General features: G+C 41.2%; 2 protein-coding genes across 5 annotated transcripts; both read right to left on the minus strand.

Annotated features, from left to right (window-relative positions):
* Positions 1-4453: 4453 nt before the first annotated feature.
* Positions 4454-143336, minus strand: scube2 (signal peptide, CUB domain, EGF-like 2). Its single transcript, XM_080190201.1, has 23 exons — positions 143227-143336; positions 141848-141970; positions 136513-136638; positions 119779-119913; positions 95326-95451; positions 94652-94768; positions 91120-91209; positions 87897-88013; positions 83522-83644; positions 79855-79971; positions 78702-78824; positions 78050-78166; positions 72168-72257; positions 63678-63800; positions 61967-62134; positions 61234-61437; positions 47742-47912; positions 24937-25104; positions 23092-23253; positions 21478-21675; positions 17879-18031; positions 15857-15936; positions 4454-9584 (listed from the first exon to the last, which is right to left on the minus strand). The coding sequence occupies exons 1-23, from the start codon at positions 143312-143314 to the stop codon at positions 9432-9434; spliced, it is 3072 nt and encodes a 1023-aa protein (XP_080046327.1). The 5' UTR covers positions 143315-143336; the 3' UTR covers positions 4454-9431.
* Positions 143337-175322: 31986 nt separating this feature from the next.
* On the minus strand, positions 175323-190943 carry sinhcafl (SIN3-HDAC complex associated factor, like). Of its 4 annotated transcripts, XM_080190205.1 has the most exons (7): positions 189965-190025; positions 189027-189180; positions 187820-187919; positions 186929-187052; positions 183743-183893; positions 182203-182352; positions 175323-175946 (listed from the first exon to the last, which is right to left on the minus strand). In XM_080190205.1, exons 2-7 carry the CDS (start codon positions 189152-189154, stop codon positions 175883-175885), a joined length of 717 nt encoding a protein of 238 aa, XP_080046331.1. In that variant the 5' UTR covers positions 189155-189180; positions 189965-190025; the 3' UTR covers positions 175323-175882. The 4 variants fall into 4 exon arrangements, with proteins under 4 accessions (XP_080046331.1, XP_080046328.1, XP_080046330.1 ...); XM_080190202.1 differs by lacking the exon at positions 189965-190025 and adding an exon at positions 190876-190943 and having other exon boundaries at positions 175323-182352; XM_080190204.1 differs by lacking the exon at positions 189965-190025 and adding an exon at positions 190731-190758 and having other exon boundaries at positions 175323-182352.
* Positions 190944-211285: the final 20342 nt, after the last annotated feature.

The following is a 211285-nucleotide window of genomic DNA, read 5'->3' on the forward strand; positions in this document are numbered from 1 at the left end:
TAGAGGGATTAGTGGGTAAACATATAGGCATATGGGGTAGGGCCCTGGGTGGGATTGTGGTCTGTACAGACTCGATGGGCTGAATGGCCTCTTTCTGCACTGTAGGGTTTCAATGATTCTACATTCCACACACTCAAACAAGCATTTTTGTTCTCAGTATTACATCCTCTCAGCAGTAGTATCAGATGAGTCTAATTTTAATCCATCTACATGGAAAAATTGAAAAATTTATTTTCCAGTTTTATGTGATTGTATCCTTTATGATCAATTAGTTTACACACCATAGAGAGAGAGAGAGAGAGAAAGTGACATGCCTAAGCAATAAATCATAGATTTGATAAATCATTAAATCCGGATTTTTTTTACAATGCACGTTTCATTTCATAAATAATATCTGAGAAAAATGTGAAAAAAATCCGGCTGAGATGCAGACTTTCTGCTCACTCATTTGCCCTGGTTAAATTCCTTCCAGGACGGAAGGAAAGTCTCTTCTTACCTGTAGCCACCCCTCCCACTCCCCCCAAAGATTCATTCTGGAACAGTAATGTCCTTGAGAGGAGAATCACAATAGTTAGCAAAAACATTCTACATGCAGTGGAGACATAGGAAACTATTTTACCATTTTAATTCTAATTTCTGGGTGGACTTGAAACTGGGAGTATTTCAGATCCAACTTTTGGACCCGTTGTCAGGTGTCCCCATTCGCACTCTGCCTGAAAAAAGTAGCAGCAATTCTAAATTGTGCTGCAGAAGTCTGTGGGCAGGGCTTATTGCGCCCGTAACCCTGCAGCTCAATCGGCACCTCCAACTAGGCATGTGCAGGAGAACAAAGAAAAATGCTCCCCTGCCACATAGCTCCCAGGCCAGATAATGCCTCCCCCTGGCCCCCACAGACATTCCCCCACCCCCCACAACATTACTGACCCCCTTCTCCTCCCACCCTCCCGCTACCCAGACCGACTGCAGCCCCCTGCCTCCTCCCCTCCCACTGATCATACATAGAATGGCAATGGACTGCCCTTCCCCGCCCACGAATCACATGCAGAGTGGCAGAGACCTCCCTTCCTCCCCACTGATCCTATGCAGAGTGACAGTGGACTCCCCCTGCCCATCCCGCTCCCTCGCACCAGTGAGCCTTCTGACCCATCTCCCTCCCCCCACCAGAGAGCCATCTGACCTGCCTCCCTCCCCTCCAATCAGACAGCCATCTGACCTGCCACCTCCCCCAAACAGAGAGCCATCTGACCCACCTCCCTCCCCCTTCCACGAGACAGCCATCAGACTCACCTCCCTATTTTCCCCCACCCCTCCCCACCCCCACCCCACCATTGATCTGATGTTCGAAACTTAGCTCCTCAGAAGCTGGAGCACTCGAATCGGACCTTTCTGGACCATGTCCGTTTCGTGCCGAATCTGGACAGGCGAGCGTGATGACAAAGGAGGATGTGCCAGTAAGTTTGGACGTGCAGCCCATTAAGTCAATTTAAATGCATGCAAATACATTCAAATTGATGTCTCGCCTGTTTCGGGCGCAGTCCAGATGGCAGCCATTTTCAGCTATTGGTAAAGAGGGAACGGGTGCAGAGGCAGGCGTAAATCACACGACTCGCCTGACACCCAACTTTACCAAGTTTTCGTGCCCGAAAATAGGCACAACTTGATGGTAAAATCGGACCCGTAGCATCATCAAACCCTCATACATTATTCTCATTACAAAAGTTCAAATGTTTCATTGTATCGCTTATAGACTTATCAAGATGTAATTTTAGGTTTTGTAAAATTTGAAGATTTTCTGATGTATGTAACATGGGCAGCATGATGGCTCAGTGGTTAGCACTGCTGCCTCACTGCACCAGGGGCCCGGGTTCAATTCTGGCTTTGGGTTAATGTCTGTATGGAGTTTGCACATTTTCTCTGCGACTGTGTGGGTTTTCTCTGGGTGCTCCAATTTCCTTCCACGGTCCAAACATAGGAATTAGAAACAGAAGTTGTTAAATTCATTCCTTCGAATCTGCTCCGCTGTTCAATCAGATTATGGCTTATCCCTCCCTGGTCTCAAATCCACCACCCCACCATTCCCCTTATCCCTTTTTTATTAAAAATATATCTATCTCCTTATTGAAACTATTCAACGATTCAGACTCCACTGCAGCAAATTCCACAAATTCACCACCTCTGCGAGAAATAATTCATCCTCACCTCATTTTTAAATATACTGCCCCTCAATCTATACCTGTGACCTCTTGTCCTAAATTGTCCCATAAGAGGAAACATTTGATCTGCATTTACTTTATCAATCTCTTTTAAATTTTATATACATCAATCAGATCCCCTCTCATCCTTCTAAACTCCAGCAAGTATAAGTCCAAACTGTTCAATCTCTCCTCATACGTCAACGCTTTCATCCCCGGGATTAATCTGGTGAACCTACTCTGAACTGTCTCCAATGCCGCCACATCCTTCCTCAAATAAGAAGACCAAAACTAGACATAATAGTCCAAATGTGGTCTCACCAACACCCTATACAATTGCAACAACACTCTCTACTTTTAAATTCCAGTCTCTTTGCAATTACTGCTAACATCCCATTTGCTATTTTTAATTACATGCTGCACCTGTATATTGACTTTTTGTAATTCATGAACATAGACACCCAATTTCCTCTGCCTGGATGCATTTTTAATCTGCTTTCCATTCAGATGATAATGATATTTTTTCTGCTAAAATAGATTACATCACACTTATCCACATTAAACTCCATCTGTTAAATTTTGGTCCATTCTCCCAGCCTATCTATATCCATCTGTAAAATCTTTACATCCTCTTCAATGCCTGCTTTCCCACTTATTTTAGTAACATACACAAATTTTGCTATGTTACACTCCGTCCCTGCTTGCACATCATTTATAGATTGTGCAGGTTTGGTTGATTAGCCATACTAAATTGCCCTTTTGTGTCAGAGAAATGAGCAGGGTAAATACGTGGGTATATAGAATAGGGCCTGGATGGGATTGGCGTCAGTACAGCCTTGATGGGCCAATTAGCCTCCTTCTGCACTGTAGGGAGTCTATGATTCCATGATTCTATAATACAATGGGAGATTCTCAAGTTACTGAGCATCAAAAACAGCAACAGTTTATGTTGGCACAAATCTCTTTTTTCATACTGGCACCAAATTGGTGACTGATAATATCAAGCCCAGAATTTTCTTGAAACAGTGTGGCTGGAGCAGTACCTTCTGTCCATCGACCCAAAAAATTCAAAGGTATCTGCATTGTGCTGGTTTTATGTGCCAACATTGGAAGATGAGTTATCATTCGCACTGCTTCCCAATTACATTGGCCAATGCCTTATTAGTTCATGATGGTAGCTTGGTCAGCTTGCAAAAAATCAGAGACTGTGGGCTTCCTGCATTAATTATTTTTCCATTTTTTACTTTATTCCTGAAGTTACAAAACCAAAAGTGGACTGGCCAAACCTAAACCATCTGCTTGCTTGTTCCAAAATCCAAATTCAAATTGAATCCAATTTCCAAAAGTGATGCACAAGATCCATGCTGACGAGAAAAGACACTGCACCTCATCATAGGTTTGATGTGATGCTTGATCTTGGCTAAAAGGCTGAGAGATCAACTTAGCTGATCATTGACTCTCCCTGTCAGTTTTCAATGAGTGTCAATTTAGGACCAAAATTTGAGTCTGAGCAGAACCCAATTTCACTATTTTTGCAAAAATTTGCAGCATTCTTTTCCTTCAATCAGATCTACACTGTACTTTCAATATCTTTGAATGTTTCTACATAGCATCAAAATATGTTACATTAAAAAGCAATTCCATTTTTAAACATGCTAATATGCATCTAGGTTGATGGCTTCAAACTTTGATTTTAATAACACAATGAACAACTTGAAGAAAGATGGTGCATGTTCCACACTCCTGATCAGTTAGAATGATTTTGGCCATCTTTAAGTTGATTTTTATATTTAGGGATGTGATGCAATTCTCAAACTTTAGTTAAGTTGCCTTGCAAAAACTGGCATTGAAACCCCATTTCACTGTATGTCAGACTGAGGAAATTGCAGCTTGATAGACTTCAACATTATGCAATATATTTTCATACCTTAATGGTCAAATTGCATCCATTACTGTGATCAATGACAGACCTGTAACTACCAGAAAGTAATCCTATTTACAACATCCACATGTGGAAGTATAAAATCAAGCATTGAGGTTGTTTTTCACAGTTCAAATGGACCCAAATAAAACAATTCAAGTGCCCACCATTAAACTTTACTGAAATTCTAGAGATAACACTGGTGAAATACTATATAATTGAAAGGGACTGGTCATTTCCAAACAAATCTAAATACATTGTGTAATAATGACTAATGCAGCAGTTTCAAGGTAAAAAATTGTATTTCCTTGAGTCAATATTAAACCATGTAGGCCAAACATTTGACAACTTTATACATAATTTACAGTAACAGTTTAAAGCATTTGTTCCAAACTAGAGCTGCTCAAACGATTTGTGTAGATCACAAACTTCAAAATAAGTCATTGACAAGATAGAAACAATCTTGCAGCAGTATTAGATAGCGTTATCTACAGTATTTGAACATTACACTCATGACATGACTTCTTGAAACATTTTTTAATCAGAGGTTTTTGCACTAAAGTGATTTTCACAGCTGTTAACAGCTTGGTGACTGTGACTCAGTAAACATGCCGCCGTTTCCAATCAACCAATTGAAATTCAATTTCCTTCCTCATCAATGTTATCCAACGAGTTGCTGGTGGTTTTGTGTATTCTGGATTTCCATTTTCTACTATTGATGGCCATGCCTTCAGCTAGTTAGGCCTTAAGCTCTGGAATTACATCTCTAAACCTCTCAGCCTCTTTTTCCTCTTTTAAGAGGCTCCTTAAAACGTACGTCTTTGACCACCTCTGGCCACCTGTCCTAATGTTTGCTTCCTTGGCTCACTACCAATTATTTTTGTCTGATAATACTTCTGTGAAATGCCTTTGGACTTTTTAACTTTTTGCGTTTAGAGCACAATATAAATACAAGTTGTTGTTATTTGGAAGGGGCCTTGGAAATGAAAGACTCTGAGGCGCTTCTTGACAACTAGTACGTGTCACAAGTACATAGACTCAGAGGCAATTCTCTCAGCCTGCTGCACTGCTGTAGCAGCGCAATGGGCTGGTGACAACGGTGGAGGCCATTTCGTAGGTTTCCCACTGGTCATGGCCTCCATATGTCCCCGGCTTCAGGTTTTTGAGAGTAATCAGTTCTGCGCCAAAAAATCAATTTCAATATTGAAATTAACATTTCATTCGCAGCCTGGGACTGAAGTCTCCGGGCCCAATGGTGTCTCCTCCCGTAGGAGTGGTTCATTCCAGCGGGGTTTACAACTGCTTCTGATTAACATGGAACAGGTGGCTGACCCCGCTGGAGGCAGAGGCCATTGATGCCCCTCCTCCCCAAGGCAGTGTCAGACTGGCACCCTGGCACTGCCCAAGGAGCCAACTGGCAGTGCCTAGGGGTCATCTTGGCACTGCCCACAGGCATCAGAGGCATCAGGCAGTGCTGACATGGCAAGGCCCGCTGCCACTCTGCCAGAGGATTGCAGATGGAGGGAAGAGAGACTGAGGCTGCCCGGGGTTGGGTGTGGGGGAATCGTGACTGGTTGGGTGAGAGTTCAGGAGGTTGGGATAGGGTGGTGGAGTGGGGGGTTGGGAGTTGCGGAACATTGGGTTGCCCTGGAGAGGTCCAGGAAGCCAGTGATTGAGCTGGCCAGCAATCAAGAGGCTGGCAATGCAGGAACAGTATACATGTGCCGATCCAGGCGCTGACAGATCAACACATGCAGTGGCCCACTCAGCGCTATGCTGTTGGCCTCTCGGGTAGTTTTCAGAGGCATTTTCAGAGGGATCCCGTTAGAGCAGTCTGAAGGGCTCAGAATGCTGGAGATTCAACCTGAAAATTATGCGAATTGGGAATTAGAATATTTTTGGAAGAATCCTGGCCTAACTCACTCCCTTTTGCATTTTGAACAAAACAATCCCTAGAATTTATGGGTTGTTTATAGAATTATCTCCCTATATTGTTGTTTCTTTATCTGTCTCTCCTTGTTAAAGACACTCCTTAAAACCTACCTCATTTATCACATATCCTATGTAGCTTGATGTCAAATTTTATTTGAGAACACTCCTTTACAGTACTTTGTGATATTTTACTATGGGGGTGGTCTGACCAGAATTTGTCAGTATCAGACTCAGTCAGAAAACTGGTGTGTAGCTCTCCAGTTGCACAGTCCAGTTTTCTCACCAGATTTTCAGCCTCTTTAAAGAGGAAAAATGAATGGACATGGTTTACGCTATCACTCTGGAAAGGCGGGGACTCCCAGAACTGACAAAGGACTCCATAGAGATTGGGGTGCCATTTTTAAGAGATGCCCTGATCAGAAATAAAAATAAACTACCTCACACCCTAACAATCACTGACATGTCTCCCAACTCCACCCCTCCCCTGATAATCATCATCGGCATTTCCGCCAACCACTTCCCCCACCTGACAATATTTGCCTGAATTTCAACCCCTCAGAGACCGTTCTCATCCTCCCCTCTACATCACACATAAATGAAAACCCCCCTCCCCCCAAGGTGCTTCTCAAAGAGCTGGCAGTGCAAACATGCACCAGGGGCATTGCCAGTCCAAGTCCCTCTCCCCCTGGGGCTATACTTACCTCATCACCCTGGGATGGATCCCCTCAACAGGTTTATGTCTGAATATGCCGAACGTGTTGTAAACCTTGCAGATTTTACGTATGAATATGTAGTGATGGGGGAGGGAACCATGTGGCGAGGGAGCTAGATAATTAGATTTCAATCTATTAAAATGTAGTAAAATCAGGTACTTGCCCATTATGGGTCTGGACCTGATTATATCACTGGCGAAGACAGGGAAAGTCCGAAATTGTAATCTCGCCAGCGAGATTCATGATTTCTGGCTCTCTCCAAATTTTTCGCCCCTGCTGGCAATCACCTACACAGGGAGTCTGGGATGAAGATGCCACTCATTATTGAAGGTGCTAATAATTGCAGGTCTTGTTGTTGTTAAATTGTAATGTGGTTTCGGTGTAAGAGTTGGATAGAAAATGTGATGGTACTATGCTTTTAAGAAATACGTAAATCATGTTTCTTACAAGGGCTATGCTTAGAATTTAGATCTGCTTTGCAGGGTGCTGATTTGTAGTGCAAAACTTTTAAATTAGTAGCTAGGAGCACAAGATAAATACTTATTTTAGACCTGGAGTGTTTGTTTAAAGCAGGGCTAACACATTTGTGTTTATGGCGTCTCCCCTGGGGTTTTTCATGTAGAGTTTTGTTGACCAGGGCACAGTAATGTGCTTAATGGTAGGAGCTAAGCCTGCAGGGTAGGAATACTGTTTCAGTTTAACTTAAAAAGTACAAGCACAAGAAAACAGGTGTCACTCTCTCTCTCTCTCTCGAGGTGTTCTGAAAGCTCTGGGACTGTTAACCTGAGATAAACAAGCATGCCTGTGTTTTGATAACTGATTTAAAGAGAGGTTTAAGTCTATAAGATCTAAGCTTGAATTGAAACCCATAGTGATATGTTAGCAGTTCAAAATTGTATCGTGTCATGTTTAAGTATTGTTCAATTGTTAAATGTTAAGCTAATTCATCTGTTAAACTGTTCTTAAATAAAATTTGTTTTGGTAAAAGCTCCTTAGTGTGACAGTAGAATTGTACCTGGAGTAAAACATCACATCCTCACATTAATGCCAAAATAGCAAATCTTTGGGATCTAGCCTGACTTCATAATATACCTTAGGTTTCTGACCTGATAACCTAACACAAATAGAAAGCAAGAAGCACAACATAATGTTTTCTATTATCTGTCCAGGTAGCAAACATGTGGATCACAAATGACTTTGTCACATTATCTACAAAAGGTGAAATATTTGTGAAGATGAAATAATTTGTTTAAGTGCCTTGGCCAGGAACTCTTATTTTTCTAGGTGATTATGTACAAATTTAGACAGATGTTTTTCCCACTGAAAATGGGAACAGCGGTTAGCATATAAGTGACACTTTGTGTAGGACAGGTTAATTTTCCTGCAATGGTCATAGGCCCATTGTTTTTAAGGTGGGAATGTACATTAGATTGTGCATTCAATCTTAATAGTTCAATCTAGCATGTATCTGCCAAGATCACATTTTTTGGAGGGACGGGACTTGTCAAAGAGAACCACTGAGTGCACATTTCAAGCTTCAACAACTATCCTCAAGATAACTAATACTGAGCTCAGAAAAGAACAATATGCCAGATACTACAATGCAATAGGAAGAATATGGAGTAGAAAAGAACTTTCCTTAGAAACATTATGAAATCTAAATAATGAAAGTACAAGTGCAAACATATTCATTGCCACACATAAGCATAACTACATAGAGATCATTGTGACGTCCAAATGGCTTAATTGATATATCATGTTCAATAAACACTGAATGCAGAACTAAGATATTTGTAGCTTATAAAAGCCATCCAAAGCAAAATACTGTGGATGCTGTAAATACTCAGCAGGTATGGCAGCATCTGTGGAGGGAAACAGAGTTGAAGTTTCAGATTAATGACATTTCATCAGAATTTATCAAATGCTGTCTGACTTGCTGTGTACTTGCAACATGTTCTGTTTTTTAATATTGTATTAAAAAGCTGCACAACACTGAGATCTCATTTTACTGTTTTAACAGCAGAGGTTAAAATTAACAATAGTTCACTAGAATAAGACCATTAAGTTTAACAAAAACCTAGAATCTGTGATAATGTGACTGATTTGCTGCATTAGACAATTGCATGTTGATGATATACAAGCTCTCTGCAGTTGACTGGCATATAATGCAAGCTTCCTACTTATATTTTACATGTAATTTCTATTAAGTACCTGTCTTTATAATAAGCAATAGTTAGTTTAAAAAAATGTAATTCTGTTGATGATGACCAACCAATGCATCATGTTTTTGGAAGTCAATGATGTTTGCAAAAGCCACTGGTACCATTGTTGACCAGTCCCACAACTTTTTGTTTTTAGCTCTACAACATTATTACTTTGTCAAAATAAATGACAAGGGTGAATATGCAGATAGGACAATTGTGTTGCTTAATATAAATCAGAAGAAAATGAATTGTCTTTTTTTCTAAGTCACCATATTACTTCTATTCCACCATGAATGATTTATGGTCTTCAATGTTTTGGTACTCAACAGAGTGTGATGACATAAGACATCCAGACTTTAGGTTCCTATGTAAAGGAGTTCATACAAACTGCAGGTGAACAGATTAAATGAAACATTTTTAGTTTATCTGATGAAAGTCCAAAATGTTCAAGGGTGTCAGCAATTCTCAGCTATTTGTACGGCCGTAGAAATCTGGAAACTTTTGAGCGCAATAGTCTGATAAATGATCTTGGAAACATTTCTCGGGATTCTTGTGCTGTGTATTTAAAGTAATTTTGTGGATGAGCTAACACGTCAAACAGAGCCTTGATGAGTTTCTTGTCCTGAAAAAAATAAGTGGCAATCAAATTCCAAGTTTTGTAATCATTGATAGATAACATTTTTAAACAGGATCAATATGGCATCCAAATATGTAATTCTGATTTTAATAAAACTTGTAATGATACTCTTTGACTATGCAATATTTGTATTTGTTTATATATTTTATAGCAAGCTTCAATCATTCTTAGTGTTCCTGGCTCTGAATGGGAAAAGATAATAACTGTCTCCATCAATGATGGAGATAACTAGTGACCTCTGTTGGTAAATGAAAATGCATGTATGAGTTGAGATAGGATCAGTGATGGGTTGCCATTATCAATGGAAGTTGTTTCAGTTTAATTGTGTGTAAAATGGAACTTGAGAACACATTATTGTAATGAACTAACTTTCTGCATAATCAAGGATGTCAAGTTTGGGTCAAATTTTTCTGGAAAAATAATAGCATGTTACACTATTATTAATGCACTATTATTACTGCACAACTCAGCCAGTGAATTCAGTGTGGTGAGGGGTTATGGCAGGACTTGTAAGTCTTCCGAAGTTGGTCAGTTCATGCTGTTTTGCCATTCTGTCCGCTCTACCTATGGCCCTGATAACTTTGTACACCTCAATTAAGTCTTCCCTCAGTCTTCATTGCTCCAAAGAAAACAACCACAGCCAATTTAGTCTTTCCTCATAGCTTAATTTCTCATTTCCCAGCAACGTTCTTGCAAATCTCCTCTGTACTCTTGCTAGTGCGATCACAACCTTTCTCTAATGTAGTGACCAGAACTGTAACTGCAGTCCAATTGTGTTAAATTACTAATTCTCAATTGGATTAATATTGCACACTTATGAAGATTGACTAATAATCCACCTATCAAGTTTTGATTGATACTTGCTCCTATGGAAGGCTTTGGGATATTTTATTATGTTAAAGTCACAACATGAGACTAGAGATTTGAGACTTCGAGGTTGTAAAAAGAACGAAATGATAAAACTAAAAGCTCTGTATCTGAATGCACGTAGCATTTGATACAAAACAAAATTACTCGCTACAGGAGGACATGGATTGGGATCTGAATATGAAGGGTATAGGATATTTAGGAAGAACAGGATGCAAGGGGAAGGTGGAGAGGTGTTAGTTAATGATGGTATTAGCACAAAAGACAGGGATGTCCTAAGTTCAGGAAATCGGGTATAGAAATGATTTCAAAATAGCTGGGAAATGATAAAGGCAAGAAGTCACTTAAGGGAGTTGTGCACAGGTGCCCTAACAATAACCATTTGGTAGGGTGGAGCGTTAAGGAAGAAATAATTGGAGCTTGTCAGAAAGGTGTGGTGATAATTGGGGAGATTTTAATCGACATGCAGAGATGGGCAACTGTAGCCTAAATGAGAGGCAAAATTCTCCCAAACAATTTCTACATTTTGTCCCCAGCGGGAAAACGAGGGAGGTTCCTGCTGGGTGGCTTGGTGCAATTCAGTTCACAATTCACCCACACTGAGTAATCTTTTTGGTGCCTGGTGAGATTCTCCCTGAATTCACTCACACTAAGAATATTTTTGAATGGGGATCTGAGGACACCAGTAAGGCTGGCTACTCAGAGATCAATGTGCCATTTTTAAAAGTTGCACCCTGCTACAGAGTTGCCAAAGGCCCCTCCTTATGACACCCACCCTTCAGAACTTCCCTTCAGGAGCCCCACTCCATGGTCCCCCTTCAGGTTCCCCTTTTTGGCATTGACAACCTGGCACCTGCCAGAGTGCTGGGTCAGTTGCCAGGGCACTACCCATTAATTTCCTTGATCACTTAGGGATTTCAATGGCCTCTGAGCATCTCCCACCCTCTCCAAACGCCTTGGTGTGGCTACAAAGCTTGGTCTCCATTTGTGGACACCAGAAGTGATTTGTGCCAAGTTGCCACAGTGCGGATTGCAAGAACCAGGAGAATAGAGCTCCAAACCGACCCTGCATATTTGAATGGGTTTTTAAATATGCTAATCTGATTCACACCCTCACTGAATCTGAACCAGATTATATTGGGACATAAGGGCTGGGAGAATCCCAAAAGGGGTTCTTGCTAATCCTAACTGTGCTATGTGCCCTCCCCTACAAGTGAATTAGGAATGCAGAACAACAAAATCAAAATTCTATCAGGATCTGTACAAAAGCACACAATTTATGGACTGTTTTTCACCTTAAGAATGTGATTCATTGTAGCATACAGAACATTCTGTTCCCAAGAAATATGATATAATGAGAGTGAAACATTTCTCATCAATAATGAATAGATCCCACAGATGGTTGTGAAGTTTTAATGTTAAAGGAATCATTTTAACAATTCAAAGATAAAGCCATAACTCACTGTCACATATTCAAAAATAAAGACTTGCATTTATATAGCACTTTTCACAACCACTGGTTATCTCAAAGTGCTTTATCACCAATTAAGTACTTTTTAAGCACAGTCGTTATTGTAATATTAGAAATGTTGCAGCCAATTTTAACACAGCGAGCTCCCAAAAAAAGCAATATGACAAGATAATCTGTTCTTATGATGGTGATGGTGATGGTGATTGGTTAAGAAACCTGGACATTAAATGAAGGTGATTCTCCCAGCCTATGAGCTGCTTGAGTAATATATTCTGAGACTAGTGTTAATTAGTTCAGCATGAAATTTCTATCCACATCTGGTGAGGAAAACCCACCTTCAAAAGCTGCTGGCCAACCTGATTAGCTGGCAGCTCTGAAGTTGCAGCAGCATCAGGTTTGGATGGTGGTCCATTGCTGGGGCCACAGCCAGTCCCGAAGAAGAGATTATGGAACCAGATTTCAAGGTAAGTCTGGAGTATTGGCGGGCCTGGTTGACTGTCTCTAGTGAGGCAGTGAGAGTGGTAATGGGGTGGGGGCCAAGTTTGGGAGCCCATAGACCAGGGTTAAAGAGGATCTGATCTTGGCGTTTGCCTCCAATGAGCACAAGGGACCCCCCAAAGGCACTCCCCTCTCTAGCCCGACACTGTAAAAGCCACCTGGCTGCCCACCTGGCATGGGCCTCACCTTGCCATGGGTAAAATGTAGCGGAGGCAGAATGAGGCATTTATGTGGCTATTAATCAGCCACTCATGAGCCTCAACAGGAATAATACTCGGCAGGCTACCTGATGCCTCCCTCTTTTCTGTAGAATGGGAGATGGATCAGAGGTGGATGGCAAAACAGTGTGAAGACCACAAACTACATTCTACAAGCCCTCACAACCCCACATCCTTCAACATGACAGCGTGGTCGGTAAAATCCAGTCCATAGAATAAAGGATACATTCTAAAGGTTTTTTAAAGATTCGGTCACTGACAATGCTAGCATCTACTGCCCGTACCCAACTGCCCTTGAAAAGATGATGGTGAGCTGCCTTTTTGAACAGTACCAGTCCATGTGGTATAGTCACACACAGTGTGCCATTAGGAAGGAAATTCTAGGAATTTGACCAGTAACATTGAAGGAATGGTGACATACACCAAAATTCTACTGCTTCGCCCGCCATGGAATCGGAGTGGGCTAGGGATAGACAATGGAAATGTCTGTAGACCTCAGGCGGGAATTTTTGGTCTCGCTCACGTGAAGCCATAAAATCCTGCCCATAGTTCCAAATCAGAATGGTGCATGCCTTCGAGAAAATTTACTGGTTGTTCTCAAGGAGGAAATCAAAGAGGAAATAGCGAGGCATCTTGAGGGGAATTGCTTGATAGAGCAGACGCAGCACGGTTTCGTTAAAGGGAAGTCGTGTCTGACAAATTTACTGGAGTTCTATGAGGATGTGTCTAGGGCGGTGGATAGAGGAGAGCCGGTGGATGTGGTCTTTCTGGATTTTCAGAAGGTGTTTGACAAGGTACCTCACAAGAGGTTATTGCAGAAGGTCAGGGGACATGGAGTTGGGGGTAGGGTGTTAGCGTGGATAGAGGATTGGTTGTCAAATAGGAGGCAGAGAGTGGGGGTCAATGGGTGCTATTCGGATTGGCGGATGGTGACTCGTGGAGTGCCCCAGGGGTCGGTGCTGGGGCCTCAGCTATTTACCATTTATATAGATGATCTGGAGGAGGGAACCAAGTATATGGTGTCGAAATTTGCTGATGACACCAAGATTGGTGGAACGGCAAATTGTGCGGAGGGTGTGGAGAGTCTACAGAAGGATCTAGATAGGCTGGGCGAATGGGCCAGGAAATGGCAAATGGAATTTAATGTTGGCAAGTGCGAGGTGGTCCACTTTGGTAGGAATAATGGTAGGAAGGATTATTACTTACGTGGAGAAAAACTGCAGCAGGCGACGGTGCAGAGGGACCTCGGGGTCCTTGTGCATGAGTCGCAAAAACCCAGCTTGCAGGTGCAGCAGGTGGTCAGGGAGGCAAATGGGATGCTGGCCTTCGTAGCGAGGGGGATTGAATATAAAAGTAGGGAGGTCTTGCTGCGGCTGTACAGGGCATTGGTGAGGCCGCAGCTGGAGTACTGTGTGCAGTTTTGGGTGCCGTACTTACGCAAGGATATTTTGGCCTTGGAGGGAGTGCAGAGGAGGTTTACTAGGCTGATGCCGGAGTTGAGGGGGTTGAGCTATGAGGAGAGGCTGAATAAACTAGCTTGTACTCGTTAGAGTTTAGAAGAATGAAGGGAGATCTCATTGAGACGTATAAGATAATGAATGGGATGGATAGGATAGAGGTGGAGAGACTCTTCCCACTCAGAAAGGATAGTAGGACTAGGGGGCACAGCCTCAAGATAAAGGGGGGGCGGTTTAGAACGGAGTTGAGGAACTTCTTCACTCAAAGGGTGGTGAATCTCTGGAATTCTCTGCCCGTTGAAGTGGTGGAGGCTACCTCGCTAAATATTTTTAAGACGCGGGTTGATGAGTTTTTGATAAGAGAGGGGATTAAGGGTTATGGGGAGAGGGCGGGAATGTGGAACTGAGCCACGACAGATCAGCCATGATCTTGTTGAATGGCGGGGCAGGCACGAAGGGCTAGATGGCCTACTCCTGCTCCTATTTCTTATGTTCTTATGTTCTCATGTATTTGCTTCCCTTACTGTATTAGGTGGTAGAGATCATGGGTTTGGATGAGGTTGTCAAAAGAGCAGCAGGATCAGAGGAGCCTGAGAGTATATGTGTACAAATTACTGAAGATGACAGGACAGGTTAAGAACATGGTTAATAAGCATACAAAATCCTAAGCTTTATCAATAGATACTGAGAGTATGAAATCAAAGATATTATGGTAAATCTTTATAAAACAGCAGTTTAGCTTTAACTGGACTATTGTGTCCAATGCTGGGCACCACTTCAGGAAGAATGTGAAGGCATTGAAGTGGGTGCAGAAAAGATTCCTGATTTTGGTTCCAGGGATAAGAGACTTTAGATATGAGGACAGACTGGGGTTGTTCACTATAGAAAAGAAAAGGTTGAGAGGGATTTGATAAAGATGTTTAAAATCATGAAATGTTTGGACAGTGTAGATAGGGTTCCCACTGGTGGAAAGATCAAGGATAATTGAATATAGATTTAAGGTGAACGGCAATGAAACCAGAGGGCACATATGGAAAAGCTATTTAATGCAATAAGTAGTTAGGGTATGGAAAGCACTGCCTGAGATGGTGGTGGAGGCAGATTCAATCATGGCTTTCAAAAAGGAATTGGATAACTATCTACAAAGAAAAAGAATGAAGGGCTATGAGAAAAAGATAGGGAAGTGGGATCAGCTAAGCAGATCTTACAGAGACCCAGCCCAGACATGACTGGCCAAATGGCCTCCTTCTATGCTGTAACTATTCTACAATGCTATAAAGAACTGTGAAGGAATCTTTTCCATCCACTGAGAGAGCAGACATGGCACCAGTTTAATTTCTCATCCGAAAGACAGCACCTTCCAACAGTGGGTCATGCCTGCAGTCCTGCACTTGAGTGTCAAGCTTCCATTTCTGTGCTCAAGTCCTGGAGTGGGACTTGAACCCAGACCTTATGACGGGGGGGACAAGTGTGCTATAAACTGAGCCACGGCTGACATGAGTGAGGTGTTCTACTTATTTTGGGAAGTAGGAATTAATTCCATGCTATTCCTAGCCAGGAAAATAATTTCCTATTGCATAGACCAAGAAAATAGATAGAATTCAGAGGATGAAAACAGGAGTTATCACAGAAAATATAAATGATCACTGATCATGATTCTACTTAAAGGATGTTACTAAATGTGAATCCTTTGTGTATCTATACTCAAATAAATCTCGTTCCAATATTAGTTCATTGTAAATCTACCTTCAGTATTTCTTGATGGTTCTCAGATGCATACAATCGACCATCTCGAACTATATCCTCAATCAGCTCTTGATAATCCTCTATTACAGAAGAAAATAAATGAAAGTTTATTTTGATGGCTTTATCAGTACAATTACAAAATATCTTCGAAATGGTGGTGATGTGACTGGACCACAGAACACATGCTCTTTTTCTTCTCTCCTTTCATTTGCTGAAAGATCATTATATTGCTGGGAAAAGAAACACATTGTCAAAACTTTGCTGTTTTCTGTATATCTCTTCTTTCAGCAATTTACCATTTATTCAGCAATGGTACTTCTGCAGTATCAACTGATATTTTCTTGCTTTGGTAAAGCATTTAATTTGTCCCTAAATCAGCTCATTTATATTCACCTGCCACCTTTTCTAAATTCTATTATTCACTGTTCTATTAGGATTCCTTTTACACGATGTAACTCATGAAGTATTAGAATGTTATAAAGCACTCTTCATCATACAAACTATATATTATGTTCCAAGTCTTATTGTATCCCCAACATAAATAGAACTGCCCTCAGCAATCATGAGTGAGGGAACGAAGAAGGGGAAAGATATCAGTCCTAACCCTTGACTTCAGTGGCCTTCCTGTCAAGGAGAAATGTAGAATGCCAGGTATGACAAGATAAAATAAAAACCAAAAATACAGGAAATACTCAGCAGGTTTGGAAGCATCTGTGGAGAAAGAAACAGAGTTACATTTCAGGTTGATGATCTTTCATCAGAACTGGGAACAGTTAGAAATATAATAGGTTTCAAGCAAGTGGAAGGGGAAGGGTGGACAGGGAAGATAAAATGACAAAAAAGTATAAGGGAATGCTAATGGAACAAGCAAAAAGAAAAATGACATGTTTAGGGGAGGTCTGAATAGAATAATCATGAACAGCTGCCATATGAAAGCAAAAAAGGGGAAAAAAGTAACAAGAGAGAGCACCATATTCAGCAAAGAAAAAGGAAACAAAATGGGGGAAGAGATTACAATCCCAAAAGGCTAAATTCAAACCTGAGTTCAGAAGGCTTTGAAATATCCTAGCAAAAGATGTTTTTCCTTTAGCTTGTGTTCAGCTTCATTGGAAGGAGGACAAGGTCAGAATGGGAGAAGGTTGGAGACTGGAAGCTTGGGATCATGCTTGAACTGAAGGTGGTATCCTACTAAGTGGTCACCTAATCTCTGTTTGGTCTGCCCTGTGTGGAAGAGGCCACATTGTGAGCACTGAATGCTTTATACTAATTTGAAAGAAGTACATGAAAAATGCTGTTTGACTTGGAAAGGAATGTTTGGGGCTTTGAATGGTGAGAATGGAGGAGGTAAAAGGGCAGGTGTTCTATCCCTTGCACTAACTCGAAAAGATGCTGTAGGGAGGAGTGGTGTGACTGAAGAGTAGACCAGGGTACTGCAGAGGATTGGTCCCTGTGTAATACTGAAAGGGGAGGGGAGGGGACTATATGTTTGGAGCTGATTAAAATGGTGGAGACTGATTCATTAATTATGGAAGCTGGTGGAGCGAAAGACAAGGGGAACACTTTCAAGTTTCTGAAAGGGACAGGAAGAGGGTGAGAGCTGAAGTGTGTGAAATGGAATGGATGCAGTCAAGGACCCAATCAACCATGGAAATCCTCGATTGAGAAAACGGAGAAATACATTGGAAGTGAATCAACGGAATAGATGCAAAGGAGAGAGAGAAACTAGGAGAATGGAATGAAGTCCTTATATGAAATGGGGTATGAGGAACTGTATTCAAGGTAGCTGTGGAAGTCAGTAGACTTAGAGTGAATAATCCTTAATAATCTATCCCCAGAAATAGACAAAGAGAGAGAAGTCAAGCGAGGGAAGGGAAGAGTTGGAGATGGACTGTGTGAAGTTGTGGGAAGGGTGGAAATTGGAAGCAAGATTGATGAAATTTTCCAGCTCAGGCCAAAGACAGGAAATAGTACCAATACAGTCATCCAATTTAAATGTTTTATAAAGGAGGTATCCGTATTTACCATCATATGTAACATATGGAACCTGAAATCCTTTGCCACTATTGCCTTCATTGGACTTGAACTGAATCCATAATTTTCTTGATCTTGACGTGAATGCTATAGGTCGTTCATAGGTCTGACAAGTTTCATAGGTTGTCACTGAATTAGACAATGCTGGTCAATTACACAAGAACACACTTAGTCATTGAATTTGATAATTTGTGAATGCAAATCAAATCATCCAAATTGCAGATCAAATGCTATTACCAAGCAGCTCTATGCTAATAATATCACTAGAGATATTGTCAGTGGATTAATTGAAACAACAGTCACTGAAGAAACTCTAAGTATGTTACATTTTAAACATCATATCTAATATTATTGTTCTGTTTAATCAAATATAGATTGCAAAATCTAACATTTATTCTCCCGAAAATCTTCTGCATTTGAAATTTCATTGTGCTATATTTACAATGCATTGGTTATTATATTCACATAACTTAATCCATTATACATTTCACACAAAATAAATTTGCACCTTCTATGAAAGTAAATTACTTCTAATCAGATTTCTAAGTACAAAGTGTGTTACTTTTCAGTAATCAAATATTATTTCAATAATGAGATCATAAACAATACTGCATTTATGTAGGCATCATCATATCTTAGCGATGAAATGCACCAATTGCCGACATGCACATCAATAGCATGAGACGGGATATCAGATTAGTTGAGTTGAGTTGAAAATCGATCACTGAAATCCATAGAATAATTTGAAAATGCTCAAATTGCACAAGACTTCATTAGTCAGCATTTTCCAAGAGACCTCAATGCTGAAACATACCTTTCCTACCTGAAATCTTTGACACTATTTGTGTTCAACAGCAGTCATTTGCACTCATTTGACATCAATTGCACTTAAAAGCAATCATTTAGCGATCATTTAACATTGCAAATAATGTAACAGACATCATCGTCATCAGTTCCTTCAACTACAGCAGTCAAGCATTTACGATGAGCAAACTCACTTACTTTAAGCATTCTGACACCAAAAACGACAAGGGAGTATATTTTCTTGGAGGCGAACTTCCAGGTGCTGATGTTCCCATTGTCCTTGTACTTATGTTTGCTAGCAGTTGTGGGTTTGGAAAATGCTGTCTTAAGAGCCTTGGTGAGTTCCCGAAGTGCATCTTGTAGATTGTACACACTGCTGCTACTATTTAAATGGGCAGCTGTTTCCTGGATGATGTCAATCTCAAGTGGATGAATCAGATTGCCTGGAGACTGACATCTTTGGAACAGGCTGAATACTTAAGCCTTATTTTTCACACTGAAGTTCTAAACTCCTCCATCATTGAAGATGGGGACATTTGTGGAGCTTCCTTCTTAACTGAATTGTTTAATTGCCCACTTTCATTCATGACTGGATGTGGCAGGACTGCAGAACCTAGATCTGATCCGTCAGTTGGGGAATTGCTTAGCTCTATCTGCTATCGCTGCTATTGCAGTTGGCATGCAAGTACCCCTGCATTGTAACTTCACCAGGTTGACATCTCATTTTTAGGTATGCCTGCTGTTGCTCCTAGCATGTCCTCCTGTACTCTTCATTGAACCAGGGTTGATTCCTGGCTTGGTGGTAATAGTAAAGTGGTAATGAGGTTATAGATTCAGCTGCTGACCCACAATGCCTCATGAATGCCCAGTTGCTAGATCTGTTCAAAATCTGTTACATTTAGCACAGTATTATGCTGTGTGGCACTACCAGAGGGTTTCCTCAATGTGAAGATGGGATTTTGTCTCCAGAAGGACCTTCCGGCGGTCACTTGTACCAATCCTGTCATGGACAGATGCATTTGTGGCAGGTGGTGCGGAAAACAACAAGAGCGAAAAATATATTTTATCTCATTCTCACCAACTTTCCTGCCGCAGACCCAGTCTTGCAGCTATGACCTTTAGGACTAGGTCAGCTTGATCTGTGGTACTACTGAGCTACTCTTGGTGATGGACACTGAAGTCCCCCACCCAGCGTACATTTTGCAACCTTGCCACCCTCAATGCTTCCTCTAAGTGGTGCTCAACATGCAGGAGTACTAATTCTTCAGCTGCGGGGCAGAGGTGGGGGGGGGTGGATTTATGTGGTAATCAACAGGAGGTTTCCTTGCCTATGTTTCACCTGATGCCATGAGACTGCATGGAGTCCAGAATTGATGTTGAGGACTCTCAGGGCAGCTCCCTCCCAATGCTAAACCACTGTGCCACCAGCCACCTCTGGTAGGTCTGTCCTGTTGTTGGGCAGGACAAGGTGAAGGCAGCAAATTTCTTTCCCTAAAGGACATTGGTAAACCAGATGGGGTTTTATAACAATTGACAATGGCTTCACGGTCATCACTGGATTTTCTCATCACTAGACTTTTAATTCCAGATTATTTTAATGCATTCAATATTCATCATCCTTTATGGTGGGATTCAAACCTGGATCCCCAGAACATTACTGTGGGTCTATGGATTAATAGTCCAGTGACAATAACGCTACACTAATGCCTCCCACTGGGGATGGGGAAGATGGGGTGGTGTGGAGTATAGACCCCAGACTTGGTGAGTTAAGTGAAGGGCCAAAACCTGGGAGATGGAGAAAAGAGCATCATCATGGCTGTAGGGGGTTGGGCCACAGGGAGATGATTGGGCAGGGGAAGGGAACCACCGGTGAATGTGGAGGGCATGGACAGAGGCACCAGGGATACTGAGACTCAGGCCAATTAATCTTCGCCCAGCATGTTTTGTTCCTAGGATGGCAACTACTGAATGAATAAAATGAGATCAAGCAGTGCTCTCAAGCACATATAGGGGAAAGATTTCTTGGGCTATTTGAAAAAAACAAAATAAATTCACAGATATTATTTAAGTAAGTAATGTATTTGCATTTTTCAATGCAGATACTAAATACATTTTCTGTCTTGGAACAGATGAGCGTTTTAAGTCTATTTGATAGTTTCAAGTGCATTTGATGTCTTTGAGTGCCTGTTGCAATGTATTTGCACTTGATGTCAATGATGGCAAAACACTGCTGCCTGAAAAATTAATTCCAGATTAGAACATTTGATGTCAAATGGCTGTTGATCATTTCAAATGCATTTGAATACAAAAATAATATCACATTTTTTTGGTTGGATGTGACATAGTACTGAGCTATGTAGAGCTTCAATTTTAATCACTGTTTCAATTTCAATTTCAGTTTCAATTTTAATCACTGATCTTTGCTGAGTTTTCTGATCTCAGCTAGAAGCAATTGGGAGAGAGAAGATAATGTTTAATTAGCCTCAGTGGGAGGAAGAAAGCTGGTCAGGATTTCTGCTTCTCTGACTGGCCTGTTTATCTGCTATTTATCTGTAAATATGTATATATAGCACACAGCATTAGTTCAGATTAAACCCAAGTGTAATGTCTGACTGAAGATGGTAACATACTGTAGAACTATAATTACCCATCATGAATCTATCACCTTCAACAAAAGGAGTTAATAAACTGGGAGTTTAGATTCTTATGAGCAGATAAATGCACACTTATTAAAAACTAATTGAAAACATTATAAAATGATGAATTTTACAGGTGTTCTGACTTACAGCTTTTTCTCATGACTAGATAGTCACCACACTCATCATCAATTGGTAGAAATATTTCTGGGACAACAATGAGAATGCGGCGTTTTGGAGGTGGACTTAAGTTCCAGGTGCATTCAACATTTGCAGGGTAGTCACCAGGATAATTTGGAGACTCAATATATCCAGTATAGTCTCCAAGTTCTCCTCCACATTGCCTGTCTGATACACAATAACCATTAAGAATTTAATTAGGAACTGCTTAGTACTTTTTCCAAAAAGCCATCTCAAGCGAGAGAATCAGCAAGAGATCTAAAACATAGGCATTCACATACAGGAGCCCTGTAATATACCCATGCTGATAAATATGAGTTCTCCCTTTCTTCATTTGGACTCTGGAAAGCATACCCATTCTGAAACCACTGTTTATTCAAAATTTTCTCCTGTGTTTATTTATCTTTAACTATTACCTAGAGTATTTCTTTTGTGTAATATCAAATGTTCAACATAGCCAAATAATGAATAGAACAACCACAATTACAATGCAATTAGTAAATGATAAGAAAAGTATTTACAATAACAATTCAGCTTTAACTTGATAAAATATACCAATAACTTCACAGGAACAGTATCAGACAAAACATGCCACATACACAAATGGCCAAACACTTGGTCAAAAATTTTAAGGAGTGCCTTAAAGACAGAAAGAGAAGCAGAAAGGCTTAAGAAGGGAATTTCAGAGTTTGGGCCTTAAGACGCATGCGAAGGCAAGGCCACCAAGGATGGAGAGATGTGCAAGATGATAGAATTAGAGGAACACAGATATCTTGATGGTTGTGAGGATGGAGGAAATTACAGGTATAGGGAGAGATAAGGCCATGCAGGGATTTGAAAACAAGGAGAAGAATTTTGTAATTGAGACAAAATTTAACTAGGAGCCAATTTAGACCAGTCAAACACAAAGAATGATGGGTGAATGGGCTTATGAAGGGTCATCACAGACCTAAAATGTTCATTCTGTTTCTCTCCACAAATGCTGCCTGACTTGCTGGGTATTTCCAGGATTTTATATTTTTACTTCAGACTTCCAGCATTTGTTGTATTTTGCTTTTATATTAGTGTTAATTCCTGAAAAGCCCAGCATCATTCGTCCTAGACTCCTCAACCAGTGGAAGTAGCTTTTTCCCACTTATCCTGTCAACTCCATTGAATATCGAGAAAACTTCGATCAAATCACCTAAAAATCTTCTAAATTCTAGGGAGTATAAACCTAGTTTAGAAAATTTCTCCTCATAACTTAAGCCTTGCAGTCCGGGTACCATTCTGATAAATCCATGCTGCACTCCCTCCAAGGTTTCCCAACGTGTGGTGCCCAGAACTGCAGTATTCCAAGTAGTGTCTAACCAGGGCTTTGTACAGCTATAAAATAGCATCTATCTCATATTCTGGTCTGCTAGATAATAAAACCCAACCAACGTTCCATTCACATTTATGATTATTTTCTATACCTGTTATGACATTTAATGTTTTGTGTTACGTGATCCCCCAAGAGCTTTGGACTTCTACTGTTTAAGGTTTTCACCAAGTACTCAATTCTATTCCGTTTATATTCAATATTATACAGATATTAATACCTACTTTTACATTGAGTAATATTAGTCGATCCATCAAAATCTGTTGTAGTATTTCCAGGACAAGCAACGCAGTGATTTTGTCCAAACTCTGGCTGAAACATCCCCACAAGACATCGTCTGCACCTATGTATGTTTGTGTCATAAAAGTGACCAGGCGAACACTGAACTGTGGGAATAGAATGGAAGATCCAAACAAAATCTTAAGCATTTATCAAGGCAAGCTCTATGACTCTAAAATTAACTGGATGCTCCACTGGTTTCATATCATAACTTGAGTGAGAATCTGGCAGAATCTGTTGGAAACCCATGCCATGACCTCCTCTACCCATAAAAAGCAAAAAAGGATAGAGTTTGGATTTCCTCCTTTAAGTATTTATTTCTGAAACTCTGCAAAGCCTATAAAACTCTTTGCCTGAAGTCACCATTATACCTTTTCATTCCTTTCCCTGGAGCACTGAGATTTTGCAGCCATTTTTTAATTCACATGTAATGGCACCAATTCTGGACCTGGGCTGTGGGATGTATCAGAATATCTGCTTGCGAAGAATGTGATTTTCCCAGTGCTGCCTACCTTGTATGCTGGTTAAAGTTTTCTACATTTCAAGGATTGCTCACCAGTTCCGCGCACTTTATTTGGTTCTCCAGCTGTAAAACTGGCTTGGGATTTACCTCATGGACCACCACATGTTATGGTGCAGCCCTTAATGAGTTAAACAGTTGATTTTCTAACTCCCCCTGCCACCACTTCATCTATGGAGCAGCTTTTGATTTCTTCAACTACCTTACTGAATTCTGCAATTTTGACATCACTTTTTCAGGTCAGACTTACAAACTTCTTTAAGGCTAACTTTTTGACATTTCAGGGTCTTTCACAGCTGCCTCCATATTGTATGTTGATTGGGCTGGCTAAGGAATGATTGCTGAAACATTGGTATGTTTCTGGTTTATTGGATATAACAGAATTATACAGATAAACATTACTAGGTGTTACCCTGCTTAAGCTAGAACTAGTCTCCTTCTCAACATTTGATGATGTGTTTCTTACATCACCTTTATGGTGGTGCGTTGCCATCGTCCCAAACATTAACCCTTTCAACCCTAATACTACACCTGCATGCTAACTTTCTGCATCCCTTATGTAGGCACATCCAAGTCGCTTTGAACTTCAATACTTGCACGTTTCTCATCTTTTAAAAAAATTCTAGTTTTTTCACTCTTGTAGTCAAAGTGAATAATTTTGCACTTCTCTACATTATAGTCCACCTGTCATCTTGTTGCCCACTCACCTAACCTATCTCTTTGCAGCCTCTCTGTGTCCTCCCCACTGCTTACTTTTCCACCAATTTGGTATCATCAACAAATCTAGATACATTACTCTTCGTCTCTTCACCTAAGTCATTAATATAGATTGTAGATAGGATTGTAAATATGTAGTGAATTATTATGACCTGAAGTATATCACCTGAGAGGATGGTAGAAACAGATGCAACAGTACCTTTCAAAAGGAAATGCACAAATAATTGAAGAGGAAAACACTGCAGGACTACAAGGAAACAGCAGGATTAATTGGACGGCTCATTCAAATAGCCACACAGGCATGATTGTCCAATGGTTTCTTTCTGAACTATAATGCTAAACTAAAAATATTGCAGCAAGCACAAAGATATTAATGTGTCTTAATTACATTATTGTGCTCAAAAGCCCCTGACAGCAACACTGTTCTGTTCAAGTGCAGCATAACTTTATAAAATTCTACTTCCCAACATCCAAAAAGAAAAGCTTGCCAATCCTCAATCTTCTGACTGGAACATTTAGCAAGCCTCATCAGGATTAGAAGACATGATCTTACCTTTTGTTTCACAATCCTGAAACGATGCTGCTCCTTCACGTTTTGTTGTTAAACCTCCGCCACAAGAAAAGCATGAAGTCCGCCCAAACTCGGGCTGATATGTTCCCAAAGGACATGGTTGGCATGGCCTGAATCCATCAGAGGAAAACTCTCCACCAAGACACTGCCCTGCAAACAAAAAAAACAAAAATTAACTATTTTCAAACCTATTTCAATTACCAAATTAAGTTGCACAATATTGTTTCACACAAAACGAAGGAGGTTGTCATCGACTTCACGAAGCATAGTGGCGAATATGCCCCTGTCTACATCACTGGGGATGAAATAGAAATGGTTGAGAGCTTCGGGTTTTTAGGTGTCCAGATCACCAACAACCTATCCTAGAATCCCCATGCCAGTTAAGAACTATAGTTAAGAAAGCCCACTTCTACTTTCTCTGAAGACTAAGGAAATTTGGCATGTTAGCTACAATTCTCACCAACTTTTACAGATGAACTACAGAAAGCATTCTTTCCGGTTGTATCACAGCTTGGTATTGCTCTACTCTGCCCAAGAAACTACAAAAGCTCATGAATGTAGCATACTCTATCACGCAAACCAGTCTCTCATCCAGAATTGACATTCAGCTGCCTCAGAAAAGCAGCCAACATACTTAAGGACTTCACGCACCACGGACATTCTCTCTTCCACCTTCTACCATTGAGAAACAGATACAAAAGTCTGAGGACACGTACCAACCAACTCAAGAACAGCATTTTTCTTGCTTCCAGCAGTCTTTTGAATGGCCTACCTTGCACTAAGTTGATCTTTCTCTACATCCTAGCTATGAGTGTAACACAACTTTCTGCACTCTCCTTTTCTTCTCTATGAACTAAATGCTTTGTCTAAATAGCATACAAGAAACAATAGTTTTCACTGCATACTAACACATATGACATTAATAAATCAAATCAAAAATTAAACTGCCTCAGAAGTTTGACTTTTAGGATACATTCTCATTAATTTGTTCCTTTATGCAAGAATATAGATCGCCTTCACGTAAAGAAATTAAACGTTGGGTAACCAATCTGAACTTGCCATCCTTTTGTAAGTAATGCCCAAGTTCTTTTTCTACAAGAGAGGAAAAATTGCCACCAAAGGAATGAATGAGATTGTGCACCTCATGAATATTTTCTTTGATTGATAATATGAAGATGGAGAATTCCTACTGTGAGTGATTTTTAAACAGTGGACAGAAAGAAAAAATGAGTGATGAAATAGCACTGTTTTATGATGCCAAATGAACAAGTAATGTAAAAAAAAGACATGAAAACATTTAAATTTCTATAAAAGGTACTAGGAAAATAAAGTATCTGATGGGTATTATTCATGATTATACACCAGAAGAAAATAGCATGAAATTATTTCCTGAAGTAAAGTATCTTTGTGCCCAGATTTCACCAAATAATGTGGACTTGATCAAAGCCTACAGCATAAAATAAATAAAAATGAGTTTACGTATGAGTGAGAAAGAACATCAGCAGTTTATGCCACTTTAAAATAAACATTCCAAACCTGAGTAATAATACCTGATAACTAAATAATTAGTTACTCAATAATACATGAGAAATTAGTTATTCAATAATACCTGAGAAATAATAAACCTGCATGGGACCAGGAGGAGCAGGACCCCATTACTCTAGTTTTTGCTTCAATGAAAATTAATAATAAATTAACCTAACGTGGGGTCCATGATATGCTACTTGCTCACCTCTTTGACTAAAACATTTCATTGTGGTGTTAACTGCTAATATCATTTGGTTTTATCAAGTCGCAATTCCTCATTACTCCATGGCAATGAGCTTTGGCAGTTTTCATCCATACCACTAGGTGGAGCATTTCACCAGAAGGAGAGACTGGTGCGTGCAGCCAGTACCTTCCCAATCATGCTCACACAACATTCACAATCAGAGCATTAGAAACATTAAGAAATCAAATAACCTGTTTCTAGCACTCCTATGTAGAAAGGGCTGAATGTGCAGTGGCAGTGATAGGAATAATATACAAATTAGTGAAGAGAAATTCAAAATAAATCATATCAGAATTTATGTAACAAAATTTATGTAAAAAGAAATTCTCGAGCGCTGCCAAAAAACTTCGGTTACCAAATCAGTATCTCCAAGACTGAGGTAATGTTTCAGCCAGCCAACTTGTGCATAGCAAGGTCCCCCAAACAGCAAAGAGACAAGTGAGCAGATAATCTAGGAATTAAATTCATCACTGTTATCACATTTGGCACTATGACCTGTAATACGGCTTTTTGGCAGCTTCAGAATTTACATTGCCGAAATGTCATTGATATAGATATGGACTGTTAGATCAATGGGGAAGGTGATTTACTGTTTGGCATTGGCAAACAGCGCATTGATAACCAGCTTAATACATTTGTGTATTGCAGACTATGATATGCATAAGATTTCCCCTTTCACACACTGAAAGAAAGTACAGGAAAAGCATGGATCCCTCGTCCAGCAAGCAGCAGGTTCATTTGAGGGAACTACAGAAATCTGTAAATGCCTCCTTGGAGAAGGGTAGCGTCCCGATGCACTGCTTTTCAGTTAGTTCCAAGAAAGCTGCACTACCTGGTATGCTAGGTGTGGCCTCTTTCCAGCAGCCTTAACTGCTGTCTTCTGTTGCTCCTTTTGCTTCACCTGTTTATCCACTTAAGTTGAACTGGCAGTATTAACATCAAGGATCACCAGACTATATTAAAGCAATATAGTGTGGGAAATTCAAACAGGACAGTGGAATACAGATTCTGTGAGCCAATTACCTACAACTGAATGCTTTCTTAAAGTAAATGAACAAGCACACTTCCTTCTATGTAGTTTCCCTGTTTCATTGTTGCTGGGTGGATTTTAATCAGGAATAGAACGCAGCCAAGCCCCCAGATTTTTTGAAGCCTTATGGCAGAGGCAAGGATAATGACTGCACTCCTGTTCCCTGGCAGTGCGATGAGGGTTGTCAAACGCTCTGTGTAGCAGATGTGGAGAAATTGCAGAGGTCATCAACTCCAGGACCTGGATATAGCACAATTAGTGTTTCAATGACTTCACAAGAGGAACAATGCTGAGTACTGAATTCTCCTCTCCCTACAATACATGGCTGCAGTCATTCACACCACCATTCTTAACAATTCCTTTCCTTCCATTACTATGTTCACCACCTAACGCAGGACTGGCCTATATCACCACTTATTCCCATTCCAACACTCATGCAACTTCCTTCCTATCTTCACACTCAGTCACTTGATTCCCTTTCCGTACATACTCTCATCCTGCTTGCATTGTGATTCTTCTCCCTCAGATGTTTTAACACAACTAGTCTGCTTAATTTACATATTTAAAAACTAAAAGCGATTAAATAGGATCCCCCTTAGATCAGCCCTTGATCAGAAAACCAAAACAAAATATGATGAAGTAATAAAATAAAACTTTGGGAGAAGCCATAAACAATCCAATTAATAACAGAAGATGGTATATCCAATAAAATTATTAATTGAATCCCAAAATGTAATTAACAGGGGAGCACAGTGGTAAGCTTTGCTGTCTCACAGTGCCAGGGACCCAGGTTCGATTCCCGGCTTGGATCACCATCTGTGTGGAGTGTGCACGTTCTCCCTGTGTCTGCATGGGTTTCTTCCGGGTGCTCTGGTTTCCTCCCACATTCTGAAAGACGTGCTGGTTATGTGCATTGACCCGAACAGGTGCCAGAATGTGGCAACTAGCGGAATTTCATAGTAACTTCATTGCAGTGTTAATGTAAGCCTTATTTGTGAAAAATAAGTAAAACTTTAAACTTGACTCTAACTAAAGAAAAACTAACTCAATTATTAATGCCATCTGCTTTAAACATTTCCTTCCTTCTCATAAAAATTCCTTGGAAGCATCTGCTGCCAAAGACAAAATTAAAACTGGACAATCCCGACTCTCCACAAGCAGAGGAGAAGGAAGCTTAAGCACTCAACCATCAATGATGTCCTTTCCTCATTTGTATAGATAAAAGGAAAATTTGGAATTCCTAAATCACAATTTTTCCAGTACTTGCAAATGGGACAGCACTTAAGAGTGCTTCAGCCCTAAGCAGATTAAAGCCCATAGATCAGATTTCAAGGAATGGATTCAAAGCACAAAAGGCAGGAAGGAGCAGGTCTTCAGAACTTTTGCATTCCTCATTATCAAAAAGCATCAAGAACAAAATGTTTTTTAAAAGTAACTACTTGGAAAAGGAGTCAGATTACCAACACAGCAGATGCCCAATAGAAAGAAAGCCACATATATAAGTTTGGCTGGAGTTTAAAGTACTGGCCCAGTCAAAAATATCCAAGTAGCTTTCCTTCATAAAACAATACTGATGACCCTAATAAATCCTGGCAATGAGTCACTTTGATGTATATGTTGAGGGCATGGTTCTAGTGAAGGATACAGTACATACTTCGATATATAGGATCTAGTATTGAAAGCAGAATCTCTAGATTCCGAATAAATTATTTAGACTTCTGCATCAATTTCACAATCTGAATGAGAATACATAACAGAAAAAACACTTCTGCATCAATTTCACAATCTGAAAGAGAATACATAACAGAAAAAACAACAGCAAAATGTAAGAGTTTCAAAAGGGGTGACTGAAATGTCACAGTGAGCTTGCGCAAGCCAGTGGGAAGGAAACTGCAGCCTCAGTGAGATTCAGCCAGATTGAGGGTACCGGGAATGTGGAGCTGAGTGGGAATTCAGTGCTGAGGGGAAAGAGGTGCTCATCTTCAGGAGCAGCAGAGCAGCAACTCTGCAAGGGCGATTCAAGGACAAGTGAGAGATAGAAAGAAATCAAACTGTGCCATCACAGCCAGCAGATAAGGGATTGGCTGGTGACTGGTCCATAGTTTTTCCTTTCTATTTTCTCCTTTTTGTCTTGACATTGTAGTTGATGTTGTAAGTTAGCTTAAGGGTTAAGTCATGGCAGGAGATCCCAGACCTCCTGTTGTGCAATGTGGGAATTCAGGGATTCTTCCTGTGTCCCTGGCTTCTTCATGTACAAGAAGTGTGTCCAACTGCAGCTTCTGTTAGACCATTTTATGGCTCTGGAGCTGTAGGTGTATTCACTTTTGAGCATCCACAATGCTGAAGAAGTTGTGGACAGCATGTTCAGTGAGTTGGTCATACTGCAAATAAAAATTACTGAGGGAGATAGGGAATGGGTGACCACCAGACAGAGGGAGGGTAGGAAGGCAGTACAAGGCAATTATCTTATCTGCAATTATCTTCCTCCCAAACAGATATACTGTTTTGGATACTGTTGGGGGAGATAGCTCACCAGTGGAAGGTGACAGCAGCCAGGTTCTTGGCACTGGAACTGGCTCTGCTGCACAGGAGGACAGAAAAAAAAGTGGCAAAGCTATAGTGATAGATAACTCAATTGCAAATGGAGCTGAGTCCACAAAAAGATCAGCCATGATCTTATTCAATGGTGGATCAGGCTGGACGGGTCAGAAAGCCTACTCCTGCTCTTAGTTTGTATGTTCTTATGTAAAGGGAATTGCCAGGCATTTCTGCAGACACAATCGAGACTCCAGGATGGTATTTTGCTGCCCTGGTGCAAGGGTCAAGAATGTCTCAGAGTGGCTGCAGGACATTCTGGAGGAGGAGGGTGAACAGCCAGTTGTAGTTTTGCATACTGGCACTAATGATTTAGGTAAAACATGGGATGAGGTCCTACAAGCTGAATTCAGGGAGTTAGGAGCTAAACTAAAAAGTAGGACCTCAAAGGTAGAAATCTCAGGATTGTTACTAGTGCCAACTGCTTGTCAGAGTAGGAATGTCAGGATAGCTAAGATGAATACATGGCTTGAGAGATGGTGCAAGAGGGAGGGATTCAAATTCCTGGAACATTGGAACCGGTTCTGAGGGAGGTGGGACCAGTACAAATTGGATGGTCTACAGGAACCAATGTCCTAAGGGGAGTGTTTGCTAGTGTTGTTGAAGAGTGTTTAAACTAATGTGGCAGGGGGATGGGAACCGATGCAGGAAGTCAGAGGGAGGTAAAGTGGGGACAGAAACAAAAAGCAGCAAGGGAAAAAGTGGAAGGCAGAGAAACCAAAGACAAAAATCAAAAAGGGCCACAGTACAGAATTGTGAAGAACTCAGTGACTGAGTCCAGAAAAGATAAGAGAAATAAAACACAGGGACAGTGTATACAACATGACAGGACTGATGGTCTGAAGGGAACTTAGAACTTAGAATCCCTACAGTACAGAAAGAGGCCATTCGGCCCATTGAGTCTGCACCGACCACAATCCCACCCAGGCCCTACCCCCATATCCCTACATATTTACCCACTAATCCCGCTAACCTATACATCTCAGGACACTAAGGGCAATTTTAGCATGGCCAATCAACCTAACCCGCACATTTTTGGACTGTGGAAGGAAACCAGAGCATCTGGAGGAAACCCACACAGACATGAGGAGAATGTGCAAACTCCACACAGACAATGACCAAGCTGGGAATCAAACCCAGGTCTCTGGAGCTGTGAAGCAGCAGTGCTAACCACTGTGCTACCTTACCGCCCTAATATAAACTCTAGGTTAAATTGCGTTTATTTCAATGTAAGAAGCCTGACAGGTAAGGCAGATTAATTCAGGGCATGGATGGGTACATGGGCCTATGATATTATAGCTATTACTGAAACATGGCTAAGGGAGGGTTAGAACTGGCAACCCAATGTTTCAAGATACAGATGCTATAGGAAAGATAGAACAGGAGGTAAGAGAAGGGGGAGTTGCATTTATATTTAAGGAGAACATTATGGCTGTACTGAGAGGGGATATTTCTGAGGTTTCACCCACTGAGTCTATATGGGTAGAACTGAGAAATAAGAAAGGGGAGATCATTTTGATAGAATTGTACTTTAGGCCCCCAAATAGTCAGCAGGAAATTGAGGAACAAATATATAAGGAGATTACTAATAATGCCAAGAAAAATATGGTGGTAATAATCGGGGACTTTAACTTTCCCAACATTGACTGGGACAGCCATAGTATTAGGGGCTTGGATGGAGAGAGATTTGTTGAGTGTATTCAGGAGGAATTTCTTATTCAGTATATGGATGGCCAACTTTAAGGGCCATTATAATTAATTATAGGACGGATGTCAGAGGTAGGTTCTTTACTCAGAGGATAGTAAGGGCGTGGAATGCCCTGCCTGCAGCCAACTCGCCAACTTTAAGAGCGCTCAAATGGTCAGTGGATAGGCATAGGGATAATATTGGAATAGTTTAGGTTAGAGGGTCATTAGATTCGTTCCACTGGTCGGCGCAACATCAAGGGCTGAAGGGCCTGTACTGTGCTGTAATGTTCTATGTTCTATCTATGTTGTAACTAGAGAGGGGGCAAAACTTGGAAAATAAGGAAGGGCAGGTGACAGAAGTGTTAGTGAGGGATCACTTTGGGACACTGACCATAATTCCATTAGTTTTAAGATAGGTATGATTGATAGGTCTGGCCCAAAAATTAAAATTCTGAATTGGGGCAAGGCCAATTTTGATGGTATTAGACAGGAACTTTCAAAAGTTGATGGGGGGGCGGGGGGGCATGTCTGTTGGCGGGCAAAGGGACATCTGGAAAGTGGGAGGCTTTCGAAAGTGTGTTAACCAGGATTCAGGGTAAGCAAATTTCTTTTACAGTGAAGAGCAAGGCTAGTAAAAGTAGGGAACGCTGGATGACTTGGAATTTTGAGGCCCTGGTCAAAAAGGAGACACATGATGCGCCTAGGCAGCTGGGATCAAGTGGATCCCTTGAAGAGTACAAAGATTATCAGAGTAGAGTTAAGAGAGAAATCAGGAGGACAAAAAGGGGACATGAGATTGCTTTTGCAGAAAAGGCAAAAGAGAATCCAAAGAGCTTCTACAAATACATAAAGGACAAAAGAGTAACTAGGGGGAGAATAGGGCCTCTTAAGGGTCAACAAGGTCATCTACGTACGAATCCGAAAGAGATAGGTCAGATCCTAAATTAATATTTCTCATTGGCATTTACTGTTCAGAAAATCATGGATGTTCGGGAACTTGGGGAAATAAATAGTGATGTCATGAGGAGTGTACATATAACAGACAGGGAGGTGCTGATAGTCTTAAAGCGCATCAAGGTACATAAATCCCTGGGACCTGATGAAATATATCCCAGGACGTTGTGGGAGGCTAGGGCGGAAATTGCGGGTCCTATAGCAGAGACATTTGAATCACCAACAGCCACAAGTGAGGTGCCTGCAGATTGGAGGATAGCAAATGTTGTGCCTTAGTTTAAGATGGGCTGCAGGGAAATGTCTGGGAACTACAGACCAATGAGACTAACATCTGTAGTGGGTAAGTTGTTCGAAGGTATCCTGAGAGACAGGATCTACAGGCAGTGGAAAATCATGTCTCACGAATTTCACAGACTTTTTTGAAGGAGTAACCAAGAAGGTAGATGAGGGCAATGCAGTTGAAGTTGTCTGCATGGACTTTAGCAAGGTCTTTGACAAGGTACTGCATGGTAGGTTGTTGCATAAGGTTAAATCTCACAGTATCCAGGGTGAGGTAGCCAATTGGACACAATTGTCGGCTTGACGACAGATGACAGAGGGTGATTGCAGAGGGTTGATTTTCAAACTGGAGGTTTGAGACCAGCAGTGCACCTCAGGGATCGGTGCTGGGTCCACCGTTATTTGTCATTTATATTAATTATTTGGATGAGAACTTACGGTTAGTAATTTTGCGGATGACATGAAAATTGATGGAATCACGGACAGTGAAGATGTTTATCTAGAATTGCAATGGGATCTTGATCAATTGGGCCAGTGGACTGATGAATGGCAGATGAAGTTTAATTTAGATAAGTGTGAGGTGATGCATTTTGGTGAATGAAACCAGGGACGAACCTCCTCAGTTAATGGTAGGGCACTGGGGAGAGTTAAAGAACAAAAAGATCTAGGGGTACAGGTTCTTGGCTCCTTGAAAGTGGCACCGCAGGCGGACAGAATGGTGAAGAAGACATTCGGCATATTTGGTTTCATTGGTCAGAACACTGAATATAGGAGTTGGGACATCTTGTTGATGTTGTACAAGACATTATTAGTAAAACTACACTTGAAATACTGTTTCAGTTCTGGTTACCCTATTAAAGAAAGGATGTTATGAAACTGGAGAGAGTGCAGAAAAGATTTACTAGGATGCAACCGGGACTTAATGGTTTAAGTTAGAAGGAGAGGCTGGATAGACTGGACTTTTTTCCTTGGAACTTGGGAGGTTTAGGGGTGATCTTATAGAGGTCTATTAAATTATGAGGGACATAGATAAGGTAGATTGTCAACATATTTTCCAAAGGTAGGGGAGTCTAAAACTAGAGGGCATAGGTTTAAAGTGAGAGGGGAGAGATACAAAATGGTCCAGGGGGTCAGAGGGTGGTGAGTTTGGAACGAGCTGCCAGAGGCAATAGTAGAGGCAGGTACAATTTTGCCTTTTAAAAAGCATTTAGACAGTTACATAGGTAAGATGGGTATAGAGGGAGATGGGCCAAATGTGAGCAATTGGGACTAACTTAGTGGTAAAAACTGGGAGGCACGGACAATTTGGGCTGAAGGGCCTCTTTCCATGCTGTAAACCTCTATGACTCTAAGGCATACAGGGCAGAATTTTATCAAAGATTCTGAGCCCAACAGCAGCTGGAAATGTGTGTTGGCAGCATGCACGGCCAGCTGGCAGGATATCCTCCTTGATTTTACAGGTGGCAGCTCATGAATAAGCTGCCACTGGACTTGCTGTCCGTACAAGATGGTCACCCACCCCAGTAGAGCGGCCAGACCAGTCAGAGGGCCAGCAGCTCAGCAGTGCCATCAGGAATGGTAGCCACTGCTGAAGAAGGCAGCCCAGCCTGCCTCAGGTAGGCCAAAGAAACATTTAAAAAACATTATGAGGAGAAACTCTCAGCTCATCTCTGGTGCCACAAAAGCTATCTTTTCTGTCCATAGGTCCCTCTTTGAATGAAAAAATACCTCACCCTGGGCTGCAGCTGGGAAGCTACCTACATTCAGTTGGCAGTGAGTCGATCTGATATCTGCAAAATGCTGACAACCTAGAAAAATAACCACAAGTGAACCATTTGGATATTTAACTTTGTTTTCCACTTCTTTGGGGCAATAAGCCTTTTCAAAGTCAGTCCTGCTGTCTGTAAAATTCCCCAATGACAGAACATTTTTGGGGGCTGATCTGCCATGCCGTTACCCACCCCCGCCTCCCCCCCTGAGTTTTACCATCACCATCCCCCAGTGTGAACCATCTCTTGTGGGCTGGCAAATTCCTGCAGTGTTTTCTAAACAAAACAGAGATCAAATGATACAATTACTGAGTGTGGAAAATGTAAAATAAAAAGCAAGTTAACCCTGTATTTCTCTGTATTTTCTATTATTTCTCTTCTGAAGATGATGACTTGTGTTAGGAGTTATGGTTTCATGGATACTGAAAGGTTTCCAGTGCCTCATACAAAGAAATGGCTTTAATGTGAGGTGATACAGTAACTCCCTCTGTGCATCACCAGCTTGAAGAAAAGAAACTTGTGTGCCCCAATGACCCTTTGATCAGTACCATCAGGAGGTCCTTGCTCCTGGGAGCCAGCCTTGGTGATAAGGTCGGGAAGAGGTGCCAGACAAAGTAAGGTCCAGAAAGTCCTAAACAGCAGAACCAGCAAAGTTTTGCCAGCTGTGAAAGGAGAAAGCTGCAGTGGCAAGTCGGTCCCAGTCATCATGGTTTGATGTGCCACTGAAATCTGACCACCCAACCTATCATGATCTTGTGGATAATGACAGCACCCTAAGGACTCCATGTTACACAAAGCAATACGCAGGTTTTTACCAGGGTCCATTTGTAATATCTTGTGGTAATAGAGAATTGGTGATTGGGATAGGGCTGTGAACCTGGGAGTCTCTAGTTAAGAATCTGCAAACCATTAATGGAAACCACATAAACCAGCCTCCCACCCATTGATTCTGTCTACATTTTCTGCTGCCTCGGCAAAGCAGCCAGTATAATTAAGGACCCCACACACCCTGGACATCCTCTCTTCCACCTTTTCCGTTGGGAAAAAGGTACAAAAGTCTGAGGTCATTTACAAACCAACTCAAGAGCAGCTTCTTCCCTGCTGCTGTCAGACTTTTGAATGGACTTACCTTGCATTAAGCTGATCTTTCTCTACATGATAGCTATGACTGTAACACATTCTGCACTCTCTCATTTCCTTCTCTGTGAATGCTATGCCCTGTCTGTACATTGCGCAAAAAACAATACTTTTCACTGTATGTTAGGAAATGTGACAGCAATGAATCAAATCAAATCGGACGTACAAAGGTAGTTGGGCATCTGTGTTGGGACAGAGGAGTCTTTGAGCTGATCTCTAGAGAATACTCTCTGCCTACCTCAAAGAAGGAAGGGGCTAGAAAAGATGCCCTAAAAACACACTTTCTCCTGGCTGGGGAACCTTACCTTGTGGGATCATCATCTTTGTGGTCAATGAAAGAACACTTTAAATTTTGCTGCTTGGAAGTTAGAATAGATAATCCCAAGAGTGACCCTCCAGAAAGAAAAACTGCAATTGTATCACGTGAGCTACTAACACTCAAAATTGACATCTCTGCCCTCAGTGAGATCTATCTTCACAGGAAGGGGCAGCTGAAGGAACAAGCAGGGTAACACACCTTCTTTTAGAAAGGCAAAGCTAACAATGTGCCTATGGAGTTCATTTTGCCAACTGGAGATTTTCCCAAAAAAATTCAAAGTACCGAATTTGCATAAAAATGGGAGTAACTCCTGCTGGTATTTTAGTGGGATTTTCAAAATGAATTTCCCTTACTCTGAGCACTGCAGAGTGCCCTAGCAAGATTCATGATGCAAATCAGGGGACAGGGCCTCTCCCCACTGGGGAGGCCGGCAGTAAAGCACTGAGCGGCCCACTGTGCATGCGCGGGACCCCCCTGCCCCTCACCTCCACCAATGAATTTTGAAGGGTGAAGGGACCCAGGCTGAAGTAATTATACACATAGGAGAGAGGACGTAGGAAGGCAGAGCGGGGGGGATGTACGTAGGCAATTCAGGGAGTTGGGGGCCAAGCTGAAGAGCAGGGCCTCCAGGGTGGCATTCTCTGGGCTGCTGCCTAGTAACAGCATGGCTAGGAATAATGAGATCATGCAGCTGAATGCATGGCTGAGGGATTGGTGCAAGGTAGAGGGCTTTACTTTTGTCGATCACTGGGAAGTATTTGTGAGGGAAGGGCACCTGTACAGGAGGGATGGGGAACATTTGAATGGGAGGGGGACAAATATCTTAGCTGGGAGGTTAGCTGGAGTGTTTCGGCAGGGTTTAAACTAATAGGGAGGAGGGGTGGGGATGAGACTGATAGCTTATTAGGCACTGGGATTGGGAGCGAGTTGGGTGACAGGGTAGGTTTGGTTGAAAGGAAAATTATCAGGGAAAGGAGGATCCGAATGGGCCTGGAGGGTTGGATTGCGTCTGTTTTAATGCGAGGAGTGTAACGGGTAAAACAGATGAGCTTAGGGCCTTGATGTTCGTGAGGAATTTAGATGTGGTGGCAGTGACGGAGACGTGGTTAAAGGAAGGGCAGGACTGGCAGATGAATATTCCTGGGTATAAGTGTTTTAGGTGTGACAGAGGGGGGTTGAAGAGAGGTGGTGGGGTGGCGTTGTTAGTAAAGGAGCACATCACAGCAGTGCAGAGGGAGGACAATATGGAGGAGTTAGGGATTGAGTCGCTGTGGGTGGAGTTGAGGAATAGGAAGGGAGCGATTACTATGCTAGGGGTGTACTATAGGCCACCCAACAGCCCAAGGGCAGAGGAAGAAGGCATTTGTAAAGACATTTTAGATAGGTGCAGAAAGAATAGGGTGGTTGTAGTGGGTGACTTTAATCTTCCTGGAGTGGATTGGAAGGTGCCTAGAGCTGGGCGTTCGGATGGGGAGGAATTTGTAAAATGTGTGCTGGAAGGGTCCTTGGAGCAGTACGTAACTAGCCCAACTAGGGAGGGGGCTATACTGGATTTAGTTGTGGGTAATGAGCCGGGTCAGGTGGTTGAGGTTGCAGTAGGCGAACATGTGGCTAACAGTGACCACAAGTCTGTCTACTTTAGGATAAAAATGGAAAAGGATGAGTGCTGTCCGAAGGGGAGGGTGCTAAACTGGGGGAAGGCGAGCTGTAGCCAGATTAGGAAGGAGCTGAAGGACACTGATTGGGAGAGATTGTTAGTGGGTAAATCCACGGTTGGCAAGTGGGAGGCTTTCAAGGGCAAACTGAAAATGTTGCAGGAAAGACATGTGCCGGTAAAAAGGAAGGATGGGAAAGGCAGGATTAGAGAGCCGTGGATTACAGGGGATATTGAGGACTTGGTCAGGAAGAAGAGAGAGGCATATATTAGGTCTAAGCAACTGGGAACGGAGAGAGCACTGGAGGAATATAGAGAGAGCGGGGGGAGCTCAAAAGGGGAGTTAGAAGGGCGAAAAGGGGGCATGAAATTGCTTTGGCTGATAGGATTAAGGAAAATCCAAAGGCATTTTACTCTTATATTAGGAACAAGAGGGTGGTTAGAGGGAAAATAGGTCCTCTTAGGGACAAAGGAGGGGAACTATGCATTGAGTCTGCGGGAATGGGGGAGATCCTGAATGAACATTTTGCGTCGGTATTCACGAAGGAGAGGGGCTTGGTGTCTTGTAATGTATTGGAGGGAGCTGTAGACCAGTTGAAGGAAATATCCATTACGAGGGAGGAAGTGTAGGGTTTTTAGGTAGCATAAAAACTGATAAAGCTCCAGGGCCTGATGGCATTTATCCCAGGCTGCTTAGGGAGGTGAGAGATGAAATTGCTGGGCCTCTGACGCAAATCTTTGTCTCTTCTTTGGACACAGGTGAGGTCCCAGAGGACTGGAGGATAGCTAATGTGGTACCGCTGTTTAAAAAGGGCAGAAGGGATAACCCTGGTAATTATAGGCTAGTGAGTTTGACATCGGTGGTAGGAAAGTTGTTGGAAAAAATTCTTAGGGATAGGATGTATAAGCATTTGGAGCGTTGCGATCTGATTAGGGATACGCAGCATGGCTTTGTTCAGGGGAAGTCTTGCCTTACGAATCTGGTAGAATTTTTTGAGGAGGTGACAAAAACGGTTGACAATGGACAAGCCGTTGATGTCATCTATATGGATTTCAGTAAAGTGTTTGACAAAGTCCCTCATGGTAGGCTGGTAGAAAAGGTTAAGGCACATGGGATACAGGGACAGGTATATAGATGGATTGAAAACTGGCTAGGCAACAGGACTCAGAGAGTAGTAGTGGAAGGGTCCTTTTCTAGCTGGAGGTCTGTCACCAGTGGTGTGCCACAGGGCTCAGTACTGGGACCTCTTCTCTTCGTAATATATATAAATTACTTGGAAGAGGGCGTACGTGGTGTGATCAGCAAGCTTGCAGATGACACCAAGATGGCAGGATTGGCGGATAGCGAGGAGGATTGTCAGGTGACACAGCAGGATATAGATAGGCTGGTATATTGGGCAGACAAATGGCAGATGGAATTTAATCCAGATAAATGCGAGGTGATGCATTTTGGAAGGAATAATGCAGGGAGGAGGTACATGATAAAGGGTAGACCAATTAAGAATATAGAAATGCAGAGGGACCTGGGAGTGCGAGTGCATAAGTCTCTGAAGGTGGCAACCCAGGTGGAGAAGGTTGCGAAGAAAGCTTACGGAATGCTAGCCTTTATAGGAAGGGGTATAGAGTATAAGAGCTGGCGTCTAATGCCACAGTTGTACAGAATGTTAGTTAGACCGCATTTGGAGTACTGCGTCCAGTTCTGGTCACCTTACTACTGGAAGGACATAGAGACCCTGGAGAGAGTGCAGAGGAGGTTTACCAGGATGCTGCCTGGTATGGAAGGACTGGGTTATGAGGAAAGATTGGGTAAACTGGGGCTCTTTTCCTTAGAAAGACGGAGATTAAGGGGGGGATCTGATAGAGGTGCATAAAATAATGGAGGGTATAGATAGAGTAAACACTGGCAGGCTTTTTCCTAGATTGGAGACAAATATCACGAGGGGTCACGAGCTAAGGGTGAGGGGGGAGAAGTATAATTTGGATACTAGAGGGAGGTTTTTCACACAGAGGGTCGTGGGGGTATGGAATGCACTACCAAGTAAGGCGGTGGAGGCAGGCACGCTGGACTTGTTTAAGGTTTACTTAGATAGGCACATGAGTGAAACAGGGATGGAGGGTTATAGGAGACGGTTTTAAAAAGGGTCAGAGCCTCGGGACGTTACTGGAAATCTAATGCTACATGTTGATGTTTTGTCTCTTTTACTCCGCAGATGTGTCGGTCCACCTTGTTGTCTAATGAGGGGCATGCACACGGTGGGTCGTGCGTGGGCTGCTCTTGGATGTTTCGAGAGTGGCCTAGTACTTCGCGTCGTTGTGTGTGCTTAAAACTGGACCAGCAGATGGGCACCACAACAGCTCAGTGACTATCACTGCTAGCTGTGCAGATACATGGATTTGGGCCAGTGTCTGTGGGAGTTTGCACATTCTCCCTGTGGTTGCGTGGGTGCTCCTCAGGGTGCTCCGGTTTCCTCCCACACCCCAAAGATGTGCTCTTAGGCTGACTGGTGTAACAAATTGTCCCTAAACTATTCTCCCCTGAATCTGGTTTCCAATGGGGGTACCATAAGCATAGACACGGGTCAAGGGAGGTGTAGGAAAAATGCATTGTTAAGGTGGCGGCACGAGCTCGTTGGGCCGAAAGGCCTGTTTCCTGTGCTGGGTTGTTCTTTGTTCTTTGTGTTCTTTGTTCAATGTATTCCCACAGGCCCTGCCTCCAAAAGGTTCCACTCCCTTGGCATTGCCTGATGCCTGGTGGGCAGTGCCAAGGTGCCACTTTGCTCCTTGGACAGTGCCAAGAACCAGACTGGCACTGCCAGGCTGCCAATGCCCAGGTGGGGGGCACTCCTCCTAGCCCCGACCTCCTGGGAGGCCTCCAAAGCCTTTCATCACTCCAGCCCAGGGTTGGGCCACTATCTCTCTATTAGTGGCAGGCCTTTGCTCATATCAAGACTCCATGCACTCATCCCACAATTTTGGGGTGGGAGGAGGAGGAATTCCACCACCAGAAATACAAAAATTGTAGCTGCTTTCAGAAATCATGCTGTGATCCCTCTTGTTTGCAGCACGGGAAACCCTGACATGCATTCTTCTGAATTGCCTACTTTCTATGGCTGAAGAAATCCTCCAAGTGAAACAGTGTGGCTTTAAGCTTTCTAGAGGAACCTCTAACATGGTCTCTGTTGGCAGACAAATCCAAGAAAAATGTAGAGAATTGCACCAAGAACTCTTCATTCTATTCACCAACCTGACCAAAGCATTTGTCTTGATAATTTGCAAGGTTCTGTTCATTGTATTCCAAAGATTTGGATGCTGAAGAAACTTCTTTACAATCCTGCAATTGCTTCATGATGTTTTGAGTGAGAGACTTGAAACGGATGCCTTCAAAATCTGGACTATGGTCAAGTGAGGTTGTGTGATAGCTTTACCATTTACCAGGTAGTGGCTATTCACCTATCAAAGATCAACAGCCCTCTAGTCTCAGCAATAAATACCACCTAAATGAAAAACTCTTTGATCTCAGTTGCCTCTGTATCTAAACTAAACTGACCAGCATAGATCCATATGATCTACAGTTTGTGGAATACTGCAGTGTCATTGCCTACTCCACACCAAATTTGCAAGCTATTCTCGATCTCTTAAATTCTGCATACAAGAAACTCAGCCAGTACTTAAGTTATGCCAAAACGGAACTCATGTCAACCCCATACCTGGTCAGCCAAATATTCTACCTCCCATATATATTGATTGGGAAACTTTGGAATATGCTGAACGTACTCCATAACTTGGCAGCCACATTTTTCAAACAGCCACTGCTGTCGGAATCCAACACCAGATGAATTGTGCCAGCTCAGCCTTCATTAAACTCTGGCAGCATTTGACAACAAAGATCTCCACAAGTCAACAAAAGCCCACTGTACAGAGCAGTTGATATAACCACGCTCCTGTACTGCAGTAAGACCGCGACACACTATCAGTGATGCTTAAGACTGCTAGAAAAATTCCATCAGCAATATCACCGTCACATCCTCCAGGTTCAAAGGAGGACCATCGAACAAGTAAACGCTTGTGATCTTCTTAAAGCCGGCTCCACAAACATTCAGGCACATTTACTGCAAAATCAACTTCCAATTACTGGACACTGTGTCTGGCTGGTCAGCCAAAAAGCATCTCCTCCATCGGTCCTGTTTTCTCAACTTTCAGATGGCCAATGTTCCAGTGGAGGACAAAGAAAACAAAGATACACTGAAGCTCTCTTTGAAGCATGATAGCATTGACATGAATGATTTAGAGGAGCTTGCCACTAGTCATTCAAACTGCATTTTATGCTTTCTGTCATCATGTCTTATGACAAAGCAGAGCAGTGGCGGAGAAGGGAAGAAAAGAAAGTAAATGCTGCACTCTCAATACCACTACCTCATGGAGTATCCCTGCTCCATGTGCCCAAAGATCTGAGGGTCAAGAATCTACCTGTTCAATTACATAAAGACATTTCCATTTCCTAAAACATATGATACAATGATCATAGCTCCCTGAATATTTTCCTACCGGTACTTGATCTACTTGGTCCACCTCATTTCTAAGAACCAGGTCTAGCAGTGCCTCCTTCATCATTGGACTGGAAAGATACTGAAGAAAGATTTCCTGAACACACTCTAGGAACTTTTGATCTGCTCTGCCCTTTACATGAATGTTATCCCAGCCTATATTAAACAAAGAACAAAGAACAACACAGCATGGGAAACAGGCCCCTCGGCCCAACGAGCCCACGCCGCCATCTTAACAATGCATTTTTCCTACACCTCCCTTGACCCGTGTCTATGCTTATGGTACCCCCATTGGAAACCAGATTCAAGGGAGAATAATTTAGGGACAATTTGTTACACCAATCAGCCTAAGAGCACATCTTTGGGGTGTGGGAGGAAACCGGAGCACCCTGAGGAAACCCACGCAACCACAGGGAGAATGTGCAAACTTCCACAGACACTGGCCCAAATCCATGTATCTGCTCAGCTAGCAGTGATAGTCACTGAGCTGTTGTGGTGCCCATCTGCTGGTCCAGTTTTAAGCACACACAAGTGACGCGAAGTACTAGGCCACTCTCGAAACATCCAAGAGCAGCCCACGCACGACCCACCGTGTGCATGCCCCTCATTAGACAACAAGGTGGACCTACGCACCTGCGGAGTAAAAGAGACAAAACATCAACATGTAGCATTAGATTTCCAGGAATGTCCCGAGGCTCTGACCCTTATTTAAAACCGTCTCCTATAACCCTCCATCCCTGTTTCGCTCATGTGCCTATCTAAGTAAACCTTAAACAAGTCCAGCATGCCTGCCTCCACCACCTTACTTGGTAGTGCATTCCATACCCCCACGACCCTCTGTGTGAAAAACCTCCCTCTAGCATCCAAATTATACTTCTCCCCCCTCACCCTAAGCTCGTGGCCCCTCATGACATTTGTCTCCAATCTAGGAAAAAGCCTGCCACTGTTTACTCTATCTATACCCTTCATTATTTTATACACCTCTGTCAGATCCTATTCATCTCTATTCACATTTTTTGCACCTGTCTGCAGTTTCCTTGCAAATCTATTCCTATACATCCTTCCCACTAGTTGGTGGCCTATAGACTATACTGAACAATGAAATTGCATCTTTTTGTTCCTTAGCTCAAGCCAACTAGATTCTATCCTTGACCCTTCTGGGTTATCCTCTTTCTCCGGTGCTGTCTCCTTCACTTCTAACCCCAAACGTCCTCCAAATTCTTGTTGAGCCTCATTCCACTTCCAGTCTGAGTCTCCTCCAAACTCTGCATCTCTTTCTTTCATTCTTTTATTCTGAGTAGGCCAGCGTTTTTGTTGCCTATCCTTAATTGCTCTTGAGAAGATAGTGGTGAGCTACCTTCTTGAACCACTGTAGTCCATGTGGTTTAGGTACACCCACAATGCTTTTAGGGAAGAGTTCCAAAATTTTGATTCAGTTACATTGAAGGAATGCCAATATAATTCCAAGTCAGGATGGTGTGTGACCTGGAGGATGGTCGTTGTCCCATGCATTTGCTGCCCTTGTCTTTCTAGGGAGTAAATATTATGGATTTTGAAGGTGCTATTGAAGGAACCTCGGTGAGCTGCTGCAGTGTACCTTGTAAATGGTGTACACTGCTGCCACTGGGCATCAGTGGTGGAGGAATAGATGTTGAAGGTGGTGGATGAGATGCCAACGAAGTAAGCTGTTTTGGATGGTGTTGAGTTCCTTGAGTGTTGTTGGAGCAGAACTTATCCTGACAAGTGGAGAGTATTGCATCACAGTTCTGACTTGTACTTGTAGACGATGGACAGGCTTTGAAAAGTCAACAGGTGACTTACCACAGGATTACCAGCCTCTGATCTGCTGTTGTAGCATTTATATGGCTGGTCAAGTTCAGTTTCTGGTGAATGGTAACCCTCGAGATGTTGAAAGTGCAGGAATTAAGCAATGTTATGTCATTGACTGTCAAAGGGAGATGGTTGGACTCTCTCTTGTTGGAGAGTGTCATTGCCTGGCACTTCTGTGGCACAAGCATTACATGCCACTTATCAGCCCAAGCTTGAATGCTGTCCAGTTCTTACTATACATGGACAGGGACTGCTTCCGTATCTGAGGAATCGTGAATGGTGCTGAGTATTGGCAATCATCACCAAAACTCCCCACTTCTGACCTTATAATGGAGAGAAGGGTCTCGTGCCATTTTTGGCCCCGAGTCTCCTCCGAATTCTCATTTTATCTCACACCACTTTCAGCCCTGAGTCTCTGCAGGGAAAAAAAAAGAAACAACAGAGTTTTATATAATGACTTGCGTGTCAGTCTAAACAACCAATGAAGAGGACATTATACTATTGGAAAAAGAGACACGCTATCAAAGCTTGCAATTATCAGGTCAGACACAAGAATACAGCATGTATTTATATTTTTTCTTAATTTTTGCTCTATTCTTATAGTTATAAAGCCAATGGGCAGAGTGTAAAGGGCAAGCCCTTAATCCATCTCCTTGTTTGTTCCAAAAAACAATTCAAACGGAATCCAATTCATGGTTCCCACAGGAGAGGCATACAAGATTCAAGCTGACAAGTAAAAGCAATGCATTGGGCCTTGGGCTTGATCTGACACTTATCCGCAGGACTTACAAGTGCAGGAAACAAAATAGCAGGCTCAAAAGAAAATGGCAAGGGATAGTTGTCTAAAGATTGCCTATTTCACAAATACTCTTGTATGATCATTCCTCAGAAGATGCAATGAACAACTATAAAGCTTAATATACCAATATCTTTTAAGACTTTAATACCTCAAATCCTGTACACATTTTAACATTCATTATATGCATGTTGTGCACATGTCAATCACTATGCACATGCCCCCTCAATTACCAACCATGGCATTCTGCTGGTGCAATCACACGTATATCAAGGTCACAAATCCAGCCCGCAGAAAAGCCACAGTTGTCAAACCTAGTTGCTGGATGCAGTTTTCTGCCGACATGTCTAAGCAACTCTGATGCAGTCTTGGACGAACCTACATGGGTGACCAGTTACATAATAGATCTTCTGGAAATACATGATACTTTCCAGGTCTGAGGCTAAAAGGAATTTCAAAAGGCATTCCGAGAGGAGTCTGCAACCTTTCTTAGGAAAATTACTTCTTCAGTTGTGCCCAAGTGCAAAACTCTGGGTGCTATGCTTTGAATTCAAATTTTGCTGAGGGCATACTGGTATATGCCTTCACAAAGGTCAAATGTAAGTTACTTAGCTCCAGTAATTCTTTTTTCCCTGTATTTTGAGAGCTTCCAGAATAAACCATTGAAAATAGTATCATTAAAACTACATTAAAACATAAAGAAAGAAATAGCTTACATTTTTGCATTCATTGGATGTGAGCACGTCCTAATTGCCTTTGAACTGCATGGCTTGCTAGGTCATTTCAGAGGGCATTTAAGAGTCAACCACATTGCTGCATGTCTGGAGTCATATGTAGCCAGACTAGATGAGAATGACAGACTTCCTTTTCTAAAGGACAACAGTGAACCAGATGGGTTTTTATAACAATCGACAATGCTTTCATGGTCATTTTTTTCCCAGATTTTAATTCCAGATTTTTACTGAATTCAAATTTTGCCACCTGCAATGGTGGGACCCAAACATGGTTCCTCGGAAATTACCCTGTGTCACTAGGTTATTAGTCCGCTAACAATATCACGAAGCCATCATCTCCTATTCATCTTATCATCACTCATATCCTCCTGACATTTATTCCGAAACGCTTCACAACCAATGAAGTACTTTCAAAATGTATTCACTGTTACTATGTAGATACAGAAGGAGCCAATTTGTGCACAGCAAGATCCCACAAACAGCAATGAGGTTAGTAAGTAAATAATTGGTTTACAGCAATGTTGGTTGAGTGGTGAATGTTGACCAGGAAATTTTCCCTGCTCTTTTTCGAATTGTAATATGTGAGTTTTAACATTACCTTAACAAGAAAATGGAATCTAGGTTTATGTCTCAATTGAAGAATGGCACCTTTACCAATGTAGCACTTCCTCAATACTGCATTGTCAGCAGTAAATTTGGGCTTAAATTCTGATGCAGGATTTCAATCCTCAATTTTCTGACTCCAAACACAAGTTTCATTAATGGCATGTGAAAGAATAACATCTGAGCTTCAATGGATGTATACTTGAGATGACAATCTATTTCTAATCTTGTTTAAACACTGGAAAGATTGAAGCCATGATTTTTCAGTCTCTGCTCCAAACTCTCTTCCATAATACTAACTCCATCCTTTTCACTGGCAACTGTCTCAGACTAAATCAGACTGTTCACAACCTTGACGTCAAATTAGATTGCGAGATGAACTTCTAACTACATCCCCATGTCATCACTAAGATTAACTATTTCTGTCTCTGTAACATCGCTCCACATTGCTCCTGCCTCAGCTGATTCATGCCCTTATTACTTCTAGGCCTGATTATTCCAAGATACTTCAGGCTAGCCTCCCATGTTCAACCTACTATAAATTAGAGGTCATCCAAAACTCTGCTTTCTACGTCCTAACTCACACCAAGTCCTGTTCACCTGTTTCACTCCTATACATTGGTTTATACATTGGTTCCCAATCAAGCAATGCTTCAATTTAAATTCTCATCCCCCATTTTCAAATTCTTCTGTGGACTAATCTTTCCCTGTCTCCGTAGCCTCCTCCAGCGCCAGAAGCCTCAGATATCTGCACTCATCTATTCTGGCCTCTTGAGCAACTGCAATTGCTCCATCATTGGTGACCATGACTTCACTCCCTTTCTAAACCTCTCCACCTTTCCATTTCTCCTTTAATAAAGACACTTTAAATTTTACCTCTTTGATGAAGCTTTAGGTCATCCTCCATAATACCACTTTATGTGTCTGTGTCTAATTTTGCTTTATCAAACTTCGATAAATAGCCTTGACTGCTATTACTTTTAAGTTATTGTCATTCAGAAACCAAGAAAATTGCATTTACAGCATTTTAATTGTACAATTTTATCACTATTCCATTTGTATTAGCTTGTCAAAATGTCTCACCTCCACATTCTGAAACATTACGTGCACCAGTTGACCTTTGGTTCCCTTGGTTCTCAGAGTTTGGGCAGGGCTCACACGAAAGCTGTCCTTCTTCATCCTGATATGTGCCAGCAGGACACAAAATACACTTCTCTTGTTCGCCATCATAGTACGTGCCAATGCTACAACTAACTAACAACAGAAATTAGAAGGAACAGTCACTATATAGATGTAGAGAACATGTTTTCAGAATTGGTAGGATAATCTGTGTACTTTATACTGACTTGTTGAAAAGCATAAAAATTGCTTTTTATGGAGCTCTGGAAAAAATGCTGAAAGATAACGAAAGCAGACTGTGAGACACCAGTAAATGTAATTGCAAACAGATTTAAATCTGTTTCGCATAGAATGTCAAAAGCACATCTGACCTTTCATGCTGATTTTGACTTTGCTTTTAGCTCAATATAGCATTCACACTTAAATTATTGCATGCTGAATGTTTGTACTATAGTGATATATGTTTCTATGGTTGAATTTAATTTGTATTAGTTGTGCATGGACTACTAACATTTGCTACAAACTTAGATAATTACAGATAATACTTTAAATAATTAACTGATAGATTTTACCCTATAATGTGAATTGGTTTACTGCATATTGTTGAACCCAAGTTTTTCCTGAAGCTATTTAGAATTAATTTATTTAGTTTGTTGTTAAGTTGCCTGAACTAGTAATATATTTGGTGCTCCAAAGACTATACAGTGAAAACATGTGACAATGGGTGTCCAACAGATTCTGCAACTTCAATATAAATATATTCAATGCAATATATATTTGCCTATGACATTTCTAATGCTTTTGATTATAATGTATGTATGTATTGCTTCTTTGTAAAGAAGAAAAAACTTATGATTTGATTTATATTTCTACATGTGACCTGTCCATGTTTCCTCATTGTCTTCTATGCCCTGGAAGATCAATATTGCAAATGTATCTCATGGGCTTTTGTTTTATTAACTATTCTAAATTAAATAGATTATTGCATTGTCCTATATTTGGTATGTGTACCCTTCACTATAACTGGCTTTCTGTGCAATTCCCAAAGAGCGTGTCAAGTAGAATTACTCCTACATTTTGTCCACTGGATATGGCCTTTTTAGTAAAAGTATTTATTCATTTTAATTCATTTGTGGGACATGGGCATCACTGGCTGGCCAGCATTTATTGCCCAATCCTATTTACCCGAGGGCTGTTGCTGTGGCCCTGGAGTTACATGTCAGCCAAACCAGGTATAGACAGCAAATTTCCTTTCTACATTAGTAAACCAGATGCGTTTTTACTAACAGTTGAAAACGGTTTCACAGTCATCAGTAAATTCTGAATTCCCAGATATTTTTACAAATTATGCAAGGGAAGAAAAGACTGAGTCTGATTCAACTCTCTGATTCCTTTGTGATGATTTGTAGGGTTGCGACCTAATTTAACTGATTAGATAGAAGTACATCCAGATACATTGATATTTCTAGGCCACTGCCTCCCCTTCTGCAAAGTATTTATAATAATTAAAAGCATTTCTAAGATAACACATATTCCCATAAATGTATCTGGGCATGCTTCTATCAAATCATTTAAATTAGTAGCAATCCTACAAATCATCTTGAGGGAGTCAGAGACTTGAATCAGATTCAGTTTTTCCTTCCCTTGCATAATTTCTAATATCAAAAACATTCTGAACATCATCAAGGTTATTGAACTTCAACTTGATTCCACATAATAAATACAATTCAGCCAAGTACTCTTATGCTGATGTGCTAAGCTGTACTGTAAACTAACAGACCTGAAATCATGCTGACAATTACCTGTGCACCAAGTTCCTGCAACTTTGACAAACTGCGACTTTGTAGAAGACACCAGTTATACTCAACATTTCTTCACAATGGTGAAGAAAGGAAGAAAAACAAAAGGGTGAGAAACACTGCATGATTCCTGGGCAAATCATAGTTGTTGACTCAACTGACGCAGGTAGATGTTATCCAAGGGGAAAAATCTCTTTGAAATGGGGCTAAAATGAACACTTATAACCTATGTTTCTACTTTTTATGTTTATTAACTGGCATGTTCACTTTTACTCATTGTCTGCTATGTTATAGGATATCAGTATTGCATATGCACCTATTTGCATTTGTTTTATTAACTGCATTCTAAAAGAAGTAGGTTGTTGTTAAATAGTTCTAGCAGAGAAACAAGCTGCAATAATTAGCTTGTCATATCGTTGATTTTGCATTGATGGAGTCAATGTAATTCTCCCAGAATATGTGGTTGCATTATAAATGGTATGGCCAAAATAATTAAATGATGCCACTAATGTTATCAGTTTGATATAAAGCTGGTGATGGTATAAATTCAAATTTAATGTATTGCCTTTCCTTTACTACTTTTCCTCTCCTGAAGGCATCATGCTTCATTATGGAAGGCACCAGTATTTCAGTCAAGTGATCAAACTTAATTTGATAGCAAGCAGCCTTTTTGGTCAGCAAAAATGGGACCTTCACTCTTTTATTCTTAATATGTGGTAATGGCATGCAAACCAGTGCGTGAAAATCAATGTACAATTTCTCAACTTTTATACTGAAATATGCTGTGTGTTCAGTTTGTCCATAAAGAACTGGCTGAGCTGACAGGAAATTAATGTTAAAGAGGAATCAACAGTAACTTCATTTGGGGCACATACAAGCTAAGAATTTAAATTTTCATTTCAGAGTTATGTTTTGTAGCATTATTTTGTCACTTTTTTTGAGACTTTTGTTCTTCATATTTAACCACACAATGAAAAACCTGATTGTATTCACAAGGGGCATCTTCTTGTTACTTGGAACAGTAGAAAAAAAAATGAAAGGAGAGATACAGAGATACAGAGAACCCAGGAAAGAGAAAGTAAAGTATATTTTAAGCCCCATCTGACAAGTTTGAATCTCATCTGAGAGTGCAGCATCCCCTTAGTGTGCACTGCAATGACAGCGCAGATTACACGCAGTAGTGTCTAGAGTGAAGCTTGACCTCATGACTTTCTGACTTAGAGATCAGACTAATACCACTTAGCCAAGATTGACACTTACCCATTCTTAACACATCTATACCCACACAGCTGCCCATACAAACCCTGGCAAACTGACCTTTCTGTCCAATCCTTCAGTATATTGAAGCTGGCCAGATCAGAACCTCCAAGACTGAAACCCAGGGCCATTAGACCAGCAGTGTGAGCATTCACAAAAGGTTCTTCCACTATGTAAAGGACCTGCTTTTCTCTAAGTCATAAGAGTTCATGATAGACTGCATTTAATCTAAGTAATAATGCATTATCTGCAAACATGGGAATTTTTGATACTGTAAACTCTGCTAGAGACAAAGTTGTTCTGGATCTCAGAAGTTTCTGGATTATAGAATGATGCTAGAGTGCCTAACCAAAAGTGTATGAACTAGGAAGTACCATAAATATAAATATTTACCTGAAGCATAAAATAGTGCTAAAACATTATAAAACAGTAATTAGATCTTCCATATTTCTGGTTCCCAAAGTACTGTACTGAAGTGATGTTGAGTTGCATAGATCTTTTCAAAACAATTCTGCACAACTGGTGTTTCTAATCAATTATTTTTGAACTGGATAGGTTACGGTATACTCAGACAGCATCCTTCTTTTAAATGTTGACCCGTGAGTTCCAAATTCCCACTTTATGTAGTTGAGTAAGGATGAAAGCTGACTTTCTGACCACTATGTTCCCTGTCTTCTGCTGCCAAAGGCACATGCCTTAGAGAACAAAATTACTGAGGAATCATGATGCTGATGTACCATCTGTGGATATTTATAGTTTCCGTTGCTAGTAGTCAAAGATCACAAAACTCCTTCCAAAGAAATTTTAATGCCTCTGACAACATGGTTATCATTTTACTTACTTTACAGGGTTGCTTTCAATGGCCATTGGAGGCAACCTGTAAAGTAAATGGAACATCATAATCTGGCTTTAGGCCTGTGCTATAAATGAAGTTCTCATTTCTAATCAATGCAAACCTTTTTCAATATTATACAGAATTGACTTGCTTTTTAAGCGTTCTGGACAACCACCAAGAATTTCTGCTCCTGTTCTTGTTCCTCAAACACCTCTTTGACATTAAAATCCATATGATGTAAAAACAAAATTCACTTGTTAAATGATTAAGAATTGCAAGAATAATTAGCAAAGACCATTTTCTTCCTTTTAGCACTTTAGGCTGTTCAGCTAATGATAATAGACATTCATTATGACATAGCCACTGATTAGGAAATGAATCAAATCAAAGAGGTTATGGTCTGACATTTTACCATTCTCCTAATAGGAATCATACCTACAAGTATCAAGGAAAATCACAAATGACTGGTTCAAATTAATGCACATAGTATTATCAGGGTCACTCTATCTGAACATCTCAAACACTGAGGACATGCTGTGTAACCATGTGCATAATGTATCAGCCGCAATCAAGTGTGAATGTAGAGCCATGAGATTTTAACATGGGCAATTATATATCTCATACTTAACACTGATTTCAAACCAATGACAAGACTAAAAGTTTTTTTAAAAGGACAACAGTAACTATCAATAAATATCACATGATCTCTAGTTGATTCAATGACAAAAGTCAAATAGATTGATCAAAGCATGAAACTCATTATGTATATAGTGGCGAATGGTACAATATTACATTTAATGTTTGCAAGTTTAAATGCTTAAAATATAAACATTTTCTTTGTATTAAACCACACTCTTTGGAAGAAATTAGCCATTCCATTGATTTATATATTAAAATGCACACATACATCTGTATTTTATTGAATTGAACCAACATTAGAAAGCCTCTGTAATCTGTTAGTCACAGTTATTCGTTCATGGACAAACAAACATGAATGGAAAAACAAGCACACCAAAGGTTACTGGAGATGATTCCCTGAACATTACTGGTATCTTGGGAAACAGCTGGCACCACTCCCCAGGCTTGTGAAACAATCCTAAGTTCTGTGATCTTTAAAGCAAAATGTCAGTCAACCTGATTGAAAACATACTCAAGGTGAAGTGTTTTAAATTCAGTCCCGGATAGATTAGCACATAGTCTCTAATAAACCAGTTACTCATGAATCACTGAATGGATACAAGACAAAAGGATAACATTTGGCCCATTGAACCTATGCTGGCTCTTCGCAAGAGCAACTCAGCTCGTACCACTCCCCCCATCCTTGCCCCATGTCTTGCAAATGTGCAAACTCAGAAGAATATACAATAAAAATAGGTTGGCTTAGAGAAATAATGAATTGTTGCATCTTCCTATTTTCTAGGGTTGCTTATGCTGATGTTTAAGACTGGTAAATACTAATCTTAAGTAGTAAAGTCTATTAATATTATTGTAGTAAAGTCTATTAATATTATTGTAGTAAAGTCTATTAGTAAAAGTAGTAAAGTCTATTAATATTATTGTAACTCATCAATGTATTACTGTTTTGCAACATACACCAAAGTACATAACTGCATATGTAACGCACATAAATGTGGCGATTTCTTCTTTTTTCAGCCTTTAGGCAAAGTGCTACACCATCACCAGCACCCTCCCTTTCCCATTACCCTTCAGACCCTGGCCACATCCTCCCTGTGATGACTCTGTGCAATAACATCACCCACTGTGCTACCAACTGAGCCATGCAGGCCAGTGAGGTCCCAAGTGTATCCATGGACTGTGCTGGCTCAGCAGATCTCAGTTGGCTCACAGTAGTGATACATCAGTGTCCACAAACTAGAGATGGAAGAAAAGAAATTGCTAGAGTTCTTGTTCTTGATCTCTCCGTGAGTCGTAGCATTCAGGAGTAAAGAGGAAGAAATGTGGAAAAGAAAGAGATATAAAATGACATCCAGAATGCAAAAGGTTAAATGAGCATTATTATACTCAATGACAACAGTTGTTGCAAACTTTAACATTTTTGCTGCTATATATTAGAAGCTGGAGGGTTATTTTAAGACATTCCACCTGTCAGCAGTGGGACAGCTGCACAATTATAAATTTGAAAACACACTTCCCTATTCCCGCTCAATTACTGCCCATGTATATTTTTGCGTGTCTATGGCAACCACCAGAAGCAGACAGATGGGACCATGAATATGTATAAATCAAGTGTCCATTTTTAACCTGAAAAATTCGAAGTCCGACCCAGTGGTCATCTCATTGGGTAAAACCTAGAACCAAATTTTAACTGCCATATGGATTAGAGTTTACACAGCGCCATGGGTCCTTCACCCCGCTGGATTCCAACAGTTGCCCCACAGCAATTCCATGTTGGGAAGACAAGACTTCCGTCCCCATCATGAGAGGCAACCCAGCCTTAGAGAGCTGCCAGTTAATCAGTTAGGTGACAGCACTGCAGCAGGAATTGTGGCCACTGCTAGGGAGCCCAGTTAAGTCCATGATCAGAGTCTCAGTGAGGGGGTGAAATGGCATGGGGCTAGAATTGAAGGAGGAGAGAGGTAAGGGGGTTGACTGGGTTCAGAAGGCTGGGAGGGGTCAAAGGGAGAGGGAGTCATTTTTGGCCAATTTTATTTTGTTTTATTTAGTCCAACATCATTCCATGCAACTAAAGCTGCTGAGCTGGACTTGGCCCTCCTCCCGCCACAAGTAAAATATTGTCAGCATCAAGATAAAGTCCTTCAGTGACCATCAATAGACCCAAGAACAGGTGGGCTGCCCAACACCTCCCTGCACCCAGCAAAATTTCAGGAAGTTTGGGAGTGGGCATGTAGGCAGCAGGAGGGCCACCAGCAGGAATTTACATGCCACCCATCAAACCCACTTGTCGGGGAGCTTACAATCCAGCCCAAAAAGCATTTCAGTTAAGATTAGATTCTTTACTTCCAAACCCTATCAAGGGACATCCCAGCATTTTCCAGTTTGCACCGGTTGTGGTTGTTGAGGTCAATCATGTCCTATATCCCGCCAGCTTCAGCTGCTTCATCAATGACTTTTCCTCCATCACAAGCTCAGAACTGGGGGTAGCGTTGATGATTGACAGTGTTCATCACCGTTCACAACTCCTCAGATACTGAAGTAGTCCATGTTCATTGACAACAAGACTTGGACAACATTCAGGCTTGGGCATTTAAGGAACAAGTGCCAAGCAATGTTCATCTCCAACAAGAGAGAGTCAACCATCTCCCCTTGACATTCAATGGTGCTATCATCACTGAAAATCATTGAGCCCACCATCACATTCTAGGCCTTACCACAGACTTGAAACTGAACTGGATCAGCGTATAAATACTGTGGCTCCAACAGCATGTGAGAAGCTGAGAATTCTACAGCAAGTGATTAACCTCCTAACTCCCCAAAACCAGTCCACCAACTGCAAAGCACAAGTCAGAAATGTGACTGGATACTCCCACTTGCCTGGATGAGTGCAGCTCATTCAGGAGCTCAACACCATCCAGGACAAAGCAACCCATTTGATCTGCACCTCTTTCACAAATTTTAACATTCACTCCCTTCATCAACACAGTATCTGCAGAATGTACGATATAAGATGCACTGCAGTAACTTACCAAGGTTTCTTCAACAGCACCTTCCTGTGACCTCTATCATTTAGAAGGCCAAGGGCAGCAGTTACAAGGAAACATCATCACATGCAAGCTCCTTGTCAAGCTGCACACCATTTTGACTAGCAACTATGTTGCTGTTCCTTTACTGTTGCTGGATCTAATTGTAGAATTTCCTTTCTAACAGCATAATGGATGTACCTGCAGCAAATAAGATGTTGGCTTCATCATGTCAAGGGCAATTAGAGCTAGACAATAAAGGCTGGCTTGCCAGTGACACCCACTTCCCATGTGGCAAAAATCTGCATTAAGCAATAATATGGCCCTATTTGCTACAAGCAATAAATGGTGGGGGAGTGATGTCAAATAAGAGAGAGTAACATGCCACACAACAATGGAGCAGTGACTCAATCCTGATCTACAGAAGCGTATGGAGGATAAGTGATGCATTGACAGCTGTTATCCACATAGCCCACCAGTCTTTCAAGGTGTTAAAGCTCAGAATATGAAGGGCAGTCATTTGAATTTCATCTAAACTATAAAGGCTAGTAACACAGGTTTCTGGTGTGAGATCTACTGCCACATCCTTGAAGATGTTTACCCAATATGAGGCAGGCTGCAGAGTGACAAGAAGCACACAGGCTGGAAGTGGACTCTTCCAGATTTGCAGTCACAGCTCAAAACTCTGGGCAGATCTTCCAGTACCTTGTACATTTGCTTGTGTGATGCATATCATTTTTGTCACATTGCTGGGTCCCTGAAGTTCACATCACTTTTCTGCTCAGCAGAGCTGGGAGACAACTTTGCCCTTCACTGAGCTGCTTCCTGAGCTATCTCTGCCTCTTGTTCGTTCGTTGTTGGAGTTTCATTAATCATAGAATCATTATAGTACAGAAGGAGGCCTCTTGGCTCATCATGTGCTGGCTCTTTGAGGGAGCAATTCACCCAGCAATTCACCCAGCATCACCCCCTTTCTTCTCCCCATAACCCTGCACATTCTTCCTTTCAAATAATAATCCAAATCCTTGTAGAATGCCTCAACTGAATCCGTTTCCATTACATTCTCAGGCACTGTATTCTAGATCCTAACCACTCACTGTATGATGTGGAAATGCCGGCATTGGACTGAGATGGGCACAACAAGAAGTCTCACAACACCAGGTAAAATCCAACGGGTTTATTTGGCATCACGAACCTTCGGAGCGCTGCTCCTTCACCATGAAGGAGGATCGCTCCTAAAGCTCACGATACCAAATAAACCAGTTGGACTTTAACCTGGTGTTGTGAGACTTCTTACTGTGCCCATTCACAGTATGATAAAATTTTTCCTCATGTGGCTATTCCTTCTTTTGCCAATCTATGCCCTCTGGTTATCAATCCTTTCACCAATAGGAACAGTATACCCCTATCTCCTCTGATTTTGAACACTTCTATCAAATCTTTTCTCCACCTTTTCACCAAGAAAAACAGCTCAAACTTCTCTGATCGATCTATATAAGCAGAGTTCCACATCCTAGGAACCATTCTTGTGAATCTTCTTTGCACCTTCTCTGATGCTTTCACGACCTTCCTAAAGTGTAGTGTGCAGAACTGCATATAATGCTCCTGTTGAAGTCAAACCAGTGCTTTATATGAGTTTAATGTAACTTCCTTGCTTTTGTACTCTATGCTTCTATTACTAAAGGTTGGAATGCTTTAACTGTTCATTCAACCTGTTCTGCCACTTTAATGAATTATGTGCATATATATCCCAAATCCCTCTGTTCCTGCATCCCTTATTATAGTCTTTATTTTATATTTTCTCTCTCTCTCAAGTGAGACAGAGAGAGATGGGCACATAACAGGGAATCCTCAGCAAAATTCTCATCCTAATGTGTTTTCCTCAGAGTCCCTCTGCAGAGAAAAATCTAAAAGAAAGAGAAAAGGGGCAGAAGTTCTGGTGGTACAGACGAACTGGACAGTCACAGATGACAAGATTTATAATGCAGGTTAAAGTTGCTAAGGTGTTTAAGTGTGCAATCTTTTGAAGTACATTAGGACTACAAGTGATAAATATACATCCCAGCTCGAATAAGTTGCCAGCTTCATTTTGGAACGGCCACTGATTGCTTTCGCTTTCTCACAGAACTGATCACCTCTGTCACATCTCTCCAAGCTTTATGTAGGTAGGTTTTAAGAGTCTACATTGCACAACTGGGAAACACATGACCCTCCTCACCTTCCCCACTTCCTTTAAGACTATCAGGGAGACATCGGACAACATTCATCCAAATTATTTTCCACACATTCAATAGAAGCAAGCTCCTGGATAAAACTCAAAAGAAGCAAGGTGAAATGGCATTCCTCGATCATCCTGAAAGCCTGAGTGCATTAGCACGCTATGCAACATGCATAGGTTTCTCAGCAAACTTTCCTGGTGAATAGAATTCCTATTTATTGATACAAATGAGATGGAATAGTACGTTAGGAATACTGTATCAGTTTCAATCTGAAAGGATATATTCGGTTATTCCCTGTGAACGCATGTCTTATTCACTGGGGTAACATGGTGGCACAGTGGTTAGCACGGCTGCCTCACAGCAACAGGGACCCAGGTTCAATTCCAGCCTTAAGTGACTGTATGTGTGGAGTTTGCACGTTCTCTCTGTGTCAGTGTGGGTTTCCCCTAGTTCTCCAGTTTCCTCCCACACTCTAAAGATGTGCGGGTTAGGTTGACTGGCCATGCTAAATTGTCCCTGAGTGTCAGGGAGATTGGCAGGGTAAATACATGGGGTTACAGGGACAGGGCGGGATTGTTGTCAGGACAGACTCGATGGACCAAGTGGCCTCCTTCTGCACTGTGGGATTATATGATTCTATGATAACTTCAGATACAGACTATTTTCGTATGGAAGCTACTAGAATTGTGTTTTTTTTAAATGGACATTGCTGCCAAGCAATGCCAAGGCTGCCAAGGATCATGTGACTTTTGTAAATTCAACAGGTTATCTCAAGCTTCCAGAGAGTTTGTAATTGAATCACCCAAGTGGGGGGGCTTCCTCTTTCCCTCAATACCCCTTGAATGTACATACCTATCTGTGGATTTAGATTTGTTCTTGTTTGTGATTTACTCAAAACCTAAAGTTAGTAAACCTCCAGATTTCACAGCTGGAATTTTACTGCTCACCCACCCAAGGTTCATAAGATCCCACCCGAGGCCAAGGGAAAATGCTATTCCGCGATCCTTGCCCACCCCAATTCCAGGACAGGCATGCTGGTAAAATTCCAGCACACATCTCCAAGGTCAGTGTTTAACAAAAGAAAACTGGAGTTATCCTCAAGTAAGTGTAAAAGGGCACTATCAATTTCCTATTGTTTCAGAATAATTTTGGACTTCCAAAGCATTTGGACAATACCAGTATTAGCAATGCAGCTGGAGATAATGGGTGCGGGATTTTCTGGCCTCCCAGTGGTGATTTTCTCACAGCAGGAGGCATACACTGTTTGCTGGCAACGGGATTTTCTGATCCTGTCGATATCAATGGGATTTTCCATTGACTGCACCTCATGGTGCCGAGAAATCCATGGCCGGGGTACATCCTTGGCAGGGCAGAAAATCCCACCGGCGTGAACGGCCAGAAAATTCGGCTTTATTAAGAGTTTTATTGTCTAAAGCACCCGAGACCTGAGCAGCCTACAAAGAATACCACTGCTGAATACCAGCTGCAGACCAAGGCAGCAACACTGAAGACTTTTTTAAAACTTGGAGGCTACTACATCTTACAAAGCCTCCCAGCTTGGTCCTAAATCCAAGTCCACCTCTAAAGAAATCTGATCTCCTGATATGAAAATCACAAGGGCCTAATATTGTGTCTGCTGAACATTCATCTCTTTGAGGAAATCCTGCAATAATCCCAATTTCAGACTTTAGCTATTTGAACTGATCTAAACTAAAATTCATGGGTGGAAAAGATTCCTTTCTTTCCCAGGCCCATAATGACTTCTCCTACAAGAAGCCAGACACTTGAACTATGAACTGTTCTTTTGTTTACAGCTTGTAAAAGTATACTCCTAACTGTACTATTTTCCCACAAGTGATTGTGTGTGAGTGTTGTATGTGTGAGTGTGTGTATGTGAGTGTGTGTGTGTGTATGCACGCGCACTGAGTGTCTAATGTCGTGTTTAGACTTTTTGGGTGAGTACATGATAAATTTTATTTAAATCCATGAGAACTTGCAGCTGTTAATTAAGTTGACCACATACACCTTCCTCTCCAAAAACCACGCTGATTGCAGACAGTGAGGGAAAGGGTATAAGGATTTAGTTCACTCCAGACACTGTCTGTGATGATTCAAACATTCAAAATTATTTTCTGAAGATAGTAATATGTACATTTTCAAACACATTTATCTGGTCACAGAATATTGTGTTAGCAGGGGTGTTTAAATTTATTTATCTTAAGCCAGTGCAATATCTCATGTCAATAGTTAACACATTCATCTTTAACAACTGAAAATAATTGGTCCAGATTTTGTCAAAATAATGGTGAGGCTTATGACACTCAACATTTTTATGAATAAATTATTCTGTAAATTCAGGCAAATGAGATGTGGGGTTAAGCTGAAATATTTAAAAACTGCTGTCTGAATTGTGTCACTTCACCATTAGTTTCACAAATACAGCATCACACTGTCTGCCTCGCCATTGGAAAGCATTGAATATCATGAAGTTGCTTTATCTGTGTAATAGATACAAATTAACTTCTGCGGTGAGATTAATAAGTGTTGATAACTGCCAAACAACCCCACTGACACTGAAAATTAATTATTACACATGTGGAGTCTAGTTCGTTCAGGCTTTGATTGCTGTTGGATATTTTTAAAGTAATTTTTATTTTCCTTTTCTGTCATTTTTATTCCCTTTCTCCTCATCCCATCACTCTGTCCCTTTTTTAATTTTATTTCGGCGCTTGATCTGACATTGAATGACCCACTATAATTGACTCTTTCCTCTTAGTTTTTTGCACTACTCATTTCACAACCCTTCAGTTTGATTGATTAAGGAGATAAGCAGTTGCATATTCTGTTCAGTCAGCTCCCGAGTGCCCTGTTTTGCTCACTGTGCAGTTACTAGCTCACACTTGCAGCAATTTGCCATGCAAAAAATTTAAAACACCTGCATGTGCAAGAGCAAGTTTAACCAATAGCAGATGCAGTTACATGTCCTGCTTGAGCAAATGTGGCCCATCAAATCTATAAGGCAAAGATAACATTTTGCATGCAACTAATAAATATACACTGGCAAACGTCTTAGACTTAGAATCTCTATAGTACAGAAAGAGTCCATTCAGCCCATTGAGTCTGCACCGACCACAATCCTACCCAGGCCTACCCCCATATGCCCACATATTTACCCACTAAGGGCAATTTTAGCATGGCCAACCAACCTAACCCGCACTTCTTTGGACTGTGGGAGGAAACCGAAGCACCCAGAGGAAACCCACGCAGATACAAGGAGAATGTGCAAACTCCACACAGACAGTGACCCACGCCAGGAATCGAACCCAGGTCCCTGGAGCTGTGAAGCAGCAGTGCTAACCATTGTGCTACCGTGCCACCCAGTGCATGGGCATCATATTAAAAAAACTGCATAAACCTTCTATGCATATTTAAAATTGATTACAACAGCAAATGCAACAAAGACAGAATCCAAAATAACCATGATTCTGAGTATTGCTTGATTTAGTAACAGAATAATTCAATATTTCCAAAAGTTACTTCAGTTATATTGTGAATCCTACACCAGGGCTTTCTGCCAATGTGCTAACCAGGCCATGAATTTCTAGCCTTTTGAGGAGTGGACAGAAAAGTGTGGAGTAGCAAGTGCAGAAGCAGAAAAAAAACAGGCCTGAACAGTTTTGTACCCACCACATCTGTTGCTCTGAAGAACTTGACCAGTTCCACATGGCTCCTGCAAATCCACTGTTTTTACTGCTTTCTTAGCCACCTCATAGTCAGCTCCAGCTACACGCAGGTAGAACTGTTCCCTGTTGATTGATTTCCTCAATGTTCTTGTTGTTTTTCGAAGCCTTTTCTCAGTTTTTCTTCGTGTGCATCCAAAATCACAGGTTTCTACAACATAACAACAGAGCCAACCATATAACTACCTGAAGTAGTACTTCTGCTGGGCAAAATCTGAGAACCTTGAGAGGAAAGCATCAATTCACCACTGACAATGACAACATGCTTTACTTTCACGCCAGATCATTCAAAATAAAAATTACAAATACAAGCCAATCAGCACCATAGAAATCAGTTGTATGCAACTTGGAAATGGAAACGTTTCCTCCAGGTGTTTGAAGGCAAATTAATGGTCTTCATCTATTTTTTAAAAATATCATACCCAAATAAATTTTGCACATAGGAAATCTTTACTTAGCCTGGTGGAATGCAAGATCAATTATCAAATGAAAGTAATTTTTTTTGGGTTCAGCCTCTTCCAAGTTGAAGGTCAACATCTCTTCAAACAAAAAAACATTGACTTCTAAAAACAGGAGATACTTTTATTAAGAACAGACAAAAAGGGAGACAGATGAGGGAAAATAAATAATGTTTATAAAAAGAAAAGTGTAAATTCACCTTCTGAATTTTTCAAACCAACCTGTCACCTCCTCTGGTTTCATTTCAACCTCAAATACGGCAGAAATGATTGATCCCTCATTTGTCATTGCTTTGTGATTCCAATGGTCATGACTTTTCTTGAAGGAGCTGCACTTCACATTTACGAAGTTCAGCTGACAGTTCTTTGTACTAGGAAAACCAGGTTTTGCTGTGTATTAACATAAAGACAAGAGAGCTTGATTAGTTAAGAGGAAAGGGTTTTTAATTTATCTAATCCATATTTCAACAAGTTGGATTGGTTTGGAGCAAGTGTAAAAGTCTGTGATGGAAATTTGCTGTTGGTAGGTATTTAAAAATATTTTTTGGGGTACATAATCAACTCATTAATTGCCACAAATTTTAACATAATTTGTTTTAACCTTGAATAGTGAACAGTAAGTAGTCTCACAACACCAGGTTAAGGTCCAACAGGTTTATTTGGTAGCACGAGCTTTCGGAGCGCTGCTCCTTCACCAGGTGAGTGCATGAAAGAGCAGCACTCCAAAAGTTCATGCTACCAATAAACCTGTTGGACTTTAACCTGATGTTGTGAGGCAACTTACTGTGCCTACCCCAGTCCAATGTTGGTAACTCCACATCATGAATAGTGAAGACAGGGAGCTGAAGAAATTGTATACTGAATTTAACTGGGTTATGGACTATAATACAAATATTGTAGATACTGACAACTGCTAGGTTTGGTTCCCCTCTAGAGTTCCATTCCTTCTCCACATTACAAAGCAGTCTTTATTTAGACATGAGCCCAGACAGTTAGTGCTGACAAGCTACCTGCCCTCAGGGCCAGCAAGCCAAACCTGAGCCTGTACTCAGCTAATGTCTACATATAGAAGAGATCACAAGGTCGGGACCAGGAACAAAAAGAAACATTTTTTCCTTCTCTCCCTAAGTGAGGGAGGCTAAAGTCAATTGCTGCACCTCAATTTACCACAAATGACATCACAGCACAAACCATGAAGCTTTTTTTCCTGTATGCCTGTTACATATTGCTGACTGAGGCAATCAAGAAACTCCAAGTAAACGTTAATTAACTTCCAGTTCTGCTATAATCTGTGTAATTTACTAGGGGAAAAATAAACGTCTTTGTGTTTGAGTGAAGTGAGTTTTAATTTGATGCACAGTGGTTAGCACTACTGCTTCACAGCACTAGGGACCCGGGTTCAATTCCCGGCTTGAGTTGCTGTCTGTGTGGGGTTTGTACATTCTCCCTGTGCCAGCGTGGGTTTCCTCCAGGTGCTCCGGTTTCCTCCCAGAGTCCTAAAGACATGCTGGTTAGGTGCAATGACCAAGCTAAATTTTCACTCGGTGAACTCGAACAGGCACAGGAGTGTAGCAACTAGGGGATTTTCACAGTAACTTCATTGCAGTGTTAATGTAAACCTACTTGTGACTAATAAATAAACTTTTAATTAACGAAGACAATGATGAAAGACATGACACAGTTAATTTCACTTTGTAAGTAAACAGTTGCACAGAATGATCACGAATGATTCAAGCTTTTAATTACTTCCTTGACTCACTTTGTCAAGAAAAACTTATGTCTATTTGGTCTTTGGCTTCTCTGTGCTGAGAAAAGAGCAGAAATTGTGCAGATGGAGCAATAATACTCCAAGCAATTTTCTTTTAAAATCTTTAACAAAAAGCTGAGCTAGCAGCCTAAGTGACTTGCAGTCCATAAAAATAAAGCTTTTTACCTGAAGAGACCTGCTTTAGACTGCTTTTAAACTTCTCTTTGATTCGCTTTAGCTCACATCTTCCTGCGTTGATTTTAAAAGTTGCTGTTGTTTTTACTGTTGGCGGGCTTGTAGCATTCAGCCCTGGAAGGAAAGAGGGCAACATTCCTTCAACAGCTATTCAGCTAAGTACTGACAGAAATTTTAGCATCCAACAAACTATAACAGAAGTTCCAGGTGTGCATTGAATGGTGAATGTGCACCTTCATGCTTGCAGAACTCATTTTATGAAACAAAAGCAAAATATAGCAGATGCTGGAAATCTGAAATTAAAAACAGAAAATGCTGGAAAAGCTCAGAAAGTCTGGCAGTATCTGTGAAGAGAGAAACACAGTTAATATTTTGAGTCTGGATGGCTCTTCATGCCCAGCTTTAGCCCTCAACTCCTGGGGCTTCCAGGCACCTCTGTACCCCGGTGTGGTCATCTTGACGGGTTCAGGTTATCGGAAACCACTGATGAATCGTGCCAGCATGCGGTAACGCCATCATGGGAGGAGCATTCCATCGGGCTGAGTGGCACGGTATAAAGCCATATAATTATATTTAAATTCATTTAAATTGATGCAAATTAGATTCCCGCATCGTCACCAGCATGCAGCAGGAAAAATTTCAAATCAAGATCTCACTGGCACAAATCCCATTACAGCCATCTCACGAGATTTAGTGGCCATAACGAGATTTGCGCCTGCAGAGAATAGGCCAGCTATATCTCGCCCACGGTTACTTGCTAGAAGTGGAAATCTAGACTCCATTATGAGGGATATCGTAATGGGATGCTTTGGCAAGTACAATATGATTGAGCAAAATCAACATACAATTTACAAATCATGGAAATCATGTTTGAAAAATCTGTTGAAGATTTTTGAGGATGTAACAAGAAAAATTGAGAAAGGGAAACCAGTGGATGTCATACATTTGGATTTTCAAAACGTATTCAATAAGGTTCCACACAAGAGTTTGTTACTCAAAATTTGGACTGAAGGTGAAAAATTAGCATGGATTGAGAATTGGTTAATGGACAGAAAGCAGAGAACAAGAATAAACAGGGTATTTTCAGGTTAGCGGGCTGTAACTAGGGGGTACCATAAAGATCAGCACATGGGTCTCACCTATTTACAGTCTATAGTTGTTTACAGATTTAGATGAGGGGATCATGTATAAAGTATTTAATTTCTGAGATAATTTGGGAAGTTGCAGTTGAGTTGAAGATCAGCCATGATCTTGCTGAATGCAAGAGCAGGTTCATTCTAGCTCTTATTTTTTATGGTGAGTCTGTTCACACAGGCTCAAATCCCCTCTGGACAGCACTGCCCTGCTTTGGGTTTCTACTCATCACGTCGCTGGACGGGATTCTCCCAAGCCCTGGCCAGCAGGTTTGACAGCAGGTGTTGAGGGAGAATATGGCAGGAGGCTCAGAAATTGGTTTCACCCCAGCAAGAATTTACAGTGGGACGATCCACGGGTGCCCACCATGGCCAGTCAGAAAACCTGCCAGAAGCCGGCATGAACCTCATTTGCATTGTGCTAATTTCTCTCTTTCTTTCTCCTGAACTTCCCTTTCTCTCTCTCTTTCCCGCTCTTTAAATGCTAACTGTATTATGAGCTTTAACAGCTCAAATTTGTCTAGGGGAGGGCATTCAGGATTATGATCTAACTACACTATCAGTGAGGTAAGATCTATATGTTCGACCGACACCTGGATCAATTCACTTCTCTTCATTTTGCTGGACAATTTTATTGGTACCTCCCTAGCTACAGCATTCAGTTGCTCTGTGCTAAGGGATGCTAATATGCAACTGTGCAAATTTCCTCGCTTGGCCCATGTCTGGACATTAAAAGGTGCCGTTTTCTTCATGTAATAAACTGAGGATGGCCCAACGTGGCTCCAAGTAACAAAGGATTTATCGCCAAAGATAAAAAATTATTTACAATAACGAGTCAGACAAAATTAACTACATGACTATTCAACACTTCTCCCTGGCTCCAGCTGAGGATCCTCCCCGACCATGGGATACACAACCTGGAACACGACTGGCTCAGCTTCCCACCTTGAGATTCGATAGCGTCCGCCCCAATCATGAGGGTTATTTCCATCCTTCTGTGTTGGTAGGGTTTAAGCAGCTCTGACTTATCAAGTTGCCACCTTCGCATCACCGCTTCTTTAACTGTTGATAACACTGGATTTCTTTCTGTCCGTGTCTTTATTTGTTTAGCTAAAACTGGCTAAACTATCAGATGTAGTGCCAGCACCATCTCTTGCAGGATTGGTGGTGATGCATTTCATGAGGGTCATCGGTCATGAGTCTCGCAAGTGTTTTTTTTAGTGCAATCAACTCTGCATAGGAAATTGGCAAGAGGCAGATTACCATATGGAAACATCATTGAAATTGACATTTCTGTATGATTAGTGGGCCCAGGCCAGTATTCTCCGGGTCCACTTGTGTCTGTCCCCCACGCTGGGAGTTGGTTCCCACCAGCAAGGTTTACAACTGTTCCCCACAGGGAACAGGTGTCCGCACCCCGCTGGTGTGGCCAAAGGCCACTGAGGCCCCATTAGGAGGTCAGGGGCACCCTGGCACTGCCCAAGGGGCATCTTAGCACTGATAGCAGCATGGTATCATAGTGGTTAGCACTGCTGCTTCACAGCTCCAGGGACCTGGGTTCAATTCCTGGCTTGGGTCACTGTCAGTGTGGAGTTTGCATGTTCTCCTCGTGTCTGCATGGATTTCCTCCGGGTGCTCCGGTTTCCTCCCACAGTCCAAAGATGTGCGGGTTAGGTTGATTGGCCATGCTAAAATTGTCCCTTATTGTCTTAAGATGCTTAGGTTAGAGGGATTAGCGGGTAATAATATGTAGGGATATGGAGGTAGGGCATGGGTGGGATTGTGGTCGGTGCAGACTTGATGGGCTGTAGGGCCTCTTTCTGCATTGTAGGGTTCCATGATTCTATGAGGATGCCCATCTGGCACCAGACAGTGCCAGGGGAATAGAGCCAGAGGGGGCTTGGCATACTGGGGGGCATGGGGTCTATTGGGGGGAAATCAGTGAGGGGGACTTGTTGCCACTGTGCCAGTAGAACTGGTGGGGGAGCAAGGGTGGATAATAATCAGGACTGGCCATCAGGTGTGGGGTTGGGAAAGGCAGCAATCAGTGAGGTTCCATGGAAAGCATGCTATCAGGAGGCCAGCAATGTGGGGCCAGTGCGCATGTGCCGATCTCTGCACTGACAGATCGTACCGGCACAGTGACCCACTCAGCGCTATGCTGCCAGCCTCTTGGGTGGGAGGAGGCCACACCCCCTGCTTTCAGAGATAATCGTGCTGAGGCATTCTGCATTGCAAAGAGTATCAGAGAGTCATTCAGGTAAGTATGCTCAAAACCGGGCAGGAAATACTCTCATTTTCCCACCCATTGGACATTTAATTTTGTTTTGGGAGAATCACAGCCTCTGTCTTTTTTTCTTGTTATGAATTTCTTTCTGGGACACCTGCCTAGGTCCAACCTCCCCACCAAATCTGGGCATATCATATCCAAATGTGCCCTTAAGCAACATCCTGTAAATAGCTCAGCCCCATTGTTACATTTGGCGTGGTATTGTAAGACAGCAAAAAACTGGCCCTGTGCAGAGATAGAAGCCTATTGACTTGTTTCTTCATCTATGCTTTGAACATTTTTACAGCTCGTTCTGCTAACCCATTGGAGTCTAGGTGCGAAGTGCTGACCTCATATGGTGAATGCCATTTGATTTGACAATTTTTGAAACCCCACCACTGTAAATGATGTGTCGCTGTCCAACACTAAGATCTCCAGAATGCCGTGAATGGCAAAACATTTCCTCAATTTGTCAACAGTGGCAGTGACCGTTGTGGATTTCATTAACAAGCCACACAACCGCTTAGCGTGTGCATCTACTAATATAAGAAATACATGACCCAAAAATGATGCTGCAAAGTCGATATATATTCTTGCCCAAGATCCATCTGGCCATTTCCAAGCGTGCACATTTGCCAGCAGTGGCAAGGCCTGGTGGGCTTCACAATGGAGTGTTGAATGACCATTCTTTTCATTTCTTTATCAATGCCCATCACCGCACATTACATCTGGCTAGTGCTTTCATCCTGCTTTGTCCCAGATGTGAGACGTGCAATCCCTGTAATAGAAGTTGTCTCCCTTGGGGTTCAATTATATAACCATAGCCCCCCACAACAACACCCCATCTTCACAGGTTATCTCCATCTTTCTGTGTTGGTAGGGTTTAAGCAGCTCTGACTTATCAAATTACCACCTTTGCATCAGCACTTCTTTACCTTTCGATAACATTGGATTTCTTTCTGTCCATGTCTTTATTTGCTTAGCTGAGACTGTCAAAGTCTTTATCAGGTGCAGTGCCAGCATTATTTCTTGTAGGACTGATGATAATGCAACTGTCTGTGGCAAAGGCAACTGGCTGATTGCACCTGCATTTGATATTTGTGTCTCTGGGCGATGCTGGAACATATAACAATACATTGCTAACAAGAGAGCCCATCTCTGCCCTCTTCCAGGGGCAATTGGCAGCACTGGTTTATCTTCTTTGAATAAACCTAATAACGGCTTGTGGTCTGAAATTATTGTAAAATGTCATCCATAAATATATTAATGAAACTGTTTGGCCTCATAAATAACCTCCAAGCTTTCTTCATTTATTGGAGAATACTTTTTTCTTATATCGTTCTTGATAGAAAGGCAATTGGCCTTTCTACTCCTGACAAAACTGCTCCCACTCCATACTGCACGGTAACTACCAATGGCTTAGTTGGATCATAATGAATCAATAATGCTGACGACTGCAGAGCCTGTTTAATCTTTATTAACGCTTCTTTTTGTTCTTCTCCCCAACATCAATGCCAATGTTTCTTTAACAACTGGTGAAGTGAGACTAAGATGGTAGGCACATTTTGTAGAAATCCACCATAATAATTTATCTTACCGAGAGATAACTTGAACTCTGATACATTTATTAGTTGTGGAACCTTCTTAATGGCTTTAACTTTATCTTGTAAAGGATATAAATCTTCTGTATCTACCCTAAAACCCAAATTTGTAATTTCATCTGCCTGGAAAGTATATTTCTCCCATTTCAACCTAACATTTGCTTCTTTAAATACTTTCAAAACTTCATTCAAGTTTGATCTGTGTTCTTCAGGTGAGGCTCCTGTGATTAGAACATTGTTGAGATATACCACTACATCAGGGATGTCTTGTGAAGGACTTTGCATTGCACATTGGACAATGGCACAGGCTGATGAGACTTCACAAGATCAATGTATTTACTGGTATGAATCCTTATGGGTGTTGATAATAAGCAACCTCTGTGAGTCTTCATCCAATTCCAACAGTGGTAAGCATGATTGAGGTCCAGCCTGGTGTACTTTAAATGCCCAGCTAGTTTGGTGTAGAGGTCCTCAATTCTAGGAATGGGTTATCTCATTCTTGTCTATTGACTGTTAGTTTATGACCCCCACAAATTCTTGCAGTACAATCTGGTTTGAGGATGGGGACTATGGGTGCAGTGCATTTGGAGAACTGTATGTGCTTTATGATACCTAAATCTTCCAGTCTTCCAAGCTCAATTTCAACCTTATGATGAAGTACATAGGGCACATGGCAGGCCTGAAAAATTTAGGTGTTTCATCAGGACTCAGATAAATTTTGGCTTTAGCTCCCTTTTTATATCCAAATTCATTTTGAAAGACCTTGGAAATTTTACACAGCAGCTCCTGAAAACCTCCATCTTGCAGATTTAGTATGTCTAACCAATTTTTTTTTCATCTGCTTGAGCCAATTATGCCCCATTAGGCAAGGACTGTGACCTTCAATTATCAGGAAATGTAGCTGCGCTGTTTGGCTCTTGTGGACCGAATGTTGCTGCCCCTAAAGTTTGCAATGTCTCTCTTGTGTATGCAGAGAATACAGCTCTTGACTCATTCAATCTCAATGGTTGGAGACCTTTTTGAAGGTAACAAAATGCTTGCTCCCCAATACTATTGCTACAGCCCTTTCAGATCTGCCATTTACCATCAAGGTTATCTCCGTAGGGAACACTTTACTTAGTTGGACCTGCTTTAGGATAAACGACTCGGGTCCCTTAAGGAGTTAAACTAACTGTTGTGATTTTTGTTTTTGCACATTCTGTTCCGATGCTTCATTCTGCATCATGGCTTGTAAATGACCCTTTCTGTTGCACCTAAAACACACATAACTTCTGCATCAGTTAACATCTTGGGAGTGTTCTCCCCTACATCAAAAACACGCTTCTCCCTCATTGTTGTATTCCTTTTTCCGGGCTCTGCTGTGCTTGCACTTGGGCTGTTCTTCACAACAACTGTTTCCTGCCACAAATAAATTACCTCATTTGGTTCACCTTGCAACTCACTTACACCCCTGCTCAGCACATTCAGTCATCCGGGCGAACTCCACAACTTTTTCAAAAGAGATTTTGGTTTCAGTCAGTCACTACTTTTATACGATGAAGCTGTTTATACCACAGACCAAATGATCTTTTAACATTTCTCCTAAAGCTGTGCCATATTTGCAGTGCTCTGCTAACTTTCCCAATCTGATCACGAAGCCTGAGACTGTCTTCCCTGGCTCCTAAATTGCTGAATAAAATTCATTTCTCAACATAATGATTGAAGATCAGGTGTTGAAATTTTTTTTACCAACTTAACTATCTGGTCAAAAGATTTTGTATCTGGAGCATCAGGCAATGTTACACCTTACTGTAAATCTGTGGGCCATTAGCAGAATAATGTTTTGCTTTTCTTCAGCTGTTTTTTCACTTGCTACAAAAAAGTAATGCAGCCTTCCAATATATTGTCCCCAGTTTTCCACTTCAGGGTCAAATGGTTCAGTCTTTCCAATCAAAGGTATTTTAATGTGCATATGTACCTTGCTTCCTCATATTTTCAATGCTCAAGCCTTCTTCCCCTCTAGCTGCACCTTGCATTTCCCCAATGATTTTGAAAGATTTTCCTCGTCACCAGTGTAATAAATTGAGGGCAACTCAATGTGGCTCAATATAACAAAGGATTTATTGCCAATGGTAACCATCATTTACAATAAAGAGTCAGACAGAATTAACTATGCAACGATACAACACTCCTCCTTAGGTCCAACTGAGGATCCTCCCCGACCCAAGATACATGTCCTGGCACATGATTGGCTCAGCTTCCCTCTTTGACTGTCCATAGGGTCCATCCAATCATGTTGCCCTTAAAGGGCAACAATATCACATAGGGGAAAAGGAATTTGCTGTGACAAGTTACTTTGTTTTAAAATTTGTTCCAGCCACTGAGTTTTCCTCTTAGCTTCCCAATGACTCTTTTATATCAGACTTGGCTCTTCTCCCAACTTAAATTCTGATCAAATTCAAATGGCTGACCCTAGATTTGAGCCCCCAATTTCTATTATGAACAGGAGGGGAGTTAATTTGAACAACATTAATTTCTTCTCTCACCACTGTCTAAACAGAAAGGTTCATTGATTTTTAAGAGGTAGTATATTTCCCAACTCTTCAGTTATGCTGCTCCAAATTTCTATTAATAACTCCACAGCAAACTCGTGATAGTATGAAATCAAAGGATTAGTTTATTTGCACACAAGGAGGGAGCAGGGTCATAACCTTGCCTCCTTTGCATTCGTAAAAGAGGAAAAGATGGGTTTATAGCCTGGAGACCACAAAAAAAAAGAAAAATGGTTTCATATGGGTTCCAGAATCCAGGATCAAAGTTTAATGAGGTATTAGAATCCATAGAACCCCTACAGTGCAGAAGGCAGCTATTCGGCCCATAAGATCTGCACTGACTCTCTGAAGGAGCATTTTATCTGGGAATCCATGTCTGTGAGGCTGCTAGTTAGATACTAAAAAGGCAGACTGACTTTGCAGTACAGCAAAACAATTTTACTGATTCTACAAACCAGAGGTCTATGTCACATGATTCCCATCTCTTCACTCATTTGGTTTCCCATGATTGTTAAATGTCTCAATGATTAGGAACTGAAAGGAAAATTGAGGGGCACTTTGTCTTGGCAAACCAGCATATTCCAGGGTTACGAGATGCAGACGGCTGTTGTATAGCTCTCTTTGAATTTGGTCTGTGCAGCCCACTGCGGGGTCATGTGTGTCACTTTGGGGATAATGAGGTGCAAGTTTGTACGATACTGCCAGGTAGCTTCTTTTGTTTGAGGGTCACAGACAAACATAGATTCAGTTTTAGAGATAGCAATGAGCATTTCTCTATATATATTTTATAAAAATATACAGGGCAAGGTCTTAGTCCCCTAACAATTACTGATGGGTCAACAGCCTGAAACCCCTTGTGGGTACAATTTATTACCTTTAATAGGCAATGTAAAATAGGCTTTCAGAGCAACAAACTATAACCACACATAAATCTTCCTTTTACTCACCTGTACAATGTGTAATATCTTTTATGTTTTGCCCAAAGCGCTGACATTGAGAAGACACACCACATCTAATTGTGTAAGAATCTTCAGATTCTGTCAAATACAGCACATTAAAGAAAATTAGTTCAATTGATAAGACTCTCAAGCAAGCTTAAGACCTATAGAAGATCCTTGGGATTCATATTCATACATATTTAAAATAGTTAACTATCAGAACATGTTAACTTAGAAAACCTGGCTTTAATGATGGAGAATTATCCATTTAATGGCAGTGCAAAAATCCCAAATTGAAAGGAAGTACAGATAAAATGAAGAAACATAGGCCTGATTATCATATATCAGACGGATCTTGCCACTCGCTTGACATCACCAGCAAGAGTTCCAAACTATTCTGATGGTGTGGTCCTATTTCCATACTGTTGGTGCTATGCAAATGCATGTCAGTTTGGTGTTTCGAAGACAGGGAATGGGGAGAAGAATTCAGCAGGTCATCCACAGCTTGTAGCAAGGGATAAAGTAGAACCCAAAACAGTGGGTGGAAGCAATGATACAGGGCATTATAGAAGGGAAGGAGTGGGCTGTAAAACGCAGATAGAGCAATTCTATTTATTCTACAGCCCAAAAAAGATGCAAATAAATTATTTTTAATGTTCCAGAGCTACTTGTAGTGATTCTTTTTAGAGACGCTGGTTTGGGCCATTTCCTACATTATGAAATAGATGGTTCCACCATTAACTGTCACACTTAATTGCCTGACAGTGGTTGCGGAGTCCTAAGCTTTAAATAATAAAACTTGTGCCTCTTTCCAATAGGGGCACGGGCCAAATAAATTTAAAAACTGCAGGTGACTGAAAAGTCAGTGATCTCAGTCCTACCACATCCATGCTGGCAAATGGGATGACAGAGACATCAAGTGTGAGGTCTTATTTTGAGTCTCTCAACAAAATTTCATTAGCAAATTGAGAAAGTGAAGACATTTTTACAAAATGGATTTTGTGAATTCTCTCTCAAGTCTGTACCAGAGTAGATATTTGATTGCACAGTGCTGGGGCTAGTAATGCAAGATATTTATATTGACATCAATGGAATGCAATGATCAATATAAAGGTACGTACAGATGCATAAACTTAAGATATTCCTTCCTGCCGAAACTTTTCTGAGTCAATATGGCACTGGTGGATGTTTGTAAAGTTATAAGTATTCTGGGGTGACCAAAAGAAATAGATGTGCAGATGCAGGAGAGTCTATGAATGTTATACCTATCGTAGAAGTGTTATTGTATCATACTATTTGACGTTTTGTCGTGTCACTCATAAATAAAAATTCTAAATAAAATTTATTTCTCTCTTAATATGACTATGTCTTAGTTGCTTGGTAATACAGATCTTGAGTATTGCTGAGTAAAGAAACATGCTGTTGAAGCTTTCCATCTTGCACTCCTCAGGACAGAATTGCAAGAATATCAAACATAAAGGGAACAACAATTGAGTTTGATTTGCTGATGTAAAGAGGGTGCTGATTGGTTGGCAAGAGCACTCTAACTGATAGAGTCATTATCATGGAGAATGCACCAGGGAACAGTTAACTGCCAAGCTATTGTTTAAATCAGTCCCTTTGTGAATCTGTCTTGATGTGTGCAAGATGAAAAACTTTGACAGTATGTCTCTTTTTTCATCACCCTCTCATTATATTCTTGCTGAAAACTAGATGCTTAGTAAATAGCATACTTCTTTAATAACCTACTGCTCACTATGCTGCATGAGAACTGCATTACTCAACTATTACGGGTTTGAAATTGGTAGGTGACACTTCCACCCAACACAGACAATAATCTTATTATGATGCATAAGTGTTGGCCCTACACCCAAGACTACTTGCAGCCACTAATGAACTCAATGTACACCATGCACACTCCTCCTATTGTTACTGAACATAGCATAGCCAAACCAGCACTCCTTAAGTTGTAGGCCACTCCAGAAGTTCTGAACAAAAGGCTAAAACAATGATAAACACTCTGATACCAAAAATGTCTTCAGGCCTGTTACCAATTTTGCTGCTCCACTCCCTCCCTAAGGTTTTACCTCTTCTTCTGAATTATATAGGCTCCTCTCTGCAGAGTAGCCATAGATTTCCTGTTCCTTCCTGGATTGGTAAGCTATCTGTCAGCATTTGTTGAACATTGCCAACTCATCAATAGCATGCAGATGAGGAATAACAATGAAAATGATACCAACTTCCCACTGGTGCTATCAGACACAAATAATGCATGCCTCCCTCCCTCCCAGCACATTGCTGCACAGTTATCAACACATTTTCAATTTCATTCTGACATCTCTCTTATACATTCCCTTCTTGTTTCCATTTAGTAAACGCAGCTCGTCCTGGTATTCTTATCCCCCAGTTTTTACTGATCTCCATTTTAAACTATACAAGACTGGTTGGGACCGGTATTCTTACTTCCCCATTTTTAATGTTTTTTCCCTTCTGGGTTGTCTCCAACTCTTCTTGTCTTTTGCCACTTACCTATTTCTTTCTTTGTATAAACTGCCCTGCTTTTTTTAAAATTCATTCTTGGAATGGAAGGGTCACTGGCTAGGCCAGCGTTTATTGCCCATTTCTAATTGCCCTCGAGAAGGTTGTGGTGAGCTGTCTTCTTGAACAACTGCAATCTATTGCTGTTAGAGAGGGAGGTCCAGACTTTGACATTGCAACAAACAATTGTAGGTGGTTGAATTGCCCTTGTCCTTCTAGATGACAAATGTCTTGAGTTTGGTGCGATCTAAATAACTTTGGTGAGTTCCTGCAGTGCATCTTGTAGATGGTAGACACAACTGCCATTGCACATTAGTGGTGGAGGCAGTCAGTGTTTGTGGATGGGGTGCAAACAAGTGGGCTGCTTTGTTCTGGATGGTGTCAATCTTCTTGAGTGTTGTTGGAGCTGTACTCCAAGCTGCACTTGGTGAGTATTCCATCACATTTCTGACTTGTCCTAGATGGTGGACAGGGTTCAAGTTTCAGCAGGTGAATTACCTGCTGAGGATTCTGAGCCTCCGACCTGCTCTTACAACCACACTGTTGAAATGGCCAGTCCAATTTTGTTCCTGATCAATGATAAACCCACAATGTTGCTCAAGGGAGAATTCAGTGATAGTAATGCCATTGAATGGCAAGAGGCGACGGTTAGATACTTTTTTGTTGGAGATGGTTATTGCTTGACAGTTGTGTGGCACAAATGTTAATTGCCACTTGTCAGCCCAAGCCTGGACATTGTCCAGCTCTTGCTGAACATTGTGCAATCATTAGCATCCCTCTGTTTCCTATACAAATGCTTCCGAAACTGTGTGCATTTATTAACTTATTAATCTATACCTTCTACCTTTCTGCTTAAGCATCGCCATGCTGTCAAACAGCTGATTCAAATTAATTGAATGAGTCACAGCTCTATGGAAAAAGGGGGTCAAAATTGCAGACGTAATCATTCAGGTCCATGCAGGAGAGTACTGTAGACAATGAATGATGTTTAAGTATCAGTTTTTAATCTTTCACACTCAGACACAATGTCCGTCACTATCTTAGCATGTAAGTGATAAAAAAAGCTTTCATTTGGTTGTGTTAAAATGCTTAGAATCTGAACTGACCACATCATATTTTTCATAGCACACATGCTTGGAAAAACTGAGTAGGAATAATCAGAGTTATATGACCAGGGTTTCATACTTGCTGGTTACACTGGCAACTGAATTTTTTGTTGTGGAGTGTTTTCATTTTAGGCATAATTGGGAAACTATACCAATATGTGCCTGGATTGTTCTAGTTTTGGTTACAGTTCAAGTTTTCAATAAAAATGTATTTGCACAATCACAAATGTAAGGGAGCAGATCTTCCAGGCATTTTGGACATCACACAGTCAGAAATTGGAAACAAATGGCCTCTGAGTGACAAAGGTAAATGTTCTGCCTCCATTTCCACCTCTAGCAATTGTTTACAGAGTGAGGAAGGGGCACTTTGGGAACACCACACATTACTGTAGAGAAGTTGCCAGCATCACAGTGTAAGCGGGCATTTAAGAAATTCTACAATTTTCAGTAAGAAAGCCGTGTTATAGAAGCCCTCCTAAATCACAACTGCAGAGTGGAGCGGTGAACCATGGATTAGAGGTGGAAAGAGTATAAAAGGTGAGTAAATTTGTGTTGCCTGCTCTACAGATCTCTCTGAAATGCTGTAGCCTATGTTATATCTGCGTTTAATAAAGTGAGTAACAACAGTGCTGTGACTGGAAAACTGACCATTAAGTAATGTGGTTGCCAGATTGCTATTTCTGACAACTGGCAATTGGTCAAGTGAAAGAGCAGCAATGTAAAAGTGGAAACATCTTCAGATGCATTTGAATAGATCATTCAACTGGTTAAAATGTTATTCTGCCCTGCACAATATTGAAAGGCTAGCCCAGTGTGAGATCCTGGGCAAATTATTAGAACTATGCACAATATTTCTGGAGAAGAACCCAGCCATCTGTTTGGAAGTTTAAAAGCTTTCATCAATATATTATCATTTAGCTGCCTTTGAAGGCACTGATGGATTCTGCACTGCAGAGTTTGTTTTGGCAACTGTCTGAGGGAATGAGTTTGATAGCTTGGCTCTCTTCCAAAGCACTAATGGATCCAGTACTGTAGAGTTTGTTTACAGAGCTCTCCTGAGGAACGTGAGGTTAATGGCTTGGTTGCCTTCCAAAACGCTCATTGATTCTGTATTGTAGAGTTTGTTTATGCAGTTGGGTAGTAGAATCCAGGTTTGAAGGCTTTGACAATGCTATAATGGTTTTTCCAATGTTTACTCAAGTGACATTTGTTTATTGTGACAAATCTATGAGTTTTTGAATTATTTTCAGTTACTGGGATTAAGTGGATGGGGAGAGGGGGGCTTTACAATGAAGAAGTAAAACAAAGATTCTGTAAATGGTCACCTCAGCACTGCCCTGCCTTCAATTTCAAGCCATCCTGTCCTCTAAGCACTGCTAGGTAAGAGATGGGATTGTAATGTTGGGAAAATTCCCAACTCTCGATTCCTGTCTCCATGACAAAAATCCAGCCCACGACCTTCAATGAGCCAGCACAATCGGGCAATGTAATCAAACACAATTGTCTCCTTTCATTAGGAAGTATTTACTGATGTATTTAAGCGTGGTAACCAGATGCATTTTTATTAAAACAGCTGAAAATGAGTTTAATCACTAAAAAAAGTATTTTAATATGAATGTCTAGTCCTCCACTTCTGAGTAATCTGATTTGAATAAATGAAAATGACTAAAAAATGATATGGAACCAATTAATAATTTCTTTATTATAAATACATTTTTCAATGAAAAATCTTTTAAAACGTATCGCAGCAGCTTAGAAAATGAATGCAATTTGAAGAACCTTTCCTAACCAATGTAATTGGCAAAATCTTAAAATACTCAGGTCAAAGAAGCAAGGGTGGGGTCTAATCTGGGTATTGTGAATTTTAAACTATCGGAAAAGATTGTGGAAAACACAAATGCAAGTTGAGAATCACTCATTTATGTTGAAAATTCCCTATTCTGTGCACTGATTTTGCCAGTTTTTTCCTGGATTTTGTCAGTATAATTGGTGATACTGACAGAAATTCTATTGCTTGTCTTTAACTCTAGTTACAGTCTTACAATTTCTTATTATGTGACTATGATTCTAGAAATGTACAATTTTAGGAACTGCTTTCTATATAACAATGGGACACTTGGTATCCGCTGCCCTCTGTAGTCAGTGGACTATACAAATGAAAAATCTTTCTAAAACTTGAAATATTTTGTACTAAAGCTCTATGGAATAATAATGAAAAACTTTGTAACATTGCACTAATCAACTCACCAGCAGCAAAGTACACATTTGATTGGCAGCTCAAAGAGCACATAACAGCTCCACCTCTTTTACTGCAGTTAAGCAGGGCTTTGGCTGACACTTTAGTTGGTAGGAGCTTCTCTGCTTCTAAAGAGGATAAAAATACAACACACTCATGGAAAAAAATTAATTGCACGGTTACCACAATTAGCTTTCAAGACAAATTTTACTCTGCGTCCAAATTACACGAAAGGCAGTATGGTGGCAAAATTCATCTTACGTCAACCATCTTCTGCTGCCCAATAAAGGAAAGTCAACAAAAGGTAAAGGTAAACTGTACAGATTATAGAAGTATGATAAACATAAACAATCCAACACATATTTCAGAGGGGAAATACCAATGCTAAAGAGAGAAGGAGACAGACAGAAATCATTTAAGATAATCTTTGAGAAATGAAAAACCACAAAGAAAAGTATCTCCTGTTCTTCTCTTGCTACAAATACTAAATGAGTGATAAAAGCTACATTAAAAATAAACGTTCACAAAAGTAAAACAGAGAATCCATGAGCTGGAAGAATAGGTCTCACTGTTTACCCAGGTCTGACCCATCAGTGGCTTCCAAATTTAAAGATTTGGCAAGCGAAAGGACACAGCAATAATTAGCTCCATATAGGTTCTTACCAACACAGTCTTTCTTGTTCCAATGTAGTTTGTAGCCGGGATGACAATGGCACTCATAACTTCCAACTGAGTTCACACATCTATGTTCACAGCCTCCATTGTTGATGCTACACTCGTCGATGTCTAAAAACCAAGGACAACTATTTCAAACAAAAGGGGAAAACTGCAGCTCCACAACTGCAAAATGTAGTTTTATACTGGTTCTCTTAGTGGCTCAAGGTGACAGTCACCACAGTGTTATGGTGAGGCATACAGGCAAATAGTACTCTCAAATAGAGTGATGATGACGTAATTGGTCTTAGTATTAAAGTCATAGTCATAGAGATTTACAGCATGGAAACAGGCCCTTCGGTCCAACTTGTCCATGCCACCTTTTTTTTAAACCCCTAAACTAATCCTAATTGCCCCCATTTGACCCATATCCCTCTTCTGGGAATAGGGAGGGAGTAATAGTCCATGATCAAGTAGTTGATTGTTATTCAAAATCTTTTTTGCTACAAAGTAGTCAGTATGAACATAAGATGATTACAGAATGAAATTTAGTCATGCTATTGAAATGTCCCCGATCGTTGCATAGCCAGCCATAGATGTCCAATAGGCAGATACATGAAGAGGAACCATAGGACTGCCTGAGCCCACGGCTGAGAATGAGTTGCTGAAAATAGGAGTGGAGAAGGTAAACTAGGAAGAAAAAAGACTGTGACTCATATTAAGATTAAGTGACGTAGAACGTCAATGATCTAATGGTATACAGTGCCATGGAGTTATATGCCACCAGTTCATACCTGCAATTCACCACACAAAGAATAACTGATCTCAGGTGAGTCATCCAGAGGAAACTGGAAAGAGATGAGTGCTTCCCAAGCATGAACAAAAAACAGGCATCATGATTACTCCTACTAACTCCATAACAAAGCAGCATTGGTGTAGCAACTTTATTGCTCATTCTCAGCCAGAGAAAATGCACAGCACAGTAGTTTTCAGAGGTGTAAAAGAGGCAAGATAGCAACTTTAATAAATATAAACAGTAAATCACAAACTATGCCTTTTCTCTTTTTTTTCCTCATGTGTGCTTTAATTGTTAATATAGTGTAAAATATTCAAATAAAAAGTACTCTGAAGAATATCCTATGAAATACTCATCTTGACTTGCCTCCACAGTGAATCAATCCATACAAAGTATATCCCTTTTTACAAACACATTCAAAATATCCTGGGTAGTTGATACATATGTGATCACATGCTCTTTCGAAGAAGCATTCATCAATATCTACAATTAAAAAGATACATACTGTGATGACAAAGAAGCAATCGATTACAATTTAAACACAAAACATAATGAAGAATAGAGGAGAAATTCAAACTTTCCGGTCAGCTTAATCAGTAAATGCATCAAATGACCTGATGCTAGGAAATATTAACGAAGGATGCAGCATGGTGGCACAGTGGGTAGCACTGCTGCCTCACAGCACCAGAGACCCGGGTTTGATTCCTGACTTGGGTCACTGCGTGTCTGGAGTTTGCACGTTCTCCCTGTGTCTGCGTGTGTTTCCTCAGGTGCTCCAGTTTCCTCCCACAATCTGAAAAACATGCTGGTTAGATGCATTGACCCAACAGGCACCAGAGTGTGGCGATACAGAGCATTTCATAGCAACTTCATTGCAGTGTTAGTGTAACCCTTACTGTGACTAATAAGTAAACTTTCACTTTCTGTTCCGATTCCCAGTGTGTGCTGATCACAATTTAAGGTGGCAAGAAATAGTTTAGTGCCTCTGGGCTAGGGAAAGGGTTTTAAAAAAATGAACGTTTAGGTTGCTATCTAGTGATTCTTACTGAAATGTGACTGTATTTGGACAAGAGGCTTTAACACATTCTGTTTGCAAATGGTTTTTAACCATTAAAGGAAGTTAATACTTGTATTGAGGTCCATCAGGAATTTGTACAAATACATTAACATTCAAACCTCAGAGGAAATGAAGCCCAAGGGTGAAGATTTATTTAGTTTGACTATGAAACACTACATGGATAAAAGAAAGTATCAGATATTACAGAGGAAATTACAAAGATAAAGGTATCAACAAATGTGTTAAAGTCAGCCTGATGAATAGCTTTAGAATGATAAATATGAAAATGCTAACCCAATCTTTCTACCCAATTATTTTGTTACCTGAAATCTAACTACATAAAGTGAATAATTGAGGATTATCTCCAAAGAAATGGCATAATCATCTTGCCAAACAACATCTTGGGTCTCTCACAATTCCACATTATAAGTAGGAATATGATGAAATATTACCAAGTCACATAGGTTTCCAACAAGGTCTGAAAAACCCAGCACTGATTCTGACAGGCTCATTTCTCCCCCTTCTCCTGAATGCAACCACCCATGGTAGGGTATAAGTCGAAGTGTATTCATGAATGGGCCTAGGTATGTTCAAATGGGAATCTTACTGTGCTGCACAGCTCAGGAATGTATCAAAGGAATGAAATGCATCTTGTGCAGTAACACACAAGGGTTGATGGGGAATTGGCTGTCCATTTCACAGCCTAATTTTTTTTATCAATGATTTTATTTTACATATTGTGTAAAACAAGTTGTCAACATACTTTCATTCATTTGCGCAAATACTCAAGATCAATTAAAATTTCACTTGGCGTGTTTGCAGTTAATATTTGTTGTCATTATTTATAGTTTCACAGAATGGGAAGTTATTTAACTGACTTTATGTAGCTTTGTTTTTTTTTGTAGACAATCCCTTTGCTTGTTGGTGAGAAGCAAATCTGAAGTACTCCTTAATTCTATTTCAAGACAGAAAAGTGTAGCATAACTAACAAATAGAGATAAAGGGGTGGGATTCACTGGACCTTTTGCCACTAGTGGGAATCCCAATGGCCGGCTTAATAGGGTGTCGGGGCTAAAATAGGATTACTGTGAGATGTCAAAGCATTTCGATTCACCTGGCTCACAACCCTGATCGTGTTCCCAACCAGAATGGATGGGAACTTGATGACTATGCAAAAGTGTTAATTTAAATGTCATTAGCAGGCTTGAAGCCTAGATCAATGCCCTCCTGCCATTCACCCGCCTCTCCAGAGGCAACTGCACCAGGCAGTCTTTGGTGCTGGTCACAATCTACATGGTTCTGGCTCACAGCTGCAGGCAACTTCAAAAATTGCTAAGTGCTCTCAGCTCCTCAAAAATTGAGGTTAGGAACAATGTGGTTAATTCAGATGCATTCAACCGTGAAGGGAAAGATAATCACTTTATGCTGTGCAAAAACCATTAAGCTGTCAATCAATGTCTTGTTAGTCTGCACTATGAAATTTAATGAAAGCAACATTTTTCCCAAAGAAAAGGAAAGAATTTCAAAATCTTTCCAAGCATTTGTGCTCTCTAGAAAGGCTCTGAGACTAGGAATAAATGCAGTGTTGAAAAATTGGGGCTGAATGAGCAGCTGCAAAGAAGGGACCACCCCCACCCCGCCCACCACCAGTGAAAGTGACTTCTGTGAGAGGACTTGAATGGGGTCTTCCTATACCTACAGTTTCTGACAGAGGAATTCCTTCTGCAGAATGGAGTGTTGCTGTGATTTGGAAGCCTGCTAGGTGTCCAGGGGCATGGAGATTAAAGTGACCAGATCCACAACCAGAACAAACTCTTTGGTTAGAAAGATGCCTGAGCTCACAATGCCAAGAATGATGTTCAGGTTTCCCAGGGCAATCGGGGCAGTCTAGCCACCAGACCATCATCCCAGGGGAAGAGTTCTGAGGTCCACCCTTTGCCCCCAGCCAGGTCCACCTGATCCCCAGGACCCTTGGAGGATCCTCCCTTTGCAGCCTTGCAGTGGCTGAGTGGAACATTGGCACTGCACTTACCTCATTGACAACACTCGGAGGTCAAGGCGCCAAGTCAGGCCAGGGTGCTAGTGCCATTCCAAGGTTGGCACTGGCTTCCAGAGGGGGGTCATGAGTGGGATCCATCTGGGAGTGTCTCTCTTGTGAGGGAGCTATTGAGGCCTCTAGCTGGTGGAGAGTGGTGGGGGGGATTTTGGGTTGGGGCAGCAGGGAGAGTTGGGTCACCCTCATGCCTGTTATTGGTGGGGGAAATGATCCATTCTTTACACAGTGGGAGGAGGATGCCCCTCTGTGATGAAGGGTTGGTGCTGTTCCCCTGGTCAACAGAGGATTAAACATTTCCATTTGGTGGTAGTGTTGGGGGGGTGGGGTGCTTGACTGTCTGCACGGTGATCCTTTGTCTCACTCTGCATAAATTGGGATGGTTAATATGGTTGAATGCCATCTCACAGTCACTGCTAATGCCAGCGGGAAGCACTCTAGTTTTCCTGCTGGCATGGGCACTGGGAACTGATTCGAGTGACTCATAGCCAAAAGTTTTTATAGTAGTTTTAGAACCCATGACTGGCTTTTATAAACCAGTTCTTAAAGACTTATGATCATTTGCACAGAAACTGTAACATAAAGACATTGGGCTAAAAATTCATTTTCACAATGCATTACTTTAAAGCAATGTTAATTGGACAAGTCATAGATCTTGAGGATGGAAAGGATTGCAGGCTACCTGTGGCACCCTTCACTGAGGTTAATGGAAAATCCTATGCTATCTTCCTCTGGTAGTACCTGCTATGCTATCTTCCCCTGGGGAAATCAATGTCATCCCAATTAGCAATCCCTAGAAGCAGCAATAAGCAAACAATTTTTGTCCTGCTAATCTTTGATCGGTTTTCTAAGACACATATCCTTGATCTGTAAAAAGCTCACAGACAGATCATTTGAACAATCCTAAACATTTTTAAACCAACCTTGGCAGGTTCTTTCATCTGTTAAGAGTTTGTATCCTTTCTTGCAGCTGCAGTCAAAACTACCAATAGTATTTTTACAGAAATGATCACAATCACCATTATTGATTAGGCATTCATCAATGTCTGCAAGATAATTGAAGACCATTAGTACTTTTACTTTTAACATCTTTTTAAAGCTATCTGAGAAAAGTCATTGAAAGTTAAACCAGTGAGCTGATAACTAGAAAACATCAATAATTTATCAAAAGTAGGTAAGAACATAAGGAACTCAAGAAGGTGAAAGTGGAAAACCTCAGACTTCTTACAATGAACTCAATCTACCATTGTTTTTGATTTTTCCCACTTGTCCCTTTGTAACATTTTATTCCCATCTAGATAATTTACTGAGCCATCTTAGTGTCACCTGCAAATTCGGGTTTACTACTATTTTGGAATGATGAATGGGACAGGATATATAGATTAAATAGAGAAGAACAATAGGGACACCAGAGAACAGGGGAGAGACTTAGGTGTTCATTTTTCTTAAGGTAAATTAGTGACACCATAACTAGAAAGCATGAATAATTATCAAAGGTACATAGGAACTGGAAAAGACCATAGTGGATAATCTCAGACTTTCCACTTAAACTCCATCAACTATTTGCCCACGCACTTAGCCTATGTCCCTTTACATTTTTTTCTTCTCATCTACACAAATTATGGTGCCATCTTAGCACTGCCATCTGGCAACTTAGGTTTACAACTCTCTATCTCAAATAACGCAATAAATAGTGAAAAGCTGAGATGTCATCAGAGTTTTTAAGAACATAAGAACATAAGAAATAGGAGCAGGAGTAGGCCATCTAGCCCTTCGAGCCTGCCCCGCCACTCAATAAGATCATGGCTGATCTGTCGTGGCTCAGTTCCACTTTCCCGCCCTCTCCCCATAACCCTTAATCCCCTCTCTTATCAAAAACCCATCAACCCGCTTCTTAAAAATATTTAGCGAGGCAGCCTCCACCACTTCAACGGGCAGAGAATTCCAGAGATTCACCACCCTTTGAGTGAAGAAGTTCCTCCTCAACTCCGTTCTAAAACGCCCCCCCCTTTATCTTGAGGCTGTGCCCCCTAGTCCTACTGTCTTTTTTGAGCGGGAAGAGTCTCTCCACCTCTATCCTATCCATCCCATTCATCATCTTATACGTCTCAATGAGATCTCCCCTCATTCTTCTAAACTCTAACGAGTACAAGCCTAGTTTATTCAGCCTCTCCTCATAGCTCAACCCCCTCAACTCCGGTATCAGCCTAGTAAACCTCCTCTGCACTCCCTCCAAGGCCAAAATATCTTTGCGCAGGTGCGGCGCCCAAAACTGCACACAGTACTCCAGCTGCAGCCTCACCAATGCCCTATACAGCTGCAGCAAGACCTCCCTACTTTTATATTCAATCCCCCTCGCTATGAAGGCCAGCATCCCATTCGCCTTCCTGACCACCTGCTGCACCTGCAAGCTGGGTTTTTGCGACTCATGCACAAGGACCCCGAGGTCCCTCTGCACCGTCGCCTGCTGCAGTTTTTCGCCACGTAAGTAATAGTCCTTCCTACCATTCTTCCTACCAAAGTGGACCACCTCACACTTGCCAACATTAAATTCCATTTGCCATTTCCTGGCCCATTCGCCCAGCCTATCTAGATCCTTCTGCAGACTCTCCACACCCTCCGCACAATTTGCCTTTCCTCCAATCTTGGTGTCATCAGCAAATTTCGACACCCTACACTCGGTTCCCTCCTCCAGATCATCTATATAAATGGTAAATAGCTGAGGCCCCCAGCACCGACCCCTGGGGCACCCCACTAGTCACCAACCGCCAATCCGAATAGCACCCATTGACCCCCACTCTCTGTCTCCTATTTGACAACCAATCCTCTATCCACACTAACACCCTACCCCCAACTCCATGTCCCCTGACCTTCTGCAATAACCTCTTGTGAGGTACCTTGTCAAACGCCTTCTGAAAACCCAGAAAGACCACATCCACCGGCTCTCCTCTATCCACTGCCCTAGACACATCCTCATAGAACTCCAGTAAATTTGTCAGACACGACTTCCCTTTAATGAAACCGTGTTGCGACTGCCCTATCAAGCAATTCCCTTCAAGATGCCTCGCAATTTCCTCCTTAATGACGGATTCTAACATTTTACCTACCACAGACGTTAAACTAACCGGCCTATAATTCCCCGCCTTTTGCCTGGCACCCTTCTTAAACAACGGCGTAACATTAGCCGTTTTCCAATCTTCCGGCACTTCCCCGGAATCCAGCGACGTCTGGAAAATAACCACCAAGGCATCCACTATAACCTCCGCCATTTCTTTCAGAACCCTCGGATGCATTCCATCCGGTCCTGGGGACTTGTCCACAATCAGCCCCTCCAGTCTGTCGAGCACCACCTCTCTAGTAACAGTAATGTCATTAAGACCCTCCAGTCCTACCACCTTTCCATCGCTAACACCCGGCAAATTATTCACGTCCTCCTCCGTGAAGACAGAAACAAAAAAGTTATTCAAGACCTTAGCCATATCCCCATCCCCTACCACTAGGTCCCCTTTCTCATCCTCTAAAGGACCAACATTCACCCTAGCCAGCCTCTTCCTTTTTATATATTTATAAAAACTCTTGCTATCCTTTTTTATATTAAGTGCTAGCCCAGCTTCATAGCTTCTCCTACCCTCCTTTATCAACTTCTTTGTCAATCTTTGTTGACATTTAAACCTCTCCCAATCCTCTTCTCGCCCACTGCTCTTAGCTACTCTAAATTCTTCCGCTTTTAATTTAATTTAATTTAATTTAATTTTTGAGGAACATAGCTTTTTTTTCTTTTATTCTTTCATGGGATGTGAGTATCATTGGCAGGGCCAGTTGTTGTCCGTCCCTAATTGCCCTTGAACTGAATAGCTTGCTTAGCCATTTCAGAGGGCAATTAAAAGTCAACCACATTGTCCTGGCTCTGGGGTCACACACAGGCCACACCAGGTAAGGATGGCAGATTTCCTTGTCGAAAGGACATTAGTGAACAATCAATGATAGTTTCACGATCACCATTACTGAGACTCACATTATAATCCATGTTTTAGGAATAGAAGTCTAATTTCACCAGTTGCCACAGCAGGATTTGAATTAGCCTGGGCCTCTAGATCACTAGTTCAGTGACAATACCACTGTATCTCTTGTTGCAATGATGTGGAGATGCCGGCATTGGACTGAGGTAAACACAGTAAGAAATCTGACAACACCAGGTTTAAGTCCAACCAATTTATTTGATAGTAAACTCACAAGCTTTCAGGGTTTGTACCTTAGTCAGGTGAACTCTCCATTCACCTGACGAAGGGACAAACCCCGAAAGCCTGTGAGGTTTAAGTCCAGGTTGGACTTAAACCTGGTGTTGTCAGACTTCTTACTCTTGTTGCATCCCATCAATCAGAGAACAAACCACTTGGTCACATCCAATTCCATGTGAGCTCATATTTGTGAGTAGCCTCGAGGAACTGAATAAAATTCCTTCCACATTTCTATGTAGTCAACATCTGTAAGTATTCCCCAATCCACTGTGCCCCTGAAAGGTGCGTCTAGATTCGTCTTGCATGATCTACATTTCACAAACCGACACTGACTTTCTTTGACCAGCTATTACCTGACCAAATGACCAGTTTCTCTGATGAAAAATTCAGTAACTTTCCACAGTTGAGAAACTGAAAGGTCTACAGTTATTGGCTTTCTTTCCTCTGTCCTTTCTTAAATAATGGAATGACATATGCAGTTTTACATTTCAAAGGCACCATTCCCAAATTTAGTGTTGGATAATTACACCTGCATTCCCTCATCTATTTCATTCAATATCCTTGGTTGGAAATGATCATTATTTTATAATTTCATTACTTTATAATTTAAATCCCATTATAGTTTAAGGGATTAACTCCCATTATTTTCTCCATTGGCATTTAAAAAATATATTAAGCAATGATCACACTTTCTAGAACTGTTTATTTATTAACAGATTCAGCATTACCTGGGTTTGGAATGCTCAACATAAAGTATTGCTGGAAGCAAAATATGGAGCAGATTTTAAAATGGAAGGAAATAAAGTTCAAAAAAGAAAAAAACTATTTCTTTTAATACTTAAGTAACAGTACATTATTAGTGAGTACTGCCACAGTTCACAGAAACTACGTATCACAAAAGCAACACACATTAAATAAGAAAACTTATTTTGACAGGTGTTTCAACATAAAAAAGTTAACAAATACGAACTATAAGATTAAAGAAAGTTTAAATGTTAAAACCTCTAGTATTTAAATGTGTCAAATTATCTATAACACACAGAAGTGATTGATGTCCAACCTTTACAAGTCTTTCCATCTGGTTGTAGTGTGAATCCTACAGGACAGCTGCATCGAACACCAGTAGAGGTATCTTTACAGGTACGATCACAGCCTCCATTGTTGACTGCACATGTTTCTGTAGAGAGTGGAAAAATTACTTGCTACCAATTTCTAATCTTGCATTATCATTTGAATTCATTAAAATATCCTAGTGAACTTATTAGGCTAACTTTTACAGCCAGTTGTAGAAAGTGAGCTCAAAATACCTGACAGTTGTTAAATTACAATAGAAGCATTGAGTGATGCTTTTGAATATTCCCTATCTCAATGATAGAGTTATAGAGGTTTACAGCATGGAAACAGGCCCTTCGGCCCAACTTGTCCATGTCACCTTTTTTTAAAAACCTCTAAGTTAGTCCCAATTGCCTACATTTGGCCCATATCCCTCTAAACCCATGTTACCCATGTAACTGTCTAAATGCTTTTTAAAGGACAAAATTGTACCCCCCTCTACCACCACCTCTGGCAACTTGTTCCAGACACTTGCCACCCTCTGTGTGAAAAATGTGCCCCTCTGGACACTTTTGGATCTCTCCTCTCTCACTTAAACCTGGCCACAGCTTTGGTAAAGAGTCATTTGGACTTGAAACATCAGCTCTTTTTCCTCCTTATAGATGCTGGCAGACCTGCTGAGATTTTCCAGCATTTCCTCTTTTGGTTTCAGATTCCAACATCTGCAGTAATTTGCTTTTATAAGAGAATTTCATAAACTAATGACCCTCAGGGGAAAAAAAATTCTCATCTCTGTCTTAATTGGAAGAGCCCCGGGTGTGATCTTAAAGCCCGTTCACTCCAGACTCTGGCTCCAGTGAGGTCGGAGAATTTAGCAGGCAGCCAAGCCTCAGTTCACTGCAGCGGAATGGGAAAATCCTGCTAACATGAACAGTGGTAAGATTCCAGCTCCTATCATTAAACAGTGGCCCTAATTCTCATCTCTCCTGTAATGGAGAACATCCTTTAAGACACTTATCCCTTTTGCCTTTTATCAGACTATGTCTTTAGTCCATGACTTACAGAATATTCGTGTCAGAGAAATGAAAGGGTCACTAAAACCAAATGGACCTATCCACGCTGAGTCATTTAATATGTAGGGCATAAATTTTGAGAATGCCTGCTTCTCTTTCCAATGGTTCCATTTGAGGTCCATTGTGATACTTTAATGTATATAACAAAAGCATTTTAATATAGTATTCTGTTGGGAGGGAGGAACACCAGTTCTTGACAAAGTCACAACAGGATGTGCTCTTATTAGATTAGAAGGTCCCATTTAGGGACCAATTTAGGTTGGGGAAACACAAGCAGTTAGAACAGCAAATCATAAAGCAATTTTTACGGTAATCTAAGCTAATGCTCCAATTCAATATTTTTATTCCAACCAAAAGCAGCTTTATGAAAAGGACTCTCACAGGGAACAGAAGAGTGAAAAAGTTGAAGTGGGAATGTAATAATTTAGGAAGTCTGACTGGAAAGGAACACAGTTTATTTCAGAATGCAAAGTAAAACCATTACCTGCTTCTATTTTCTATGTATGTTTCTATGTAATGGTATCATTTTAACACCAGAAACACAGAAGATGGATTGCAGAATCTGGCACTTGTATCTGAAATACCCTCAAAATGACAAAAAGCTGTACTACCAGCTGTGGCCAAAATGGCTGCAAATTTTAAGAAAATTTAAAATCAACATGTCTGCTCTGTACTTTAGAGTTAATCTTTCAGCTCATGACAGCAGAGTGATCATAAACTGCACTTGAAATGAATATTTGATTCGGGAAATGGACTCAATGAAGAGCTGTACATTAATGGCAAAATTTATTAATAATAGATGGAGGGAAAATTGCAGATTATTGCTGTTTATTAAAAGTGTATAATGAATCAAGCAACAATATAGTTCATGTCGGAAAACAGACTAATAACATAGCATTGTATAGAATGGCATTGGTGAAATACCAAAGCACAAAGAAACTAAATTGAAAAGGTTTGCATTTATTTCCTTTACGCTTCTAAATGGCTGATCTTAGCTATCCAGTTGTGGGAAGGTGCTAAAGCAGGGAGGGGGAAGGGGGGGTGTTAGCTACTGTTTACATCCCTTAGTACTGGCTAAAGAGCATTACTGGCTAAAGCATGAGAGCATAACATACCTTCTTAGACCAGTGGGTCCATAAAATGATTTAATATCCTCAAGGAACACAAAAGAACAAAAATGCGGAGAAGATTTTCAATAATTTTTATAGGCACGTTGTATCAGTGGTAAAATAAAGGGCACAAAATTAAGTCACATAACTGGTTCACCAATAGCAGAAGATTACAACTGAACACCATCACACTATCGCTTGATTAGGTGAATGGACAAAATTCTCCACAGATATATTTGACAGATGTTCCACTGATTTTATGACAAAAATACAACTGTTTAACTTGTAATGGTTTGCTCACAAACTTTATGTATCACCCTGCAATTATACACAGAGATATTCGTCTTCTACATTTAAAATACTGCATCCCACTCCCTGACCCCTTCCCTCCAAAGTTTTCTCACCATCTCTCCCACGGGCAGTCATTCTTGCTAGGGTACAGGTCCAACGGTGCCTGCAAGCCTCCACAAGCATTTTCAACAAGGTGGTCATTTGTCAAGACCAAGCTGAATCATTACATACTGGTAGACTACTTAATAATGGAACACAGCACACCTCTTCCACAGTTTGCCTTCACCCAGCTCCAGACACTGCCCACCCCTCCCCGTGCCAATCAGCAGCAAAATGGCTGGCGATTTTTTCCACCACCCTAGTCCAGGAGTGCTGACGCTAACTGTTGCACGAGCTGAAACAATAACACCCACAGGAGATCAGTAAAGCGACTGCTTTCAGATAGAAAAGTAAGATCATCCTGACTTCTTTCTAAACTTCGAATGTATTTTCAGCATAGTTAGTAACAGTTTGAAATATGCAAGAAACATCTTAAAGAAACAACATGTACTTATTAGTATCCACTGCAGAACCAATTATATGAGTATTTAGTGTGCAAGGAAGCTAATGCAACAATGGTTAAATATTGAAAAGAAGCCCAGGCACAGCAACCGAAGTGACAGTGTGATGGCGTTTGGATCCAACTAAAAGTTTGAAATGAAAAGACAAAGAGAGCAAAAAGAAACCATCAGTACGCTAGAAGCTTTTTATTTTTTACCCATTAGCAGTCGACGTTTCACCCGCTTGTCCACATCAGTTACTGACGTGGCATTGTATTCAGAGTTCTCAATTGCAGCCTCAGCTTTTTCTATAATACAAGTAAGCACAAAATATATTGCAATCGGTCAAACCAAAGCAGAAAAAGTTATTTTTTAAATGTGTTGTGGAAAGGCATCTAAACAATGTTTTCTTTCTTTATTGCTTTGACTTCCACATTGCATTACCAACGACAAAAAAACAGAAAGTCCTGGAAACGTACAATAAAGATGTTGCAGTTGAAACCTTTTTCGTTCCAACATTTAGAACCCTATTGTGCATTTCCAGCATCTGTTCTTATTTCCGCTTTCTTGGTTTTTTATTTTTTATCTGTGGTTTACAGCAATACATTTTCTTATATTACTCATTCAGTTTTCTTGAGTACATGCAGCAGCTGGTCTTCCCTTTTCTTGACAGAATCAGGATGCAAATAAGAGCAGTCAAAAAACTCACAACTATGCAAAATAAAAAACTGGGAATCAAACAGAAAAAGCATTCAAAAGCAACAGAAAGTGCATCAGAGATTTATTTTTCAAGAAGCAGTTTCTGCAAGCTGAGAAGCAATCCAGAACTGGATAAAGTTGGTATTCAAATAGAAACAGCTCAGTGAAGAAAAATGCAAAGCAAAATGCATGCAAAATAATAAACCGCAGTGCTGGTTGCCTGCTTGTCCATAATTGATCAAGCCAAATTTAAAAGCCAAACATTGTTTTGTTAAAAAGCATTGCAGAAAAAAAACAATCAGCAGATAAAATGAAGTAATAGCTTTTCGACATGCTTTCAAACTGTTTAACACGGTCCCTTGATCATTCAATGTGATTAAAAACAGCCATTTTCCAAGACAAAGAAGCAAGTTCTTAATTTCTAGTACAAGAAAGTTAGCATTGTTATACAGGAAAAACATTGTTAATGTATCTTTCTTCCAACAAGCTTGATCCTATCCATTTTTACACAATTAACTGAAAAAAAAACAAATCATCTGCAAATCTTTTCATTTCATGCAACTGATTAGTGAATTCAAGCAGGAACTAATTACATTAGATGAAAACTGACAAAATCCCCTCTGTTCTGTGTGAGAGAGTTAGTGCCTGTCTTCAATCTCCCCGTCAGCTAAGAGAAGTCTCAGCTTCTTGTACTCTACATGTACAACAAATTAGGTTCATATAAAATGATGATGGAGCATGGCTGCAATAGAGATCATTGTATTGAAAATATTGACATTTTTTAATTTCTGTTTGGCTGCAGATAAGACAGGCAATCAGAGTCATCAGCAGAACACAACAGCTCAGAAAAGGAAAGAAGGAAATCACAAAAGAGAAGAATTAGTAAGCTTCTTGAAGAGGACAGAACAATATCAATTTGTGAGCAAATAAATTCTCATGCTTTCTGTTGAATTTGCATCATCACCTTTGTAAGTAAATGCTAAATGACCTTAGCCTTTGAAACATGTACAATATAAAGAGGATGTAAAGTTTGAAATATTGAAATCTTTTCAAATATTTTATGAGAATATTCAACATACGCAACAAGTGAGTCAGCATTAATTGGTAAAAAAGACAGATTTTGAAGCTTCTGGAGAGCACACCTAGGCTGGAATTTTACTTTGCTTGGACAGGTGTGCACCCAACATGGAAGCATGTCAAATCGCACAAGTAAATGTCAGCATGTGTCCTGACATCATCATGCACTTGCACAATATTTCAATTAGCAGCCATGCACAGGTGTTGGAAGCATGCTTCTCGACAATTAAGCAGGAAATTACACCCATTAAGGAGACAATTAAAAACAATTTAAGATGACCTATCTACTTATATGGTTGATGGGCAGCCTAATTGGCAGTCTTAAATGTTTTGAACACAACTTTAATCAAGAACAGCATGAAATGTCAGGGCAGAAATAAAATTCAAAAAGCTGTCTGTGGACTGAGGTTTTCTGAGTTCTACCATCAAGTGTTTGAATGTGCTATTTAGACATGGTTTGTTGCATTTTTTCATCACATTTAATTTGTGCAGGCGAGCAACACCCTGAAGCAGCTCTGCAGAAATGTCCACCTTGAGGGAGCCTATTAGAAGCACCAGTCCACACCCTCCTTTTTCCCTTGGTGTCCGCCCTCTTCCTGCTCCTCTTGGAAACACTGAGCTTTTTCGGGGCCAATCGCAGTTGGAAGCGCATTTCACATCTTGTTCCAGGCTCGCCAAATGGGTGCAAAATTTACCCCCTGGACTCACCTTGAAGTCTGACAGCTGAACTCTGATCTGATGATAGATGCACATCCCAACTATCATATCCTGTCTTTTCTATTTGCAAATGCTGATTTTCTTGGTGTGCATTTCACATTTTCTCTTTTAGTTTCAGATATCCACCATTTACAGTTTTATTCTTTTCAGTAGGAATTCAGAACAATTGAACATTTTCAAAATAATTACTGCAAAATAAGATTGTGCCAAATTTATATCAAATGTATTTTTCTGACTGTTAGTTTGCAGACATCAAAGGTGTAGAAGTATAAAGATCAGTTGGATAAAAAGCCATTCCTACCAACTCTGGAATTTTCCAGCACTCTCAGATTGCCATCCTCTAACATGACACGTTGTCAGGTACAATTAGTGGCGGGGAAAACAACCAAACTTCTCCCAGAACAGGTTTTTGTGCATCAGCTGGTCATCATGTCAGCATAAAATGACCTTTCATTCAGGGACTGTTCTTTTTGACAAGAGTAATAGCCCTATTCTGTAGTTACTTTTGTTGAGATATTTTTCTAAATGAATTCTAATCACTAAATGTTCCCAGTAATCATTTCAAAAATATCGAAACAGCAACATTTATATTACCTCTTTATGGCTATTGGCATCAAGTATGCTGAGAACTAACGTGACAGCTGTAAACAACTCTAAGGTTTATTAGAGGGTGTGGCTGCTTAATGTGTCTGCAATCATACCAAATAATATTTATTAGCATATAGGGTAAGCACATAAATTGTATTATTCTGCATGTGGGCTACAACAAATGCAATACATGTAGCAACAGTTTTTCTTCCTTTATGTAGCTGATTTATGATTAAAGAAAAACAGATTAATGTATATTTATTTGAAATAACACAGATCAGGGCTTTGACTTGATAGCACAAGTGGAACTACAATTACGCAAAATAGTAGCTGCTATCACCAAGAAATTGTTGTCTGAACAGCAACAACTTGTGATCCAAATTAGCATGACTATCAAAAAATGCTTTTATTTTTTCATTTAGCCCTGGATTCTGAGGTAGCTGAATTTGCTTAACTGAAATAACACTAGAAATGTGGATGACACAGGACAGGTGTAAACATTTACTGCCTAACAGCAATAAAAAAAACATTCAAGTCTACCGCCAGGACAAACAGGCAAGGATGATGTTGCAGGAACATTCTTCAAAGATTAATTTATCTTTTATTTGCTTCTGGGTTTGTATAAACTCTCCACAGGAAAAATGGCAGGATCAGAGCCAGTTCACTTACCAATGCAGATTTTCCCATCTGACAGCAAGGCATACTTTTGATGGCAGCCACATACAGGTCCATCATCTGTATCATCACATGTATGATGGCACCCACCATTTCCATGATTACACGTTACTAAAAAATAATTACACACATCTAAAAGAAACAGCTGATCATTATCAGAGTCATATTAAACTGTCCCAGACATCTTTAACTTCATAAACTAAACAGGACAAACAATAAAATCATACTTTTCTTGCATTGTTAGGCTCACTCACCGGCCAAACAACTCACTGTTAAAGGTCTTGGCATGTCAGATTTTTTTGAACAGGAATTCAAACTCAGATTTGTGTTGACCTAGTTGTTGCACAGATAACCAACTTTAACATCTTTATTCCGAGGATATGCAGAGTAATGATGCACCTGTTGCCAGCTAAAGTCTTCTAGCCAGGCACATAGTCATTTTTAAACAGAAACCCAGCATTTTACATAAATATTGATGCAATCCAGGGGAAAAAAAATCCCTTTCCATAAGCTCAGCATTTCACTTCAGTTGATTTAAACCAGAGGTCAAACAGAATACTTAAGGACAGAGGCATTCTTAAGAACTGTTGAGAAGGTTGAATTCTTTTTGGTTTCAGTGTCCCAAAAGAAGACATAAGAAAACAGAAAAATGAAAAGAATTTACGTACATAGGCATCCCCTCTGATTCCTGGCTAGTTCAAAACCAGGCCTACATTCACAGGCTACTCCTCCTTTTGGTGTTTCTCTACAGATGTGGGCACAGCCATGGTCTTTGTTCATGCAACTCATTCCTTCTGAAGCAAGATAATAGAACAATCAGAAATACAATTTTTTAAGAAATCTTGTTTAAAGTAATTGTTTGTACAGAGACAACATGCAGACAGTGTAAAATATCTGCAAACAGAATCAGAATTGTGTGTCAATTCACTATACTTTGTAAAGTCAGAGGGGAGGAATTTGCTCATGTAATGTTAATGGCACCATGCAAACACACCTCGATTCCCTGGTGACAGACAGGCAATGCCTCAGATCTCTATTTTCGCTGCTTTCTTATGTAATGAATGCATGAAATTTTCCCACCATAATATTTCCATTTTTTTTAAACTAAGTTGTTTGGGAGAACTTTAGGTAAATGTCAACACTGGTTCAGAAGATTTTAGTCAGAGGGTTATTGGATCAAACTCCATTTCCGGCCTTGAGCACATAATCATGATTGATGTGCAGTACTGAAGGAATACTGATTGTCCATAGGTACCATTCAGTCAGATGAGGGTTAAACTAGGAAACCATCTGCCTGTCAAAGTGGACATTAAAGAGCCCAGAGAACTATTCAAAGAAGAACAGACAATTATTCCGGTGATTGTTTCTCTCTCAAACACTCACCAAAGAATTAAGACCCTTCTTAAAACTCATTCCTTTGACCAAGATTTTGGCCACCCTTCTTTGGCATGGTATCCATTTGATTTGATTAAGCCTCTGTGAACTGCCTGGGGTGTTTTTCTAAATTGAAAGCACTATGTAGATACAAATTGCTGTTGACAATGTTATTTGTCTCACTGCTGCCTGGGAGATCTTGTGTGATACTGTAGTTGCCCAAATCTCAGTAATCACTACATTCTAAATCTTAGTACATGTGTGAAGCACTTTGAGCTTCATGAGAGATGTCATAAACCAGAAGTATAAACTGGTTTTACATTATTTTACATCTGCTATCATTCCTATCTTATTTTTAAGAAGGTGCTGACTGTGTAGCGGGCAATAGTCCCACAAGTCCTGTTCACCCTCCTGCTGCTTGCTTATGTAATGTGGAGATGCTGGCATTGGACTGGGGTAAGCACAGTAAGAAGTCTCACAACACCAGGTTAAAGATCAACAGATTTATTTGATAGCACAAGCTTTCAGAGTGTCGTTCTTCTTCAGGTGAGTGAGGAGTTGTGTTCACAAACAGGGCACATATAGACACAAATTCAATTTACAAGATAATGGTTGGAATGCGAGTCTTTACAGGTAATCAAACTGATAGCCAAATTCCGCACACATGAGGATGGCCTCAACTGGGATCTTGGGTTCATGTCACACTATCTGTTACCACCATGACTTGCCTGGGCTTGTAAAATCTCACCAACTGTCTGGCTGGAGATGATACACATCTCTTTAACCTGTGCTTACCCCTCTCTCCATTCACACTGTCTGTACCTTTAAGACTTGATTACCTGTAAAGACTTGCATTCTAACCATTATCTTATAAGTTGAGTTTGTGTTTATATATGCCCTGTTGTGAACACAATTCCTCACTCACTTGGAGGAGGAGTGACGCTTCAAAAGCTTGTGCTATCAAATAAACCTATTGGACTTTAACCTGGTGTCATGAGACTTCTTACTGTGCTTGCTTATGTGGCCATTCAGATATATAGTAAGAAGTCTCACAACACCAGGTTAAAGTCCAACCATTTTTTTAAAAAGTTCAACAGGTTTATTTGGTAGCAAAAGCCACTAGCTTTCACAGTGCTGCCCCTTCGTCAGATGAGTGGAAGTTCTATTCACAAACAGGGCATATAAAGACACAAACTCAATTTACAGAATAATGATTGGAATGCAAGTCTTTACAGGTAATCAAATCTTAAAGGTGCAGACAATGTGAGTGAAGAGAGGGTTAAGCACAGGTTAAAGAGGTGTGTATTGTCTCCAGACAGGATAGTTGGTGAGATTTTACAAGCCCAGGCAAGTCATGGGGGTTACAGATAGCATGACATGAACCCAAGATCCTGGTTGAGGCCATCCTCATGTGTGTAGAACTTGACCATCAGTCTCTGCACAGTGACTCTGTGCTGTCATGTGTCATGAAGGCCACCTTGGAGAACACTTACCTGAAGATCAGGGGCTGAATGCTCGTGACTGCTGAAGTGTTCCCCAACAGGAAGAGAACACTCTTGCCTGGTGATTGTCATTGGACTTTAACCTAGTGTTGTGAGACTACTTACTGTGCCTACCCCGGTCCAATGCTGGCATCTCCACATCATTCAAATATATGCCAGAGAGTGCGTGCTAGGGGGCTATTCAATTTTTGATGGCACTGCAACTGAACCCCATGAGCTTATACTTAGCTGGCAATCCCCCACCCCCCTGGCGGTAACAAGGGCAACTTTAACTGCTAACAGCACAGAGCAAAATGAATGACAAAGCACAGAGCAGGGAATAACTCTGGACTTTGCTGGTTTATAAAGCTCAGCCACTGAGTATCAAGCACCTGAGGCATCAAAAAAAACTTACATGACATCTTTAAATCATCATATGTGATGATTACTGCTAATGTGTGACACTTAAAAGATCTGTATATTATCAAACTGACAAAGAAGTGACATAAACCCCAAGATCAGAGGTCACAATCCATGCTTCGGTGTTGAGAATTATGATGTCATCTGAAATTCTGAGTGGATTAAATCTCTCTCACATATCTATTATTCGTGATATAATTGGCTTCTCTGACAGTTGCAAGCTGTTCACACCAGAGCTATCAATCTGCACACTGTTGGGATGAAAAGGGCACAGCTAACCTGACTCAGCAGGTTTTGACTAAAGGCTGTAACCAATTAAACTATAAACACGCATGCCACAAGTATTCATTGAACCGTGGCTTTGACATTCTCTCAGCTATGTAACAGGTAACTCTTAATCACCAGACAACTGCATTAAATAGAATTTGGAATTGAAGTCCCAACTGTACAAAGCTGAGCTGATACCGAGCCAGTCTGACAAAGAACACAAGGAATAGGAGCAGGAGTAGACCATACAGCCTGTCAAGCCTGTGCTGCCAATCAACAGAACAGCAGCTGATCTTGGGTTTCAACTCCACTTTCCCACACTCTCCCCATATCCCTTGATTTCCCAAATGACCAAAACTTTGCCTAGATGCCAGCTTTGTATATAATCACCAATCAAGCGTTCACAAACCTTTTCAATTTTTGGAATTTTTGAATTCCAAAAACTGACAACCCTTTGAATGAAGAAATTTCTCCTCATCTCAGTCTAAAATGATCAATGCTTATCCTGAGTCTATGTTCTGGCAGGCATCACTCAAAGAATTGGTCACACCATGAGGTGGGAGACAAAAGTAGACGATTAGCAGGCAAATGGAATCCAAATTTCAATATTAAAATTATTAAAATAAGGTTCCTGATTAAATTGTAGTTTTAGGTTGAAATTCCACCCAAAAGTACAGATCAATAGGCCTGGTTTGCCAGGTGTAGTGCCAGGTTATTTTTTTTGAGTTGCTGTTGCTGAACAGTACTTTTTTGCCACTAAACTTTTATCAACTTCTCTGTTTAACATTTTGCACTTTTTGACCTGTGCAACGCTATGTAAGCCTTTGGTTGCTAGCCAAGATCTTCCCAGGGGGTTGGCAATTGTTTCTACACAACAAGCTACAGCTAACAAAATTAGAGCAATAGGAATCCCTTTGGCTGTTCCAGTTGTGCTACGTGAATTTGACAATGACAATTTGACACTGCGATGAAACCTATACCTCAGGAAGATTCCACATAAAGCAGAAATGAACAAGAAGGGTTTTCAACACATAAATGTCCAAATGGTTTCTCACCAGAGAATTGAGATTCTCTAATATGATGGCCCCTATTTTACCATTTTGATTCTAAGTGCTGAGTGGACTTGAAACTGAGAGTGTTTCAGATCCTACTTGTAGACCCGTTCTCAGGCACCTCCGTATGCGTTCTGACTGCAAAAATAACAGTGATTCCGAATCGTGCAGCACAAGCCTGTGGGCAGGGCTTAACATGCACAAAACCCTGCAGCTCCAATCAGCGCTTCCAACTACGCATGCACAGAGAAAAACATGGTAGAATGCTGCTCTCCTGCTACATTCTCCCTGGGCTGGATAATGCCTCCTCCGGCACTCACAGACATTTCCCCACCACTCACAACCTTACTGACCCCCTTATGCTCCCACCGCCCTGCCATCCAGACCGATTGCAGGCCCTTCCCCCCCTTCCCCCACTGATCTCAGGCAGAGTGGCAGCAGACCCCCCTCCCCCCACCCCCACACGATCTCATGCAGAGCACTGTCGGGCGCTTGTCACTTACCTCCTCACTAATTAGAGTGTCCAAATTGGACTTTTGTGGAGCATGTCTGTTTCGCGCCAATTCTGGATGGGCGAACGTGATGGTAAAGGGGGAAGTGCCGGTAAGGTTGGGTGTGCAGCCCATTAAGTCAATTTAAATGTATGCAAATGCATTTAAATGGCCATCGCACCTATTTCGGGCACGGTCCCAATTGCGGCCACTTTTGGGCCTTACTAAAGGGGGAACCAGTACGGAGGTGGGCACAGATGGCGCTACTCGCCTCATGCCCAACTTTACTAAGTTTTCACGCCTGAAAATGGGTGCAACTTGATGGTAAAATCGGGCCCAATATCTAGAGAAACACCCATTTATGTATTCATTATGTAACAATCCACAGTGCCTATTTTAACTGGAGATGACCAAGCGTATGCATAGATGGTTTCTACATGACTCTCCTTTGTTCCCCATTTGCTTCAACAACTTCAAGAAATCATTCCACATTGCCTGCAAATTTTACCACAATGGTGCACCTCCTCCTTGCAGCATGCACTGATTTTTCTCTTCACCATATCGGTAACTGCAACACTATATTCTGCACCCTATCCTTTCCCCTCTGTACTCTATGAACGATATATTTCATCTGTATAGCACTCAAAAAACAACACTTTTCACAGTATCCCAATAATGTAACAATAATAAATCAAAGAATGGGCCATATTTTGATATAGCAGGGCACCTAATGGCATCTGGTGTCGGTTAGAGTTGCCCTTGCATCCTTCAGCTCTGAGCATGTTTGTACATGAAGAATTTGAATGTGTGAGCGCTGATAGTATCACAGTGAGTGAATCAGGGTATCTGGGTCCTCTACAAACCAGGCAATTGTATCCCCTTAATCAATCAGATTGAGAAATAAACAGTGCAAAGACTGAGAAGAAAGTGTAAATTAGAAAGGATGAATTCAATGTGCAATCAAGTACAGAGTGGAGGGAAAAAACATTTGATAAGAGAGAGAAAGAAAAAGAGACAGAAATGAAAAAGTAAATAAAATAAAAAAATTAAAATTGACATTAGAAAATTTAAAATTGACAACAAGTAATACCTGAAGAATAAGACTACTCATTTGTAACAGTTAATTTTCAAAGCGAGCGTGGTTGACTGCCAGTCATTGACACATTCGTCAGTAAAAGGGTATTTTTGCTTTAAGTAACTTTATGTAATGAGTTTAGTTACATCTCCCATGCACATACAGCAACTTCACCCTATTCAAAGCATGTTCATGGTCAGACAGATCATGTTTCTTGGACTATTGACTAAGATCAAGTGTTGGATCAAACCTAAGATGGGGTGCAATGTCTTATCTTGTCAGCCTGGATCTTGTTTGTCTCTCTTGTGGAGACTATGAATTGGATTTTGAATTTGGTTTTTGGGGCAAGCAAGGAACGGCTTTGGGTTTGCTCGGTCTACTCTGAGCATTGGCTTTCTAACTTTAAGGATGGAGTAAAAAAAAACTTTTTTAAAAGGCTCGTGGTCAGACAGACAGTGATATGCAGCACAGCGGTACAATGGTTAGCACTGCCACACAGTGCTAGGGACCGGGTTCAATTCCCGGCTTGGGTTGCTGTCTGTATTGAGTTTGCACATTCTCCCTATATCTGCATGGGTTTCCTCCGGGTGCTCTGGTTTCCTCCTACAGTCCAAAGATGTGCGAGTTAGGTGGATTGGCCATGCTAAATTGTCAATTAGTGTCAGGAGGATTAGCAGGTAAATATATGGGGTTACGAAAATAGGGCTTGGGTGGAATCATTGTCAGTGCAGGATCGATGGGCCAAATGGCCTCCTTCTGCACTCTAGGGATTCTATGATTCTATGTCGTATTGTAAAACCTAACAGCAACTTGTATAGCAACATTTGGATATTGGCCTGAAGTTGCAATGTTATTTACATAGTAAATAACATGCGTATATTTTGATAGCAAATTCTTGCTTAAGCTATTAAAGAGAAAGTACCATATGAATGGGAAATCCTTTGTAACTTCATGACATGTATTTTTCTTTCATAACTTAATGCCACATCACAAATGGGAGCCTCCCCCTTCACTACTGCCTCCAATCGCTTCAAGATTGACAATGAGATTTGGCAGCATGTTGACTACACCAAATTTCTCACTGAATTTAAATTTCACAAGATCTATTATCTGTTGACTGTAATGCCAGGGGTAAAAAGAATCGGTCTTCACTAATCAAATTTTCCATTGATATTAGATGAAGACAATGAATGACACCAGATCGATTTATAACAATGCATTTAGTTGCTCTCTTTACACCTCTCCTTCTTATAAAAATCTTCAGAATTAAACCTAGCAAAAGGTTGATAAATCTTTGAGACTGACCATTCAGTGACTTGTAGGTTTTCTCCTGACAAGGTACTGGGATGAAAATGGTCTTGGGCGGTAGTGGGTTGGCAGACAATATTAGACCTCAACTGATTTCATTTTCATTGCAGGGGGGTTCAAAATCACTACTGCAGTTTTGCACTCTTGATGGAAAACAATTTCAGTCCTACGCTACCTTCACCAGCACCGTGCCTGAAGGCAATATTAGAATAACGCAGAAGTATTGGGCTGGTCTAAGCAGATGAAGTCCAACCCCAATTAACAATTAATTTTACAAGTGGTGACAAAGATGTAACCTCTTCCTTCATCTGAGGAGTACAATGCTCAGTACTTTCCTCTCTTACTGGAAAAACAAGCAGCACAAATGGCATCAAAAGTAAATTGTGACACCGTAAAACTTCATTGAGTGGCACAGCAGGATAGACTGTGAGAAACAGAGTTAACGGAGAAGTCTAACTAACAAAACAAACACCATCTCCTTCTTACACGGTGCAAACTCATGGGATGTTTAATATGTGCAATTGTGCAATCTGAAGCGATAAAGAATAGGAATCCCCATAGCACAAACATACCCAAACTACAATAACATTCAAATAAGCTTAAGAGTGGAAAGATTACACCGTAGCAGCCAAACACAAGATGAATGTCTTATTTAGGATATATAAAAGAATTACACCAAGTGCAGCACAGTGCACTAGCAAAGGCATTGTTCTCTTTGCATATGATACTAATGAGAAATTTCAGACACTTTTACAAATATGTACAAGAATTAAGTGAACTGACATCATACTGGTAAACAATTTGTGCTATTTGGTGTTGCAACTCTAATAAGTGCAAGTAATGAAAATATAATTACGAACAGTGATACTGCCATTTTTATAATGGGGCATAGGGAGTAACAGGCTCTGCAGTATTGCAGAAGGTAAAGGAATGAGCTCTTACAAATTAGCGCTTAGAGTATGCCAGCACAATGCTACTCCTGAATACGCTGGGTAGAGGTCCATACAGCACCAAGCAATTAACAGAACACTGTGAACACCATACGAAGTACTGTATCAATGTGTACTTCTTACTCCCATAAACCTTCCTAAAGAGCAAACGGGGTGGAAGGAGATCATTTTAGTCACGCTTCAGTTGTTCTTAATGAGATACATTGGTTCTAACACAGTACTAAGTTCACAATTCAGCAACAGGAAATATGATTGTTCACAAAAAAAGGACAAACTTTGTGAATGCTTTCTGCCATAAATTACATTTCTGCTTCAAGTCATTTCATGTGTTAAAGCAGAATAAATATGTTAACTTTATTGTCACTGTTTTTACTGTTTGTCAGGTTTCAGTCTACTTCTGAGTTCTGTTTGAATAGTGCAATGCACATCAGCGTAGTGCCAATATTACCACAAGATTCCTACAGGTTCACACATAATTCATACCTGACACAGCCTGGAAAGAAGTCCCAATCGCCATAGCAACATGCTTCATTAGTGGGGTCTACAGAATTTCAAATGCACCATCTCAAGATAAAATAAAACACATTAAGCTCCAAGAGCCAGGTCCATCATTCAAAGTGATAAGTGCCCCAGGGTGCTTCAGCAGGGGTCTTTTGTTCTGTCTCAGCTGAAGGTCTGAGTTTGACAGCAATGTCGAGATGAATAGTGAGGGAGAGGAGGAACCTCTTTATAGTCAGAAATTTGACTGCTTCAATAAATAACATTTACTGAGCAAGACAAAATCGTTTCTCTTCCCCACATCCCAAATTTTACATGTGCACAGAAGTTTAAACACAGGGACATCAATAAATGCCAGTTCTGTTACTTATCAAAACAAATATCTGATCATAATCTATAGTTATTGCATTTATTCATCAATGTTATTGTATTTTTATGTTATATTTTTAAAGAATATTTAAATAGACTAATTTGTATGGCATGTAGCCAAAGTTGGGTACTTTGTCAAAATCTGTAAGCAAGGTAGCAAATTCAATATTGGTGACTTCTGGACAGTCACAGCTTTGCTCTTGTTGGTCAAACACTGCTATTTATACAAATAAGCAAAGCTACACATTTTGATAGAGAAACAGACAGAATAACAGAATTAAGCCCAAGGCCACAGATAAAAATACTATAATCCCATGTAATAAAAATAGAACTTGGCTTATTAAGCATGGATAAGTTGGAATTTCTTTCAATTTAAACCTGAGGATCTGAGGCTATTGATTTTGATTGCCACACTGCTCTCTAGCCATTAATCCTGTTTCCAAAGGTGGGTAAAATATATATGTATACATACACACAAGCCTATGCCCTGTTCAACGCATCTATCCTCAATACCACTTAATTCTGTAATTGGATTATTGTTTTATTCACCTTATTCCACCACTTCCAAAACCATTACTTAATCTCTTTTTTATGCCTGGACTAGATTTCTTCAATGCCCTCTTATTTCCCATCTATAATACCAACTTGTCCCCACACTTTCTGCCTACAACACGACATAGACTAGGACCTGCTTGGCTATCCTTTTGACATAAGCTTGCTTCATATCCGCCAGTGCCCTGAATTTGAAATCTTAATGCTAATCTACAAATCGTGCTGTAGCCATGTCCCTCTCAATCTCTCCAACCTGCTCTAAGATTTTGCCCCTCCATTGCCCCGTTACCTTCTTCCACTGCTACCCACTCCTCCACCAGTGAGAGAGTCTTCGGTTTTCATGGCTTGTTCTCTGGAACTTCACCTTTGAAACCCTGTTCTACCCCTAAAGACTCTTTATTCATGTTGCCAGGCATTTCCCTGAGTTTCCTATACAGTTTCAGTACTTCTTTCTTTATGCACCACAGCTTTTGGCAATTAAAGTACTATATAACAATGAGCTATTATTACTTTTTTGTTATTCAGTCATCACCATAGTAAGCCAGTGTCAAAGAATAACAATGCCTAGTATATTATAAACAGGGCCATTGGTTTTCCCATTTCACAGGATAACGGAAGCTGAGAAAAACTTTGCCTTTTTTCTGGAATTTCTTTCTCTGAAGCCGCAGTTGAGGCTAAAACATAGTAGGATTTCACAAAGGAGTTAGATATAGCTCTTGGGGCTAAAGGGATCAAAGGATATGCTGGCAAAACAGGAACTGGTTACTGAGTTGATCAGCCATGATCATAATAAATGGCAGAACAAGCCTGAAGGACCTACTCCTGCTACCTTCTATGTTTCTGTGTTCTTACTGTTCACAAAAGACAGGACGGCCTTTGCCTCGATCCCTGATCCGTGCAGAATAACTGATTCCAGCCAGGTTAGCAACTGGAATATTATAATGCGTTTAGCTACCCCAGGTGGGTTGAAGGATAAATCAGTTATGGTTCCCGTACTTAACTATTTGCTTGTAACCCCATGGAAGTACATGTGGTTATTCTCCGACTGAGGGCAGGATGAATTTGACTTCCTCTCATCCCTTCCATAACCATCAATAAAAACAGTCAATAGTTTTATTATTGGAAAAAGGGAGGATAGAGAATTGTTGGAAGATAGAAGAAGAAAATGTTGAAGGTAAAAACTGTTGGAGCCCTTTTGTAGCATAACTGAAACAATGTTAGAAGGTTACTGATGCTGGTGACTAAAGACTTAACACCCGGAAAATAACAATGCTTTTAACAAAACGTTAGAGACATTCCCCTGAAAGGCAGGAAATGAATCACAAGATGGGATAATAAGCCAACAGGGCAGGAAGGCCCTGCATGAAAATAGGGTTGTCTTAGACTGCACTGGCCCCATGATCTAATAGCCCACCAACACTCTGCACAGGCAAGAACCTTAATGCAGTCAAAGAATCATAGAATGCCTATAGTACAGAAGGAGGCCTTTCAGCCCATCGTGTCTGCACCAACCACAATCCCACCCAGGCCCTATTAACCCCATATTCTTATCCTGCTACTCCCCTGACACTAAGGTCAATTTAGCATGCCAATTAACCTAACCTGCACATCTTTGGACTGCAGGACAGTCACCCGTGACTAGCAGCACATATGAAGCCATCCCTCCCAAAATCCACAACGACTTTTACTGAGTGTGGGCAAGCAATTTCTGATGGGATTACATTTGTCTGTGTAGAATGTAGCCAAGCACAGGACGGATTGGATTGCTATTGATGCCCCCTTCCCCTATACCTCTGCTCTCCTGACATGAAGAGGTTTTAAATAATCTGCAGGTGTGCCTGCCACCGTAGGCACGGCATGCTGATACATGACATACTCCTACTTTGAAGAACTATTTTCATATCTCTGGATTGACATACAGCAGCAACAGTTCTGGTTAAGTGCTTCCAAAATTGCTTTAATTTCCAAATAGAAGGTGCGATGCCTGACAGTCAGACTGCAGGCAGCCAGGATTTTTTCATCACTGATGTGCTTTGGCCATGGGAATTTACAGTGGCAGGAAACTGGAAATTAAAACACATCTTTCATTAAAATTTGGATAGAAATTAAAAGGTAAAGTTTGCTTAAGCCAGCTAACAGTCACAATTCAAATGGATTTAAATTATATATTCATTCCACCCCAACGTGTTCCACTGCTATAGTTGCCAACCCTCCCTGACTACAGAGGAGCCCCCGAGGATGGACAATTAATCTCCCAGGCGCTGGCTACTGGCAACCTGGGAGAAAAGACAGAAATAGGGTCTGCTGCTTGCAGACACGGGACCTCTCACAAGATGGTTTATCAAGTTGTGGTATTAAACCATTACTGCTCACAATGCTCTGATGAAGTAATAGTGGTGAGCAGTGGTCAGCACTGCGGAAATGTGGACATGGGCAGTATGGGTGGGTTTGCCATGTTTGGATCAAGTCCAAAAGCAAACAAGAGTTCAGATAGATTCACAAAATATGCTAAGCCACAAATAAAGAATTGATTTAAACATTTTTTTTAAAGAGTTCCCTGCTCAGTTGTCCCTACTCCCCACCCATGACGTAACAAGGGTCAGCTTTAAAAGTCTGGATCCCTATTTACATCTACTTTGCAATGCAGGTTGTCCTCACCATGTGAGTGCATGCCAACATGAATCATGACAGGTCACCTGGCAAACAGAACGCACAGACGCGCGCAGGTGAGTACAGCCTGCAGGGGCAGAGGGTCATGCTTAGGCAGTAGCCTAGCACTGCTCCTGGGGACTGGCCCCTGGCAGGAATCCCCATTGATAGTGGCAGGACAGGAAGATCCCACCAATGGCAGGCTGCTTCTGCCACCACAAAAACATGCCATGGAGGGGGACATAAAATCCCATCCATTGACTGAGTCACTGGGACCAAAGAAGCCATGTCACCATGTCAGAAATATCACACCTCATTATTTCTAGAAGTCACGAACAGACAGCTTGGGGGTTAGAACATAAGAACATAAGAAATAGGAGCAGGAGTAGGCCATCCAGCCCCTCGAGCCTGCCCTGCCATTCAATAAGAACATAAGAACATAAGAAATAGGAGCAGGAGTAGGCCATCTAGCCCTTCGAGCCTGCCCCGCCATTCAATAAGATCATGGCTGATCTGTCGTGGCTCAGTTCCACTTTCCGGCCCTCTCCCCATAACCCTTAATCCCCTCTCTTATCAAAAACCTATCAACCCGCTTCTTGAAAATATTTAGCGAGGCAGCCTCCACCACTTCAACGGGTAGAGAATTCCAGAGATTCACCACCCTTTGAGTGAAGAAGTTCCTCCTCAACTCCGTTCTAAAACGCCCCCCCCTTTATCTTGAGGCTGTGCCCCCTAGTCCTACTGTCTTTTTTGAGCGGGAAGAGTCTCTCCACCTCTATCCTATCCATCCCATTCATCATCTTATACGTCTCAATGAGATCTCCCCTCATTCTTCTAAACTCCAACGAGTACAAGCCTAGTTTATTCAGCCTCTCCTCATAGCTCAACCCCCTCAACTCCGGTATCAGCCTAGTAAACCTCCTCTGCACTCCCTCCAAGGCCAAAATATCTTTGCGCAGGTGCGGCGCCCAAAACTGCACACAGTACTCCAGCTGCGGCCTCACCAATGCCCTATACAGCTGCAGCAAGACCTCCCTACTTTTATATTCAATCCCCCTCGCTATGAAGGCCAGCATCCCATTCGCCTTCCTGACCACCTGCTGCACCTGCAAGCTGGGTTTTTGCGACTCATGCACAAGGACCCCGAGGTCCCTCTGCACCGTCGCCTGCTGCAGTTTTTCGCCACGTAAGTAATAATCCTTCCTACCATTATTCCTACAAAAGTGGACCACCTCACACTTGCCAACATTAAATTCCATTTGCCATTTCCTGGCCCATTCGCCCAGCCTATCTAGAACCTTCTGCAGACTCTCCACACCCTCCGCACAATTTGCCGTTCCCCCAATCTTGGTGTCATCAGCAAATTTCGACACTCTACACTCGGTTCCCTCCTCCAGATCATCTATATAAATGGTAAAAAGCTGAGGCCCCAGCACCGACCCCTGGGGCACTCCACTAGTCACCATCCGCCAATCCGAATAGCACCCGTTGACCCCCACTCTCTGCCTCCTATTTAACAACCAATCCTCTATCCACGCTAACACCCTACCCCCGACTCCATGTCCCCCGACCTTCTGCAATAACCTCTTGTGAGGTACTTTGTCAAACGCCTTCTGAAAATCCAGAAAGACCACATCCACCGGCTCTCCTCTATCCACCCCCTAGACACATCCTCATAGAACTCCAGTAAATTTGTCAGACACGACTTCCCTTTAATGAAACCGTGCTGCGTCTGCTCTATCAAGCAATTCCCTTCTAGATGCCTCGCAATTTCCTCCTTAATGACGGATTCTAACATTTTACCTACCACAGACGTTAAACTAACCGGCCTATAATTCCCCGCCTTTTGCCTGGCACCCTTTTTAAACAACGGCGTAACATTAGCCTTTTTCCAATCTTCCGGCACTTCCCCGGAATCCAGCGATGTCTGGAAAATAACCACCAAGGCATCCACTATCACCTCCGCCATTTCTTTCAGAACCCTCGGATGCATTCTATCCGGTCCTGGGGACTTGTCCACAATCAGCCCCTCCAGTCTGTGGAGCACCGCCTCTCTAGATTGCACAGCACATCTTCAAAGGGAGCTACATGAAAGTAACTTGCATTTGAGAGACCAGTTTTGTCAGCAGAGTCAGAGAGTCTACTGAAACAATGGGCTCTCAAACATTACTTTTCGATGAGAATGGAGACCAATGCCGGAACTATCACCTCACCCGCTACAGAATTGGAGCGGGCAAGGGTCCAACAACAGAAATCTCCGTGCCTCAGGTGGAAATTTCCAGTCTCATCTAAGTAAGGCCTTAAAATCCCGCCTTTTAAGTTAACCCCCTCTATCTGTAACAGTAATGTCTGTCATATTATACTCATTTGTTCTGATATGTGCTATCAATTCATCCATCTTGTTGCAAATGTTCTGTGCATTCAAATAAAAAGCATTTAATTCTGACTTTTTATCACTTTTTTCTTACTCTGGCCTTTATTGTTGGACACTTTATTTTTCATGCTCTGTCCCTTCCTATCACTAGTTATCATAACCATGTTCTTGCCCTGCACTATTGCCCTTTCCTTTCTCCTTTACCTGTCCAAATCTCTCAACCCCACCCCCCATTATTTAGTTTAAAGCTCTCTCCACTGCCAAGTTATATGATTTGCTGTTCAATGATGCACTCACCAGGTACAATGAACCCAGTGCAGTTCAGGTAAGGCCATCCTCTTTCCCCAGTACTGGTGCCAGTGCCCCATGAATTGAGTCCACTGCTTCCATGCCAATCTTTAAGCCACATATCCAACTCCCTGATCTTATTTCATCTAAGCCAATTTGCTCTTGGCTCAGATAGTAACTTTGTCAATCTACTTTTTAATTCAGTCCCTAGCTGTTCATACTCTCTGAACTTTGTACTTAGTCCTACCTATGCTACTGGTACTCATGTGGACCACAACAACTTGACTCTTCTCCTCCCACTCCAGGTTCCTCTCAAGCCCTGAGGAGATGTCTTTAACCCTGGCAGGCAGCACTTTAATTTTACAACTACATTCCGTTACGTCCTAAATTCTATAACACCTATCTGAATCAAATTCCCCATTTATAACTAGCGTTTTAAAGCATAATTGCCACGTTATATATTTTGGCTGAAACAAATTTCTGTAAAATCTTCTAAATTGACAAAAATTACTTTGAAATTGCTTTAGTCTAAATTTGACAAAAGAACAAACATGGTGCCTCCTGCCAATGCAAGATGATCACCGATACCCAATTGTGCACGTGCAGTAATCCAGCAATGTCATACCTGTCAGGCCAGTGGTACAATATAACAGGGATCCAGACCACACATCAGTTTCAGAGAATTTAATCCCCTGTATGGACACAAACCCCCACTACGAACACCTGGGAAAACTCCTCCCAGAGAGTTGGTCTATGTGTTGGGCAGTGAAAAAAGCCCCCGCTGAGGAGCAGTGATATTAAAGCTGCGGCTAGAAGGGAGAGTGTGGTCGGAGGGCAGCTTGAGGTTGGATTGGTGATAGGGAGGTCTTGGAGGTTACAGAGATGCTTCATAGCCCTCTGGGTCAATCTCTTCTCCAAGTTTCTGGGTTGTTTTGTGAAACATGATTATAGAACAGTGGCCTGTGTTAAGGTCACATGTAATTAAACTGTTATAGCTAATATTAACAACAGTTAATATTACATTAAATGCCCAATTTATTATTTCCCTTTCCTAATATTATAAAAGAAGTTTCACACTGGCAGGAGTTAAAGCTTAAAGGTAGTCAAAGAAATCCACACTTCCTGGTTTCTGGACCATAGCAAGCCCCAAGCACCCAAATGCCACCCCATGCTCCTAAATCACCCCCCATGGTCATAAAACCCACCCCATGCTCCTCACTCCCATCCCCATGGTCCTAAACCTCACCCCATATTTATTTTGGAAAATGACCACCAATCCACAGATGTGATGGAGGCGGAGAAAGTGGGAGAATGGGATGGAGTCGTTATAGGGAGGTAGCTGGGAGGCAGTGGGTTTGTAATGAATATTGATGGTCACTCTATCACCAGAAATGGAGACAGAGAGAGGTCAAGGATGGAAAGTGAAGTGTCAGAAATGTTACCTCGATTACAGCTCTCACACTCACTTCAAAGCTCATTAGATTTTGATCTTCCTTCTCCATCTTCAGCCACCCCCCCTTTTTTAAATAGTCCGTACATATTTTTCCTCAATGCAACCTCCCCAAACCCCCTCCCTACTCCCATATCAGACCACTTATCTTTTATTCTTAAAGTTGCTACTTTTTGCAGTTTCTACAATTCTAACACATCTGACTTCCCTGCAGTTTTGATGAAGAGTCTTTGGGCACAAAATGTTAATTCTGTTTCTCTCCTGATAGATGCTGATGGATCTGCTGAGTTTTTCCAGTGTCCCCTGTCTTTGTTTCAGATTTCAGCATCCTTAGTATTTTGTTTGTATCAATCGAGTAACTCTCCTCTGAATCGCTACCAATGCATTTAAGTAAGGAGACCAAAGCTGCACACAGTATATTGAGATACAGACCGGAATTCTACTGCCTCCCCGCCACGGGGATTGGAGTGGAAAGGTCAGTTGACCTCGGGTGAGATGTTCCAGCCTCAGGTTGAGCAAAGCTGTAAATTCCTGCCCGTGGTCCCAACAATACCCTGTACAACTTAAACACAACATCCTTATTTTTATGTTCAATTCCTCTCGTAATAAAGGATAGCATTCCATTAGCTTTCTTGATTAAATGCTGCAACTGCATCATTGATGTGGCACCTTATCAAATGTTTTCTGGGAATCTAAGTACAGTATATCTACAGACTCCCATCTATCCACAGCACATGTTTGTTACGCCTTCAAAATTCTAGTAAATTGGTTAAACATCATTTCCCTTTCATAAAAACATGCTGACTCTTTCCTATTGTCTTGAAAATGTCTACATGTCCAATTATAACCTTTTAATGATTGCTTCTAATATCTTATGATGACAGATGTCACGATAACTGGCCTATAGTTAGTTTCCTGCTTTCTGCCTCCTTCCCTTCTTGAATAGAGGGTTTATATTTGCTACTCTGCAGCCTGATAGATCTTAGCAGCTCCAGCCCGAATGTTGTGCAGGTCTTGCGGAATGTCAATATTCTGCCATTGCCACTTTTAAAGGGTCTGTCACTGGTTAATAAAAATGCCTGCCTGTTGCAGGTGGTAACCCCACTTTAGCATGCAAATTGATATACATCAAACCCCACTCATAGGACAAAATCGATCAGAGTATGCACTGTGCATCCTCTGACCAGTTTCAATGGTAATGCTGGAAAAAAGGCCCAAAGGTTTAATTTGATGACAAATATTATACAGTAATTAGGTAATTATGGTACAGATTCAGATGTGCTAACTGACTAAAGGATGAATGTTATACATTCTGAATTAAAAGCTGCTGCAGGTCATTTTGTGTACAGGCAGATTCTTGAAGTATATGTTCAAGAGTGTAAAATTGATGCCCTATTTCAAAGCATTTAATAAGACAAGAAATCATACAGTTTTGATTACTGTATGTACAAAAAGCCACAACTGTTTTTACACAGATATTTATTTTGTTTGGACCATGGACAGAAAAATTGGTTTATAATTCTATCACCTGTGTAGAGGAATTGGATTGAGTAAGTTAAATATGGAGAGTCGGGTCATGAATGTTACTCTTCATGAATCTTAACCAAATCAGTACCAGTGTGAAAGTAATCTAAATGAACAGCAAAATTGGCCCTGGGTTTTTTGTTAGTGAGCCCTAAAGCAAAGGAAGTGAATTTGTTGTTTACAAGTATGAGTAGCAGGAAAAGAATAGATCCAATTTGTTTAATTCTTAAATGTCATCAATGAAGTGGACATGAAGAAGACAACCACCTTCCCTCAGAAGTGCCAAGTGGATGATCCATCTCAGCCTCATCCTGTGGTGCCTAACTTCATATTTGTCAATCTTCAGCCAGTTTGATTTACTCCACGTGATGTCAAGAAATGGCTGAAAGCCCTAGATACAGCAAAGACTATGGACTCTGACAATATTCCAACAGTAGTACTTGTATTTGAGAATGAGCCTAAGTTGTTCAAGTACATAAGAACATAAGAACATAAGAAATAGGAGCAGGAGTAGGTCATCTAGCCCTTCGAGCCTGCCCCGCCATTCAATAAGATCATGGCTGACCTGTCGCTGCTCAGTTCCACTTTCCCGCTTTCTCCCCATAACCCTTAATCCCCTCTCTTATCAAAAACCCATCAACCCGCGTCTTAAAAATATTTAGCGAGGCAGCCTCCACCACTTCAACGGGCAGAGAATTCCAGAGATTCACCACCCTTTGAGTGAAGAAGTTCCTCCTCAACTCCGTTCTAAACCGCCCCCCTTTTATCTTGAGGCTGTGCCCCCTAGTCCTACTGTCTTTTTTGAGCGGGAAGAGTCTCTCCACCTCTATCCTGTCCATCCCATTCATCATCTTATACGTCTCAATGAGATCTCCCCTCATTCTTCTAAACTCTAACAAGTACAAACCCAGTTTATTCAGCCTCTCCTCATAGCTCAACCCCCTCAACTCCGGTATCAGCCTACTAAACCTCCTCTGCACTCCCTCCAAGGCCAAAATATCTTTGCGCAGGTGCGGCGCCCAAAACTGCACACAGTACTCCAGCTGCGGCTTCACCAATGCCCTGTACAGCTGCAGCAAGACCTCCCTACTTTTATATTCAATCCCCCTCGCTATGAAGGCCAGCATCCCATTCGCCTTCCTGACCACCTGCTGCACCTGCAAGCTGGGTTTTTGCGACTCATGCAGTACAGCTCTGGCACTTCCCCAACATTAGCATTTACCCAACAAAGTAGATTATCCAGGTATGTTCTGTCCACAAGAAGCAGGACAAATCCAACTCAGGCGATTTCTGCCCCATCAGTCTCCTCTTGATCATCAGCAAAGTGATGGAAGCTGTCGTCAACAGTGCTATCAAGTTGCAGTTACACAATAATAACCTGCTCACTGACACTCAGATTGGGTTTCACCAGGGCCACTCAACTCCTGATCTCATTCCAGCCTTAGAGCAAACATGGGCAAAAGAACTGAACTCCAGAGGTGAGGTGAGTGATTGTCCTTGACATTAAGGCAGCATCTGACCGAGTGTGACATCAAGGAACCTTTGCAAAACTGGAATCGAGGGGGAAAGCCCTTCACTGGCTTGAGTCATAGCTAGCACAGAGGAAATGGTCATGGTTCTTGGAGTTCAGTCATCTCAGTGCCAAGACTTTGCTGGACTTCATCAGGATAGTTTCTTAGGCCCAGACATCTTTAGCTCCATAATATAGTCAGAAGCGGGAATCTTCACTCATGAACGTGCAGTGTACAATATTGCTCACAATTCCTCAGATCCTGAAACAGTCGATGTGGGTGGCACAGTGGTTAGTACTGCTGTCTCACAGCACCAGGGACCCAGGTTCGATTCCCAGCTTGGATCACTGTGTGTATAGAGTCTGCACATTCTTCCCGCGTCTTTGTGGGTTTTCTCCAGATGCTCCAGTTTCCTCCCACAGTCCAAAGATGTGCGGGTTAGGTGGATTGGCCATGCTAAGTTGCCCCTTAGTGTCAGGGGGACTAGCTATTGTAAATGCATTGGATTATGGGGATAGGGCCTGGGTGGGATTGTGGTCAGTGCAAACTCGATGGGCCGAATGACTTCCCTCTGCACGGTAGGATTCTATAATTCTATGATTCTAAATGCAGCAAGATCTGGACAACATTTAGTCTTGGGACTGTTGGTGACATGTAACATAATAACCACTTCCAATAAAGAGAATCTAACCATCTGTGATTGACAATCAATAACATTATCATCGCTGAATCCCCCCATTATCAACCCTTCCTGGGGGTTACCATTGAACAGAAACTGAACTGGCCCAGTATGTTAATACTGTGGCTACAACAGCAGGTCAGAGGTTGGGACTTTGGCAGTGAGTAACTCACTTCCTGACTTCCCAAAGTCTGTCTGCTATCTAAAATTATTAATTAATTATTATTAATTAAAATATTTTTTAATTTATTGTATTTTATTAATTAATTTAATTTAATTTTAATTAAAACACTTGCCTGGCTGAGTGGTTGAAAAGCTTGACACCATCCAGGACAAAATTGCCTGTTTGATCAGCATCTGACCCACACATCTAAAATACTCGCCCCTTCCATCACCAATGCACAGTGATAGCAAAGTGCACCATCCACCATATAACTGCAGCAACTCACCAAGGTTCTTTTGACAGCAAGCTGTATCATCTCAAAGGACTAGGGCAGCATGCACATGGGGACATCACCACCACCTACTCATTTCTGTGACTGTCAGACACCACCCTGATTTGAAAATATATCACTATTCCTTGTCACTGGGTCAAAATCCTGGAGCTCTCTGCCTAAAAGCATTAAGGGTGTACCTTAACGTCACCACCAGTGTTCATCACCGCCTGGCATGGTAAGATGACTGACTTCACTATGAGTCTGTCATCACCCTGTTAATACCAATTTCAACAAGTTCAAATCAGTCTAATTGATGCAGTAATGGATAGATGAAAAGTGAGCAGATATCATAAAAAACAATACATATAGTCAACTTAATACTTTTTATTAAGCAAACAGTAAAGTTATCTCTGCACAGTTCAATATTGGTCATAATTTGTTTCTGTCCCATACAGTACTACTGAGGATCTAATAACAGCTGAACCTGAGCCATAGGTTCATTCTTAGTGACCTTTCCTAGCACTTTAACCAAAAGCATATGATCCCGCAGTCATGTGAGCAAGTCTTCCCACACAGTATTTTCAAGGATTGTGAGAGATGGCAAGAGGGCCTGTGAGATTTCATCATACTTTGGACTGATATTGTTGCACACTTGCATGTTCTAAACCAACACTGCTCTCCCTCACAATGAACATTTCATTCTGCAAGTTCATTTTTTAAACCGTAAAGTTAAAACAAGTAACCACGTGGGTATATGATCAACTCTTCTCTCAATGTTCTCTTAACTGATCGTCTCCTTAAAACTAGAGATGCAGCAGTGGAGAAAGAAAGTCACCTTACTGTAGATAATAGCGTCGGTTGTGGCTCTGTTGCTAACACACAAGATCTGGTTAAAGTCCCAGTCCAGATCCTAAGCACAAAAATCAAAGCTGAAATTCTAGTGCACTACGGAGGGAGCACCGAACTGCCTGAGATGCCATCTTTCAGGTGAGGCCCATTTGCTTGCTCGAGTGGATATATAAGATCCCTGGTGATACTTCAAAGAAGGACAGAAGGGTTATCCCTATTGTCCTGGCCAATATTTATCCTTCAAACAATATCACAAACTACACATTATCTGGTCACTGTCAGAATGCTGCTTGTGGGAGTTTGCTGCCCACATATTGCCTGGTGCATTTCCTACATTACATCAGTGACTTCACTACAAAAGTATGTAATGAATTGGCAAAAAGTACTTTGAGATGCCTGAAAATCCCTATATCAGGGGTTCCCAAAGAGTGGGTCAGGGTTCAATCATTTGGGGTCATAAGCTCAGAGGCAGCAATGGTGACCATCCAGTGGAATCTCTGGTGGGATATTTCTGGGATCGGTCCTGAGACTCCAGTACAGACACATTCGATTCTTAGCTCTGAGGCCTTACCAGACTCTTCAAAATGGTTGTGGGCAAAACCGTTGATTCCTGCTTGACAACTCCCCTCCCCCATGCAATAACTCCACTCCATCTCACTCACTCACTCGTTCTGAGGTCACATTAATTTTCAAGCATTAGATGGGGATATTTGAGAAGCACTGCACCATAGAAGTGAAAGTCTTTTTGAAAATAAGCAAGACCACTTGTGAAAATGAATTTGTTTCAGTGCTGCAAGTGAAAGGATCAACATTGGGAACGGAAACCAAATTTACCAGTTCTACTCGGATTCAGTCTCATCTAATCTCCTTAAATAACTTGTCTTATGATTCATTGATGCTCATACTTTGTAACAGGACACGAGAAGTGTGAAGAATTTATTTTTGGCAGTCATTGCTCATGGGCTGGCGAGGACAGTGTCTATCTCTGTAAATTATTGCTGAAATTCATATCTGGAGGGAAATTTTAATCTCTTGACTTAAAGACAAATGATAAACTGGGTGTAGAGCAAATAGACTGAATAATTACTTCCCTAATGCTATCATCAGCTGCCTCAGTCCCATCTCCCATTCAAATAAATCTTTAACAACTCAATCAGCGAAGCAATCTGATGGGGAAATGCTGGAAACACCCCTTCATTTCTGGGTCTGGATTTTCGATGCACATGGTATCACACCACATCACAAAAAGAACGAGATGCTTTTATTTTTGTCCTTAGGCATAGGAAGCTCCAAGTTCACTAAATGTTTGGGGGGATGGGATAAAGAATTCAGCAGCTTTTAGCTTCTCCTGGAGATTGACCAGTAAGAGCTAACGTGATATGTTGCAGCAAATGGGAAACTAATGTATATAATTCACTAAAGAAAATGTGGAATAGAAACAGAAAATGCTAGATAAACTCATAAGTTCATGTTTTGAGTCCATATGGCCTCTTTGTTCTTCAGTTGAAAGCCAGAGGCAGTTGGAGGCAGACAATGAAGCAGCAAACACTTCTCTCTCAGATCTGCCAGAGCAAACTAAAGAGAAACCAGTTCCTTTGGCTTTGCTGTAAGAAACTCCCTACAATGGCGTAATGGTTCAAACAGCCAGTGCCAAAGATCTAAAGAGCAACCAGATAAAATTTAGAGAAATGAAGAAAGGTTTCCAGAAGATCTGGAGTTGAAGGGAACAAAGAAGAAACTGGGAAATAGAGCAGGATTTTGTTCAGGGACACCGGACAAAGCTGAGAAGAAATTGATTGGTAAGAGTACTGGAGAGAGGTTTTCTAAAAGTAATCCTAAAGTTTGTGATATCTTAATGTACTGACTAGCTATCAGAATTGGTGTAATAGTGAAAACCTGAAAGTGTTAATATGAAATCCTGGCATAGATTTACTGCTAAAAGTGGAGTGGAAGCACTGATGAAAAGAGTCTTTTGGAAAACGTGAACTGGAATTTGGAATGCAGATTGCTGAGTGAATATATTACCATGAGAGAAGATTTTAAAGCATATTTTGGGAGTGGAGTTTGGAAACTCTCAGATGATAATCATCTGTGAAGATTCTGAGGAGAAATCCACAAAACTAACTTTGTGTGCTAATGAGACCATTGTAGCTTCAAATGGACTTTGTCATCCATGTTAATCTTAAAGCCTGTGTAGATTGATTAAGTTTAAAGAGAAGTCAAGGAGTATGATATAATTCATTTTTCATTTTTAACTAATGTTTTTGTTCTCACTGTTAAAGCTATTAGCGGTCCTGTGACTCTGTTCCTCCATGCTTGATAAAAATCAACAGAAAACATACTTCTTTTAAAGCTAATAAAGTTGATTTTATGTCTTGAATTTTCATCAATCTAGTACCATCCTAATTATACAGGCATTCATGCTTTGAGGGTGTGTTTTATAAGTTCGTAAGTCCATAAGATAGAGGAGCAGAATTAAGCTATTCAGTAAATTGAGTCACTCCAAAATTCGAACATGGCTGATAAAATCCTTATCCCCATTTTCCTGCCTTCTCCCCATAACCGTTCAACCCACTACTAATTAAAAATCTGTCTAACTCCTCCTTAAATTTACTCACTATCCCAGCATCCACCACACTTTGGGGTAGCAAATTCCACAGATTCACAACCCTTTGGGAAAAGTAGTTTCTCCTCAACTTTGTTTTAAATTTGCTATCCCTTATCCAAAGACTATGACCTCTCATCCCAGAATGCCCCACAAAAGGAAGCATCCATGTTCACTTTATCTATAACTTTTATCATCTTGTATACCTCAATTTGATTTCTTTTAAATTCCACAGAATATAGGCCTAATCTGTTCAAGCTCTCTTTATGATTTTGTAATAAATTGAGAAACTTAAGTGAAGAGTAAAGGGCCAACCACTAAGTTTACAACAAGTAGGAATATAGGCAGTGATGGTTAGATTAGGGATTAATATGAGTTCAGAACCATGCAGGAGAAAAGGAAGGCTGGGAGACACTTGATAGTCCTGAGTTGTTGGGAAAGAAAAATAATTGAAAATGACAAACAACACAGAAGGTAAAATATGTATAGCTTGTGGAGCGAACACAAAAGGAGCAACAACTTCACACATAACAAACAATACATTGCTGACAGACAAGAAAAGTTGAGAAAAAGCAGTTAGAGGCTAGAACTGTGAGATTGTTCACCCATCAGTCAACTAGTAACAACTTTTCAGTAACACATCTTAACCCAGAAGCTCGTAAGGTTTGTTTGGTTTGTACATATACATATTTAAATCAATTGCTATACAATATTGTAGTAACGAGACATGATTTCCACAGAGCGGAACCATGAAACAAGTAAGCAAAGGAACTGCCACTGTTACTGCCTACTTGAATAATATTCAATTTTTAAATGAAGTCAGTTGGGTGAAATGGTCAAATGTATGTACAATCTTCAATTACAATAACAAAGAATGAATGTTGCTACAAGGGAAATCCTAGATTGTGCAGAACATACCTTCTGAACGATGAATACAAGTATGCTGGTTGTCACTCAGAAAGAATCCTTCTTTACACTGGCACTCATAACTACCCACTGTATTTACACAGGTGTGTTGGCAACCACCATTGTTAAATATACATTCATCCACATCTAAAAGAAGGAAAAAAAAGTCATTATTTTTGTACCTGTTCATGATTTATTACAACCTCTAATTTAATGATATGAAATTAACTCTACCTTAATTTGTTAGCAAGTGCAAAAATATTTATTTCTGAACAATAAAGTTACACTTTACTTGCGTTCGTTACTCAATCTATAAATGAAGTTCACAAATCTGTGCAACAACTAAAAAAAGATTCTTAATCATGTCTCTGAGAAGTTTAGTTTTGTAAATGTTGCTCATAGTATAAAGAAAATACTCAATAATTATGTAATCTGCTTCATCAATAGCCAAATTTGAAAGCTGTAAATCAATATGTATTCTTTGTTTCAGAATGGCTCAATCAATTAAGGAGAATGCCTGTATACTTTGTAATCATCAAATGTGAAGGCCAATTTACTAACACAGCTCAGTTAATGAAACTTGAAATGAAACTCTATGAAGTCAGGTATTATCATTCAAACTACCAGAAACTCTTGATATACTTAATCAATTTTGATAATACCACAAATAAAGATATTTTTCCTGGAATAATGAATGGAAATATTTATTATATGGTTATTATTAACACAAATGATCAAGCCTCTGAATAATCAAGTACAACAGCATTTAAAAATTGTCAAATAATGAAGCCACATCTGGAGGTGCTAATTCAGAAAAGGTGCTTTAAATTTCTGTAGAAATTGAGCTGGGTCATGAAAATCTTTGCATCACTGGCTTCCATTTGCTGCAATAGCAAATTACCCTAAAACATCAGGTTTCCCATTATGATGAGCACTAGTCAAAAGCACAGTAAATCAACTTCCTTCTCTCAATTCTACCTTCAAAGCCTTGGCTCCTTCAAATCCTTCAACATTTCCTACCCTAATCAGCGTTATAGTTTGCCTCTCAGTTTCACTGGGTAGTATTTAGTGGAAGCAATATGCAACTCCAGCCCATTGGCGGGAGATCCAGCGTGATCTTCACATTGCCTCTTTTCAAGAAGGCTCAGCAAATTAAGTGCCAGCCAAGCACTTCAGTGGACAGTGGTGAGCCTTCCCTGGGATCAAGGAACCTAGGGCAGAAGTCCATTTGGAGACCGGCGGCACTTTGTTGCTCAGAGCGGTACCGTGGAGGTGGTGGCTGCTGCTAGTACTTCACCCATCTCAGGTCAAGGATCACCAATAGACCCAGGAACAGGTAAGCAATGGTGGGAGGGATGTCCCGAGATGGGGGTTCTTCAGGGGAGAGAGGGAAGTGGGGGAAGAGAGGTTGACAGAGCAAAGGCATCTGGGTGGCTCTCAAATGGTTCCTCTCCTTTCCAATGCCAAGTTTCTCATTCAGGCCTTAGGTCAAGGGATCCACTCCATCCTGGGAATCTGCAAACAAATGGGCTACGTGGGTGGTGATTCCCCTGCCCACCAATGGGTGAATTAAATGCACATTAAATATTTAGTTCAGGGCCTCAAATGGTACCGGGCCAGGAAGCACATCAACAGACCCTTCTGCCATTAACTTCACTGGGGCAGGGGCAGGAAGGCCACAGGCTCCCACCTGCCTGTTTAAATGCCCTCTGTTACCTAACTTGTCCCAGGGAGGAAACTAAATTCTACGCTCCCCCTTTCAAATCCAAGGGTCACAAATGTGAAAATTATTGATGCACCACCAGCTTGATCACATCTATCAGGTATCTCTTCCTCAAATGGCCCATTTAGTGGAGGTCATTCCAAAGAGCAAAGATAATTCCAAATTCTTGATTTTCTTTACTATTTGCTTTCTTAGATCCCCTCTCCTCTGTTCCATCCATCCTCATGACTTCATGGGTTTCCATGTAAGCAAGGTAGACAGTCATCTAGAAGTTCAAACATCTCCATATTGAGGCACAGAGCGATTCTTGCATATTAATGGATAGACCTGAGACACTTTGGACCCAAAGAACAGCTTTCTTAAAGTAAACCAAAGTTCAGAGTTGGAATTTTCCTGCCTGTGTACCTGTACATTGGCTTGTTATACAACTGTATCACCAATTTTTAAAAAAATATTGTACATGGAACAGTACAGCACAGGAACAGGCCCTTTGGCCCACAATGCTATGCCGAACATGATGCTAAATTTAACTTATCCTTTCTGTCTGCCCTTAGTCAGTATCCCTCTATTCCTTGCATATTCACGTGTTTAACTAAAAACCACTTAAAATGGAAAACAGGCACCCCTTTACACTGCCAACTCGAAGAATACCCATGCATTTCTTTCCACCAGGAGAAATTTTAGATATCCAGTGCCCAAGAATATGTCAGTAAAAGTCTGGAATTCTTTTTAAAGGCATTAGCCAAGTTTCTTAAGCCAGCTAACCAAAAGGCACATTAGTAGAGATTTAAAGATGCTGAAAGTAAAGCATATTCCAAGGTGTCCTTTTCATTTTTTACTAATCAATGAGCAACAGCGGAAAGTAGACTTGTCTAATGTAATCCAATAGGAATTCCTTTTATCTGTAGTACAGGATTGAATTTAATGCTTTTAGTTTCAACTTCTCCATCAATGCTGTCCTTCCTCCAAATACCTTGTCAAGTGTGTTATTTATATCTATTTCCCAGATTCCTCCGATACTGACAGAGTATTAGCACTAAGTCAGTATGATGGATAAATATTTGAAACAATGTCTTTTGACACTTGTAACTTCTTAAAAAACATTTTTAAACTCAGGGTGGATTGACAGTGGAAGAAAGGCTGCAGTAGATCAAACTCATGTTACATTTATAATTCAATATTGATTTTCTATTTGTACGTAAGGAACATGAATGAACATCTAAAAAGTATGCCTGAGCGTTTAGGAGTCATCATACAATCCCTACAGTGCAGAAGGAGGCCATTCAGCCCATCAAGTCTGTACCAACCAAACCCTATTCCTGCATCCCCATGCATTTTCCCTGCTAATCCCCCTGACACTAGGGTCAATTTAGCATGGCCAATCAACATAACATGCACATCTTTGGACTGTGGGAGGAAACCTGAGCACCCGGAGGAAACCCAGGCAGACACAGGGAGAATGTGCAAACTCCACGGTGTCCTGAGGCCGGAATTGAACCTGGGGCCCTAGAACTGGGAGGCAACAGTGCTAACCACTGTGCCACCGAGTCATTTCATAACCTAATAATAGGAAGAAAGGGCAAATGAAGCATTTGTTCCTCACACATGTAGTGCTGCATTTGTATCTGCAGAAAAGAAACAACTTTATCAAACACTTCTACAACAACTAATAAAATGATAACATTCTCTGCACAATACTGGAGGTAAGTTTCTGTTTTGTATATAGCGGGAACCAATGTGCAATGGGCTATCAATCCCCATTTCTTTGCAACCCCATTCCACCCACCCAGTATGAACCAGAAGGAGATTTGTAGGAAATAATGCAGGGAGGGTGCACATTAGTTTAAATTCTCTAGATACCTGGGTGCATTCATTAAGTGACTAACAGTTTAAATATTCATCTTAATGGGATGTATTCCCATTCTCAATGAGGGACCTGACACAGAAATTGCATCCTCAGAAATCAGATGTGTTGAATCTGCTGTGATCAAAGACCCTGTTCTCTTAAAGAAGTAATTTCAATTTGGGAAATGCTTCTAAAACTAGATTCAAGGAAACAGTATTTTTGAAATGATTTATCTCTCAAACACATGCATTTGCAACACTGCACACACACACACTCATCCCTCTTCTGAGCCAGAATTCATTTGGAATTCTACCTTGCTTCACTACATGGGCTGCAGTGGTTCAAGAAGGTGACATCCCATCACCAGCATCCTGAGTGCAGCTAGGAATTGGCACTAAACCATTAGGCTTGCCAGCAACACCCATATGCCAAGAATGAATTTTAAAAACATTGTCAAAGATTTATCGTCTGATGAGCAAAAGTTGGCTCAATAGGATTCAGTCCCTCAGCCTAAAAAATACCACCAGAACTCAGTGAGCAGAATACAACACAGAGGAGGGCTAATCAAAACACAACTGTATAATCGTGAAATCAAACCTGCTAATCAGGTCACTTCAATGAAGATTTTTCATTGAAACCTAAACATTCAATGGGATTTCTTCCAAAGTTCTGTTGTAACATTCTCAATGACAAAATGTTCAGAGAAGATATGCACTGGGTGAAGCATTACTCTCATGTCAGAAAGAAACATTATCAACTTCAAAACCTGTTATTCTAGAAGCAGTCAGAAGACTTACAGGCGGAAAACTGACTGCAGATACACTTTTAATTTCATCCAAACAATTGAAGAATGTGGACTCATGTGACTTGCCTTCAAGTTCTAAGATTTGTTGCTGAAAGTTCTACATCAGTTCCCAGAAGCCCCCTATCTCTTATGAAAGGGAAGTCTGATCAATGTTGTAGATTTCTAAAGTTAGCTTTATGGTGCGACTCACAGTCTTCAAAAAACATCACCTTGCAATTGAATATATTTGATCAACTCCCTCTTAGCTGTCATCAAGATAATAGCAAAAAGTAAAAGTTCCAAAGCATTTTTGACTCCACTATTTCTGCCAGATTGCCATAATCCCCAAAATCAAGTAGAACATGATCTGGTTGTAATGCGCAAATGGAATTTATAAGCTCTGAAAGTGTCCAATTAGTGAAATCACAAATACTGAAGTTCACAGTTTAGAAGTTGCATGTACAATGTACAATGAATAAGAGGAGGAAAAATCCACGAGGACAATATTCCAGTGCAAGCGGACTATGGGGAAAAGATGGAGGAATGGGACTAGTCTCCCTCACAGAGAGCGAACATGGAGATGATGAGCCAAATAACCTCCTTCTGATCTGTAACCATTCTATGACTATTCTGGTCTCCATATTTTAAAATGAGGTTACCTCTCATTCTTCTAAGTTCTAAAGAACACAGGCTCAGTCTCCTCAATCTTTTCATATAGGACAATCCCATCATCCCATGGATTAATCCGGCAAACCTTCATTCCACTCGCTCTATGGCCACTATATCCTTCTTGAGATAAGGAGGCCAAGACTGCACACAACACTCCAGCTGTATCTCACCAAAGCTCCATATAAATGCAGCAAGACTATTATATACTCAAATCCTCTTGCAACAAAGGCTAATGTAACATCCTAATTGCTTGTTGAATTTGCACGTTAGCTTTTAGTAATTTATGACAAGGACACCCAGTCCCTGTGGAGATCAAAACTTCGCAACCTCTCTCCATTTAAGCAATGTTTTTCTGATCAAAGTGGATAACTTCATTTTTCCCACATTATTTTCCATCTGCCAGGTTCTTGCTCACTCTGCCCAATCCTGCCACTATTTTCAAAGTATCCATTTATCACTCCCTTTATAATAGATTCTAGCATTTTCTCTAGTCCTGATGTCAGGCTAACAGGTCTGTAGTTCCCTGTTTTATCTCTGTCTCCTTTCTTAAATAGTGGGGTTAGATTTGCTCCCTTCCAACACATGAGCACCATTTCAGAATCTATAGAACATTGAAAGATGATCACCAATAAATCCACTATCTTTATAACCACCTGTTTCAACACTCTGGAATATAGATTATCAGGGCCAGGGGATTTATCAACCTTCAGTCTAACTAATTTACCATGATAGATGACTTTAAAATTATGAATGAGTTTGACACGGTAGACTTAGCAAAGGTGTTTCCAGAAAGAGGCCATACAGCCCATTGAGTCTGTACTGACCACAGTCCCACCCAGGCCCTATTCCCATAACCCCACATATTTACTCTGATACTCCCCCTGACACTAGGGACAATTTAGCATGATCAATCCACCTAATCCACACATCTTTAGACTGTGGGAGCGCCCAGAGAAAACCCACAGAAAGACCAAAACTCCAGGCCATAACTATTAAGTTAGTTACAAAATAAATTTAATAGGGAATAGAGTGGCATGGTGGCACACTGGTTAGCACTGCTGTCTCACAGTACTAGGGACCCAGGTTCTGGCCTTGGGTGACTGTATGGAGTTTGCAAGTTCTCCCTGTGTATGCATGGGTTTCCTCCGGGTGCTCTGGTTTCCCTCCATAGTCCAAAGATGTCAGGTTAGTTGATCTGATTATGGTAAATTGCCCCTTAGTGTCCCAAGATGTGTAGGTAGAGTTACGGGGTTATGGGGGATGGGGCAAGTGGGCCTGGGTAGACTGCTTTTTCAGAGGGTTGGTGCAATCTTGATGAGCCGAATGGCTACCTCTGCACTATGGAGATTCTATGGAAATTTTGTTACTCAGAGTGCTATGAATGTAGAATTCATTGCTACAAGGAATAGTTAAGACTAAACAGCATGAATGCTCTAAGGATGATAAACACAAGAGGGGGAATGAAGTAAATGCTCACATAGCCCAGTTGGGTTATTTCTGTATCATGGACTCTATAATTCTATGCTTTTTACAGAATGGCTAGTTGAAGAAGGCTGTGGTTTAGCCTTAATAGTTTTCTTCAGTTCAGCCTGGCATTAATTTAACCCTCAGCATTTTGCTCCCAATTTGATGGACTAATCAGTTTTGGAGAGGATGCCCTTCAGCACCATGCAGGACAAAACTCTTAGATTGTAAAAGTTGACCACTTTCATATGTATCATCAGATGGTTACGTAAAGCTGTGGCCTGTTCTTCCTTGTAAAAAAGAAGAGGCTATAAATGCCTCGTTCGTTCTCTTTGTATTGCATCTTATTCTGACCAGGTCCACTGATTATCTCCAGCTATATCTGCATGGCTCCAAAAGTAACTGCAGCACTCTGCATGGTATAGAGTTCAAGGCATCTGGAATACCCTGGGTTCTGTTTCACCCTCGGCATTCAGTTAGACACTTGTTGATTCAATAGCACAAACCCCACAATCTGACCTGCAAGGGCTTGGTTTTCAGAGAATGAAAGCTTTTGACTGCTACAGAGCAAATCCTAACTGAAAGCCCTTTTCAACTGAAATTTTCACTGCAGAAGAAAGAAAACAAATCTAATGTGCTGCTATTCCGTACTCCTGATTTCCTCTGGGAATGTGGAAAGTTGTTTTGAAATGGAAACCTGGAGCTGAATATTATGGAGAGGGGGTGAATTGAATGGTTCAAATTCCCCTCCCCCCCAGAGCCAACTTGCTCCATGCTGGCCCACCCTACAGCCAATCCCAGCAATACAAAGAGTGTATTAGTGGGCACGGCCAGGTCTGCAAGAGGAAGACGAGGAAGGCCTATGGATTTCCAGGGCAGATAAAGCCAGAGTATTTACGCAGATCAGGGGAGGGGTGGGTGGGGTTTGTGGCTGTGGGCAGCTAGGAAGGAAGGAAGGGGAGAGTTATATCTTGGGGAGGAGATGCATCTTGATCAGCAAAGGGCTATCCTAAGAGGTAGAACCCCCTTCCTTTGCTCCCGCCTTTTTCAAAGATAAAAAAGGCTTTCTCATCACGCCTGACTGCTCGTGCCCAACAGTTTAACATATTTATCACAGTCAGCTGGCATGATAACAAGCCTAACTGACTATTTAAATATAGCAGGTTCGCACTAGACCCATGTTATGGTGGTAAACTCGGGCTGAGCCGGAAGGTGGTGGGATGGGGTGGGAGTGGGCACCCCATGAGCACTCACACCCTCTATTTTACGTGCCCCCTGTCAAAAACATTGTGCACGTAAAGGCAGCCCATGATTTCCTGCAGATGCAAAGATAACTATTGTTTCTCAAATTGGCATTAATGAGCCCTCAAGAGTAGAGAAGAAAAGGAAAATTCAGATCATTTTCCATTTTTTAAGAAATCCTCCATTGTAAAGAGCTCAAACCACAAGCCTAGCTACCAAGCTGGTGAACTGCATCATGCCTGCCACAATATGGCACAGTTTTACACATCTCAGATAGCCTTTAACTGAACCCCTGCACACATTCAACAAATTCAGGAGCAGAGAGAGAAACAGGAAATAGTAAATAGGAGAAATGGAGGGAGGATACGATATGCTTAAAAATCTCACTTTTTGGAGCTCATGTGAGTCACAGAAATATATCATTGCAAAAGTCTGCTGGTTACTTATGCTGCTACACTGGGCACATTGGCCCAGAAATGATTCGAGGTCTAGTGTGCTCTCAAACCTCAGGAATCATGAGAAATTTATTACATTCAGAAGTAAACGTTTTTGTGCAGCTATAAGGGCTGAAGATTAAGTAAATTTAAACTAAAAATATAATTTATAATTAAATGTTCAGTGTATACCTCTATACTATTTAAGATATGTACATGCAGACACCTCCTGTAAGCGTCATACTTACTTTCTATCACACTTGAACATTTTTAGCAGATTCTCTGTTTCACTAACAAAGAGCGAATATAGATTTACATAAAGAAAGATTTTACTATGCCCAAATGTTGATGGACTTGCTGTGGGGTGGGAGGGGAGTTTATCAATCAGGTGAAGAGTAGGGAGACTTTTGTCTAATAGACCTTATGCTTCAATTTTTGAGTGCAACAGTGTTATCCTCAGCAGGCTGGCACACTGGGTTGAATCCTAATCCTGGGGAGGGCAGTGGGAGTTGGGAAATCTTCCGGCTCACTGCATTCACCTCAGGAGAAAGTGCCTGTAAAGGCGAGATTTTCATTCTGGAGGGAGGGAGAGGAAGGTGGGTACTAACTGGCTGCCACATCTGAAAACAGTGCGGGGGCAGCCATAAAGGTTGCTGAGCATTGAAATGAGCTATTTAAAAAGTCTGTCTTGGTGCTCTGTGCCTTTGTCCCAGTTACAATAAAAACAGGAAGGCAGGCCTCTAGCCTTTGTACCCCTTCATATGCCCCACACACTCTCTATGCCCACTCATGCCACCTCATACCCCTTCACCTATCCCAATGGCCTCTCATACTTTTCATGCAAACCTATGGCACTTCAATGCCCATGTGCCCAGGATATACAGAACCAATGAAATCTATAGTAAGAACATAATATCTGAAAAAGCTAAAAGTAATTCATTCATAACGTTTTTTTAACAAAAAAATTCCTGTTAGTTCAACCCCATAAAAGTGTCAATCAGCCAGCCCTTTAAAGAAACAATAGCAAAAACTGAAAGCATTTGACGCCTCTTTGACTTGTGTAAGTAAATATTGAGCAATTAAGAAATAAAGAAGGCTGTCAACCAAACAATGTTTTCCCTCGTGTACAGCTGTTTCAACAGAATAATTGATATCTGGGCTCTCACCCAAGAAAGCATCATGAGGTTTGGCTGCTATTTTTAAAGGTCCACGGAGTCTCCCTGACTTCATAGAAACCCAGCCCACTATCTCCAGTAACTGCTGAAGAATTAGGAGAAAGAATAGGCCATTCAGCCCCTTGAGCCTGCCCTGCCATTTAGTACGATAATGGCTGATCTAATTGAAATTTCAACCCAGATTATTGCCTACCCCTGACAATCTTTCAGCTCTGCCTTAAAAATATTCAAAGATTCTGTTTCTACAGTTGTTTGAGGAAGAGAGTTCTAAAGATTCATGACCCTCTGGTGGTAAAATTTCCCCTCATCCCTATCTTAAATGATCAAACCCCTAATTTTAAACAGTGATCCCTGAGTTCTAGATTCCCCAACAAAAGGAAACATCCTCTCCACATCCACCCTGTTAATAGCCCTCAGAATCTGAAAGGTTTTGATTAAGCCACCTAAACTTTAGTGGGTACAAAACTAGGCTACAATTTTCCAGCTGCATCATGCCTGGCGCAGATCATGTTGGAATGGTACAGAGTCAGAGAATGACAGACGAGGAATCTTGTGCATTTAGGGCTGGCACGAACCCCTTTTAGGATTCTGCCAGCCAATGCACCTGGACTTAATCTGGCTCCTGCCCTCACTGGGCAGGATCCAGATTAGCATATTTAAATAAGCAAATAAATATGCTTGGTCAGTTTCAAGTTGATTCTCCCAGCTCCTGGGATTCTCTGATCCTTGGACACAGCAAGAATGAAGTGAGAATTACTAATGGCCTCCACAGACAGAGACCAGGCATGATGACCATTACGGGCTCTGAGAGGCTACTGAAGCTCCCTGGATGGTAAAGGAAATGGCTAGGCATGTCCATCTGGCAGTGCCAACCTGCCAGTGCCAGGTTGGCATGCCAGATGCTACTGTCAGGGTGCAACAGCAATGCCAAGGATGGCTGGGGGGGTGGGGGGGGGTGTGGAGTTGGGACCTGAGGGGAGGCTTATGAGGGGATCATGAAGAGATGGAGGGTCATGAAATGGGGGGCATGAAGGGGATGGAGTATGAAGGGGGTCATGAATGGAGGGCACAAAAGGGAACCATATGGCTGTGCCCCAATGTCCCACTACTGCCGATCTATGTTGGGAAGGGATCTAGAGAAACATGCCTCCAATGACAGTGGGTTGCAATATCTGTGGGGGGGAGGGAGGTGGTTATTCAATTTCACTTTGAGATCGGGAACCCTTGATCTCTGTGAAGCCAGGCTTTCCAGAGTGTTTAGCCCCATCCCTCTCAGAACCAGTGTAAAACCTACCCCTCTCCCAAAAAATTACCTCTAACCTTTCCTCATAAAACAAGCCATCCATTCCTGGTATTGGTCTGGTAAGTCTTCTCTGGACTACATCTAACTTACTTACATATTCCTTTAAAAAAGGAGATAATACCATGCACAATGCTTCAGATGTGGTCTCACCAGTGTCCTGTGCAACTGAAGCATAACTTATCTATTTTTGTAATTAATTCTGCTCACAATAAACATTCTATTAGCTTTCCTAATTACTTGCTATACCTATACATGAGCCTTTTGTGATTCATGCACTGGGATACCCAGATCTCTCTGCATCTCAGAGCTCTGAACTCTCTCTCATTTAGATAACAAGCTTCTTTTTTTATTCTTCCTGCCAAAATGGACAATTTTACATTTACCCACATTATACTTCATCGACCAGATTTTTGCCGACTCACCTTATCTATGTCCCTATGTAGCCTCCTTATGTCCTCTTCACAATTACTTTCCTACCTATCTTTGTGTCATTAGCAAAGTAAGCAACCATACTTTCAGTCTTTTCATTCAAGTCATTTATATAAATTGTATAAAGTTGAGGCCCTAGCACTGATCCCTGTGGCACACCAATGGACTGGTCAAGCAGGCAGAAAAGTCGCAAAGGAATTCAAGCTAGAGAGCTGTGAGGTGATGTACTTGGGAAGGTCAAACAAGACAAAGGATAAAGGGGAGGGTACTGAGAGATATAGAGGAAGTGAGTGAACTTGAAGCGAATTTCCACAGATCCCTGAAGGTAGCAGGACAGGTTGATAAGGTGATAAGAAGACAAATGGGGTGATATTTTATGGCCTCGCTCAAGTGAGACCAGAAGTTCCCACCTGAGGTCAACAGACATTTCTGTTGAAGCCCTTTGCCCACCGACGAGGTGGTAGAATTCCAGTGATGGAATTTTTTCATTTAATAGCTGGGGGATCAAATAGAAGAGCAGGGAACTTGTGCTGGAACTATATAAAACATTAGTTCAGCCACAACTTGAATACTATGTGCAGTTCTGGTCACCTCATTACAGAAAGGAAGGATGTAATTGCATTAGAGCGCATGCAGAGGAGATTTATAAGGATGTTGCCAGGGCTGGAAAGTTGCAGCTATCTGAATAGATTGGACGGGAAGAGTTGATTTACTTTAGCAGAGAGATCAGTGGCAGGGGGCATAGATTTAAAGTGATAATAATATTAGAGAGGAGATGTGGAAAATCTTTTTCACCGAGACAGAGGGTTGTGGGGATCTGGAACTCACTGCCTGAAAGGGTAATAGAGGAAGGAATCCTCATTTCATTTAAAAATGTGTCTGGATTGGGACCTCAAGTGCCGTAACCCACAGGACTACAGATCAAATGCCAGAAAGTGTGATTAGACAGGGTGGTTTATTTTTCAGCCAGCCAGACACAATGGCCCAAATGGCCTTTTTCTGCTGCGTAAACTTTCTAAGAGTCTATAAAAAGCTCCTCCAATTAACTAGTAATTAATAGTTTTAACATTTCGCACTGTTTCATTCTTCTTATCTGAGATTCTATATACTCTGGATAACAAAGTATATTTTTCTTCTTTCGCTCATATTACTTCTCAAAAACAGGAGAGATTCATGGTCTAAATCCTCCAATACCCAGGTGATCAGACAATCCCCCCACCAACCACCCCGCACCACCGCCTCCGCCCCCCACCCACCCCCGCAACTGCAATGCACTACCAGACTCTTTGGAAGTCCCAACACAGTGACTCTGTGGGAATTTCCTGGAAGTTTAAACTTCTGATAAGCAATTTCCCTGCTCCCGGGACCCTCCGAGAAAGTCTCCAATGCTGAGTTAGAGGCTAAAATTCTCCAATCTCACCCCAGGTTGGGATTCTTTGGTCCCACTGCAGTGAATGGAGATTTGGTTGTGCATCAAATTGACTAACCCCAACCACCCAGCTCCTTCCCTTAACCAACCTCACCACTCTACCCCGTCACCCAGCTGCTACCCTACCCCCTTACCCACTTATCTCACCCACCCTTCAGAAATGATGTGAGACATTTCTGCTCCTTACACACCAGAATAGGGTCATGGTTTCTGTGCAGAATCCTTTCATTTATGTCTCCACTGAGTGGAATTGCTCTTTTTGGAACAGAGGCACAGCTGAGGGGAGATTGCCCAGAAAAATTGGAGGAAGGTAAGTAGTTACTTTTTTGCATGATCCAGGTCGGAATCAGGGCTTCCAGGAATCCAGGGACTGGAATATCTGAGTCATGATATTGCCACATCAAGCCATGGCAACATTTTTACAACAATGGAAGAAAGGAAAAAAATATACTTGGCTGTGTTCACACTTTTTTTTAAAATGGATGCAGTCTATTCTGTGAGTAAAGAATTGAGAAGTGTTTAGAGGTTTAAAATTGTAGTATAAATTCCAACAGCTAAAGAAATAGATGATGCCACAGGAAAGGGAAACACATTTTTGACTTTTGTTCACAATCAGCCCAACCAAGAAGATAATTTCTCCCGAACCACAAGAGAAAACAGAAAGCCAGCCAAAGTTAATCTGCCCGCGCTCTTCCCTCTCTATCACAGCTCAGACTCACTGCCGCACTCTTCCCTCTCTATCACAGCTCAGACTCACTGCCCACGCTCTTCCCTCTCTATCACAGCTCAGACTCACTGCCCGCACTCTTCCCTCTCTATCACAGCTCAGACTCACTGCCCGCACTCTTCCCTCTCTATCACAGCTCAGACTCACTGCCCGCACTCTTCCCTCTCTATCACCGCTCAGACTCACTGCCCGCGCTCTTCCCTCTCTATCACAGCTCAGACTCACTGCTCACACTCTTCCCTCTCTATCACAGCTCAGACTCACTGCCCGCACTCTTCCCTCTCTATCACAGCTCAGACTCACTGCTCACACTCTTCCCTCTCTATCACAGCTCAGACTCACTGCTCACACTCTTCCCTCTCTATCACAGCTCAGACTCACTGCCCGCGCTCTTCCCTCTCTATCACAGCTCAGACTCACTGCTCACACTCTTCCCTCTCTATCACAGCTCAGACTCACTGCTCACACTCTTCCCTCTCTATCACAGCTCAGACTCACTGCCCGCACTCTTCCCTCTCTATCACAGCTCAGACTCACTGCTCACACTCTTCCCTCGCTATCACAGCTCAGACTCACTGCCCACGCTCTTCCCTCGCTATCACAGCTCAGACTCACTGCCCGCACTCTTCCCTCTCTATCACAGCTCAGACTCACTGCCCGCACTCTTCCCTCTCTATCACAGCTCAGACTCACTGCCCGCACTCTTCCCTCTCTATCACAGCTCAGACTCACTGCCCGCACTCTTCCCTCTCTATCACCGCTCAGACTCACTGCCCGCACTCTTCCCTCTCTATCACAGCTCAGACTCACTGCTCACACTCTTCCCTCTCTATCACAGCTCAGACTCACTGCGGGCACTGCCCTGTCTATCAAAGAACAAAGAATAATACAGCACAGGAACAGGCCCTTCGGCCCTCCAAGCCTGCGCCGCTCATGAGCCCAACTAGACCATTTGTTTGTACCCCTCTATTCCCAGTCTGTTCATGTGGCTATATAGATAAGTTTTAAATGATCCCAGTGTGACCGCCTCATCCAACTTGCGTGGCAGTGCATTCCAGGCCCCCACCACCCTCTGTGTAAAATACGTTCCCCTGGCATTTGTATTGAACATTGCCCCCCTCACCTTGAACTTGTGACCCCTTGTGTTCGTCACCTCTGACTGGGAAAAAGCTTCCCACTGTTCACCCTATCTATGCCCTTCATAATTTTATACATCTTTATTAGGTCACCCCTCATCCTCTGGCTTTCCAGGGAGAACAACCCCAGTTTGCCAAATCTCTCCTCATAGCTGAGACCCTCCATACCAGGCAACATCCTGGTAAACCTTTTCTGTACTCTCCAAAGCCTCCACATCCTTCTGGCTGTGTGGCGACCAGAACTGGACACAGTATTCCAAATGTGGCCTAACTAACGTTCTATATAGCTGCAACATCATACGCCAACTTTTGTACTCTATGCCCTGTCCAATAAAGGCAATCATACCATATGCCTTCTTTACCATCCTCTCCACCTGTGCTGCCACCTTTAAGGATCTGTGGACTTGCACACCCAGGTCCCTCTGTGTGTCTATACTTGTGATGGCTTTGCCATTTATTGTGTAGCTCCCCCCTACATTAGATCAACCGAAATGCATCACTTTGCATTTATCTCAATTAAATTCCATCTGCCATTTCTCCGCCCAATTTTCCAGCCTATCTATATCCTGTATTCTCTGACAATGTTCATCATTATCCATAACTCCAGCAATCTGGCTCACTGCTCACATTTCCTGCTCGTGCTCTTCCCTCTCTATCACTGCTTAGACTCACTGCCCGCACTCTTCCCTCTCTATTATTGCTCAGACGCACTGCCTGTGCTCTTTCCTCTCTATCACTGCTCAGACTCACTGCCTACACTCTTCCCTCTCTATCACTGCTCAGACTCACTGTCCAGGAATTCACATTGAGCAGATTTTGAAGGATTGGAAGTGAGTTTTTATGTTAGGAAACCAGTCAGGACAGATTTATCTCACTATGCCCCATACATCTCCCATCAGATGATACAGAGTGTCTGTGACTGTGGAAGAAATCTGCAAACTAGACAGCCCTGTCTTCCTGAATTAATTGAATGTGGTCAGGGAGAAGTCAACTGTCTAGACCATCCTGTCATTTTGGCTAAAAAAAAACCAGTAGAGCTTGAAATGGCAAAGTAGAAAGGAGAAAATTGAAACTAACATAAATTTACCATTAAATTTAAACTTTGCACTCTGGTCATGTAACTCCTTGTATAGTCAGGCAAATCTTGGCCTGAATCAAATAGGAAACATGCTCTCCCGAATCCAATATTCCTTTTATTCCCTTGAAATGATGCAGACGTATTTATGTTAACTGACGTGACCCAGTTCAGTGCTATTTGGTAACAGTGGAATAGGCTCAAAGCCAGTCATCAGTTAACTGTCACTTCTTATCTATTAGGTCAGGAGTTAATTTTAAATAAGACACAGAACCTCCTCAAGTGAACAAGAGAGACCTTTCTGCCTTATACCGATATTTATGCCACATTTAATTTAATGAAAAACAGATGATATTTTATTAAACATATCATATGCAACATTTTCATACCACTTAGCAACAACTCTTTTTTAGAGAAAGCATGACCAATCCCAACATTCTCCTAACATAACTCATTCTTTACATTTCATGTTTAAAGAGCATAAATTGCTGAAAAAAAAATACAACTTGGATGAATGATTTCCACGTCTTTCAGTAGATTAAAGGCTGAATACTCAAGTCATTTAGATGCACGGACTTTGAAAGACTATTTATAAAGTGCATCTTAAGAAATGATAATGAAAAAAAACTTTGCGTCTCCCCCCCTCCCGAAACAAAGGCAAACCTTTAGCTTTGAAGATCTGTTTAAGTTAACAGAAATGGAGAACAATACAAACTCTTTTGAAAGTATCCTTCACAAGAGATGATGATGCAAAGAAGACCATTGTGTTTCTGCAGGTTGCCAGGCAGTTCAGTACACTCTCTAGAATTTCACATTCCAATTGAAAACTAAATGCAGTCGTAGTCTTAGAACTTTTCTCCAACAACTAAATTTCAAAAGAATGATCTCAATCTGGTGTTTCAATAAGTGTATCCGTGTTTATTTGATCCCAAAGCCCTTTCACTGACTTTAGCACCAATGTCTCAGGCAATTTAAAAGGGCTTTCATTTTAAAAAGTCACTTAGAAAAATAAACAAAATTATGTGATTTTTACTCGCGTATAAACAGATTTTAAAAAGTAATGTTAGCATATTTAACTCAGTAGTTTGCATAGAAGAAGTCATTTGATTGTTAATTACTCATACATATTGGATTGAAATCTTATGGAGAAAACAGAATCTAACTTTAAATGATGCTGTATGTTTATAGAACCTATATTGCTATATAATTTGAATATTGAGATATTTGGCTATGCGATTTTCAGATCAAATTTCCATACTTTATTTTTATTTTCTCTATATTTCAAATAAGCTGCAATACATTCTTCTTACCCAAACAATTGTGTCCATCATGTGCCAACATGAATCCATCATAGCAAGTGCAACGATAGTTTCCTGGAATGTTAATGCATTCATGTACGCAGCCTCCATTGTATTCATTATCACATTCATCAATGTCTAAAGGATAGAGCACAAAACAGAATGATGGATGGTTTCTGTTAAAAAGAGACACTAGCATAGTCAAAAATTGCAAATTGTTACAAAGATACTTAAAGCCATATTAATCTCACTTACAAACTCCACAGTCCCATTTATTCTCAATTTTTAAATAATCATCCCTTAATAAGTAGGTACTGAACATGACAAAAATGAATATAATTCAGGAATGTGACACTTTTAGACCAGCTTCTGTGCTAAATGAGTGACAATGGAAATATATTTCAGGCAAGAAAAGGTTATTTAATCTGCTTTGTTTATTTAATGGGCTCCACCACTTGTTCTTTTCTCTTTTCCCTTTCTAAAACTGAAAGGCTAACATTTTACTGCATTTAGTGGGCATTCAATTTCGTAAGTTTAAAAGGCAGCTTTTAACAGTAAATCAATTCTTTTTGGTCACATGTCATTTGGAGAAAATAATTTGTCTTTTTGTCACAAAATGAATTTGCACTAATGATCATTGTATTAAAAAATTGCACAAAATTAGTAAAAGCATAATTTTAAATTGAGAATTGTTACAATAGTGACAACATACAGTACCATGTACAAAGCTAATAAGCACTCATCCAAAAAAAGTGTATTCTCAGCAGTCAATGTAAATATTGTTACATTCTATAACTTCAATATTATAATATATTACTGACAGCAAATGCCTCAGAAATGACCAGAGTATGTCACCAAAAATATATAAGATGAAGATTGATTATATCAATGTCATTTTAATGAGAGCTTGTAATGACAAGGTTTGTATCTTTAAGTTTAAATAGTGAGTTATGGGTCTATCGCTCCACAGAAGCTCACAGATTTGGTATATCAAATGGCAATTGCACATTGCCAGCTGTTGGCAGAATGGGTTAGGGGATTGGGGCAACAAGGGTTTTAGGGCATTTCAGCCGTAGACTAGAGATTATTTTGGGATCAGGAGGAAGATTCATGTTTGACCCGACCCCACAAAAATCATTTCAAAAACAGCACCTTGCATTTTCTGAGTGCCTTTGACTCACCGACCAGACCTCTCAACACTCAGAAATACTAAGAATAACGCTCATCCCATTTCCTCATGAACAGCTAGCAAGCATAAGACCCTGAATTGCATTCTTAAACAGCCCCACACCTATTTTGGGCAGGTGTGCCAGACACACATTTAAAAGCCCAAGGAAAGTTGAATGAGATGGACAAATTAGAGCAAAAGGTCCCCACCAGAATTTCCTCTGTCTGTCGCCTGTTTCCAGCTGCTCGCTCATCAATTGAAAATCTCTCTCCCAATAGTTTCAGTAAAATTTATAAATGCACATACACTTTTTCGTATCAGAAATGAAGATTTTTCTCTTGAAATTCTCCACTCTCTTTTTGTCCCTTGTGGTATTTGATTGTCAATAATGAAGGCTATAATTCTTATTTCCTCTAACAAGCTAGTTTATTTTTCATGAAGATGCTTTCATCCTTTACGCGCTAATAGATGTGTCACCACTAGAAAATACTCAGTATCCTCATTATTAGCAACTCTTTTCATTTTTTTAAAAAGAGTAAATTCACAATTGTACACCAGTTTTCCTTCTGAATTCTCAGTGACCCATAACGAACAGTGAAGAAACCCTATTTACTTACATTATTGTCAAACAAGAACAGAAAGGGAAAAAAAAGAGAGAGCAGTACAAAATTAGCTGGGCTGAGACAAAACAAAACACTTAAGAGTATCAAAAAATAAGAAATCTAATCAACAAATGTTTAAGGTGTGACATTTCATATCAATTTGTAGTTTCCATGACCATGATATCAATTTAGATTTGCTTCACTTCAATGATTTGTACTTTTTATGGGAATCAAAATTCTTATAACGTACAACTGAATGTCCCACGGCATTGTCCACTGAGTAACCAACAGCTGGAGTCAAACTCGAGAGGGAGGTAGTTTGAGTTACATTGGGCTAACAATGTCAGGAAAAATCAGGCCCAAACCATATTTGTCTAATCTTACAGAGAGGGGCACTGATAGTCAAAGAGATCCCAGAAGTAATGTGGATCATGTATAGGCCCTTGGAAATAAATTGGAGAAAAGTCTGCTTGCTTTGGGCAAAGCAGAACTCAAGTTTAAGTCCTCATAGAGATGAGCTTGTTATGTAGAACATGGTAGGTGCAAAGTTTTGTCACCAATCAGTAGGTTTTAAAACTTTTGTTAAAGAATGACATTTATAATTTGGGTGGCATGGTGGCACAGTGGTTAGCATTGCTGCCTCACAGCACCAGGGACCAAGGTTCAGTTCTGGCCTTGAGTTTGCACATTCTCCTCATTTCTTCCAGGTGCTCCAGTTTTCTCCCACAGCCCAAAAATGTGCAAGTTAGGTGGACTGGCTATGTGAATTTGCCCCGTAGTGTCCAATGATGTGTAGGTTAGGCGGATCAGCCATGGTAAATGCGCAGGATTATGAGAATTATTGGCAGGGGATTAGGCCTGGGTAAGATGCTCTTTGGAGAGTCAGTGTAGATTGGATGGGTCGAATGGCATCCTTTTGCATTGTGGGGATTAAATGGATATACTGTAGCAATTAGTAGCTGTATGTAATACAGTGGATCAGAACACAACATGGAGGCCAAATTTGCTTTGAAAAAGATCTTCATCGATCTGTCAGTCCTCTCAAGTATGTTTCCCTCATTGGTTAAATTTGCTGTTGGGTGAAAACCAATCAACAGTGTTCACTTAATAAACAATAACTAGCCATTGTTTGGTTTATCGACATGATCTTTGTGCTCCACAGACACTTTCAGTTGTAACAGCTTAAAATACACTATTCCTTTTTGAGGTGTGATGCCCTACAGATGCACAACATGCAGCGATATCGAAACATTCTGGGTTTATCAAATCCTACAGAACTCAAGAAAATAAAACCACATGTCACTTTAAGTTCACACTCTTGGGAGCATGCTGTCTATCCTATTGGAGCAGAAAATGCCCAAATTGAATAAGCCTAAAAGAATTATACCTTTATAGTATTAAACTAGTTAACATCCATGGCTTGGCACATAGCAGATTTATGTTGATCGGAATATTATATAACACCGTGTGACATTCAATGCATGAGTCTATTACTAAGCTGTCAAAGTCCACTTTAGATTACAGGATATAATTAGCATAAGTAACATAGCCTGCAGCCAAAGAATAATTGGTAAGGGAATTTTGGAATTGGAAGATGTTTGTACATTGCCCATCAGAGGAAGGCTGCATTTCCTTCCTTTGGTTTTCTCTCCAAATTTCTCCTTTTATCCTTTTCTCCTGAACATCTTGACTCACACTGGAGTATGACAGGCCCACTTCACCCCAACCCAACTGAGGCACTCTTCCTGAAGGAGTTAACACAGTGATCGCCGAGAGGATATTTGTTAGAAGGGCAAGGTAGTCACAGCAAACCCCATAATTTGAGACCTGCATGTGCATATTTTCAGAATTTAGCAATCCATGTCGCATCCTACAGTGCATCTTTCCTTTGTCAAATATCTAAAGAAATTGATATATGACCCAGGAATTGTAACAGAGAATCCGTAATCTGTATGCCAGGTACTGGAGTATAACAGACTGGTAACTGAATTCATCTGTCTTTATGGAAAGTGAACTGGGTAGACAGATATTTTGATAAAGTGAGATAGAGTAAGGTGACACCGACATGGATATGTTGGGCCAAAGGATATGTTTCTGTGTTGTAAAGTTCTAAATAATCATGAGACAGAATCCTAAATAATATTGTCCTTCTCTAGTCCAAGGACCCTAGAATAAAAGTAGAATCAATGTTATCAACCACCAGACTAAAAAGTGAACCATTGATTTGCTTGCCCCTGTATCAATTGTACACTATGTGGTGAACATATCAACTGAGAGCTTTCTAACATCCATTTAGAGTGCAAATATGACTCCAACAATGTGAATCTTATTTCCTGAAGTTCTTATAGCACTAACGTTGCATCAACTTTAAACATTGGCTGTCCTGACTATCCAGTTAAGCTGTAATGAACTGACAATAATTTCACACATTCGTGTTAGGATCCAGCTTCTCAATATCACAAAGCACATAAGTGTAGAAGCAGTGTGCTCATGGCATTCTCTGCATTTTTTTTGGTATATCCTAAATGTATGATTTCTTGAACCCAAATTAGAAAATATCGCAGTTATTTTGCAAATCTCCTTTAATGTGACATTGCCGTATTTCATCTGAAATGATTATGAAGATTTGTGGAAGCAAGTATCATCTTCTAAGCTATGGCTAAATCTTAATCTCTGAGGCAAAGCTTATGTACATTTCATGAATGTCACAAAAATAACTTAATACACCAGCCATAGCCAGCCTTGGTGGCTTAGCACATAAACGCACTATGCAGTGTAGTCACCAAGCCATGTCGACCAGCAAGGTCCCAAGTGCAATTTCTGTTCTGTGCTGAGTAAATTGCTGTCAATAAACAGTTGAAATGTGACTACTGGTTTCACTGTGTGTGGACTTGGGGAAATCAGTTACTGCTCTTGATTGCTAATCAGTGATTCCTGCTGGGAAGAGACACATACACAGAGTAAAGGCAGAATCATGTTCGTCTTTAATGTCACAATCCCTTGTGCTCAAAGAGCATATCAGCTAGCTAGATTCACACAGCAAGAGTGACCATTTAAGTGACGAGTGGAGGCAGCTTTAAGGCCCTGGAATTGTACTAGAGCAGGAGTCAGTCACTTTCATTTTGTCACGTTAGAGGATATAACATGAACTATCCGGAATCTCTTATTAGTTATGAATAAAAACTGGCTATAACTTTTAAAAATGATTAAACATGTACAGTGCTCAAAGAGTTTGTTCTTTTTTCAAGTTTCAGCTAATATGATATAGAATTCTGCATGGAAAACCATTAAATATGTTATTATTTTAGTAATAAAAGTGAATGATTCTGTTTGAAACAGGATAAGCACTAAATAGTTATTTTCTTTATTGAATGCACACATTAAACATAAAAACTAAATCAATTTTAAGCTTGAATGACACTTAGAAAAATTTACATTATCTTTATCCTGTAAAACAAAAAAACTCCTTTTTTTAGAAAAAACTTATTTTGCAGATGATAGCTTGCCTGATTAAGGAAATATTTTCCCCCAATTTTGCTTCAGTAATGAAATGCTGGTAAAAGCAGGTTATGATCACCTTCACATTTCTTTCCATCCCCTTTATATCCCGGTTTGCATGTGCATTTGTACGACATATATGTATTCTGACAAATTGCATCGATGTGACAGTCATCAGTTCCTTCTGTACATTCATCGATTTCTGTAAAACAAACAGGGAGGTACAGAATAACAAAGCAGAAGCTGAAACAAGCTCCAGGGAAAAGAGTAACTACATGTCAGTTCCACGTTTTGGTTCAATCTTTGGTTTGTACTCTCCTACGAAAGAACATACTTGTGAGCTGTTTATGTTTAACCTCGAAAGTATAAAACAAGGCTCACAGAGCTGGCAATCCATTAATAAAGACAATCTTAATGAGGCAGCAAAATGGCCTGAAGTAATTGTGTCTGAACACACACTGAATATTTCACAAAAAAGTAATGTGTTTGGAAATGTTAGTCATTAAAAAATAGTTCATTAAGGACGTGTTTTTCAATCAGGTTAACAAATTCACTAAAAAACCAAGTAATTCCACAATAAAATGCAAAACCAAAATTAAGAGCCACCGACAATACCAAGTGAGAGACTGAATAGAAAAGACTGGCCCTGTCGAAGCGCTGGTGAAGTACATTAATCTCAGGAGCTCACAACACTTTGCAAAATTTGCAATTAAAATGTCAAGACACAAAAAAAGCAATACAAACCAAGTTAATGGGTATTATTGGACCTACAATGTATTTTAATGTATCCATTATAATTTACCAAACAACCATCCACTCCCACATAAATCTAACTAAAATGCTGCAATTACAGATGTAAATTCTTTAAGAATATCATTAACTCCTTTATATATCACATCAAGGTAAAACTCCACATGTAGCGCAATAGTCTTCAGTTGTCTCTCAAATTCCACATTATTCAATACAACACACCAATGTACTCTGATCATTTCAAATATTGTATTTGTTTTAATAGCACAAACAAGTGAGAAAGTATGAAGGCATTTTGTAAACAGCAATATTGCGATACTTCCATTCATTTTATAGAATAAAGAGACACAATGTTTACCTTGCAGGATATTATTCCAGCAAACCTTTAATGCAGCAATGTCTTGGTCAACTTTAATCTGCTCAAGACGACTGCAGAAGTATTTTTAAACAAACACATAACCTGACAAAAATATCTCAACAGTTATATTCTTAAAGTTACCATGTCTTCTAAAGCAGGAATATAGTTACATTTTGAAATAAAGCTTGTAAACGAAATGAGACACAGAAATAGTGAAACAACATTTTAACTCTGATATAGGAGCAAGAATTGTCTTCATCCACAGAAAAGTCTAAACCAAATGCAGCTCTTTCCCTGTTAAGGAGGAGTGAAGTGAAGCAGGAATTTCACACTAGTGACTGCAAACCTACCTAGAATTCCAGCACTTGTGGAGCTTTCACGAGTGTTTAACAAGAGGAAAAACAAACAAAAGTGCCATGCAAAACAAACAGCCCCCATGATGATATGATCCGAGCCTTAGTGTCTCTTTGCAAAGACACGTTTGAACTGAGAAATAGGGTTGTCCTGACTGGCTGATGGATTCAGCAGGATTGTTTGTTATGCCTGCCCTTTAGCCTGTGACGTCATTAGGGTAACAGATTGATCCATGGAACTAGCCGGACTAACTTCACCACTCATTAGAATACCTAATTTAATTATCTGCCAATCAACACTGTACTAATATATATAGTCCACAGATCTATTTTCCGTGTTTGTTGCAGTTCATCTGCAATATGTTTTACGAGTGAGCAAGTCTGACTTTCTGTTTTCTTGTTTCTCCAGTTATTTTATGGAATAATCTTTGTAACATTATTTGCGCTTTCTATTTTAGCTTTTTTGCCTTCTTTCTGGGCTCTCATACCAGTAGCTGTAACTCTTTGTTCTTATTATTTCCATTCACTCCAATCAGGTTAATTTCTGTCAAGTCTTTCAATCTTGCGTCACACCAGCAGGAATTTATGCTGGCGTCAAATCCAATTGCTAAAGAGTGGTGTACTCAAGACCGTCCTCAATTCACCAGAGACTTCAAGGTGAGTGCAACAACTTTCTGCCATAATGCTGCGCAGTTCACCACTCTGCCAGGGCAGACCAGTTCCTGTCTCCAACTACAAGTTGGTCTTCATGAACAGCACTATGCAGCTAGTCCCATGGACACTGTGTGTTTCTGAATGGGATCAGTATGGTGCCTAGAGTTGTGGAATACAGGGGTCTCCTCATCCCTGGTACCACACACCCAGCTCTATCTGGACAGCAGTGTGCTGTAGGACCCATGCAGCCACAACACAGTTTGACTAGTCAGTAGGGTGTGAGGTGAAACCAGAGATTGGGAGATGTGGCCTAATGAAGACAAGCGGGGCCAATGTGGAAGGAGGGATTTGCAAGAAGGAGGCAGTGTAGGGTGAGGGCTCATGACAGCAGGCTGAAGGGCAAGGTGGTGGATGAAGAGCATGAACAATGGAAGGCAGACACAAGAATGAGGGGAAGGAAGCTGGACCCTGACAAGGCTGCATGAAAAGCTCACAAAACAAGGGGGTCAAAAGGATATCACATCATTTACTGCACAAGGACTCCAAATTTGGTGGGTGGATGTCCAAGTGAGGCATGGGCATCACACAGCTGATGGGTTTGGGGTGGGGAGGGAGGTTGAATCAAGGAACAGACCTTTTCTTGAGGCTGCTAGCCTTTTCCCTTTGGGTTGTTGATACCCTGCATGGTCCAGTGAAGACAGGTGGGTTGGAGAGGGTGATATGAATGTACAAGATTGGTATTTAAATATGGCGGCAGGACCTTTGAAGCCGCCAGTTGAGGGTGGGCGGACGAATCAGCCGCCAGCCTGCCACTGACTCGGGGCAAACGCATTTGTGTGTAATTAATTATTTTGCAAGCTCTGAATATAGCCTGGGACCCCACCATTCTGCTCAGCGGGGCATGTGCCAGGAGAGGGTACTCACCACCCCACTTAGGGGGTGATTCTCCCAAAACAGATACAAAACACAGAAGTGGGAAAACTGGTGTAAATCGCAATTGCTTTTTCAATGGCAGTTTAGACTCGAATCTCCCACACTCTGTGCAATGCAGAAGTCACAATCATGAATATCATTTAAAGCTCGGGGAGGGGAGGGCTTATTCACTCCAGAGTCTGACAGTTCTGGGTCTCTGTGCATCAGTAAGAAGTCTGACAACACCAGGTTTAAGTCCAACCGATTTATTTGATAGTAAACTCACAAGCTTTCAGGGTTTGCCTCTTCTTCAGGTGAATGGAGAGTTCTGGCCTCTGTAAACTGTCTGTGCTGTTATATGCTCTGCCTGAGGCCAGAACTCTCCATTCACCTGAAGAAGAGGCAAACCCCGAAAGCTTGTGAGTTTACTATCAAATAAATCAGTCCGACTTAAACCTGGTGTTGTCAGACTTCTTACTGTGTTTATCCCAGTCCAACGCCGGCATATCCACATCATCTCTGTGCATCCACAGTGGCTCCAAACTGTCAGCCTCCTGTTTGCTGGCCAGTCCGGGACCCCCGCAGTGCTGCCCTTTCAGACCTCCCACAGCCCAATCGCGGACCCCACGAGCATCTCCAGACCAGCCACAACCCCCACCGTACCGGAGTGCCCCAAGCTCCAGCACATCCCGCGCCCCCCCCCTCCCCCCAGCAGTGATGACCCCTCCCCCCATCACCTCCACCCTGGCAGATACCCTCTCCCAGCCTGCTGTGATTGCTGGTCGCCCTCCAGCCTTGACCGATTCCTACGGCAGAGTGGCAGCAGAATTCCCCCCACCCCCACCAATTGCCCCTAAGCCCTAGCTCCCTAAGCCCTGCCCCCTTGGCATTGCCCCATTCCCAGTGGGCAATGCAAAGTTGCCCCCTGGGCATTGGCACTTTGCCCCTTGGGAACTGCCAGGAGGCACAGGTTGGCACTGCCAGGGAGCCCATGCCAGGGGGCACTAGCCCCCATCGCAAACACCCCCCCAGGGATCCAATTGCCCTCCCCTTCACTCCAGTGGGGTCTCCCATTAATTCCCTAAAAGTGGAGAGCTACTCTAAACCCCACAGGAGTGAAATTGTACTGGTTGGGTGGGAGATACTATCAGGCTCGGAGAATTCAGTCCCAGGCCTGATAATTATATTTAAATAACATTAAAATTACTTACCTGCTGGTGCTATCAGTTTCCAGCGTGGTCTCGATCACGCTGGATATCCAGCACTGGGAGGTGTGCACACGTCAGGAGCACATGTGCAAATCCTGTGAATCGGCGCACACGCGATTCTCCCAGCCCAACATGCTAATTCTTTATGGGAGAATCATCCGCCTTAATTTCACAATGAGAGAATTCTCCCATTTCAAATTACTTTCCTTCTCAGTCTGCCCTCTGTTTGTTTCAACTTTTAAATCTCATTGGTTAAGGAGATAGACTGTTTGTCCTGATACTCACTATGGTCCTGGGTGCCATGTTGCTCACGCTGCACTGTCATCAACTCCCAACAAAATATTTGGTAACAAGAACACGCACAAATATGCTTAATTGTTGGGCATGCCATAAAATGCCCTGTTCCCATAAATTCTAATCCATTCACTATGGAATTCAACACCTACAGATTACAAATGATCTTTTTCACCATGAACACTTATGCACTTATTATGAAATGCCTGATGCTAAATATAATTAACAGACACAATATTAAGCATATTCTATGCATTGTACATTTTATTGGATCATAATACTTCACATTTAGAAGTTATTTGAAGGACATGTTTCTTAAATCTCCTGTGCAAATCATATTAAAATATTCTCATATTAAAATGTTAACCTATTTCACCTCACTATCCTTGACCACCAAATTCAGGTTAAAATTATGGCTCAGTTCAGAGAAGTTAATGAGTACTCACATCCCATACATATGTTAGACAAATCTACAGAGGAAAGAAAATCATAAGGAGACTGCTGCCTTTATAGAGATTTATTCTTCCTGCCTATTATAAAGAACAGCATCAAATGGCTGTCTTCAATTTATTCATTCCCTGTCGAAATTTAGTATCATTTTCATGGGAATTCAAAATTGATTCTAATCCTCTCTTTTGGTCACAAACAATAGTTTTACTCGGCATCTGGTCTACAGGTGAAAAAAAGAAATGCATCCTGCCAGTGCTAGATACTTGGAACAGTTTGAGATGTCATGCCAGCTATCCTGCTGAGAAAGAGTTGATGAAATTGAAGATGAAACAGCATCTGTTTTACGCTGTACCTAACCAGGGAAGTTTACACTTTGAATGGAGAATAGAAGACACTTGGTACCAATTTCACGCCACTGATGAGAACAATACTTTACTGGAAGTCAACGATAGGATCAGGGGTTGGTTGAATCTGAACTCTAAGTGACAAATCTTTCAGTTTTCAACTTACACACATCTATTCTTCCACAAAGTAGATGGTCTTCTTGTAAGATTTCTGAAGACACATATTATACAGCAGAACCCAAGTTCAAACATATGCATGGCAGATGCAGTATAATGTGGATCAATGTAAGGTTATCCACTTTGGTAGCAAAACTAGGAAGGCAGCTTATTATCTGAATTGGTGTAAATTGAAAGAAGTGAATACTCAGACACAGGAGGCAGTAAAGAAGGCAAATGGAATGTTGGCCTTCATAGCGAGAGGATTTGATTATAGGAATAGGGGTGTTTTACTATAATTGTATAGGACATTGGTGAGGATTACAGTGTGCAGTTTTGGTGTCCTTATCTGAGGAAGGATGTTCTTGCTATAGAAAGAGTGCCGCAAAGGTTTACCAAGCTGATTCCAGGGATGGCAGGATTGTTATATGAGGAGAGATTAAGTCAGTTAGAATTATATTCACTGAAGTTTAGAAGAATGAGAGGGAATGTCATAGAAATTTATAAAATTCTAACAGGATTAGACAGGGTAGATTCAGAAAGAATGTTCCCAATGATGGAGGAGTCCAGAACTAGGGGTCATAGTTTGAGGATAAGGAGGAAATCTTTTAGAACTGAGGTGAGGAGAAACTTCTTCACCCAGAGAGTGGTGAATGTGTGGTGTTGACTACCACAGAAAGTAGTTGAGGCCAAAACATTGTGTGATTCAAGAAGAAATTACATATAGCTCTTGGGGCTAAAGGGGTCAAGGGATATGGAGGGGGTGGAAGCAGGGTCAGGAAATTGAATTCAATGATCAGCCACGATCATAATGAATGCAACAGCAGACTCGAAGGGCTGAATGCTTCTATTTTCTATGTATGTTTCTATGTAAACTAACAAAAAAGTGAAATGACTTCAAATGGATTATTCAATAAAGTGAGACAGAAGGAGATTAAGGCATGATTTTTTTCCCAAGAAATTTCACAGCATTACAAGATATCTGAAAGAGATACAAAACAGCGTTTTTGCCAAGATGTTCAGAGCAGAGCCCAACTGTGAGACCAAACTGCCTTGTTCCATAGAAAAGTAGGATTTTCTAAGAATGACAGCTATACAATACCCCAAATAAAAGGGTTAATAATAATGATAGGCCTGCTTCCAATCCATTTACAAATAAAAAGTTCCAACCAAAAGCACTTTGCTCTCGGGGATGGGGAGGGAAGGGGTGGGGAGAGGGTGGTGAAGTAGTGGTAAGTCATGAGCCATTTCGAATCAGCTGCAGGGTGTGACCCTGACTCGGTGAATGGACACTGGGGATTTGGGCTGTGACAGCACAAGGGGCTGGAGGGTGAGATCTTTACTGGGGGAGGGTGGGGGGGGAATGACCGGGATGCATTGTGGGGGATATGGAGGGTGGTTCTACATCACACTTCCAGAGGGCTCAAGACGGGCAAGGTCAAGAAGCACCTGGGCCAAGGCACATTTGTGCTCACAATGGAGTCAAGGTTTTGAGTGCAAGGGTTAAGAAAATGTGGAGTGAGGGAAACCTCAACATTCTGCTCCATCAGGACAGATTGTGGGAAGGATTTGTAAATCACGACAGGCTGGCACTGAAACCTCAATACCACTATCTTATGAAGTGGTTGAACAGCAAAAATATGGACAAGGATGAAAACAGCTGGTGAGTTCTCTGAAGGCCACATGGATGATTAGTGCACTTTACTGAGGGGGGTGGCGGTGAGTAAAGGGTCACCCATCAATACAAACATTCTCAGAGATGGAGAGATATACGCCTGAGACAGGTTATGAGCTCTTTATTCAAAATGCAGGAATTCAGGAAAGGTACCAATGAAGTGCACTCAAAAATATCACTAGTTGATCATCTTTTGTTAACCCCTTGGTCACAGCCTCAAAATTCCCCGGAACAAGAAGGAACTCAGGAGGAACTGATCGACTTGACCTGCCGCACATGCTGGCTATAATCAATCTGCTCGCAGATTCACACACAAAAAGCCTCAGCCCCTGACTCCCTCTCCCAAACAATCTCAAATCTTGACAAAATATCTAATGGCAAAGAATGTGCTGTCCTCACCTAAAGGGTAGGGGGTAGGTAATGTTGAAACGCTGCGCAGGATTTCAGGGATGAATATTTTCTTACACTATTACCAGGCCCTTTAACCCACAATGACTCGCTAGTTGTCGTGGGGAAAAACAGAAGCTTTAGAGGTTCATTTTGACTTGTGTCTTTCTCTCATGTACGCAGCAGAGAGAAGGCCATCTGGAAGGTGACCTGCATTGATTCCTACTGCCATTATTGCATGCAGTCAGGACAGAAGAAGAGGTGATGACAACAGTGCCAGACTCACCAAAGGGAGGAGATTTACCCTCAAGAACATAGGGGGCAGCAAGGCCTGCTCCATAAGCCAAAGATGAGGCTCCACAAAAGTCATGTGTAAGCGTCTTGCAAGACCTAGGGTGTACAGGACACATGCATCTTTCCTGCAGGTAAGTGAAGGGCAATGTCTCCGATGCCTCTGTATGACCAGGGATCTACTGGCACATTCTCCAGGACTTGGCACCACAAGGACTGGGAGGATGTCCAGTGCCAATGACTCTGAAAGTAACAGCTGCCCTGAACTTCTGTGCTAGTGCTTTTTCCAAGACTCAACTGGGGACTTCAAATGCAGTTTCTTGAAGCTTTGACACACTAGTGTATCCAGGGGGTTAGAGACAGTCTTTATGTCCAGACCCGCAATTATGTGCATTTTGTGAGAGATCAAGCAAGCCAAAGCATTGGGGATAGGTGATTTCCAGGTTCCGCAGGTGCAAGGTGCCACCAACTGCACACATATGGCTATGAGATCTCCCTAGCAGCAGGCATTGCAATACATCAATAGGAAGGGCTTTCACTCGCTGAATGTACAGCTGGTTTGCGACCACAACAAGCAAATCCCACAGGTTTGTGCAAAGAATTCTGCAAGCATCCACAATTCCCAAATCTAAAGCAAATCACAGATCCCAGATATCACTGAGGGACAAGATAATATCCAGGGTTGGTGCCTTGGCCAAGGGTCATCCACAAAGGGCATGGATCATGACGCCCCATCCAGAGGCCACAAACCATGTCAGAGAGAAGATACAATGATTGCCATTCCCCGAATACCGGTGGAACACACCACAGGCATTTTAAAAATACAATTCCGATGTTTGGACTAATTTGGCGGATCACTGCTGTACACTCTCCAGAGGGCTTGCTGCACATTTCACAACCTGGCACTGCAAAGGGGGGAAGAGCTGCCAGGTGCCCAGAGAGCTGCAGACCTCCTCCAATGAAGAGGACATGCAGGGAATGAGGGTGGTAAGGTTGAGGATGCAGAGGCAGTAGGGGAAGAGGCTGTAGCACAGCCCAGACTGGGCACATCAGCACCTGTAACTACTAGATTCCAGGAGGAGGGTGATAAGCTAGAATAATTATCCTCTTGGACCAATGCTCTCCATTATGGACCCACATGAACACCAGTGTGGCTATCCGCTCATTTCAATCATCCACTTCAATCTGATTCAATCTGGAAAAGGCATGAACAAGGCTGATTTAAATCCTAACTTTAATATTAGTGAGCCCAGAACACAATTGTCCGGGCTCATGTACCTTAATGGCCTAGCTTGTGAAGGTCCTCACCAGCGAGGATCATGCCTGGTCCCCATCAATGGGGACCAGACATGATGATCTCGCCGGTTGGACCAGAGGCCATTGAAGCCCTCCTAGTAGTCGGGGGCAGGGGCATTGCCCCTTGGGCAATGCAAGACTGGCACTGCCAGCCTGGCACCCTGACACTGCCAACTAGGCACACTGGCACTGCCCACCAGGCATTAGACAGTCCCAAGAGGTGCAGTCTAAAGGCAGAGGCAGGGCTTGAAGGGAAGGCAATGCACGGAGGCTGCACATTCTGTAATCGGGGTGATGATTGACTTGGGGGGGGAGGTGGTGAACAGGGTCGCCGATCTGGGGATGTGGGAGGAAGTAAGGATGGTGATTGGCCAGGATGGAAAATTGGGGGAGCTGCAATCGGGGTGGACATGATCAGGGGGGCATGCTTGGCAGGGACAATCTCCCAATGTACTATTGCACATTGTGTATTGGGAGATCAGGCGCATGTGCAATAGTGCCCTCTAGCAGTCATCATTTGGCATCCCACTGTGAATAGACTCCATCCACTCCCTTTACAGTTGAGAATCAAATTTTGCCTTGCATTTTTCTCTAAGTGTGATAACGTTTGAATTTTTCTCTCGCTGAAAAAATAGGGCATAATTCTCCCATTTTCATGCTCCATCAGCACTCAGAATTGTTTTTGTAAAATCGCCCCTATTATCTCGGCATCTCAACCCGCCATCACAAAATTAACATTTTATGTCCCATCTATTGAATTCCCCGCACACATCATTTGTTCTTGTAGCCTCTGTATAATCCCTCCACTGTGCGGGATGTAGATGAGATAAGAAATGTGGGATCTGCTGGGTTTCGTCATTGATGCTGCAAAATCCCAAACATGGAGTTGGCTACCTGGGTGCCTTCCCCCAGTGTACACAGCCAGTTTTCCAGTACTACAGCCGAGTCCTGCACTACCCTGGGGATTTCTGCTCAGCATGCACTCTTTAGGCAGTGGAGAAGACTTTAAAGAGCAGCACGGTGGTACAGTGGTTAGCACTGCTGCTTCACAACTCCAAGGCGTCGGGTTCGATTCCAGCCTCGCGCAACTGTCAGTCTGGAGTTTGCACATTCTCCCTGTGTCTGCGTGGGTTTCTTATGGGTGCTCCGGTTTCCTCCCACTGTCCTAAGATGTGCAGTTCAGGTTGATCAGTAATAATAAATTGCCCCTTAGTGTCAGTGGGATTAGCATGGTAAATACAGGGATAGGGCCTAGGTGGGACTATTGTCAGTGCAGGCTCGATGGGACGAATAGCTTCCTTCTGCACTGTAGGTATTCTATCACTACGTCTTTTGTTTATAGGATTGCTAAAGATGCGAGATACATAAAGGTGATAATAGAAAAATAGAAAGTGCTGAAAAGAATCAGCAGGTCTGGCAACTTCTGTGGAGGGATAACCAGAGTTAATGTTATATCCAATATCATATGCCCCTTTTGGAACTGAAGAGGAGTATTGTGATGGAGTTAATGCTGTTGGAAAAGGGGAAAGGGTCAGGTGGATCAAAAGGGAAGGTCAGGGATAGATTAGAGGGCAGAGGACGATTAAATTATAAAGATGCCATAGAACAAAAGACAAAGGGAGTGGTAATGGTTTTAGTAAAGGATTTGATCCATAGTTGGTGTTAATAATGCAATAAAGGTCAGTGTTGTCTGAGAGCAAGGTATGGGAACAATGAACAGTGAATACTGTATTCACAGCTCACAATGTCTCCTCTAGGGAGTCCAAACAAAGGTTTGGTAACTGTTTTCTGGAGCACCTTCAGTCCACAAGCATGAACCCTTACCTTCTGGTCACTTGTTATTTCAATCCACCACCTTGTTTCCATGCTCACATTTCTGTTCTCATCTTGCCACAATGTTCCAGTGAAGCCCAGTGCAAACTGGAGGAACAACACCTCATCTTCCATCAGGCACGTTACACCATTCTGGACTCAACATCGAGTTCAACAACTTAATCCTTCACTCTATCCTCCATTTTATATTTTCCCCCGAGTGACAATCTGTATCTTCTTCTTGTGTTCTGCTTTTAAACAGCATTGACCATTATTCTGCGAATAACATAATCTGCCAGTTTGCTTTCAGACAATACTGACCTTTATGATGCTATTGACACCTACTCCAGACCAATGCTTTGTTCCTTTGATACTAACTTTCCCACTCTCTTTGCTTTTGTTGCATGACATAATTTTAATTTAATCTCCCACATCCTCTAGTCTAACCTATCCATGACCTTTCATTTCACTCAGTCCCTTCCTTCTTTTTCAAGGGTTTAAAACCCATCACATCCCAACCTCACTTCAGTTCTGACAAAATTACATTGGACTGTCTCTCTACAGATGCTGCCAAGTCTGCTGAATTTTTCTAGTACATTGTTTTTATTTCAGAGCTCCAGCATCCTGCAGTATTTTGCTTTTATTAAAGATGATATCTTTTGCGCACACCCACTTTCAATTCTCTGTTGAAGGATAACATTTGTCATAGTTTTAATTATAGCCATGATGGGTTTGCAAAGTGCTGTCAAAGGAGGTTTGGCAAATTGATGCAATGTTACTTATACATGTTACTCACTGCTGCCACTGTGCATTAGTGATGGAAGGAGTGAACATTTAAGATGGTGCCTAGGGTGTCAATAAAGCGAGCTGCTTTGTCCCAGATGGTGTCAAACTTATTGAGTCTTGTTGGAACTCACAGAATCCCTACAGTACAGAAGGAGGCTACTCGGCCATCGAGTCTGCACTGAAAACAATCCCATCCAGGCCCTATCCTCATAATCCCACATACTTACCCTGCTAATCTCTCTGACACAAAACAATTCCAGCCTCCTGGACTACATGGATCCACTACAGTTTGCCTACTGACTCAACAGGTCCACAGCGGACGTCATTTCCCTGGCCCTGGTCAGACTCCTACTTATTGACTACAGTTCAGCCTTCAATGCTATTATTCCCACGAAACTCATCTCCAAACTCCATGGCCTAGGCCTCGGCACCTCCCTCTCTGACTGGATCCTGAACTTCCTAACTCATGGACCACAATCAGTAAGGATAGGGAACAACACTTCCTCCACAATCATCCTCAACACCGGTGCCTCACAAGGCTGTGTTCTCAGCCCCCTACTATACTCCTTATATACCTATGACTGTGCGGCCAAATTCCCCTCCAATTTGATTTTCAAGTTTGTTGATACACCACCATAGTGGGTCAGATCTCAAACAATGATGAGACAGAGTACAGGAATGAGATGGAGAATCTGGTGAATTGGTGCAGCAATAATTATCTCTCAATGTCAACAAAATGAAGGAGATTGTCATCGACTTAAGGAAGCTTAAAGGAGAACATGCCCCTGTATACATCAACAGAGATGAAGTAGAAAGGGTCAAGAGCTTCAAGTTTTTAGGTGTCCAGATCACCAACAACCTGTCCTGGTCCAAACATGCTGACACTATAGTTAAGAAAGCCCACTAATGCCTCTACTTTCTCAGAAGACTAAGGAAATTTGGCATGTTAGCTATGACTCTCACCAACTTTTACAGATCCACCATAAAAAGCGTTCTTTCTGGTTGTATCACAGCTTGGTATGGGTCTTGCTCTGCCCAAGACCGCAAGGCACTATGAAAGGTTAGGAATGTGGCCCAATCCACCACGCAAACCAGCGTCCCATCCATTGACTCCGTCTACACTTCCCACTACCTTGGCAAAGCAGCCAGCATAATTCAGGACACCACACACCCTGGACATTATCTCTTCTAGCTTCTTTCTTCAGGAAAAAGATATAAAAGTCTGAGGTCACACATCAATCAACTAAAGAACAGCTTCCTCCCTGCTGCTGTCAGACTTTTGCATGGATTTACCTTACATTACGTTGACCTTTCTCTACACCCTAGCTATGACCGTAATATTACATTCTGTACTCTCTCGTTTCCTTCTCTATGAACAATACGTTTTGGCTGTATTGTGTGCAAGAAATAATGGTTTTCATTGAATGTTAATATATGTGACAATAATAAATCAAATCAAATCATTAAGAGGCAATTTGTCATGGCCAATCAACCTAACCTTCATGTCTTTGGAGTGTGTGAGGAAACTGGAGCACCCAGAGGAAATCCACGCAGACACGGGGAGAATGTGTAAACTCCACACAGACAGTCACCCAAGACTGGCATTGAACCTGGGTCCCTGGTATTGTGAGGCTGTTGTGCTAACCACTTTGCCACCGTGCCACCCATGCAAACAATTGGATGGGTGTCACATTCCTGATTTGTGATTTGTAGATGGAGGACAAGCTTTGGGAGTCAGGTGGTGAGTTACTCAGCACAGAATTCCCAGCCTTTGACTTGATTTTGTAGCTAAATAGTTGCATGACTGATCCAGTGAAATTTCTGGTCAAAAGTAACTCCCAGGATGTTGAAATTGGAGGATTCAGTGAAAGTAATGCCATTGAATGTCATGGGGAGATGATTAGACGCTTTTTGGTTTGAGATGGTCTTTGTCTAGTGTGACACGAATGTTACTTGTCACTTATCAGCCCAAGTCTGGATGTTGTCCCGGTCTTACTGCACATGGACATGGACTACTTCAGTATCTGAGGAATTATAAATGGTACTGAACACTGTGCAGTCATCAGTGAACATAGAAACATAGAAAACAAGAGCTGGAGTAAAACCTTTAAGCCTGCTCCGCCATTCAATATGATCATGCTGAACCTCTATCTTAACACTTCTCACTTCTGATGGAAGAAAGATTATTGATGGAGCGGTTGGAAATGGTTAGACCGAGGAGGCTACCCTGAGGAACCCCTGCAGTGATTTGAGATGATTGACCCCCAACACCACACTCACGTTCCTTTGTGCCAGGCATCTTGGATCCTACATTCTACTGCTCTACAAGCCTGGATACAAATCAAATCGGCTTTCCCACTTGCTGCTATTTTCCCAACGTTACCTATTGACATGAGGTCAGTTACATGATTGAGGCTTTAGTCATAGGGCTGCAATGTTGTGCCTTGCCACTAGCTTAATCGCTGCTACTGAATTATTTCACATGGGACCACATTTCCAGAGGTCTGAACCAACACAGTAAAATCTATGAAGTGCCAAGAAACAACATAATAAAGTAAACAATGAGGCACCAGTGCAGATCAAGTTAGAGTGGAGCTGGGCCAGTGAATCATGGCTGAGGAGTTCAGCAACAAACTCCATTGCAACCTTCCCAGCCACCGTTCCCAGACGTAATCTGGTTCCCGCCCTTACGAGATAAGATTCAGATTAGCATATTTAAATATGTTTAAATATGCAAAGTCTGTTTGAGGCCAGATTCTCCCTACTCCTGGTTTTCCAAACTTCTGGTGCAGCGAGAACACAGTAAGGAACACTATTGTGATTGCCACAAATGGAGAGCAGGCATGATGGCCACATCGAGGGAGTTCAGAGGCCACTGAAGCTCCTGGATGGTTGGGGTCATGGCGGGGTGGTGACCATCTGTCAGTGCCAGCCTGGCAGACTGTCTATGCCAACTGACACCCTGAGGAAGTGGCAAAGAGTGGGGCTTAAGGGGGATGGGCATAAAGGGACAGTCATGAAGGGGGAAGCATAAAGGGTCAAAATCCTGGTAGTACCTCTCTAACAGCGCTGTGGGCGTATCTACACCTCAGGAACTGCAGCAGTTCAAGAAGGCAGCTCACTACCACATTCTCAAGAGCAACAACTGCTGGCCTAGCCAGTGACACCTACATTTCTTGAAAGACCACAAGAAACTACAAAGGGTCATAAATGAAGCCCAGTCCATCACGCAAACCAGCCTCCCACCCATTGACTCCATCTACACTTCCCACACACCCCGGACATTCTCTCTTCCAACTTATTCTGTCAGGGAAAAGATACAAGAGTCTGAGGTCACATACCAACTGATTCAAGAACAGCTTCCTTCTTGCTACCATCAGACTTTTGAATGGACCTACCTCGCACGAAGTTGATCTTTCCCTACACCTTAGCTATGACTGTAACACTACATTCTGCATTCTCTCCTTTCCTTCTCTATGAACAGTATGCTTTGTCTGTCTAGCATGCAAGAAACAATACTTTTCACTGTATACTAATACATGTGACAGTAATAAATCAAAGCAAAATCAAATCAAATCAAAATCAAAGAACAAAGAAAATTAGACTACAGAATTTATCATGGAATAAATTGTACACCAATAAATCCATGTAAACAAGCAACATCATTAGAGGCATCAATTTTGTACTTAGAATTATAAGTAAATTAATTTTAACTCAATATGGTTATTTTAAAAGTAGCATCCTTGAGAGAAACATAGCTGAAATATTCAAACCTGTTAATTCTCCCTCATTTAGGTTTAACATTTCACTTATCTTAATGTACTTATTCTAAAAAAAACACACATCTATCTAAATTGATTTCCAACCAGTAACGCTTTTTGATTAATAACGCCTCATATTCCACTGTTATTAGTAATTTTAAGGTGATATACTTTCTTTGCACTTATGTTTAATCCTGTTATGACACAGAGGCTGGTTCAGAACTGTTTCAGTTTCTGTCTCTCTCATTCCAACATCTTCAAAACGAATTCACTCACATTCCCTGAACAGGGATGCCTTCAGCAGACAAGTGAGGGGCTCAATTCTTCTGTGGCTGCTGCTGCCAACACCCCATCCAGGAGCCTGTACAGTGGAGCAGCGCACTTCCCACTCAGTGCCAGAATGGTAGGGATATTGCACTGCACCCAGTTCAATTACACTCTTTCCAACTTGTGCAGAATAAATTCATGCTGATTTCCAGAAGCCAACTAAGAGCTCCTGTTGAAAAAGTATTGAGTTGTATTACGATATTGAAATGCTTGTTCATTTTTTATGTTTAAAATAACCTCCCCCATTGTAGGTTTACTGGAGCTTGATTCCCGGGCATCATCAACCTCTTTTGTCGCCAGCTGGCTGCTATTTCATGTTGTATCCTTGTCAGGAAGAATTTGCAGCTATTCAACAGCATGAGGGCTGGCTCTTGTTCCCACCTGACACCCACACTGCACTGGGAGGAGGGCAGACAGCAGTGAAACTGCCTCAATCTACCTGGGAAGGGTACAGCCACTGGTTGCACCCTCTACCTCCCCACTCCACTGACTTTGATTTACACAGCAAAGATTGGGAGCAGAAACTGACACTTTCCTATGTGTATACTTCAGCTATTTGTCGGATAATTCACTGAGTCATCAGGGGTGGGGAGAATGATCCTCTTTTCGAGATGCAAAAAAAACAACAAAACACCTTTAGGATAGAAAATATGACTAGTTTTAAATGGCAATGGTGTTCAATGTCATCTTGACTTTCTGAACTGCTGCTCATTTAAAAGAACATTATCTCAATTCATTTATTTCAAAATAAACCCTTTAAAATTACACACTTGAGAACCAACTTACTGATATGAAATAAAGGTAAGTCACTGTGTTTGCACTGTGCATTATTTTAACTAGCAAATTAGATTGCACTCGAATAATTCTTATCTAAACCTGCTAGAGCAGGAATACCTGTCAGTGAGTTCTATTTGGTATGTCCTGTAATTCCAAGCTGACACTGCAATTCTATATACAAATAGTAAATTGATTAACTGCACCAGCCTCTTATGAACTGTCCAAGAAAACACAAGAAACACATATGCCATCTCACGCAGTATGACCTATACACAGAATTGTGCACTGGGGACTAGGAGAGCTATATACTGAACAGTAAAACACACAGACACACAAGGCTACATCTAAGGATGTACAATGAAAATGTACCAGTACTTGGAAAGACAACTTAAAGATCTGTAGTGTGAAGGGTATCTGCAAAGCCTTATAGTTAAAAGAGCTAACTCTGTATCAGACTAAAGACTATGGGAGCAGCAAGTTGTGAAGGGTGCACAGTGAAGAACAGGCACAGGAGCCAACTGGACTGTGGCTGTTGTTATGCCGTGAACAGAGCATTTGTGACCAAAAAGATAGTGAGTGATTAATTAGTGTCTGTCCTGTGAGTATGTGGCTGGAAGCACGCTCAGTGTCTGCAAGATCTCTATAAGAAGGAGAGTCAAAGAGACATTGGGAGTGATAACCTGTAGGACCCATTACCACAGAAAAAGCAGCAAGACCCCAAATCTGGGACTTGGAGACATCAGAACAAAACCTAACGGGAGGAAGTCTGATCACCTCACCTCGTCTCAGTGGCATCAACTCCAAGTCATGAGTTTGGATATTTTTGTGAAGCTTTGGATTCTTTTTAAATATGTTGTGTATGACAAAGCAGATCAGAGGTTAGACACTTTGTGTAGAAAGAAGACGGAGGTTGCATACTTTATGTGTAACAAAGTTTTGATAATGAAGTTTTGATACTTTTGTGGTAACTTGGTAAGGTGCAATAAAGCAGATTGTTGAGTAATAATTTGAGAGTTTGAGCATCTTTGTCCATAAAATCAGTTGAACCCTGTATCCAAGGGGCAACAGATCCTTTATCCAAAAGAAATAGACCGCAATTAAGTGCTCACCATGTATTAAATTCAGATAAGCAGAGCCACCTTCCTATTCTTAAACTTAATATTTATTCCATCATTCAGAGCTTTTAGCTGAATTTCATCAGGGACTGTTCCCTCTTTGGTTTGTACATTTAGTTTTTAGTGTCACAAGTAGGCTTACATTAACACTGCAATGAAGTTACTGTGAAAATTCCCTGGTTGCTACACTCCAATGCCTGTCCGGATACATGGAGGGACAATTTAGCAGGGCCAATGCATCTTACCAGCACATCTTTGGACTTCGGGAGGAAGCTGGAGCATTGGAGGAAACCCACACAGACACAGGGAGAATGTGTAGACTCCGCACAGACAGTGACCCAAGTTGGGAATCGAACCCGGGTTCCTGGTGCTGTGAGGTAGCAGTGCTAAGCACTAATCTGTTCCATTTTTATAAGCCAACTTATTGTCCTATTCAGACTCAAGTAAATGTTCAGATCCCCGTAAATGGAATTCAACTCACCCTGGAATGAAAACATGGCAATTTCCGGAATTAATTCTGGAATATAACTGGAAAGAAAGATTGACTAATGAGGTTGTCTCTTTGCAGCAAGAAAAGCCACATCAGAACCTGCTCACGTTGAGACACCCAGTTCTAGTAACTTTTCAAATGACAACATTCTTTGTGCTGATTTGTAATTTTTAATGACAATTTCCAAAAAAGTGGCCAGTGCAAGAACTCTTTTATGAGGTAGGAAGCTAGAGAGCGGGGTCAGCTCACACCAGTGACCCGTTCTGCCATTGAAAACAACAAGAGCGTGAACAAATCTGTAAATACCATCTAGCCTCAGGGCAAGCTCTACGATTCCTCCTCAAACACAGAAACATGTTATACATGCTGTTGATACGTTAAAATACATCTGTTGCAAACCAGAAGGTTCTGCTTTATGCAATAATGTTACTTAATATCATAAATACTTCCAGGAACAGCTAATCTAGATTCAAAGTCACTTAATCTGTTTCACTGCCTGGTTGCAATGCCATGCTATTAGGCTGTATTAGCATATGAACAGATCCTAACCACTGAGCTAATCCTCTAATCCCTTCACATCTGTTTGGCAACATTTTTTTTTAACTTCTGGGTCATCATTTCATCCCCTTGCTTTTCTTATTTCTTTCTGTTTCATTTATTTTCTGTTTCAAGTTACCTTTGTATTTGTCAAATTTAATCAATAAATCACAAGGATGATAATAAGCCCTTTTGATAATTCTACACCCTTCCAAAGCTAATTTGGAGGGTTGATATTCAATATATTTTTGTAACATTGAACTGGATTAAATTGGTGAAAGTGGCTTCTATTTTGCATGAAAAAAATGCTTATTTACAGAATCAGGATCAATGATCCTGGTATGTTCAGTGCCATTCCATCCAAATATTAACCTTTCCCCAAAAAATATCAATAATTATTTTTGGAGATTTGAGTAACTTCAGTTGAAGCGGGGTCATACTGTATCAACAGCATACTGCTGTAAGGCTCATTGTAAAGGGTTTAATTGGATGACCAAATAACACAGCCACAATTAAAGAACAATAATTCTTGCCTAACAAATACAAAGCAGCTCAATTAGTATTGAATGAATATAAATGATGAAAAGTTGTTTAATGCAGTCTTGGATTATGTGATCTTTGTCCATTATTGGTTCAATCAAAATTGAGAAAAGTCTCCACTGCCAATGTTTAACAAATAGGATACTTCACTTCCATAAGATCCTTCCTCTCTGCCACATCCTCAACCATCTCTGCTGAAATCTTTATCCATATCTTTGTCACTTCCAAACTACTCCAGTGCTCTCCTGGGAAGCCAGTAACCTTCTGTAAATTTCCTCCAAAGCTCTCCTCTCTCTATCCTATCCACCCCTGTCCCCCAGTCACCCCTACCTTGGGTTAACCTGTAAAGGTTCCTGGGCTCCCACCACCTTATATCGAAAGTTCTCATCTTTGTATTTAAATTCCTTCAAGGCCTTGAATTTCCCTAACTCGACATCCTCTTCTTGCCCTTTAATTCCTTCCTGAAATCCTCCTCCTCTCGCTTCCTGTACACTCCCACCACTTCACCTTCATCCCAAAACTGTCATCTGACCATTTGTAATCCACACTCTGGAATTTCCTCCCTGAACCCCTTAATTTCTCTGCCCTCTTTTAAAGTGTTTGTTTAAATTGACTTCATTGACCAAGATTCTTGCTTACCCCAATGTCATATCCTTTGGTTCACTGCCTGTTTCCATTCCAATTTTGCAGCCAAAGCAATAAGAATTGCATTTGCAGAACAATCTAGGTGAAAGGATATGAAATGAGAGGTTACTTTAAAGGTGAATTAACATATTTACATCTTTAATTTTTTTTTACAGATTCACACAATACTAAATACATCAGGGTGGCCTTTTCTGATTTTACCACTTGCAGGCAATAAAATCATGGAAGTTGAATCAACAAGCTTTACAGAGTAACGCATGTTCGAGGATTGACATTTCAGCCTAAATTTGGGGAGGCTGCCACTGCCACAGGTTTGGGAAAGGTATTACTTGGTGAAACCAATCTTTTAAATCAATGGGATTAGGTGCTTGCTTTTGGGAACAACAGAGGTTTACAATTCAAAAACTCATGATGGGTGGGATTTTCCAGCCACGCTCGCTCCAAAACTGGAAAATCCCACCCAAGGTCAGTGGACCTTTACATGGTCCATTCCCTGCTTGCTACGATTTCCATGGCAGGCAGGATGGGAAAATTCCCCCTGTTGACTCTTTGCTTGATCAATCCAAAATTAATCCCATTGCTGCGCTGTCTCCCAACTGTCTTGTATCTTTCTGTGCAAGGAATATTTATCCAGGCTTTTCTTAAATTATAAAGTTCTCAGTTTCAACACTCCATGTGGTAAAGCATCATATGCTTCAATAAGTCTGTGGAAAGACATTTCTACTAACCACTTCCGTCATCCTTGTAGTAATAATTTTAAATTTATATGAACTGTTATCATTGATTCACCAATCAGAAGGAATAATCTTTCTTTACGAGCAACTCAGGAAGTTTACAGTTCAGAAATGAATATGGTGTCATTGTTGGCTTTACACTATCAAAACATTTCACAATTTTCAAATCCTTTAGTAGATCTCCTCTTAACATTCTCTGCTTCAATAGAAACAATATCACAATCTGAAATCGCTCCACATAACTATGTATTCCCATTCCTGGCAATTAAAATGTTTGTGTGCCTTATAAACCATAAGATTTTGTAAATTAAGATAATTTGGTCATCTAAATTCATCCACCCAGAATGACACGATGTCCTCTATGAGTGCATTTCCCTTCCATCATTCTGTGCAAAAGTACTGATCACTTTCTAAATGGAAAAACTTATCGATTTCAATCCTACACTTTAATTTTATTGGTCTAATCTTGTGTCCCTTGTCTATTCCTACAGTTTAATATGAAGCAGTATTCCATAAACAACATTTTCCCAGACCAGAAAACTCTCAAGGTTCCACTGCTCTACATTTCTCCAGTCTTTCTGTATCATTATACCTGAGCAGGAAGTAAGCCTTGTGGCTGTTCTTTGTACTTCCCTCCATTGCTTGAATGTCTCCTTTGCTTTTTAGCAACTAAGCCTGGATGCAATATGCAAACTATTGAAAGCACTGTCCAGTTTGATCATAACTTGTCTTCTACTGTTTTAGCAATGGAGCTCAACATTATGTTAGCTTGCTCATCAGCATTGCGTGGACATCTTTGTTTCAACACCAATCATTTTGAGTGTAACACCTATTTTTCCTTCTGAGATGCAATATATCTGCCTGCTTTAAATTTCATCTGCCAAAGTTCATCCACTTCAAATGTTTTATATAAATCATTCTATAATTCCTGAACTAACTCCATCAATTTCCCTTCCTCTCCTCTTTGGTAATGTCTGTAAATTTGACTGTAATGCCAATTGACTCTTTTTTATGAAATAATTGTTTTATAAAATAATGTCTAAAACTCAACTGAGAGTGTGTAAATACAATGGAAACATGTAATTTTCCATTTTGGCAAGAAGAATGTAAAGAAGCATATTATCAAAATGGTGACAGATTGCTCTGAGGTGCTGAGGGATCTAGGTAACCCAAAGAATGAGTGACAAAAGGGTGATATGCAGGTACAGCAGGTAATTAACAAAGCTAATAAAATGTTATTTATTGTGAAGGGAATTAAATAGAGACAGGGAGGTTTATGCTTCAGTTGTACAGGGAATTAGCAAGACCACATTTGGAGCATTGTGTACAGTACTGGTCACCTTATTTCAGGAAGGATGTAAATACATTGGAAGCAGCTCAGAAACTGCATTTAGTAACTCAAAGTAATGGGAAAGTTATTCCTGTGACCCATGTGTCATTCATTATTGGCCATTTTCTCATTCTGAATAAATACAGCTTGATGTGACTTACTGGCGCTCTCTAGCTGCAGCAGTCCTCAGTGATAAAGGAATCACACAGCACTTCCAAGCAGTTTAATGCAGCTACCACTGCGGGAAGGATTTTACCACCTCACCATGTCTGGCAGAAATGACGGCGAGCTGGGAAAGTAGCATGCAAAGCTAAAAGTCTGATTCATATCCAGTGCCGTATGGTTTGCAATTTTCCCCTTCTGAGTGGCGCAAACCACATTGTGCCCCAAAAAAAGCACAACGTTCATGACGTTGATTGGATTTCAATATCATGAGGGAGCTCAGCACACAATTGTCCCCACTCCCGGATGCTTCCTACCTCACCTGCGCCAATCATTACTGCTCTTTAAAAGTGTGGCTCAGGCGCAGAAGAAGAGTGAGGAGTTAAGTACTGCTGAGCACCAACCCCTGGGCCCTGGGATGCAGGAGTGGGGGTGGGAGGGGTTGTCAGCCGTTGCCATGATGCGGGATGGGGTGGGGGCTTGCATGAGTGTTGGGGTTTGGGGGGTCTCGGGTATGTTCAGGGGTCTGCAGGTTGGAGGACACCGCTGGCTTGGGGCGCATTCCACCTGATCAGTGAACTACCCCAAGGGGTTGCATCAGAGGTCGAGTCCCAAGCTGATATGTTGAACTGGTTGCCCTGCCATCGTTTGCTAGACAGGCTCTGTGGTTTATCGTGGATTTTCCATCCCAGATACTAACAGTAACAAACACCGGGCCTGGCAGTTATTGCCCCAATCAAATGAGGTCTGCAGGTGTTAACATGGCTCCTCACATCCATGGACTCTGTAGTTGGCCACCTGTTGCATGGAAGTCACGAGGATGTCCCTCCACCATCGGTCAGAACTACACACCATTCCCGGTATCCAGTGCACCAGATGCCCTGGTGGGTGCCTGCAGGTCCATGCTTCAAGGGTTCCTAATAGGAACCTCCTTACAGCCACCCTTATGCTTTACATGAGTGCCAGAACGTGGAGCCTAGTCTGCCACATGCTGTCACCAATGGCCTGTGGTATTGGGGGTCCATACTTGGGGGACTGGCCTCACGCCATATACAAGCGACCACACAACTGCCCGGGGGGTGCAGAATGCATCATGCTGCACCATGCAGAGGGAGGGTACAGCCATTTGGGAGGCCATTGCCAATTATAAGGGGGCACCCCTTCTCAGAGCAAATATGGAAATTGGATGTGAGCCAGCAGAGCTGGCTGTAAAACATGTTGCTGCTGTGGAGGCTGACAGACAAGGCCAACCCAGAAACAAGATTGGAGCAAGAGGCTGCTGATAGGGGCTAGGACCCAGCCACCTATCAGTCGGGTCCTGCTAGGCCTCAATCAGTGACTTCTGCCGCATCTCCCAATCATTGGCCCACGTGTGCACCTTTGAGGTCACAGACACCCTGTACGCTTGGGCAGGCCACTACTTCAACTTTGACTTGGGCCAGTTTCAACAGCATGCCTGGGTTGCAGGCTTCATTACCATTGCCAGGGTGCCCATATGCAGGGTTATACATGGCATGCTCATCACCCTGCAGGTCCTGGGGAATCAGGGAGTGCAATTTACAAATTGCAAGGTGTTCCTCTGCCTGAATGTCCAGTGTGACCACCGGATAAATATCCTGCAGATGTGGGCACAGTACCTGGGGAGCATGCATGATAGCTATATCCTGCGCAGTTCGGACATCCCCAGGGTCTTTGAGGATGACCACAGGCTGCGGGGATGGTTTGTGGGGGACAATGGGGCTATCCGCTGAGGTCATGGCTGATGATGACAGTGTGGAGGCCTGAGACCCACTGCAATGAGGCCCATGCTGCCACTCATTTCTTCATTGAGCACTGCATTGGGTTGCTGAAGATGCAGTTCCGCTGCCTGGACCGTTCTAATGGGGCCCCTCCAGTACAGCCCCCTGAGGATCTCCTGCATCATCATGGTCTGCTGTGCACAACCTGGCGCAGCAGTGAGGAGACATCCTGGAGGAAGGGGTCCAGGCAGATTCCCCTGAGGAGCAAGCAAGCCAGGAGGATGTGGAGGACGAAGCTGAGTGGGAGCCAAAGGGTGGAGGACAGGCAGCAGTGGCGGTAAGGGTCCAGCAGGGCGGGACAATGAGGGAGGTCCTCATTATCGCTAGGGCCATCCACTGGGAGGAGTGGTCTCCCACAGTTCCAACTGTCACTGCCACATCCTGTGGCCACTTGAGGCGAGTCAGGCGCCTGGAGCCTTTATGATGAGGTATTCCACATGATGGGTCTTTCAGTGCACTGAGCGTCTAAAGATCACGATGCTGATCATGCCTGAGAGACTGGAGTGGATCACTCCAGTTTTCTCACAATTTTGACACATAAATTTCCTGGGAAAATTCTGCCCATAGATGGAATTTTCCTCTCCCGCCACTGTGGCAGGCATTGTGGTGGATGGGACTGGAAAATTTGGAGTACAGCCAAGAGTCAGTTTCCTGTCAGCTTGAAAATGGATTGTAATTTTCCGCTCCTAAGTTTCATGGTGGGATAAGCTGTCAGCTCACCATGTCGGGAACTGCATTTCAGGTCTTTGCAGCTCAAGAATGCTGATTAAAAACCCACCTCAATAGAATCTTAGCACCACTCCCACCACTCCAGATCAAGTGGTCGCACTGGTTGCTGATCAGGCTGTCATGAATTATGGCTGAATATAACTGACCTGTAACTGATGAACTGCACTCAGTTGCTACTTTGAGATTTGTGTGCAGCAGTCACCAACCAATCACTGCACCGTGCTCACGGTCCCTGTAGCTTTGTGCCAGGGCTGTTCAAGCTGGACTGGCAGGGAGGGGTTGGAAGGTGCATGATTGACTGGGGCTGTGGAAGGTAGAGTTGCTGGGCTCACAGGCAGAGGGGACTTGAAGTAGCTGAACAGCCTAGGAGGGTCCTGGGTGGGTTGTTCCTGGATGTCCAGCTGATCATCCCCCTTTCCCTTGTTCCTGAGGGTCTTCCCTGACACTTTGAGAATCACAGAATCCCTTCAGTGCAGAAATAGGCCATTTGGCCTATCGAGTCTGCACTGACCACAATCCCACCCAGGCCCTAACCTCATAACCCCATGCATTTACCTTAGCTAGTCCCCCTGACTCTATGGGGCAATTTAGCATAGCCAATCCACCTAACCTGCACATCTTTGGACTGTGGAAGGAAACGCAGCACCCAGAGGAAACCCATGCAAACACAGGGAGAATGTGCAAACTCCACACATTCACCCAAGTTGGGAATCAAACCTGGACCCTGAACCAATGAAGGTGTTCCTGGAGGAAGATCTCACATGGTCACTGCTGCATCCCATTCACAGCAATGGCTGTCGTGTACAGGTCCGCATTCATATCCAGCACAAACTACTGAACCAAAATCTGCTTAGCAGTTGCCAGTCTTCCAATGGTGTTCTCAATGTGTTGGTCTGTCACTGCTACAACAAAAGATGAAAGGATTCTTCCATCCTCCATTCTAATCTGCTGATGGTCTCTGACAAACCTGCCTCTGTGCCACTGCCACTGTCTCTACAGCTCCAACATCTTTCTGAGAGTCGATTACAGAGTCTCTCCATCAGAGTCAGAGCCAGTGGGAGCGTGGCCTCCTGCAGTTCTCTGAGTATCTGTGACCTTGGCCATCACTACCTCCGCCTGCTGTGGACCCAAATCTGCTGAGCTCACCAGGTGGCAACCCCAGATGCTCAGCTCTGCAGTCCTGCCACATCCAGCCATGAATGGTGGCGAACAATTAAACAACTCACTGGAGGAGGAGGCTCCACAGAAAGCTCCAAACTCAAAGATGGAGGGGTCCAGCTCTTCAGTGCAAAAGATAAGGCTGAAGCATCCGCAACAACCTCCAGTCAGAAGTGCTGAGTGGATGATCCATCTTAGCCTCCTCTGCAGGTCCCCAGCATCACAGATCACAGCATCACAGTCTTCAGCCAATTTGATTCACCCTATGTGATATCAAGAAATGGCTGAAGGCAAAGACTATCACAATATTCCAGCAATAGTACTGAAGACTTGTGCTTCAAAACTTGCTACACCCCAAGACAAGCTGTTCCAGTACAGCCACAACACTGGCACCTACCCAACGATGTGAAAAATTGCCCAGGTATGTCCTGTACACAAAATGAAAGACAAATCCAACCTAGCCAATTACCGCCTCAGCTGTCTACTCTCGATCATCAGTAAAGTGTTGGAAGGGGTCATCAAAAATGCTATCAAGCAACACCGGCTCAGTAATAAGCTGCTCAGTGACACCCAGTTTGGATTCCACTCCGGTCACTCCACTCATGGCCTCATTACAAAGTTTCTCTAACCTCTTTTCATAGCTAATGCCCTCCATACCAGGCAACATCCTGGTAAATCTTTTCTGTATCGTCTCCAAAGCTCTACATTCTTCTGGTAGTGTGGCAACCAGAATTGAACACTATATTCCAAGTGCGGCCTAACTAAGGTTCTATAAAGCTGCAACATGACTTGTCTATTTTTAAACTCAATGCCCCAGCCGATGAAGGCAAGCATGCTGTATACCTTCTTGACTACTTTCTCCACCTGCATTGCCATTTTGTGACCTATGTACCTGTATGCCCAGATCCATCTGCCTATCAATATCTTGAGGGTTCTGCCATTTACTGTATATTTCCTGTATAGACCTTCCGAAATGCATTATCTCACATTTGTCCGGATTAAACTCCATCTGCCATCTCTCCGCTCAAATCTCCAACTGATCTATATCCTGCTGTATCCACTGATGGTCCTCATCGCTATCTGCAAATCCACCAACTCTTGTATCGTCCACAAACTTACTAATCAAACCAGTTATATTTTTCTCCAAATCATTAATATATATTTCAAACAGCAAAATTCCTAGCACTGATCCCTGAGGAACACCACTTGTCACAGCCCTCCATTCAGAAAAGCATCCTTCCACTGCTACCCTCTGTCTTCTATGGCCGAACCAGTTCTGTATCCACCTTGCCAGTTCACCTCTGATCCCATGTGACTTCACCTTCTGCACCAGTCTGCCATGATGGACCTTGTCAAAGGCCTTACTGAAGCCCATGTAGACAACATCCACTGCCCTACTCTCATCAATCATCTTTGTCACTTCCTCGAAAAATTCAATCAAGTTAGTGAGACACGACCTCCCCTTCTCAAAAGCATGTTGCCTCTCAATAATACGTTCACTTATTTCAAAGTGGGAGTAAATCCTGTCTCAAAGAATCCTCTCCAATAATTTCCCTACCACTAATGGAAGGCTCACCGGCTTGCAGCTACCTGGATTATTCTTGCTATCCTTCTTAAACAAAGGAACAACATTGGCTATTCTTCAATCCTCTGGGGCCTCCCCTGTAAGCCAGTGAGGATACAAAGATTTCTCTCAAGGCCCCAGCAATTTCCTCTTGCCTCTCTCAGTATTCTGGGGTATAGCCCATCAGGCCCTGGGGACTTGTCTACCTTAATGTTTCTCAAGAACTTCAGAACCTCCTCCTTTTTGATCTCAACATGACACAAACTATCTACACACCCTTTCCCAGACTCATCAGCCACCAAGTCCTTCTCTTTGGCGAATACTGACGCAAAGTATTCATTTAATACTTCGACCATTTCCTCTGGCTCCACACATAGATTCCCTCCCCTGTTCTTGAGTAAGCCAACCCTCTCCCCAGCTACCCTCTTGCTCTTTATATATGTATTAAAAAACCTTAGGATTTTCCTTAATCCTGCTGGCCATTGCATTTTCATGGCCCCTTTTAGCCCTCCTTACTCCTTGCTTAAGTTTCTTTCTACTTTCCTTGTACTCCACGCTTGTTTTGTGTGTTCCCAGCCTCCTCACTTTGACAAATGCTTCCTTTTTACCTTAGACTAGGCTCATAATATCTCTCATTATCCAAGGTTCCCAAAGCTTGCCATACTTCATCTTTACAGGAATGTGCCAGTCCTGAATCGCTATCAACTTGCCAGATGTTGATTTACCCTCAAACATCTGCCCCCAATCTACATTCGTCAGTTCCTGCCTAATATTGTTGTAATTAGCCTTCCCCCAATTTAGTACCTTAACTTGAGGGCTACACTTTTCTTTATCCAACAATACCTTAAAGCTTACTGAATTGTGGTCTCTGTTCCCAAACTGCTCCCCTACTGAAACGTCAACCTGGCCAAGCTCACTCCCCAATACCAGGTCCAGTATAGCCCCTTCCCTAGTTGGACAATCTGCTTGCTGGTTCAAGAAACCCTCCTGGATGTTCCTTACAAACTCTGCTCCATCCACGCCCCTAGCACTAAATGAATCCCAGTCAATATAGGGGAAGCTAAAATCTCCCACCACAACAACCCTGTTACTTTTATACTTTGCCAAAATCTGCCTACATATCTGTTCCTCTATCTCCTGCTGGCTGTTGGATGGCCGACAGCAAACCCTTCCTATTCCTGAACTCTACCCATTTTGCCTCACTGTAGGAACACACTGAGATGTCCTCCCGCAGTATCAGCTGTGATATTCTCCTTAACCGATAGTGTAACTACCCCACTCCTTTTACATCCCCCTCTATCCCGCCTTAAATATCTGTATCCTGGAACATTAAGCTGCCAATCCTGTCCTTCCCTTAATCAAGTCTCTGTAATAGAAACAAGCTCTGCCTCGCCTGTTACACTTCTCGCATTGAAACAAATGCACTTCAGTCCACCAGACCCTCTTTGATTAGCAAACATACCCTGTCTGTTCTTTCTCCGAACATTAAGTATTACTGTATTTAATTCATTACTATATTTAAATGTTATACTTAATGTGGAGTGAGACACCAGGAATTTTAGGCCCAAAGTTATTTTGCCATTCAAAAATTTCCATGTTGTGCTCTTGCAGCAATGTCAGTCGATAGAAAAACCATGAGAAATACACGTCTTATCACAAAAGTACACAGAGCACCTGTTTTTCTCACTCAGTATATTACATTCTGGTGTGAGGAAAAGACAATTTTATTCTATCCTTAGGTAACAACTAAAGGTCACGAATACGGTATTTATTTAACGCAAGCAGGAATACACCAGTGTTCACTTTCGGAAACACCTTTGGAAAATCGCTTTTCACCCTCAAGTCTACTGTAGGTAAAGACTACCATCTACTGGAAAAGTGGATGTACAACAGATCAGATCTGGAAACCAAGTGAATCGCCATAGAACCCACTTAGTATATTTAGTGTAGAAACAATACCAAATTTGTCATCTTCTTAAAGGAATTAATTTTGAAAAACATTATAGTTTGCACTGATGACCATCCTTGTGTATCGTAATATTATGCTGCTTACTTAAAAGAATGTCTGAAAGGTCAAGTGAAAACAAGAAACTATGACAACAGGATGGCTTGTGATGCTGTTCCAGTCAAATGGTCTGTCAACACTCACTACCAAGGCTTCATGTGAAGAGCATTATCATGAGGAACTCGACTAAAACATTAAAAAACAGAAAATTAGAAGAACGCAAGATAATTGACAAGAGGTTTGTGAAAACAGTTTAAATCTGCACTGTAAATTCCTCATCAGTATTAAACTTTTAAACACAGTAATTGCTCAATGAAAAGTGTCTACAATCTAAGTAGTTTGCTTTCTACCACCCTGGTCACATCCCAATATCATGTATCAAATTCAGTGTACTGTACTGCCAAAAATGACTGAATTGTTTTCTCTCTCATGTAAAGTAAGATTTGTCTAGTCCACAATTTAACCTACTGTCATTACTGCATATTCACATTCATTGTCAGGGTAGTTCTGGCTGGATACACATACGATCGGGACAACTGATCTCCTATAGCTTTGTATTTCATAGATGTGCGGCAGAATTTTCTCAAAATAATTCTAAGTGTAGTAATGGTAATTTTCGGCACTGTGTGTGATACAGAAGCCATAATGTGAATCTTGCCAGTGGGAGGCAGAGTCTCGCTTGTGAGACCGGCTGCTGGGCTCTAGGGCACTATTTCGCAGATGCCCTGATCTCCCAGTGAACTGTGTACACAGTATACGGGGAGGTCTTTCACCCTTCCCCACTCACCCAATGGACATCGCCCCACCCAATTGCCCTCCCTCCCAATTCAAATCACATTCAATATCCTGATCCCCCTTCCCCTCTATCCCTTTAGCCCCAAGAGCCATATCTAATTTCTTTCTGAAATCAGGCGTTTTGGCCTTATCTGCTTTCTGTGGTGAATTCACCACTTTCTGGGTGAAAATATCTCCTCATCTCAGTTCTAAAAGGTTTACCTCTTATATGACAGGATATCGACAGTGGAGGTCCTGATGTTTGTGGTTTATGGAGGGGGAGCTGAAGAGGCTAGGAAAGAGGACACTGGAAAAGTCTGGAATTGGTGAAGGAGTGGGTCAGTTCAGTGACAAGAAAATCTCTTTCAGAAACTAGTTAACTGGTTAATTTCTTAGTTGCCAGTGGCTTCTTTCTGTGTACAGACTGGCAGAGGTGATTTGCTACATTGTGTTACAAAGCAATTGATTGAAAGGTGACACCTTTTTAAGAAAGCATTCTAGATAATTTAGGCATCATACTTAAAACCAGAACTTAGAAGAATGCTTCTGGACTGCTAAATCCTCAGATTAAAAAGAGGCTTGAAAAATGCCAAGCTGTTTTTAATTCCCTTTACAAAGAAGGGGATCGAATGTGAAGGCTTTTAAGGATACTCGCCTAAAGAGCAGGGAAAAATAGACATTGATATTCTTGACATAGAGAAATAATGAATCAGTCTTGGGCAATCAGTCTTGGATAATCATGAAGAGTGTAAAATGTTGACAACCTTTTTAAATGAAACCACAGAGGAATGGAATTATTTTTAAACTATAACTGCGATTATGATTACTAAATTAGATTTATGATTAGATGTAAATTCATAATCTAAATTAGGTTTAGATTATGATTACTAAATTAGATTACTAAATTACAGTTGGGTATCTGGAGGTTCTTTATACCTAAGTGTAGTTTAACTTAGGTATAAAGAACCTCCAGAGACCCAACTGTACCTCAAACAGAATCAATACGAAGTTGTTTGCCTTTGTCTTCACCCCTCCATCAGATGCAGTCAAAAAAACTCTCCTAAATTCTGCTCACAGTCAAAGATTCTGTTGCAAATAATATTACTTCCCTACAAAGTATCCTTAAAAGCCTTCACATTAGATCCCCTTCTTTGAGCTAGATTTTCCAGTTCCGTTTTGGGATCATATGAAGTCGGGAAATAGAAACAAATGTCTGTGGAGCAAAGACAGAAATCCCACCCGCATTTTTGTCTGATAATTTTCACAGAGCAGGAAAGGGGCTGCTGGTTACAAGTTTCCAACACTATTCTAGAAGTGAGCATTTCAGAACCTGGTACAGTTTTCAGCGAGGTGACTTGAATTTTGGAATCCTTCCTATATTACATCTTCAGAGTGAAGAATTGGAACATTGATTGGGGGCCAGAAAAATGTTAAAGGTAAACAAAATTACAAAATACAAAAATGTGTCTTTTGCTTTGTTCATCATGAAATACTGTGACCCAAGTTATATCAGCATATACAAAAGTGAGTGATGACAGTTCTATGATTGGAAAATTGCCCAGTAAATAATCTCATCATTGGGACTATTTCTTCAAATAACTGGCAAACTGTTAAGTGAAAGAACAGCATTTTACAAGCAGAAAAATGTCTTAAGATGCATTAGAACAATCGTCCATTGGATGAATTGCTGATATTTTGCATTGTACAATAATGAAAGGCTAGTCAAACATGAGATTCAGAATTAATGTAATCTCACCAACCCAGCCTCTGTCTCCTGCTCAGGCTGTGGCTGTTCCCACTCCAGATGAAAATCGTGGCAGCACCACCAGAATGGAGGTGGAATCAAAATGCAGGAAAATCCTCCACCCCAATTATGAAAATCTGGTCCAAGGTATTTAACATTAAGTTCTCAAAAACTGTACTAATAAATCTCCCACTTTTAAAAAAAACTGTCCTTTTCCTTGATTTTATATTTGGTCCTGGCCTCTAAAACAATAAATACGATATTGATCAGTATGCAACAGATTCCTCATAGCAACAAGAGCTGAGATCAAGATGACTCCACTGTAAAGTCATAAATCATATTAACTGAATTAGGTTATAAACATACATTGCACTGCTTGTTTCAAAGGCAATGATTCAAAAGACACAAGCATCAATAAAGTTGGTTGAAGAACAATGCAAAGAATAGCAGGGCCAAGGGGTCAAATGGTCTCCTTCTCTCCTGGTTCATATATTTGTAATAACTAACAGAAGTTGAAACTGGAAGCCATAGTTGAGCGTTTTTTCTTCTGAGACAAATCAGCAATCTGCTACTGACAGGGATCTGCTTCAATAGCATACCGTAGGGATGTAACATTAGATTACAAACAACTCATTACACTTGTATTACAAGTTTGGGCTTTGTGATGTTGTTGGTTCCAGTGCCTCAGAAGCCTGAAACTGGAAAAACATTTCCGGCTACTTCCCACACAATTTGCCTTGTCAGGCAACACAACATCATGGATATTTTGGAAGCAAGCCGAGTTGGTTGATGGTAAATCAAACAGTCTCCAACATAGACTTGGTGGTCAACCTGCCATTTTGGACCATGCAGATTCTGTCAATAAGCTGTCTTAAAACACTCCCAGCTGAACATGTACTTACTTATCTGCTGGAGGAAAAGGGTTAAAAGGTTTCACCATCTAATTTTTAGATGACGTGCTTTTGCTAGTGTAGACTAACTGAAAGTGACATATTCTATGTTGTTGGAGGTGATTGCAAACTTTTTGGATTTACAAACAAAATTACAAGCATGTGATGTTGTCTCATGATAATGAAGTCAGATGAGTTGGGAGGCCCATCAGAAGAAAGCCTGCTTCAGTAATAGGAACTGAAGTGGTAGCACCTTTTGAGTAACAGCACAACACGTTCATTCTGCACCAGTGAGCCACTACAAAGAACCAGATGCTGGGTAGTAAGAGATAGCTACCCTATTGCTTGTGAATTGCTTATGCCATCTGCTCACATATTCTACAATCAGTATCGCAGTTTTGCTGCCTGGACCACTCAGGAGAGTGCTGCAGTAACCACTGGAGCATGTTCAAGTTTGTGGTTGACTTTTGGATCCTCCACAACTTGGCTATCACAGGTGCACAACCCTTGCCCCCAGTCCTTTGAAAGGATGGTCCCATCAGCCGGAGATGGGTCAATCTGAAGGTGTAGACAGAGGATAAATGAATAAGGAAGAGTATTTGTTAATGAAGCCCGTCTAGCACCAGCGAGAGAACAGTATGATATTTTAACAGTAGTCAGCTTTTACACAGTGGGACACAGTCCATTAAACATCTCAAACTGAAGAGATGAATTAACCACGCCAAGACAGAAGCAAATACAATTACGTTATTTTTCCTTTTGCATTACATCTTTATTTAAATACAAAAAGTATCACAAGTGACTATAAAAAACTGCAGTCATATGAAAGCTGTTGGTCACACAAAAAGTCTCATTTGGTAAAAGTGCACAAGCTTGAAGACTTTGGAACAAGAATTGGACTGTGATTAGCAAGTTTATTCATGGAATGTTCAAATAAATAAATAAATAACAATGGACAAAACAGCTTCTGCCAAACATCTGCAAGGAAAGAAAACCTAAAAAAAATCCTACAAGCTTCTTCATTGGTTTTTATTAAGGCACAGCTACAAAAATTTCCATTTGGCAAAGTTTTACCAGAAAACCAGATAAAGGTCAATATGACAGAACCATTAAAATCTTTATATTTTGTCCAAAGTATAACTGAACTTGAAAAATTAATTTTTTTGCAGAATTTGCAGCATCAGGGACAAAGGCATCACAATGTGAAAAGTTGGGCCTATAGCTGCAAAAGCAGAATGAGAAAACCTAGACCAGAACTACGGTTCTTTGTAAGGCAGAGATTATATAACCCTTGACCCTGGGAGTTTTCATAGCACTTTTAGAATTGTCTCCATCCTGTCTAGAACCATTGTGCAGGAAGTCTTTGTAAAACTGCAAATGTGAAACTGAAAGAAATGAAGACTGCATCAATTGTATTCTGTATTTTTATAAAGTTTTCTATTTAAAGTTTACAGATCACCAAAATGAATCTGTTCTTCTAAATAAAAAGTTTTTCAGTATAATTAAGTAAGTTTAAAAGGGCACTGATCCAACATCTAACTCTCTATTGTAACAGTGATACCTCAGATTGGAATGCAATCCACTTCAATATTCCAACAAATGCCATTTCAATTAGTACTGGTACTTCAGACTTTGAAGCATGCAAAATTAAGTAGAACCATGCACCCAATTTATTAAAGTAATGTTCTACAGTAAGCTTATGTCAGGAATGCCAAAGTATCATTGTGCTCAACTGATGCACTCAGTACATCCCACTAGATATGTACATCTACAATTGAATGTGGCTGCTCCATTAGTCTGTTTAGAGAATGGTGCAGAATGTTTTAAATTTCACATAGAAGTTATCCTCCTTGATTTCTCCCTTGAAATCCCAGCTCTCAATATTCCCTTTTGACCTATTTTCTCCTTTCTTCTCCAAAACGCACAAACCTATATGGAGGTACAACTCCACAGGTGCCACCAGAAACCCAGTATTTTACCCAATTGTTTTCTTTTGATATATGACTAATGACTATTGGCAAATGATTAGGCTGATGAATGCTTCAGAGGTGAATTCAATCCTATTTTCTATTATGCACAAAAGTGTGCTTTCTATCAGCCATCAATAATTGATAAATAAGATCAGAAACCCAACTCATTTCTCCCTCCATCTTAGCCAAAGCGGTACCAAGCTCAAAGTTGCACCCCAACATGTTGCCCTTGAAGTAAATCAAGGGCACTGACTGAGGACCAAACTACGGACATCCCTGCTTGTGCAACTCCACATTTTACAACTAGGTGCTTTTATCCATGAAGGAATCAGAAATGCTCCTTTCTTTATAGCTTCATTTGGAGGTTACAAAGATATTCCTCACAGGTTCAGCATGTTTTAGAAATAAAAAACAAGACACCCACTTTGTTGTTCGATTTACAATTCTCATAATTCTCTCTGGATTTCACGCTAAGATGCTGCCAAGGACTACTGTGTAAAATAATCAAAAATGATATTTGGTAGATTTTCAGAACGAGATTTACTATATTCCAAATACAATACTGGGGCACTATTGTCCAGCCTACAGACCAATTAAAGTTATTTATGATAATTATTGTCTAAGAGTTTTTTAAAAGGTGACTTGATTTAGTAGACACTTATCTCAAATAGGAATAAAAATTTGATCAATTCATTCTCCTGCAAAGGGTTGTTCCTTTAAAATGTGAAGAACATATGTAACCACTTTATATTTTTAAAAATCCTATTTACAGTTTAAATGCTTAAAATACACAAGAATCCATTAAGACCAATATTTTCCATTTAACAAGCATATGAAAAAATATGGTACATCAATAAACATATTTTTCAAATAATACATTTAAGATAATTTTCTGCATCCATACATACATTTCATTGACAATTTCACTAAGAATTCAAATATTTCAACAGGTCTTCAAATGGATTAGACAAAAAAAATGCAGCCAAACATACGCAGGAAGTTATTGAGCTGCAATAGTTGGCATTCACTTTGCCAATCCAGTCTTGTGCTACATGCTGAAAGATTTACACACAAGCACCACTTAAGGGGTAGAATACAGGCATTATCCTTCACTTCAACCAATGAAGTGATCTGAGCTGTGTTGATGGGGGCACGAGAGGAAGAAAGGAAGAAAACAAGAAAGAAAGAGAAAAGAAACAATTGAGTTAGCACTTGTTGGACAATGAGAGACACAAGAAGTGGTTAGGTCACCACCTCCAAGTATCAGTCTGACAGTGGCAGCACTCTCAGTCGAGTCAAGTTATTGGTTCTAAGATTTGAGCACATAATTTAAGTGGGCAGTTTCAGAACTGAGTCAATGCTGCTCGAGGAATTGGAGATGATGTCTTCCTGATGAGATGGTAAACTGAGAGATCCTCTGTTCCCTCAGATGGGTCAAAAAGATCATGGCACTACCTGCAAAGCAGCCAGGGAGTTCTCCTGGTATCCAGGCCAAACTGCAAATCTCAATTGACACATCAAAATTGGATTTACTTGTTATTATCTCCATTTGCAAGATCTTGTCAGAAATTCCCTGTGTATGCTTAACAAGCAGTGGCCACAATTTATTTGGCTATACAATTAAATGTGATAGAAAATGTGAAAGGCACTGGATCAGATGTTGTCTGAGCATCTCAAGCATTTACTGTTTCTATATAAATCTATAGTAAGTTTTGCTTGCAAAAGAGGTGCTCAGAAAGGACTTGGAGAGGAAAATGTGAAACCCCCATCCAGAAGCATTGTGTCCAGCATTAGTTAACTTTGTTGTTCGACTTGAGGTGAGGGGAGGATAAAAGGGAAGTAGCGTGCAATCAGAAAATACATTGAAATGCATTTCCCTTAGATTAAGTTTTTCCACCAATGGCCTTTGTTTAAATCAGTTAATAATTCTAGATCTGGGGGTCTCTGAGATCTGGCCAACAAATCCTACAACCAAATTAGAGAAACACACAGCTGCAGAATGTTTCAGTACATGGCAGTATGGAAAGCAGGAGCTCCCTGCTTCATCCATTTCAGAAGTTCTTTTGAGGTGATGAAGGAGGGGAATAAAAAGAGGAAATGTTAACCTGACCATTGCAACCTATGGTCTAGAGGCCGGGTGACAAACAACACTTAAGACATGAGAGTAGACTTACCATCCCACCCGAGTAAGTCCATTCCTGTCTTCAAACCCGCCTTCACAAAAAAGGCAGCAATAAACATCCTAAAAGGATCAACTTTACGCTGATGTCAAATTCACAATGATTTACTAAACAATTGAATAGATGCACTGAATACATCTTCCTGACAATTTAGTGTCCTGTGATTGCTCTTATAACTTTCTATCAATCATGAAAGAAAAGTATGCTCTACGTCAAAATATACCAACTACTTAGTCAATGAGTAGCAGTCCAATGAAATCACTTAATAGAAATGTATTCATCAAATTAGGACAGCAGGAGGAAAATATTACTGATCTTAAATGGAGGCAAATACGGCCGAATTCTCCGATTTTGCACGGCCCTCTACCGTTGCCAGTGAGAATGGAGAATCTGGCGCTAAGCTAAATCTGTCCACAGCAGGACTGGACAATTCCAACCATTGCATTTTCTATCCCCAAATAGAAGATTTGAATTTTAATGCGGCCCCTTTAGCTATTTGGCCATATTTCTTTTGAGAGAGGTAATCTAATTAAAAAAATGAGTTTAAAAGGTCACAAATGCTGGTAGTTTGAATAATTAAAATGCTCAAATTATTTTAGGTGCTTCACATTGGCGTTGTCAAGAAGAGTTCAGTCAGAAAATAATCAATTATATTTAACTGATAAATAAAATGTTTCATTAAACCTCAGTAAGCTACATTCAAAAGATTAATTGCAAGAATTCTGCAAGACAAAAGAAGTTGAAGTTCAAGTTGCTTACACAATAACAAGCATTTAGAGAACAACGTTGTTTTGTTTGGAATATTTGTTTAGATTCATCAGAAATTTGCTGCACCTCCAATAAGTTAGATGGGTTTCAAGAACACTGTTACCCAGAGGCTACAGGCTCTAGTATCTCAATTTTACTTTCATAACTATGTTCTTACATGGGTTTACTGAATAAGTAAACAAATTGAAAATCCTCTCAATAAACATACTGCATTGAATCAGATCAGTAGACTACACTGCGTTCTACACTGTGCACAACAGGTTTCAATTTAGCAAAACATAAGATTGTATGTACATTTTGACGTCCAACTGTTAAAGGCTCACACTACCATTTGCAGCCTTTAGTGTAATAAATATGGAGGAGGCACTTCAAACAGGTCAATGATTGCACCTTTTTTAGAAGTTAAACACTCAAAGTATTCATACATGCAGTTAATCACTGTCTGATCACAATTAAGGGCAAAATAATTTTTAATTGGATTTTGGGCATGTCCGATTTTATGTATTTTAATGTTTTGGACAATTATGTTTGATCAGAGAGAGCCAACATGGATTTGTAAAGATCAAGTTGTACCCAATAAACCCACTTTGGACCTAAAAAGGCTAGAGTAATATTTTCCATTTGGTGAAAAGCTAGAAACAGTGACGATCAAAAGTGACTTGGTGATCAAAACACATAGATTATTAACATTTACTGGGCAGGTACAGAGAGTGATAATTGAACAGGTAAACTGAATGCTGGTCTTTACATCATGAAGATGAGAATACAAACAGGTAGTAATGATGCTACAGCTACACAAAGCCTGTTACTACAGCAGCTGCAATGATGTGAGTATTTCTGATCACTAGACCACAAGGAGATAATACTGGCTTTGGAGTGAGTACAGTGTAGATTTACCAGAATGATAACTGGATTTCAAGGATTAAATTACAACAGATTATGCCAAGTAGGGTCACATTTCCTGGAATTTAAAGGGTTGAAAGCTGATTTGTTTGAGGTATTTAAGGGGAACAGACAGGGGAGAGTAAAGATAGAAATAGAAAAAGAGAAGACTATTTCCACTGCTTGGAGAGTACAGCATGGGGGTGGGTGGGGGGTGTCTTTTCACGGAAAACATGTTGGATTTTCTGAACTCCCTTTTTCAAACAGAAATTGATACATTAATTTTTAATTTATCAGTCTCAGATTTGAAGTTAAGTAATGATATTAAGAAATATGGGACAAAGGAGGGTATAAGGAATTAGGTCATAGATTAGTCATGTCATTGAATGGCAGAACAGGCTTGAAAAGCTGATCCAATTCCCACTATCATAGTCTTGAAACCCACCTGGTGCCATCTTTTACTGATGCTAACCTTGTTCGGCAAAGGCTTGAAGACTTACAACCTACAAACATGGGACTGAGAGACAGAAACAGCTACACAAGACAGCAATACAACCCTATAGTTAAAACAACAACCAAGGACAGAGTGTAGAGAAGGAAAACAAGGCAGAGTCCTCAACATTAGTTCAAAATTTGGCTTCTCACAGTTGAAAGCAAAACAAAATTTGCAATATTCAAAATGAGAAGCACAAGATAAAATTTCAAAGCAGAAGAATACTGTGTTAATGGACAGAGGGAGCAATACATTGAAGGAATGCAAAATTATTAAGTCAAGGCAGAATAAAGTTAGCCAAGAAGCGAAACAATATTTCCATTAACTAATACAAATTGCTTTTTGTGAAACAAATTCAGTGTGGTTGGCTGGGAACAAAAAGAACTATGTCCACATGAAAATTTACTCCAGTACATCTCTTGCTCCAAGAATAAACAATGATATATTGAATGAAATTTCCCCCTCCCCTTTAAATTCATTTACAACTCCACTCAAGACAGAAAATGGCTCTATAGCATGTGACTTCATACTATTAAAGTCTTCCTCCTCCCGAGTTGTGACAAATACAATTTAATTGTTCAAACAAATGGTAATGTGACAGCATGAGTACAAAAGTTGCTTATTTTACAATGACTTCACTCCAAAAATCAAGTTAATTTGATTATGGAATCAAAAATGCATTGGGTAAATATATCTAATAATTTCCAATTCACTAGTGAATTAACAGACAATGAAGAAATCTCCATTGCATGGCAGATGTTGCTTATATTGAATGAAACAAAAATTGTTGCTATTGCACATCCCAGAACAATTCTGCAACCCTGGCTATAGAGAACTCGGGATATTATGTAGATTTGGCCAAAGTCTCAGGGGAGGGTTGGAAAAATGAATAGTAGAAACTAATAAAGAATTACAGCATATTCCATTTGATAATATGACACCTAATTACAAGATATTCTGTCTTGAAAGGTATATCTACATTTTTTTTAAAAAACCTTAAACATTAAACTCATCCATTATATAAAAAAGGCATTACAATAGAATTCATTCTGTCAAAGTATTCAATGCCTGGAGGTTTCAAATGAATAAATGTATCATCAGCATACATTTTTTTAAAATGCAAAAACAGTGAAAATGTATAAAATTGAGATCACTGTTCCAAGTAGATGTAGACCAAGAAATATTTATCCCTTCAGTGATTTGGCTTTTTGACAAAATTATATATCAAATACGTGTTTAAAAATAGATGTCTGCCACTGGAGACAAAAGGATGTAAATACAGGCAAAATGACCTGAGACAAACTTTAACTTCCAGCTGTTAGAGCGCACATTACCAATCTCTTTTAATAGCCTGAAGTGGTGTTTCTGCCCGGGTCGCAGTTTCAGAATCCTTTTTTGGGTTACAACAAGGCTTAAAGAGACGCGGATCAATCAGCACTTCACCAAAACGACCCTTGTAGATAATGCCACAGCAAACCTTCTGCCTGTATTATAGAAGAACATAAAAATGAAACATTTACAGCTTTTACGTTTGAACACCAACTGACTAACCAACCACAAATTTACACTAATGTCCTATTCAATTGTTATTAATCCCAAGTGATTGTCTGTTGAAGTAAATCAATTTTTACCTCTCGGAGATTGATACTGGTTTTAAAGTAACATGCCACTTAACTTACATGCATTTTGGTCAAGCTACCAAGTTTAAGTAAGCCTTACCTAAAAGTAATGGGCTTTTAGTTTCTATGCTGCAACAGTTTCATTTGGAAACTCAGTTAAAGCATCACAGCATCACCCTCTATTGTCTCAATATTCTTGGAACTATATTCTTGACAGTTTGCTGACCAAACCATAGTATATTGTGTCTTACTGATATTCAGTGCAATTTTGAACAATGTGCTCACATGTAATATTCCTGGCTCACTATTAAGGTTTTCCAAAGGTGCATTTACAATGTAGCTACCAGTTTCAGAGCACTTGTGCATGTTGCTTGAGTCACGTTAAATATAAATGTATATTTGCATCTGCATGGTAGCTGGAAAAGAAAATTACAAAATAAATGCTAGTGTATTTATACACAGACACACAGTGTCGGCTAGTGAGAAGATGGGTTTTGCTTTTCATGGCTTGAAACTACTGCACTGCTGCAAGTTTATTTCCCTAAGCATTTTGTGTGAGGTCTCTTGAATAAAATACAATTATAAGTGCTGAATCTGGACAATGTACCACTTAAGCACTCATAAGAGATCAACCCAAGCCACGCAGCTTTTGTCTGAGTTCCAAAACTAGATTCTAATCCATATTCTTTTTAACTTAAAGTTTTTTTTGTTTGGCTGAATGCATCAAGGGAGCTGAGACTGAGGTACAGATTAACCAAGATCCAGCAGAATAGCATTACAGGATTGAGGGCTTGAATGACCAACTTCTGGTCCTTTACATCACTCAGAAAATCCTGGCGTAGTCTGTAAATTGTACGGGAGGCCAATCCTCTTGCGATCACAGGAACTCCAAATAATTATTAGTATGGTACCTCAATCAGTTACTGACCATCAGTATATAATTTCAATTTTTTTTCCTAAAGCCCGAAGGGCTAAATAAGATGTTGGCATGAACAACATTGCAAGGGAAAGGGCTTTATTTTGACTTGGCATTTTCCTTTTGTTGCTTCCCCCACACTACCTAGCAGACAGCTCCAGTTGAGTTCAGAAATTGAAGCACAAGAGATTTGAAGCACAAGTTATTATTGTGGCTATAGATGTATAACAGATTAAAACATTTAATTAAACAAAGAGGTTTCTCTGAAAACAAATTTGTCATAATTGCTGGCAAGGTATGACAAATTGCACACCAAGGTGACCAAATCGAAAAGCTCACCTCTTCCAATAAGTCAGATCCAGGAATGAGAAGACTGGTTGTGATGAAAGACTTTTCCGGGATTCGGTATCTGAACCTTCATCAGATTGGTTGCTATGGCTGGGTGACTGGGAAGGAGAAATGCTAGATGTTGTGCTATGTGCATCTGAATCTGTGCAACAAAGGACAAAGAAATAATTTCATGCTACCAGAGTTCACAAATGTAGGTCACACACCAAGAACCAGCAAAAACAAAAAAAAGATAAATTAAATATCGCAAGACAGCCAGGATGACTGAAGTGAAAACTGTGCAGTTGAAGATATCATTCTGATTATTGACTTTGCCATCATATAGAAGCATAGAGTCTCTACAGTGCATAAGGAGGCCGTTCAGCCCAACGACTCCGCACCAACCACAATCTCATCCAGGCCCAATTCCCATAACCCCATGATTTATCTTAGCTAGTCCCCCGACACTAGGGCAATTTAGCATGGCAATCCACCTAACCCGCACATCTTTGGGCTGTGGGAGGAAACCGGAGCACCCAGAGGAAACCCACTCAGACACATGGAGAACGTGCAAACTCCACACTGTGACCCAAGCCAGGAATTGAACTCGGGTCCCTGGCACTGTGAGGCAGCAGTGCTAACTACTGTGCCACCATGCCACCCCACTCCATAGTGTCACTAACTGACTCAAGAACAGTTTCTTCCCTGCTGCCATCTGACGTTTGAATGGAACTACCTTATATAAAGCTCCCTTTCTCCACACCCTATCTTTAACTCAACACTACATTCTGCACCCTCTCTTTTCCTTCTTCATTATGTACTCTATGAACAATTTGTTTTGTCTGTACAGCGCACAAGAAACAATACTTGGCACTGTATCCCAATACATGTGACAATAATAAGTCAAATATCTGGGTGGGAGCATATTCTGCATACTATTGTGATCTACATCTGGAAAGAAATTTTCCTAGAAGAAGGAAGATAAATAAAGAAATAAAATCCTGATGTTAATATAAAGTTGGTTAAGGGATGGAAAGGAAAGAGAGACTATTTCCCAAGTCTCTCCATGTCTGGGTTACAGAAATAGCAACAGATCAAAATGAACATAATTTCCACAGAGGATCTCAGACAATCTGAGTGCCACATCCCATCAAATTTTAAATTGTAACTAGCATCACAAAAATTATTTTTTAAACATGGTGCCAATTTTAAAGGAGATGCAAGAGGAGGTTTACAATTAGCTGAACATTTTGCTGTTAGACTGTTCTAACACAGAAGAACTGCAGGAGAAAGGAGGACCTGGAAACAGCAGCCACCTCAGGGACCATACCACTTGTCCCTCATGGAAAAATATATGGAGAGAAACACCTTTGACCACAAGTCCATCAAGCTGTGGTCTGCACAGTATGTCCTAGAGGCCCTACAAGAAAAGGAAATGGTGGATCCTGTTGGATGGTTCCCTGAGCAGACTGTCAAAGTAATCTGGCAGAATGCCTCATCACCAGAACTTTCAAATAAGCGCCAAGACATAGCTTAGTTGGTGGTGAGAAAGGCCCTCCCCATCAGATTCTTCCTACACATGTGGAGTCTCACCCTAACTTCACGTTGCCTTTGAGGAGATCCTGGTGAGGAAGAGACTGTTGTCTACCTTCTTCTGGAATGTAACTTTGCAAAGAAGGTCTGGAGAGAGTTGAGGTGGTTTTTGTTAAGGTTCATCCCAAGCAGATTCTGTGCTCTACGGGCTATTCCCAGGGATGCAGTCCAAGACAACATCAGCTGGTGCTGGAGGATCATCAGTATGGTGAAAGATGCTTTTTGATCAGTCTGAAACATGTTGGTCTTCCAGTGTAAGGAGTTGTTCCCAACTGAGTGCTGAAGACTCCAAAGCCCATGTGCTGAGGGACGCACTAAAGCTTCAGGTAGCCACTGCACTCTCTAAGACCTTTCAACCACAGTGAACTGAGGGGAGCAGAATCACTCCAGCTGAATGACTCACTGAACATATACAAATGAAGACGCGGGTTGATGGGTTTTTGATAAGAGAGGGGATTAAGGGTTATGGGGAGAGGGCGAGAATGTGGAACTGAGCCACGACAGATCAGCCATGATCTTATTGAATGGCGGGGCAGGCTCGAAGGGCTAGATGGCCTACTCCTGCTCCTGTTTATTTATTTCTTATATTTCATGTATCTTAAATGTATTAAAGCACCTTGGAGTGCAACTTGTTCTATGCAGTCTACTTTTAAATACTTTAGTACCATTTATAAGGGCCATTCTGGAATGTCTGCAACATTTCTTTGACTGTATTGAAGCACATCATAGTGCAACAGGACGCATGTGGGGACCTGAATATTATTGCACTTTGTGTGATGGCCATTTTGGAATGGTTGTAATGTTCTTTCAGATATTTTATGAAAATATATTTCTTGCACAACAGCAACACTTTAGGTGCGACGTAACTTTGGTGTTGCAGTATGTGGCACAGATCTGGCTCGCTGCTCACTCCTGTGCTGTGGCAATCACTTCATCTGCGAGTTAAAAATAGACGGCATTCAAAGGGACATGATGTACAAACCTCTACAAAACGGGAGAAAACATACCCAAGATCATCCTAATCCTAAGGGCCACCTTGTGCGTGGCTGCATCAAATTGCGTCTAGATCCTCAGTATGCAAAACACTAAGTGAGGAATTTTACCCCTAGCTCACCCCGCCTATCAATGGGCGGAACAAGTCAGTAAAATCGTGCGGGAGCCGAAAAATCAGTAAAATGCCTGATTTCTCGTCTCTTACAATGAACAGGGAACTGTAGACCTGTCAGTCTGATGCAAGTAATAGGAAAAATGCTGGATTATAAAGGGCGTGATAACTGAACATTTAGAAAATAATGGTAGAATATTCAAGGGAAAAAAAAAATTGGTTTCTAGATATTAAAGACATCCAGGGATATGGGGAAATTGCTGGAAAATGGCATTGAGATAGAAGATCAACCACGTCTAGTTGAATGTAAGAACAGGCTCCAAACAAGAATGGCCTACTCCTATTTCCTAAGCATCACAGCTTTTTTAAACACAAGATTTACCCAAGGAGAACTTTTGCATATGAATACTTCTTTAAGAGACAGAGGTATGGGTATACAAACATTCTTATTTCAAATAGAGCATTGTTAACTGGTAACTCAAAGTCATAAAAGACCTTACTCTGTCGTTTTAGCTTTTGCTGGAGTCTTCTCAATTTGTTTTTACTTTTGCCATAAGTGCCAGATTTCATTTTCTTAGGCTTCACAAATGTTTTAAGACCTGGACCAGCTCGTGCGTCAACCACCTGAAATGGGAACAAAAAAAATCCTTGTTTTCTTCTCAAATGTCTCAATTGCAGGTATTAAATAAATTGATTAGGTGCTGTTTCAAATAGGTTAAATAAAAAATAAGCAAACCTTTCCAATTAAATGCCAGTGTTAACCACAGAAATACTTAGATTACACTTTACCTGCAGATATACTAAGCTGTCTTGTTATTTGCTTTTGTATTGCAATCCGTATGACAACACACCAAAATCACTGAGTCACAGGACATAAGCACCAAAATCAATGCACTCACACAGCATCATGGTATTACTGAATGATTGGTCTCCTGTAATTGATAGCCACATGAGATTTTTTTGATCCAGTTTTCTTCAACCAAATGAAATAGGAAAGCTATTTCATTGAAGTCATCCAGTTCCTGGTGGATCTTCGAGCACAAAGCTTAATGAATTCCACTATGAATAAGGGGCCTATTCAAATCCAAATGCCCTGACCAGGATATTTACCATAAAGACCACTGACATACAAATGCAGGGTAAAACACACAGCAGTTTATTGCATGAAATTTTCTCCACAATTAAATTTCTACCACTGAACTAAATTTGATTAAAAAATGCAGATAATCAAAAAGAAAATCTTCTGTTTGGCCTAAAGGCATTTTACAAGTCACAATGATGACTTCATGTCAAGTACACGGGCACTTGTTAATACAAGGGTTCTTATAGCTGTTTGATAGGACCAGTCCAATTAGACACAACATTATTGTGTCTAATTGGCTCACACTTACATGACTCCAGTTCTTTTTCGATCCTGCAGGAAGTTTCTTCCATCTCTTCACCAGCAGAACACATGCATTACAGATATCACCTGCACGTGACTCTATCAAACTGTATAAAGGCAAAGAAAGAAACTTCGACTTGCACACTTACTGACAACTTTTAAAAACCACATTATATTTTAAATAAGGGGATCACCTTAATTTGGTGCTTTTTTAATTTAAGAGCTTTTAATTGAATAAAGTAAATGAGAATTAGAGTAAATGTATCTTTTAAAAAATGGACTTCAACACCTGTTCCATCTACAATGATCAATCACTCCTGCAGCATTCTCAACACACATTCTAAAATGTTACTGTTGAAATGTCCCAAATTGATCAGTTATTTTAATTCTTCAACAGTTCTTTGAAATTTCACATCAAAATATATTTTTTAACACATCTGAACCCACATAAAAAAACATTCCCCAGTTAGATGTTATCTAACAGTATAGCCTCCTGCAATGAGGAAACAATCAAATCCCAAGCATAGCTGACAGTTAAGTGGTGAGCTGAAATAAATGCCCTGATTGAGGTTCCAATTTCATCATCATATCTGAAAGTTCCTGAATTCTGACTCTCCCTACCCTGAGCCCCATCAATGCCCACTAGGAGTGGATTTCTGTTGCCAGCTTTCCCTTAATTTAGCTGTCAGCAGCAGCATTACAATGGCCCCAGGTCAAAATAGATTTTCGCTCAAGTCCTCTGACACATCCACTTGTTTGAGAATGGTCAGGTATCATTTCTGGTTTCATATTGTTCAAGTTAAGAGATTAATTTCAATCAGTTCTCAAACACGTTACAATCCTCTACTTCTTCACTGAATTTGTATTGACGATTATTCATGTTTAGCAGAGCGGATTCGGCGATTTGTGTTCTGCATATGCTGTTTGTTGGCTTTGGTCAGATTTCAGTATTACATCTGAATAATAACTGTTAATAGCTCGATTAACACGTTTTCGATTATGAATGGCTCACTCATTGGAACCCTAACATCATAAATGTGAATAAACTAGCCAGGAGAATGCATTGACCTTCACGAACAAAACCCACGACGTCTTATTTGCACAACGACAATAAGGAAGTGGGACTCGCTCACTAAAGCGCTTCCGCATCTGGCAACTAAATGAACGTGGGTGATCGAGAGGGTGAGGAAAAAGAAACAGCGATTATCTCTTACCCAAAACAAAGTTTAAAGCATTCCTCGTATCGCCTGCTGTCAGTGAAGCGAGAGCTGGAAGATTTGGTCTTGCAAATACAACAGCCTTCCAAACTCCGGTAGATTTTAGATTTGTGGAAACCGAACATCGTCTTTCGCTGTCAAAATCTCCGCTCTATTTAAATAAAACAGTCAACCCATTGATTCGGCTTCTCATAAAACTCCAGCTGCAATTATGACAGCTCTCCCATTGTCTGTGTAGACGTTTAGTGGTCCCAAGTTTTACTATAGTGGCATTAGATTTTTAGACAATGCGTTTGGCATAATTGTTCGTGGTTTCAGGGCAGGTTCACATGACTTAGCAGTAGTCAGAGGCAGGAGGTTTTAGCCAATGGCCCCCACTCCAGCTGCTGAGCGACCAGAGGATTTCTCGACACTTACATTTTGTTCACCGCAATTAGAAAGGATACAGCTCAGTTCTTCCCAACACACCAACCCAGAGACATGACGTGCACCGTGAAATCTGACCTATTTTTAAAAAACACATGTGTCCTGATAGCAACAGCCAGACACAACAAAACAGCCGACAACTCGACCACAAAGGCATTTTATTTAATCCCAGCTGAAATGTGCCAGACCGGAACTAAAATTATCTATCATTCCGAGCGACTTTACCGACAGTGACAATCACCGTTATCCAACAATAATGATAGCGAGCAGAATGGCTGGGATCAGAGCTGATCCTGTGCCATCGTGTTACTCGCCTCAATGCAGTCAGAACAAGGGCCACACACACGTTAGCGTTGCTCACTCTCCACTAAGCGTGGCGTGCTCTTCCCTCCCTGAAAAATCACCCAGAAACTATATTTTTTGAAAGCCAGTTTGCACAATCCGATTATATTAACATCCAGGAGGAGGGGGGGGGGAGAGGATATGCATAGAATCATATGTTTTTATACCTGTTGTCTCGAACCATTAAACGGCACCAACACGTTGCGGTGAACGGATTCTAAACAATAAACTTCAGAGTGGAGCCAGCACACAGCGACTTGACTTCACATAGAGCGGACAGAAGCCGCTGGAGCTGAACTTTAGTTGTGCCGTTGGATGGATGTCCGCCACAATGTAACGCGTGCGGATATCCGAGAGTCTGCAACGCAACAACCTACAAACTGAAAGTTGTAGCGTTCACTGCAGACACATTGCAGACTTGCTGTGAAATAGCAACGTTTCCCGTGGCCCGGCTCCCCTCCCCCTCATAGTCAGCGGGTCAACGCCATCACTGCGGAGACCACTCGGCACTCCTCAATCTTTTTGTTAAAAAAACTAATGCACCGCCCGCGACAACTCTGTAAACCCACTCTCTCAAATTCACTCCCCCCGCAAATACTTCAGTTGAAAAAGAAACATACTTGCAATTTCTGATTTACCCTCTCGCTGTCACTGCTTTGTATCCAAGACACTGCAGTGCAGTGACCCACAAAAATGGGAGGTGCTCCCTGAGACAGTATCACAGCAGAATTACAGAGGAATGCAGTGAGAAAGAGAACTCAGACCCACGATATGACATTCCTGGACAATATGTTTGAGCTTCCTAGGTGGACGTGGCTCCAGAAGAGAGAAAGATAAAAAGCAAGCCAACCACACGCAATGCTATTGTGTCTCAATGTAAACACCTCCCCCCCCCCCCGCCCCCGCCAGTCTGAGACACACACACACACTTACCTGTATTTGAAATTGACACAAATGCAGAGATAGCATTGCACAACTCCAGAACACTCCGGCACAGTTTCTAATTTTAACTGCAGCATTACCTTTCCCAAAAGGCAAACTTTTGAAGATTTGAAAACAAAGCAGTGAGTCTACTCACCAAACAAACAGAACTTCAGCCTGGCTGTTATCTCTGTGCTGGGATGAGCATGCTTATTACTGTTCCAGCACAGAACTGGAATTTATCATAATATTTACATATAAAAGTGCTGATTATCATAAGGCGCCTAACCCCAAATAAGGATATGGTCTTCCCCCCCGCCCGGGGCCCTGGGCTCCGCAATGTAGCATGTTGGGATTTGCAGTCTGTTTTAGGTGAGATTCCTGTGATGAAAATACAAAGCGCGCCAAATGTGCAAACTCCAAATCCCAGCTATGCCAGGGGGGAAAAAAATCAGTCAGCAAAATGCCACTGCCTGAATTGGCGGGAATGGTGATAATCTCTTTATTCGGCGGTTGATAAAACTGATTTTTGTTCTCATGTGGCCAAAGCAAGATGTTATGTTGCGGGGCAGCTTGTATGTAATGTGAACGTCTCCCTACCATCTATTTGTTCACAATTTGCTTTCCATGCCCGTGACCCCGACGTAAATGCACGCAAGCTACGTGCACGTTTAAAGGTAGACTTGTGGAAAAGACCAGATCCCTGTAAATCTGGGAGCAAACACGAGGCAGAGCCGACAGTATTTGAATTGGAGTGGAATCATTTGCAAACGTTGATCTTGTGTATCTGCACAGCACTGTGGGTGCGCTGTGATATGGCAGTGATTTATTATCCATGGGGAGGTTTCTCTCTGCTCTATCCTGTATTATGGTGCAGGCATTGCAAAACAAAAGGAAAAAGTTGCTGGTTGAAAATGCACCACCGAAACCTACTGTGTAAACAGTTTTTTAAAAAACTGCTTTTTAAAAGTTAACAGTCCGAATGATTGCGAAGTTTTGTTTCGTGGACACATTTTTAATTTTAAAAAATAAACAACAGCCATTCATTTTCCTTTAGTAGACGTGCGGAAGGATTGAATGCAGATTCAAATCATAGAATAAATTACGATGTTTTGTAAGATTTCCTGCACAAAACGGCAATCTAATAGCCGATAGACCACCAGTGAGGGAATACATTATTACTTCCGTTTTTCCGCTTTAGAACTATAGTAAGAGCGAATGAAGACTGCCTACCTCTGTAAACATTTTGCTTCCTCTATGGAGCATTCTCTGAACACCACTGGGGTGTTTCAGGCACTCTGCGGAAGATTCGTGAAGAACAATACACTTAAAAGACTTTCAGTGACATGAGATCACTAAATCTGAGTAATCTTCCACTCTACCCTAGTGACCCTGTCTGCTTGGTGACTTAAGAAATGTAAGCGTTGATTAGCTCACCATTCAAGGCACATTAAGGCATAGACAACATTATAATCGGAATGATGCCAGGCATGGAAAACTATTTATGACTTAAGGTCATTAGACACCTTCTGCTAGAGCAAATTCTGAAGAATTTTGGTAAGAATGAACATGGAAAGACAGTTTCCACCAATTGGAAATTTTGTAAGGGGTGATGAATTAACATTGTCATAGAAAGAGAAGTTAGGAGAAATTTAAAGGTTGTCGAAATCTGGAATGTTTTGCGATAGAGACTGATGGAAGATCATTGAATCTTTTAAGAAAAAGGTGGATTTATATTTGAAGCAAATGATGACCCATTGAGCTTCAGCGAAAGAGTGGAGCATAAAAACATAAGCAGAAATCAAAGCATGCCATGCAGTCCTTCAAGCCTGCTCCCCCATACACTAGATCATGGCTGATCTTCTAAGTGAATGGCATATTCTTGCACTCTCCCCATGCCCCTTGATGCCTTCAGAGCAAGGTGGTACAATGGTTAACACTGCTGCCTCACAGTACCTGATACCTGGGTTCAATTCCAGCTTTGGGTCACTGTCGGTATGGAGTGTACATGTTCTCCCCGTGTTTGTGTGGGTTTCCTCCAGCTGCTCTGGTTTCCTCCCACAGTCCAAAGATGTGCAGGTTAGGTGGATTGGCCATGCTAAATTGTCCCTCAGTATCCCAAGGTGTGTAGGTTAGGGGGATTAGCAGGATAGGTGTGTAAGGTTACAGGGATAGGGTATGGGGGTAGTAAGATGTTCTGTCAAAGACTCAATGGGCCAAATGGCCTCTTTCTGGACTGTAGGGATTCTAGATTCTTCTTAAATATATTCAGTGACTTGGCCTCCACAGCCTTCTGTAGTTGAGAGTTCCACAGCTTCACTACTCCCTGAGTGAAGAAGTTTCTCCTCATCTCAGTGTTAAATGGCCTATCCCATATCCTGAAACTATGACCCATTGTTCGAGACCCCCCACCAGAGAAAACAACATTCCTTCAACCAGCCTGTCCAGCCCTGTTAGAATTTTATATGTTTCAATTAGATGCCCTCTCATCCTTGTAAATTCCCATGAATACAGGCCCATTTAACCTAAAATCTTCATATGACAATCCTGGCATCCCAGGAATCAGTCTGGTAAACATTCACAGCACTTCCTCTATGACCAGTATATCCTTCCTTAGTACAGAGACAAAAACTGCTCACAATACTCCAGGTGTGGCCTCACCAACGCCCTGTACAGATGCAGTGAAATATCCTTGTTCCTGTGTTCCAGATCTCTTGCAATGAAGGCCAACATATCATTTACTTTCGTAACTGCTTGCTGTACCTGCAAGTTTGTTTTCAGGGGCTGGCATACAAGGACATCTAGGTCCCTTTGTATGTCAACATTTGCCAAACTATCACCATTTAACATAATACTCTGCCATTCTGTTTCTCCGTCAAAAGTGGATAACTTCACATTTATTCACACTATACTCTATCTGCCATGTATTTACCCACTCACTAACTTGTCTAAATCACATTGAAGCCGCTTAACATCCTCATCACTCATATTCTCACCAAGTTTTGCATTATCAGTAAACTTAGAAATATTATTTTTTGTTCCATCATCCAAATCATTGATGCACTCTGTGAATAGTCTACATGGTTTAGTGACCTGTGCTGTAAACTGCAATGGTTAAAGCACCTTGGAACATGTTGCATGGAAATTGTTATTGTTAGTTCTATAGTTAATTTCTATCCCTTGAAGTAAAGTATCTTTATAATCTTCTGAAAATGTGTCAAAATGCTGATTTTTGAATTGATTAAGGAAGATGTACACATATCAGTAAAATCATGATACTATTATTTATATTAAAGTTCTTGGCAGAAACAAAAAGCAACACTTCAGAAAAAGTATAATATAGGGTTAAATACCAATGCCCAGAAGTGAGGGATTTGTGCCGATGTGTTTGAAGCTCTGCTCAGGGGCACAATGAAGAGCCAAACCCAGAGTTTCCTGGACCTATCTATTTGCATATTTATTGTAGGATTTCCAGCACAAATCCCATGTAAGACAGGAGTAATGTACTGAGGGTGCTTGTACATTCAAATACAACCTTTAGAAGGCCCAGTCTGGCAGAAGAATGCAGTAACTTGCATCTTCAGATGTGAAAATAGGAGATATGATCAGTAAGTTTTCAGATCATAGAATTCCTACCGTGCAGAAGGAGGTCATTTGGCCCATTGAGTCTGCACTGACTCTCTAACAGAGTATCATACCTAGGCCCTATTGCTGTAACTCAAGTATTTGCCCCAGGATACTAAGGGGCAATTTAGCATGGCCAATCAACCTAGCCTCAGGAAACTGGAGCACCCAGAGGAAACCCACACAGAGACAGGGAGAACATGCGAACTCCACACAAACAGTCATCCAGGGCCGGAATTGAACCTGGGACCTTAGTGCTGTGAGACAGCAGTACTAACTACTGTGCCATCGTTCTGCCCTCATCACACAGTTGGTGGTGTGGTAAATGGCAAGGAAGAAATCCTTAGATTACTGGACAATATAGATGGACAAAACAGTGGCAAATGGAATTTACACTCTGACAAGTGTCAGGTGATGCATTTTGGAAGAACAGAGAAGACACGGGAATACACAATGAATGGTAGGATGCTCAGAAGTAGAGAGGACCAGAGGGACTCTGCAGGCAGAATGACAGGTAGACATGGGATACTTGCCTTTTTTAGCTGAGAATACAAGAACAGGGAGGTTATAATGAAGCTGTATAAAATGCTCATTAGCCCACAGCTATTGTACTGTGTGCAGTTCTGGTCGCCACATTATAGGAAGGATATAATTGCACAAGAAAACATGCAAAGGAGATTCACCACGATATGACTTGGACTGGAGCATTTCAGCTATGAGGAAAGGCTGATTAGACTGAGGTTGTTTTTCTGAGAGCAGAGAAAGGTGAAGAGGGACCGAATTGAGGTGTACAAAATTATGTGGGACATAGAGTTATGGTTCAGGTCAGAAACTCCAAAGTGTGTTATGAAGCCCGTATGGATTATAAGTTTTGCATCTTGAATTTGGCTAGGATAAGCATGATATATTTCACTTCAGGTATGATTCAAATGTCTCACTGGGGAGCTTTTATCAAACAAAGCTCATTTAAGAATATAGTTAACATGCATGGAAAGAAAATTAGCAATTATTTTTATCAATTACAAACAAAAACAAAATGACCATGATAATGTACAACCCTTAATACATCTAAGATGTTCCAATCAAACCAAAACCTTCCATAGACAAAACCCTTTAAACAAGTTCAACACAGCAAAGTCTAATGCTCACGTGATACTAGAATTGCATCCTTTGGTTGGAGAATTGAAAACTCTCAGTCTTGTAAGTTCTAGTAGTCCTTTTGATACACCCAGAACAATTTGAAGTCAGAATAGCATCCCAGAACCCCAGAGGAAAAACCTTTTCACCTAGAGGGTGGCAGGAATCTGCAAGTCACTACCTGAGAGGGTGGCAGAGGCAGGAACCTTCACACATCAAAGAAGCATTTAGATGAACACTTAAAATGCCATTGCATACACGGCCCTGGACCAAGTGCTGGAAAATGGAATTAGAATAGTAAGATACTTGATGACCGCACAGACACAATGGGCTGAAGGGTGTCTTTTTGTGCTGTAGATCAGTTTCCAACCACATATCTGCACCATTACCAAGAGAGTCTATTGCAACCTCGTAAACATTGCCTGATTTCACCCCTGCCCTAGCTCATCTACTGCTGTTGGGCCTAGTTACTCAAGCTGTTGGCCACTTGGCTATAGTCATCTGGGAATAGCAAAATATAATGCGAGAGCGCAACAATCAGTTTGGTAGCCAGGCATAGCTTGCTTTATGGAAGAAATGATTTCTAACTGCCTGACTTGTGCCATAAACAGCCAAGAAAAGAAAGAACCACTATTACCTTCTACTTTTCCATCAAAGCCCTGAGAGTATCTGGGAATGGATTTATTTGAATTTAGGGGGAAAACCTTCCTGATTGTCATTGATTACTACCTATGATGGATTGAAATAAATAGTTGCATATTGTATAGTAGAAGCAATTATCTCTCAAGAGAATTTATGCAAAACATGCCATGCCAGACATCATAGTGCCTGATAATGGGCTGCAATTTATTAATACGATATTCCAAAATTTTGCAGACGAATATGACTTTGTTCAAGCAATCAGTCTACCTCGTTATCCGTAAGTGAATGGAAAAGCTGAGAGAGCGGTACAAACCCTCAAAGATTTATTAAAGAAATATAAAGGTCTTAATCTAACTTTTCTAAGCTATTGAACCTCACCATTTCAAGGTGGCTTCTCACCAGAGTTAGTAATTGATAGGGGATTGGGAATACAGCTTTGATCTCGAGCACAAAAACTCAAACCCAAATCAGCATGAACAGCCACAAGGGGGTGAAATAGTACAAGGAATAACAAAGAAGCAACAAGGCTCAGGACTTTAATCACAGGCATAGAGCACAGAAGTTACCATTGTTGAAGCTCCAGGAGACAGTATGAGTTTGAGAGCAACAGAAGGAAAGCACAAATCACTAAAAAAAACTTGACAGACCGGGATACAATAAGAGAAAACAACAGCACCTTAATATCGGAGAGGTCATCAATGGAAACTCAGATCCTGACGGAGAACAACTTACTACAAGCTCTACAGCCATCCAGGAGAAGATCAGTCACATCGACAGAAGGGAAAGTAGGGAATATCCTTCACCTCAAAAGAAGATCAGAGTTAACGCTTACCTGAGGCTAAGCCTGTGAGGTCTGAGTTTCTGGGTGCAGGATGTCGGAGGATGTAAATATGATGGGGATAAAGACTTGTGGGAAGATTTGAATAAAGGTCTAACATCGGAAGCATACATGATGTTGATATAATAACGATATCAGATCAAGTGACTGAGAAGTAAGGGAGATCTGGAAGGATGAGTAGTTCAAATCTCTTGTAGAAGTCCAAATGTGTAAATGTTTGTGAATAAAGACTAATGGGTTTAAGAAACTATAGACTCAAGCCGCATATACTGGGAGAATAGATAATCCCCAAAACCCCCATCTAGCCCCAAGCCACTCACTAAACCATTAAGATACTCCTCATCCTATGTTTTTGTTACATGTTTTAATATGTCTTTCATTGTGTGATGAAAGTGTGGAAATGATATGTATATATATTGTGACCAGAATTTTCTGACGATGCACGCCAACAGGATTTCCCATCCTGCTGCAGTGAACAGGCTTGTCACCAAAATTCTCTGACCTCACTGCAGTGGGAGCATGGTGTGAACGGATAGTAAATCTTGTGTGTTTTTGTCATGTTTCAGGAGAATGTTTTAAAGTTCAGCTTTTTTTCTACAGGCAGTCAGTATGTCTGGCAGGAATACAGCTCAAATGCTGGGAAAGTGGATGATTACTCATTTCAACCTTGCAAGTGGTTATGTTAAATAGAGTTAATGGACTTTTGTTTACTTGAGTTTGCCTGGGATTTCAGAGTAGAGGGTTGATAGGGTCATGTGATGTTGTGGTTTATGTGCAGTCTTGGATCGATAGCAGAAAAAGAAACAGGCTTTTGCAGAAAGGAGTTGGAATTTGGCTGTTCTGGTTAAATTTAGGAGAAATTTGCAGGCTTCTTAAAGTTCTGTATCTCTATGAAAACTCTAAGGCTGTCTTCACTCATTACAGCAAGTATAATTGTGATTGTTAACTGCGTTTAAAGTGGGGATTAGGTCTGTAGGAGGAATGTTGCTTATATGGAACTGAAATAATGATAAGTTAGAAATTAGAGTTGTTTGTTTTCATGTTTAAATATTGCGTAACTGTTGAGAGTTAAGCTGCTTCAGTTATACTTAAACTGTGTTATGAATATGATCTCTAATTTGTCAGTGGACTTACTCCTGGAGTGAAGCATCCTTTCCCACATTTATGCCAAAATAGAAAAATTGTTGATGTCCAGTCTGGTTTCATACTATACCATTGGATTCTGGTCCAGGATCCTAACAGATGCTCAATATCAAATGTTAATTGTTGCCATTCCTGTGAAGCACCTTGGAATATTTTACAATGAAAGATTTTGAATTAGTTAGAAAATAGGTAGAAGAGCACTTAAAACAAGAACCACAGGCTCGCAGTGGGGTGAACAGTGATTAATGGCAAGTGTAAAGATCACTGAAAATTATGGGCAGGATTCTCTGCACAATTGCCAAGTATTTCATGGCAACGGGGGCAGTTCATCATTAATTCGCCACAGAATCTACTGTTCTTGCCATTGATAATGGGGTTTCCTGTTGAATGCACCTCTTGCCACTGAGAAACCTGCAGCGGGTGTGCACTGAGAGCAGGACCAGAAGATCCCGCCAGTGTGAATGGACAGAAAGTTCTGGCCTTTTTTTTTCAAAATCCTTTTGTACCACATTTGGAGCATATTTTGATGACCAGCCAATATGTTTTGTCTGAAAATCCTATGCTTGTGTTTTGGTTCAGCATAGTGCTGAAGTTGTGGAAGGATTGGGACTGGTGTTGGGAAATACTGTTAGTGCAGGGCAATTGTAATTTTACAAGTGAAATCCTCCTCAATGAGCTGCTGTCAAAGAATTTATTCAGCAGGCAGCGTAGGTGGGCCTTGTCGATTCTCAATGTCTTTCTCTTGTGACTGGTCCTCCACTGCAATGTCTTTCTGCATGGCTTGATGGATTCAGTCATCTGCACAGTTGTCAGCAGACATAACGATCCTTGAGTCAGGGTACAAAACTGCAGATCACTTTAAGATACTTTAAGGGAAGTACTGCATCTGTGCCCAGGTTTCTGAAAGGTGGCATTAGCCAGGTTTGGAGAGGATTACCTTTATCCCTAAGTACGCAGCTCTGACCCAATGATCAGGGTGAAAGAAAGTGGGCTTTTGTGGATGGGTACAGGATGAAGATATAGCAGCTATCAGAAATCTGGCACAAACTTACATGATGCTCTGCATGTTTTTGCACAAAAATTGATCCTAGCATTAGAATGTAAGCCTTAATTGTCTTCTGTATCACTAACTTTATGCTCCACGTGCATCTTTAAGTTATCAATAATTACTGGCAGATCTGTTCCCTGATTTGTTAAATTTAATAGGTAATGTTACATATTTAAATACACCTGGAGTTTCCACATTGAAGAATATTAGCCTGCAGTCTATTGATTTAGCCTGACTTACAATCCTCTGTGTATAATTGCATGTCATCAGTGAATTTACAAATTGGATAAATTCCCATCCAAATCACTAATGAGGTTGATGTACAACAATGCACAACAAAGCCTTGTCAATTGTCATAAGTGACCAATCTCCATTCAGATGTATCCTCATTAATGACAACACTCTTGTCTATGAAATTTAAAATAATTACCTATTCTGCATTCTTTTTACAAATTATTTTCATAATGTTGTAAGATTTCATTTCCATGTAGCATTTAATCAAAGGCCTTTTGGAATCAAGATATATACTATAAACAGGACAATCATTATCACTATTCTGGTCACACTCTCAAAGAACTTGAATAGTTTAATGAAGCAGCAATGTTTCCTGAAACCATGAAGAGAATCCTAAAGAAAAACATTAAATTCTCTGAATGATTATAAATCACACATTGTATAATGTGTTCCAGCAGCTTTGCTATAAGTAATGTCATTGTAATAGGGCTATAATTCCTAGCCTTTGATTGTATTTCTCCTTTTAAATAACGAGACCATATTTACCACCATGGAAACCAGCGTAGGCCTTCCTGAGCTATTGAATATGTGAACTGGAGGCTCACATAAAACATGCTCTTCATTCCCTTCAGTTTCAGTGCAAGACTATGGAGCTGATTCACAGTCAAAAGTGCCACCTTTCAGCTAAAATGTTAAAGTGAGACGCCATCTTCCCTCTCAGGTGAACATAAAAGATCCCATACCACAAAGCAGCTAAAATAGGTGATCCGGCCATTTATTTCATAGCTGGTTGTGGGAGTTCGCCTTGCGCAAATTGTCTGTGTATATCCCATATCCCAGCAGTGACTACACATCTTCTCTACATGTAAATCAAAAATCAGAAAATGATGGAAATACTAAAGAAACAGTTAACATTTCAGGTAGATGGCTTTTGTCAGGGAAAACTGTAATGGAGATTGGGGGAATGGTGAGAAAGGTTGTAGTTGTCATGATATCTTCATCTTGTGCCCAACTCACTTACTTTCAGCCTAAGCTTTGCACAAGTAAAGAAACAAAAGATGTGGCTAGAGGAAGTATAAAGGGGCGATGCAGAATCAAAGAGCAGTGTCAGCATGGATTTCACCCCGGTGCTCCAGTTTCTTCCCACAGTCCGAAAGACATGCTGGTTAGCTGCATTGGCCATACTAAATTCTCTCTCAGTGTACCTGAACAGGCACCAGAGTGTGGTGACTAGGGGATTTTCACAGTGACTTCATTGCAGTGTTAATGTAAGCCTGCTTGTGACACTAATAAATAAAGTTAAAACTTCAACTTACCGTCCGGAAATAAAACAAAAAGGGAGCAGAGGTTATGATCTTAAATTGTTGAACTTGATGCTTTTCCTAAAGGCTGAAAAGTATCTAATTAAAATGTGAGCTGCTGTTCCTCGAGCTTACGCTCAGCTTCCTTAGAACAGTTTAGGAGGCTGAGGACAGAGAGATCAAATTGCAAGTGGGGAAAATGATTGTAATGATAGGTGACTGGAAGTTTGGGGTCATGATAACAGACTGAATGGAAGTGTTCCCCAAATTAGTCACCCAATCTTTTTCGATTTGATTTTATTTGATTTATTATTGTCACATGTATTAGCGTACAATGAAAAGTATTGTTTCTTGCAAGCTATACAGAGAAAACATACTGTTCATAGAGAAGGAAACAAGAGAGTGCAGAATGTGATTTGCATTTGATCTCCCAAAATAGAGTAGCTGCAACATGAGAAGCAAAAACAGTATGCTAAATTTATGAAGTTGAAGTAAATCAATCCTTCACCAGGAAGGAATGTTTGGGTACAGAGACATTGAGAAGGTTGGAAATAAAATGGCGGGTGTCATATCTCCTGTGCTTGCATGGGCAGAGATGGTGTGAGCAGGGTGGGGGTGATGGGTGATTATGGAGTGGACCGAGGAATCAGACAGAAAGGGGAGGAGAGGGAAAGATGCATTTGTTGTTGCATATGCTGGAAGCGGATATCCTGCTAATTATAACCTCAAATAACTGTAACAGATTTGTCAAACATAATGTCCCTTTTACAAACTCTGCCTGATCATAATTTATAATTTTCTAAGTGCGCTGTTACTACATCCCTAATAACAGATTCTGGCATTTTTGCTACTATTGATGTCAGGCTAACTAGCCTGTAGTTCTCGATTTTCTCCGTCCCTCCTTTCTTGAATAGCGGGCTTACTTTTGCTGCTTTTCAATCCACAGGAACCATTTTAGAATGTAGAGAATCTTGAAAGATCGGAATCAATACCATCCATCATTTAAAACCCTAGGATGCAAGCCATTGGTCCAGAACATTTGTTGGCCTTTAGTCCCATTAATTTCTCCAAAACTGTTTCTTTACTCATAATGGGTGGGATTTTCCAGCTGTGCCCACCCCAAGGCCGGAAATGCCCACCCGAATCAATGGACCTTTGTATAGTCTGCCAAATCTTCTGTTCCACTCACTACGATTCCCGTGGCGGGCAGGAGGGAAAATTCCGCTCAATAATTTCTTGAAGTTCCTCATTCTAATAGGGAACTTGGTTCCCTATTATTTCCAATTTGTAAAAAAATCTCTTCTACCATCAGGAGAGGTACAAAGTATTTATTTGATACCACTGCTACTTCCTTATTCCCCATTATAATTTCTCCCTGTCTATGTCTCTAAAGGACCTACATTTACTTCTGCTAATTTCCATCCTTTCACATACCCGTAAAAGCTTTTACAATCTATTTTTATTCTCTTGCCATTTTACTCTCATATTCTATTTTCTCTTTCTTTACAGATTTCTTGATGATCCTGTGCTGAATTCTAAAATCCTCCCAGCACTCAAGGTTTTACTCTATTCTTTTTGGCAAAGAGACTCTTCTTATTGTCCAATACTTTCTTCAATTGTTCTTGTTAACCATGATTGGATCACTTTGCTTGTGGAGTTTTTATAAAGGAAATGCACATTTATTGAGTTATAAATTTAGTTTAAAAATGTTTGTCATTGCGTTTTTTAAAAAAACCATCTTTTAATCTAGTTTCCCAATGTACGATAGTCAATTCACCCTTCATACCTATCCAACTTTTGTTTATTTTGATCAAATTTAAGGCCTAGTTTCAGAATTAAATTACTCTCAAACTCAATTTAAATGATCACTCTTCCCAGTGGTTCATGGATGTGATTTAACTATTCCATTTAATTGCACAACATTATGCCTAACATAATTAGATGGTCCTCCAATGCACTGATCTAGAAATCTGAGATATTCCATGCATTCACCTTCCACAACACTGAAATTTAGTTAGTCTAGTCTATATAAAGGTATACGTCTGCCATGAATACATGCCCTTCCAATTTTCTGATTTTTATTTTGCATTACACTGTAACTGCTTTAGAGTTTTCTGCCCCTTATTATTTACTAGCTCCACTTAAACCAATTCTACATCTTGGGCCAGAATTTTCCACTCCTGTTCGCTGCGAATGTCATGGTGGGAGGGAGCAGAAAATATTGCAAGGCCAAAAATTGGTTTCACATCTTTGTAAAACCAGCTCGTGACTGTGAGCTCCAGCCATCAATGGCAGCCCATGTTTCCTGCCATGGTCTGTCAGAAAGATAATTTCAAGACATTTGCATCTCAATATAAGGACTCCTTGCCAGATTCATCCCTCCATGCTCGATCCCTGAATGGATTGGTATGAAATTATGACAACGTGTTTCACAATGGTAGGTAAGCAATGTGCACCTGGTGACCTGCGTTTCACTCATGATCTTGACGTTAGTTTGCCTACTGTGCAGCACTCATGAGAATCAGCGACAGGCTTCACAGATAGCACCACCCTTGCTTCCAGTTGGATATCAAAGACAGATCTCTACCGCCCAGACCAGCAGTATGGAGGGAGTAGCTATTAATGGGTTGCAGGGCTAGGGCTCCACTGGGGAAACGCGTGAGGCAAATTACACTCAGACACATAACTGGGGGTAGGAGGTTAGTGTCCTCAGGGATAGGATGGTTAGAGAGAATGTCACAGATTGACATAAGCACTTGGAGTCAGATAGGGAGGAGTGCTGAATGAAGAAGTGCTTCACTTTATGTTGTTGAGCTTGCAAAGACTATCCTTGTCCCAGTCCAAGAATGGGGAGCGTATGTCAGGCCAGTCTCAGTTGTACCCAGGGCGTGGTTGTAACATCACACACCTCAGTCCATGAGGTCTCTGCAATAATAATGGGCCACAGGTAGCAAATTCATTCAGGGAGGCTTCTACAGTCTACAGTTGGGGAAAATGCATCACGGGATATCCAAGGATGTGTAAGGGGAATGTTTAACTGTGTTGGTGGCCTTAAGATGGAGAGGGGGTAAGGTCCACCCAGGGCATAGGCACATCCACTTCAGAATGTTCAGGGGCGAACAAACAGATGTGCATCTCAAATACATGGGATTCAGGAATACAGGAGGAAGATGGAGTAATCTGTGAGGGAGGAAACCCTGAACATAAATTTCCTCTAGGATAACAGGAGGAGTCTCTACACTCACACGAGGAGGGTCCAGGCTAGTCCAGCAGTGAAAGTTCAGCACCACATCTTCCAACCTGCAGCAATGGTGCAATACAAAATGAGAAAAAGAAGATCTGCTGGTGAGAAACATCCTGGTTTGTTTCCAGACTGTGAGATAACAAGATCACTGATGCAGAAGAAGTCTAGAAGACGGGGAAAAGAGATTGAAGTGCAATTTGTTGATATTATCTTTGATAAGATTGTTCAGAAAGAGAGACTCAAGGAGAATAAAGCTGAGATGTGTATACTCCAGAATTTGAGGAAACTTTTACTACGGTCCAAATTGATTGTGTAGGACACCTCCCCAAGACGAAAAGTGGAAACCTGTACTTGCTGACAATCATGGATGTATCTACTGGATTCCCAAAAGCCAAATCATTGAGAAACATTACAGCAAAAAGGATTGTAGAGGAGTTGATCCAATTCCTTATCAGATATGGTTTCCCAAAAGAAATACAGTCGGACCAGGGTTCAAATTTCAAATCACAGCTGCTTGGGGAAGTCATGAAAACTCTAGGAACAAAGCAGTTTAAATTGTCAGCTTATCATCTGGAATCACAAAGGGGAGTTACAGAGATAGCATCAGATTTCAAAGACTATGATGAGAGCAAATAGTCAGCAGGATTACCCACAAGATTAGGTTAGAGGAATTCCATTCTTTTTATTTGCCATTAGGAATGTACCAAATGACTGAATTAAGTTTAATCCTTTTGAATTGGTATATGGTTATGAAGTGAGAGGACCACTCAAACTAATTCAGGAGAAGTTAGTGAGTAAGAATTCAGAAATCACACTCTTGGGCTATGTATCAAAATTCAAGGAAAGATTAAATAGAGCATATGAATTACGACAGAGCATTTAAAATATCATAGCAGGCGTTGAGAACAGAAGCTGATAGGAAAGTAGAGAATTGGAACTTTGTAGCTGAGGAGAGAATGTTGATTTTGTTGCTAGTATCGAGTAAACCATTAAAAGCCTGGATTAGCAGGCAACAAACTAAGTGAAGTGAATTATCTGGTAAGAACTCCAAACAGAAGAAAAACCCAAAGATTTTCACATAAATATGTTCAAGAAGTACTTCCACAGGGAGGATAATCAAAAACAAGTATTAGTGGTGATAAATCAGGGAAAGTATGGAAAATTCTAATGCACCAGCAACTCTCCAGAGACTGACAAATAAGATTGTTACTGAACTCTGTTATTATACTGTGAACATCGATGATTTAGTGATATTCAGTCAAAGTTGGGAGGAGTACTTACAGGATCTAAAACAACTGTTCAATTGCCCACAAGAAGCTAATTTGATGGTGAACTTGGCTAAACGTGAATTTGCAAAAGTGAAAGTCACATATTTAGGCCATACTGTTGGACATGGTCAGATAGCCCCACGCAAAAATAAAGGCAATTAATAAATTCTCGGTGCCTTCAACAAAGAGAATTTTTACAATTTCTGGTCATGAGTGGATTCTACCACAAATTTATATGAAATTTAGCAATGTGGTTGTTCCACTAACTGAATTCTTAAAAAACACAAATAGTTCAACTGGACATTAGAGTGCCAAAATGCATTCAAAAATCTAATAACTGTGTTGACAACAGTGCCAGTTTTAGCAATACCAAGTTATGCAAACCAGTTTAAGCTGGCTATTGATGCAAATGATATTGATATTGGTGCTGTATTATGGCAAGGAGATTATGCAGATATCGAATAACACGTAGGATATTTTCCAAAAAAGCTAAATATTCATCAACAGAAATACTCTACAGTTGAAAAGGAAACATTGAATTGGGTATGGGCACTTCAACATTTGAAATTTATGTTGCCAACAATTCATCAGAAAGGTCCATTTACACGGACCACAACCCCTTATGATATTTGGAAAAGTTTCAAGGCCATAATGCCAAACTGTTTCAATGGAGTATGTTATTACAGCTGTTAAAATTAAAATTATACGTGCGGTTGGAAGAGAAAACATTACTCCAGATGCATTATCAAGAGTTTAAAGTGTAAAGAAGATTGAACGTTTGAAATCTGGGGGAAAAGGATTGCCATAGAACAGAGACATAGAGCATACAACAGTACAGCATAGTACAGGCCCTTCATTCGGGGAATTATAGGCCGGTTAGTTTAACGTCTGTGGTAGGTAAAATGTTAGAATCTGTCATTAAGGAGGAAATTGCGAGGCATCTTGAAGGGAATTGCTTGATAGAGCAGACGCAGCACGGTTTCATTAAAGGGAAGTCGTGTCTGACAAATTTACTGGAGTTCTATGAGGATGTGTCTAGGGCGGTGGATAGAAGAGAGCCGGTGGATGTGGTCTTTCTAGATTTTCAGAAGGCGTTTGACAAAGTGCCTCACAAGAGGTTATTGCAGAAGGTCGAGGGACATGGAGTTGGGGGTAGGGTGTTAGCGTGGATAGAGGATTGGTTGTCAAATAGGAGGCAGAGAGTGGGGGTCAATGGGTGCTATTCGGATTGGCGGATGGTGACTAGTGGAGTGCCCCAGGGGTCGGTGCTGGGGCCTCAGCTTTTTACCATTTATATAGATGATCTGGAGGAGGGAACCAAGTGTAGAGTGTCGAAATTTGCTGATGACACCAAGATTGGGGGAACGGCAAATTGTGCGGAGGGTGTGGAGAGTCTGCAGAAGGATCTAGATAGGCTGGGCGAATGGGCCAGGAAATGGCAAATGGAATTTAATGTTGGCAAGTGTGAGGTGGTCCACTTTGGTAGGAAGAATGGTAGGAAGGACTATTACTTACGGGGCGAAAAACTGCAGCAGGCGACGGTGCAGAGGGACCTCGGGGTCCTTGTGCATGAGTCGCAAAAACCCAGCTTGCAGGTGCAGCAGGTGGTCAGGAAGGCGAATGGGATGCTGGCCTTCATAGCGAAGGGGATTGAATATAAAAGTAGGGAGGTCTTGCTGCAGCTGTATAGGGCATTGGTGAGGCCGCAACTGGAGTACTGTGTGCATTTTTGGGCGCCGCACCTGCGCAAAGATATTTTGGCCTTGGAGGGAGTGCAGAGGAGGTTTACTAGGCTGATACCGGAGTTGAGGGGGTTGAGCTATGAGGAGAGGCTGAATAAACTGGGCTTGTACTCGTTAGAGTTTAGAAGAATGAGAGGAGATCTCATTGAGACGTATAAGATGATGAATGGGATGGATAGGATAGAGGTGGAAAGACTCTTCCCGCTCAAAAAAGACAATAGGACTAGGGGGCACAGCCTCAAGATAAAAGGGGGGCGGTTTAGAACGGAGTTGAGGAGGAACTTCTTCACTCAAAGGGTGGTGAATCTCTGGAATTCTCTGCCCGTTGAAGTGGTGGAGGCTGCCTCGCTAAATATTTTTAAGACGCGGGTTGATGGGTTTTTGATAGGAGAGGGGATTAAGGGTTATGGGGAGAGGGCGGGAAAGTGGAACTGAGCAGCGACAGATCAGCCATGATCTTATTGAATGGCGGGGCAGGCTCGAAGGGCTGGATGGCCTACTCCTGCTCCTATTTCTTATGTTCTTATGTTCAGCCCTCGATGTTGTACCGAGCTATGTCTGAAACCAAGATCAAGCTGTCCCACTCCCTATCATTCTGGTGTGCTCCATGTGCCTATCTAATAACCACTTGAAAGTTCCTAAATTGTCCGACTCCACTATCACAGCAGGCAGTCCATTCCACACCCCCAACCACTCTCTGACGCTACCCTGGACATCCTTCCTATATCTCCCACCATGAACCTTATAGTTATGCCCCCTAGTAACAGCTACATCCACTTGAGGAAATAGTCTCTGAACGTCCACTCTATCTGTCCCCCTCATCATCTCATAAACCTCTATTAAGTCGCTTCTCATCCTCCTCCGCTCTAAAGAGAAAAGCCCTAGCTCCCTCAACCTTTCCTCATTAAACCTACCCTCCAAACCAGGTAAATCTCCTCTGCACTCTTGCCAATGCTTCCACACCCTTCCCATAGTGAGATGACCAGACCTGCACACAATATTCCAAATGTGGTCTCTCCAAGGTCCTGTACAGTTGCAGCATAACTCCACGGTTCTTAAACTCAAACCCCCTGTTAATAAACGTGAACACACTGTAGGCCTTCTTCACCGCTCTATCCACTTCAGTGAAAACCTTCAGAGATCTGTGGATGTAAATCCCAAGATCTCTCTGTTCCTCCACATTCCTCAGACCCTGCCGTTGACCCTGTAATCCGCATTCAAATTTGTCCTATGGAAATGAATCACCTTGCACTTATCAGAGTTAAACTCCATCTGCCACTTTTTGGCCCAGCTCTGCATCCTATCAATGTCTCTTTGCAGCCTACTACAGCCCTCTACCTCATCCACTACTCCACCAATCTTGGTGTCATCAGCAAATTTACTGACCCATCCTTCAGCCCCTCCTCCAAGTCATTGATAAAAATCACAAATAGCAGAGGACCCAGCACTGATCCCTGTGGTACACCGCTGGTAACTGGTCTCCAGTCTCAAAATCTTCCATCTACCACCACCCTCTGTCTTCTATGAGATATGATGTGGAGGTGCAAGCTTTGGCGTTGAACCCAAGATCCCAGTTGAATTGGTTGGACTTAAACCTGGTGTTGTCAGACTTCTTTCTATGAGATAGCCAGTCACTTATCCAATCGGCTAAATTTCCCTCTACCCCACACCTCCTTATTTTCTTCATGAGGAACCTTATCAAACGCCTTACTAAAATCCATGCATATGACATCAACTGCTCTCCCTTCATCTACGCAGTTAGCTACCTCCTCACGAATCTGTGCTGACTATCCCTGATTAATCTGCATCTGTCCAAATGGTCATAAATTCTATCCCTCAGGACCCTCTTCATTAACTTACCGATCACCAAAGTAAGACTAACCGGCCTATAATTACAGTCATTCCTATTTCCTTTCTTGAACAGAGGAACAACATTTGCCACTCTCCAGTCTTCTGGCACTATTCCTGTGGACAGTGAGGACCCAAAGATCAAAGCCAAAGGCTCTGCAATCTCCTCAGATTGCAAAGAATCCTAGGATATATCCCATCTGGCCCAAGGGTCTTATCGACTCTCAGATTTTTCAAAATTGCTGACACATCTTCCCTCAGAACATCTACCTTCTCTAGCCTATCAGCCTGTGTCACACTCTCATCATCAAAAACATGGCCCCTCTCCTTGGTGAGCACTGAAGAAAAGTGTTCATTCATCACCTCTCCTATCTCTTCTGACTCCATGTACAAGTTCCCACGACTATCTTTGACCGGCCCTAACCTCACCCTGGTCATTCTTTTATTTCTCACATAAGAGTAAAAAGCCTTGGGGTTTTCCTTTATCCGACACGCCAAGGACTTCTCATGCCCCTTCCTAGCTCTCCTAAGCCCTTTCTTTAGCTCATTCCTTGCTACCTTGTAACCTTCAAGCAACCCAACTGAACCTTGTTTTCTCATCCTTACATACACTTCCTTTTTAGCCATGGACTCTAGTTTTACTGAAGTTTTGGATAGTCTCATGCATCTTATAATTAATAGTACATAAGCTACAGATAAGTAGGGAGTAATATGAAAAGGTTGAAAAATGGAACCGTCTTTTCGAATTATGATAGTTCACTTTTGTTTTAGAAAAAGGGGAGGTATCAGGAAAACCCAAGAAATTGTAATATTCTTGTCATATTTTGTAAACAGTTGGGAATATGTGAGTGGTAATTAAAACAAGAGACAGAGTCACTGTGATAATCTAAGCTGTGGGTTTGAGATGATAATGAGTCCAAAAATATTTCAAATTAATGTTTGCTGAAGGTAATTTAGTTTATAGAACAGGAGTACATTTGAATAGGTTATTGTGGTTCAAAGGAGAAGGTGTGCAGGGATGTGCAGGGGGTAAAAGAAATGTGCCATAGGTAAAGCATGGATTGAGTGAGTTTACTTTTCTTTTAAATTCTAAAAGCTGGATGTAAAGAAATAAAGTGGGAGACAGTGAGGCAATAAAGAGAGCAAATGGAAAGAACATATTTAAGGAGATACTGAAACCCATCGGGGAAGCTGTTTTTGATTTCAGCAGGAAAAGCTGGTCAACGGCCAGCAAGCAGGGTGAATGCAGCATTTCCAAGCACCTGGTCAAAGTGAGGTTGTAGAATCATTATAGAACCATAGAAATCCTACAGTGCAGAAAGAGGCCATCTGGCCCATTGAGTCTGCACCAACCACACAATCCCACCCAGGCCCTACTCCCATATCCCTACACATTTACCCACTCATCCCTCTAACCTACGCATCTCAGGACACTAAGCAGCAATTTTTTTGCATGGCCAATCAACCTAACCCGCACATCTTTGGACTGTGGGAGGAAACCGGAGCACCTGGAAGAAATCCACGCAGACACGAGGAGAATGTGCAAACTCCACATGGACCCAAGCTGGGAATCGAACCCAGGTCCCTGGAGCTGTGAAGCAGCAGTGCTAACCACTGTGCTCGTCCTACAATCATAGAATCCCTACAGTGCATAAGGAAGCCATGTGGCCCATCAAGCATGCACCATCAACTATCCCACCCAGGCCCTATCACTGTAACCTTCTGCATTTACCCTGCTAGTCCCCCTGACACTTATGGGCATTTTAGCATGGCCAATCAACCTAACTACACCAGCTGGGAAGAAACCAGAGCACCTGGAGGAAATCCATGCAGGCACAGAGAGAACATGCAAACTTTGCACAGTGATCCAAGGCCAGAATTGAAAACAGATCCCTGGCGCTGGAAGGTGCCATTATAGTCATGGCATAGGAGTCAGTTATATTAAATCCAGGGATGCAGGGGGGGCAGGCAGGTTGTTGGTGGGAGGGTAAGGGGTGTAACCTTAATAGGCAACTTTGCTGGTCTTCATTTCAGGGGTGAGTACTTACAGACATGTGAAAAAAGTCCATGAACCACATTCATTGACGAGTCATTGACAGAAATAGGTCCTTTAGAGACTAATGACTGTAAGACTGACTCCTGTCTATTTCTCATTGATACGGCAGAGAGAACATTAGGAACATGTATAATCGCTTACAGGCAGCAGAGAGGGAGTAGATTGCAATGGAGCCAGCTGGCTCACCAAAGGAATGAGCGAAACCCTCAAGACCAAGGACTAGTATGAACTCGTTGAGATACAGACTATGAGGCTCAAAGAGAGTCTTGCCAGGGCACTTCACAAGACCCAGGATCTACAGAACTCAAATGTCTTATCTAGAGATGAGCAAGAACAAGTGTCATTGATGGTTCTGTTTGACCAAGGATCTGGTGACTCAACATTTGCCACATTCTCTAGGAATTAGTGCCATGGGGACTGTGAGGGCATCCATTGCCGATCG

The sequence above is a fragment of the Carcharhinus amblyrhynchos genome, chromosome 6, assembly GCF_965287045.1.
Source record: "Carcharhinus amblyrhynchos chromosome 6, sCarAmb.v2.hapA, whole genome shotgun sequence".
Taxonomy (NCBI): domain Eukaryota; kingdom Metazoa; phylum Chordata; class Chondrichthyes; order Carcharhiniformes; family Carcharhinidae; genus Carcharhinus; species Carcharhinus amblyrhynchos.

Bases quoted from the DNA above. Each gene is read 5' to 3' on its own strand.
- scube2 (XM_080190201.1), bottom strand. From the start codon at position 143,314: ATGGGGGCTGTTTGTTTTGCATGGCACTTTTGTTTGTTTTTCCTCTTG. The intron at 78,825-79,854 runs GCAAGTCAAGAT...CTTGGTTTTTAG, and splicing joins TGGATTGATTCACTGTGGAG to ACATCGACGAGTGTAGCATC. The intron at 78,167-78,701 runs GTAAGAACCTAT...TATCCTCTTTAG, and splicing joins GAACAAGAAAGACTGTGTTG to AAGCAGAGAAGCTCCTACCA.
- sinhcafl (XM_080190205.1), bottom strand. From the start codon at position 189,154: ATGTTCGGTTTCCACAAATCTAAAATCTACCGGAGTTTGGAAGGCTGT. The intron at 187,053-187,819 runs GTAAGTGTGAGC...TTCCCATTTCAG, and splicing joins CGAAAAAGAACTGGAGTCAT to GTGGTTGACGCACGAGCTGG. The intron at 175,947-182,202 runs GTAATGTGCGCT...TCACATTTGCAG, and splicing joins CAGGCTATTAAAAGAGATTG to TTTTACAAAGACTTCCTGCA.